At 46.4% G+C, this 288358-nt stretch overlaps 1 protein-coding gene across 1 annotated transcript; it reads left to right on the forward strand.

The window, feature by feature from the left end:
• Nucleotides 1-37881: 37881 nt before the first annotated feature.
• Nucleotides 37882-222625, forward strand: LENG1 (leukocyte receptor cluster member 1). The gene is made up of 4 exons (XM_069637925.1): nt 37882-38285; nt 110519-110707; nt 220463-220725; nt 222093-222625. Exons 1-4 carry the CDS (start codon nt 38154-38156, stop codon nt 222304-222306), a joined length of 798 nt encoding a protein of 265 aa, XP_069494026.1. The 5' UTR covers nt 37882-38153; the 3' UTR covers nt 222307-222625.
• The last annotated feature ends 65733 nt before the right edge of the window (nt 222626-288358 follow it).

The following is a 288358-nucleotide window of genomic DNA, read 5'->3' on the forward strand; positions in this document are numbered from 1 at the left end:
GGCTCTTGCATTCTGTCAAAAATGGCACTCTATTAAGACTGGCACAGGACACCCAGGAAGGATTTGGGTGGTTGTGCCAAAGTAAAGTGGACAGAAGAGATTCACACACAGCTGAAAGAAAGGAGAGCGAAGAGTAGGCAAGTGTAGTAAGGGAAAAAGTTCAGGATAGATTCCCTCTTGGGGTGTGTGCAGATATAGGAAAAGAGTATTCCACGAACCTTAGGAAAACTCTAACCTTCTGCACAGTTTGCTATAACAGAGGCCCACACTGTTTGCTCATGGCTTGGAACAACAGCTATGGGTGTCTGTAACATAGAAACTAGACAAGGGAAAGGGCAGAGGTTGCCTGACGGAAACCAATAGACAAGCTCTGTACAAGGGGTTTACAAACAGTACAAGAGAAGACACTAACAGATAAATCCAGGGAAAAGGAAGTTGAATAGCAAACTAGCAGAAGGAAATGAAGGGAAAGTCGTATAACAGGATAGGATAAGAGAAAGAACTGAAGGTTGAAAAACAAGTAAGAAAGCAAGGGAGCAGCAGTCAGGAAACAGAGGAACTGTAATAATTGAAAGTAATAATGAATGTAAACTGATGTGGATAACAGAGGACGGTAGGGTACAAGGTAGAAAGCTCAGAAAAGCAGGGAAGAAATGGACCAGCCCAAAAGGAGCAGGGCTGTAAGGTAGGAAGCCCCGAGGGATAGGGCTTAGGGCAGCGGAGTGAAGCAGGCTGCACGGCAAGGAGCCCAGAAGGGCCGGGCAGCAAGGAGTGAGCCCAGAGAAGTAGGGCCGCTGACTGTAGAAGGGTGCAGGAGGACTGTAGAAGGCTGCTAGACTGGAAGCCCAGCGGACAAAGACTGTAGGTTGAAGGCAATGGAGTGATCTGCTGTAAGGCAGGAGACTGGGAGGCAATGGCGGAAGATAGCAGTGGAGCGTGATCGGCTGCAAGGCAGGAGCCCGGAAGGCAAGGGCAGAAGGTAGCAGCGGAGCGTGATCGGCTACAAGGCAGGAGCCTGGAAGGCAATGGCGGAAGGTAGCAGCAGAGCGTGATTGGCTGCTTGGCTGGAGCCTGAAAGGCAATGGCGGAAGGTAGCAGTGGAGCGTGATCGGCTGCAAGGCTGGATCCTGGAAGGCAAGGACGGAAGGTAGCAGCGGAGCGTGATCGGCTGCTAGGCTGGATCCTGAAAGGCAAGGATGGAAGGTAGCAGCGGAGCATGATCGGCTGCAAGGCTGGATCCTGGAAGGCAAGGACGGAAGATAGCAGCGGAGCCTGATCGGCTGCTAGGCTGGATCCTGGAAGGCAAGGACGGAAGGTAGCAGCGGAGCGTGATCGGCTGCTATGCAGAGGAACCGCAATACAAAGATACATAGCTCGAAGCAAAAAGGTGCTGGAAGGACTCTTAATGCAAGAGACTGAGCCCCTGCAGGCAGCAGCTTTTATACTGCCCAGCCCAGCACAGAGGCTGGTTAATTGGTCGCACCTGGCTAAGCACACCTGCAGACAATCGGCCACCTCCCTCTCTGTTCCTGAGCTGGTGGAAGCAGAGCAAATCCCTAGAGCTTCTGGGGATTGTTGTTTCGATGATGACCAATAGGAATAGCCAGGAATAGATGGTTATAGCCAAGTGCATTGTGGTTATTGAAGTTTGTTGGAAGAAATAGAAAAGTACCAAAGTCTTGAAAATGACAAATAAGGTCCATAATGATCGCCAATGTATGCGCCCATGGCGCAGGCATGACACCGTGACCGGAAGGTGACCTAGTTCCGGGTGCCCCCGAGGAGCAAGCTCCCAATATCAGGGGAAAAGCCAGCCAGCTGAAAAAACCCTGAGTTTAGTTGATGGTCCAAGTAAAATGCGATTATTTGGTTTCGGTAGTTTTAGTCCTCTGACGTGAAAGGTAAGAGAACCAATTAGTCCAAAGTTAATGGAGATAGACTGGTGTATGGATCTCCAGAAGTAGCAATGCAGAAGCTGCGGTATAGCAAACACAGGAAGCGGAAACACTGCAAAGTCAAGAAAGCCGCCAGACAGAAGAGCACTGAAAATGGCAGCTTCACTGAACTCCGGGGCTACAGCACTGCAAGCCCACGAGACGGTAGTGCCGCCGGATGAAGAGGGTGCAGTCTCGCTCGCACAGGAGGCAAAAGGTAAGAGGGAACAAAGGAGATACAAGAGTATCAATGCAATATAGATATAGACAATATATCTACACTAAGAACGGGAATTCCGTTAAGATAGCTGATGGTATAGTAGCAAAAGGAAAAGACCAGCAAAGGCAGAAGGAAAGGAGAAAGATGACAAAGGAAGACGAGAAACCAAGTACCAATACCACCTTTGTGTGCTGTCAGATAGTAAACCCACAAAAGATACCTGAGTAAGAGTAACCTCCAAATGTGTCAGGAATTATAGGCAGTGAAAAAACAGCAAAACAGGAAGAAAAGTACAAAGCGGGTCACTGGATCACAAAGAGCGATAGCGTTAGGAGTTTGGAAAACTTTGATACAATGCATCGGAGAGATGGTGCGGGCAACGTAAATACGTTGCAGCGGCTATATTGGAAAAGGTATAGACCGGTAAAACAGAACACCTGCATCCATGTTAGGTGTATCTCCATCAAAGCCAAACCCTCCACGGCTGATGCATTACACATTTCCTCAATCCAACGGCGCGGCTTATTCCGGGCCCGTTGAGGGCATGCACTTGCAAGTTCTGGGGGTCTTCCACTAATCTCATTCTCGGGGAATTTCCTTGATAAGGATCGTCCGAGGCGTAATCAATAGGGCTGGCACGCGCCTGCTTAATCGGTAGGATCCCAGCAGGGGAATTCCCTTGAAATGTGATGAGCTCCATGTGACTGGTCCTCCCGTGCCTTGTGCCGTGACCATGGATCCCTTCTTCGGTGTAGCTAGTAGTGGCTCATCCTGGAAGGGTGAGGTGTGTTTGTGGGTCTGAGATTGCTTTATGGCGATGACGTCACCCACTTCGATCTGGGGTGCTCTCGCCCCTCGACGTTGATCTGCATATTCCTTCATGCGCTCCTTGGCAGTTTCGACTCAGTCTTTCAGGTCCTTGTCAAGGTCCTCAAGCTGAACAACAGGTCGTGCCTACGGGATCCTTGTTTGAATATCTCTTCCGAACATCACCTCAGCAGGGGTTCTCCCGGTGGTACTGTGAGGAGTGCCCCTGTAGTCTCTCATCAGCTGATTGGGCACTTGCTCGTAGGGCTGTCCCATGAGCTTGGCTATTTGGAGGGCCCTCTTCAGGTTGGCCATGAATCGTTCTATCATTCCATTCACCTGTGGCCATAGCAGGGTTATTTTCCGGTGATGGAATTCTAGGTAGTTCGCGAATTGTGTGAAATGATGCCCATTGAATGGGGGTCCGTTGCCTGTCTTGAGTACTCTCGGAATGCCATAGGCGGAGAATATGCGGTCAAGCACTGGTATTACATGATGAGCGGCTGTCGAGGAGATGAGTTGTGTTTCCGGATATCGGGAATATTCATCCATCACCGCCAGCACATACTTCCCTCCTTCTATGGGCCCTAAGAAATCGGCGGCTACAGCTTCCAATATCCCTTGGGGAAGCTCCGACATCTTTAAGGGTTTGGGGTGTCGGTTGGGCGTGATGAGGCTGCACGTAGGACTTCAAGGCTTCTTACACCAGGGAGTACATGCTGGGAAACCAGACCTTCTGGCGCAGCATGCGCTTGGTCGACACCATCCCTCTATGGTTCTCATGAGCGAGCTTGAGAACTTTTGCTCATAGAGAGGGCGGAATCACCAGTTTACAGTCCTTTAGGAGCAGGTGCTCATCGGATAGGGCCAGTTCATCCTTCACCTGCACCAGTCGCTCAACCTTGATGTGCACCTGGTCACCTGCGGCTCTCCCTCTTTCTCTGGCTCTCCTCCACAAACGATTTGGCAGGCCAGATCATTTTCTGTCTCTCGAGCTAGTGTAGCAATGTTTATCCCCTCTGGTGTAGTTTGATGTATGAGGTACCGAAGATACCTGTCAGCTACAGAGGGTTCTGGCATACAGGGACGGTCTTACACCAGATTGCATCCCAGGTGGGAAGCATCGTTGGCGCCCCTCCCCCTCACCCTCATTCATTCGAATGCACCCCTTCTCCCCCAACTGGCTCACGTCACTCTCAAACTACACCTCTGTTGTGCAACAAAACCCCTCCTCAATATGAATAAATAATTGCTATATAAATGAAGCTAGTTTTATTACATTGTAATTCAAGTACTTTACAGAAGAATTCAAATGTGAAAACACAGCTGTTGCTGCCCAAGGAAATGGTTTTTCTGTCATCTGCTCTTAGGGCAGGCCTTGCCTGAATGCAGTTTCAAACTGTCTGTAATGGCGCACTGCGGTGTGACCAGCCTGCAGGGGTCCGAGGGCCCACTGAGCACTGGCCCTGTGTTGCAGTCAGGTGTTCTGTTTGTACCACCTCACATGTATTTCACAAGGTGCAATACTATACTAACCATATGAATAATTTTCTGATAGTAGGTTATCATTCCAAGATGGACAGTCTGGTACACTCTTATTGTACTCTTTCAAAATACCTCTCTGAGAGTGGGAAAGGGTACAAATAGCACCAATGAGGATTCCTGTATGCTTTGCATTAAATCACAGAGCATTCCAGGACTGTAACAGTGATCAGAGATCTCTACATTTGATTAAAAAGTCTGTGATAAAAGGATTGTTGTATGTGCGAATCTCGAAATGCATAACCGATGCATGGCTTGGTGCTCACATCACGGTTCACAATACTCACCCTAACATTAAAATGTTTGTAACCATGAACCATAGATGCTCATTTGGACAGCTTAAATGGTTGGATGCGAGTATTAAATGGCTGCAACATCTGGACTAAATATTAAGGTAAGCGAACTGGCACAGCACCTGCATGCCCGCATCTTGGCATGCTGCCGCACCCCTTGACAGTGGTTAGTTTAGCAGCACCAGCATTAGCAACACACTGACGTACCTTATTGATTGGCAGAAGCAGTCAGCTCCCGTGGGCTGCATGGACCGGTCACCGTGCCCCAATGGCAAAGTCAGCAGGCTCTGGCTCACTGGGTCTTGCTGCGGCTGGGCCTTCTGATCTGTTCACGATTCTGTACGCAATTTCCAACTGACATAGAAGGGCAGACTGTGAATGGCCAGCAGCTCTCCTCCAAGCTGAGTGAATAAACCCTACTCAGCAGGGGTCAAATGCTAAAAATTAAAGAGGGGGCTCATCAACAAATGCAATGGGGTGTGGCATTGCCAGAAATTAGCATATCAAGGTGGAATATGCACATTTCATTAAATTGGCTTTGCATAACCACCCAAATTGCACAGGACGAATGGCATTTGCCTTTTCATGAAAATCAACACACACAAAACCAAGAGAGGATATTTTCTTCTAATAGTGTTTTTGAAAACATTAAAAGGTGTGCATATTTAAAACTCTAAGAACCAATACAAATGTTTTCCCTGGGATTTGCAGTACCACAATGGGACATTTCACCTTTGGCTGTTTGTTATTTTTCATCACGGTATATAATGCAGTGGTGAAGTGTCCAACCTAGAAGTCCGGCCTACAAACCTTGGCAATGCAAGGGTAGGGATGTCACATGCATTGTATGGGAACGCGGTGCAAATAAAACAAAAATACTGTAGATAGATAGCAGAGGGTGTATCTTCCTCTACGTCTGTAGAAATAGCACACAAAAAACATTATATTGCGTCACTCATGTGACACACAACCATGCACAGCCTCATCTCTTAATTGCATGCACATCTCCCTACCTGCCTTTGATAGTGGTCCATCCCCCTTGCCTTTCTCCCAACTATAAACCCATGCTCTATTCTGCCGTATTTCCTCTTTTGCCCAGCCTTGTGACTGGAATACCCAGCTAGGCATTTAGAATGGGCCATTGCTGCCTGGGCTGCTTTCTCGCCACTGCTATCTATCCGTGGGCACCACTATTATCTGGGGTAAATCTTGGGGACAGGGGCTGCCTTTGCGAGCTCGGTGGCCACTGGTTAGACCAGTATCAACGGTCCAATGCAGGCACCACTACTTGTGGGTACAGCACTTTTTCCGCCAAACCTGTCTTCGGGGGCTCAAATTGGCCTATTGGTCAATAATTGCCCAAAAGTGCTGGCTTAGCATCTTACTGTTGGGAAGTTTTGGGGGGGGCAAAGACGGGGCTGTTTAAATATACTTTAAAATGCACAATATGTCACAATGCCCCCCTAGGTAAATAAAATTCCAAAGGTCTGTCCCCAAAAGTATCTAAAAGAAATGCGATTGTGGCTGACTTTTCATCAGCACCCAGACACATTTAAATCCCGGCCCAACCCAGCCCGGCCTGTGCGGTCTTATTTTCCTTGGCTCGTTGTAGAGTGGGTACAGTTGGTGACTTAGAAAAGCTCCCACTATGACCACTGGCCCCCATGATGAAAACCCAGCTATGTACAGCAGCAACACGAAGAGGACAGGGGGATGAGGGGGGAGGGAGGAAAGAAAGAAAGAAAGAAAGAAAGAAAGAAAGAAAGAAAGAAAGAAAGAAAGAAAGAAAGAAAGAAAGAAAGAGAAAGAAAGAAAGAAAGAAAGAAAGAAAGAAAGAAAGAACGAACAGCACAGGGGCGTGGAATTAGAGAGAACCCGACGATATTCTGGACTAGCAGCAACACAATGCAACAGCGTGCGGTGTGGAACAGAAACAACAACTGGAGAAATCAGAGTAGAAAACATTTATACAATTATCTGCGTCTGCGAAAAATCTGCCTGCCCTTTCAAACCTGTTTTGCTGCATCTTGGACAGATGTCCCCCCAAGTGCCTTACAGTAACTGTTATCTCACAAACTGCCATACCAAAGACCCCCGCCAAGGCTCCCTCATGCTTGAACATAATCAAGCAGAGTTGACTGGAATATTGGTGTGAGGTGTGAAGATCAAGAGGAGGTTGAGTTTGTTGAGTGTGAGTTAATGCTTGGTATACCACAAGGGTAGAGTAGTGTGAGGTGGGTGATAGCGGTGAGAGGCACAGGGTCCCCGCAGAGTGATAGTGTCGAGGAACTTGACTGCCTTACAGGGAACCACTTGAGAGATATTAGTGCCGGGTCACTGCTGTTTTCACAATTCATGACATTGAGTTGTGAATGTTATGGACAGAGTTGTCAGTGTTGTACTCGTCATCAGTGCAACCAATTAAGCGGTGACAATTTCAGGGGATTTTTCCACAGGTTGAGTACTTGGTACGGTGTTGAGGTGCCAATAAGCCAGTCGGCCAGTCACTCTTCGACACTAACCTTCATGATCTGCTGGGCAACGTGATGGGGCTAGGGCTAAGCATACGAGGGTGTAGGGTGCAGAGGACCCCAGACTGGTGTGCAGTATTGCTGAACCTGTTTCTGGAGCTCTTACACACTTTCTTTTCTGAATGTACTCAGGGGCTGGTCTGCAGTCCGACTGGCATTTCTGTATATCGTTTTATTGTGTATTAAGTGTGTCCATGTCTGGTTTTCCAAAAATCTAATCACTCGTTATGTTTTCAAGGTGGGGGTCAGCTCTCCATACATTGGATGCATATCTTTTACTACAAACAGCACAATATTGCCCAAAAAGGGCAATTATTTTTTTTCCATGGAACTCCGTTCGGATGGTGCGCAGAGACCCCCAATGCATGCAATAAGAGCCTACGTCTCGGGAGGAGGGGAAAGTGCTCGCGTTGGAAGCAAAACGACACCAAGAAAACACAGGTTCGATCCCCGCGTCGGTGCTTAGAAACCTCTGGGTATTTAAGCGTGCTGCGTTATAAATAACCTATGTAATATGACATATACAAAATAGCTTATGTTTCAGGACTGCATAACGTCTCTCTACCATCAGCAATGAAATGTATGTGAAATTACACAATGCACTAGTGCAGATAGCCCACGGGCAAGAGAGCGGAGGAAGCGATAGTAAAGCGGATAAAAGAAGGGAATTTTTATGGAAAATTGAATAGGATTCGCGGAGATGGAAAGAGAAAGTGGGCGGAGAGGAAATCACAGTCTGGAAAGAAAATGCGAGTGTCTGCAGTCCGTGACCATCAATCACTGTCCACCCCCATCCGATCAATACTTTCTACCTTTCCCTCCTGCCACTGTTCAACTTAATGACCGCCAAGCGCTGGGAAAGTAGGTCAGCCTGCCCCCTTGCCTCACTGACCCCCTCCCCCCCAAACACTTACCTGCGTGCACAGTTGCACCACACGTTGCACGACCCACTCCTCTTTTGAAAAGAGGGTTTTTCAACCGCAACGCCGTCACCAACACCAGCAGCCCCCAATCCTAATCCGTGTCAGGATAGCAGTGCACTTCTGTGTGCGCGTGCATTGGCTGGAGGAGGGCATGTGCGCCCATGGGCCTGGCTGGCGCCAACGCCGCCGGCGCCATCCGGGATGTCAATAAAGCAATAAATGTTGCAAATTGGCCTGCCAATTGCAGCCCTGCCTGAGGGACGAGGCTGCCGCCTGCAGCAGTGTGGAAAACGAAAGTAAGTTAACAACACATTAAAATGATGTATCATTAGGCAGTTTTATGCTGCCTAATGATGCATCATTTAATGTGTTGTTAATTTACGTTCGTATTCCTAGGCTGGCTAGCTTTGGCTGGTGTGTGCGACCTGGCCCAGTGGCTTCGCACTGGCTTGAGGCTCAGGTGAGCGCCCCTAGAGGCTGACTGACGTCAGGCAGCCACTTGAGCTGCCTGACACAAAGACCGGCCCTGCTGGCATACACCCCTTTCGGACAGGAAGTCTGCTGGGTTTTCTCCTTTTCCTGGCCGGTGCACCAGTTCGAACGCATAGTCTTGCAATCCTAGCCCCCATCGGGCTATCTGAGGAGGCATCTTCGCCTGGGGGTTCCCGTACAGGAATAGCAGTGCTTGATGATCTGCGATGACTCGAAATGGCTTGCCATACAGGAAAAGGTTGCAGTGTTCGCATGCCCATACCAAAGCAAGGCCTTCCTTCTCCGCCTGGGAGTACGCTTGTTCGGTGGCAGAGAGGCTCTGGCTGGTGTATGCAACGACGTTCGCGAAGGGTCTTTTGGGTCCACTTGAGCCAAGATGGCTCCCAGCGCCACGGGGCTGGCATCTACTGTCAGTTCAGTTTGGCAGCTGGGGTCGTAGTATGACATGTTCTTGGCCTTCGCAATCCTTTCTCGGATGATCTCAAAGGCCTTCTGGCACTCTTCTGTCCAGCAGAAGGTGGCATCCTGTCGGGTCAGGAGTCTTAGTGGCTTGCTTACTGTCACAAAGTCCTTGATGTAGCGTGTGCAGTAGCTGGTGAGCCCTAGGAATGACCTCAACTCTGATACATTAGCTGGGGGTGCGATGTCGTTTAGCGCAGCGACTTTGTCAGGATCCGGTGTCATGCCTGATTCAGAAAAGATGTTTCCAAAGAATCTCAACGTGCTCTTCCGGAACTCGCACTTATCTCGATTTAGCGTGAGATTCACCGCCTCCAGTTCTTTGCACACTTTCATTAGTGCCTCATCGTGTTTGTTTACATCCGCGCCGAAGACCAGGATGTCGTTGTTGTAGTTGAGGCAGTTCGGTATGTGCTTGATGACATTGTGAACTTCGGCTTGGAATATCTCCACTGCCGAGAACACACCGAAACGTAGCCTTTTTTAGCGAAAGAGGCCCATAAGCATGATGAAGGTGGTGCTGTTCCGGCTCTCTGGGCGCAATACAAGTTGGTGATAGCCTTTCTGTAAGTCTAGCTTGGAGAATACTTTGGCCTCATTTAAGAAGTGAATCATGTCTGAAATACGGGAGGCCAAGTGCCTTTCCCTCTGTATAGCTTGGTTGGGGCGCCTCATGTCCACACAAAATCGAATTGCTTCTGATCCTTTCTTGGGCACCAGCGGCCGGTGGCTGGCTCAATAATGTCTTGTTCAAGCAATTTATGTAGTTCGTCCTCCACCTTCTTTTGGATGTTGACGGGGATCCCTCGGTAGTGTTGGGCTACAGGGCATATGGAGTCGTCAATATGCAGCTTTATGGGTCTATTCTTTAGTTTCCGGATGCCCCTGAATATGCGTGGATAGAGGTTGTTGATCATTTCAACCGGATCAATGTATTTGTGGACCATGATTGTACAAAATATGGATGAGTCCCATATCAGCCGCTGCCTTGAAACTCAGAATGCACCCACTGTCTGATTCTGTCACTACAACATGAATGGGTATTTTGCTCTCATGTCCTTTGTATCGGCAGGTGCCTTCAAACTATCCCAGACACTTGGGGGGTGTCTCGGAGCCGTAGGCGTATATATGTCCACTGCTGTGGGGCACAGTTTTGGTCGTGTAGGAAGTTCCTTGAAGATGGTTTCGCTGACAACATTGACCGTGGCCCCGGTGTTGATGAGGAATTCCGTGGGCTGCTCGTTTAGTTTAATGATCAGTGTTGGGCTGTGTGCTGTGGCGGTGGGGTTTCCTAGGGCATAGATGGATGCCTTCCATCTTTTGATCGCTTCCCAACGAGCTGGGGTCGGAGTCAGTTGGTGATTGTTCCACCAGATAGCGCAGGTGGCGTCTTGATCTTGTCGGGCTGTCATGAACTGCCGATTACGTCCATTCTGGACTTTGTGGTCCATGATGCACTGAGGTCTGAACTCCGTGTTCCTTCCAACATGGCCGTCTCTTTCGAAACACTGCTTACCAGCCTTTGCGCGTTACGTGCAACTTCCTACTAAACAGCATGCCCCCGGGGCTCTGCGCGTCTCAACGCTACTACTTGGAGTAGTCAGACGTGTGTTGCCGGAGTCCCCTCAGCACTTCCTTTCCAGTCCTTGTTCCCAATTCCCTGGTTATATTTTCCCGTTCGTTCCCTTTTCTTACCCTCCTACTTCCGTGCCTCCTTCCTGGATCCTTTCTGTACTCGGTCCTACAATACTCCCCTACCTCCGAGTCAGGACTTTGTTCCCTTCCTGGTTCCCGATCCTCGATGTTTGAACGTGACCCAGCACAGGACATTACAAACCTCACGCTGGAATCCAAAGACTCGCACATGGGCCTGGATAAATCCCGGACCGTGCGAAAGAAGGAAGTCACTTCCAAGAAGGTTGCAAGTAAAGAAAAACAGGTGAGAGGGGGAGAGACTTGTGACAGATTGAGATGCCTCAAACCTGATACAAAGGCAGATATGGAAGCTGCAGTTCAAGACCTCATGCGAGGTATGCAGGAATTAACCACTAAAGTCCAGAACCTTAAGGCAGAGAATGCGGCATTAAAGCAGTTCGTTTTATCTCGTGACTCTGCAGCCAAAGAAAGTGTCTTGTTGGGAGGAGTAGTGGACAAATACGATGGCTCATCAAAAACCCTCCGTTCCTTCCTTGATTCTTGTTTGGTACATTTTACCTTCAAACCATACTACTTTTCCACACCAAGAGGTAAGGTGGGATTTATGATATCACATCTCACGGGCAATGCCTTAACCTGGGCAACCCGCTTAGTCAATGCGGGTGATGCACTCCTGGATGATTACGATGGGTTTGTGGACGCCCTTAGGGCCATGTTTGATCGCCCAGAACTCGTGTATAGTGCACAAGAAAGACTGCTTGAATTCCAACAAGGGTCCCAGGATATGCTCACATATGTGACTCGCTTTAAGCAACTAGCAAAAGAGGCCGATTGGTCCCAAGAAGCCAGCTTCACCCTCTTTCGAAGAGGTCTGAATGATGAGATAAAGGACGAATCAGCTAGGGTGGCTCGCCCAAGCTCCTTCCAAGCTCTCATGGACCTCTCCCTACAGATTGATTTCCAGATCCAGGAAAGAAAGGCAGAGGAAAGGAAGTCTAAGCCAACATCCCCAAAGGCAGTCAACGACCACCCCTACAAGAAATAAGCCGTTTCATCACAGGCCTCAGATCCAGAACCCATGCAACTAGGCGCCTTCCGAGGACCAATTTCCCCCCAAAAAAGGATCCGTCGGATCAATACAGGGCTGTGCATGTATTGTGCCTCTGCTAAACACCTTGTAAGAGAGTGTCCTATTGCGCTGCCTCAGCGTTCGGGAAATGCCAGCTCCCGATCCTAAATGGAGCACAGTTTTGGGAGAAAGATGTTTGCTCCTCATCAATTCCTTCCTTGAACTCCCCAGGACAGAACAATCTTGTGATTTTACAGACATTTCTGTCACCTTCAAAAAAGAATCCTACCCCATCCTGGCCTTAGTGGATTGCGGTGCCATGGGCATTTTCATAGCTCATGATTGGGCCCTCAGCCATCACATTCCCCGAGAAACAAAGGAGGTGATGCATCCTGTTGAAGCCATTGATGGCAGACCCTTGTCTTCGGGACCTATAACTCATTAAACCAAGGAGATTCTGCTTTCGATATACAACCATCAAGAAATGATTAGATTTGACATCATAAGATCTGCCCACTATCCCATGGTTTTAGGCTTGCCTTGGATACAGAAACACAATACATACATCAATTGGGCAGCAGGCTCCTTGTTTCTTGGATCAGAACACTGCATGTCCCATTGTTTATCTCTTACCACCTTGCCAAGCCCCTCAGAAAATCTCCAGGAACCCCGGCAATCCTCAGTAACAGTCTCCAACATCGTCCAGATTCCCCAGGCTTACCAAACATACTCAGATGTGTTTTCAACCCCCATTGTTCAATCTCTTCCACCTCACAGGCCTGAAGATTGTGGCATTGATACTGAACCTTCAGAGGGGATTCCCTTTGGAAGAATGTTCATTCTAACCGAGCCAGAAAAGAGGACCCTCCGAGAATATCTGGACACCAACCTAACAAACAGAACTATTCGGCCTTCCAAGTCCCCAGCGGGAGCCTCTCTCTTCTTTGTTCCTAAGAAAGATTCCAAGGAGCTTAGACCATGTTTGGATTACCGTGGCCTCAATCAATGCACCCTCAAGGACCGTTACCCATTACCTCTTATTTCGGACATCCTGGAGGCAGTGAGGGGTGCAGTCATCTTCACTAAACTCGATCTCAGGGGTGCCTACCATTTCATTCGTATAAAAGAAGGCGTTGAGTGGAAAACAGCCTTCAGAACTCCCCTTTGCCACTTTGAGTATCTGGTGATGCCCTTTGGACTTGCTAATGCCCCTGTTGTATTGCAACGTTTCATGGATCAGGTTTTTACTGACATGTTGTTCCTTTTCATCATTGTATCCCTAGACGACATATTGATTTACTCCAAGGAACCTCGGAAACACCAAGAACACGTCAAGGCAGTTCTACAGCGTTTACGTGAACATAAGCTCCTTGCCCAACCTGAAAAATGTCTTTTCCATGTATCAACCGTTCTCTACCTCGGATTTGTTCTTAGCTCAAAAGGCATCGGAATGGATTCTTCCCAGGTTGATTCCATCCTGTCTTGGCCTGTTCCTACCACTGTGAAACACATTCAATCCTTCCTGGGGCTAGCTAACTTTTACAGGAAATTCATACCCACGCACGCTTTCCGACATTGTACACCCTATTGTAACACTTTTAAAGAAAGACACTCCGTTTCAGTGGTCCTCATCTCAAGAGTCAGCATTTCAACGATTGAAATCAGAGTTCACTCAAGCCCCTATCCTAGCTCAACCTGATACAGACCGACCCTTCCTAGTTGAAACTGATGCATCCGACTACGCCATTGGAGCAGTATTGAAACAAGAACTTGATGACAAGATGGAACATCCCATTGCCTATTTCTCCTGTACTTTGACTCCCAGTGAAACTCATTATTCCGTCCTGGAGAACGAGTTGCTATCCATCCGACAAGCCTTCACTGACTGGCGTCATCTCGTTCTGGGAGCCAAACACACAGCACAAGACCGTACGGACCATCGGAACTTACAGGTCTTACAATCCCTGGAATGCAGAAACAGCCGTCAGGCCCGCTGGGCCTTCTTTTTTGCCCAATATCAATTCCAAATCCACCATTTTCCTGGAGCACATAACCACATAGCTGATGCCCTGTGCAGGCGTCCTGATTATGAGCCCCTTGAGGACCGGGCTTTTCCCAAGAGGTTTCCTAACACGGTGTTCGTTGCCCGGGCCATTACACTACTGGAGGATATTCGAGCCAAGACACCTTCTTCCGAACTTTAGAAGGAGTTTAAAGGAAGCAATTTTAGGAATCTCAAGATGAAGGACAGATTTATATTCAAGGAAACACGGCTGGCTATTCCCACACAAGAGCTGAGACATAAGATCACGTATCTATGCCATGATACCCTCCATTCTGGACACCGTGGAATCACCAACACCCTCCGTCTTATACAGAGACAGTTCTGGTGGCCAAGGATGAAAGACGACGTAAGAATTTATGTCCAATCCTGTGCAGTGTGCAATCAGAATAAATATGATGACAGAAGACCAGTGGGTCTCTTACACCAACCAGCGATACCAACAAGACCATGGGAAATCATCGCCACAGATTTTATCGTGGAATTACCCCCATCCAGAGGATACACAACCATAATGGTTACCATCGATTTGTTTACACACATGGCTCATTTTACACCTTTGTACAAGCTACCATCTTCATCTGAATTGGCTGGGATTTTTCTGGAACATATATTCACACTCCATCGACTACCTTCCAAGATCATTTGCGACAGAGGGCCCCAGTATGTATCCCAGTTTTGGAAACAACTATGTCGGATATTGGGGATCCAGCGCGCATTGTCCTCTGGGTATCATCCACAGACCAATGAAGCAACTCAACGAGTCAACCAGACCTTGGAACAGTACCTTTGTTGCTTCGCCACCAAGGTACAGGATGATTGGTCACTCTTGATTCCTGTGGCCAAATTCACCTACAACAATTCGGATCATTCAGCTATCAAGATCAGTCCGTTCTTTTGCAGCCAAGGATTACACCCTCAGTACTACCCTCCGTTCTACCACATCCTACCCCAGTCCCTGCGGTCGATTACTGGATTGAAACACTGATCAATGTGCACAAGGAAGCCAACGAACACCTGGAAAAGGCCCAAAAAGTTGTTAAACACTATAAAGACACTAAGAGAAGGCTGGGTCCTTCGTATGCAGTAGGAGATAAGGTTTGGTTGTCTTCGAAACTCCTTCCTCGACATCTACAATCAAATAAATTGGCTCCCAGGTATTATGGACCTTTCTCCATAAAGGACATTGTTAATCCAGTGGCCTATCGACTCCGACTTCCAGAGTCGTGGAAAAGGATCCATCCAGTCTTCCACACTTCTCTGTTAAAACCATTTGTACAATCCACTCGAACAGCTCCAAGACCAACTCCAGTAATTGTCAATAACCAACTCGAATTTGAGGTTTCCAGGACATGTGACTCCAGGTACAGAAGAGGTCAACTCCAGTATTTGGTCGAATGGAAAGGATATCCTCCCAGTGAGCGCACCTGGGAACCTGTCTATAACATGCCCCCTGATTGATACAAAGATATCATCATATCCGCCCAGGCAAACCCAGAGGTGCGGGGCTTCGGAGGAGGCATGCTGTCATGAACTGCCGATTACGTCCATTCTGGACTTCGTGGTCCATGATGCACCGAGGTCTGAACTCTCTGTGTATCTTCCAACATGGCCGTCTCTTTTGAAACACTGCTTACCAGCCTTTGCGTGTTACGTGCAACTTCCTACTAAACAGCTACGCCGCCGCGGCTCTGCGCGTCTCAACACTACTGCTTGGAGTAGTCAGACGTGTAATGCCAGAGTCTGCTCGGCGCTTCCTTTCTAGTCCTTGTTCCCAATTCCCTGATTATATTCTCCCGTTCGTTCCCTTTCCTTACCATCCTACTTCCGGGCTTCCTTCCTGGATCCTTTCTGTACTCGGTCCTACAATACTCCCGTACCTCCGAGTCAGGACTTTGTTCCCTTCCTGGTTCCCGATCCTGGATGTTTGAACGTTACCCAGCACAGGACATTACAAACCTCACGCTGGAATCCGAAGACTCGCACATGGGCCTGTATAAATCCCGGACCGTGCGAAAGAAGGAAGTCACTTCCAAGAAGGTCGCAAGTAAAGAAAAACAGGTGAGAAGGGGAGAGAATTGTGACACGAGCCTTGCGCGTATCACGTATCTCCTTCTGTCCCTCCTCTCCCTTATTTGCCTGTCATCTCCCGATTCTCTTTCTCTAGAGTCTAGGGGCATTTGGTTTGTCTATCCTTGGGGGGAGGGGCCAGGGTGATTCCCTGAGGAAGTGCTGGCTTTAATTCTGGGTCAGGATGGCGCCTCTCATATCCGCTCCCTACCTTTGTCTCGGAATAGTCTGCAGATCGCTTTAAAGTGGCCTTCTTCACCACAGTAGCACTGGATACTATTGCCGGCACTGCTTGTGCAAGGAATCAGAATGCTCAGACTCACCGGCTTCTGTGATCCTTGCTCTGTGGGTTGCCCAACTTCCACGACTCCGGGCACAATTTCTACTGCTTCTAGCTTCACAGGGACCCACACCCTTCCTCGCTGAAGGTGTCTCTGGTCTGGTCACTTCGTTAAGCAGCCCCTCTCGCTCCCGAGACCCAAGACTTGACAACAGCTCCTCGCCTCGGTCTCTGACACGTTTTTTGCACGGCAACCTCTGCAAACAGGCTCACATGGGGAAAGGCAGCCCTCCTGCATGCCTTCTACTGTGCAGCCTCTGCACTTCAGAGTTTGGAGGAACAGGACCCTCTCAAATCCAGGTGATGCTATTCGTGTCCAACGACCCCTGAGGAAGTACCAGGGAGAGAGGAGAAGGAGGAAGAGCAACCATTGGAGTGACCGCCAGGGCTAGGAGGTGGGTAAACTAACCCCTATGGGGCCAAAGAGGGCCTACCACCATGACTTCTGAGTCCACGTAATGAGGCGTTATGGGGTTAATGGTGCGGGTAGAGCTGCCGGTGCCATTAACCCCATAACGCCTCATTACGAGGTGCGCTCGTAGGACCTGCTCAGGATGCCTGGTTTTACCAGACGTCCTTAGAGGGTCCTGCGAGCAGCCCAGCATGCTAACAACGGGCCCGTTGTTAGCATGCTCCCCATTCCCATTGAGCCCTATGGGGGTTCAAAAGGGAATGGGGATGTACCGGGTCCGGGTTCCCGGGATGGGGAAATACCGGGCCCTCCTAGGTCGGATGGGATCGGTATTTCCCAATTCAGGGAACCCAGACCTGAGTTTGGGGGTAGCCATGCCCTTATTAAGGGCATGGCAACCTCCAAACTCGTAATGAGGCCCCAAGTCCCTTATCTTGAGATGGACCCTTGGGATCAGAGGAAGTGGAGGGGAGGCATAAAGGAGACCCCACCCCCCATGCTCCTTGGGACAGGAATTGTGAACAAAACCTGGCCTCTTTTTCATTTAGCGGGGGGGGGCAGATATCCAGTATCGGAGACCCCAGGGTGTGGAAGACACACCAGAATGCCTCTGGCGCTAGCTCCCGTTGGACCGATGGGAATACTCTACTCAGCTTGTCTACGACCTGGTTGCCCCACCCCCTGATGTGCATGACTGATATGCTCAAGAGGTTTGGTCTGGCCCCTTATGTCCCAGACCAGATTGCTCAGGTATTTAGGATCAGAGACCCCCTTGTTGGTTCATGTAGGACACCATAGTGGTATTGTCTGTGCAAAGGAGAACATACTTCCCCCTAAGCAGGGGAGCAAAGGCTTGGAGAACCCTGTCCACTGCTGCCAGTTCCCTCCAGTTGGAAGAGTGAGAGGTCTCTTCAGTTGGCCACAGTTCCTGGTGGGTGTGACTCTGAACCACAGCCCCCCACCCCATCCAGCTCGCATTGGTGGCAACAATGGCCGGTGTGGATGGAACTACCACCTACGATACTGGGAAAGAGATGCAGGAACTGGAACACACGCGTCTTAGTCCATCGACTCTTCTGTCCAGAACCTGTGAAGGTGCAATAGGAGAGGCTGTAGGTGTAGACGAACCCACTGCACCAGATACACACAAGAAGCCATGTGTCCCAGGACCGAAGGAAATTCCCTCGCCGAGGCTAGGCTGGTGGTCAACAACTGGCAGGGAATCAGCTGAAGCCTGAGACCCATGTCCTCCGGGAAGTAGCACCCTCCCATGCACCATGCAGAAGAAACTGTAAGTCCTAAATTGGTTGAAGGCTAGACTTTTCTACGTTGAGATTGAATCCCATGTCCTTGAGATGCAAACAGGTTGCGTCCACAAGCCTCACTAGGAGGTCCCGCAATTGCGCCTTGAGGAGCAAGTCGTCTAAATATGGAAACACCTAGCTCCCCTGCAGATATGGCACAGCCACCACTGGCCCCAGGACTTTCTGGGAATACTTGAGTCTGAAGGGGAGAACCCTGAATCAGAAGTGTCCTTCATCCACCAGAAACCGTGGGCATTGTTTGTGGGGGGCCCCAGATTAGAATGTGGAAATATGCATCCTGAAGATCCTAGGAGGCAAGAAGTTCTGTTCCAGAACCACGCAAATTATCCTTTGAAGGCATTCCATTTTGAAATGCCATGTGGCCACATGGAGATTCAGCTCGATGTTAAGACAGAATTTCCCTGAGGGATTAGGGACCTGGAAAATGATGGAGTATATTGCTTTCTCCTTCTCCTGAAAGGGCACCTTCTTTATGGCCTGCTATGTCCTGAATCGTCCTGCATTGCATTTCCCTTGGCTCGCCCTCTGTGGATCAGCCGTTTTACCCACGTGTCCCCAGAAAGCTAGCTCCATCAGGTCCAGAACGTCTGTAGGTGACCCCCAACTGGCATGGGGTCAGGACTTTTGTTGTTTGGCAGAAGATCATCTGGGAAGAAGGTCTGGGTTTATGCTCTGCCTTCTTCCATAATGTGCCACCCCCCAGCAGCCTTTGCAGAATAAGAGGAATAGGTGGCAGTCCTAAGAGCTGAATGAGACCCTTCACATGCTTTCTTCAAAGATCATCCATCATTTTGTCAGTGGGGTCTTTGATTGCTTCTTCTGGAGCCACGGAACACCTCCCCACCAGACTGGGGTGGATTTTGTCAACCTGGACATTCTGTGGCATTGCCTTGTCTTCACCATTCAAGGGGTAGAGCTTCACCAGTATACTTGGGATTGTTGTTCTGTCTGGTTCCTTCCATTCACGAAGCATCTCCCCTCCCTCATTTCTGTGAGGAAGGGGGAGGCCAGTCGCCAAAGTACACTTGGACTGTGGTGGAGTAGCCCTTGCTGCCCCAATGACTGGCGGTGGGGGTTGCCTTCTTCCATAATGTGCCACCCCCCAGCAGCCTTTGCAGAATAAGAGGAATAGGTGGCAGTCCTAAGAGCTGAATGAGACCCTTCACATGCTTTCTTCAAAGATCATCCATCATTTTGTCCGTGGGGTCTTTGATTGCTTCTTCTGGAGCCACGGAACACCTCCCCACCAGACTGGGGTGGATTTTGTCAACCTGGACATTCTGTGGCATTGCCTTGTCTTCACCATTCAAGGGGTAGAGCTTCACCAGTATACTTGGGATTGTTGTTCTGTCTGGTTCCTTCCATTCACGAAGCATCTCCCCTCCCTCATTTCTGTGAGGAAGGGGGAGGCCAGTCGCCAAAGTACACTTGGACTGTGGTGGAGTAGCCCTTGCTGCCCCAATGACTGGCGGTGGGGGTTGCCTTCTTCCATAATGTGCCACCCCCCAGCAGCCTTTGCAGAATACGAGGAATAGGTGGCAGTCCTAAGAGCTGAATGAGACCCTTCACATGCTTTCTTCAAAGATCATCCATCATTTTGTCCGTGGGGTCTTTGATTGCTTCTTCTGGAGCCACGGAACACCTCCCCACCAGACTGGGGTGGATTTTGTCAACCTGGACATTCTGTGGCATTGCCTTGTCTTCACCATTCAAGGGGTAGAGCTTCACCAGTATACTTGGGATTGTTGTTCTGTCTGGTTCCTTCCATTCACGAAGCATCTCCCCTCCCTCATTTCTGTGAGGAAGGGGGAGGCCAGTCACTAAAGTACACTTGGACTGTGGTGGAGTAGCCCTTGCTGCCCCAATGACTGGCGGTGGGGGTTGTAACGAATCAAGGGAATTTGTCCCTTCTCCCCAAGGTGGAGTCCACCCCTGTGAGGCTAGGGAGGTGAGACCGCTCTGCAACACCCCCCCCCCTTAGGGGGAGAGGCATGTCTCACCGGGAGACACTCTCCCTTAGGGGACAAGGAGTCCTGTTCCCACACACCGTCGCATACATGGCATGCTCTACAATACAAGAACCTTTAAAATACTGCAAATTTGACAAAGAAACTCCTAATAGATGCATTGTCTTACAGAACAATAACAAGTCCCTTTAAATCTACATACTCAATTAACTGAGATGAGTACATTAAATAACATATCTTTGACGAACGAGAGAGAGGGAAGAAACAGGAATGCATGGACAGGCAAGTGAGAGCTTGTGTAGCGTAATACCTGGAAGAGGCAAAGTCAGCATGAACCAGGAAGCCAGCGAGTTTGGAACCCGCCAGCTACTTCATACTCAGACACTTCGTGTCAAGGCACAATCCCCACACAGGAAACCAACAGCTCATGAGCCGGGAGTAAGAGGCTGGGACACCAGAGCCACGGTGCAGCCCCAGAACGAGAAACCAGCAGGGTCTAAGCCCGAAAGAAGGAACTGGGATGCCAGAGCCACAGCGCAACCCCAGCACGAAAAATCAGCCAGGCAGAAGCGTGGATGAAGGTGATGGCGAGACCACAGACGGCCCGTGGTGGAAAGCCGGTTGTAAAACCATTGCAGATACAACTGTGCATAGAAAGCCACAGGGTGTCTGTCCCCTAGTCGGAAGACTGATACTTCGGAGAAAGATGAGAGAACTTAAGCAGGAATGTGCCGAAGAAGCAAGGCAACTACGGTTCGACGCCTGAGAGTAGGACGGTGAGGAATAAGGCTCCCGGAGACGTTCTCCTTCACCATAGAGGGTACTGGGGAGAACAGCAATAAGGTGAGGCCAAAAGGGGATCATTATACCATGCAAACAACTCGACTCAGTAGAAGTCCTCAGACAAAGTTACCCTTAAAGCAGATGAACTTAAAATGTTGGGACACAAAAGAAAGAAGTAATAGCAATAGAAAAGAGCAGTGGATGACCATACCCTGGGGAAAGGGGAAAGCCACTAGGTACATGGTACAAGAGGAGAATATCAGAAGCAGGGAATAGTTTAAGCCACAGTTAAGAGGAAGTAAACAATTGAATCAAGTAAAGCATCAAATAGGCCAAAGCAAGCAGAGTTTATAATTGGGCAAGAGAGAAAGACTATCTGAATCAAAGACCCTTCCCAGGAGTCACTGGAAACAGTAACCAAGAATCTTTAACATGTAAAATAACCCCAAAAGGGCACTCCCAAGGGGGAAGAGAACACCCCAGAGCGCAGTTGAAGAGTTACAGAGACTGATCCAATAAATCATGAGAGGCTATTTGAGGATTAAATATTACTAAAGAAGCATACAGACTAGTACTAGAAGTACTCTCAGGTGAAGGGAGTCATTCTCCGATTATAGGTTAGTTTTCATAGTGGTAGGGTCCGCTAGGATAGTTTTGGACAGCTGACTGGTTCCTTTGGACATTCACAACTGACGAACAAGCACCTTATTTAGAAACATAGGTAGAATGTGAACATGACAGGCCTCATGCTTAGTATGACTAGCTCTTGCAATGAAAATGATATCCGCATTAGAAAGATCTGTATGCCATAGGTCTCCGATGAAAATCTTAGAGAGCTCATCTCGGATCCAAGAGATATAATCATTACTAATGTATTTGTATTTGTATTTATTTTTGTATTTATTTTTGTTTATATAGCACCTTACACCAAAGCGCTGAACATCATAACAACATGATACATAAAAGAATAACAGTGGAAGCAACTTACAATAATTAATCAGTCCAACAAAACAGTGAGAAGAGCAATTAAACTGGAGGGAAGAGGGGGGGCTTAGCAGTAGAACTGAGAGGGAGAGGGAGGGGGAGAAGGAGAAAAGGAAGGGAAGGGGAAAAGGATGAGAGAGGGGAGGAGGGAGAGAGGAAGGAGATGATCAAGGGGAGAGAGGAAGGAAGGAGAGGGAGCAGGAGGGGGAAGGGGTTTCATGGAGGTGAATGGAGAAGGAGAGATTTAAGGGATGTGCGGAATGAGGAGAAGGAAGGAATAGAGCGGATAGAGAGAGGTACGGAGTTCCAGTGCAGGGGGGCAAGGAGCTGGAAGGAACGGAAGCGGGAGGGGGCACAAGGGGATGGAGGGACGGTAAGAAGGAAGTGGTCAGCAGAACGAAGGGAGCGGGATAGAGTGTAGAAAGAGAGGAGGGAGGAGAGATAAGGGGGAGCAAGACCATGGAGAGATTTAAAGACTAGCCAGAGGAAGTGAAATTTAAGTTGGGAGTGAAAGGGGAGCCAGCCAAGGGAGGAAAGGGAAGCAGAGATGGAGTCACGGGAGGAGAGGAGACAGGGGGTACGGACGGCAGAATGGTAGATAGATTTGAGGGGGGCGAGATGGGAATTAGGTAGTCCAAAGAGTAAGGAGGAGCAGTAGAAGAGGCAAGAGAAGATAAGGGAGGAGATTAGAAGTTTAGAAGCATGGAAGGTGAGTGAGGGGCGGACTTTGCGAATGTTAAACAGGAGGAACCGACAGGCACGAGAGGTGAGAGAGATATGGTGGGAAAAAGAGAGAGAGGAGTCAAAGTGAATTCCTACGTTGTGAGCGTGGGCAGAGATAGGGAGATTAGAAGGAGGAAAGTTAATGAAAGATGGAGGAGAGGGAGGGGAATAGAGTTGGAGGGGGGAAAATAGGACTTCAGTCTTGTCAGTGTTGAGAGAGAGAAAGCGGGAGGACATCCAGTTTTTTATAGCGAAAAGACAGGAAGAGAGTTTAAGTGGAGGCCGGGAGAGAAGGAAGAGAAGGAAAGGAAGAGCTGAGTATCATCAGCATAGAAATGGTGGCAAATGCCGAACAAGGAGATAACAGGGGCAAGGAGAGAGGTGTAGAGTGAGAAAAGGAAAGGGCCAAGCACCGAGCCTTGGGGTACGCCGTAATCCAGTGGCTGGGTAGGGGAGGACCGGCCTCCCCAGGAAACAGTAAAAGAGCGGGAGGAGAGGTAGGAAGATAGCCAGTTAAGAACAGAGCCTTTGAATCCAAAGGAAGAAAGAGTGTTGAGAAGAAGGGGTTGATCAACAGTGTCGAAGGCAGCAGAGAGGTCAAGAAGAATAAGGAAAGAGGATTGCTTAGAGTGTCGGTGGAGAGGAGGGAGTTAAGGATGTAGGTGAGAGCCGTTTCAGGAGAGTGTTTAGGGCGGAAACCAGATTGAGAGGGGGGAAGGAGAGAGAGATTGGAAACAAAGGTAGAAAGCTGAGAGTAGGCAAGGCGCTCGAGAAGCTTAGAGAGGAATGGGAGAAGAGAGATAGGATGGAAGTTAGCAGTGAGAAGGGGATCAGCAGAAGGTTTCTTCAAATCGGAATGATAGTGGCATGCTTGAAAGCAGAGGGGAAGGTAGCAGAGGAAAGGCAGGTGTTGCAGAAGGACATTAGTTAAGGAATAAGAAGAGGAATAGGAAGGGAGGGCAGAGGGTCAGTTGGAGCAGAAGAGGGGTGGGCTTTGGAGAGGAGGATGGAGACTTCGGAAGGAGAGACAGGCGAGAAGTCGGAAATGCAGGATGAGGGGGGAGGGGAGAAGGGGACAGGGAGGAAGAAGAGGAGTTATTGATTTTTTGCCGAAGGGCAAGAATCTTGGAAGAGAAGAAGTTAGCAAAGTCAGAAGGAGAAAGGGTGGAAGAGGTAGAGGGATCAGGGGAAGGAGGGGAGAGAAGACGAGAGAGAGTTTGGAAGATGCGGCGAGGGTGAGAGGCTTGTGAGTGGAGAAGGTTAGAGTAGTAGGTGCGTTTAGCCAAGGCGAGGCATGAGTCGTAAAGAGAGTGGTAGGAGAAGTATGAGGTTTGGTTGAAAAGCGTGGGAGATTTAAGCCAGAGTCTCTCAAGACGTCGGAGGAGACGTCACATAGAGAGAATTTGAGGAGGGAGCCACGGTTGAGAGGGTTTCCGGGTTGGACGGAAGAAGGAGAGGGGATAAAGTAGATCAAGAGAGGAGTAAATAGAGGAGAGAGTGGAAAGTGCATCATTGGCCGACAGTGAAGAGAAATCTTGGAGAGAGGGAAGAGAGGAAGAGCAAGTGTTGAGAAAGAGGGAGGGATCAAAGTTGCAAAGGTCACGACGTGAGAAGATGGAAGGAGAGGGCAAAGTGGAAGGCTGAGGAGGGGGAAATAGGGAGGAGAGTAGTGCATGATCAGAGAGATAGATAGGAAGTGTAGAGACAGAGGAGGAGGGATAGGAAGAGTTGAAGATAAGGTCAAGAGTGGAGCCAGAGTAGTGAGTGGGAGAGGAGGGAAGAGGGGAAAGGAGGTAGGAGTCAAGGATTGAGAAAAGGGGTGAGGAAAGAGGGGGAGAAAGGAGGTGAAGGTTAAAGTCACCGAGTACAGTGAAAGGAGAGGGGGAGGGAGAGATGAGTGATCAGAGGTGATCAAGGTCATCGTAGAAGGAAGAAAGAAGGCCAGGGGGACAATAGATGATAAGAAAGGAGATGGGGTAAGGAGAGGAAAAAGATTTGTAAAGAAATTCAAAGGAAGGGAAAGAAGGAAGAGATGGTGAGGAGGTGGAGGAAAGGTGTCTAGGGTGGTAGAGGAGGCCAATACCTCTGCCGCAGCCAGTGGCGCGAGATATGTGAGAGAAGGAGGACGAGGAGGTGGTTAGGGAAGCGGGGACAGTAGTGTTGTGAGGGGGGATCTATGTTTCAGTAAGACAAGGGAAATGAAGGTTGAGACGAAGGAACATGTTTAAGACTGCAGCAGTCTTATTGCAGACGGATCTGGTGTTTCAGAGAGCAATGTTCATGAGGTTGGAGGATTGGGCAGTAGGAGGGTAGAGAAGATTAGGACGGTGAGAGAGGGTAGGAGTAGGATGGTAGGAGGGGGGAGGGGATTGAAGAGGGGAATCGACATAAGGATGAGGGAAAGAGAGAGTAGGAGAGAAAGGGGGAGGAGGAGGGAGGGAAAGAGGGGGAAGGGAGGTACAGACAGAGAGAGAGAGTTAGAGCAGGATGAATAACAGAGGGGATGAAAGGGGTATGGTGAAGGAAAAAGTAGTAGCAGGGGAGGTGGGTGAAAAGGCTGGCGAAAGGAGGAGAGAGAGAGGGGTAAAGGGGAGAAGTCTGACAGGAGGGGGTAAAGGAATTATTACAGTCTGTTTGTTTGTTTATTATTTGTAATGCGCCGGAATACCCTAGGGTAACAGGGCGCAGTAGATACAGGAATTTGCGAAACTTAGTTACAGACAATAAAATATATACAAGGCATAAACACAATAATAATGAATTTAAGCAGGAGTATATACATATATACAGTTAACAGTTGTGTGTCCAGTATGTCCAAGTGACAAGAGGGAGAGGCGGAACCTGGCTCAGTATGTTTAGACAACGGCTGTCTTCAGCCAAGATATCATCTTGGAACTGAAGTTTTGGTAGTGCAAGTCCATTCTAAGGGTGGGTGGTAGGGAGTTCCACAGTTTAGCCGCTTTCACTGGGAAGCTATTACCTCCTATGGTAGATCGTTTGTAGTTAGGGACGGAGAGGCAGTCTCTGTATGCTGTCCTTGTCGGTCTCAAGGATGTCAGTCTGTGAAATCTGTTGATCAGGTAGATGGGGGCCGCGTTATTGAGGGACTTGTGGGTGAGTGAGGCAGTTTTTAGGGAGATTTTGTCTATGATAGGGGTCCGGTTGTTCTGCTGGCTGTGTTCTGTGATGTGGTCTCTTCTTGAGATGCCCAGGGCCGCTCTGAGTGCATTGTTCTGGAGGGTTTGTAACTTGCTAGTAGTGGCTTTGGAGGACCCAAGATAGAGGGCTTTACAGTAGTCTAAGCGGGATAGTATGAGGGCTCGGGTCAGGGTCAGGCAGCTGGTGTTGGATAGAAAGGGTTTGGCTGTACGGATCAATTTACACGTGTAAGCCGTGGAGGAGGCTAGTGAGTTCACCTGTCAGTTAAAGGTGAAGTTGGAGTCCAGGTAGAAGCCCAATGTTTTGACTTTGTGTCCCAATCTGATAGTGTTGCCATCAATTATGAAGGATGAGTAAGCTGGGCTTCATTTTTTTAGGCTGGCAGTGGTACCCAAGGTGATGAGTTCAGTTTTATCATCATTCAGGCATAGACCGTGAGTGGCCATCCATGCCTGGATGATGATGTAAACCCTATTCACCAAGGCCAAATCCTTTCCATAATCTCCAGAAAGCGGAAGGAGGATCTGGGTATCGTCTGCATAGTTAGTGGAGGTGATACCGAGATGATCCAGATCATCGAAAAAAGTGGCTTGGTAAATATGTTATACAGTGTAGGGGAGACGCAGGAGCCCTGAGGTACGCCACAGGTGATGGGTATGGGGTCTGCAGCATCTGTAGGCGAAAAAACCCTCATGGTTCTGCCATCGAGGAAAGATCTAATCCTTGTAATGGCCTCGGGGGAGAAGTGGGCGGCCGTGTGTAGGTGAGTGCAAAGGACCGAGTGGTCGACCAGGTCAAATGCTGCAGAGAGGTCGAGGAGGAGGAGTAATGCTGCTTGGCCATTGTCTCTAAGCAGATCGATCTGTGTTTTAAGGTTGATGAGAGCTGTCTCAGTCCCATGTTGGGGTTGGAAGCCTGATTGTCTGGCTCCTAACAGGTGGTGTTCTTCCAAGTGCTTCTGTATTTGAACATAGGCGACCTTGTCCAGGATTTTCAGGAGGAATGGTACCGTTGTAATGGGTCTGTAATTAGTAGGGGTAGCTGGGTCAAGAGTAGGTTTTTTTAGTAGAGGTAGTACCCAGGATTGTTTTAGGTTGGTTGGGATGGACCCAGTGGAGAAGGAGGCATTGATTAGCTTTGTGATAAATGGGGAGAGGTCGCGGGCAGTGTCTTTTATGAGCTGTGCTGGACATAGGTCTCACTGGCAGTTGGAGGGCTTCAATGACAAGATGATTTTTTCAACTTCGAGTATGGTCACTTTGGTAAAATTGAATCGTGTATATTCACTTGTAGTCTGCTTCTCGGGTGGCTTAGACAAGGCAGGGTTGTTTAAGGATGCTTTTTTACAAGATATTTTATTTTGTAACGTAGCAATTTTGTTGGCTAAGGCATTTTGGATGTCGGTGCACCAATTCTTATCTTTAATGCAGGTGGTGCTATGGGGGTTTCTACTTCTTTCAGAATAGAGAATACTTCCTTCATGTTTGAACTGGCTTGGGAGATACGGGAGTCAAAGGAGGTACCTTTTGCTAGAAGGATTTCTTTTTTGTACAGGACCGCTAGTTTGGTGAATTTGATTTTATTGGCTATTGATGGGTCTCTTTTTCAAATGGTTTCACAATTTCTTTTTTGCTGTCTTAAGTTTTTGAGGAATGGTGTATAACAATTGTTCAGGTGTGTTTTGGGCTTGCTTGGTCTGAGTTTGAGAGGGGCGATTAAGTCCAGGGAAGTGGACATAATTTTATTATATTCCTCAACCAGGGTCTCAGGATCCAAGTTGTCAGGGAGTGAGTTAAGTGTGGGGAGTAGGTTGGGGATGAGTCTCTCCACCGTGATGCTCTTTTTGTTTCTCGTGAGTGTGGGTGGGGCCCTACTGGGCTGCATAAGATGAGGTCTAGTGGTGGACAGCAAGAACGATACCAGGTTTCTCCATCGCCAGCAGTCCCCTTGAGGAGAGGGCAGGAGCCCCTCCTCCCCTGCAGCAGCCACCATCCAGCAGCAGCAGGAGCATTCCACGTACCGTGGGCACCGCCGTCCTCGGAGCCCAGACACACCGAAAGCCTACCCAGAGCCATCCTTGCGGTAAGGAGCAGACACACCTGCCCGCACTACGATCGGCACTATTAATCCCTATCTAGATGCCATCGAGCATCGAGCACGCTCTGCCTGACCTACCCTGCCTGACCTTCTAATGCCGGGCGCAGCGCGGCATGAAACCGAGGCTGATGCATCGCTGCTAAGCGACTAGCAGCCTTTTTCTTCCACCTACATCCGCCGGCAGGCGGAAGCGCCGGCGGCCACACGAAGGCCCATACTAAGGCCCCTGTTTGCTCCCTGTTTGCGCCGTGGAGCGTGAGGGAGCGCCATATGGTGATCCCCCAGATTTGACACCGGCCCGCCACGGTGATGGTCACCGTTCCGCAGTACTTTCATCCCCAGTTGTTCTCGCACCCTTGCTCTTTCAGGACACACACGGAACGGTGTCTAGAAAGGCGCCACTCCACCGAAGGTACTGTACAAACTGTTTCCTGATTCCCCTACTATGTCGACCTCCATCCAGCCCGACCTGCAAACCTCTTCATAACACTAATTCTAAACGTGCATACTGTGTTTCAGCCACCCCTTGCAAAATTCGAATCTACCCACTATTTACTATTGTGTTATGCCTATGGTCCCACTCCTAGCTGTGCCTCAGATCTTGCCCCATCTGTATTTATGATTCCATTGTGCCGTGATTTTGTTGCCCACACTGCATTCTGATTCTAGTTGTGCCTGAGATCTTGCCCCATCTGTATTTATGATTCCATTGTGCCGTGATTTTGTTGTCCACACTGCACTCTGATTCTATTTGTGCCATGTTTAACGATACCCTCGCCATGCCTCATCCCCAATCCACCAGCTCACCAGCGGCCCCTCTGGCATTCCTCTCCAACATTCCTCCTACTTACTTCCTACCATCTTTCTTCACTGAAAGCATCCCCACAACACGTCATCCTCCACCCAGCATGACCTCCTACACTAGACCCATCCACATCAGGAACCAACTCCTAGGTCTCCGTTCTAGACACCCTAGACTCACCCACCAAGCACCTCCCATCACTCTTAACACACCAAATACGCCAGCCCTTACAGTCAAAACACCCCTACCTAAACCTGCTATGCCGCTCCCCATCCCGGCTGCTCCACTCAACACCACCCCTACCTCAGCCCAACACACACACAACCTACAGTGTGCCCTCATTAATGCTAGATCCATCCCTGCCCATGCCACTGAAATTCACGAACTCCTAATTAACTTGGACCTCGACATCCTAGCCATCACCGAGACATGGCTGCACAGCGCTGCAGGGCCAGCCCTCAACCTTACTATCCCACAGGGGTACGCCATTATCCGGCAAGACCGCCTCTCCTCAGTAGGTGGTGGGGTAGCATTCATCCTGAAAGATCACCTCGAGGCCAGACAAATCACCTCCAATCTAGGTGACACCATAGACTCTCTAGCTATAAAAATTGCCCTCTCCCCTAACTCCACCATCACCTTCAACCTAGTCTACCGCCCGCCTGGCCCACTAATAGAGTTCCATGAGAACCTTGTACACCGCCTAACAGAAAACCTAAAACTCACCTCCAAAAGCATCCTTCTAGGTGACCTTAACCTGGGGTATAACGACAAAAAGGACAAGCCAGCTAAATCTCTTGCACTAGCCTTAAAAGAACTAGGCTTCGACCAAAAAATAACCTCACCCACACACAACAAAGGCCGTATCCTGGACTGGATAGCCGACCACAACTGTCACATCGACATTAGCTCCATCACCCCGACTCCTTGGTCAGATCACCACCTCATTCACTTCTTCATTCCCGCCGTATCTAACATAAACAAACCTAACCCCATCCCCCCAGCACTGGCAAGATGTGTAAAAAATCTCACTAAAGATAAAATTACACCCCACCTTCACATCCTCTCCACAGACCTCAAGTTATCTGATCCATCGGAATTAGCAGATATCTACAAGAGCACCATAAGCACCGCCATTGACGCCATTGCCCCCCTGCAGACCAAAAAAGCCAAAACTATCAAACACTCAAATACCTGGTTCTCCACTGAACTCAAAGAACTCCGCTCACAGAAAAGAAAAGCACTAAACTCCTGGCAGAAATCGCCTTCCCCAGCCACCCTATCCTCCTACAAAAAAATCACTGCCCAATACAAAAAAGCCATAATCACAGCTAAATCAGTCTCCTATAACGAAAGAATTGCTAATGCAAGCTCCGAATCTAAAGAACTCTTCGCCATTTTCAACGAACTCACCACACCGGCCACCAAATCACAAGACATTGTTAAAGACCAAATCTGGTGCAACGCCATACAATCTGCCCTGTTAAATAAAATTGAACTCCTACAAACAAAAATTAAGGAGCACCACAAAAACCTATCACTGCACCTCAAATCTCCCACCACCACGAGCCACATGCCCACCCCCAGCTCGGGGACCCCATCCACCAAAGCCCCCACCACCCCGTTCAAATTCAGGGAAGTCACAGAACACGAAGTTATTGAGGTAATGAACAAGATCAAACCTTCCAATTGTAAAGGAGATCCCTGCCCCGCCAGTCTGATCAAAGACTGCACTGAAACACTCGCCCCCTTCCTTAAATCATTCATTAATGCCTCTTTCAATACCAATACTGTCCCTGACAGTCTAAAAGAAGCCTGGGTGCGCCCGCTTCTAAAAAAAACCACCCTCGACCCAGAAGTAGCTACCAACTACAGGCCCATCACCACTGTGCCTTTCCTGCTCAAGATTCTTGATAAAATTGCCTACACACAAATCCAGGATTATCTCGAAACCAACCATATTCTAGGCAAAAGACAGTCAGGCTTCCGACCAGGTCACGGAACAGAGTCAGCCTTACTTGATCTGAAAATACAACTTGCAGACACTATGGATAAAGGCAAACCGGCACTCCTTCTCCTACTGGATCTATCTGCCGCCTTTGACCTTGTCAACCACGATATCCTAGGCATGCACCTAAAAAATGAAGCACACTTCTCCCCGGAAGCCATTGCATGGGTGGCCTCATTCCTAAAAGGCAGACTCATGAAAGTCTTCTCAGACACTGCCTCGGCAACCCCTACTACCATCCACTGCGGCGTCCCCCAAGGCTCCTGCACCGCCCCCACTCTCTACAATATATTCACCCTTCCTCTCTTCAATGACCTCGACTGTCGTAACATAGCGTACACCAACTACGCAGACGATACACAGGTACTACTCCCGCTAACTGGGACCTACGAAGAAGATGCAACAGCACTAACCAAAATCTACACAGCCATCCAAACTTGGATGGCGGCCAACGGCCTCTGCTTAAACGGGGACAAAACCGAAATCCTCATAGTAGGGACCAATGAAATTCTCAACAAACTCCCCCCCCAATACAAATCCTTCAACATCGACAACTCCACCATCACAGTCTCCAAGACTGTCAAAACCTTAGGTGTTCACCTAGATGCCTCACTATCTATGTCTCGCCAGGTCAACGCCATAGCCTCTTCCTCAGCACTCACCACCAAGGTGATAAATGCTGTCAAGCCTTTTCTCTCCACAAAAAACTGCCTGTCCATCGCCAGAGCCACTATAGGTACAAAAATAGACTACTGTAATGCCCTGTTCCTAGGCACCTCCGCCCACAACCTAAAAAAACTCCAAATCACGCAAAACAACGCGCTCCGGGCAGCGCTGTCCATTCCAAAAAGAGAACACATCTCGCAAGCAAGGAAAGATGCTCACTGGCTACCCGTGAAGGAACGCATACTTTTCAAAGCCATGACCATCACACATAGATGCCTCTCCCTGGATGCCCCACCCTATCTCGCAGAAAGAATCACACCGAAAGCCTCCATCAGACCCACCAGAGCTCACCGCACCAACATGATTGATGTCCCCACGTTTCAAAGATCCAGGGCGGGAGGAACCAGCTTCCAACACCTCGCACCTAAAAACTGGAACTCCTTACCTACCTCACTAAGGAACGAAAAATCATACCACACCTTCCGTAAAAACCTCAAAACCCTCCTATTCCGCTAAAAGTCCTCCACATGCACATTCATGCTTGCATTGTAACCACAGCATAGGATAACCCCTAAGCGCAATGTTTATTACCAATGTGAAACGTACTCTGTAACTCGGTTTACATCTGTAAACATATTCCTATGTTTGTGTTCAAGACTAAGTCTGCTGTAACAGCGCCACGATGCCCCAGGGCAGTTTTGTGCGCTTTATAAATGCAAATAAATAAAATAAAATAAAAAATAAAGTGGTGGTCAGTCCAGGCTAGTGGTGAGATGTCAGTAATGTTAGCTAGGCAGTTGTGGTCAGCCACCCAGTCAAGTATTCTGCCCTTGTCATGGGTGGGTTTTAGGCTTCTTTGAGTAAATCCTAATTCGGTGAGGGTTTTAATCGTGGTGATGGCAGCTTGGTCTTCGCAGTCGTTGAAACCCATGTTGAAGTCTCCAAGGGTGAGCACCTGTGTGGCGTTCTTTAGGTTAGTGGCTAAGATAGTGTTAAGATCTCATCGAATGTGCCTAATGGGCCTGGAGGGCGATAGATCACATGGATGTTAAGGGTTTGGGTATTGGTAATGGGAACTTTGGCTGAGAGTAGTTCGCAAGAAGGGACACTGATGGTGGTAGCTGCTCTTATAGGAAGGCTACATTTATGAATGATGGCAACACCGCCTCCTCTAGAGTTGGCTCGGTCTTGTCTCAAGATGGTGTAATTATCAGGGACTGCTAACATAAGCATGGGGCCTGCTGCCGGATGGAGCCAGGTCTCTCTGATAGCAAGGAGGTCCAGGTCTTCATTGATAATTAGGTCTGCAATTTCAGTTGCGTGAGCTTCTAGTGATCTAGCGTTGATTAGAGCTCCCTTGATTTGGGGGCTCACTATGGGTGTAGTAGTAGTAGAGGCTGACAATTTCTGTGTGGGTTTAGTACTTCTCTGGTTAGTGGGATGAGGTGGATATTTAGTATGGTGGTTCAGAGATAATTTAGGTTTGTAGTTGTTAGGGCTGGTGGGAGTGGAGCTGGGTCTCTTAGTGGTGGGCATGGAATGGGCGAGTGGCTCGTGGATTTTGGCTAATCTAGCTCTGAGTCTTGTATTCCTGTCTATAGTGGGGCAAGGGATGCTAGTCGGTAGCACTGGAGGTGCCTCAATTATCATTGGCGGTGAGCTGTTGGATGAATTGGAGTTAGGTAAGGTCGCGCACATGGTAGTTGGATGTTGAGGCGGCATGTTGGACAGTTTTATGGTGATTAAGAAGAGCAGGGAGCAGGCAAGGCAATTACTGAGCAGGGGAGGCATGCTAGTTAGTTGCAAAAATGCAAAATGCATATGCAGACGGGGTGCGCCTAGATACAGAGTTCACACTAAGGCTAAAAATGCATGTGCAGACAGGGTTCACCTAGATACAGAATTCACACTAGGGCTAAAAATACAAGTGTCGACAGGGTTCACCTAGATGTATTATTTATATAGTGCGCCATACCCTGGAGCATCAGGGCGCAAACAGACAAGGATATGCTCAACTTAGTTACAAGTACATGATATGTAGGAAATATACAGACATCAACAATGTTACAGTAGGCAGGTATGTACAAGGTAAGGTCAGGGTCAAGGAACAATGAGGTAACAAGGTGCATGTTTACATAGTCATAGTCAGACTAGTCGGCAAGAGGTAGGCAAGGAGCCTAGCAGGGGGAGATGAGGGACGGTTAGCAGGACCTGGAAGCCCGCACCAGTGAGGGAGCTGGTAGAGGTTCCGCAGCAGAGTCTAGTTGGTATGAGGTAGGAAAGAGACAGGGGCAAAATCTGGAGTAGATAGCAAGAAGTTGGGAGATCAGGAGCAGTAAGAGGGTCCTAGCTGAGTCCACGCAGGAGTGGGAGCGGGAGGAGGCTCTGCTGTAGGGGCTGATTGGTAGGAAGTAGGCAGCGAGACAGGGGGCTATATCAGGAGCAGACAGAGAATATTGACAGATCCAAGCAGGGTTGGAAGTAGGGGAGGCTCAGTGGCAGGTAGCAGGTAAGGAGCCAGGAGTGGCAAGTTCTGGAGCAGTCTGAATGTTCCTGGGAGAATCGCTCAGATGTAGGAGCGGGTGGAGGTTCGGCAGCAGAGACTGTGCAGCAGGTGGTAGAGTCACAGTATAGGAGCCAGGCAGGGCACGATTAGGATCCTTGAGTAAGGTTCAGGCTGAACCTGCGATGAAGAGTAAGCGGGGAGAGGTCCAACAGCAGGGATTGTGCGTCAGGTGGAGGCAGGTGTGATCATGGCTGATCCTGTGTGAAAGGGAGGCGGGAGGAGGCGCAGCAGCAGGGAGAGTGCGGCAGGTGGCAGGAAAAGCAGGGATATGGTGGCACCTGCGTGATTTGGAGACGAAGTAGGCCCCGCGGCAGGGACTGTGAGGCGGGTGGTAAGAAGGTGAGTACCAGACAGAGTCTGCGTGAAAAGGAGGGGGAGAGGAGGTCCAGCAGCAATGTCTGAGAGGGGGTTGGTAAGAAGGTGAGAACCTGAGTGATAGGGAGGAGGGAGGAGGCGCAGCAGCTGGGTCTGTGCGGCAGGTGCCAGGGATTTGGTGGCACCTGCGTGATTTGGGGACAGGAGTAGGCCCCGCAACAGGGATTGTGAGGCGGGGGTAAGAAGGTAAGAGACAGAACCTGCGTGAGAAGGAGGGGGGAGGCGGTCTAGCAGCATGGTCTGTGAGGGGGGAGGTAAGAAGGTGAGTACAAGACGGAACCTTCGTGAAAAGGAGTGGGGGAGGAGGTCCAGCAGTAGGGGCTGTGAGGTGGGAGGCAGGCAGGGAGCTGGGCAGGGCCCGCAAAGGAGATCCGAAAGAGATCCTGACTGCCTCTGTGCCGAGGAAGCAGGTGGAGGCCCAGCAGCTGTCCCAACCAGGGACCAGGATGGTGGAGAAGGCCAGAAGACCTCTTCTTCTCTTCTTCTTCTTCTTCTTCTTCTTCTTCTTCTTCTTCTTCTTCTTCTTCTTCTTCTTCAGGGACCTGTCCTTGGAGGAGGGTGGGAAGACCCACAGCGGTCCAGAGAGCATGCCCCAGAGAGCCAAAGGAGGTCTTCCGATGTGGCTGCAGTGCTCCTGCGCTGAGGTGGCCGGTGGGGGACCAAAGGACCACTTTGTCTTTGAGGGAAGGAGGGAAGACACTCCGCGGTTCAGAGAGCCCGCCAAGGAGACCACACTGGAAGAGGGCGCACTGGGTGGTCGAGAAGGGAGCCAGAGGAGGTTCGCCGATGGAGCTGCAGGCAGAGGCCAAGACAGGAGCTGGGCACGGCAAGCAGCGGATCCTGTCATAGCCAGATGGACTCTGTGAGCTGCAGAAGAGGGGACGGAAGAATCGCCAGACTGGAGAGCCTGCGCAGGCAGCAGAGTATGCAGAGGCCGCACCGGAGGGCGAAGCCGGGAGCAGCCAATGAGGGTCCGCAGTGGAGTGGAAGCGGGCAGAGGCACTGATAAAGGGGGCAGCAGTCCAGCAGGAGTGAAGACGGGACCAGAGTGCCAGCTGCTGCGGCTCCTGCCGCAGTCAGTAGGAGGACCAGAGTCGTGGAGGGCAGGCAGACTCGGAAGATCGCTGCAGAACAGCCGAGACTTGCAGAGGCTGCACCGGAGGACCGAGTCAGGAGCTGCTGTCAACTAATGTTGAGAAGCCTAAGAACAAGCCGAGAGGAGCACTCAGTATCAAGGTTCTGGCTTGGCTATGCACGAGGGCTGGCCATGGTTCCATCAGGACACAAGACTTGAAACTCCTTAGGAATCAAATTAAGGAATGGTGTACTGTTCATGATACTGACTGTTTTGTGATTGGTTGTGGCAGTAGCAACCATCCTCTGTTTTTAAGACAATGCAAGAGTTTAAGGACGTCTAATCTAAGGATTATATTGGACTGATTTGATTTTGCTTTTCCAAACGTTTTTATTATATCTTTTATTGTAGTGCCTTTTTTTCAATTTGTTTTACTTTCTTCATTTATATTTTTTGATCCTGTTTATTGTTTTACTTGTTTGTGTCATTTGTCTTATCTGTGTGCCTGTTTACCTAAGGGCCTAAGGCGCTATAGAAATGCAATAAACCTAAACAGGGATCACCAATAGAGATAGTGAAAGCTAGATCTTATACTTTAATTTAATAAAAACTCGTGAACCATGTCCTCGAAGTATCTGAGTCCTTCTTCTGACTCGCCACAGGATTCGGAGTCAGGGAACCCCAAATAGTAGATGACCTCTATGAAAATGTTAGCCACAGCTTCCTTATCCAGATACTTCCCCCTTAAGGGTCTCTTTGGATGAGAAGAGGTTAAGGCCTCTGATGATAAGGAAGAAGACCTCCTCAGACCTTCTTCCCTGATCACTTTCCTGAAAACCTCCATCAGGCAATCCTCAGAAAGTTTTCTGTTTCTTCGCTGTCTTTAAGAACGATCAGCGGAACTAGACGTAGAAGAGGCGGACCAGCGTTCCAAGTGGCACTTTTTCTCCAAGCATTTGATAACATCATGAACAGTGGAAGCCAGCAAAAGACAGGAACCAGTCCTACATCTCACTGCGGACCAAAATGAATTATTTGCAGGCCCTGCCTTGCAGTGCGCACATGTTGCCTAGCAACTGATGCCACCACAAGACCTGCAGGCGCTCTCCGGCGTCCATCGTCCAGCAACACCTGCCGTGGTAATTGCAGGGGAGCCGCGCGCCACCCCTACCAGTGCCCGGACTGAAGGCACTGTGCTCCATCAGGGCTACTGAGAGCTGCTCAGGGTGGGTGCTGGGGCCCAACCGGCAGGCCGCAGCTCAGGAGGACCATTGGGAGCATGAGCCCTGGGAGGGGAGGGTCCTGCTAGACTGGGCCTCCTCGCCCAGGGTTCCCCTGCTGGCCCTGCCAGGGGAGGAGAGAGCTCGAGGATCCTTGATGAAGGCAGGAAGAAAAAAACGGGTTTGTCAGGGTCAGTTTATGCCCGAGGGAAGAGGCTGGGGGGGAAGGGAGAATCTAAAAATAAAGAAAGGGTTCCTGCGGAAGGTAAGGTACCTCCTCACAAGTAAGGAGAGTAATGTCAGTAGAGGTCCCAGGTAATGTAAAAGTGGCGAAGATGAGCATTGAGGGTGTGGGGTGCATGTGGCAGATGGCAAAGGAGGGAGTGGTGGGAGAAAGGCAAGTGGAGCAGCGAATTAAATTCTGGGAGCTATTCGGATTAATTGTCACTCAGGCAAATAACGCCAGCACCCATAGCTCTCAACCTTTTGTGTCACCAAGGTGGGTGAAAACACCCTTTTTTTGGGTGGGCGAGAGCCCATTGAAGTGAATGGGCATAAGGGCTTAGGGGTGAGTCAGCTGATTGCAAGGTGGGTGCTATTCGCAAAAGGCCTGTGAGTTGAGAGCTATGCTAGAATCCAAGGTCCCCCTTTGAATTATCTATCAAATGGAAACTAGAGTCAACCTATGGAAGATTTTGGCTTCTTGGCTCCTGATTTTTGCCATTTTTTGGGCTTTTTATGGGAACGTCCGATGGCAGAAATGAACTGTATAAATCCCACTAACATAACACGACCTAGCGATTAATGAACCACGGTGTGCAAATCACTTATTGGTCCACTGAGAGAAGAGAAAGATTTCTAATCATGTTGACACAATTGAAACTGAACGCTTATGTGCAAGCATTCCAAAATCTGAAGACTGCATGGCAGTTGCGGAGAAAAGGCTGAGATCCGAAGCGTAATTATTAAATAATTGCGGTTAGCCCAAGCCTCTTTAAACTGTTTCAAATTGCGTTAGAAAGTATTTCCATTTTCAATATCCATTCCACTGCTTTAATCCGCAGCATTTCAAATCTTTCATTTGAATTCCCTTACAGTCAACACATGTTGGATGAACGCTGTAATTTCGAAGTATGGCATTCAAAACTTTGAAAATTCCCGCAAAACTCGAGTACAGCTTTCTTGCTGCGAATATTAACGACTTACAGCAGAGCCGACTTTCGTTCCCAGAATGCCTCATAGCGGCCCGAGCGATGATCACAGAAATAAGGGCGGTATAACCCAGCTGACCAATTAAAAGAAAGCATTGACTGTAGTCGTCATCCAACCGATTCCGAAAGGGCGGGGCTGCATTTCTGAACGTACCAATCACGACGAAGACTAATCAGACAGCGACGCCGCTCATGTAAACAGTGTGGAGTATTACAAATACGGAACCATACATTTTGCCAACTTCACGGAGAGAAGCTAACACGTCTGCGGGGGTGAATATGCTTTTTGTTTGTGAATAAACTCACAAAACGCTGCAGGGCGTGACACCAGTCAGCAAACTTGATCTTCGTGCAGCAAAAGGTAGTCCAACAGCCAATCGGGATGAATATTCTGCCTAAGAAAAGCTGGCACGTGCGCAACAAGGACAATGTTGCTCGTGTGCGTAAAGACGAGGCTCTCGCGGAGGAGGAGGAGCGGGAACGCAAGAGACGAGTGGACCTAGCAGAACAGGAGGTGAGGCAGAGGCTGATGGAAACCACAATACAATCCCAACTCGTCACAGTAGGCTGGAATTGGCCACGCCCCCTATTTTGTGTCCGATCAAAGGTTCGACACCAAAAGGATCGAATGACCATAGGGTCGAGGTAATAGGACCGAAAACCAAAGGGTCGAATTATTTTTTTTAATATATATATATTTTTTGGTTTTCGTTTAGTAAAAAAAAGTGGTTTTTGCACCAAAAAACGGGTTTGGTGGGGGACCTCACAAAAAAAAAAAAGAGAGACCCTTTTGTTTTCGGTCATTTTGATTCGACGCTTTGGTCATTCGACCATTTACATTTGACCTAGAACCCCCCTATGTCGGTCCTCCAACCAGTGTTGCCATGTTGGAAAGAAAAAATAAGCTGGATGCCCTTACAAAGCAAGCTGACTTCCATCCAAATAAGCAGAAAAAACAGCACACACTTAAAATCTAGTGGACACGTCTCAAAAATAAGAAACAACACAATTGCATTAATATGCATAGCGAGAACACAAATATTTTATCAGAATTAGAATGTATGCCAGTTCCACAGCACTTGGGTACAGTTGGGTGTGTAGTCTGTGAGTGTGTTATATGTAGGATAGGTGTGGTGGTGATAGATGATGATAGGATATCGGATTTTGCATTTATTGGTATGACTTAAGGTTTTTTTTTTGTTGTATTACAATTTTTGGGTGGAGGAATTGTGGAATTTGTTTGTTGATCAAGGTTCAAGGAGTTGTTAGGTGATTGGTTTTATACTTTATGGTGGTAGTTTCTGCGGCTTTAGTTATAATTACATTGGAGTACACTTGGGTTGTTATGGCTTAAAGTAGGGTAGGAGATTTGTTCATAGGTTTTAAAAGTTGGCCTAGGATGTCTGGTAAGTATAGTTCTGAATAGATATTGGTGTGTATATAATTTTACTTATAAGCCTGATGGTGGTTGGGCTTCTGGTACAGGTAGTTATGTGTGTTTTGTGTGTCTGTTGTTGTCTTTTGTGTGTTTTGGGGTGGGGTTTTCTTTCGTTATCACACATTTTTCTTTTTCTTTTTTTACTTTTCATGTTCTTAGGTTGCAAATTTTCATTTCTCTTCCACAAATGGATTTAGTAAGACATGTCTGTGTCAATAGATGGGATTGTGTAAAATGCAGATAATTCTAGTGGTGAGTTATTGACCCCTTAATCTTTGTTTCGTGGAATGTCAGAGGCATTGGATGTGTGTTTAAAAGAAGGAAGGTTTTGGCACGGACATGGAGGAGTAAAGGGGATATTGTGTTTCTTCAGGAGACTCATTTGAATGAGTAGATTTGTGATTATTTGTCTACTCATAAATACCTGTAGGTTGTATCGGTTGATACCAAATCTAGGGGGGTTAGTGTATTCTTCACCCTTGGAAGATTGGACAAACCATACAGTTCCTTCTTGATTGGCAACATTCAGATCAAGGTATCCCAGTCTGTCAAGACCTTGGGGGTATTTCTGGGGTTCCATGTCATTTCATCGTGGGATGTTTTTTCGCAGGGTTTTGTACAGCGATATTTTTTTTCGAAAAAAAACATCAAATTCCCAAGCCCCTCTCCCCATTTTCTAAAAAAGGTCAATGGGTTTTTTTCTAAAAGAAATTTGCGGGAAAAAACATCCTGCGACGAAAGGACGTTGTACCATTTCTGGACTCCAACCTTACTATGAACAAGCAGGTTAATGCCATTGCTTCTACTTCAGCATATCATTCCAAACTGCTCAATGCAGTCAGACCCTTTCTCTCAGAACAGAGCTGTCTTACCATTGCAAGAGCAATAATTGGTTCCCGATTGGATTATTGCAATGCCCTCTTTGTAGGGACCTCTGGCAGAAATATATCCAAGCTCCAAACAGTACAGAACAATGCACTTAGCGCTGCTTCTAGGATTTCTAGAAAGAACCATATCTCTGAGACCAGGAAACAGGTTCACTGGCTTCCCGTTAAAGAGAGGATTGTCTTTAAAACCCTTGCCCTCACGCACAAATGTGTCCATAATCGGGCACCTATCTACCTGGTTCAAAGAATAGCCAAACCGATCTCTGCTAGACCCAAGAAAAAAATGGCCTACACCGATCGAATTGCTATCCATAAGACACATAGAGTTTGAGCAGGAGGCACTAGCTTCCCCACCATGGCCGCGAGCCATTGGAACTCGCTACCCCCTCACATCAGGAGGATTGATTCACACCTATCCTTTCATAAAGCGATTAAAAACCATGCTATTCGTACAACTTAGCAATGAATGTTCTCGCTGAGGTTACAGTACGAGACTTTAAATCTGTAACCACCTAAGTATGTATGTTACCTTATTCCGTGTTAGGTTAATTGCATTTGTATCTATTAACAATATGTTCCCTCATGAAATATCTGTGCATGTATCCCAATGAATTCCTTCTGTCAGAATGACTGCTCTATGCAAACCTGAGCAACAACCATGAACCAAGCCGTCTTAATTGTAACCAAGACAATCTTATGCAACAGCGCCTCGATGCCTCTGGGCTGTAGTGCGCTTTACAAATTCAAATAAATAAAAATAAATAAATAATAAAATACTTTTTTTCTTTGCCCATAATGCCAGTAACGATACTATAACAAAACATGTTTGTGACAAATCAACTTCTGGGTTACCAGGGGTGAATATCCGTTTCCAAACCATCAATCAGCCCCACACCTCTAATACACCAGAGGGGATCCAAACAGATTGGAATAACAAGTAAATTATACATCTGCTTGTCCAATTTTGGTAATGTGGATGAAACGGCAGGCTTATCTCCGAAAGGTTGTGAATTGTTGGTTAGCTGCAACACAATGAAAATATAATTATTACCCAATGATAAATGGGACTGTCCAGCCAAGGTTGTATCAAAAATATCTACCTTATTTATATCAGAAGAGACAGTTCTAGCAACACTGCGAAATACAACCCATCCTGTAAAGGAATGCAAAGGACGGACCGTTTCAAAGAAGAAAAACTGATGCACTCTGGATGCAAACAGGAGGGGAGTTGGTATGGTTAATAACCACAACAGTTTAAGGTTTTTTGGCTTTTGCACAAAGAGAGCAATGGGTCTTACAATGTCTCTATGAGCCTTCTGGGAAGAACCAGGGGGACAGAACCACAATGTACCTTGTGCCGTAGATGTTCCTGGTGCTCGACAGGGTTGAGTTGGCTTCAGGGTGCTTTGCAGGCTTCTGTGACAGAGTTCGAGATGGGAGTCAGCTGCGGGTATCGGGTGGCAAGATGGTTCAGCAAGCGAAGCTGGACACACGGCTACAGGCTGGCCTGCACGGTGGCTCAGGGTCTAGAATAGTCTCTGTGCTGCTTGGCGGTTCTGAAGCACTGGTCGAGATGTCTCAGATGTCTTTAAACAATGGCGGCTAGACAGCAGTCGAGTTTCCGTCGGTTGCAGATCGAGGAACCCGACTGGCTTGAAAATGTCCTGTAAGGCGGATATCGCCAAATGCTCGTCAAGGCACTTCTCGCAGCTTTTTCAATGGGCTTGTGTCTCCTTGAAGGCGGACAGCCCACAGCTGTAGACTGTGTTGCAGGCAGCTGCTTTGTCCTTGGTTGTAGGTTCAGAGACCTTCTGGCACTTCGTATCCATGAAGCATGCTGCAGAACCTAGCAGGTACGCCTTGTGCTGCTGGGTACTGGTTCTGGAGTGGCTGGAGGGTCCTCTGAGTTCTGTATCTCCCTCTGTTCCCTGGGAGATGTTTAGAGGAGGGATCTTGCTTACCTCTTTGGATGTCCTGGCCTTCTTTCACTAGCGGAAAATGTAAGGCAGACTGTAACTTCAACCAAGCTGGTGAATCCTTCAGTTGGTCTACCAAAAGAGGGGCACCAGCCCTCTTTTAAAGCCAAGTGCGCCGCAGTAATTGGTGTTGGCTAAGCCTACCTTAATGAGCCAATCTTGGGGTCCCTACCAACAATCTCCTGTATGCGTGAGGTCATAACCAGAGTGCTTTGCCACAGAAAGGTAGAGTGGGGAGAACGGGAACAAAGTGTGCCTCAGAACTAAAATGCCAGAAACCTTCTTTCAACAGAAAGATCTCTGGCCACACTCCCTTGTGATACTAAGTCCTGCCCATCTTCCTGTCTATTGTTGATCAAAGAGTCTCCCTGGTTAATTAATTTCCCTGTGGTTGCTGGTTAAAGCGCCAGGTCTCCCTAGAAGCGGTGCTGAGATCAGACGCTCGGGCTCCTGCAAACCACAATCTCGTACTTTATGAATTGTGTCCCCCCTAGCGTGGTGGCCTACTGTGAACAGCAGTCCCAGACATGACAGCTCACTGTCATTGATACTGAGGGCGGGAGCCGACTTCAGGTTGACACAGTTACATATGAATGTTTTTTTGGGTTTTCCGTCTCCTTTGTTAACCTCTGCCGCCAGGCCCCATCCAGGCCTCTTCAAGTACCCTCTATTGGTATGTTAATCGTGGCTACTAGCTGCAGGGCCTAGCAAAACAGCAAGGTTGATCCATGGAGCCTTTGTTAGTTAATCAGGCTGACCATGGCAAGGGGGCACCTGGTCCACCCCCTTCCTGGAGATGACATAGAGTACTCCTGGCTGTCACATTCCAACTAAATTTGACAGGACGGACTGTGCCTGTAGGCTGTGTCCACTCAGAGTACACAGGTCTTTGCGCTTGTCGTGGTGCGAGTATAGCAAAATGTGTGTGGATTAGCTCCACACATTTTCGTGAGGTTGGTCTACCATCATTCCATTTAATTAAACATATTAAAAAACCAGTATCCCCACCCTAGAACAAACTGCTGCCTTAATGTCAGTAAAAGAAGCCATGCCACAGTAAGAAAAAGTCCTTTCTGGCTGCACAATCCCCCTCCCCCACTCCCTAGCCCTATAAGAAGACTCAGTGGTTTGTTAGTTTGCCATTGCTGCTACTGCTTCTTAGCTATCCTTCGGCTTAGTGTGGGAAATAATCCAGTCATAAGGCCTGCTTGTGAATGGACACACACACACATACATCCCCCAAGAGAATGAGATACCGGCACAGCGCTGTTTAAGGTTTATTCATTCAGAATGTGTTTAAACGGAGAGCATAACGACAGCGAATGCTTTGTCCATACCTCTGAGGTTATTTTGAGAACAAATTGAATACGAACACAGAGTCAGGGCCTCGGGCTAATATTAGTGCAGCTGCTATCTAGGTTTTTTCCACTCATGGCCTGTTCCAGGAATAAATGTATACATGCAAAGCAAGATGTATTTTTAGTGCAAGACAAGCATACTAACGTTGTGTGCACAGAATTACATGATATAGAACTAATGTTCACTCATTTTGCAGAGTGCCTAACAATTACTTTGCTCACAATTTTTCACATTGGCCTCACCAGCCTTAACTTGCTCCGGCTTCGGCTCTGGTATTGTGACGACTCTTCGGCCTGGTGAGGTAGGGAGCCGGTTGATTCTGGCACCCCTGTGGCATTTGTGAAATTGTCAAGAGCTTGGTGCAGAAGCGCTTTGGAGCTCGGAGTGGTGGAGCGATGATAAGATATGATTGTTTTACCTGCATGTGGACAGGTGTCAAGCGGGATCTCCTCCTCTCCAGACTCCTCCTCACCTGTTTGTTCAGGTTCTTCCTCCACCCTGACTGAGCTTCTCTTCTTGATCTTCTTCTCTGGCTTCTTCTTCTCCTTTTTTTTGTCGTAAATAGGGCCGCGCTCCCTCGGCCGCCTCCGTGGTCTGAATGTAATGCAGAACCGGAGGTTACCAGAGGAGCACGCCCTAAATGGGGGGAAAAAGCCGTATAGGCAAAAAACCCCGATGGAAGACCGTAGTGATGAGAAGATCCGAGGTCTTGCCGAAGACTTGCTGAGACGGGAACGTTGGTCTGCCAATTCCAGCTATGGAACACTCCGGTATGGAATAAGGAGCAGGTTGCTGGACTCAGCGTGCGGAGATACCGCAGGTTTCTTCGGTTTCACTGGCCTCCGTGAGTATACCGGCATAGGATGTAACAAGCTGAATTATACGGAGAGATAGAGGAAAGGAATAGAGGAAACACAGATAGGGAATAGATCAGAAAAGGTACAGAATTACCCCAACCGAGTAAGCGGTTGAACACGGCGGGGCAGGACGAAACGCAAAAGTAAACACAGATAAGGAATACACGTGTAATAAAGTAAACGCGTAGTGAAAGCTAAGACAGCTTGGATAGATTCCGATCACCTTACCTGAAGACCTGAAAACACCACGAGTGGAAAGGCACAGAAAAAAGGCTAGGAACTAAGCTGACTGAAGAAAGCGAGTCACTGAAGGGGACTGGTAGCAATTGGATACAACGCGCCAAGCGCTAGTCTGATCAGCAGGTTATAGAAGTGGGCGACCATCTTGGAATAGACTAGACCGTAAGGCTTGCTTCTGGCATCCATGTTAGTAGTACCTCCAGCGATGGACAAGCTTCCAGGGCTGGTGCATGACAGTATGCCCCCTCCTATATCTACTCCCTCCTGGTTTCCCCGGATACAGTCTGTGGAATCGCTGTACCAGTCTGGGGGCATGCACATGCGTTCTTGGCTCCCATGTTCTTTCAGCTGAGGGAAAGCCCTTCCAGTGGATCAAATATTGTAAGGTTCCCTTTCTGTAGCGGGAATCCACAATCCTGTCCACTTCATATTCCTCTGGTTCCTCCTGGGGTGTTACCACAGTTCTCCTCCTAGATCTCTTGAATGGATCCTCTTGATATGTCTTGAGTAGAGAGGAGTGAAAAACAGGATGTATTCGCCGCAATGCACGAGGTAGCTGTAGTCGGAAGGCAACCAGATTAATTTGAGATTTAATCCTACAGGGGCCTATGTATCTGGCAGCAAACATTCCCTTATGTGTCCACCGGGGAAGATATCTCGTTGACAACCAGACTAGGTCTCCCGGTTTCCAAAAAGGCACAGCACTGCGTTTGGTATCGGCATACATCTTGTATGTCTTGCGGCTGTCTTCTAATGTTCGTAGGGCTTCCGTGTGGGTCCTGCGAAGATCAGTAAGCATCCGTTCCAAAGCTGGAGTGGTAGTTTGACCCTTGATAATGGAAATACCTGGTAGATGGTGAGGATGGTACCCATATGTACACTTGAAGGGGCTCATCCGGATAGCTGTGTGATGGGTGTTGTTATAAGTGAATTCCGCCATAGGTAGTAGGACTGCCCAATCATCCTGTTCCTTGTTACAAAAACAGCGAAGATACTGTTCTAGGTTGGCGTTTAACCTCTCTGTTTGGCCGTTCGTTTGCGGGTGAAACCCAGACGATAAGGCCCTTTTGGATACCTAGTTGGGTGCACAACGAGTCCCAAAACTTTGAAATGAATTGCGTTCCCCTGTCGGAGATAATGGAACGAGGTAAACCATGTAGTCTAACCACTTCGCGAAGAAAAACGTAGCAGTCTCTGATGCTGACGGAATTCCAGAAAGGGAAATGAATTGTGCCAACTTGGAGAACGAATCCACTACAACTAAGACTGTGGTCTTTTCTTTAGAGGTAGGAAGTTCTACGAGGTCTTCCCAGGGACGTGTTGGTGCTTTAGCTTGGTGTAGAAGGCCATGTGGTTTATGACGGGGTGTCTTATTGATGGCACAAGTGAGACACAAAGAAACAAGATGCTATGTCGCTTCGCATGGACGGCCACCAAAAGTTCCTGGAGACAAGCTCAAAAGTTGCCTTCTCTCCCTTGTGTCCTGCTAAGGGAAGGTCATGACAAAATCTTATCGCTTGTGTTCTCAAACTAGGTGTAGGAAGAAACAAAGCTTGTAGATGGAACCACAATCCCTCGCGTTCCTGCTACTGACAGGAGTCCTTCTCCGCCTGTGTGCTATGAAGTAGTTCCTCTCTAACCTCCTGAAGAAAAAGGTTTGCTACCGTGCGGAAATGGTGTCCTGGTAGGATCTTCTCCGTCTTTACCTCAGATAGCTCTTCTACGCTCCAGCTTCGGGACAGAGCGTCAACGACGCTGTTTTGGGATCCTGGTATGTGGGTGATCCGGAAGTCAAAGTTAGAGAAGTAATATGCCCACCGGGCATGCCTTGAGTTTCTGCACTCCATTTGTTGAAGAACCTTCAAATTTCGATGGTCCGTGCGGATGATAAATGGGTGTTCAGCTAATGAAGAGGAAAATATCAGTATATCGTCGAGGTATACAACCACTGATAAGTATAACAGGTCTGCGAAAATCCTGTCAACAAAACGTTGGAACACCGCTGGAGCATTCACCAAGCCGAATGGCATGACACAGTATTCAAACAACCCCAACGGTGTTCTAAACGCCGTCTTCCACTCGTCCCCCTTCTTGATCCTTAACAGGTGATAAGCCCCTCGAAGGTCGAGCTTGGTGAACACCCTGGAATTCCGAACTGCCTCAAGTATGTCTCTGATTAACGGCATCGGGTATCTGTCTCGAATGGTTATGCTGTTTAGACCCCTGTAGTCTATACAGGGGCGTAGTTCCTTGGAGTCCTTCTTTGAAATGAAAAACAATGATGCTCCTCCTGAAGATTTCGAGGGTCTGATAAGACCGTTTGCCAAATTGGCTGCTAGATACTCCTTCAAGGCCTCCTTTTCGGTTAAGGATAGAGGATACATGCGTCCGAATGGAAGTGAGGTTTCTTCCTTGAGATCGATGCTGCAGTCCTCATTACGATGAGGTGGGAGGAGTCTCGGGTTATGATCCTCAAACACTCTTGCGAATGGTTGGTATTGTCTAGGTAAAGAAGATATCAGAAGACGGTTTTGAATACTTGCCAGACTGGATCGGACTTCAGTCGAAGCTTCTCTCGGTTCCATGCAATGTTCTTGACAAAATTCCGAATCGAAATTGATCCGATTCCTTGTCCAGTCTATTCTGGGGTTATGTCTTCTTAGCCATGGGATTCCCAGGATCAATGGAAAATGAGCTGCTCTGATAACATCAAAGCGCAGGGTTTCAACATGGTATTCCATGCCTATTGTGATGGGAATGGTCTCCATCGTAATAGGTCCTGAAGTTAGAGGGCTTCCGTCCACTCCTTCCACCGGTACTGGCTTGTCCTTTTCCTTTAGTGGTATTTGGTTCTCCTCGGCCCAGGTTACATTGATAAAGTTTCCTGCAGCTCCGCAGTCTAACATGGCCAGTACTGAAAGTTTCTGTCCAGATTTGCAAGTAAACGTAACCTCGAACACCATCAAACGATTATCTTCTATTCCTTCTGAAGTGGTTCTGGTAGAACTGCAACGGTTTAGGCGGTCTTCCCCATGGTCTCCCTTGCAAATACCTGGGGCTTGGCATTTCCCTGTCGCTTTGAGGGTATGTCTGGACAGTCCTTTAACATGTGTTTAGCTGACCCACAATACATACAGAGATTCAGGTCCTGTCTCCGCCTTCTTTCCGTCTTGGTAAGATGTCCTCTGGTTGACCCTATTTGCATGAGTTCCTCCGGAGTAGGACGTTCTCTTCTTCCCTGGGAGGGCTATGCTGGGAGGTCGGCCCTCTTCCTCTTCTTTTCTCAGTTTGTCTCTCCTGAAGACGGAAATCAATCTGGAGTACTAGGGTCACCAGTTCCTGGAGAGTGTCAGGCCTGACTACTCGGGCCAGCTCGTTCTTAAGGTCTTCATTCAAGCCTTGTCGGAATAGAGCTTGTTGTGCTGAGTCTGGCCATTCGGTAGATACTGCTAAGGCCTGGAAGTGGGCAATATAGCTCTGAAGATCCTGATTCCCCTGTTTAACCTCAAGGAAGGCATCAAACTTGGAATATTGCACGTCAGAGCGTTCAAATCTGTTCTTGAATCCCTGTACAAACTGAGCAAAATCATTTACCAGAGGGTCTTGGCTGGTAACCAAAGGGGTTGCCCAAGCAAGGGCACTTCCAGCCAAATTGGAAATGAGAAATCCTTCTCGAGCTCTTCCAGACTCAAATGCTCGAGGTCTAAAAGAGAAGTAGACTGAGCAGGCATCAAGAAATTCCTTAATGTACTTGGGATTTCCGTCATATTTCATAAGTAAAGGGCATCGAAGGTAAGTCATCTCTGCTGGATTCCCGGGCCGCAGCTTGCTGTCGGAGAAGAAGGTTCTCAGCATGTAGTGATTGCATGTCCACTCTGAGGTTTTGTATGGCATTACACAACTCTTGGAGCTGCTCAGGCGAAGCCATTTCCTTCTTTTGGCGTTGTATACTGTCAAGCGGGGTCTCCTCTTCCCCAGACTCCTCCTCACCTGTTTGATCAGGTTCTTCCTCCACCCTGACTGAGCTTCTCTTCTTGATCTTCTTCTCTGGCTTCTTCTTCTCCTTTTTTTGTCGTAAAAAGGGCCGCGCTCCCTCGGCCGCCTCCGTGGTCTGAATGTAATGCAGAACCGGAGGTTACCAGAGGAGCACGCCCTAAACGGGGAAAAAGCCGTATAGGCAAAAACCCCCGATGGAAGACCGTAGTGATGAGAAGATCTGAGGTCTTGCCGAAGACTTGCTGAGACAGGAACTTTGGTCTGCCAATTCCAGCTATGGAACACTCCGGTATGGAATAAGGAGCATGTTGCTGGACTCAGCGTGCGGAGATACTGCAAGTTTCTTCGGTTTCACTGGCCTCCGTGAGTATACCGGCATAGAATGTAACAAGCCGAATTATAGAGGAAACACAGATAGGGAATAGATCAGAAAAGGTACAGAATTACCCCAACCGAGTAAGCGGTTGAACACGGCGGGGCAGGACGAAACGTAAAAGTAAACACAGATAAGGAATACGCGTGTAATGAAGTAAACGCGTAGTGAAAGCTAAGACAGCTTGGATAGATTCCGATCACCTTACCTGAAGACCTGAAAACACCACGAGTGGAAAGGCACAGAAAAAAGGCTAGGAACTAAGCTGAATGAAGAAAGCGAGTCACTGAAGGGGACTGGCAGCGCTGGTAGCAATTCGATCAAACTCGCCGAGCGCTAGTCTGATCAGCAGGTTATAGAAGTAGGCAGCCATCTTGGAATAGACTAGACCGTAAGGCTTGCTTCTGGCATCCATGTTAGTAGTACCTCCAGCGATGGACAAGCTTCCAGGGCTGGTGCATGACAACAGGCTAGAGATCATCATTATTATTACTTATTGTGCTTTCACAGTGTTTAATAGTTTGAGCAGTGGTGTCAGAAGCAGCTTCATCTTTTTTCTTTGTTCATGGGGAGTGGCTAACCAGTTGCACCTTTACACTGGCATGCGTCTTGGAACCCCTCTCCAGAGTAGGATCGGAACACCTTATTAATAGGTAGCAAAGTCACTATACCCTGCCCGCCCACACTATAGAGGATGAAGCTGAAGCTTCTGCCTTGAGAGAATTTCACACCTTGTCCATGAGGAATTGCTTCTGCATCCTCAGCATGCAGTCCGTCATCCTCAGCATGCAGTCTGTGCAGTCTGATCCATCTTCTGAGGATGCCCAAATATCATTGAAATCTTTTAACAAGGACTGAGTTGTGTTGGTGTCTTGGGTGACAGCCTTTACCACAAAGTTGGATGAGGCATAGGTTGTTTTTTGAGAACCCTTTACACCTTCTTGTACACCTGGTCAGAAGGGATCTATGCAGGGCTCGAAATTGAGGGGAGCTGGGAGCTATTTAGCTCCTGCTTGTAGCCTAGTAGAGCCTGGTTAACTTGCCGATAACAGCTCAGGAGTTACTTTTGGCTCTCCAGGCCAACTGATGCTGAGAAAACACACTATATTAATTAAACTCTGTGCGTTTGGGATAACCAATAAATAATCATTAGGAGAAACATAAAAGATATTTACAAGCATGCGTGTTCATACATCATGGCCAAAATTATACGTTTGTATCTTGTTTGGCAGTCCGATTTGCAAAATGCTTTGTACTACCTCCTCCTCCCACAGTGGTAGCCCCTGGTCACTGATTCATGCCGATATCCAGGAGCTGTTTTTAGCTCCTGCTTACCAAATCTTAATTTTTATCCCTGTCTGTGTGATATTTTCAAAAATAAAATACAGAATCCCAAAATGCTGAATTTGGTTGTTTTTTTTTCACCCCATTTCACTGCATATATATTTGGTGGGAGAGCCCAGCTATACCTCTCCGCATGTTTTTAACTTTATAACCCCCCTCCCTCCCACATATATACATGCATTTCGCCCTTCTGAGCCCTGGTTAACTCATGGCCCACAAACTTATTTGCAGGTCGGAGAGGAAGTGGAGAGCCAGCTACTGGCTGATAAAACCTCCTTTTGCCTCACTACGGCATCCTACCAGAAGGCTATTGTCTCTGCCAAACAATCTTTTTTCAGTCTGAAAGTGGAGGTAGCCATCAATCAGCCTAAAGCACTGTTTGATCTGGTTCACTCCCTTTCTTCCCCTGCCAAAGCAGGGTCACAGGCTGTACCATCTCAGGATCTCTGTTATTCTCTCTCTTGTTGTCTTGCTTAACAAGATTGATATAATTCCTCAGAACATTAGCAATATGGTGGGGGCAGTCTGCTACTCCTTCTTTCTCTGCTTCTTCTGTCGCATCTAATTCCAATTGGTCTACCTTTCCCCACCTTTTTTATCATGATGTTATTACTGCAATTCATAAGCTTAAATCTGCTTCACCTCTTGATCCTATTCCTCTTGCTCTTCTTAAAGAGATCCCCGGGATATTGTCCCATTAATTACATCAGCGGTCAATACTCCCTTCCCCTCTGGATATATCCCTAGTGCTTTGAAGCACGCACTAGTTAGTCCCTTGCTCAAGAAGCCTTATCTTGATCATTCCGTGCTCTCAAACCTTCATCCCATTTCACTCCTCCCTTTTCACATGAAGCTGCTTGAGTCTCTGGTCTCCCCTCTACTCTCTTCCTTTCTTGGATCTTCTAGTTCCTTTGACTCTTTTCAGTCTGGGTTCCACCGTGGGAGAGGTACAGAGTCATTTCTCACTTCTGTGATTGTCAATCTTGTTTTCCTGGTTGATCAGGGTGGTATCGGGCACTGATTTTGTTAGATCTATCTGCTGCCTTTGATACTGTTGACAATCCCACCCTGATCTCTCGGCTATCTGCTGCGGGACTGTCTGGCCAGGTTCTGACTTGGTTCTCTGCCTTCTTGGCAGACGGATCTCAGTCTGTCTTTCTTTCTCCTTTCTGCTCTTACCCTGTCCCTCTATCCTGCGGAGTTCCGCAGGGTTCTGCTCTTTCTCCTACTCTATTCAACATTTATATCAGGCCACTTCTACGCCTTATCCACTCCTATGGCTTTCGGTGGTATTCCTATGCCGATGACATGCAAACCATAGTCCGTCTCGATCTTACTCGGCCTGATACTGCTGTACGGCTTCTGCCCGGTGGACTTGGGTTCCTGGATGGCTGCAAACTGGCTGAAGTTAAATGGTGATAAGACAGGGGTACTTATTGTCGGCACCTCCAGCCCTCGGTCTTTCTGGACGGCAGACTTTTGGCTAACCTCTCTGGGACCATTGCCCCTGCCTACCTCTTCTGCCAAAAACCTGGGTGTAAAAATGTCCTCCTCCTTGTCTATGTTTGGTTAGGTTGCCTCAGTCTGTAAATCTGGCCACTTTAAACTTACAACCGTATGGAAAGTCCTCCCTTTCATTCCAGTCCGCTTTCAGGCACCTGTCGTGGCTGCTCTTGTTCTCACTAACATGGGCTACTCTAATGCGCTCTATCTTGTTCAGCCTGCCTATCTTATGCATCGACTCTAGCTCCTTCAGAATGCTGCAGCCAGGTTTGTTCTTCGCCCCCCTGTTTGGTGTCTATATGCCCCCCCTGCTTCGCCAGCTTCACTGGCTCTCTGTCGAGAAGCTTGTCGTCTTAAGTAGCACTGCAGTGTACACCGGGCCTTCTATAAAAAAAAGGGCTGGCATATTTACAGACCAAATTTTCCCCTTATGTTCCTCTGTGGCCGCTTTGCTCCCAATCTGCTCTTCTGAGCCAAGTTCCCCCCCGGTCAGAGTCTCCCGTATGAGTGTTCCTGCCTTTTCAGTTTCTGCAGCCAAGGCTTGGAACTCTCTTCTGTGTTCCCTGCGCACCACTTCTGACCATCTTCCTTTTCGCTGCACTTTAAAACCCTTTCTGTTCTGAATTTCCCCTCTTATTTCTTTGCCCGTTCTGCTGGTGGGTGCCATGATGCCTGAGGGTAAACGTGCGCTATATAAGTTCCGTTAACGTAACATAACATGCAGTGAAATAGGTCCTTCAAAATCCAGTAGTCGGCATTTTTTTGCCGTAAAATTATGGCATGATGCCATCAGAAGACATGGCCTCCTCCTGAAGCTACAGGCGTTTTGGTTGAAAAAGAAGGAAGTAATGAATCCACTTTCAGGATTACTGGGAAGTTCTGAGGGAATCCCCGAAGAGGGTGTAATGTCATGAGGAACCTAGGAATTTCAGTCTTATCCAGAGCCTTACATTCCTTTGTCATTGCATCCTTCACTTTTGGATCACTGTGAGTCCCACCACCCGAGGTGTTTTTACCTGCCGCACCGGAAACAAAGTAGAGTGCGGCTCAGTATCACGGAAACCTGAATTCAAACTCTGGTAGGCAAACGTCACCTCCAGGAAATCCCTCCTGATGAATTTGTCTGAGGCTGCATATGGGTCATCATCCCCTTCATTTACCACCTCATCCTGGAGTAATGGGTGCTTACTAAAGTGACCCTTTTTGTAAAGCATCATCACAATAGATTTTTCTAGGACCTCTTGGCTATATGACGTACATAGTCCTGTTACCAGCGGCGGATTGGGCACCAAGTCCAGGGTAAGCACAGGGGCCGGAGTAGGAGGTATAAGAGGAACAGCAGATGGTATATGTACTAGTGCTGGAGTAGAGGGTGTAGTAGTTGTTGGCCATATGAGCAGGGGAAGTGTACCTGTGCAAGTGCTTCCTCTTATGCTTATGGTACCTTTGAGCTGCAAAGTTTTCCACCATGTCTGAGCCATCTGGGAAGCAAAAGGAGCAGTCCTTGTGCATCCCAGATGGCTTAGATTTGGATACCAGGGACAGGTCAGAGGGCTTTAATCCCTAGAAACGAGGCCCCTAAAACAACCCTGCACTTAGATGGAGCTCAGTGGACTGCCAGCAGGGCCGCACTCGGCGGTATTCCGGCTGCTTCGGCCATTATCTCTTATTAATATACAATCATGCATGACTTTTGATTCATCCGATGGGAGGGGTAGCAAGGTGGCAGAATTTAAAGTATTACAACGTTGTATGACAAAATTATGGCATCGGTTTGCTTCATAGAAATGGCTGCAGCCGCTACACCCATGAACAATTTTGAAGTGGTTTTGCCACTGGATCCAATGTGGAAGAATAATATGCACATGGTCTGTTTTTACCCCCTTCTTGTTGAGTTAGTACAGATAACGCACAGCCTTGCTTTTCATGCACAAACAACAGAAATGCGACAAAACATTTTGAAAAGGACTCAGCATTACATGTTAGGTATACTCCATCAGCCGAACAATGTATAGTTGCATGATATGATATGGCATTTATAACGCGCAGATACACAAGTGTTGCATGCAAATGATTCATCAAATCCATTCCCAACAGATTTAAAGCACATTTATCAGTGACAACAAAGAGCCAAGCAAGTTATAGAACCTATACCGCAGGATCAGATATTGGACTTTGGACCGGATTATTAGAGAATGCCACTGATGTGTTTACTTTCCCGGAGAGAGGAGTGTCGAGGAGAAATGTCGCCTGTTTGCCTTACACTGTTATTTTTACAGATGACCCCTTTAAATCTACAGGAATAGTTATGCACCCTTTTCCCTCTGCAGGGAAGCCCTATGCTGTGCAGTCTATTTTGCTATAGTCCTCCTCATAATAATTCCTAGCTGAATCCTGCTGACCTTGCCTAGGGTCAAAATAATTATGCTGTTGCTCATTCTTCTCTTCTGATGTCCCAGTATTTGTTACTATACTGTTCCCAGCCTCGGTTCTTTCCAGTGGTACACCGTTTTACAAAAATGACACCCAGTATGTATCACACATGCTCCACTGTTTGGCAGGGCACTTCTTTGTCTACACATATTACCTCTGCCTCCTTTCTGGAAAAGCCTGTTGCATTAGTGCTCTGGTTTTTAATTCCTTCATTTTCTTTTCCTTCTCCCCATTATCTTTGGCGTGGCGATTCGCACAGTACCTAGCCATAGTAAAAATCTGGGCAGCAGTTTGAGTTGGCCATGTAGACTCATAGGTTTGAGAGGCAACAATCCCTCTACAAAAGTGTGAACAAAAGGCTTTCTGTCCCTATGGCATAGCCATGTCCATTCCACTATACAAAGCAAAAGCTTCTTCCTTTTGTGCAACATATTTTTAAACTGACTCCCCTTCTTCCTGTCTGCAAGCAGTCATTTATCCCAATTCATTTGCTTGCGGGGAACCACTTGCTGGATACGTGTTATCATGCTTGAGTTACCATAGAATTTTGATGGGGCATTAATGATCCGAAATAGAAATGTTGACACTATTGCAGGACAGAAGTTAGACCAAGCAATCCAAGAGTATAAGCGTAATTCATTGCTCTCATAGTCATCTAGCAGGAGATACACTTCATTGTTCTCACTCCCCTTTTAATGTAACTTCCACATTTGTTTGCATAGCCTTTGTATTATTGCAAGTATAAGTGTATCTCGTTGCTGGGTGTGAGGAACTCATGGTGACAACAAGTAAAACATACACAAGTGATCACAGTTCAAGGTTGTTTATTGAACAATGAATGCTGTATTCAGGTTGGAAAAACGCCTAATCTAAGCCCATATCTAAGATGGAAGAAAGCGACGACCATCAAATGAAAAATAAGGCAGTCCTAGTGGCGTTGTGCCAAAATAAAAAGGGCCTATAGTAAGAAATCTATTGCCAAACCTTGCAACTAATACAAAAAGGGGTGTGGGATAATTCTCAAGAAAAGAAAGAAGTGTTCTCAAATAATATGTCAAGATGCGGTAGCTTGGGTCTCCCTTCCCCATGTTTTGGACACAGGTTAAGATGGGAGCTCAGAGCACAGTACAGTCTTGGGCTTCTCCAGCACAAGACAACACTTCAAATGGCAGCTCTCAGGACACCCTCTCAAGCTTTCAGCACTCAGGGCCATCGATGGCAAAGTCTTGTTTCACTTGAGTCTCTTGTCTTTGAGGACCTGATGTGTTCAAATAACAGAACAAACGTTCCTTTAACAAATGAAAAGTTTGTTTCCAACGTTCGCTGGGTGATGGGTTCACCCCGGGGTCACCCTCTTCTGGGTACTGACCCTTCTAAATTGTTTATCACAGTATCACATAGGGTGATGACTTCGTCCCTGGGTCAACTTCTGTGCGCTGATCCTTCACGTATCGTGTTTCTCAATTTATCTGTCAGTTCTTTTTAAACCATTCCAATCACACCGTTTTTTGGGACTTTAGACATTGCCCCTCTTGGGATTCGCTTCCCTTGTTTCCTCTCGCTGCAGGATTCACTTCTGTTTCTTTCACTTCATTTTGTACATCAGTCTTTCGATTGTACAGAGATTTTACTAGACCTCCTGTATGACCACTTTGACCTCTTTTGGCAACTCCTACGGCCTTCTGGTACCCGTAGTTTTGCTCAGATGGGGATCGACCAGAGTTTCTTGAATTAGCAACCACGTGGTGCTAGTTTTCCCTCTGCAGCCAGTCTCCCCTTGACACTTTTTACAGTTCTTTACACAGTTCATTAAACTTAGTTCAAACTTGCCACTCTGCGCTTCTCATTCAACACAACCCAGTTCTTACCGATTCTCCCCTCGACTCTGGCTTTTGGCTTTCCTGGAGTCCAGGTCGGTACCACTGGCACAGGAGCTTCCCTCAGTACTGCTTATCGGTATAAGCTTGCCCTGTGTACCGTTGACATCTGCTACAAGACACTTGTGCTATTGTTCACGGTCTTGGGCTCTCTTCCACGAAAGTTCCACAGGTCTGGGACGAAAAGGGCAAGGTCACCTCTCTCCTCGCCACCCTCTCGATTCCTGCTGCCTTTCTCCTTCTCTTGAACTGCCGTGCTGGATTAGCCATCTCGTCGTGCTGTCTGTCGTGCTCGTGCTGTGCTCTCTGGGTCCACCTTTTATCCCTGTGGGGAAGCGAAAGGGCTGTCGGGTGTGTGTGATTCTGATCAATTGCCAGACTTTGAATGGCCCTTGAATTCGGACATGTTGGCTAAATGGCTCTGGTGTTAGTCTGTTGTGCGAAAGTGTTTGTGTTGGAAAGGGGGGCAGTAGCTTAGAATGTCCTATGTGAGAGGAGGGGGAAAAGGTGGCAAAGGAAGGGGGATGCCGCGTGTCACCTGTCGGTGTCCCACTCCCAGAGGACCCCCCATCCAAGTGACCCTCCCTCTTTGGTCCACCCCCAGGGACTGGATCCAACAGCGATGGCCGTGTCCTGGCCACCTGGATGACAGATCCCTGGGGACTAGCTAGGGAGACACCTTCAGATTTCACTTTAGCTTGTTATACTCCTTCCACCCCATTTTTGGTCCATGCCAACACTACCTTTTCTGCAGTTTTCTTTGTCGTGAGCTGTAATCTTGTGAGCATGAGGTGGCGAGGAGACCACCTTATCACTAGGTACTCGACATAAGGGTGGGGAAGGCCTTTTAACCATGAAACATTCTAACAACGGATTGGTCTCGTCCTCTAAGGTCACTTTTGATTCGGGTGTCAGGACTGAGGGGTAAGCCTTGGCTACCTAAACACCCTTAATCCTCATATCTTCGCAGTCTACCTCATTACAATCTTTTTTCATCTGTTTATGATCATATGCGTGCGCTTCCTCTTTCTCAGATTGTCTCAAGTTTTTAAATCTGTGCTTCCCTTATAGATTTTTGACAAGCATAATCTTTCCATTGTTTACACGTTTCTCATTGCAGGGGTTTAATGGCCCCATCACCCTTACCTGGTAATATTTGCCTTAAATATGCTATTTATGATTCCAAGATGGCCGCCGACACCAGATAGATGTGTGTCGACGGCGCTCCGGAGCCCTCCAGCTGAACTAAGCGGTTCCACCACCCCTAGCAGGCTAACGAGTGTCTCAAAATAAAGTTCGGCGGTCCCCGCACCGGTGAACAACCATGGCCGTAATCGCGAACAGCAGAGGACGGGAAACTGAGGCACGAAGCCCAGGCGACACCAGAGGCCCGTGGGAGGAAGGGGACACGACGGGCTGACTGGTATCGGTTCCTGGCGGAGGAGGCGGGCTGGCGCGAAGCAGGACTGCTGCCCGTTCCTATCTCCCCAGGCAACGAAAATAGGGAGGAAGTCCCGGGAGAGCGATCAGGGACGCGGCTGAGCACCCGGCTGCCCCAGCACAGAGCGCGTGATTTCGGGTCCCCCGGCACCAACACGGACAGCGGCCACCGAGGAGAGAAGGAAGGTAGGTGACCCAGCCCTGGCGCAGAGTCCCTCTGGGACGGAGAGGTGGCCCCTGATCTCAGCTCGGTCCGGGAGGGGCCGCCGGACCTGACAGCGGAGAGCGGACCCGAAGGCTTGGACCACGGACAGCCGCGGGTACCCGGCGCACGGAGAACCACAAGCCAGACCTGGGCCCGACTTGAACAGGCCCACAGTCGCCACCACCAAACACGCGGTGGGCGGAGACCAGGTCGCCTGCTGCGTCGGGGGGTCAGCGGGCCCCCCGGAGAGAGGAGGAGAACGCCCATCGCAGTAGCGGGCTCTCTGCTGGCACCAGGAAGGTGGCGGCCTGCGGACAACCCAGGTGAGTGGGCGTGGAGTCCCACTGGGAGGGAGACCAGGAGAGCGGCGGTGGGTGCGGAACACTGGTAATTCCGGCCCCCAGGAGCACTCCTGGTGGGCCGCCCCCCGCTCGGCGGAGACCCGGAGGGGGTGGGGGTGGCCCCCCCTGCATGTTCGGTGGCCCCTGCTCCCACTGCACGACCCGGCAGTCACGGCACCAATCTCCAAATAAGGACAATCTTGGAGCTGGGGAAACGGGCATTACATTCCAGACTTTTAGCTGCCCACATCTGATACAAACAGAGCACAGCAAAAAAAAACAGATAGACTTTACACTGGCACTTAGATCTGTCCAGATGCGCAAAGAGTAATCTACTCCAAGTACGAAGCCCAACTAGACACTACAGCGGCTACGCCGGGAGTCACCAAGAGCACTGTCTCTGGGCTATAGCCGGAGGGATAGCTCAAGCGGAAGCGCTTACAGGGGGGCCCTCCAGCCAGGACCTTGCTGCTAAAGCAGAAACGATTGGCCATCCACACCCTACAGAATCCCATGATCATGGCTGCCAAGAGCAGGACAAATGAAAGCGGATTGCCACAGGCTGACACATCAGGCCCCCTCGTAACTATGTGGGTGAATAAGGACACAAACGAAGAGCGCAGGAGTAGGCAAGAAGGAACCACTGGGCAGGAGCACCTCGAGAACTCCGATCTGGCAGCACAAATCTTGTGCCAAGACCTACGCGGGGAGATGCTCTCCCTCCAAACTTCACTGGGAAGAACATTCCAGGATCAGTTCCAATTAATGAGATCAGATATAAACCAGGCAATGGCAGAAATCAAGCAGGAAGTAGGACAGCTGGGAGAGAGAACGGATCTCGTCGAAAGAGGCCTACACGAGGTGGGCAGAGAAACGATGGAGAATAACGAGGCAATTTAGAGACTAGACACAGCAACACGAAACCTAGAAATCAGAATGGAAGACATGGAAAACGGGTCTCGAAGGATCAACATTAGACTGAAGTTTCTGCCGGAAACGGTACAGGACAAAAACCTGAAGGAGACTTCAAGGGATCTACGCGGAGCTGCTGGGGGAGCCCTCCCCCGATAAGATGGAGCTATGCAGGGTCCAGAGAGTGGGCTACCTCAACAGGAGCCCGAAAACCAGACCGCGAGACGTGTTGGTCTCATTCACAAGGTATGCCCAAAAAGAAGCAGTTCTCAGGGCGGCCAGACAGAAAGAACCGATATCATATAACACTTAATGCATCGAACTATACCAAGATCTCACCAGCAGCACCCTCCTTAAATGGAGACAATGGAGCCCAATCACCTCAAAACTTAAAGAACAAGGGATCCGGTACAAGTGGACCTTTCCATTTGGGCTCTTGATCGAGTGGGCCGGCACACAGAAGCGGATAACTACGATACAAGAAGGGGCAGACATCCTACACATTGAATTGGGTCAGGAGCTGTATCAGAGCCGACTTAAGCTAAGGGGGTTCGACCAGGTGTTCCAGGCGTCGGGGCCCACAAAATTGGGAGGGGTGGCGCTGGCTATCAGGAATTCGGTCAACTTTAGGGTGGAGGAGACTCTCGGGGACAAAGAGGGCAGATTTATAATAGTGAGAGGCAAAATTGTGGACGCGACATATGCGATAGGGGTCATCTAGTCCCCTAATTCAGGACAGGATTCCTTCCTGCGGGGCATCTTAGGAAAACTAGGAGAGTGCGCAAAGGGCCAGATAATGGGTGACCTAAACATTGCTTGGGATAGGGCCAAAGATAGATCGGGGGAGGGCAGGAGCAAGGGCGGGGGGGGGGGCAGTGGCCTCGATAGGGCTGAGGGACAGAATGGCGAGCATGGGCCTGAGGGACATCTGGAGGGAACTGAAAGGGAACGCGGAGGGTTACACCTTCCTCTCTGAAGTCCACGGGACACAGTCCAGGATAGATTATATCTGGGTCTCAGCTAATTTGGTGGGAAGAGTCAAGGAGATAAAGGTGGGCCCCATGGGAATAGCAGACCAGAACATACTATCAATGCAGCTGGAACTGGGAAAAAGGAGAAGGGGGGGGGGGATATGGGGATGGAAATACCCGGAGTACTTGTTGAGGGATCCCATATTCAGGGAGGAGATAGAGGGCAAGATGAGCGAGTTCTTCGACAATAATAAAAGGGGGGACACAGGAGAAGACATAAGGTGGGACGCATTTAAAGCCACAATGAGAGGGGAAATTATAACAGCCAAAGCACAAAGACACAAACAGCTGCTGGCCCTGGAGACCCAGCTGGAGGCAGAGGTCGAGGGGGCAAGGAACAAGGTAGTCGAGAACCCCAACAGATATAACCAGAGGGAATACAGGAGGGCGGTGGGCCAATTGGGGATCTTACAAACCAAAAAAGCAGAAGGGGCCCTACTATATGTGCAACAAACATTTTACGCTAAAGGAAACAAGGCGGACGCCTTACTGGCGCGTCTCTTCTGGGGAGCGATGGCGAGAAACACAATCATGGCTTTAAAAACACTCAGGCGAAAGGGTCACACGAACAGAAGAATTTCAAGAAACCATGGCTAAATTCTATGAGACATTATACACATCACAAAACTCCCAAGAGGAATTCCTGGATAAGATAGGCCTGAATAAAATAGATGGAGACGCCCCGATCGGTTTACACCAAGAGATAACGGAGGATGAAGTGAGGGGGTTATCAGAAAACTGCCCAGGCCCAGATGGGTACTCGGCATCTTTTTACAATTCTTTTGCCGGGCTGCTGGTGCTACAACTGATCTACCTTTTTAACTCCTTTAAAGATAGAGGGCAAATAGCCCAATCCATGAAAGAAGCTAAATCTCCCTGATCCTGAAAATGGGAAAGGACCCCCTGGAAAGATCATCCTATAGGCCAGTAGCACTCATTAATGTGGACGCTAAGATTTACACAAAAATCCTAGCCAATAGGCTAGAGGGGCTTTTTCCGGACCTGATGCATCAGGACCAGGCAGGATTTATAAAAGGAAGGCAGACAGAGGATAATATAAGGAGGGTGGCACACCTAGTGGAAAAGGTGGAAAAAAACTCACTCTCCGGCAGCCCTACTATCTCTAGACGCTGAAAAAGCGTTCGATGGGGTAGAGTGGTCGTTCCTTTTTAAGGCTATGGAAAAGATGGGACTTGGAGGCGCGTACTTACAGATGGTCAAGGCAAACTACGAGGGTCCGCGAGTGAGGGTGGTTGTGAACGGTACAACATCGAGACCGTTCCCACTCCAAAGAGGTACAAAACAGGGGTGTCCCCTATCGCCTCTACTCTATGCAATCTACTTAGTACCCCTACTACAGGCTATCCGGGAGTCGGAGGGAATAAAGGGAATCCCATTTGGGGGTAGACAGCATAAAGTGGCGGCCTTTGCCGACGACATGCTGCTCGCCCTGACCTACCCCAGAGTCAAGCAGGCAGAGTAGACTATTACTCGAAGAATTTGGGGAAGCGTCTGGGTTACGCATAAATATGAACAAATCTGAGCTGATGGACCTGACCCTGGGGAAGAAAGAGAGGGAAGAGCTAAAAAGGTTAACTCCATTCGCATGGCGACCTTGGTGGGGATTACCTACCTGGGGGTGAGGATTACCGCGGCTCCTAAAGGGTGGTATGCGGCGAACTACCCCCCTCATGAGAAGTATTAAAAAGGACCTCCACAAGTGGTGGAATCTCTGGATTTCCTGGCTCGGGAGGCTGGCAGCAATAAAAATGGTCACTCTGCCGAGGATGCTCTATCTATTTCAAGCCATCCCCCCACGTAGTTCCAGCAAGCTTCTTCAGGGAGCTCCAAGCTATAACAACCAAATTCATATGGGAGGGGAAAAGAGCAAGGGTGAGTAGGCAGCAACTCATGGCTCTGAGGAACAAAGGGGGACTAGCCCTACCTAACTTCCGTCAGTACTGTGAGGCAACCCAGCTAAGGGTAATTAGGGAATGGCTCCATGAGGGGGAAGAAAAACACTGGGTCAAAATGGACAGGGCGGTCACAAAGCATGACTTGGGGGAGGTCTTGTGGCTACCTAAGCAACACTGACCAAAACATATGTATGAGAGTTCCATTACCAAACTAGTTGCGGATAACTGGGACAGATTGGTCAAACAGAAGGAAATCACAACTTATCCGTCCCCCTTCACACCTATATTCAACAATAAAGAGTTTACTCCTGGGCTAGAGAGGTGGGCATTCAGGAATTGGCGGGAAGGGGGTTGTCAGAGGATGCGAGACATGTTTATAGGGGGGGAAATCAGCACCTTCGTAGACTGCAAAAGGGAATTCGCATTATGGGAGGGTGAGAGACTGAGATATTCCCAACTGCACCACTGGCTCTTACACCCCATGAATAAGGAGGTGGCCACGAGATCACCAACCCCCTTTGAGAAATTCTTAATGACCAACGACGGCTCGAAAGGACTAATCTCGCAACTGTACAAGATTCTAGATTAAGCTACCCCGAGGCCACAGTGGGCATATATGGGAAGATGGGGAACATATATTGGGCAGGGATATAGAGAAGAGGGAATGAGAGAAACTTTGGAGAAAAATCCCCAAACTAGCGAGAGCTTCACAAACCCAGGAAGCCTGGTACAAAATACTCTATGGGTGGCATTATACTCCAGCTCACCTGCGCAGGATATACCCTGAGGCAACGGGAATCTGCTGGAGAGGCTGTGGGCAGGAGGGCACAGCGGAACATATTTGGTGGAGGTGCTCAAAAATAGACCCGTTCTGGAAGGAAATTTGTCAAGCGCAAGAATAGGTGTTTGGATCAGGGGCAAGCATGCCCCCGGAATGGACCTTACTAGGCCTCCGGCCTGAAGAAGCGACGGGAGAGCCGAGAGGGAGAGAAAGAGCACAGGTGATGCTTACCATAGCTGGAATGACAATTCTAGACCAGAGGTGGAAAAGCTCAGACATACCGACGTTTCAAGACTGGCTCCGAAAAGTGTGGGAGATGGTGGCAATGGAATGGGCTACATACGCACTTTGCAAGCGAGTGGGGGGGGGGGGGAGTGCTAACTTTTCTCAGGGACGATTTTAGGATCGGATGGCGCCTGCAACGCCTAAGACTCTTAGATCTGCAATGACCCCGCAGAGACACAATGAGGCCACAGGGAGCAACGGAAAACCTGAGGCAGCACCGAGGGAGGGGGGAGGGAAGGGGTAGAGTTATGGGGATTGTTATGTTTGTTGGAAAATTTTATGAAAAAGAATTTTAAAACAATAAATATGCTATTTATCCTAGGTCAAAAGACCCTTTTACAAAAACAACAGTACCCCAAGCATTTCTTGATCATCATCTCCCATCCTGGCATTCCTCCCAGGGGAGTAGACACATTGTTTTCTAATTTGTGTCAGCTTTTTTTGTTATCCCTTTTTCCCCTCTTTTCTTTGTGATCACAAAGTGTCTTTGATAATGTCTCACAGTGCACCCACTATCAATGCAATGTATACACTGATTTCATGATTCATCCATACAATGGTTTCAACTGTGTTATTTCCCTATGGTTCATTGGCAGTATGCTTCCATAGAAAACACATTATATTTTCAAGTGCGTTTCTCTATGGTTCATTAATAATATGCTCCCATAGAAAACACAACATTGTGTTTTCATAACATCAAACCATACATCACCATTAAATCATCACACTCTGCATAGTCTCACCCCCTTTCTCTGTAGTCTCCTGTTCCACTGCTTCACCAGGAGTGTAAACCTCCTTTCATCACACAGACTGGGGATCCTCACTTGAGGAAGTCAGCTGGCGAGTGAAGGTGTGGCTGCAGGAAAACTTCTTGTCAAAATAACGCTGTGCGCCCCACGACCTACTCCCGACCTTTGCCCGCTTTCCGAACGTGACACATTAGTCCAACTGAATCTTTAACTGCAATGAGGTCGCCAATTTGTGGGAAACTGGTCTTCAGCATGCCCATCTGTGTTCACAAGTAACTTAAAAAAAGCACCGGCACAGGAGGTTTTTTCAAAATTCCAGACAGACCGGTTCATTTCGCTTCAAGCAAGCCCAGCATTTTGTACAATTGTCCATCTGGACTTCCTGTGCTCTCTCCCCCTCTGACAAGAACAAACGGCTTTATACATTTCAACACACATAGCTTTTTGACAGGTCATTATGGGCTAAATGTGAACAGTGACTAGGATCTTAGCTTACCCCACACAGCTTTCCTTTGGCTAATTTAACCCACTGGCCTACTTCACAAGCACATGTGAACAGTCTATCCAAACAAGGACATTCTGTTTTCTGCAAGCTAAGGTCTCTTTTAAATCTTGTGCGCAGCCATCTAATTAGAGAACCTATGTCATACAACTTGCAAAATGCCTACAATTTTAATACATATTGTTCACAAACACACTCTGTAAGTCCCCTTGCGTCCTACACTAATGGCCTTTCCTATTTCTGAAGGGTAAAAAGAGATCTAGTCACTCTAAAAATAAAACATTTTCTAAAAGCAGTCTTGAATGAAATCCCAGCATATGCATTAAACTGCTTAATGGCGTATTGTGTAAGTGTGTACATCCTTTAATTCTTAAGATAACACTGGCAGTACAAATTAAATGTTAACTCTTCCCTACAAACTTTAAAAAATGTGTCAAGTTTCCAGTTGCAACAAAGTATGTTCGCTGTAAGGGACTCATGGTGGCAACAGTAAAGACAGACGCAAGTGATCACAGTTCAAGGGTGTTTAAACTGTATGCAGATTTGAAAAACCCCATAATCTAAGATGGGAGCAAGCGTTGACCATCAAATGAAAATAAGGTAGTCCTTGTGGCGTTGTGTCAAAACAAAAGGCCCTATGGTAAGAAAAATCTATTGCCAATTCCTTACAGTCAGGATGCGATTGCCCGGGGTCTCCCTTCCCCACGTTTTTAGGACCGGACAAGGTGGGACCTTGGAGCAAAGCACATGCTCGAGCTTTCTCAGCATGAGCCGACAGTTATGTTTTCAGCTAACAGGAGCCTCGATGGCCAAGTCTCTTAGTTTACCTTCGCGGGTCAAAAAAACAACAAACAAAATAAGTTCAGTTCCAAATGTTTGTCGAGTGATTCTCTCACCCCTGGATCCTCCTCTTCCGGGCGCTGACCCTTCACAAATTAAATTACAGTTCTGTATCAGCTATTGGGTGCTTCGGTGGTTAAAGTCTCTTCTCGATAAAAAGTCTCTTGCCCTCAAGGGCCTGATAGTTTTGAGCAAACAAACACAAACGTTCTGTTCCTCGTTTGGCTTTGGTTGACGGCTTCACCTCAAGGCCCCCCTCTTCCTGGCACAGACCCCTCACAATTGTTCCTCGAAAATTGTCACAACCACTGGCCCAAAGAGACAGATGCGACCCCCCCCCCCCCATGTAGTGGGTGCCGTGAGCTGCTACCCAACACTGGGCCAATTTACTCCTTTTAGGACAAACAAACACAGGGGGCCTGGCTGGACTCCGTCCTGGTGTCATGATGCCTACCTCCAAGGAGCCAGGTCCGACCCAGCAACCCCAGAGGCAGGCATCATTTCCCCCAGGGGAGTGCCAGCTGGCCCAAGCTGGGGCCCTTTGGACGCAGTCCTGGCGCCTTAGGCGCCAGGCTCATGTTGGACCTCTGTCCTGGCGCCTTAGGCGCCAGGCTCATAAAGCTAGACATGTGTTTAAGTGTTTTAATGTGCACTTACCTGATGCAGACCATGCTGCCACATCCAGGCCCTCTTGAGGCCTGAATGGAACTACTTTACCTGTGGGACTACTTTCCACCCGGGTGTGGTCGGGGAAGGATACATACCTGATCGGAGGAAGGATGCACACTTGGAACTTCTTACAAAGCTATTTAAACCACACCCGATCACCAACTCACGCTTCGCGTTGTTCTGCTCCTCGCAGCTGGACGCTCACTGTGTCAGCTCCTGCATCTGGACTTCAGCCACACCTGTCAGCATCCTGGGTCACCTGCAAAGGGAGACAAGAGACCTTACCAGCTAAATCTGCACCACGGAGACATCACACCGACGATCCTGAAAAGGAAGACATCATTTCTAAAAGCATTTTGTTACGATCGCTGCAGCGCTGCATTTCACTCACCTTTCCTGGGTGCCTCCATCTTCAGCAGCGAACATCCGGATACACAGCCACTTCCCAGAGCCTAGAGAAAAAGACAAGAATAAGAGGTGAGAGAAGGAAGGGAATAAGACTTACCTTTTGGGGCATTCCCATTTCATTTCGGGTCTTGCCGCTTCCAGGCATTTTCCGGACCCCGGCCCCTATGGGGAAAAAAGACAAAGACATTGAATGAGCGTATGCAAAGACAGTTCCCGAGCGCTCATCCAGAACTAACCTGCCATTTACTGGAACTGGAACTGCACGTTTCACTTGGGGTCGGCGCCATATCTCCGGCATTCCGAACCCCGGCCCCTAAGGGGAAAAAAGACATAAGCATTAGCGCTTGCTGCAATAAGACAATGAACATTATTATTAAGCTTGGACTTTTGAACTTGCAACAGAACTTTTACAGAGCCTTACCTGAATAGTCAAGCTTACCTGAACTCCCATCAATCCTCAATACAGTGAAGTAACTGGGTTTCAACGCGCCCCTGCATCTGAAGCAGGATGGAGAGCTCATCCTTCCTGACCCTAAGGTGAGACTTCACGGGGAATCGTGGAAGGGTATCGTGGAGGGTTGAAAGAGAGTGGGAGGCTTGAGCATAACTCAGTCAGTAGGTAATACTCCCTTTTCACGCACAGGGGAATATTCCTGCGAGTCGGAGAAGCCAGAGTAGAGGGCCCTTCCTGTCCATCTTCAGAGTCCTGCGCTTCACCATTGAAGAAGCATCAGCACTCGAAGCCAGACCTGCGCCTCCGTGGGAATCAGGTGAGCGTTACACCTGGTGCCTCTGGTGCCAGGCTCATATGCAGAAGTAATGAGGGACTACTTTATTTCCATTGGGCTGCTTATTTCCAAAGCCAGCCCCACGTGCAAGCTGCTAGGTGTGGCTGGGTGTGGCAGGTAGGCCAGGCTAATGGGCGTGGCCCAGAAGCCCAGCTATATAAACTGCTCTGTTCACGAGGCTCATGCTTTGCGTTACTTTGCCCACTGATGCAAAAAGACGCTCACCGCCGCGTGAGCCTTCAGATACATACCGCCTTACTACGAGGTCCCTTTGCGGGTTGGGGGATTTAACGCCTGCTTTTTGCAGGCGTTAAAATCCAACCCGCAAAGGGCCCTCGGAGCTAATTACGGCACCGCAAAATTGTGGTGCCGTAATTAGCGCCTTCCCCATTCCCATAGAGCCCTATGGGGCAGAAATGGGAATGGGGAAGGGCAATGGTGGAAGGGGGATTTACCGCCCCTCCAACCTTGGAATGGGGTGGTAAATCCCCTTTCCACCAAGGCGGTGCCGGTATTTTACCGGCATGAGCCATGGCGCTAATAGCGCCATGGCTCACCGTGTAATGAGGCCCCAAGACTATTGAGTCTTCGGTGTGGGCCACAAACCCACTTTGGGTTCAGCGATTTTGTTGAGTAAATCAATAGATTTTCATTCAGGTGTAGTTGTATTAGGATCCTTTATTTTCTCAAATATTCATTTTGTTTCAAATTTCCGAAATTATAGAATTGTAGCTTAACCATTTAGGCTAATGCAGGTGCTGCGGCAAACAAAAATTCAACCCTATGTGGCTAATGCATTTCGGATTATAAATCCTTCTTCAGAGCCGGGTTACGAAGTTATGACTAATTCATAAACACAAAAACATATGTTGTATATTAAAAAGTTTGCATCAATTTCATGCATTAACATTGTGTGTAGCACATTTAGTCAATTCAAAATATGCAGGGCGCCCACAGTTACATACACACAATCAACAGATAAGAAAAAAGAGTCATCAGGTCATTTGTTATGGCGGATCGTAATTCCCATATGTTATAACACCTGTAGATCAATCTGCGCAGTGCGAATATTACCCTTCAGTACATTATGTCGCCTCTAGATTCTTTGTGTTTATTCTATGTTGTAAACTTAACTTTGTACCACATGTTCGTATCGTTACTTAACATGCTTGTGGTTGTGACCATGTCTATCGCTATGTTTTCTCTTGTATTTTAAACCGTGTCCATGTTTACCTACTGACTTAGTCCGTGCAGTTTGTTTGGTGTGAAACTCAACATTATCTGTGCTGCCCTTAAACGGTTCCTTAAATAAAATTGTGAATGGTTACAGTAGAAGTGTGCACCCTAAAGAGACCACTGACCTGTTTGCTGTTGTGTACTCTGTCAGTACGGAGATTCGAAATCTCGTAACTTTCACTCTAAGATAATCATAAGTGCAGATCGTATTAGCAACATACTAAACGTTGTGACAGAATGAGCTTAGTGTTGTGAATAGCGATCGCTGACCGTTCAAAATCTTTTACCTTTCGGGAGTGTCCAAACGTTCTTTCTCGCGCACCGGTAGCAAATGAGGCTCGCGATTCCAAGCGTTGCTATGTCAACGCTAGGTACCAACATGGCCGCACGCAGATACGCATGTCGGCCATCTTGGTAGGGGCATTTTTATTCCAATGTTTATATTGTTGTCACTCGTTGTATGTATCAATTATAAATGTGTATGTATACATATTTCTGTTGTCAGCAGGTTAGAGCGGGCTAAAGCAGTAATGACTAGGGGGTCGATTATAAGTTTTCTTAATGAGTGAGCGAGTGCAAGCATTTGCATAATCAATGGATAAATTGGCAGAGCAGATAAAATATCGTAAATCAATCAATGATGTTGCTTACCTAAAAACAGTGTGAGCAAAAGTTAACACGGTGCAGGTGAGATACAAAATTCTTAAGACATACGCAAGGAAATTACCAATCAAGCCACTTGTTAAAGAACCTAGTACTATTATTTGTATCTTCATGATGCTGATGTCTAGACATTTCGATCAAGTGTGACTTAAAGTGGTTATGTGAATATAACTTTTACGAAGATTACTTTTCACGTCATCATATTGTGATGGTAGAACAAAGTCAAAAACGCATTGAATTTATAAAAAAACAATTAAGGTCCAATTCTTCATTGAGACCTTTCGGGCACAGTGCCTCTGATCGGTCTATCCAGTAGGCTTCTTTATGTTGACTTCTTATTTTGGTGTCCACGTAGGAGCCTTCTGTTTCTATAATTTCCAAAACCTGAAACTTGACTTGTGCGATACTGTGTTTCTTGTCATTGAAGTGTCTTATAACTGCTGAGTTTGTATTATGGTTGCGTATGCATTACTTGTGCTCGTTCATGCGAATTTTAATTTTTCTGCCCGTTTCACCTACATAGTACAGCCCACATGGGCATTGTATGCAGTAAATGCAATTCTCTGTGTTGCACGTGGCATAACATTTAATTGTGATCTTTTCGCCGGTGTATGGGTGGGGAGCCACTCCTCCTTTTAATGATGTTGTTGCAGTTGCTGCAATTCAAGCAAGGTACAGTTCCTTGGACTGTATCTGTACCCATACAGCCCCCCTTTTTCTTCCTGCACTTATCAGACCTACCCTGTCTGCTGCCTTTAACCTAGCACTTGCAAATTGCTGGCTGCATTACCACTGTTTGTTGCCTTTACTATTTATTTATTGGTATTTATCTGTTTCTCCTCTGCTTCGCACTTTCCACCTCTCCCCCCTTCCATGCACTTTTCCCCTCTCCCATGCACTTGCGCGTTCTCGATGTCACTGGGCCTAGTAAGATCGCTGTTTTGTTCTCCCCTGTTCCCCTCCCTTGCCTTGTCGGCTCTGAAACATTTGTGTACGAGTGCGTGCGATAGAAATAAAATATCAATCAATCTGTTCCCCTCCCTTGCCTTGTCGCGCTCTGAAACATTTGTGTACGAGTGCGTGCGATAGAAATAAAATATCAATCAATCAAATCCCCAGGAACTTGATCTAAAAGCGATGGCCCTGTCCTGGCCACCTGGATGACAGATCCCCGGGGTCCAGGCAGGGAGACACCTTCATGTTGCTCACATAGCATTGCTCTAATTTCATGATGCTCCACACTGCGTCACACAGTTGCTTTACAGCAAATGTACTCCATTGGCATGCTTTCCAGCACATGCATCAACTCCTTGTTGTCCATCTGACGCCCACATCAACGTTCTTGCAGCTCGTTATTGGCTCATGCATTCCACTGAGCTCCCCAAATACTTTTTCTTGCTATGACTGCTGCTTCCTAGGGGTCTACTGAGTTTCATGCTGAGCAAACAGGAGCGCAACGCCATTGAGCTATTTTGGCTTCACCCCACCCCCTTGTGAACTGCGGGGCCTTCGCACGTCGCTTTTTTTTTTTAATTCAGTCGAGAGGGAAGAAAAGCCTTTCCTGAAACCAGCAGAAATATTTATTTGCACAAACGCAGCACAACTTTAAAGATGCTGGTTTCAAATTCAAAGATGGCTTCCCTCACCTCTCTGCCTAACAAAACTCAAATGCACACTCCAGGCCCCTCTGCACGGATGCGAGCAAACCTATAAAAACGTATGTGATCTTTCACATCCGAGGGGAAGGGGCTGATGTGCACACTTGATTTTTGTTAGGCAGAGGGGCGAGGGAAGCCTTTTCTGAAACTAGCAGCTCACGTATGTGTGCAAGGAGTGTCTATGTAATGTATGTGTAAATAAGTGAATTTGAGGATGATATATATGGGTGGAGAGGGGGGGGGGAGGGGGGTGTGTGTGTGTGTGTGTGTGTGTATGTATGTGTGTGTGTTTGCGTGCTTGCTTATGTGTAATGCTGGGCTGTTACCATTTTATACTTGGGGTAGAACAGAGGGGGCGAGGCATCCAAGTTTTCCCCGTCCAGTTTCGGCAGTGGCCCCTGCCATCACCAGTTAGCCTCCCCTGCGCCCAGAAATGTAGGTTTCGGTGCTCCCCTGATTGCAAGCATACTTAAAAAGGCTCAACGACAGCTCGAGATTTCTGCATTAGGCTGCACCTTGCACCGCCACCACAAACTGAGCCACACTTTTTTCAGAACCTGCATCGGCTCTAGAAACTCTTTCGCACTTTGCAACACTTGTGTATGGGTGCGCTATAAATAAAATATCATATCCTGCTCCAAACACTGCAGTCCTCCAGACTGTTCAATGACCTCTCACTTAGGCTGCTGCAATCTTCAATACTGAACCGCGCAGCAGCACTATGCTTTTCGGTGCTGGACTTTCCATGTGGGCGGGACAAAGACTGACATGCAAATGGATATTTCCCCTCTGTGAAAGGTACAGTTAGAAAAAGCGTGTGCTGCAAACTCTCAACTCGGAACAGGTTGTCATGCCAGTTTCTTTCTGGAGAGGAGCGCCTGCTACCTTTTTTGAAATATTTGCAAGGAACTTGGGGTTGGTCACCCTAACTTACCTGGGGGCAACCAGACGTGGACTCCCTGCTCACTGTGCTCAGAGAGGCACAGCTTCACCTCACTGATGAGACTCAACAAGGCTGAAACACGTGTATAGGGTTGCTGTTGGTACTCTTGTTCAGAGGGGAATTGTCATAGCATTCCGGTGCTGGACTGCCCATGTGGGCGGGACAAAGACTGATATGCAAATGAATATTTCCCATCTGTGAAAGGTACAGTGAGCAAAAAGCAGATGGCTGCAAACTCTCAAAAGTGGTTAAAAACCACCGAACAGGTTATCATGCCGTGTTAATTCGAGAGAGGGGCGCCTGCTACCTTTTTGTATCACTGGTAGCTGTTGGTGTCAAGCTAATCAGACTCCTGAAGAGACTACAAGTCGGGGCTAAATAGCTCCCAGCAATTCTCCCCCGCGCCCTCTTATTGAGATAAATTATATTGTTGTAACTTTAGGGTACAGGTGGCAATTGATCAGTATTCTGCAGCCAGTGGCAGTATTTCAATGTCCCAAGATGTCACATGAGTGGGAGCGGCACAGGACTACAAAGTTATGGATCCCCAGCATGCAATGACTACATGCACACGCTGCACCTCACTGATGACTGCGAACAAGGCTGAGAAATGTGTTGGGTTGTTTGTACAGACATTTGGACTGGGCTACCTCTTTCGGGGTGGAACCATGCCTGATTTGCATATGATCGCCTTCTGTAATGACCTAGCAGGCTGAGAAAGTATCTATTTATTTATTTTTACATATATAAAGCACACTAAACCCGAGGGCATCCAGGCGCTGTTGCATTACAGGTTCCATGCTTCATTTCCCGTGTTGATATAGTGCTATGAGGAAAGACCCATCAGGTCAAGACCCAAGTGAAGAGCCAGGTTTTCAGAAGCTTGCGGAAAGGCCCAGTAAGATTGTTTGGCTCTTAGAGTAGGCAAAAAAGTGTTCCATAGTTTAGCTGCAATGGGCGGGAAGCTCGAGCATCCGTCTTTAGCCGAAATCGGGCATGATGAGCCGGTGAGCTTAGGCAGATCTGGTTGGTTTTGTTGATTGGGCTTTCGTGATTTTCTATGTGAGGTACGGGGGAGCAGAGTTTGAGAGACATCTGTGTGTGATAGACAATGTTTTGAAAGTGATCCGTTCTTGTATTGGGAGCTAATGCACATTTTTCTTGCAGCAGAGATATGTTTTTGTCTGGGAATGTTGAGGGTTGCTTGGAGAGCGTTGTTCTGGATGACCTGCATCTTTTTTTAATGTTGCGCGATGACCTGCCTGCGAAAAGTGCACTGCAGTAATCTAGTCTGGAGCCAGTGATGGCTCGGGCAATGGTAAGGCAGCTGTCTGAAGATGAGAACGGTCTGCAGGTGTTAATCAGTTTCGTGGTGTGGCAGCGGAGGAGGCAATGGCATTCACTTGACTGGTAAGGGAAAGTGAAGCATCAAGATAGACTCCCAATGTCTTCACTGTTGGGGAGACCGGGATCGAGATACTGTCTATAGTGAAAAAGGCATATTGATGATTAAGATTCTCAAGCACCGCAGAAGGTCCCACATGGAGGATTTTGGGCTTTTGTATCATTGAGGCATAGAAGGTGTGTCGCCATCCAGGCTTGGATGGTCTGGAAGACTGTGTTTAATGTGTCAGTCTTCAGAGTAGTTGCCTGAGAGGGGAAGGGGAATTTGGATCTCATTGGTGTAATTGGTATATGAGATAACAATTTAGTCTAGGAGGTCGAAGGGCGGTTTGGTAAACATGTTGTAGAGGTTGGGGGAGATACAAGAACCTTGAGTAACACCGTAGGAGATGGGTGCTGGGGGGTGGACTGGCATTATCTGTGTATACTCTAATGGATCTCTCCTCCAGAAAGGATGAGATCCAGGTTGTTGCTTCAGGCGAAAAGTTGGCTGCAGAAGTGAGGTGTTAGCAGAGGATCTTGTAGTCTACCAGATTAAATGCTGCCGAGCGGTCTAGGAAGGCCGGTATTCCTGCATCCTTGATGTCATCGAGATGGTTCTTGAAGTCGAGCAGGATTTGGATGTAGGCCCCCTGTCTAGGATTTTCATGAGGAAGGGGACTGTGTTAATGGGAGCGTTAGTTGTTCAAGGCAGTAGGATCTAAGGAAGGTTTTTTTGAGCAGTGGAAGTACCCAAGCTTCCTTGAGGCTAGTTGTCACGCGCCTGCCTTCCTGGCGCGTTTGGCATGCCTGGAAACCTCACTGCCATTAGGAAAGCACATTACGCCTTCCACGTTGCCTTACCGTTTACAGTTACCCAAACACATGAAACGCACCCATCCTGTGTTTCATTTTTCTTTGTTGAGAGAACATTTGGAGGATCCATTCCAACGTTCTGTTCCTGTCTCACGACATCCTCCCAACCCTTTCCCAGACGAGTACGAGGTTACAAAGATCATGGACTCCAGATATAGAAAGGGCTGCCTTGAAAACCTTGTACACTGGAAGGGTTATTCCCACGCTGAAGATTCCTGGGAACCTGTTTCCCATGTACATGCTTTCCAATTAGTTCATCTGTTTCATAGGATACATCCAGGCTAACCCAGCAGTTCGTGACTAGGAAAGGGACATACTGTCACGCGCATGCCCTACTGGCGCGTTTGGCATGCCTGGAAACTTCACTGCCATTAGGAAAGCACATTACGCCTTCCACGTTGCCTTATGCAACGTTCTAGTCTTTCTGGCGCTGTCCGCCTCTCTCTCTTCTTAACCCCTCCCCTTTGTTTACTCTGTGCATTGCAACCCTTGCTTCTTTTCCGCTTTCGGGTCCAACGATCTGCAGTTCTTCCCCTTGGTTGTTTGTCACATAACCCGCTTGTCTCTATCTTTCTCTGTATTTACCTTTGCCCTCTCCTCTCTATCTCTCTCGCTGGCCACACCGTTTCCCCTTTTTGGGTTTCGTTCTGTCCTGGCGACCCGCTTTTCTTCCCTCCTGGCAGCATTCTGCTTGCCCAGTCCTCGAGGTCTGCGCCTCGTTTCTGTGCTTTCAGTGCTTTAATTTCTTTCTTTCCTACTTTTACCCTGTCGTTTCTCTCAGTTCTATACCTTTCTCTCCTTTGCGTGACCTTCCTCTCGATTAGACTCTGGTTCTCTTGGAGCTTACTTATTTGTCCTGGCCGCTCTGCCGGCACTCTCCTGATCTGCTGCCTCCTTCCTATTCAAGACCGCAAGCCTGCCATTGTCCATACATGTTTGCCTTCCTGTCCCTTCACTAAGGGCTTCCTCATCAAGGACTGTCATATTCGTGTTTTCCCCACGGGATTTCGACCAACATTCCGAGCATCAGGATTGCCTCACATAAAGATTTCACTCAAGCTCCTAGTCCACAAAGAGGTTTTTTCTGCCGCTGGCTTTTTCCTCTTCTTGGCATCCTCGGAAGGAGGTCCCTTGCCAAGCCTCTTTACTCAGGCAGCAAAGTGGCATCTTCTCGAGGGAGGCTGTACCTCTTCACAAAAAAGCAGTCCCTCCAGAGAAAGAAGGGCAAGACCATCTCATCCACTTCAGAAGAATCAGGTGAGGAGGAGGGGATCTTGTCTGGAGCGAGTGAAGAACAGGAGGTTGAAGGTATTTTTGACACTAGTAGCGACTAGGAAGTGGAGGAGGAGGAGGAGGAGTTGATAAAGGTTGTGATGAAAGGCAGTCCTTGATGATGGTAGCTGGGCACGTGTCACCTTTACATCCAGATGGTTTCAAGCCCCTCAGGGTGGCTGTGACCTCTGCTAGTGTGACACAGTTAAAGGGGGAAGGCCCTGCAGGTGGCGAGGAGGGGGCTGTAAATTGGTGTGGTGAGAATAGTTTGCTTAAGGAGGATATTTTTGTGAAGGGTGGGGATTTTGTCTCGGAGGGCATTTTGTATCTTAGTGCATCAGGCCTCATCTTTGGTGAGGCGGGTGGGGGGAGGAGGCTTCCAGTTCTCTAAGGATGGTAAAGATCTTTCGAGTGTTGGACTTGCCGTTAGCAATTCTTGTGTTGTAGGTGGTAGATTTCGCAAGTATGATGGCTTGTTTGTACAGTTTAGCTGCAGTGGCGAACAATAATTTATGGGAGTCAGAAAGTGTACTTCTTGATTTAGACTCAGCCTCACGGTTTTTGGTGCAGAGGGCTCTTAGGTCTGGTGTGAACCAGGAGTTGAGGTGTGAGGTTGGTTTGGTTTTACAAGGCGCTAAGGGGGCGATGGAATCAACAGCTAGTGCTATTGTTTTCCAGAATAGGTTTGCAAGCATGACTTGGCCAGTGATATGAGGATGCTCGGACTGTAGAGTGCCAAGCCGGGGCAGGATTCATTCCTTGGTGAGATTTCGTGAACTGCGAGCCAACGTGGGCGGCATGGAAGGGGTGAAATATGTAGGTTGGTTGATGGGTGAAACTATGAAGGACACAATGTGGTGGTTTGTCAAAGGGCATAGGATATTAGAACAGACGGAGCCCCAGCAATTTAGGTCATCTATCCAGTCCAAGATGCTTCGTTTGGAGTGAATGGGTGCCATAACGCAATGTTTGAAACCTAGGGTGCTGCGGGAATTGGCTACGGAGGTAGCATTAGTGTCCTCGGGGTCATTGAGGTCTAAGTTCAGGTCACCCAGGAGAATGGTTTTGGAGGTGGGCTTGATGTTAGTGCCCAGGCTATGTAAGAGGTCCTCTTCGAAGGATAGTAGAGGGCCTGGTGGACGGTAGAGGATATGGATGGTAATGGTGTCTGTGTGCGAGAGAGGTAGTTTGACGGCGCGTATGTCAGTTAGCTCTCATGGTGATGTTAAGCTGTCTGATGGGGAGGGAGTCTCTTGCCATCAGTGCAACACCCCTCCCTACCCGCCTCTTGAGTTGAGAATATCCCTGCGGAATATAGTAAAATCCAGGGGGATAGCGATAGACAGGGATGAGCCTGAGGCCGCATGTAGCCAAGTCTCTGAGATGGCTAGGATGACTTGGTTGTTGGCTGTGATAAGATCATGGGTGTCAATGGTGTGGGCTAGGATAGATCTAGCATTAACTAGGGTGCTTTGCAGTGGAGGGCTAGTCAGGGTGATGTTAATAGTACTGCTTGGAGGGAAGCTAGAGGATATTTTGGATGGACAGGGAAATAAAGTATCAAGTTGTTGTTCTGCTAGTACTAGCCGTGTTACTGTGCAGAGGGCTGGTCAGGTCAGCTATATCACAATGTGGTCGTGTAACGGGGAGGATATTTGGGCCGTTAGGAGCCTTATTGTAGGGCTGGTGTTTGGCAGCACTCCGATTGGCCTGCTGGCATGGGGGTTCAAATTTGGAGGATAGACCATTGACCACTAAGACAGGGGCACATGCGCTCTCTGAGGCAGGCGTTTCCTCAACTGGTTGTGGTCGGGAGGGGGAACGGTGGAGGTCTGACGCATGCTCTAAGATGGGAGAGCCTAAAGACTCTGGTTGCTGGTGCACATGCGAATGCCATGTAGGATTGCTCATCCTTGATAACCGCAGAGCAGGGAGCAGTTTGGGTGAGATCAGCAGTGTTTGTGACTAAAGTTATGGGTGCACCTGGTCGGAGGAAGGCAGTAGGAGTAACTGCTGAATGGTGACGTCTTAAACTAGATAGGAATGGTGTTGCAATATACTTTACAATGGCGCATAGCACATACCTTGGTGCAGGAAATGAGGAGGGTAAATTGCGCTTACGGCCTGGACAGACCCAGACGGGGTATTGATCCTTAAACTGGGTCCTTCGGGGCCGGCTTCCTCTGTCGGCTCCCCCACTATAGGCTCCATATTGCCTGCAGAGAACTAATCTGCCGAAAGCTGAGGCGTGACCAGTGGTCTGCAAAGCCCTCTCTCGGGTACTGGTGGAGTGACCGCCATCTTTAAATGGAGCCAATGCTCCGAACTGGAAGAGGAGGCCACTGCAAGGGCCTCCATGCAGGACGTCTCAGCCTCGATTGTGCTGGGGATGTTCATCCAGCGTGGTGGCGGGAGGTGGGGTGGTGTGCACATCAGAGTGTGCTGCTTCTTCTGTTGGTGTGTGCAGAGCTGGTGCCCAGACAGGGTAGTGATACTTAAACGGGGTCCTTCAGAGTCCGGCTGCGCCTACTGCTCCCCACAAAAGACCCCATATGGCCTGCAGAGAAACCCATTTTCACCCTAATCCAAGTTACAGCCTTGTGTGCAGTTTTTTCAAAGGATCTTGCCTTCTGATCTTGATCTACTAACTACCAGGCCTCCTCAATAACCCATGCACTCAGAAGTTTAATGGATTGATGGGAAATACATCTTAAACCTGGGGATAGTCAGTAGATTTGCCAATGGCTCAAAATGTAGTTAAATAGAAAACTCAATTTTATTTTCATTTTAATGTCCATGTACTTATTCAATTGTGTTATATAACACGGTCATATGCTGTTCCAATTTAACAGAGGACACAATGCCAAGATTGTCTGTATAACGTTTGGAAATGCACTCCTTTTTAGCAGCATTGGAACAAGAGTAAGAACAATGTTTAGACCACTTTACCCTTTAATTTAGCAGTCATGTGACCAAACCTATGCATAAAAAATAGAAAACCCATTTTTCTTTTTTATTTGTATATGGTTTATTCAAACCTTTACAAAACATCAAAAAAACAATCATTTAAACTTGTGGTTGGTCACCCTAGGTTACCTGGGGGCAACCAGACGTGGACCCCCTGCTCACTGTGCTTAGAGAGGCTCAGCTTCACCTCACTGATGATGCCCAACAAGGCTGAAACACGTGTATGGGGCTGCTGTAGGTACTCTTGTTCAGAGAGGAATTGCCATAGCATTTTGGTGCTGGACTGCCCATGTGGGCGGGACAAAGACTGATATGCAAATGGGTATTTCCCATCTGTGAAAGGTACAGTGAGCAAAAAGCAGATGGCTGCAAACTCTCAATGTGGTTAATAACCACTGAACAGGTTATCATGCCTTGTTCTTCCGAGAGAGGGGCGCCTGCTACCTTTGTTAAACATGTTTAAACACACTAATAAAATAGAGCACGTACTGTTGGGCGAGGGAATACTACACACACTACCCCTCTGCTCTGCATTAGATCTCATAGCCGAAAACAGATTCAGAGAGCCTAAGGCCTGAACGGCATCCCATTCCTGAATCAGGTCCCTTTTAAGTATCCCCTCCTTAACCCTTGATTTGAACTCTTATCAGGCTCAGGTCTCTTGCTGAGGTCAATGACTCAATCCGTTCTATCAACAGTGTGTTAAAACCCTCCCAAAACCACTGAGCCTGCCATCTCTGATAACAGGAACTGAATGTTGTAATTTTTCTGGGGTACCTGCACAACCTTTGAAAAGAAGGCGTCTTGTCTCAATTTAGCTTGTGTGGCTATCCTTGTAATCCCCAGGTCCAAACACAGGGCGCAATTGGGTGTCCCCATTGGGAGTCCCGTCAACCTTTTTAATAATTTTATTTTGGGCAACCTCCAATTTCTCAGTGAGAACTCCCACCAGATTTCACTGCCATACAGTAGCATATTTCCCACCCTACACTTGTAGACCTCTCCTTACCCAGCATGCGCCCACTGAATTTATGATGGAATCTAATTAACCCCTTGCCTTTAGACACACCGAGTCCAAATGCTTTCCCCACTTCCCGTTTCTGTCAAAGGTCAGCCCCAGATAACAGAATGAGTCCACGACCTCTATTTTCTCATCATTGAGATACCATGAATAGTCTACCTTCTTCCTGCTATTAGTAAAAACTACAATCTTTGTTTTATCCATGTTCAAGGTTAACTTGTTAGCCTTAAAATACTCAGCGGCATAGTCAAGACCAGCTTATAGCCCCACAGGGGTCAGGTCGATCGGGGCCATGTCAGCATAAAGACCTTCCCCCCCACTCAGGGTGGATTGGTCCTACAACTAGCTTCTGCAGGGTTAAAGTCAGCAAAAATAGGAGGAACAGCAACAGGGCCACGGAGTAACCCTGTTTAACTCCTCTGTTTATTGGGAATTGCTCCGTTGATCAACCTTGATTATTTACCCTTAGAGCGGCTTTGGTATCTTGGTAGCTGCATAGAATCAACTGCAAAAGTGCTACTTAAAGAACCTGGGCAGAGGCTGACAGATTACTGGACAACACCTGACCAAGGACTAATTCCAATTGACGCTCATACCGACACACAGGCCTCAACTCACAGTACTGCACTACTGTTAAAAGATGCCAGCCTAAACTCTCTCGCGCTAAGTCCACGATTTAAACTATAAAATCGGACTGGATTCAGCAATGTGTTTAATTTAATGTTGCCTAAACTTTCAGCACTCTAAAAATAAAAGAATATAACAGTTTAGCGTTTAGATGTTGGAGGTTGCCAGGGAAATGCATACTGGTAGTGTTCATAAAGTTCAACCGTTTAGTTGGAAGCTCTCAAGACATTCAGGCACTAAAGATAATACTACTGAACGAGTATTACACCAAAACCGCAAATCTGGGAAATATCTCAATTTGTCCTTAATGAATCATAGACATTTTACTGGTTTGATGTGTTGTTCTAGCAGTCGTGGTCTCTTCGGACCAGTTTTGAAAAACCAGTGTTTTTCAAAATGTTATTTCACTTCATACAAGTGTTCTATCTAACAACGGGCAAAATATTTTGTATCTTTTTTGTATCTTCGTGGCCTTCGGCTTGAGGTATTTCCTTGCCCAAAATAGCATCACCCGCATCCTGGATATCGAGTGCCATACTTGTATTTTATAAATGTGGCCATTATAAGGCTTGCCTCAGTGCACTCTAATTGAACATCTGAATTTTCTTTTAATTCTGATCGTAAATTCAAAATCAAACTGTTTATCAAGTGTTTAGCTGTGTTTTGCATTTACATAGTTGTTTGAGCACTGAAAGGAAGGCGTGGTAATCAGAAGCACGACAGACACCAGGAGTACAATCCGAGGGTGTTTATTGAACAGTATATGGGTGAGAAAAACACCCAATCTAAACTTAATCTAAGATGGGAGCAAGCTACGACCATCAAAGTAAAGAATACTCTGTCCTAGTGGTGTCGTGTGAAAACAAAATGGCCTATACTAATAAACCCATAGCCAAATCCTTACTCTATATAACAAAAGGATGCAGGACAATGATATGTATAACAAAAGAGTGTAATGCAAAGTAAAATGTCCAAAAGGGTTTCGGTATTTCAGAACTGCTGAAGTAATACACTCCCTTCCCCACATTGCATCACGGGTCAAGGCATAACATTGGCAAGACTGTGAGTACCCCTTGAATCTGTAGGCATCGGGAAGCCGTTCTAACGAAAAGACAGGATCCCTCGAATCAATGTATTTTGCCTGACCGCACAAGACTTTTCGCAAGCTCTCACCATGCAGGATTCCCCTCTTCTGCGGCTTTCTCGTGATATCCCTTTGTTGGGTTCACTGTAGCCTTCAAATCACAGTCCAATTATCTCTGCCTTTTTAAACAAATATTTGGTTCACTCGGGTCCCCCTCTTCTGAGCTCAGACCTTCCTCTGTAGGCAGTCGTGGCTTCCCTCGACTAGGCACGTGCCTTCAAACCGCCAGGATCACACTTGTTATTTTGCAATCTTTCACGCTTTCACTTTTACATACTTGCCAGTTCGATACAGATACTTCCGATAGGCGGTCGTGTCTCGTGGGGCCACTCTGTTATGTTGTAGCATGTATGTTTTAGTTTTCACAATCCAGCTTCTCTTTCTCACGGCTTCCGTCTTATGCATAACTCACAATACTGGATACAGTTCAAAGGTTTATACCGGCCTCCTCTCCCGAGGCCTTCTGGTATCCGCAGTTCCTTTAACTTCTTGTCAAAGACTTTCGACTGTCCGAGGGGGCTTGTACCCTTGACTTTCTCCTCGTATGATCACTTTGACTATTCGCCTCCTTTCTTAGTTATTTTCTTTCATGGCTTCTCTTAAACGCACAATCTTGGCATTCTTCATTCTTGCTATAAGGTGCTTTCTCTCGCGGATTCTTGACAATCTAACGAGCACTTGAAACGCTAATGTCCTTTTCATTTATCATTACAAGTCAGTCTCCCTTTTCACTCACTGGCACCGGCTGATAAAGTTTATCAAGACCTTCCTTTCAGCCAAGGCTTTTGGCCCACCGTGGCTCGACTCCTTTCAAGTCCTCACGCCGCACTCGGACGTACCACCGTGACCTTCTGCTGTGGCAGGGTGTTGTCCCTTTGGTATTCTGTAGCGAATTTCACCTCACAGCTGGTAGACCACAGCATTTCCTTCGTCCTCCTGGTCCCGTCCTCTCTGCTTCCATAGTTGCGTCACCTTCCTGGGATTTCCTGCCCTTCCATTCTGCTGGTCTTGCTCACTTCGGTTGCTCTTCTCACCTTGCTCTCCAGGTGCTCTCACACTACGCCTTTTATCCCAGTGGGGAAAGGTGACCGGATTCAGGTGCGAGTCATTAAGATTAAGTACGTGACCCTGTTGGGACATGTCAAATGGACTGGTTGTGTGCGAGTCTCTTTCCCTGAAGCGCTTTGTCCGTGCAGCAGACTGTGTGTAGGAAAGGGGGGGGAGATAAAGCTCCTTGATAGTACATGGAATGAGGATACTGTGTCCCTCCTCTTGGTGCCCCACTCCCACTCCGCAGGGACCCCTCGTCCTGGTGATCGTCACTCACTGGTACACCGGCAGGTTCTGGATTCAATGGCCGACACCCTTTGGTTGCTCACAGCACTCAATACAATGTTTCTCTCGCCTCTAACCCTAGTCTCTCACTTCCTCTGCCTCCATTCTTGCACTTTAATTATCATGGTCATGTCCCGAGCACAGCAGGCCGTACCGCTTCCTGCACTTATGTCCAATGTTGGTTGGCCTTAATCTATGTATGTCCACTTATGTTATGTATTATCATCAGGGACTGTTCCATTTACTCCCCTCCACAACCTAGTCAAAATATCCCTCAAACTCACCCCATTTAAGAAGCTCACTGCTTCCCTTTAAATCTGATTTTTTTTCTATCTATTGTACGTTCTTTTGTGATCAAAAGAGCATTGTTCCTCCTGTATATAAAATAAATAAATAAATGTTTAATTCATAAACTCAAACTTCGTTTTTTCGAACATTTAGAAGTATTAGTTCTACTTTCTTTAGTTGTTAATTTATGTAGACTGGCTATTATTCATGATCTAATAAGCCCATTAAATGCAGTTGATTAATATTACATTTTAATCAATATGCAAAGCGCATGCCAGGCGGCAAACCCGGCGGGGGACACACGCTACGTAGATGTGAAGACAGTGGTACTAGAGAGGCTGGGACATGATGAGGAGGCTTACCAAGTGAAATTCCGAGAAACCAGACTGATGCCGGAGAAGACGCAGAGGCAGTTATTCTTTTGTGTAAAATAACTTGCTGATAAATGGCTTCAAACTGCCACTACCACAACCCGCAAGATGGCTGAGAGAATAGTTTGAGCAGTTTGTGGAAGCCCTTCCACTGCCAATACAGCGCTGGGTATGGCAACACCATAGACCCAGTCTGACGGAGTCCGTCAATATAGCGTCAGCTTTGCAAAAGACATGACAGAGGAGATTGGGGACATATGATCTGTCTGGAAGAGCACTGGGAGACCCGAACCTCCCCCCCTCGCCTATAGCTCGGGTCCGTGTAGAACGCTTGTCCAATCCTATGAATAGAAGAATGGAGGCAGAGGGCCTAAAAGCATGCACGTGAAGTGAAGGAGGGATGCTGAGCAGGCCTGGCGGTATGATGTCCATGGGGCCCCAGTGTTCCGACTGCAGGGAATGGGGCCATGTCACCAGGATATGCCCGAAAAGGAATAAGGTGGTGCCGATAGAAATCGGGGTCTTTCGATGCACCAAGAGAAGGGAACTATCCCTCACCTGAAGGACCCCAACGACCTTCGTATGCATACACTTGTGAGGCAGAGGTGGCTGGCCAACCAACTCGAGCTATGATAGACTCGGGAAGTCTGCAGATGGCCGTCTGTACAGATCTGGTAGGTGACGTGTGTGAGGCCAATGCATGCATTCCTATCAGGTGTATGCATGGGGATGTGATGAGATATCCCTTGACAGATATATAAGTATTAAGTTGGCGGGGGAACCAATAGGCTTGAGAGCGGTCATGTTAACCTGTGCTGCATGAACCCCCTAGTCTTTGGCTCTGACGTTACAAATATGTCTTGATCATATGGAAAATAGAACAGGGGTTGCTGGAGAGCGCCCCATTTCACAACAGCGAGATCTCTCCTCCACCAACCAAAGTACACATACGCAGGGCAAAAAAGGAACCTGCAACGTCAGACAGCTGCTGGTACCCGCCAGGTATCGAACCACAGTACTGGAGGCAGCCCACCTGCAAGTGGCAGGACACTTACAGAAAATAACTGACACTTGGCAGAGAAAACAATACAGAAAATACTGGGAAGGTTATTTTGGGCAGGGGTCCATGGGCAAGCGACATATTTTTGCCAACAGTGTGCAGAGTGCCAAAAGAAAACCAAAGCCAATGTACCAAGAGCGCCATTACATTCTATGCCGTTGATATTGGAACCTTTCCATGGTATAGGAATGGACATTGTGGGACCCCACGAGCCGGGCCACAAATATTTGTTGATTGTGGACTACACCATCTGTTGCCCAGAGGAGCACCAACGCCCAACAGATGTGACGTCTTGATCCCGTTCATAGCTGAGTAGGCCCAGATACTCCTATTAAATTCTGATCCGACATTGGGTCTGTATTCTAGACCATAATGGGGTCAGGCGTGTCTACCAATCCACACACAATGATAGACACTTCTATACATGCACCCAGGCAAGATGGCGATCTCGCTCTTGTACGCTAACACCGACACGTGCAAGCAAAGGCTTAATTCAGGAACCCATGTGCACACACACACACACACACACATACACACCCAGCAGAGCGTCGGAACTATGCTATATTGCCAATCCCAACATTGTAGATCCACATTCTGCAAGCCCACACTGATGTACAGCTCCTACCCACTACACTGCGGAACCTCTCATAACCCTAGCAGATCAAAGCAAAAAAAGTAGTGCCCCAGCCCCCTTGAAGCTCCCTTTGCACACCGGCCCGAAAGCCCTTTGCCTCAACCTCCCAGGAGGCAGTTCCTCACCAGACTCTGCTCTCTTCCCTGTACTTTACCAGTTGCACTATGAAATGGGCCTCTGCAGCTTCTATGACCTTCAAGGTCACCACCTTTGCTCTGTCCAGCACTAGGGAAGGTAATTTGGTTTTCACTTCTCCCCAAAGCATTACAAGACAATCCTATGCCTCCATTAGTTCTTCTCTGCAAATCTGCTCCATCTGTTGTGGGTCGGTGTTTCCTCAGAGTAGCAATGCAGACCGATATTTTGTGTGGTCACCCAGTCGCACTATGCTGCAGGTAGGAAAGGCTGCCTAGAGAGCTAGTCACCATCTAAGCAGTCTTTATTTTTATGCTGCAGGTAGTAGAGGCATAGCTTTTGACAGACATATTGACGCAATTCCGATGGTCAGGCCTGGGGCGGGAACGGGGGAAGGCATGAATCTTATCAGCTGGTGCAGATGTGACAAGAGGAGTAGGGGAGATTACAGATGCACTGCACAGTTTATGAATATTTGGAAGGACAGACACGCTATCCAATTCTATTGCAAGAATACATTACTTTGCTTAATGCCCTAAGCCCTCTGCCGGTGCACTAGCAAAAGCGTGCATTTGATGGCTGAGGAATCCGACCGCCAAAAATAAAAAGGAACCTTTCAAATATGATTTAATGTTTGAAAAGTAAGCAGCAAGTTGTTTTTTTTTTTTAAACATCGGCAGTGAAATACTCAACAGAAAAATAACCCGGTGGGAAATCAATGCATTTCTTTCAAGAAATTGGTGTACCATTGAAGGCTAATTTAATGGATTTTAATCGTAAAGCTAACCTATGGGACTGTACTAATAATATTTAACTATTATCAAGAAAACAACTGTCCTAAGAAGAATTAAGATAGAATGTTTCCTGATCGAGAATTTAGGCGCCTCTTTGTGAAATTCAGGCTGAATTCATTAACGACTTTGGAAGTCGGACCTGGGTTGGAACATTTTTAAGAAAGATTGAATCTGCAGATTATGTAAAGATTCTTTGAAATTGAAACTACAAAGCATTTGGTGATTTGCTATCCTGCAGTTATGCATTTTAGAACAAGAGTTTTCTGGAAATGTGTGTGTATGGAAGAAACTTTGAATACTGAGATGTTTAGGCACACTGTATAAATGGGAGGCAATTAAGCTTCAGTAATGCACTAACCCAGTTGTGGTTGCAGATGAAGAAGATCTTGCAAATGTGTATGAATTGCAGGTTAAAATTGCAGCAAATATAGAATCATGTGGAGTTCTTTTGTTTTTAATTGGATATTTTAATAGCAGTATTGAGTCATTGTAAAGAAATACTGTTTTTTATTTATTTATTTATTTAATACATTTGTTACTCGCCCAGACCCTGGGGTATCACGGCGAATGGATACAGAAGGTAGTCAATTAATACATAATGTTACAGTTTCAAGACAGTAATATTTTTACAGACGTTACAATGGAAAATATGGTCCTAAATCAGATTACAATTGGTGAGATAGTTCAATATTTATTGAATAACCAGGTTTTCAGAGCTTTTTTAAAGTTTTGTAAAGATTCCTCCTTTTTGATGCTTAGGGGAAGGGCGTTCCAATGCGAAGGGGCTAGAACTTTGAAACTACTTCCTCCTGCTCTGCTATATTTGAATGTGGGAACTTCTAAGAGGGTCAGATTGTTGGATCTCAGTGATCTGCAAGCCATTTTGTTTTTGATAGAGTTGTTGAGGTAGCTGGGCGCTTTGTTAGTGGTGCATTTGTAGACAATGCTAAGGGTTTTGAATATGATCCTTGCTTCAATAGGCAGCCAGTGATTTTCTCTTCTAATGTTAGAGATATGTTCTGATTTCTTTATCCCTAGAGCCGCTCTAAGGGCTTTATTCTGCAGTAATTGGATTTTGTTTATATTGGTTTTGGATGTTCCCAGGAAGAGGATGTTACAGTAATCTAGTTTTGTTAGGATTAGGGCTCTAGCCAGAGTGATACAATTTGCAGGGGTGAGAAATTGGCGACTGAGAGCAATAAGTTTTGCTGTGTAAGCTGTGGATGAGGAGAGGGCTGCTATTTGTTTGTGCATGGAGAGGTTGGCATCGATGTAGACACCTAACGTTTTGACTTGTTTAAGTACTGGGATCCGGGTACCGTCGATGTTAATGTGGGAGTAATCCGGCTGGAGGGTGCTTAATCTTTTTTGGGAGCCCACCATGAGGATCTCCGTTTTCTCATCATTTAAACAAAGACTGTTCAGGGCCATCCAGTTTTGGATTATGGAATAAACTTTATTGATGGTGAGGGTGTCTTGGGTGTAGTCGCCTGAGATAGGGATGAGGATCTGTGTGTCATCTGCGAAATTGGTGTAGATGACACCCATATCGTCTAGGGCTGAGAATAAGAGTTTGGTGTATGCATTATAGAGTGTGGGGGATAGGCAGGATCCCTGGGGGACCCCTAAGGGCACTAATATGGGGTCCGCTGCAAAGTTCCCAATGGCAACTCTGGATGTACGGTCCGTAAGAAAGGATTTGATCCAGTAAGTGGCCTTGTTGGAGAGATTAAAATCTTTTTTTAGAGTGTTGCATAGTTTGTCATGATCTACTAGGTCAAATGCTGCTGATAGGTCCAGTAGCAGTAGTGTGGCTAGTTTGCCTGAGTCTCTGATAGCGTCTAATTGGATTTTTAGATCCAAGAGTGCTGTCTCAGTACTGTGGTTAGGCCTAAAGCCTGATTGTCTGGCTCCTAGCAAGTTATTTTGTTCTAGGTGAGTTTGTAGTTGGTTATACGCTATTTTATCAATGATTTTAAGTAGAAATGGGACAGTTGTTATGGGCCGGTAGTTAGTAGGCACTAGTGGGTCTAGCGTGGGCTTTTTTAGAAGGGGGGTGACCCAGGCTGCTTTAATGCTGATTGGGACCTGGTTGGTAGAGAAGGAGGCATTTACAAAGTTGGTGATTATGGGCGTGAGGATGGGGGCGCAGAGTTTAATTAGGTGTGCTGGGAAGTTGTCTCCTTTGCAGTTGGACGCTTTGAGTTTGGCTATAGTCTTAAGTACTGTATCGTGAGAGACTGGTGTGAAGTTGAAGGAAGGGGCAGTGTTTACTCCGGTAGTGGAGATTTGGTTGGCCGTGGAGTGTTTGTCGGATAGGAGGTTTCTTTTAGAGATAATTTTGTTTTGTAGTAATTTAATCTTAGTGTCTAGGGCATCTTGGATGGTGGTGCACCATTCTTTGCTAGGTTTGACTGGGTTAATTATAGGGATCGGGTTCTCCAGCTCCTTGAGTATGGTGAATAACTCTTTGCTATCGGAGGACGCATTACTGATTCTTGTGTTGAAGGCATCTGCTTTATGGGCGATGATGGCTGATTTATAGGTTTTGTTTGCCGAGTTGAATTCTTCCAAAGCTTCTGGGGTCTGGTTTTTCTTTAGGCGGTGTTCAAGCGATCTTTTAATTCGTCTAAGGGCGACTAGTTCCTCATTGAACCAGAAGGAGGATTTTTTGTCTTTACGTTTAGTTTTATTAACGCAGGGTGCTAGGGCGTCTATTGTACTAGTAAGAGAGTTGTGGTAAAAGTCTGCCAGGGCACACGGTTCTTTGGCGTTAATGATTTTGGTATTGAGGGCTTTGGCTAATAGTGGGTTGATATTTTCTGCTGTGAGTTTACGTGTGTTTCTTGTTACATATGATTCTTTCATGGCCGTTTTGGGTGCATCTGGCTTTTTGCTCAGGATAGTGAAGTTTATGCAGTGATGGTCTGACAATGGTACCGGGGAGATGGAATCTATGGATACTGTAGTGTTAAGATATAGTATCCAGTCTAGAGTCCTCCCTTTTATGTGGGTAGGGGTGTTCACGAGTTGCGTGAAAGCCATGTCTTTAAGTGCACTATGTAGTGCATCTGCTTTGTGGTCTTGGGGGTCGTTGAATCCTAGATTCAGGTCCCCTAGTACTAAGCATTTTGTGTTTGGTTTTATGAATGGCGTTAGCAATAATGGTATGTCTAGTTCTGGTTGGGATAAGGTGTTAGGTGCTCTATAGATGGTTATTAAATTAATAGTGGTTTTGTGGTCCGTAGCTAGTTTAGCTAGCAGGACTTCATAACCGTCTGGGCTCTCGATAGGGCAGGTTCTTAGTTTGAGGTGGTCTTTAGAGATGATGGCTACTCCTCCACCTACTGATTTTGTTCTGTCAGTTCTGAGAATGGTATAGTCTGGGGGAATGGCAATGGAGAGCGAGGGGCCGGATGCTTGGTGGAGCCAGGTTTCTGTCACTATGAGTAGGTCAAGTTCTTGCTCAGTAATGAGGTCGTGAATTTCAGTGGCATGAGCATGTATGGAGCGCGCGTTAATGAGGGCTGCTTTGAGGTGTGAGGCCGGGGGTGGCTCTTGGATTGGGGTGGGTGGGTGAGTGTTGGTAGTTTCAGTAGCGTTAGATTGTTGTTTGCTTATGATGGGACTTTTGGGGTGTTTATCTTGAGTTCTTGATAGAGGTATGCCTTCTGTGTTAGCATGATTGGTAAGAGTGATATTACGAGGAGGGTTAAAGGTTCTAGATCTGAGTCTTAGGGTTCTTGATGTGCCTAGAATTGGGATATGATTGGGTTGATTAACTTTGGGTAGTCCTCTCGTTGTGAGATAGGAAGATGTGGAAGTTAGCTTCATTATTCTCGTAACATTTGTTTACAGCATTTGTATATTTTTGCATAGTTTTCAGTGTATAAGTTTGTTATTAACCATGACTGCACTTTAAAATAAAAAATACTACGAGATTGACAAGTGTTTTTTTTTTAACCTGGGCAGTGTGTCATGCTTTGAGAGTAGTAACTTCACTGTTTGCACTTTCAAGTGAAAATAGTTGTATATCTTGATATGTCACTGCAACCTATGCAAAACGGGAACACCCTAAAACTGGAGGAAGATTATATGATGCAGATTCAATGTTAAACTTCTCTTCAGGTCAATAATAAGCCAGGCTTTCTGTCCTATTGGTCTAATCAGTGCTCTAGACTAAACGTAAGTGGTTGGCCCTACATCCTTACTCGGGCCCTTGCACGCCCCCCAGTCACACTGAAGCTTGGTTCTCAGGGGCCTCCTTTTAACTTATGGATTAATAGCCTATTGGATACCAGTTTGGAATGTGGTTTTCTATTCCAAACAGCAGACAACCTTTCGGCCAGCACTTGCTCGCCGTTGTAATAAACGTGTTGTGCTTCCTTACTATTACAGTGTGATCTGCTTATGCTGTTAATTCTGCATTACCAGCCAGGAAGGTTGCCAGAAAGCACACAGGGACCATCCCTACATTGAACAAGATCCTAGTTACCCGTCTCCAAACAGCAGTTCACCCCAAATTGACCTCTAGCTTGGGTGAGGGGGAGTGTCTTGCACCTTCCTTCGAAGTCTTTATCTCCAGATCTCTGGCAGAGGGCTTTGGGCAGACTGTACCCCAAGAAAGGTCCAGGGAAGGCCATCTCCTAATAGCCTACAAGGATTAAAGAGGAGCCTCACACCATTGTATACTCGTTTCTCTACAGCGGATTGGTCATTTTCAAGCCTACTATAAGGGTCCAATGCTGGCTGCTCTGTTTGGTGCTTTTCGCCTGGTTATGTAAGTCCCAGAGTGCTTTGTTTGCAGGAAGAAGCAACGGCAACACATTAAGCTTGAGAGCCTGCGGAAATCCCAAGATGGTGGAACTCCTCTCTTGTTAGTAAGTACTCAGGGCTTCTAAATCCTCCCTTCACCCCTGTCTGCCTATAACAAAGACTCAAGTAATTATCACCTTGGTGTGATTTTCCCATTGTACTAGCATTGCTTTCCTTTTGAAGCACTGTTCCTTCCTTACATCTTGGGTGTATAACCATTCCTTTTGAGAAGGTGACCATCCATCCTAGAGAGAACAAAGGGGCTTCTCGGGCTGAATCCAAGTGGTCTGTGTTGGCCGAAACTCGATCCCAGACAGTGAATGTTCAGAAACTGACAGTGTTCGAAACACAGGAAACCAGGCTGCCAATAAAATGGCATCCAAGGGGGTTTGGCCAGCATAACTATATATTCCCAGGCCACAGATATGGCTTATATGTATTTAAATATTATATGCTTAAATCTACTCATTATAAATCTAATCAAGATGGAAACAATAAGAACTGGTGTCAAAGTTTATCTTGCCTTTATGGACTTCTCGCATGCTTTTGATAGCATAGATAGAGAAATGCTGTTGTTCAAGTTGCAAAAATGGAAGTGTCCTGCAAGTCTGCTGGCGGCGATAAGAGCTCTGCATACTGGGACTGTTAGAATCCGGCTAGATCAAACCAGAATTCTCTCTGCCGTAATCGACACTTTTTGTGGAGTGAAGCAAGGATGGCCCCTAACGTCCATCTTCAACTTGTTTCTATTTGATATCAGTATCATGCTTGAGAAGGTAAGATCTTTTCCACCAAAAGTGCATGGAACTGCTGTGAATTGGCTATTATATGCTGATGATCTGATCCTTCTCGACTTGACTCCAATTGGACTGCTGAGAAAAATAGATGCTGTAGAGACATACGCAACAGAGAATGGTTTACATTTCAATGGGAAAAAATGTGAGATACTTGTCCTTCAAAATTTAAGAACTGCCAAAAGGAAAAATGCAAAAGGTTTCACCTGGCCTCTTGAGAGGGAAGTGCTGAAAATAGTACCAAATACTAGATATTTGGGGATGAAAATAAGCTCACATATCGACGATGGCCCTTGGGCAGAAACGGGGAAAATCAAATGCTGCCAACTTGCATTTCAACCATCCCTAGTCAACAGAACATTTGGGAATATTTCCTTCAAAACTGTGATCAATGTCTATAATCAGAAAGCCGTTCCAGCTCTGATATTTGGTGCAGAGTTCGCCTTGGGATGTACTCAAGAATTGTGGGCGACACTGGAAAACATATTCTGGACAAGGGTCCTACAGATTCCGAAGGGCACACCGACATTTTGCATAATATATGAGCTAGGGTTTACATCCATTAATGCCTGTGTCTGTTGGAACACACTAGCCCTTTTTCGAAAAAACAACGATGGAAGCCTTTGTCCCTCATTTTCAAATTCGACCTTATGGTCTCGACGGTGTGAGGAGCTCCTCGAGAATTTGGGAATTGAGATAGCACCGTTGCACTGTAATCCAGATCTGGTTAACATGAAATTGTGGAAACATGATTGGCACTGTACTGAAGCCCAAAGATCTAAACAAAGATTGATGAAAGATGTACCATGTGAGGCAAGCGCTCCAAATGAGTGTTCAGAATTCATTGGAATTTTTCCAGATCACCAGCACAGAGCTCTCATTTTGGAATTCCGATTAAATGCTTTCAAAACTAAGGACAAACTAAGTACCTGGGCAAAAAATCATAAAGATATAACTTGTAGTTTTTGCAAGTCAAAGGATGAAACATTAAAAAATCTTGTCCTGTTTTGCAAAGCCATTCGTGATCAAAGATCTATACATCTGCCTCTTTTATTGAAAAGCGCCCATCATTGAATGGTGATGACTGGTGGGCGATAATGTTTACTGGAGAGGAGAGAAAACTAACGTACGCCTTGACTTCTTTTTTGAGAGATTTAAGACTCTTACTGCAACTATAAATAGTGGATTTGAGTGAATAAAGTTCACCATAGGTTGTCAATGACAAACACATAAGAAATAATCTGAAATGCTGATGAATTTGACGTAAGGTGTGACCCTTAAATCAAAGAGTTAATGAACTTGATTTACGGTGGAACATAAGAAATTTGGATTTGTACCATCATGTTTTCCTGTTCTTCTTTTTTTTTTTTTTTTATTTATTTTTTTTTTTTTAAAGGTATGTATAAACCGTACCAAAAAAAATATATATCTATACGTTTATTAATCAAATTGACACTGGATATACACAATTATATATAATGTAGATCTGGTGTGCCCTCAGGTGTATGCAGACTCTGGCTATTGAAACTTTAGGTCCCAGCAGGCTATAGCTAGAAATGCACATGTTATTCGGTAACTGCCATGTTGCCAAACTACAAAGCAGCTGCTGAGGTATCAGTGGACAGTCCCAGCAGAGATGCATGTTTTCACTATACTTTTCAATGTGGAGCATTATAAAAGTGAGCCCAATTAGCAGCGAGCACTTTGCAAAGCAGAATTACCAGTGTCATTTTGTGTTACGAATTTCAAAAAAGCTCTTGCCTACCCTTGCAGATGGCATTCTGTCACAGCTATACATAATAGGCCAGGGCTTGCCTTAAACGGCAGGGTGATGTGCCTTCCAGAAGACGTTTTAATATTATTACAGAGCTGTGGAAAGCACATCAAACCTACTGGGCTATCCCAGGCACTGAAATGCATATGAGGAACACATATTCCCTAATTCGGGCACAATTGTCTGTTCCACTCAACCTCTACAGTCTCTCTCAAACTTAAGCTTCAGGATACTTTCTCCACTAGAACAAACTAAATTTGATTTTGCTTTTGGCACTGAAAAGAACTATGCATTCTGGAGGGAAAGTGTAAAGGGGACATGGGAGATCAGTACAAAGGCCCAAGAATGTGAGGTGGAACACATGCTTGCCACTTAGCTGCTAATGACAGTCTCAAGAACGGGACAACCCCGCACTGGGAGGGTTATAGATTGCCATCAGCGAGGGTCTGAAAACCCTTGCTTGTTTTATTTTTCTTAGCATAAAGTGATGCATGTAGTTCTGTTTCCGAAAGGGAGGTCTGCTAATCAGATCCCCTTTCATAAATGCTGTGTGCCAAATGATAGTGCAAACATGTGCCTTTGCTGAGATAGCCTACAGACACCCTCTGCCCCAGCCCTGCAGTGGCACAATACACATGTTCAAAATTCACATGTGCATTCCCGACAGCTCCTGAAATACAATGTTCCTGCAGACAGAGGTGGTTTTTTAACCTTCTGTAGCTCTGTTTCCAAATGTAATAATCGATTGCCTTAGTTTATCAGGTATTATGTAACTCTTTGGATAGAATCAATAAAGGGTGCCTGGTCTGGTCTTGATCATCCAGGCTACAAATGCAAATCTACACAACAAAGGATCAAGACCGAATTATGTCGGACAGAACAACTGTGCAATATCTACAGTCGAACAATTTAGTTTACAAAAATATAAATGTTATTCTTCTGCTGTATGCCACATAAAAGTAAACATTCACAAACAATCAGTGAAAAACAATTCCAAGCTCTGGCCCATATCTCATAATACCAGTGACTAACAGAGGATACATAGTACAAAATCTCATAACAAAAAACAATCACATTTAATGCCTAGCCACTGACATGAATTGGAGGTTAGACCCAATAACATTCACTATTTTCTTTGCCACATCTACACCTATTTCACAGTGTGTCTTATTTCTTTCAAAAAGAATGTTCGACACATGTTTCAGCTGGTTTAGTGAGCCACTGCAGCGCTCTAGTTGGATCCGGCTTTCATCAGGACAAGAGTTGGGATCAATTATGTCCCACTCCTATACAATCTTGTGTTAATAGGTGTCTAAAAAACAAGCATACAAACTAGATTTAATACCAAGTCTCTGTCCTCGCATATATATTTAATCAGTATAACTACTAACCTATTTATTTGTCATCAATTGAATTGAACACACTGGATACCTGTGTCTACTCCACTCCCACGGTCATTCCCTGGAGAGACTGTGTAGTCCATTTCAATTATATCTTCTTAAACTCCCTGGTAACCAAGATACAATGCGAAAAACTGAATTCATCTAGGACATATGGACATCTCGCACTAGTATGTTCAGTATAATGTATGCTCAGTTTACCAGCTATCTGGTATTAATTCTTCTTTTCTTTTTCTTTATTCCTTTTAATGTTCACTCCCAACATGAAAAAGTGGAATTTTAATTCTCCATAGGCTCCCCGGAATGACCTCTCGCCATTGAGGATTTGGGATCTGTAAATAATACAGTGCCCTGTCATTATCTATATGAGGTCAAGTGTATCTCAAACTTATTTGTTGAGCGTTCTATGCTGAGAGATCAACTTCCCCACTCCTAATCCTGCTTCCTTGTATTAATACGCTGGTCGGATCATCAAGAACGCCTGTGCATCTTAGTTTACCATACACCTCGTTCAGACGCAACCTCATGTATACTTTTATGAATCATGCAAAAACTCTTGTGGCTTCCGACATGGAGCAACCCTGCTAGACAATCCAATGTTACTCTCTGTGTGAGGTCAGACATATTTTCAACCTCTTTGCTGGTTGCTATGGGGTGATGAAATCCCCTTCTCCTAATTCCGCTTCCTGACATTCCTTGGCTGGTCCAATCACCAAGTCAGCCTGTGTGTCTTAATGTGCAATACTGTCGCTCCCGCATGACCTTGACCATGTCTGTAAACACTGTTCCTCATTTTAGAAAGATTTCAGGACAGCTGGGATTCGGCAAAGACACAGAACCTACGGTCATCCTGGTGCATGTGGATGTCGGGGCCCTACACTTTGCGCTGATGTGCAAGACAAAATGTCCCTTTTTCTGAAAGATTTGGAATGTTACTTCGTTGGGGCCGAATCAGGGGAGCTAAAATAAAAAGTGTTTCTCCAGCATGGGGTCTGGCATGGATTCACATGCTCATGAATATTCCCCGTCGTCAGGCTGGGAATCCTCGGTAAAGAAAAAACCAGTATCAGTTTCGTTTCTGATCTGTCTTTCGTAGCAATAACCAATCACTGGTCTCTGCGTCAAACTGACCACAGCCAATGACTGCCCTCTACCTAAGCACCGCCTCTGGCAGCCATCTTCAGATTTTTACTGCACGTTCATGTGTTGGGATCCTCGTGCTATTGCTCTCGAGCGTTAGCGCACACCTTCACGAAATTCTACTGCATTGATCGGGATTCCAGGGAGGAGTCCAGGGTCGGCCAAGCAGTGCTGCGCAACCTGTTCGCCTGAGGTGAGCCTGGTGAGGAGGTAAGGTGCTTAATGTTGGGTTTGATGTAATGCTTAATGTTGAGCCTTTGCCACCTCCCGTGGTTGTGCATGTGTGTACTGCTATGTATTCTTTATTCATGAGCATGTGAATCCATGCCAGACCCCATGCTGGAGAAGGAACAAGTTACTTACCTGTAACTGTTGTTCTCCAGCATGGGTCTGGCATGGATTCACATGCGAACCCTCCCGCCTACCCCTCTGCGGCTCTTCACTTGGTCATACTGCCACTTCACGTGCTTCCAAATCTGAAGATGGCTGCCAGAGGCGGTGCTTAGGTAGAGGGCAGTCATTGGCTGTGGTCAGTATGACGCAGAGACCAGTGATTGGTTATTGCTACGAAAGACAGATCAGAAACGAAACTGATACTGGTTTTTTCTTTACCGAGGATTCCCAGCCTGACGACGGGGAATATTCATGAGCATGTGAATCCATGCCAGACCCATGCTGGAGAACAACGGTTACAGGTAAGTAACTTGTTCCTTTCCTAATGCACTGAAATAAACACTGCACGTTCTCACTCTGCAGCCAAGGTTTAACACATTACTGTAATCTATACTGACGGCCAAACGCCTAGCTGTTTGAGAAAGGCGAGCCTAACTTTCATGGAGTCAAGGATCCGCTTCTTTGTTACATTCACAACAGAGTAAATGACATCAACCCTGGCTCAAAGAGACACTTCAAAGAACGGCTTGCAATTCTCCACTTGCAAAGATACTAGTTTCTTTTGCTAGGGATTGTATATTGATGCAAATCTAAAGATGAAATACAAGCATTTTGGAGCAAAATGAGTACTGTTCTGCAGGAGTATAGGGATGAATAGTGGGTAAACCACCTACTCGGCCCCACACTACTACTAAACCACCAATAATGTATTCATGAAGGTAAAACAGACACAGCCTGGCGGTAATTGTATAAGGATTTACCTTAGACCGACCCTATGCAAGGAGAATAGCGAGTTTGTTAAAAAATGGCAACCGATCCTCAACAAGTGTTCTCTAGATTTGATATAACTGACAATAGAGGAACTGGCTACATCATTGTCCAAAATTGATTCTGGTATTACAGAACTCAAGGATCAGCTCAACGCAATACTATCACAAGAAGAACTGTATAAGATTCTAGAAGATACAAACACGGAGTTAGAAGGCTATCAACAGGATATCGAACAAAGGAAGATAATAGTTAGAAGAGACACCCTAGATTACTCCAGAGAGATTGTCTTCACGTGGCAGGACTATTTTCACCAAATCCAACCATTTCAACCCAATAGACAACCCACGCAACTGGGACAACTGAGAAACAACGTTGAGGAGATGGATCCATCAAGTGATACTTCTAGGAGTGGACAGGAACGTAGTGCAACACCCTCAAACGGCATAACAGCAGACGCCATCCCCACAGCCCCTAATCCACCACCGACTACACCCCCATCAGGAGGTCCTTCTGCATCACACAACACCTGTTCTTTTTTAGGGGCAGACAAACCAGGAGAGGACTCAAGAAAACTATAAAACAAAAAGAAGGCAGTGAGTTAGTAGTCAATGGGCCTCATTACGAGTCCGGCGGTAGCCGTGCCGGAAATACTGGCAGGCTGCCGCTGGACCCGTAATACCATTCCACCTCTGTGATTGCCGGAATCACCGGGGCATTACAACCCCGGTGACCCGGTAATTCCGGAGGCGGAATTCTGTAAATCCCCATTCCCATTGAGTCCCATAGGACTCCATGGGGATGGGGACCATGGAAACACCGGTTCCGTCTATGACAGAGCCGGTGTCTGCTGGTCCGCCTGCTTGCGGGTGATGTTAATCCTGCCAGGTCAGACCTGGCGGGAGTGATACCTCCCGCCTGCAGGACTTGAATCAGCCGGTCCGGAAACAACGGTGGTGGCGGTTTTACCGCCACCTTTCTTTCCGGACTGGCAGGGTCGTAATGAGGCCCAATATCTCGAATCGAATAATCTGCAAACAAGCAATTGATCTATTGAACCTAGGACTATCTTTTGTTCCAACGAACAATACTACACTGTTTGACGAACATATTAATATAGCCAAACTAAATAGAAAAATTAGATTGAAAGGGCCTCATTACACGGATGGCGAAGAACCATGGCTCTATTAGCGCCATGGTTCATGCCGGTAAAATACCAGCACCGCCTTGGCAGAAAGGGGAATTACCGCCCCATTCCAAGGTTGGCGGGGCGGTAATTCCCCCTTCCACCATTGCCCTTCCCCATTCCCATTTTTGGCCCATAGGGCTCAATGGGAATGGGGAAGGCGCTAATTATGGTACCGCAAATTGCGGTACCGTAATTAGCTCCCTGGGTCCCTTTGCGGGTTGGTTTTTAACGCCTGCAAAAAGCAGGCGTTAAATCCCCCAACCCGCAAAGGGACCTTGTAGTAAGGCGGTAAGGATTTACCAGTATTTTACCGGTACCGGTACATCCTTACCGCCATCCGTGTAATGAGACCCAAAGTCTTTTTCGACTCCATACAACAGACAGAAGAAAGATCCAAGTCCTTTGTACACTTGGAAATGAAGTCTAAAAGCTCTTTCAACCCAAGTATCAAGAACTCAGCATATCTCTTTGAGACCTCCATGATATGTGATCGGAAATCCATAAAATATTCTAGCATAAGAGAACACAATATGAGAAAGCAGCAACACAAACTATTAAGAAAATTGTCCGAAGATCAAACTATAGTTATCAAACCAGCTGATAAAGGCGGAGCCATTGTTATTATGGATAATGAATTCTACACCAGAGGTTGTCTCTCACTACTTAGTGTTAGAGACGCATACATGATCCTTGATGATGACCCAACTAATGTCATCCAACCAGTCATAGAAATTGTATTGTCAAAAGCATTGAATGAGGAATGGATAACAGGAAGAACTAAAGAGTACCTAGCCAACTGATTCCCAATAATGCCTCTATTTTACGGACTACCTAAACACCTCTGAGCCCCATTACCGAGACCCACAATAGCAGCTAGAAATAGCATTTTTGATCCACTGACCAAATATGTTGACAAACATCTGCAACCCACAGTGCAGAACACCTACAAATACCTGAGAGACACTACTCACTTCTTGACAACTTGGGGGAAAAACTCACAGAATTTTGTCCTGGCTGGACCTTGTTCACTTTGGATGTGCAGAGCCTCTATACATCCATACCCCACAGCGAAGGACTGGAGACACTTGAATGGGCCTTACTACGAGAAGATTACTTCCAATCCGACAAAGTGTTTACCCTAGAATTGGCTAAAATCATATTATTTAACAACTACTTCAGGTTCTAAAGAAACTATTACCTTCAAGTCTCCGGCACATCCATGGGATCATCTAAGGCCCCTTTCCACGCTGGTATATTTATATGTATTTGAGATGAATCATATATTGGAACAACCAGCATGGAACACTAAATTAGCATTTTGGAAGCGATACATCAATGACATTTCTGGAATCTGAAAAGGACCTAAAGAAGAACTAGATGTTTTTCTAATATACCTGAATGAAATACATCCCAGAATAACATTTACTTTGGATATAGGCACACCGAGTGCACATTTCCTTGATGTACTTATTACTCTGAACTACAATAGTCTTATAACATCAATTTACTGTAAACCAACTGATTTGAACAACATGTTACATTACAGTAGTTATCATCCCTTACATCTGAAGAATAATCTACCATTAAGTCAATACATGAGGATGAGGAGGGTTATTTCAGATGATGCCAAATACCAAGAAGCAACAGCGAATGTTAGACAGGTTCAAAACAAGAGGATACCCCAAGGTGATACTAGAAAAAGCTAAAGACCGGATTAACGCAGAGACCAGGAAGACCCTCCTTACACTCAAATGCAAATTGAATGTATCTACGTTCGTAAATTTGATGAGGTTCTCAAAGCAGAGCGGACAAATCAACAGGCTGATTAAAAATAATCACCAAATTGTTGCCTAAGCTACCAATGATAGTTTACACTAGAGGTAGAAAACTGAGGGATAACCTGGTGAAAGCAGAAAGGACAGTTCTACAAAAAACAAACTTTCTTAACAAAACCCAAATTCTGTACATTCCCCTGTCTCCACTGTGGACATTGCAACAATATACAGAAAGGACAACATATCAGACATCCCTAGGCAGGACAGACATATGAATCACGAAACCTTGCCACTTGTTATTCTAATATTCGGGCTGATTTGCCCATGTGAAAATTTCTATGTAGGACAGACGCGCAGGAAGATTAAAGAAAGGCTGACAGAACACAAATCAAATATTAGAACTATGAATCAAAATTCACCTGTGGCCAGATACTTCGATGAAAATAGATGTTCCATAGCTCAATTAAAATGTATGGATCTTGAGTTAGTTAAGATCCCACCAAGAGGGGAGATACCAATTCTCTCCCAGCAAAAAAAAGAAATGTACTGGATCCACAAATTGGACTCTATAATCCCAACTGGAATGAATGAATGAAGAATTTTCTCTCAACCCATTTCTATAGTGACTTGATAACCTTATATAGACACTGACCTTTTGTATTCCTCCATAAATTGTGATACCTTGTGAATCCCCAATATCTATAATGTACTATATTGCTTGCATTTTGGAGTGACACTTTTTTTGTTTGAAAGATGAACGAACATCTCAATATTCTGTACAAATATTGATATTGTTTGTGACTTGCAGTGCCACTTTTGAATATAAGACAAATGGACATCCCAATAGTCTGTTAACGTTGCGATTTGTGTATAATTTTCTAGGATGAGACAACGCAAGCACCATTATGAATGTTTCCCACTGTACACTGTAATTCAAAAGAATGCAAAAATCACCAATTGATTGTTTATTTTATTTATATGGCGCACCTGACCCGGAGGTAATTGGGCGCTAGAGGATAGTAATGGTTACATGGCATAGTATGGCATTCACAAAAAAAATTACAATGGTACATATATACACATTAGACATTGTACATATTTTACATAGGTCATAGCAGTAGTATAGGATGGATGACACATACAAGTTGTACAGATCATCTCCCGGTTAGTGGTATCAAGAACTGTTGTTTTATGTTTTGTTGAGTATCCATGTAATGACATGGCTTCTGAATTTGTTAAAGGTTTGAATAGTCTGTATATTCTGAAGGAGGGTGTTCCAGAGCTGGGCGGCTAATACCGGGAAGCTAGAGCCCCCGGCTCTTTTTAGATTATATCTGGGCACCGCCATACATGGTGTGTTGGATGATCTAGTGATTCTGTTGGATACCTTCTATGTGAACTTGTCTGTGAGATAGGGAGGGCTTGGTAGTTAAGCACTTTGTGAGTGAGACAGATAGTTTTTAGGACAATTTTGTCATGTATAGAGAGCCACCTGTGGTGTTTTCTAGTTTCTGATATGTGCTCTCTTTTGGAAATATTCAACGCTGCTCTGAGCGCGTTATTTTGCATGATCTGGAGTTTATTCAGGATGGTTTTGTTCGCTCCTAGGTAAAGGCTGTTGCAATAATCCAGTTTAGATTGTATAAGCGCTCTCGCCAGCGTAAGGCAGCTGGTGGGGGATAGAAAAGGTCTACAGGGTCTGATCAACTTTCCTGTGTAGGCTGTGGCCGATGAGGTCATGTTAATCTGCTTAGTTAGGTTGGACTGGGCATCGAGGTAGAAACCTAAAGGTTTTACATGTTTGGCAATGGGTATACTGTTCCCATCGATGAGGATATTTGCGTAATGAGGACTTAATTTGAGATGGTTATTGGATGATCCAACTAGGAGTAATTCTGTTTTATCATTCAGACAGAGGCCATGTGTGGCCACCCAAGCCTGAATAATGATGAAGACTTCGTTAATCCGCGCAACGTCTGTGTCATAGGTTCCTGAGAGGGGTAGGAGTATCTGGGTGTCATCCGCATAGTTTGTATAGGTGACACCCAGACGGTCCAGTTTTTCAAATAGTGGCTTTGTAAAAATGTTGTACAAAGTGGGCGAGACGCAGGATCCTTGAGGGACTCCGCAGGTGATGGGGATGGGGTCAGCAGCTGCTGAAGGTGAGAACATGCACATAGTTCTGTTAGCGAGGAACGATTGGATCCAGGCAACTGCAGAACTGGAAAAATGGGCCGCTGAGGATAGGTGGTTGCAAAGTATGGAGTGATCCACTAGATCAAAAGCCGCCGAGAGGTAGAGTAGAAGTAGGATGGCCATCTTTCCTTTTGTCTTTTAATTCATCGATCTGGCTTTTGAGGTCGACAAGTGCGGTTTCTGTTCCATGCTGGGGTCTGAAGCCGGATTGACGGGTACCGAGTAATTTGTGAGCTTCAAGATAATCATGTATTTGCAAGTAGGCTATTCTGTCAAAAATTTTCAGTAGAAAGGAGACTGTCATAATTGGTCGGTAGTTAGTGGGTATGGCCGGATCAAGGGTCTGTTTAAATAGTGATAGAACCCAGGACTGTTTGATGTTACTAGGGAAGGAGTTGTTAGAGAAGGAGGAGTTTACAAGTTTAGTAATGAATGGGGCAAGGTCTCTAGCTGCATCTTTTATAATCTGGCTGGGCAGCTATCGCCCTTACAGTTAGATGGTTTAAGATATGCAATGATTTTGTGCACTTCAGGAATGGTGACTTTTTTGAATGTGAAACCTGAGTTAATGTGAACGGTAGGGGTAGGTGCTGGTGTGATGACTGTTAGTTGGGATCTTTTGTCAGCTATTTTGGTCGGCAGTCCTTTAATTTTATTGGAAAGGGCATTTTGAATGCTCGTGCACCAGACAATAAAATGGAATTAGTGGATAAATAGAAAAATTAAGTGAGAGATTGATATGCCTATATTGTTTAGGATTCAACACTCATATCCACAAATGGCACGATTGACACCACACCATTATAATCCACAATCGAGATGTCCTTCTAGTAATTACATAAAGGATTATCCCATACATTCCAGTGTATACGACATCAGGCTGAGGTTGTAAATACAAACGGGTATTGCGATAAGATATCCACACATAATGTAAACATAGGTGATTACAAATGACGTCGGACGCACCGAACGTCATTCTTAAACGGCCATCTTGCCGAAGACGAAGTTCTAGCTTACCTAAGCAAACGTCTCAAGCAGATCCGGTAAGCAATTAGCCTTTTCAAATTTTACAAGCACATTTTTCAAGCATAGAAGGTCGTAAAATAAGGGACGAATATAATATTACTTTTCATGCCTCATACCAATAGATAAAGAGTGAACTCCCGCTGCCCAGACAACCCGCATCCTAAGCTCGATACTATGAGTGTTCAGTAGGCACCTTGTATCCTCTCATCACAAGGATTGCAGCACATCCGCACTTAAATACGGACCAACGCTCCCCATACCAACTACAGAAGCAGGTACGAATCTTCATTAAATACCATAGATAAGATGAGTGTGAAGAATGGGCATAAAACTAATACCCGATTTGGTAATTTTTTAATGACAGAGATGCACCACAACGGATGAGTCCTTAGACAGAATTCCAGTCAACACTTCGACGGACCGGGATAACATTTCAGAAGATGATTTCTCCTTTAATAATTAGAGTAATAAGACACTAAGAGACAATCTCTGAACATGATCAATACTGATTACAGTTTTTTATTTTTTAGACACCATTGAAAGGTTGAGCTAGACGATTGAATCATAATTTTGCACCTTATGAATTCTTGTACTTTATGAAGCTTTTACTCCTGAGGAAGGGAGACTACCTCCCGAAACACGTCGAGCTCTTTCACTACATGGAGAATGTTAATTGAGAAATGTTTTCATATGCTAAGAATACATTGCTTGTTCATGAAATTGCTATTTGTGTTAAGTGGTCAATGAGAAAAATTGTTTCAACTGTAAACTGTAAATTGAATAATCACAATCTAACTATTGACTGACCATTATATCAGTACAAGAGGAGTGCAGGGGACGGGAGTGCCCATCAATTAGGGACACTTTATTGTTTCGTGATTGCATATTAATGACTTTTTGTGCCAGAGACGTACCATTCTCCCCTGCACCGGTCTAATATTATTAAGTATCTTTACAATCTCCCAACTACTCAGTTTTAAAATAAGGTGTGCGTACCATATCTCTTTTGTATACGCATATCACCGGATGGCCCTTGCTGGAGACTGAGCAAAGCTCCCCTAGGCCAGAAGTCTACTGGTAACTGTGCACAGATATTTATTTAAATGTTATTGTTTAAAGCACAGACCTAGCTGAAGGGCATCAGAGCTCTGTACAGAGTGTGGGGAGCCAGCATTTGGGATGACTTCTTTTGCAGTAGTGCAGTGCCGTGAATTGAGGTCTGGGCGTCCATTGGGATTAGTGCTTGGTCATATGTTGTTGAAAAAGCCATGTTCTGAGCGATTTGTGAAAATGCAGAATTGTGGGGGCATTCCGAGCAGACACCGGGATCGAGTTACCGAGGGTGGGTGTGTGACAACAGATGGATTGTTTGTGGGTCCTCTTTGTGGATGATTTGTGATGGCAAACTGCCTTGCTATTTTGAAGGCACAGGTTTTCCCACTATTGCCTGCTTTTTGACAGATTTTTGGCCCTTCCAAGATGGCTGCCATGGTTTTCTTTGCTGTGTAGGCAGGCTGGCTGAACTACCTCTCCCTACGCAGCACTCCCATTGGTTCCTGAGTGTTTTCTTCCATCCAACCAGGGACCGGCAGGCTTTAGTTGTCTCTCTCTCAGCAAAGGCCCACTTCTAGGGACCCTGTCTGCTCCCTGTCTGCTTCTGGAACGCTAATTGGGGTCTTCCCTGCTCCTTAACCACAATGATGCTGCCACCTCACTCCTCTAAGAAATCCGGACTGCCTTGACATTGTCACCTCCACAACTATGGGTTACTTACCTCCTTCTGGACTCACTACTATCACCATTGACTCTCACTGTTCTTTCTGCTTGTTACTCCCATGTTGTCATCCTGATGCGCAGTGCTTCTTAAAACCCTTTGCTAACATCTGAATCCCTGATTGGAAAGTTTGCTGTTTTTGCTAGAAAGTCAAATCTTGCTGTTTTTGCTTTTTGCTAGAAAGTCAAATCTTGCTGTTTTTGCTAAATTCTCTGTATTTTGCTTGTATACTGTTGCTTCTATGTAACTTGCCAGCCCAGTGACCTCACCACTCTCTTTTGTCCCACACCTACCTGCCTTGGCCCCCTCCCACCCCCAGTTTCTCCATCCTCTCCTTGCTTCCACCCCCATGGCGCTTACTGTTTCTCCTATCTTTTCCAACTGAATCTCCATTGACTATCCTTCCCTTCTCACTAAGTCTGGTAGGAAGAAGTTCAAAAATTATATCTTGGCCTCTAACCCTGGTCTTCCTATCGCTGACACCGACTCCAATACTTTCTCCAGACAGACCCTCACCGACATCCTCTTTGTTGTTCCTTCGCCAGATCTATGGACTCTTCATATGATCTCTGTGCTATGTCCATTCTCCTCCTCTCCCATTAATGGTGGCACTTACTGGGAAGTTCTCATGGCTTCCTTCAACTCCTCTAAAGTCATCATTAATGTCTACCTTGATGGCACTGTCATGGTCCAAGGCCCTCAGGCCAATCTCCTCCTCAGGTGCTTCCCTCGCCTCTCAATTTCCTCTCATCTCCTGCTGTCCCCTCCTCTCCCCCCTTGGCTATCTTGCCCTCTCTCTCCTCCTCCTCTGCCCCTCCTAGGACTTTCTTCTCCGCATGGCGTACCTCTGATCTGTACCCCTCCCTGGAAGGTCTTTAAGGCTGACAACCTTCTTCATATTGCTACTCTCAACTCTCGCTCTGCTGTCAAACCCTCCTGACATCTGCCACCTCCTTGAAGAACTAGACCTTGATGTCCTTGGTCTTACTGAGACATGGTTCACGGCCAGCTCTGTCACGAGCTTTGGCACTCTCCTCCCTGATGGGTACAAGGTCCTCTACGCACCCAGATCCTCCCGGGCCGGTGGGGGGGGCGGGGTATCCCTGATCTTTCCTGAGTGGAGTCCTGCCTCTATCATTCCCACTCAGACCTGCTCCTCTTTGAATGCCTTGTCTGTAGGCTCTCTCTCTCTCCTACCCATTCTCTTACTGTGGCTGCCATTTACCGGCTTCCTGGTCAAATCACCTAATTTCTATGAGTGGGCTGACCTCTCCTCCTCTTCCCTCCCAGCCTCTACCACTCAACTCGTCCTCCTCGTTGACCTCAATATGCATTTAGACTCTCCTTGTTCCTCCTCTGTACTCTTCCATGACCTCTGCAACTCCATCTCCCTGTCCATCGTCCTCTCTGGCCCGCAGGGCACACACTCGATGTCTTGATCTTCTCTGACCTCCCCCTCACAATCCCTCTGACCACTCCTCACTCCTGGGGCAATCACTCCCTCCTCTCCTCTCTTCACCCCAAGCCAAGCCTACCCCAACACTGCCACCTACCTTCTCGGGCATCCGGCCCATGAAGCGTGTGTCAGTTGAAGCTTTCGCCGCCACCTTCTCTCCCCCCCACCCGCCTCAGCCCCCTTCTCCACCTCTGGCTGTCTCACATCCTGACACAGCCCTGTCTTTGCTCTACTCTTCAATTTATGATACTCTTGATGCTCTTGCCCCTGTTATGAGGATCCGTTTGAAGTCCAAAGCCAAGTGCAATTCCTTGTATGACTCCGACCTAGCTACACTTAAACGTAAGTGTACGGTGGCTGAGAAGAAATGGAGGGCTTCTTGTTCATCCTCTGACAAACTGGCATTACCGACTTTGTCCTCACCATTCAAGCTCACTTCTCTGCGGCATCTAACAAGTCGGCCGAACTCTTTAAAATCTGCAAGGAGCTGGCCAACCCTGCTGCAGTCTTTACCCCTGCTATTAACTCCCAGGCACTTTGCAGTGCCCTTGCCTCTCACTTTATCTCAAAAAACCAGGACATCCTGTCCACCCTTTCCACCCCTCCCCCTCGTCTCCCCTCTCTGTATGTGCTTGCTGACCCTCCTTCAGCCACCCCCCTCACCCTCCTTCTCGTCCTTTCCTCTTTCCTCCCCTGATGAGGTCGCTAGACAAGTCCGACCTGGGCAACCTCCTGGAAAAGTTGGCCATCTCTCAGCTTAACCTTCATTCCAATTCTGTTGGCTGTCTCCATGACCACCAGCCTGGCTTCAGAGCTGCCAGAAGCACGGAAACTGCTCTCCTGAAAACCCGTGAAGCTCTGCTCTCCAACCTTAACTCTAGCATTCCCTCTGTCCTCATCCTCCTCTGTCTCTCTTCTGCCTTCAACGCGGTCAACCATACCATCCTGCTCAACCGTCTCTGTGATAACCCGGGTATCGCTGATCAAGCTCTGGCCTGGCTGACCTCTTTCCTCTCTGATCGACCCTCCCAGGTCCAACTAGGGTCCTTCCTATCATCTATCTTCCTCTCTACCTGTGGTGTTCCCCAGGGGTCTAACCTATCGCCCTTGCTTTTTTACCAATACCTGACAACTCTCACCCACTGCATTGCCATTTTCTTCTCAAATTCGCTGACGACACAACTCCATTTCAGGCTGCCCTTGGCCACCTGTTCTCCCTCTCTCTGATTGCCTAACTGCCATTCAAGATTGGTGTGCCGCCAATGATCTTTGTCTGAATGCCAGCAAGACGGAGCTCCTCCTCATCGGCACACCTTCACCATCCTTTCACCTCACTCTCTGGCCGGCCTCCCTTGGCCCTCCTCCTCCTCCCACCTGTGAAGCTAAGAACCTCGGGGTCATCTTTGACTCCACACCTTCCTTCTCCGTCCACATCTCTAATGTCTCTAAAAAGTCAAACTTCCTACTGCACCTCCTCAGAGGTACTCTGCCTTTCCTCTCCTTCCCCCAGAAGCTCATGGTCTCCCAAGCTCTGGTTCTCTCTAGGTTGGACTATTGTAACATCCTCTTTCTAAATCTACTTGCCTCTACTTCTACTGTCCACCCTCTGCAACTAATCCAGAACAGGACTGCGAGACTTGTCCTTGGCCTCAAGCCCTGGGATCGTATCTCTCCAGCTCTGAAATCTCTTCATTGGCTCCCAGTAGATTCAAGGATTAAATTCAAAACCCTCTGCATTGTCCACAAGGCTTTCTGGGGCCTGGGTCCAAAATACCTTCGGCTATCCCTCCGCAAATACCTCCCCTCTCGCGCTCTTTGCTCCCCTACCTCTAACTCCCTCAGGGTCAGTTATTTTTCAAAGAAACAAGCTTGGGGTAAACCCGTCTTCGGCTGGGGCCTCCCTCTGGAACAGCCTCCCTGCCACTCTAAAACTTGAGGAGAACCATCTCCGGTTCCGGAAGCACCTCAAGACCTTCCTCTTTGCTTCTGCCTTTGCTCCCCCTCTCCCCTGCTGATCTGTTCTCTCTTGGCACCATGAACCTGCCCACCCTCTGTCCTCTGGGCCCAGGTACCTGCTCACCCGGCCACCCTCCCGCACGGCCTCCGGGCCACCCCTTGCACTGGGGTCTGTATCTGTACCCATACAGTCTGCCCACCCCTTTTTCTTCCTGCAGTTATCAAACCTACCCTGTCTGCTGGCTTAAACCTAGCACTTGCCAATTGCTGGCTGCACAATCACTGTTGCCTTTACTATTTATTATTATTTATTTGTATCTCCTTTGTTCCGCACTTTCCACTTCTCCCCCCTCCAGGCACTTTTCCCCTCCCCCTCTCTCATGCACTTGCACGTTCTCAATGTTACTGGGCCTAGTAAGATCGCTGTTTTGTTCTCCCCTGTTCCCCTCACTTTCCTTGTTGCGCTCTGAAACACTTGTGTACGAGCGCGATAGAAATAAAATATCAATATCAATTCAAGCCGGTTGGTCGATTCGCTGCGCATGGAGCATGTGGAGCCAGGTATGCTGGTGTGCTACTCATGACTGCTTTGTAGATGATACAAGCTTCATCTGCAATACTATGTTTCTGGGAAGCAGCACTGGTCTATTGTGAATCTTTTGATTGTCTGTGAATTTCCAGAATGCTTGTCTTATTTTTTTGTTTATTTTATTTATTTATTTATTTATTGAGCATTTGTTAGGCACCTATACAACAAAATGATGTTTCCAGGTGCCACAAGGCTACACGTAGGGGGGAGTAAATAACAGTGGCAAAAAACAGTGAATATACAATTTTGGCCCTACTAGGCCTTGTGACATTAGGATTTGCAAGTGCAGTGAAGAAAAGAGCAGGAATGGGAGGGGCGAAAGGGTATGGGAAAGTGCTGTGGGGAGAGCGTATGGGCAACTGCTGGTGGGAGCCCGGGAGGGAAGTGCCAAAGGGTGCCAAGGTGGGAGGCCACTGGTTAAGTGCTAGGGCAGAGGAATCTCAAGGGTGGGATGTATGGCTGCCAGGCGGTGGTCCCGCAAGGGCAATGCTGAAGTGGGGGGGAGGGAGCTGGTAGCCACTAGGTAGAGGGCCTGGTAGACTGTGAGGTTCTTAAAGGGCCAGGCCACTAGTCCCAGTGGCAGTGGGATTTAGTGGAAAATGTATTCAGCCTTACAGTGGTTACTTGCGCCCTTGAATTTGTGTGGAAAGGTATTTATAAATGTCAAGACTTTCAATTTCAATGGGTGGCTTGCAAATTCAAAATTACAGAATACCCTTAGGCTGACCAGGGTATGAAATTAAAATAAAGGGAGAATTGCTGTGATATTTTTAATTTGCGCCTTTATCCATAAAGAAAGAAAGAAAATTAAACTACTTTAGTAGTCTTTTGCTCCTTATTGTTTGATCTTTATTTGCAAAACAATCACTGAATTACTTTTTTTTTAAATATATTTTTGTGTTCAGTCGGTTTGTAAATATAGCTCTAAAGTCTTTGGTTTTGTATTTCCAAACGCAGTGACTGAATTAGTATTTTCATTCAGTTGGTTTGTGGATACTGTTACTAGGCTTCAATTTGATCGTTTTCTTCAAGGTTTGTAGTATTATTTAGTAACCTTTCATTTCCAAGGATGATCACTGTTTGTGTCTTTGGTTCACTTGGTTGAGTTAGAGGTACCAGTGGCAGTGGGATGATTAGCATGGAAGGAAAAGAGGTAGAATAGAGCAGAGTCTTGAGAAGTTTCTGGAACTTGACGAGGTCCGCCTCAAGTCTGAAAGGGGCAGGGAGGCTGTTCCAAAGAGAGGCACAAACCGAGGCGAGAGACCTGCCTCCCATTCTCTGTTTGTTGAAACGTTTAATAAGCAGAGAGTTGGAGGAGCAGAGGGCTCTAGAGGGCGAGTATTTAGGAAGAGAAAGTTGGAGATAGCGTGGTCCCACTCACAAGAAAGTCTTGTGGATGATGCAGAAGGTCTTGAATTTGATCCTCGCGGCCACAGGTACCTAGTGGAGACATACAGTCCCTGGGCTTGAGGCCAAGGATAAGTCTTGCAGCCCTACTCTGAAGGGGATGTGGGGAGGTTGAGGAAGAGGCTATTACAGTAGTCAAGCCTAGAGATGACCAGAGCTCTGGAGACATTGAGCTTCTTGGGGAAGTCTTCATGCATTTGGCTTTTGCGTGAAGGGGAAGTTATCGTGATGTTATAAGAGTTTACAAGTGAGAGGTTGTTAGTGGTTGTGAACAAATTAGTTTTAAATTTCTGAATTGAGACAGTTCAGAAATGTAAAATAAGCAAAAGGGAATAATGTGGTTTGTCAAGAGCACGCGCATGCTACATCTCGGAGGCCTTCACCATGCACTGTCACATGTATGGTTGAATGTCACCCCGTTTGTAGTAAGCAATGGTGATTACAACCTGTATATTTATATTGTTTACCTTCTGTAAACTTTTGAGGTCTGTGCATTTGATTGGAAGACACTTGAGAAATGTGCAACCATATTGGTTTACTAAATTTGGATTTATGCTCAAATACTACACATAGTTGTCACTGAGATGATAACATTACCACATTAAAATAACCTCAGAGTTCTACTTCTATTTCAACTTTATCATTCATGCAATGTTTGAAATGGATGCATGACGCATTGTGTGGTTTAATTCGATTTTCTTTGGTTAAAATTATAAATTGATTATTTTGTCTCACCAGGCACGCACAGACTTTCTGCGCAAAAAGGCTCGCCATTCTCTTCCTGACTGCACCAGTTCCATCGATGGTGTGGCTCTGGCAGTACCGGGGACTGGACCTTCCCACATTAACCTGTTTGAGGACCTGGTGGAAGGGAAGGGGACCAAACAGGGCAACAAGGAGTATGAGGAGGAGAAACGTAAAGAGAAGGTACCTCTTCCGTGATAATCTACTCCTGTGCACATTGTCCTTTGTGTGCGAAGCATGCAGAGATATGAATGGAGGAAAGCACATGCTCAACCAGGGTTTACCTCTGCAGCCTGTATGAATGATATGATTTGCTTTGCCATGGCTTACTGTGGTTCGCACAGACAAGGTAGGGGAGCGAAGGAAAGAAAGTGCTCAGCCCAGGCTAACTAAGGGAAAGCAGAGGAAGGCACATGCTCAGCCCAGATTTACTAGAGGAGACAAATAAAGCACTTACCCAGCTCAAACATACTGTTTGATATTAGAAAAGAAGGTGATCAGCCCATGCTTACTAGGGAGACTGAAGAAAAGCATGACATCAGCCTACGCTCAATACACTGCAGATCTCAAGCTGGGGTGCCCCGTGCGCACCCAAATTCATCCTAGAAAAATGGACTTCAAATATAATATCCAGTCACCTCATATAATCGAGGATCCTCATCTCCAAAAGTAAAGGGTTCCATTTTGAATACACTTCTTAACGGTTTATAGTGATAATGTCGAAAAACAATGTCGAAAGTCAAAATGTTGAAAACAAAATGTCGATTTTTTTTTTTTTTCCAAATGTCTTTTTTTCTTTGTTTTTTGTTTGAAATGGGGGGGTTCCCCCCCAAGCACCCTTTTTAAAAAAAATTTTTTTGTTTTAACCTTTTTTTTTACTTGTGGAACCCAAAAAGAACATGTAAATAAAAGCATAAAAAAATTCGAAATTATTTTTTCGACATTTTTCGGGGCTTATCTTCAGGAACTGATCATACCACTTAATTAAAAAATATGTAAAATCTCTAATTTCACTATTCCATACGAGTTAACAAATATTAAAACTGCATGATTAAGAATAAAGATTAATGATGAAACAAAATTAGAATATAGCTCAGACCTTATCATAAGTTCAGTGAAACACATCCTCCAGACTGCATTTCAGAATGACTTTTGAAGCCACACATAAAGCTAAGGTTTGAGTATAGTATATAGGTCTTTAGAACTCTATGGTGAGCAGTTTGTCCTGCTCTACTGTGTTTACCTAGACATTTGGGCAACTATGGGGTAACCCAGAGAGATTACATTTCACAAATGTATTAATTTTGTTTACTTCTTAACATTCACAGTAAATGTGTTCAGCCCAGGCTAATGGAGGCGTCTGTATGCTGAACAAGTTCTGAAACTGCATCTCCAAAACTAAAAATCAGTATGAAGGCAACACAATTCACTATTCAAAGTCTTTCCTTGATGGAGCTGTTAAGTTTGATGTACTACGCAGTTATGAATAATGTAAATTGTAACAATACAATGGATCGGATCAATGAAGTCCAACAATGTATAAATATTCAAAAGTGAAACGGAAATAACAATTTCAGCTACATCAGATGTCTTGATCTCGGCAATGCTATGAACCCAAAAATATCAATCTGGAATGGTTCTACTATAGTCATTAAGAAATTCTGAGGGAGTCTGATCAGACATTATGGCAGAATTGGCAGTTTGGATGTCCAGTTGACTAACTGCAATTCTGAATGTAAATCATGTTTTCCTGTTTAGCATTTAGAATTTGACCACCTTATTTGTGAAATCTCCCTTCTGCATTCGTTTGGTAGTTAGACTGTGCCACCTTTTGTATGTATTCCAAGTTCTTCACAAACTTCATTTTAGGATGCTTTTGATATTTGTGTTCAAATTGCAATTGAGGGCATTTTCACAGAATTTTTGGATTACTTTTACATTCTGAAGTTTTCATGCCTCTGTCATTTCTGATGCATTCCTAGATGTTTCACACTTTTCGGAGCTTTGTGTGTATGCAATTTCGTGTGCATGCCTGAAATGGAAGCAAATCTTAAATTTCAAAATGTCCTATTTTTTTTTTGTGAACCAATTCTCATTAGGATTTAGGTGCATGGCAAAAATTGGGAGCAGACCATTTTGATATATTTCTCCCAAACTATTTTTTGGCTCCCATTCTATGAAGAGTGAAATTCAGGTTCTGCAATTGGTTTTACATTATGAAACGGTTAATGAAATGTCACCACATTTAACATGCACGCGCCATTAATAGGCCATTTCTTTTTTTATATTTTTTATTTTATTTTTCATGTTTAAACATTTTTATTAATGTTGAAGAAAGGCAAATAGTACAAAGTTAGTCAATTTTTGGGCAATTACATAACTTATTGCAGTCAAAACTTGTACAATTGAAACAAACATGTTTGATATAATGGCTTCATTTAAAGGATAGTTCCGGGACTTTTTTTTTATTGTTCCTACGGTTCGGCCATGTGTTTTTAAGCATAAATCGGTAGATCGTAGAAAACATTCCTATGGACCTTACCCGACTTTTCGTCCATTAACGCACTCGAAATCAGACGCCATTTTGTGATAATCCTATCATTTCCCCCCCATCGACCTGGCTCACCTGCGTTTGCGACACTAAATCATATCCCCCGCCCCTGAAACAGACTTTATCAAAACATTCATATTCCCCGCCTCTATCCGTGACGTGACTGTGCTGCGTAGGCAAACGCGCCCAGGCGTCTTCTAAGCGACTCCACACAGAACCCGGAAACCAACACAGATCAGCTCACAACACAGCGCGCCACAATTCGGAATATGAAACTGTACTTTTAAATCAAACCGCAAGATTGTAAATTTGGTAAAGTACATTTATTTGAGATCAAATGTTTAGAGAATATTCAGCGATTTGCATTTTTCTTTGCTCTCGATCCAAAATAGTTCGTCTTGAGGCAAGCGATGTTCGTGTGCATTACACAGGGTGTTGGTTTACGATAAAATAAGCTCTTCGGTCGCACTGATAATCGCATGGCTGTTCCAACAACAAGGCACTAGGCCACCACAAGGGTATGTATGTTGCATCTAGCCATTAGTACCGCGTAAGGGCATACTTGTACTTGGCGATCGTCCCATAAAATGGTCAGGGTGGTAACGTTGTTCACGCGGAGAAGCAACTGGCGGTTGTAAAAGCCATCCGCCGGTGTCTGGTACTGGTGACACATACAATAATGAAGGATGTACCTGTTTTAAAAACATAAAAAATGAAATTAGTCTCACCATCAGATCTTTACTAAAATTATTCATTTTATATATTAGGTCGGGAAATTATTTCATAGCTAGGACAGTGCAACTGGGTATTATACGTCATTTCCAGTAACCCACCCCCTCTCCTCCGCCTTTTTCAGAGCCGCCTGAGCGCCAGTGGACCACTTCGTCACTGATATGATATAATATGGCATTTGCAACGCGCCTATACACAAGTGTTTCAAGGCGTGGCGAGGCAGGGAGGGGGGGAACAAGGAGAAGACAGACAACGATCCTACTAGGCCAGGTGTCATTCAGATCGCGCAAGTGCAGGGGTAGGGGGAAGGTAAAAGTGCAAGGGGAAGGGGAGGGGGGAAGTGGAGTACAAGGTAAGTAGCATAAAATAATAAATACATAGGGCCAGCTGGTGGCGAGTGCAAGGTAAGTGCAGAACAAGTGCTGGGAAGGGGGGGCTGTAGGATACTGAGACAGTCCCCCAGTGCAGGGGTTGACAGGGAGGCAGTGCAGGTGGAGAGTGGAAGGGCCCAGGACCGAGGACGCAGACAGTGGACCAGTTGTAGCAGGGGAGAGGGAGAGAGAAAGCAGAAGCAAAGAGGAAGGTTTTGAGGTGCTTCCGTAAAAGGAGATGGTTCTCCTCAAGATAGTGCGCGGTACAAAACAATATGCCACATAGAACGAACAAGTACAACTTAACCCGTCTTTAAAGCTACTGTATAGTAATTAAATTGCGGTATAAACTCATCTAAAGAGTTACTTACATTATATTTGCATTTTCCATTGTGTCTGTGCGTAGGGCAGCCCCGAAATACCACTCCTTCTATGCCGACGTTATTTCTTCTAATGAACGAACATTAAATGGCTTTCGTTTCTGAAATTCTATTCATTATCGTTTACGTTATTGCACCACACCCCCAAAAAGAAGTCTTTCGGGATGGTCCCGGCCTGTCAAGGTCAAATAACAATAGAACCTTATACTGAGTCGTGGGCCATTCCGGCACCCGAGCAAAAAATCAAAGCAGCTGACCTTCACTTTGAACGAGCACACATTCCTAGTTAGCTACATTCAGTGTAAGGCCATCTCACAGGACTTGAAATTTACACTCCATCTTTGCATTTTGTCTACGTGCATTTGCAGCCCCAGAGAACCATAAATACGGAGACATTCTATATTTTTTGAAAAATGATTTATATTACTGTTTGGTTTAATTTAATGCGCAAATGAACAAGGTTGGATAGACACATTTCATGTACACTGAGCAATCACTTTTATTTACACAATACATAGCTACACATATTCAATGGGCCTGCGACATGAGGAGACTCCAGAGCAAAGTCACAGGTGACACCCGGGTGGTTCGCACAACTGCACGGTGAAGGGAGGGGCAACGGTGGAGAGACACATTGCATGTACTCTGAGCAATCACTTTTATTTACACATTACATAGATACACATATTCAATGGGCCTGCAACATGAGGAGACTCGAGAGAACAGACAATCAAATTACAATCATTTAAACCGTGATGTGTATTTCTCAATGAGCTCTGCTTTAGGTGGACATGGAACAGAGGCAATGTTGGGTGGCAATGCAGTTGTCCCCTGCACAGGTTCGTTCACAACTCCATGTATGTGCCTATCTAGGACATCAACAATAAGTCTCTCAATAAACTCATATTGCATATCCTGAAACACTGGTTTGATCACCCATTGTTTACTTCTTTTAGTGAAGGCCTTATTGTAGCGAAGCGTCCCTAAAGTTCCGGTCGTCCTACTTTGTTGACGGCCAACATTATGGTTATGTGCCAAGACCGCTAGAAGAGTCCGATTTATCATGCCCTCCATGCCAAAATGCAATCGTTTTGGCCTGTACTTTAGGCACATATTGTGGAACACCTCCAAATCTCCTGTGTGGCAGAATTCCGTGAGTCCCCTCAAATCTCTTGTTATAGTTTTATCAAATACAATCTTTTCAATGGCTTTGTGAGTGGGTGATGAAGGAATCAACCACTTCTTCTTCCGTGCCTCCTCTGTGGACAAATGGCCATGTTCACAATTGTGGAAATGTTGGTTTGTGGTCCAGCGGTGAACGTTGCTACAGTGTAGCATTACTGACCGCCATTTTTCCAGTAGAATTTCCAACGACCCTCCACATGTTTTTGAGCTCCACCAAAGATGGTTGCTGATTGGCTTGGACCACTGTGAAATACCTTGCATATCTTTTTTTTTACCTGCAGCCGACATGTTTTTATTGATTGTTTTTGCAAGATGCCATACGTCAAATTGGTGATTTATATTTTTGTACTCTTCTCTCATTGTCTTGGCAATTGAAACGTGTCTGTCCGTGGCTATCAGGTCGATCACCATTCCCCTCGATTGTAGTTCTTGCAATGATGCTGCAAAGCCAACTTTCTCCATGGCCACTGAGGATGTACTTTGTGACACCTGCACGACCACCGAACTCACAATTTTCTTACTTTCCATGTCCTGAAAGTGGTAGGTGCAGTACTTGGCTGAAAATCCTGGGCTGTCGCACTGTCCATCACCGGCTAGCCTGAACAGTTTGCCCGCGAATGTACTATCAATAGACATTTTTTCCATTCTCCAAGCTTCGCTAATGGCTGGAAATAGATAATCGATTTGGTATTTGTAGAACTGAGTTTTCGCAATGAAATGGATTCCCACAAACTGAAAGAAATACTCTAACTTTTTAAAACTTGAACCACTAAAAAGTGCGGCCGCTGCACAAAGTAGATTGCCTGCTGGCAGTTGGCCCAGCATGGGTTGTGCAGACCATGAGAAAGGATGATATTTTGTACAGGTGGCATGTATTTTAAGGTTAGTGCCTCGAATTGCACGAGTCACATTAATCAATGGCTCGCCACATACTTCCCCACCAACCGAATGCCCACATTTCATCCTAATAATAATATCAATCAAACAACTATCGAATACAATGAATTTGGCCTCTTTCCTTATACTGTCACTCTGCATCCCAGCTGGTTCGGCCTGTAACGTTGAGGACATGTCACTCACATGAAAGGTAGAATCTCTGATATCGTCTTCCGCTATGTTCAGTGATATTGATGGTGTTTCATTGTCGTCCACTTCATTCTCTTCCATTGCAACATCTGTTCCTTCTCCGGCGATGGGTGACTAAAACAATTTCTTCAACTTTCTCGCGGTCTTAGTTTTTGCGGGTGTGGATTCTGTGAATTGATCTCCGACTGCATCCGAACTACCAGGAGGACATTCACTATCAATGGCTGGTGGTGGTATAGCTCCGTTGTCAATCACTTCATATTCTTCCCATTGGCACGATGCATCTCCAGTCTCAAGTCCCTGCCAAAAGGTTTGACAAGCAACATCTCTCGTTCGCTTCACTGTCTGTGTAGATCTAGTTCGTACACCCAATCGCAACTAGAGGACAGATTGGAAAAGGGATGTTCAGTTTAAACACAACTTACAGTATTGAACTATTAACAGTGAAAAACAACATAATATAGTGACCAGGACACTAACCTTCTTTTGCTTTCTTTTCTTTGAAACTTTCTTGCCTCGAACTTCAACATCAGGACGCTGTTGCTCCGACTCGTGTGTGCATGTCTCCACTTCCTCTTGCGCTGCAACGACTATATTTTCATGATAAGCACATCCATCACGCACTGACGCTCCATCGACTCCCTGAAACATAGAACTTTCATTAGTATGTATAATAATATTGAAAACACAAAATGTACTTGGGGACCAATACCCACGCACATCTCAATAGCAAAACACGAATGAACGCATTGTGTAGAACATTCAAACGACAATTATTCACGCATTGTTGATCTAGTTGGATAGAACTGTCAAGATCCATACCTCGGGCTCCGCATAGACTTCCATTGATGATATTATTGAAGATGACGCTTCAGCAACTCCCTGAAACACAGTAATTGCATTAGTATGGTTTTCTATTTTGTTAAAAAGAACATAAACTTTGTGCAGGCGTCAACGGCTCATCTAAATAGACCTGCACAAATGATCAGTTGTCTAAAATAAGTAATGGATATCTAAATATGATTCGATTTGCTCGATCGTTGGAAGTGTCACCACCCAGAGATCTGCATCAACTACTAGGGGTGATGTTCTTGTAGAACATTGCGCCGACCCGTAACTGCATGCTCCCCCTTCTTCTTGGACTAATGCTCCATCGACTCCCTGAAACATAGGACTTTCATTAGTAATGAACACAATATTGAAAAAAGAAGACACATAGGAGGGCGACGACAGAAGGACATATCAATGGCTAAAAACGAAAGAAACATTGTGTGTAACAATCCCGCTACAAGAATGCAAGATCTGATGATCTCCATCGATGGAACTGTCCGGAAATGTACCTCGAGCATCTGAGTGACATCAACGGTTGTCGTCAATGCGTTGGACTCCTCAGCATCTCCCTGAAAGACAGTACTTGCATTATTTTGGATAACAATAATTATAACTGAAAACAAAGACTAGAGGACGAGTAGTAGGGTGTACCATTAGGTAAAATAATTACACGATAAATTAAAACTATTGATTTACATGCCTAAAACAAGTCAGTGGCAGAATAGCTAAGTAAGATTACCCGATAGGCGCTTGAAGTGGCTGATGACTGCAATAACGACACGGATGGAGAATCTTCCGCCTTCATATTGAGTGGATACATAAATGGGGAAATTATTGTTAGCTAATGCTACACACTACCGCAAGGCCGAGAGCTAAATCCGTAAACTTGACTCACCAGTGGAGGGATGTGGACGAATAGAGTGGGAATAGCGGTTGAGAGCAATTTTCGCTTCGCTCGCGGTGTGTTCTTCTTTATTAGCAATGATGTGGAGTACATGTCTGAGCTAAAGTGCCTGCTGCAGATGCGGTATCGATCACCCCTCTTGTCCGCAAAGACTTCTAGGACTCTACTTTCAAGCTCAGACGGTGGATATCCGCAATATCGGACCCATTCTCTTATCTGATCTATTGTCTTAGGGAAAACATGCATTATAGTACCTTCAGATTTTTTATGGGTCTTCGAAGGGCAACCGCCAATGGAACAGGCAGGCATTGTGGAAAGTTCTGAAAAGTAAAGATCAACAATTCTCTATGAATACCAATGTGTTAAAAAATTAAATGACACATAAAAGGTTCAATGCAAGGTTCGTTTTGGTTCTTGGAACTATACACGTTATTCACATGCAGATAAGTATTTGAATAACTTTAAAAAAATAGAAAAATAATTTGACTAAACTCAGAACATGTGACTAGTTCCTTGCATGTACTGTCTTGAACGAAAAGAAAACATGGATGCAATTTGATGACTACTAGCAAATAGATATAAATTAAAAAATTGGACGCAAAATGATTATGGTACATGGCCTTACCTTGACGAACAAACAGTTAGATGCAGGGATCAGAGTAGTTTCTTGTCGTAGAACAGGGAGCAGTTCACAGGTTGCAAACTGACGAGTTTGCTCGAAGTGGTCACGGAAGTTCACAGAGACGAAGAGCAGATAACCAGCACCTTCACGGGTTGACTAGCAAAGCGCAAAGAAGTTCTCATTAGAAATATGAAGTGGGTTATAAAGAATTCGAAACAGGGGTGTGTTTGTGAATGAATGACGTGAATATGTCGTGGCATTATGCGGTTTGCAGGGGGGGGCGTCCAGCGTGAGGGGGGATGCTTGGCAGGAGACACGGGGTCTGGAGGTAGACATGGGAACAACAACCCATGCTCTATAGACCACTTTGAAGTGTACATGGTCTTTGGCACTTCTTGGCCTTTATCGCTCCCTGACAGCTCCACTTGCCAGCACAAGTACCCCGGTGCGAACTGCCTTTGATAGGGCCGGGGGTGGATTGGGGCGGTGGTCGTGCAGACAAGACTCGTTTGCCGCAGGGCCTCACCAAGGAGAGGCCATCTAACTGCATGTAAGAGGCAGGCTGCAGGATCTAGTACATGGAAGGCAGGGGGGTGAGTTTATAAATACCTCACCCTCCCAGGAGAATATATGGGTGCAGTTCACCCTGGAGACCCTGGATGCCTAGGTAGTTAGTCAGCAGCAGGCTGGCCTGTGGCGGCAAGGCGGCACGGGCCAGAGGGGGTCATCTCTGTACCCGGTGCCCAAAAGGATGATTTATTATGATCAACCATATTGATTATTTACCTATAACCATGTTTTGTATCAATAAAATCCAACAGCCTTTTATTGCCAACGCTTGAACAAAGTGGTGTGGTAAGTATTTTTGGGGGAGGAGGCAAGGCCGGGAGGCTTGATGCCAACCCGCAAAATAACATATGTATGTCTGCTGCATATGGGTTCAACGGTTATGTGGATTGAAGGTGGGCGGCCAGCGTGAGGGAGGATGCTGGCCGGGGACATGTGGTGTGACAAGACAAGGCACAGGAAGACTATTCAATGGAGACACACTAGATTCATTTAAAAAATCAAAACAACCATTGTTAAAATATATGTTGGGTTTTATTTTAGATCTTAATTTCAATTGAACATAAATAATAAACATTACATATTGTAAAGTTCCGGTTGCAGCACATCCAGGGAAAATCTGCGGTATTGTCCACTGTCGCTGGGGAAATGTTGTCTAATGGCAAGTACCGCACCGGCAGGTATTACTCTCCGAAGGCGGTGTCCGAGCCTCCCGTGAAGCCACCAAGTGAAGCAACGATAGGCCACCAGCCTGTACCACCGGTGAAAAAGAAAGATGCAAACGGTATTAAAATGACAAAACTTTCTTATCAATGTCGATGAAGGTAAAAAATGTCATTCTGCTTTGAAAAAAATTCTATCTAGAAAATGCACAATATGGAACCAATTTACATGCGTTCGAATGATATGTAGATGTAATTTTATATGTGGGAGACGACCATGAAATAGTAGTGGCATCACTGACATCACAACCAGAGTATACTTACTCGTTACTCGGATTACGCGGACGAACAGTGCCGCGAAGTTCGTGCATAAGCACCATCATCATCCTCAACACGGTCCGTGAGAGGCAGGCTTCCCTGAACTCTGGCAGCTCGGTGATGCATTGCGGACTTGGCTCGCCTTCCGAAATGTAGGCCAAGCACCCGGAATTTTCACGGCAGCAGCAGTTCTCCTCCTCAGTTGGCATTAGCTCGCACCGATTGCATGTGCACCAGGTGGAGACGCCGTCCATGCGACATGGTCCTGGCTCTTAATCCATTGACTGGTCCTCCCAACTGCCGTACGAATCCCCATCTTTTTCGCGTGCTTGCCTTTCCAGTAGTTCCTCCTCGGTGTACTCGGGCTCGTACATATACGGCATTATTGTAGCCATTGTGTGGTAAAGAAAGTAAAATAATTTACAGAGATGGTACAGGTGTTCACAAGGCCTAGAAGCGGCGAAGGTAGCTGACCAGAGCACAGAAACAAGTCACAGAATACTCAAAGTAACACAGAGAGAGTAATGGAATCGAAAATCTGCTGCTGTGTGTTGTGAAACGGTGTGTTTATACTTATTGAGGAAAGAGGCGTCCTGCCATTTCCATGGCGACACTTCATTAGCTGAGGCGCAGCGATTGTTGACACGAAACGTGCTTTGGCGTTGGGAAATGGGCGGTACGCGTCTGCTGATGTCAGGCTCAGGGGCGGGGGATTTAATTTAGTGCCGCAAACGCAGGTGAGCCAGGTCGATGGGGGGAAATGTTAGGATTATCACAAAATGGCGGCTGATTTCGAGTGCGTTAATGGACGAAAAGTCGGGTAAGGTCCATAGGAAAGTTTTCTACGATCTACCGATTTATGCTTAAAAACACATGGCCGAACCGTAGGAACAATAAAAAAAAAGTCCCGGAACTATCCTTTAACTTATTAGGGTATAATAAATAAGACAAAACAAGTGGGAACTTAGAAAATAAGACAAGAAATAAAACATAGAGTAAGAGTAGGAAGGGGGATTATTTACTTAGAAAGTAGATATCAGTTATTCAAGAATGTTCAAATAATGTATGAATCTATTCCATTTTCTGTTTAATATATGCATGTAATCAAATAATGAAGCATGACATTGTTCCATATAATAGGCCATTTCTTAAGATTGGGCAAATAAGTTCTGTTGGGGAGGTAGTTTCCTCTGTTATTTATTTATTTGATGTATTTATTACATTTATTATATGCCCAAACCTTTGGGTATCACAGCGTTGTTGCAGTCCTATTACAGTAAAATTCAACAGTAGTCCAATTACCTCCAGAGATGCACTGGTGCAAAAGATACGTACATAGGTTAAAACATTGCATGGTCACATATATTTTATACACAATCTGATAATAGTCAATCCTAGGGAGGCATCTAGCTGGGCCTATGGCGGGTATCTATTTTAGAATATGTATGGTTTAACTAGTATTGGTTGAATAGCCAGGTTTTATGTGCTTTTTTGAAGCAAAGAAAGGAGTCTTCATTTTCAATGTTAAGTGGAAGCTTATTCCAGAGTTTCGGGGCCATGACTCGGAAGCTTTAATATAGCTTTTAACTATAGTATTGCAACTGCGATGGTTTTACATTTGTTTAAAATAAATAAATATATATTTCTGATGTTTGTTAATCTGCTTAGAATCACATGCTGTGCATAGGTCCGACATCCAGTGGTCACTGCGGAGTATTGCATTTTGTTTTTCGTAGTCGAAAAAGGGACGTCGACAAGGCGTGTCTGAAACACTATCCCTATAGTGACGTGTGTTGTACCCACAATCCCTCACGCGTCGAGGTCCCTCAGATTGTTTTTTTCCGCCCAGCTACTGGTCGCCTTCACGCGGAGCTCCTCGAGAGACATTGCAAATTTCATCTCCTCGACCTTTGGTCGTTTTCTCATTAATATTAAATAATCCCTCCCTCGACGCAGTTGTGAAGCTGTTCTCCGCCGAGCAAGATCTTCGACGGAGGGTCGAGCGGAGGAAATCCTTCGGCGTTGCCGAACACGTGGCCTGGCCTCGCAGGCCATATACAGTAGGGAGAGTGGGGTCGTGGGACATCTCTGGGTCTTTTCTGAGAATGCCTTTCCCTTTCCCCTTCCTTTCCCTTGGGGTGGTTATCGCGATTTATTGCCTCGGCTATGGAGAGGACACCCTTTAGGTTTTGCCCGCTTTGCAAGGGCAAATTTACTTGGAAGGACAAGCATTCACGGTGTAACCGCTGCTTGCCCCTCGATCACAAGGGGGAGGGTTGCGCGGCTTGTCGGCTTCTTAAGCCTAAAACTCTAAAAGACCGTAGGGTTAAAAGGTGGGCGGCCTACGCGATGTCGATGGTCGAAGGTTCACCCGCCGCTGCTACCACAGACAGTGACGAGGAACGCGATAACACGACCTCCGCTACGGAAGTCGAAAACCCCTCTAAGGAGCGCTCCCGCGCTTCGTCGTCTGTCCCCGGCCCCGACGGGCTCGGCTCACGCCCTGCTTATGGGGATGAACACCCCGGCGACATTGACGCACACAAAAACTCACATAAGCACACAACCCACGGCTCTTCTTCGTCTAAGACGAAAAGTGCTTTGGCGCCCAAGGAGACGCAGGTTCCACCGGCGGACTCCTCGGACCGTTCGGGTTCGAAGCCCCTCTCGCAGCCGCGACCAGCGACTGGGCTTTCGGCAAATAAGGGCGCCGCCCCCAAACCATCGGCCGGCGCGCATCAACAGAAGGTGCATGCCGCCGTAGAGCGATCGACACCCATAGCGTCAAACGCAGGCCTCCGCTGACAAACGAGTCGCCGAGAGCTTGGCGAGGATCGCCGTAGCCGACGCCCAGAAGCGTACGCCGAAGGACAAGTCGAGCGCTACGCACAAGTCGAAAGACACGCCGAAAAAGCCCGAAGGAGGGCAGGGACTACCCCCTTCAGTCGGGAGGTCACCCAGCACACCTGAAGGCTTTTCGGAGGGCGACGGGACACTTTCCTCGACGCTTTGGGAGAGGTCGAGCCGTTTTCAACTAGACGACTCTATTTTTCCCCCGCCAGACCGCTCTGGGGTACCCCATGAAACCATGGAAAGACTCCACCTCTGTATGGAGAGGATGGAAAGGTTTATTAATACCTAGACCTCTCAAACTAGAGAGGGACCTCAGGAGGACCCCAGGGCCAAAAATCCGAGGCTAGTCGATCCCCAGCAGGACACAGCCTCAGACTTCCATAATGTATACGACCTCACGGGAGAGGAACAATACTTGGAGGAGGAGGATGATTTCATGGACAATGAAGAGGGACAGAACCAGGAGGAGGGTCTGGAAGACAGGCCAGACATTATAGAAGAAGGCTTCGGAGAAAACCCAGAAGAGGGACCTTCGCACCCCTGGCAATCCCCATCAGTATATTCCGACACTGATGTCCTAAACCTAAATCCTCCTGACAATTCACCGGTTAGGAACACATCTCCAATTGACGATCAGCCCACTTTCAATGCCCTGTTGCGCAGAGCAGCAGCACATTTCGAACTGGACACTGGGGAGCTCTCTCCAGAATTAGACTTTGTGGAAAGAGTAATTAAAGAGAAACCCCCGGTCAGCCAGACCATTCCCCTCCTAGCTTCAGTGAAGAGAAGAATCATCCCTTCGCTGTCCACTCCCGCATTGATCAGAGGGGTCAATCCAAGAATTGAAAAACTTTTCACTCCTTCACCCTCAGACCCGCTCTACATTAGGGGACATTCCATTCCGGATTCCCTAGTAGTATCTAATACTAGAAAGAGGGCAGGGGTACCACTTTCCACCAGTGAGGCACCCCCTGACAAGGAGGGCAAGAGGCTATATGCCCTTGCTAAAAGAGTAACTTCCTCGGCTGCCTTCTCAGCAAGAATTGCGAACAACAATTCTTTACTTGCTAGCTATGCAGGCGCGCAGTGGGCCAAACTGCGCAAGGACGCCGAGGAAGCACCGGAGCCTTTACGTACACGCCTACTTTCAACTATTGGCGAAGGAACCCAGGTGAACCAGAGCATTGTAAAAAATTCTCTGGACGCGGCAGAAACAGCGGGACGTTCCCTGGTGCAGGGAATACTCCTAAAACGCCATGTATGGCTGCGCAACTCAGGGTTTAAACCGGAGACACAGGCGTCTTTAATAAATAAACCTGTGGAAGACTCTAACCTCTTCGGAAAGGCGGTGGATGAAGCTCTAGAGATGGCTAAAAAAGAGTTCGATACTATCAAGACTCTTGACCAAATCTCTAAGCCCACTACCAGACGCGGCTATGGCAACAAACGCTTTTTTCGTGGCCAACAACAACAACAAAGTCAGCATCAACAATACCCTGCCACCAATTACCAGACCAATAGTGGGCAGTACAGCCAAAGAGGCCAACGCCGGGGTAAAGGGAGAGGTCGGGGATCCACCCCCAGAGGCTCCCAGGCCCCCAACAACTCCAAGTGACGCGAAGATTCGCGTCCCCTCCCATGCAACACCGGTCGGGGGCCGGATAACATCCTTTCTTCCTGCATGGGAGGAGATAACGTCAGACCGTTGGGTACTTTCCACCGTAGCCCACGGATACTGTATCAAATTCAACAATTCCCCATCCTACAGACCCCCGAGGGGACGTCGCATGACACCGGAACATCTTGCCATCCTTCTCCAAGAAGTACAACAACTGCTGGAAAAAGGAGCCATAGAGGTCGTGCCCCTATCTCAGGTAACGGAAGGTATTTATTCAGAGTACTTCCTTGTACCCAAAAAGGATCTAACCATGCGCCCTGTATTAGATCTGCGCCCAGCGAACAAGTTTATCAAACCCCAAAAGTTTCGTATGGTAACCTTACAGGAAGTGATCCCACTGCTTTCTCAGGGAGATTACATGACAACATTGGACATGAAAGATGCATACTTTCATATTTTAATGTTGCCAGCGCACAGAAGATACCTCAGGTTCATGATAGAGGGCAAACACTACCAGTTCAAAGTGCTACCCTTCGGCATAGCATCGGCACCAAGGGTATTCACGAAAGTGCTGGCCGTGGCAGCGGCCCACCTGCGCAGGTTGTCCATCCCAGTTTACCATTACCTCGACGACTGGCTCATAACAGGGGATTCTTACGAAACATGCTTCTCCAGTACCCAAAAGACGGTAGACCTTTTGTTCCAGTTGGGCTTCTCCATCAACGAAAAGAAGTCCAGTTTACACCCCAGTCAAATCGAGCAATTCCTAGGGGCTCTAATTCAAACAAAGGACGGCCTCGTCTTCCCCTCCAAAGAGAGGGTCCAAAACATGCTGTTTCAGATCCCTCAATATGTGACCGGTCGAGAGGTGACGGTACGCAAAGCAATGCGCTTGCTCGGAATGATGGCGTCGTGTATTTATTTGGTACCTCACGCGCGCCTGCGCATGCGCCCAATGCAAGAGTGGCTCAACAGCCAGTGGTGTCAGGCCAGCGGACTATGGGAGGATCTAGTAGTGGTCTCGCAAGCCTTGGTTCTCTCGCTACGGTGGTGGACAAAGGGAAACGTGGAAAGAGGCAAACCCTTTGCCACACCTGCGGCGGAAGCCACTCTAACCACAGACGCATCCCTCACAGGATGGGGGGGCGCACCTATCCCATCAGACTGCTCACGGAGTGTGGACTCCGAGCGTAGCATCCAAACACATAAATCTACTGGAGCTACTGGCTGTGTTCAAGGCGCTAAAAGCCTTCCAGGAACACCTACAAGGCAAGACAGTAATGGTCCTTACAGACAGCACTACAGCCATGTACTACATCAACAAGCAGGGGGGCACCCACTCTCCAGGCCTGTCCAAACTGGCCCAGAATATATGGAAGTGGGCTCTCAAACAGGACATGTTCCTACTGTCACTACATGTACCCGGGGAACTCAATCTGCTGTCAGACAGACTCAGCAGAGATTTCCCCCTTCCCGAAGAGTACGAATGGCGCCTGCACGAAGACATCGTCTTCGACGTCTTCACACAATGGGGATTCCCAGAGATAGACCTGTTCGCAACCCTGGAGAACTCACAATGCCTAAGTTACGCCTCCAGGTACCCCCAGAACCAATCCAAGGGGAACGGTCTGTCGATGCAATGGTCAGGGAAATTTGTTTACGCTTTTCCCCCGACTCCCCTTCTCAACAGAGTGGTGCACAAGATGCACCAGGAACAAGTGACCATGATACTAGTGGCCCCAATGTGGGCCCGGCAACCATGGTTCGCTCGCTTGATGGAGATGTCTCTATCTCCCCCAGTAAAACTCCCCTGCCCGTACAACATGCTGTCTCAGGACAGGGGCAGGACTCTACATCCATGCCCCCAGAACATGAACTTAGCAGCTTGGCTCCTGAGATCATAGAGTTCGGACATCTACAACTCCCGCAAAGATGCATGGACATCCTCAGGGAAGCCAGAAAACCTAACACTCGCCACTGCTATTCTAGCAAGTGGAAAAGATTTGTCATCTGGTGCAGGAGTAAAAGCATCAACCCTATTGACTGCTCTCCCACACATGTTGTCCTATACCTGACCCACCTATTGGATTCAGGTCTAGTGTTTAACTCCATTAAAGTCCACCTAGCGGCACTTTCTGCATACACCACTTCCCAACTCAAGGTGTCGTGGTGGAGGATCCCTGTTATAAAGGCCTTCATGGAGGGAGTAAAAAGAATACACCCCCCGATAGCTGACCCAGCTCCCGGATGGGACCTTAATGTGGTACTTACCAGACTCATGGGCTCTCCATTCGAACCCATGCACAAAGCATCTCTTAAACACCTCACTCTTAAGACTGCTTTTTTAATAGCTATCACCTCCATCAGGAGAGTAAGTGAACTTCAGGCTCTTTCTATTCTAGACCCCTTTGTTACAGTTCACAGAGATAAGGTGGTTCTACGCACTCACCCTAGGTTTGCTCCGAAATTTATTTCTAAATTCCACGTAAACCAATCTATAGAACTACCAACGTTCTTTCAAAATCCTTCCAATTTGGGAGAAAGGACTCTGCACACACTAGATGTACGCAGAGCGGTCATGTTCTACATGGAAAGAACCAGACCACTGAGGAAGACTAATCAGTTCTTCGTCTCGGTGGCAGCAGGAAGAGAAGGAGATGCAGTTTCAAAGTCCACTATTTCTAGATGGATTGTTCAATGCATCACTCTCTGCTATACTCTTGCTAAGAGAGAACTGCCCTTTAGGCCAAGAGCACACTCTACTCGAGGCATGGGGGCATCCATAGCATTCATTGCAAATGTTCCCCTTGAGTCCATCTGCAAAGCGGCTACCTGGAGTTCTGTGCACACCTTTACAAAACACTACTGTCTAGATGCACACTCTAGATCTGACTCCCAGGTGGGACAGGCAGTATTACGACACCTTTTCTCTACTGTTCCTTCTCATAACCCACCGCCAACTCCGGGTACTGCTCGCTAGTCTATGCACAGCATGTGATTCTAAGCAGATTAACAAACATCAGAAGACAATGCATTATTTACCGTAAAAGCATTTCTGATGGTCGTATCTGCTTAGATTCACATGCGCCCACCCTTCCTCTCCACTCGGATGGAAGGAACATAGACTTCCTTTATATCTCTCCCTTTTCTGTACTCACTCACGTCTAGAAGGCTCCCTCAGGGCAGAAAAATACAAACAGAGGGACCTTGACGCGTGAGGGATTGTGGGTACAACGCACGTCACTATAGGGATAGTGTTTCAGACACGCATTGTCGACGTCCCTTTTTCGACTACGAAAAACAAAATGCAATACTCCGCAGTGACCACTGGATGTCGGACCTATGCACAGCATGTGAATCTAAGCAGATACAACCATCAGAAATGCTTTTACGGTAAGTAATGCATTGTCCTATATATATCGTTAAGACATGGAGGAAGGGAAAAAAACGCACTCCAAGCATGAGGTCTGCAGGTCCCAGTAAACAAAGTAGCAAACTCGAATCCAAGTAACAGAAAAACGAGTTTAATAGATGGTTAAAAATAGTAGGCAAAGAACACACAGCAAACAGAACAGAACGCCAGGGCAGTGTTCTTAACGACGCGTTTCGCGCTTCTCCGAGCGCTTGATCACGTTAGGGAGACATGAAAACAATGAGAGTAGATAATAACAATGGGTCCTTCTTCCATGTTGCCTACCAGCTACAGCTAACATTTGGTGCAATAACATGGCGCCCATTTTAGAGTGTAGCAGAAGACTGCATTAACCATAAAAAAACAGGTTAGAAATAGCAGTAAAATCAGTAGCACATTAAAATTCAGCACCAAACATGAAGAAATATAATAAAAGGACATGCAGTGAGATAGATGTCAACAAATTTCACTCAAAGCAAAAATTTGCACAGATTAGCAAAAATTAACAGTCCACAGCTGTGACATAGAATGCAAATGCGTTCCTATGTAAGCTTATGAAAAAACATGCAGGCAATAGCTAAAAAAAAATATATATATATATATATATATATATATATATATATATATATATATATATATATATATATATATATATATATATATATATATATATATATATATATATATATATTGCGAGTGCATGTCTAGCTCCCCAAGGCAATATTATTATAATACATAGAGAAAACACAGCTGGGACAAGATAATGCTGTCTAATATGAACACTCTGTTGACAGTTTGAGGACAGTCAATATGTGCGACCTTTAAGATAAAGGCATGTTGCAGGCTGCAATGTAAAGTGCAAGTGCATTAGATCATAAATTTATGACTCTAGCAGCATTAGATAGGCAGAAAAGTTTGGTAACTATAAAGTGCTAGTGCAAAATGCAATATTGAAGCTTGTGGGAAAAGTAAAGGCAATTTACAATTGAAAAAAGCAATGTCAAAAACACCCAGAATTACAGAGTACAGATACAATTGTGTACTCCCAAAATTCAAACCCCCTAAACATCAGAAAACGGCAAGACAGCCAACATAGACCAACTGAACAATTTAAAAAGTTGGAAAACTTGAAAAAATGCAAATTAAATAAATCAACCAATTCCAGGCCAGGGCCAAAATCCAAATAAACAAAAGGAGAAGCAGTATATAGTGGCAAGGGACCAGGATCAAATAACACAGAGCAAGAGAAAAGGAGAGGTGTGTGTAGGCGTATAAAGAAACAGAATAATTACGTTCCCACAAAAGTATGTAACTCCTCATCCACATTATGCCCATTGGGATACTTAGTGTCAAAGTCCAGGATAAACCTGGTTTCCAGTTGTCTCAATTTCAGAGTGCAATCACCTCCCCTCGGATCAATCGGTACATGAGCCACAGCAAAAATTTTAAGCAAATGAACATCACTATCGTGTTCCTGCCTGAAATGTTTGGCCATAGGATACGTGGGGTCAAAGTTCTTAATCGCTCTGAGATGCTGTAAAATACGGAGCTTAAGTACACATGTAGTGGATCCATGTACCATTTCCGGCAGGGGCATGTTAAAACATACACTACAAACGGAGTCTCACAATTGATAAAATATTTTAACCTGAATTCCATACCCTTGATTGGATGTACAAAAGATTTACAATTAGTGGCATGAGGGCAGGTTTTACACTTTTGACACTTGGTAAAACCCTTGGGTAAGGCGGGTAGCCAATTGGTCCTAGTGGAATTTTTCTGGACAGGAGACAAATAACTGGAAACCATTCTATCCTTCAACGAAGGTGCCTGTTTGTAGGTCACTGTGGGACACTTGGAGAGTAATGGGCCAAGATCTTTGTCCAGCCTGAGAATATGCCAATGTTTCGCAACAATCTTACGAACATCATAAGAGGCTTTGTTAAATGTAACAATAAGGCGAGGTTCATCCTGATCCTTATCTTTCCTCCTACTGGCAGAACCATGTAGTAACACTTCCCTTGAAAGTGACCGTGCTTTGGAGAAAGCCATTTCAATAATCTTTTTTCGGTACCCCTGCAGTAGAAAATCAGTGGCAGCCAACCTGCAACAGCGATCAAACTCTTGAATGTCTGTGCAGTTGCGCTGAAAGCGAATAAATTTGCCATAAGGGATACTGTTCTTGCAGGAGAGCGGATGGCTACTCGTTGCATTTAGGGGAAGGCCAGTGTTGGTGGGTTTTTTGTGTAGGGAAGTATGAATGCCTAGGTTGTCCAATCTTACATTAACATCCAAATAAACAATTTGAGTATAGCTGTGGCATTCAGTGAATCTCAAATTAACAACATTGTTGTTAATGTTGTCCACAAAAGATCCCCACTCATTCTCATTTCCCTTCTAAATGATAAAAATATCGTCGATGTACCGCCACCAACCAATAACTTGTGTAGAAAAACTAACTGAAAGTAACTCAGACAAGAAAGTAGCTTCCCACCACCCCATGGTGAGGTTAGCGTAGGATGGCGCAAATGTACTACCCATAGCAGTACCTCTGACCTGGTGATAAAAGGAACCCTCGAAAAGAAATACATTGTTAGTTAAACAGAACAAAAGCATATCCAAAATCATACCACTGTGCCCCAAATAGTTCAAAGAACGAGTGCCCAAAAAATGTTTGCAGGCTACCAATCCAGTCGTGTGATCTATAGATGTGTAAAGGGAAACAACATCTAAGGTAGCTAACATTAAGCCCTCCTCCCAAGGTATATCTGAAATGTGACTCAAGAAGTCCTTGGTATCGTGTAGATACGAGGGCAGGACTGACACCAACGGGGACAGGGTCTCATCTATGAATTGGGCCATATGTTCAAGGAGAGAACCACACAAAGTTACAATAGGCCTGCCTGGTGGGTGGATCAAGGACTTATGAGTCTTGGGCAGAAAATATATAGTGGGTATAGTATGACTCACAGGCACAAGAAACTTAGCAAGCTCATCCTCAATAAGGCCTTTCTCGGCCCATTTGGTACATAAGGCGGTGAGCTCCAACTGTATTTCGACAAAAGGATTCTTTGGAAGCCTGGAATAACAGCACTGATCACGTAACTGACGATTAGCCTCAGCCACATAACATTCCCTGTCCTGAATAACGATATTAGAACCCTTATCGGCAGGTTTTATCACAATGTTAAGCAAATTCTGCAATTCATTAAGGGCCGATCGTTGTGGGATGGTAAGATTCTGTTTGTTGTTAAAAGGTTTTTTGCGAAGTTTACGAAAATAATTAACACATAAATCATGTGTATATATATATATATATTATATTCACGTGCAAAACCAAACTTTAAACATTCAAATAAATGTATCTCTCGATCCCCCCCCCCCCGCCCCCCCCCGCTGCACCCAACAAATATAGGCCTATCACAACTCTCCCCTTCTTATTAAAAATTCTAGATAAGGCAGCTTATTTATAGGTCCAAAACTTCCTCGAAACTAATCATATCCTAGGAGTTTACAATCCGGCTTTTGACCCGGCCATGTGAGGAATCAGCACTACTTGATTTTAAAAAAAAACAATTGGACGAGATCAGGGACTTTGGTAAGCCTGCTCTTCTCCTCCTCCTAGACTTGTCAGCTGCCTTCGACTTAGTGGACCATAACAGCCTTTGTCACTACCTCTGCCTGTTTCTCACTGAAAGCCACAACCTGGATCGCCTCATTCCTAGAAGGAAGAGCAATGAGAGTTTTTTCAGAACAGCCACCATCCACTGCAGAGTCCCACAAGGCTCGTGCATCTCACCCACTCTTTACAATATCTTCACAAGACCACTGTTCAACAGCCTTGACTCCATCGGCATACACTACACCAACTATGCCGAAGACACACAAGTCCTACTCCCCCCTCACCGGTAACTACGACTCTGACTGCAATACCCTCAATACAGCCTACTCCACTATTCAGGCCTGGGTTGCTGACAACTAGCTGTGCCTCAACGGAGACAAAATGGAAATCCTACTGGTTGGGCCAAAAGAAACCCTTACAAAACTCAACAGCTAATACACTACATTCACCATAGACAACATGCATATTCTTGTATCCTTATCAGTCAAAACCTTAGGAGTCCACATAGACATCACCCTCTCGATGTCCTGATAGGTTAGCGCCATCGCATCCTCTCCTGCCTACTCAATGAAACTACTCAATGCAGCAAAACCCTACCTGTCCATCGAGAACTGCCTCACTATTGCCAGAGCCATCATTGGGTAACAACTGGACTACTGCAATGTCCTCTTTGCTTGCACCTCCTCAAAAACTACAAATCATCCAGAATAATGCGCTCAGAGCCGCCCTAAGCATTTCCAAAAGGGACCATATATAAGCGCAGCAAGGGTTAAAGCCCACTAGCTCCCCATCAGAGAACGCACCCTGTTTAAAAATGCTCTCCAGCAAGGTAACTAAGGCAAGCTCATCGAGACCAACCAGAACACCCTACTCCCATCTTCTCGTGCTGCCCAAAATCAAACGCGCAAAAGCAGGTTGGGCCAGCTTCTCTTTTATTGCAGCCAGACATTCGAACTTCCTGCCAACTTCTCTCAGAGCAGAACCCTATCACTATACGTTCAAGAAAGCTCTCAAAACGTGGTTGTTCACCTAAAACCTCCTGTTCCCATGTAACTATGGATAACCCATGTATATATGGAACTATGTATAACCCCTACCCGAAATTTTGCAAGAATGGAAGTTATTTTGTTCTCCTTCATGGGGTCTTCATTAATCTTCAACATCGCTGCCTGTCTGCAGTATTTTGGAACACTTTAGCAGGGAGAATACACTTCTAAATGTAGCCAATTAAACCTTATCCATGGAAGCCTTTCGGCTGATTTCTTTTACTTTTTTTCCCCAATTGTAATTTTGCAATTGACTTCCAGAAAGCACAATCGAGTTGGATTAGTATAATGCATTCCCCTTCCTCAGACACCTGTTAAAAGGGGAAAATGAACAGGGAGATAGGGTCCCACGCAAAAATATAAGTGCAGCTGTGTTCTTTGTGGCATGCATCGTGCTTTGGCATACCATGGCGTATCACATAAGCATTTGAAGCTCTCAACATTTTCCAAGACTATGCAGTCAGGGTCCCCGCTTGCCAACCTATATTCTGCCTGATTCAGATTTGTTTCACTTCTGACTCTTTTGTTTGCATTTAATCAGCATTTTTATACATCAGCTAACTATTGTAGACAGTTTTAGTGGGGAGCTTTTTGCGGTTGAACAATGGCAATTACTTCAAAGTAATTATTTAGAAATGTCACTTCTTTTATTTTTATTTGGAAGGATCCCCCATTACCACCCCTCCCCTCCACTGATACCCCAACCCCGTTTTTACCCCTCAACGCAAAACTACATGTATTTTTTTAAGTGCTTTTGAAGTAATTACTTCGAAGTAATTACTGTCGTGGTAAAATGAGACCTTTTTGCTACGATTTCCTCAAAATTTCCTCGATATCTCCACAAGCTTCATGTTGGCAGCGTTTGACAAGTGCTATGCTTGTGGAGTAAAGATGGCATAGAAAGGAGCATGTAGTTAGTATTGCTTGTCCTCCCAACTCTCACCCCATTGATAGGTGTGACATTTTCCAGATGGAGGAGGCTAAAGGCCACTTCAAATGGATTGTGTCCTCCCACGTAGTCCTCATCTTTGATATTTGATATCCAGCTTCAGATGCTGCAGTGCTGCAGACTTTTTTTTCGGCAGAGGGCGCTGTGAGTCGATGTAGTCGAATCAATGTCCCTCGAGGGCCTCTGTTTCGAGGATGATGTAATCGAAGGCATGTATAGCGCGCAGAGCGCCCGTTGGCTTCAGTTCCGTTTTTTCGCGAATGCTATCGCTTCGCGAAATGCAGCATGCTTCATTTATTAAATCGTGAGTATGTCTTCTATGTCAACACCGAGTACACCGAAGACCTGGTTCAAGAAGTGTTGAGATTGTGGCTTGTCGTTTACCGACCCACACCATATAGGTCTATGGTGTCTCTGAGTGGAGCATAAGACTTCAGACTGCTCCAAGTGCAGGTCGATGAGTGGAAATGCCCTGAAAGAGCGAAAGGGGTAATTGGCGATAGCTCAAAACCCACAAAAATCTCCATCTACCCGAACCAAAAAAACTTCGACCGACGAGTCGAGAGGCGACTCTCCTCAGAGGAAGAAAGTTAAAAAATCGAGGAGTGGCTCCCACCACTCCTCATCATTGTCGAGGAAGTCCAAAAAGAGGCCCCTAGGTCGCCTTCTTCGACTTCATAGTCCGACACCTTCCCTGAGAGGGTATCTTGTCCCACAAAAAAAACTCCACATCTGCCAAGTGGGAAGCATTTAGAGTAGAAATGCTGAAAATATTTGAAAAGCAAAAACCCACAGCAAGCCATGTTTCTACCACGCCTTCCAAAGAAGCCGGTAAGGAAAGGGCTTGAGCCAAATGCCGCGCGCCCTCAAGCCTGGGACGAAGGCCTGATCCTCATCGAGAGACGTTGAGGCCTTGATGCGATAAGTCAATCGAAGGATCCTTTGAGCTGAAAACAAAGCACAAGTCGAGGTAGATGCCTGCTACGCCCTCAACATCGGCGCCAACATCGGCGCCACCTTCAACGCCAGCTGTGCCGCAAAGGCCAGCTGTGCCATCAACGCCAGCAGAGGCATCGACGCCGACTGCGCCCTCGATGCCAGCTGTACCGTCAATGTCATGCACCCCATCTAAACCTATGGCGCCATCGAAGTCAAAAAAGGTTTTGACGACTCCTCGAGCATCGAATCCAGTTTGACAAACCCTTGATGCCTGAAAAAATGTATAGTCGTTCGCCAAGGAAAGAATATTTTAAGTCTCTCACCTCAATATATGAGGAGAATGAACCCTCAGACAACGATGCACCCTTTGGTCTCCAATTTGGCACACCAAATGTGCCTGAAAGTTGAATTTTTGAGGAATCAAGGTTGAAAGACCTTTATGATAATTTACAGACAGCCTGTGGAGTAGACACCTCACCTGGGCTAGATTCTGGAAGTCCAGAGGCTGGGGAACATGCTGATTCTTCATATAGGCAGCTAATGTCCCAGGTGGCAGAATATATGGGGTGGAGCGGGCCTCCGTTACTGTTTGAGCAGGATGATCTGACAGACATCCTGGATAAGGGGCCACGGATGGATCTTATACTGCCTTTCCATATTGCTCTCCAAAAAAAGGGTGGCAGCAAATGCGGAGACGACAGAAACGAATCCAGCTGTGAATACAAATCTGACCAAAAAATACCACCCTTCCAGTAGTAACCCCTTTCTTCTTTAATTAAACATCTGAGCTGTTAAAAATCATGTGCCGCTCCAGGAATATAGCTTCAACACTTTCAATGGCTGCAATAACTGCTGAAGGCCCATTTAGTAGGCCTACATCTCATAATCTGAGATCTAAGGCACCTGCACCGCTGGTTCCAAGGTCCTCTACATCTCAACGGTGTCATCCTAGGGTTGTTCTGCAGTTCTTCACACTGGCAGGGTCATATGCTCTAAGGAGGTTTACCCTCCTGAGAGGTATCCATAGCCTGGATCTGATTGGGGAACATGTTCACCAAAAACCACTACATTCTCCATAGAAAGTCCCGAACAGATGAGCCCACCCTTCTGGCTTAATATTGCCTAAACTATTTCCTGCCATCAAAGTAATTCTTTTTTAGATTTTCCTCCCAGCGACGTTCTCCCACAATTCAATGTGGGACAAAAAAAATATTGTTCTTTGGAGTGGACCAGCCAGCTCGTCTTTAATTGTGGTGGCTGTGAAAAAGAGATCTGCTTCTTGTTGGGGCATAATTTTATTTTTGGGGTTCTGGCTTCCTAACTTTCTGAGCTGACCAAACATTTGTTTTGTTTTTGCTGACTTCCATGGTTTTTCAACTTTTCTTTTGTGGTCAGAGGGTCTTCTTCTGAAGTCCCAAACCAACGCTACACTTTTTCTAACCTGCTGCCCCTGGTAGTCCATATAGCTACCAGGTCAGGGGCCTCATTTAGTCCCAGGATGATTCTATCATTCAAAGTGTGTTGTGGAGTGGGAAAATATCAGGTTTTTAGTTTTGCTTCACAAGGAGTTTAGTAATTTTCCCTCATTAGTAGCCGAATGGACCAGTAGGGGAGCGATTGAGCTACTAATGTTTTTAAGCCCTGTTCCTTGCCATTTTGTTTTGGGCCTTCTCTTTCTCTATTTAGATGATGAGGCATACCCATAATGGCAGTTTTACTGACCTAGATCATCCTGAGCCTACAAAGGCACCCTTGGGTTTTAGTTGAAAAAAGTATAGGCACGTTTAATGTCAACTAGACATCCCAGTCTATAGTATGTATGGCTGGCCACCAAAATCTCTCCGTGCATATGGTGTTATTGGAGGTTTGCTCTAAGCCAGCCCCTGAATGAATGGATCAGTGGGAGACCCTGTGCATTTCGAAGATCTTTACCCGAGTTCTTGAACACTGCTGTTGAAGATGGTGAAATGCCATCTTGGGCTCTTCCTTTCTTCCCCCATCCCTCTCCTCATACCCTCCTTGCCGTCTGGATTGCATGTTTCTTCATTGGACAATTTCCTGGCCTTTACTTTGTTGCCGTCCGCCTCCCACACTACTACTTAGTCACCCTAGAAACACCTGGTACTAGTCTTCCCAAATGTACATCTTACACTTTCCCCTCTACACACACATCTCACAAACACGCGCACACATTACAGAACCACGATCACTCCTAAGCCAATGCCTCATCTGCTCCAAATCTCATCTCCCTAATGCGCTGCTTCCTCTGGCTGGTCACCCTCCTTCTCCTCCTCTGACCTCACCCGATACACGCGCACGTTTCCTTTTCCGTGCATATCGCCTGGTGAGTGTTGGCCAGTTGTGCAAATCCAATTCCCTTACTTCCCTATCCTTCCACGTGTATGTGTGGTAAAGCGCTTAAAAACTGGTCTTAATCCGCCCACTTTCTCTGCACAGGGTTTCCGCCTAGGAGATCTGGCGGTGATGAAAAAAAATGCTAAGTTTGTTTTGAGACCTTATTGGTGGGGGTCCCTGGGGAAGGTTTGGTGAATCTTCACCTTTCAAGTCCATGGTGGTCTACTGTATCGGTCTTTGTTGCAGGACGACCGCAGGCTTTGCCAGTCCTGTTCGCTGTGTGAATCCTCTACTGCATATGGGGCTGCAGTCGACACCTCTCTCTTACTGACGGCTCCATGGTGGTGATCAGGTCCCTGCAACACTGGAGCTTTGTTGTTGCAGTTAACTACTTCTGTTCTTCCCAACTTCTCTCCTCGCTGATTGTTGGCGTCTTGTGTTTCTATTTGGGGCCAGCATCTGAAATTGCACAAGAACACTGACCAGCATAGGCGTTCAGAGGCAAGGCCAGAGACCGGTTTCTGCTCCGATGCAATTTGACACACAGGTTGGGGCAGGAATTTAGACCCTCTCTACCGCCATCTTCCCGCTCAGGGGTAGGACTGGTTCTGAAAATAACCCTGGTAGGCCTCCCATCCCCGGCTGAGACGGGTTCCAGGCATCCACCTCTGACCCCCAACCCTCATGACAAGACCCAGTTATTGGCCTTGAATGGCTGTAAGTCCAGGAGCCACCTTTAGACTTGTGGGTTAGTGTCTTCTATCCCTGGCCATCCAGACAAACAGTGCATAAAGCTTCTTTCAGGTGGTCGAAGGCTCTCTGCGATTGTTCGACCAATTAATGATGTTAGGGTGGTCCTTTTTCACTCTGTCAGTCATGGGGATTGCTATGTCTGAAAACCAGGGTATGAACTGCTGGTAATAGCCACCAGACCCCAAAAGGCACAAGCATCCTTCTTTGTGATCGGTCATTGCACCGTCTGCACGGCTTCTACACTCTGGGGAAGCACCTTTCTATTTCCTACTTGAAATCTCAAGTAGTAGTTTACGGTTGGGCCGGACAGATAACATTTGGTGGGATAACATTTGGTGGGATTGGCTGTTAGTTTAGCATTCCTGTGTTGTATACAAACAGCGATCTGATGTCGGCGGTGCTTATCCCAGTTGGAGCTGTAGACAGCAATATAATTTAAGTATGCCCCTGTGAATGTTTGGCAAGAGGGAAAACCATTAATCCCTGCAATGTGGTTGGAGCTCCATGGAGTCCGAAAAGTAGTACAGTAAATTGATATAACCCTTTGGGGGTGGAAAAGGGCATGTTGGGCTTGGCGTCGTCATTGAGGGGTCCTGCCAATACCCTTTGGTAAGGTCCAGCAAGGAATATGTTTATCGGGGCCTAGTCTCTCTACCATCTTGTCCAGCAAAGACATTGGATATGCATCAAATTGGGAGATTTTGTTTAATCATCGCAAGTTTATGCAAAACCTCCAGCTTCGGTCGGGCTTGGGTACCGGGACTACTGGAGAAGACCAGTTGCTTTATGGCTTTTCTATCACTCCCAGGTTAAGCATCTTCTTCTTCACAGTTGATGTTTTTTCTTGCTTCCAGCAGTCCGTACAGTTTCAGTCAGATAACCCTTCCTGAGTGTCTGGTGATCTTGTGCACGACACCTTGTACTTGACCAGGTTTTGTTGAAAAGATATCTGCATATTGTGACGATTCGCTAGATATCGTCACTTCTCCCCAAGGGGGAGCCCTTTCCCATGAGGCTAGGGAAGTGCAGCCGCTACCCAATAGTCCCCTCAGGGATGGTATAATGAGAGAGGAGCTCGTGGGGAGGAAATCCCTCCTCTGGGCATAAGGACGATCACCTTGGGTACAACACGTACATAACATCACTCCCTCACACACCTAACCCTGCCCTTCAATTGCCAACCACTATATTATATTGATGGTAAACCAATGTATTCCTGTAGTGCCAGGAATACAACTAACATACGAAGTACTAGGACGAAGAAGAACATAGAAAGCATAAGGATTACTGCCTTTCCTGGTACTGAGACGAGGTGGCTCAAAGGCGGCATGAGGAATACCAATGAGCCATTGACAACAGGTGTTGACGTTACACTGGTACGGAGCAAGCGACATAAGAAGGAAAGCAGAAATGGTCTTGAGGTCTAAGCCTTCCTCCCTGGTAAGAGAACCTGCGAGTTTGAATGTACGTGGTGGACCCAAGGGAAGGGTTCTGCAGAAGATGCAGGCAGGAAGCTGAGAGTGTCCGTGACGGGTCCTGCGTCGGCAGGACCGAGGTCTGCATCAAATAGGCGAGCCTGTGGCATGACCTCCAGGAGGAGGTGGACCGCAGGGTCCCCAAACAGTGCCAAGACTGCAAGAAGCCTCAACACGCAGAGCGTCGCAGCAGCTGAGAAGAAGCCGCCCGGTGCAGGAAGCGGGAAGGAGACCGGCCCCAGTGCCTGGAGAGACGGGCACTGTGTGAGCAAGTCCCAGAAGGTAACAGGAAGCACATGCAGACCAGTAAGGACGTGGAGGGGAGCTAAGAGGTCTCGGCTTCAGGCAGGGGAAGTGCTGCAAGGGTCTGTGACCCAAACAAAAGCAGAGGGTACTTCTCCAGCATTGGATCTTTCATGGATTCACATGCTTAGAATATTCCCCGTCGTCAGGCTGGGAATCCCCGGTACATTATATAGACCCTTTCCCGTAGGAAAACCTTTTCGACGCTTATGCGTCCTATCCACCTCGTTTTGTATCATGCGTGCCCGGACCGTCAGGACGTCATGATATAAATACAGGACCCGCCCCCGCACTCCCTCAGATTTCAACCGTCTTTCAAAGTAGTGGGATCCTCGTGATTACTGCTAGTGGAAACGAGGTTGTTTTTTCTGTTTCGCTTCGGCGACGTTCAAACTCTGGAGAATTATGTCTGGAAAAGCGTTATTTCGCCCTTGTGCGACATGTGGCCTCAAAAAAGTTTATGAAGGAGATGCCCACATGGATTGTATCTACTGTCTCCACCTGCACCACACGGCGGATACATGTGAGATATGCCAGGGTTTCTCCCAAAAAACCCTTAAGGACCGTAAAAGAAGGCTGGTCGACTGGCTTAATGATGGAGCGGGTGCCTACCCGGCTTCGGAAGTTGGCTCCACGGCCTTCAGGAGCAAGTCGGAACCTCCTCCGAAAAACGTACGACCAGCAGAAAACCGCGCTGAGGACAAGCATAAGGGGAAGCATGCTGGGTCTTCCTCATCACATAAAAAGCCCTCCTCCTCCTCATCATCTAAGACGGAGAGGCAAGCGCTGTCAAAATCCTCCTCAGGGGACCGTCCCAGGTCTTCCGTGAGTCGAGACGATTCAGCCGGGAAGTCGGCATCGAAATCGGCGACGAAGTCTAAGGGCTCGACGACGACTACTTGCTCGTCGACCTTGGTGTCATTGACGATGCCTATTACCGTTCAGGCAGCAACGGTTGGGATTCCTTCGTCGACGGAGACTCAGTCTATGGCTTGGCTGCCAGAGGTCTATGACCCGATCCCCCCTGAAGTCTTACTGCAGCCAGACACGGCCTGCTCGGCGGAAGGCGAAGGTGGCACGGTTCTGCAGCCATCGGATTTAGGCGTACGGCCTTCCATGTCGGCGACGACGACGAGTGCGAGTGGGGGTATGGTACCTATATCATCAACGTTACTGACCCCCCAGACAGTTTTGTCTCTGGATGCGCTTAATACTCTTCAGAAGCTCCTGCAGCGGCTGGATACGCAGATCCCTCAACCTGGGACTTCAACGTCACCTTTTTCTGTACCTTCCGTCGACGAGCAAACTTGTGCGGCTCGCTCGACGACTAAAAACCCACCGGCTCCCCAGGCGGTAAAAGATCGTCCTCGAGCGCAGGAGGAGGGTGAGTTGTCGGAGTCCGATTCTATACTGGGTGACTCAGGGTCAGACATCTCCCTGTCACCGTCGAGGGACCCAACATGGAATTCGGATGTAGAGGTAGAGTCTACGAGGAGCCAGACACAGCCATCTCCTCCGGATGATGTGGGAGCCTTCCATGCAATGATGGGAAAAGCTTGTTCCGAGTTCGGCTTGATTCCTGAGGAGCAGAAGAAAGACTGTTTCCTTTTTGACCATATGGGTCAAAGGAGGAAATCGGTATTTGCCATCCCAATTCTGGACCACGTGTGGCAAGAAGGTCTCAAGACGATGCGCCATCCGTTCTCGGAGCCAGCTATAAAGGGGCGGATTGAGAAAAAGTTTAAAGCTCCGGAGTCCACTCCAAAATGTCTAACATCACAACCTCTGTCTGACTCGGTGGTGTCGGCGGCAGCGGCTAGGAAGGCCAGGGTACAGCAAAAATGTTCAACTCCACCAGAAAGCGAGGCTAGGAGGCAAGACGCCTTTGGAAAAAAGGTGCTCTCGGTCGGTGCGACGACGGTAAGAGCAGCCAATTCCTTAGCGATCGTGTCACGATACGATAGAGAAATGTGGCACAAACTAGCCCCTATCCTAGAACACCTGCCAGACGAACACCGGAAAGCAGCCATGTTACTGGTGCGGGATGGCGAAGAGGCCTCGAACCACGCAATTAATATTGCAGTTGACCTAGCAGAGTCTGGTTTCAAACAAATCAACCATGGCGTAGCACTTCGTCGACAAGCGTGGCTCAAATGTACTACTTTCCGTCCTGAAGTCCAGTACAAAGTCCTTGACATGCCATGTGAAGGGGAACACCTGTTTGGCGAAAAGGTTGATGAAGCGTTGAAGGGGATGAAGGAAGACACGGATACTGCTAGGTCCCTCGGCGCCCTCCAAACGGGTAGAAACTTTCGCTCTTTTCGCCCCTGTAGGGGTGCTTCTGGAAACTCCCGCTTTGGAGCCTCGAGGGACCGTGGATTTAACAGGCCCTCGTACTCTTCACAAGGGTTCAGACGAGCGTCCCAGTCGGCACGTAGAGGCAGAGACTATCAAGCTTCCAGGCGGCGAGGCTCGGGTCCCTCGTCGACGAAGAACAAGCAAACCAGCAACCAATGACGGCCTTCGGAACGTCCTGGGGGAAGAGTCTCTCATCACTTCGACCAATGGAAATGCATCACCACAGATCGATGGGTTCTAGACACGATTCGCATGGGTCATGCGCTACAATTCAAAGACAAGCCTCCACGTCTTCCGCCTGTATTTTCGACCCAGCCCCACCTCCGAATCCTACGACAAGAGGCGGCGCTTATGTTGCGAAAAGGAGCGGTAGAGAGAGTTCCTGTGGCACAGGAAGGACACAGAGTTTATTCCCGGTTCTTCGTTGTCAAGAAGCCAAATGGAAAATGGAGGCCCATCCTCGACCTGAGGGTACTCAACAAATGGCTAAAGAGCCTAAAATTCAAAATGCTAAAGCTCCAGGAGGTTATCAGGTCGGTGCAACCCATGGATTATCTGTCGTCACTAGACCTTCAAGACGCCTATTTTCACATCCCAATACGCCCACGACACAGGAGATATTTAAGGTTCGTCGTCGGGAGAAAGCATTTTCAGTTCAAGGTCCTCCCGTTCGGGCTCAAGTCCTCCCCCAGGACGTTCACCAAGTGCTTGGCCCCTATAGCGGCCCATTTAAGGAAGGATGGTCACCATGTCTATCCATATCTGGACGACTGGCTGGTCAGAGGTTCGTCCAGGGAACAAACACGAAACAGTCTAAGGGCCACAATGTCCCTCTTACAGGAACTGGGCTTCGCAATAAACTTCAACAAGTCCTCCGTAGAGCCTTTGAGGACCTTGGTCTTTCTAGGAGCGGAGTTTCATACACACACAAGCCTGGTGAGACCATCCAGCGAAAGAATTCAGAAACTGAAAAGCAAGGCGTCGGAATGGAGATGCGGTACCAAGTTGTCGGTGCACACATACATGTCCCTGCTAGGGACCATGTCGTCCTGCATTCCGTTGATAAGCAACTGCCGTCTGTTTATGAGGCCTTGCCAGGAATTTCTAGCGGACCGTTGGGCGCAGAGCCGAGGTTGCTGGTCCGACAGACTGGTCGTCGACGAACAACTAGTACAAGCACTCTACTGGTGGAGAGTGTCTACTCATCTAACGAAAGGAATGCCTCTACTGGAACCGGAGTTCCAAAAGACGGTGGTGACGGATGCATCGCTGAGCGGATAGGGAGCTCATCTGGATACGTTACAGGTACAAGGCCAGTGGTCGTTGCAGGAGTCCTCCCTGCATATCAACCTGCTAGAACTGAGAGCAGTGCGATGGGCTCTGAAATCTTTTCTTCCTCAACTGAGGGACTCGGTGGTGCGTGTCATGACGGACAACACCACTACGATGTTCTACTTGAGGAAACAAGGAGGGACACGCTCAAGGTCCCTATCGACGGAGGCACAGAAAATCTGGCATTGGGCCCTACAACACAACATGCAAATCTTGGCGTTCCACCTGCCAGGCGTGAGAAATGTGGAAGCCGATGCCCTCAGCAGAGAAATGAAAGAAGTTCACGAATGGGTGCTGAACGACCAACAACTACAGCAAGTATTCAAGAAATGGGGACATCCTTCCATAGATTTGTTCGCGACGAAGAACAACAGGAAATGCCATCAGTACGCAAGCAGATGGCCTCAGCAGGGCTCACTGGGGGATGCGTTCTCCTTCCCATGGTCGAACAAATTCCTGTACGCATTCCCTCCATTTCCCCTTGTCCGGAGGACGTTGCAGTGGATCCTCAGGTACCCATGTCGGGTAATTCTGGTGGCCCCGTACTGGGCCAGACAGGTGTGGTTTTCAGACCTGCTACACTTAGCGGTGGCGGAACCGATGAGATTCCAGAAGACCCCCGACCTTCTGTCTCGACAGGAGGGTGTCGTTTGGCATCACGACCCGGACAGCCTCAAGTTGACGGCCTGGCTCCTGACTTCGCCGAATTCGGTCGGCTAACGATTCCGGAGGACTGTCGGCGTATCCTGCAAGCGGCAAGAGCGCCTTCCACAAACGCCTCATACACGTACAAATGGAGAAGTTTCTGTCAGTGGTGTGAGGATCAACCAGGTTTGACCCCGCAATCGATTAAGCCGGAACAGCTCCTTCCATACTTGCTGTTCTTAGCTCAAAAGGGCCTATCGGTATCGTCAATAAAAGTACACCTGGCAGCCATTTCCAGGTTTACTCGTCGACGGCATTCGGCACCATTGTTCAGCGACCGCCTGATTAAACACTTCCTTAAAGGCCTCTTTCGGAGTTTCCCTCCAGAGAAGAAATTTCCGCCGGAGTGGAGCCTCAATCTGGTCTTAACGTCTCTTATGAAGCCTCCTTTTGAGCCAATGTCATCATCGTCTCTAAAGTTTTTGTCGTGGAAATTGGCCTTCCTGGTGGCCATCACTTCAGCCCGACGTATTTCAGAAGTTCAGGCTCTAATGGTAGACCCACCATACTTACGATTTTTCAAGAACAAGGTAGCCCTTGCCACTAACCCACAGTTCATACCGAAAGCTCCTTCGGTGTTCCATAAACACTCCTCTATTGTGTTGCCTACGTTTTTTCCGGAGCCATGCTCGGGAGCGGAGCGCACGTTGCACACATTGGATGTAAAAAGGGCTCTCAAGTTTTATCTTCATCGTACGCAACCATTCAGAGAAACAAGACAACTGTTCGTGGCCTATGGTTTGGGTGCTAGAGGAAAAGCCATTTCAAAGCAAGGACTGTCAAGATGGGTGTTATCTACCATTTCGTACTGCCATTCCAGGGCAGGGAAGCCTCTTCTACGATGGCCAAGAGCTCATTCAACTAGAGCAGAGGCATCGTCGACGGCACTGTGGGCCGGAGTCCCTCTGGGGGACATCTGCATGGCGGCTACCTGGGCGGCTACACACACCTATTCCAATAAGGTAAGCCACGACTGAGGGGTTGCATCCTGTGGAATTTATGACTGTATGTGGTTCGTTTTCCTATGTTAACGATTACTAATGTATACATGATCATAGGGAACGGGCTTTGCGAACAAAGTATATGGGTTTGCATGCACGCCTCCTCTCTTGGGGGTGTACTGCTGTGTAATCTATTCTAAGCATGTGAATCCATGAAAGATCCAATGCTGGAGAAGGGAATAGTTTCTTACCTGTAACTCCATTTCTCCAGCATTGGTATCTTTCATGGATTCACATGCGCCCACCTGCCTCCCCTGAACATGCAAACCGGTTCCCCCACTACTTTGGGGGCCGAAATCTGAGGGAGCGCGGGGGCGGGTCCTGTATTTATATCATGACGTCCTGACGGTGCGGGCACGCATGATACAAAACGAGGTGGATAGGACGCATAAGCGTTGAAAAAGTTTTCCTACGGGAAAGGGTCTATATAATGTACCGGGGATTCCCAGCCTGACGACGGGGAATATTCTAAGCATGTGAATCCATGAAAGATACCAATGCTGGAGAAATGGAGTTACAGGTAAAACTATTCCCATCCGTGGAAATATTTACCAGTGGCATGGATAAGTCCATTAACCAGAAAAGCAGGGTCTGGGACCCCAACGTGGGTGACGAGTGCATCCGAAGACCTCCTCAGTGGCAGAGGTAAGCCTACTGATCACCAGAGAAGGGGTTGGGACCCCGAGTTCAGTAAAATGTGAGCTTTATTGATTCTGTGAAAAAGTGCCAAGGCAAAATTCAAGTGACAAAAAAACTCTCAAGCACCAGGAGATGGGAGTCATTCTCCTGCTAGGAAAATCCAAGCCAGTCAAGTATGGTGAAGAGGCGCCACGGGAAGGGAGTCATTCGCCCTCGCGTTGGAGAGTGCCAATTGATACCAGGAGAAGGAAGCCATTCTCCTGGTGTAAGAAGTTGACTGTATAAAGTGCTGAAGTTACCAGCCCGGGGAAGGGAGTCATTCACCCTGTCATTTGTGTTCAAGAGGACCTTTTTGTGAACATCATACATACACCAGGAGAAGAGTCATTCTCCATGGGAGAGAACTTTCTGTGAGATTGCTGCAGGCCAGGGGAAGGAAGTAATTCTCCCTGGCATTGTCTTTGCTAGAGAACATTGAGGGAACGCTACCCATACACCAGGAGAAGGGAGTCATTCTCCTGGAGAAAGAACTTTCTGTTAGACAATATTAGTTTTAGCTGTAGTATAATGATTAGCAGTAGTTTCGGACACAGGGTGGTGGTTTCTACATTTGGACAGACATGCTGACAGTTCCTTGGGATTTAGTTTGAGGCAGGCAAACCCCTCTTAGAGATGGGGACAGTGAGGGTTTCCTTATCATTAATAAAAGTCTTTAACCACAAATATGCCACCTTTTGTGTCGGCTTCCTTCTTTGACACCCTTACAATATCTGTATGTCCACTTTGCCAACTTCTGGTGTTCTCGGATGCTGAGCCTAGCTGGGATGGCAAAGGGATTCTGGTGGGTGCTGTTGGCATATAGCACCAGGAGTTTAGGGTTGATATTCCCCCGTCCACGATTTAAGCTTATGGATATGGTACAGCTGGGAGAGCTTAGTTAATTTGGCTTGTTATATCTTGTATGTTAGAGGGGATACTCGCTCAGTGACCATGTTTGGTCCATGTCACTGGGCCGGTTAATATTTTGGGTGGCTGGCAAAGGCACCATTGTTTTGTTTCGCACATGAAATGTACGTAACTTATTGTAGGCCACTTCTTGCCTGCACTGGGCCACTTCCATATGTGTTCTCACCAGCCATATGACCTTTTTTCATACTCTTGTGTGTTTTGGATTAGAGGATGATCACTGGATGGTTGGTGGTCAGGCCATCCCACTCCTCCTTTAGAATGTCCAATGCATCCGTGGGATGTCGTCAGTTTACGAGTTCAAACAGGGAGAATGCGGTAGAAGACTGGTTTGTTTTATGCATAGCAAAGAAAGCCCAGGATACCAAACATCTGAGTTTTTGCCATCTTTCGCTTCCAGTTTTCATAGCATTGTTAAATCTTTCCACCCGGCCATCTGTCTGAGGATAATAGACTGAGGTACGTAGCTCCTTAGTTCTTTAATTCATCCCATTAACTGGGACATGAAGCAACTGTCAGTATCTCTGGGGAGTAGACCTTTAGAATGGCTTAAGTGGTATTTCTGTGCAAAGGGAAGGCCTAAGGATATCGGGTCATATAATTGACAATTACTCACGCTTTTCCACTCACTCTGGCCGGCCTCCCTTGGCCCTGCGCCCGCAACCACCTGTGAGGCCAAAAACCTTGGTTATCTTCGATTCCATTCCCTCCTTCTCCACTCACATTTCAGACATCGCTAAAAAGTCCAACTACCAGCTACACATCCTCGGAGGTACTCTTCATTTTCTCACCTTGCCCCAGCGGCTCACTATCTCCAGAGCCCTGGTTCTCTCAGGGATGAACTACTGCAACAGCCTCTTTCCAACTTCACTGCCTCTGCTCTGCGCCCAGAACAGAACTGCGAAGTGTATCCTTAGCCTCAAGCCCAGGGACCACATCTCTCCGGCGCTGAAATCGCTCCACTGGCTCCCCGTGGCTGCAAGGATCAAGTTCAAGACCCTCTGCATTGGCCACAAGGCTTTTTGGGGCCTGGGACCTACCTATCTGCAACGTTGCCTACCTAAATACTGTCCTTCCCGAGCCCTCCGCTCATCTCCCTCCAACCTTCTTCGAGTGAGCTGGGTCTCCAAGCAGAGATTTGGAGGGAGATCTTTATCCTCTCCGGGGGCCTCCCTTTGGAATAGCCTCCCTGCTGCACTCCGTCTTGAGCCTCATCTCTTTAAATTCTGGAAAATCCTTAAGACTTTGCTCCTCTCCTCTTCCTTCTATCTCCCTCTACCCTTCCAACCTTTCTCCGCTCTATCCCTTTCTCCCTCCTTTTTCCACACAGCCTGCTGACTGGCCGCCTAGTTTAACTCTGTCTCACAGGTCCCTGGCACCCCCGCCAGTCCTCTCGCACTTGCCTCCTTGCCTTGCACTTGCCTCATTGTTACTGCACTTGGCCAATGACCCATGAGAGTGGCATCTCTCATTACTTACCCCAGCTTCGGACTGACTGGGGGCACTTGGTCCCTCACCCCTGCACTTGTCCCCCCCTCTGCTCTCCTGCACCTGTCTGCGTACTTGCACGATCTGAATGCACCATGCCTTTTGAAGATTGTCTGTTTTTCCCTGGTCTCCCGTCCTTGCATGGTGATGCCTCAATGCACTTGGAAAAACTGCAGAATCGTCGTCAGACTTATTTGCTGTTATGTACACTGTTAATTGTATTATATGCACTTGTTCGTTGCTCCCACTCTGCCCGTGCAGACTTGCATCCTTCAGAAATTCGAGGGCTCTGAATCACTGTTGTTTTTTTTTCCCTTGTTCCCTCCTTCTGCGCTTTGAAACACTTGATTTGTGTATAGGCACTTTACAAATAAATAAAACCATACCATAATAGGATACATTCGTTTGAGGGTTCCAGTGGTACGACTGCATTCATCCCGATATGGTGGGAAGGTATTTTGAGGTAGAGGCTGTAGCGGGGCCTGGGGTGCATCATCAGAGAAATGTTCTGGCAGATGGGACAGCAAGTACAGAATTGTTTCACTTCAGCATATACCCCAGGCCAGTAGAATCGGGTCAAGAGCATTTTCTGTGTTTCGAGGGCCACATGTCCGGCAGTCAAGCTTGATTGGGCAACTTTCAATGCTACCTTTCTGAACTGTTTGGCCACCAACAATTGTTGGTAGTTAACACCATTGCCTCTTGGGATGACACTGATTCAGTAGGAACAGTCATCCTTCCCCGATGAAGTTTTGGACTTTTAGGGTTCTACTCTCCACCTCTGACACCAGAGTTTTCCGGGCCTGGTACAAGAGAGGATCACTTCTATGGCCCTTGCTGAACTCCACAGATGCAGGATTTCGGCAGGCTGCTGGGGCATCCTCCCTCATTTGTGCTTCTATCATCTCTCCAAATGCTGCCCCTTCTCTATCCATGGAATTCAAGATCCCTGCTTCTTCAACCATGTGGCTGATCTTTCATTTAACAGTTATTGTCAGTGTTATGTAATAGCCGGGCACCCAGCAAAAACTCCATAGCTTGCCAGTAAATTATCTGACTACTGAGGCAGAGACCTTACACCGATGATTTGTAACATATGAGGGTTGAGCCTTGTTTTCAACTCTGATAAAAGGTGGCTCTAACAGACGCAAATAGATGAGCATCGACCCATTTACCATCACAGCATAAAGTGGCCAGAGACATTGGTGCTCGTTAGAGTAGATTTCCATCTTTGTGCGAAATTCTCTCCACCTGTGAGTCCCCCAGGACTTTTTGCAGGACTCTTGGATTTTTTTACTTATTTTCCCAATCCTGGGGGTGGTGTACTATGGGAGGATCACCTGGGTAGAGACCAGGCCTAGGGAAGTGGGGTGATCTTGCAGGGTTAGACACAGTATTCTTCCTTGAAAAGCCGGGGTCGAAATTGGTATTCATGGAGCAGAAGCTGAAAGTAGCTCCTGGGTTTCAGGGCTTTTCCTCTGAACCAGGAGCTACTAAAGTGAAATTCAATGAATGCCTTCTTGCCATAGTGTATGTGTAATTGATGAGATCAGCAAAAGCACATTAGAAACACAGATCAAACGTATGGAAGAATTTAACATTGAGAGATGCACTCTTGTCAGAATAGTCACCCAGGAGTGCTTAGAAAATCATGTAACATGATCATATTTACAAACTGTGACACACAACCACAAATGAATACACCACACGCTCTGCTCCTGAATATCTATTGGTTCCTCAGTCTTTTGCTATATTGCTTTACAATCAATTCACATTTACTTCCTGTGTTTTGGGACAGTGTCCCTCTATGCTGCTACCTCTCCCTTGGTCTTTACTTAATCTGTCTGCCATTATATCCATCATTCTAACTGGATCCATGTCGATCCATGAACCTCCATTGTTATCTCTTTACTGCCTGGTAGTTTTCTTTCTCGCTGCCTCTTCTCTGATAAACGCTTGTTCTCGTGCTGTACTGCTGTAGTTTCTCTTGTTGAAGGTCCACGGATGGGTTTGAAAAACAACTGACTGTATTTGTTTGCCCTTTTGCATAAGACCAGTGCATTGGTAATATCTGATGTGTCAGCATGGCAGGAGTGGGCTGGAGGACTGATTGGGGATAATTGGGTTGTGGGGGCTTTGGGAGTAGGACCAGCTATTGAATGAGTCTGTTTTTTATGGGAATCTGGACAAAAGGAGAGGGACATAATGAGCTGTCTCTTTGACTCTCATGCCAGATTCTGAGAACATTGCTATTTCTAGGGCCTTACTTGCGCAAATATGTAAACTTCACTGCATCACAGTAAGTGCCAGTAGCATCACTGCGTTGTGAACAACAGGTGTTGCTATTATCAAACTAATTGACACTCATTTTGGATGCTGAGACAAGGCAGGGACAGCCATGCTAGAATTCAAACATGTGTGCAGTTTGCTCCAATATCTTTGAAGATTGACATGCGTGTACCTGGCCTCATGGGATGAACCCACTTGCAGTAGTACATTTTTTTTTAATGCTCCACCATAATAATTTACATGCAAAGTAACTGTTGCAGATGAATATTGCATAGCCCACTAAAGCTGGTAATGCAGACAAACCGCTCCCTGGCACCATCTACTGTTTTTGCTCAACAAGCAGACATCATTGACCAGTCTGCTTTAAATAGTTTTAATTCTATGAATAGTTGGTCATTTGTTTTACTTAAGAGCAAGCACACACGTACTGCTTTAAACAAACAATGTGGAGGGAAAGGATTTCCAGCACACGCTAAGGCACTCTTGCACAGTGCCCATTGAAATAGCTGCAACACTTTGCATCCAGGGCCATAAAGATGGCTCTCAGATGCAGCAGCTTCTAAATAAAATGGCCCTGGCTCCCTTTCCTGTACACCCATAAGAATGCTGCAGTACACAATACATTTTTAGTTTGGGCTATTAGGTGTCGCTTGCAACACCTATAAGCCGAAACTGTTGTATTGGAGAAATGGCATATATGGAGGGTTACACAGTTTGTAGTTGTTACGTCTTAGCATCATACATTGCACTCACATGCCTGCCAGGGTTGTTTCAAAGAAGTCTTCTGAGAGTTAATTGGCCTCATTACAAGTGTGGTGGTCCGGAAACAAGGGTGCCGGTAAGCTCACTGGCACCCTTGTTTCCAGACCGCCACACTACGAGTTTGCCTGCCAGGGCTGCTGCGCCCCTACAGGTCTGTTCCTGCCGGGCATAGCGGCCCCGGCAGGCAGAGTTGCCATGGAAGCACCGTCCGCAACTGTGCCGGAGCTTCTGGGTTCCCATCCCCATGGAGTCCTGGGGACTTATAAAATCTGGCGTCTGAATTCCCACGCCGCCGGGACTTGTAATGTCCCGGGGGCACCGGGAAGTCAGGCATCGGATTTGGTATTACGGGGTTGCCGGCAACCTCTTAATGAGGCCCCATGACTTAATTCGAGCATCTAAACAGGCATTTATAACACGCCTATACACAAGTGTTTCAAGGCACGAGCCTGTGTAATAAGTGTCTTCAGGGTCTGCCGTCAGCCACTCGATTTACAAGCACTATGCATGCCCTTCACTGAAATCCTGTTAAAAACCAGCATTGACAAAGCCAACAGTTTTGGCTTGTGTATAATTACTAGGCATTTGCCAGGCACTGCTTCTAGATGTGCAGGTTCTCGCACCATTTTGCTCTTGCTGTCATCAGTGGCCAGTTTAATACAACTATGGCAATGCCTGGCAAGTCCCTTTCCCATGCCTACACAAAAGCCCAAACTGTTGGCCAATGCTTGTTCTACATGTCAGCACTCACTGAATTAAGGTAATACCATTCAAACTTAAATGGATACATTAGATGTCCCTGTGAAACTGAGAAAATCTAATGTATCTTTCGAAGTTTAAATGGGTCTGTCTCGGTGGAGCACTACAAACATGAAAAATGTGCCTGTCATTGTATTTGCGGTTTACTGACAACTTGCAGCTCCTGTTATAGTCTGCTCCCATCTAGTGGTGGTAGCAGGCAATTACTGCAGAATCCGTTTTTGAAGCAGGCGCCTTTTACAGCTTAGTTGGAAGCCTTACCAGGAGCCAAATAACTCGAACCAGGAGCCATTTAGTGCCCAGGATTTTCAAACCCTGAAGAGGAATACTTTTACCCCAGACTTGTAGGAGGAATTAGCATATTGCCATTTTGACATCTTCTGACCTCCTACTAAGTATGAAAAGGTACATTCTAAAGTGACTCAATCTAGTGTTGAACTCAACATTTTATACCCCTAAATCCCCATATCCTCCACTATGCCAACCGGAATGTCGAATCTGCGATTTTTCCTGCTCCATTTTCTTTCTCAAAAGGTAAAACTTTTAAAGAATTAGAAGAATGGAGATTGTCTTAAATGGACTGCATATCCTAGAATCGCTCAGGGAATGTGATGAAAAGGAGGGCTGAAGAGGCAGGAGGAGCCAGGCAGGCAAGCCTAATAGCTTTTTACAGGGTTAGACAATTGGCTTTAAGGGCCTGAAACCAATTAACCCACCTAGGGGCATAAAAGGCTGCAGCAGGGAGGAGCAGTAGAAAGAAGCTGAAGCAGGAGCTCAGAGGTCGGCAGAAGCAGAAGCATACAAGACTGGCAGTTCACAAGGCAGTGTGACCACAGAAGGGACGCTGGAGCAGAGAAAGGGAAGATTTCACCTGCAGGCTCTGAGCTGGTCTTGTGCTCACAAACCCTGTTTGGCTGTGGAAGCATTGGAAGAGACTCGAAAAAACAGGCAGTGTTTTTCCACGTGTGCCTAATCGCAGTGAATGCAGAGCTGAAGTGGTGCATCCACCCAAGGACTGTGTGCTGGGGCAAGCCATGGGAAACTAGAGCGTAAAATTCTCTCCCTTAACGAGGCCGGATCGGAGACACCAGTGCAGTAAAGGGGCGTGGGTCCCAAGAGTGCCTGCAGCATCAGCAGTAGAAGACACCAAGCTAGGAAGCCGAAGCAGCCTGCGTGCGTTGATTGTGGAGCTGGAAAAGGGAAGCTCCATACTCCAAATCAACAGAAATACCTTGCTGGTAAGCTTTATTTGTACTAGCGTACACCTCAAAACAAGTAAGAGGTTGTTCGTAGAAGTGTGAAGTCTTTCTAACATGAGAAATGAAACACATGCTCGTCATAACAAAGCTGAAGTACCTGCGTGTATGAAGAGCATCTCTCTTTCCCATTGTTCGAAGTAACTTTACTGAGCGGTCGCGTGGCTAGTGTTAGTGAGGGGACCATTGCAGGTAAAATTATTAAAGGTGAATTGACTTCATTTGAAGAGGCTGTGCATGAAATAGTGTTTTCCTCAATACCTTGGAGACTTAAAGCTGACCGAAAGGTGGGAACGTGCATCGTTTGAAGTGGCAGTTCAAGATCAAAACAAAATAGTGTGTGCCTAATTTTGTTTCCTTTAAGAGACTGACAACTTGTAACACATTGAACAACGAAGTAGAAGTTGTAGAAGTGGCTGAAGCGGAACAACAACCAGTATTACCCAAACCAATAGACCAAACCCTGTTAAAGTAAATCCAGCTCATTTAAAAACAGCACACCCTTAAGTTTAAGTCGCTGAAGTTGTTGTTAATCCAGAGTCCTCTAGTATAAGGCTGACACGGTTATCCAAAGCTAAACGCCAGAGGAAAAGGTGCATATGATGCTGGGGAAGGGAGCTGGGTACTTGTTATATTTAAAATCTGTAACGCTGAGACTGTTCAAGAGGGGAGAAATAGTCTGGAAGTTAAAGACAGATTTTGTACTAGCTGCAAGAGAGAAGGAAAGGCAAAGAGGCTGCCCTTTCTTGTGATCTGAGAGAGAAGAGTGCCTTACCAACCTGTAGAGGTCGAAGAAGTCTTGTTGAAGTTGCCTACATTTTAAGTTGGAGTAGTAGTAGTTGTAGTAGTATAACTGTGGTTGGTATTTACAAGGATAAAGGAAAAGCAAAGAGGCTGCCCTCTCTTGCCATGCAAGAGAGAAGAGTGCTAGAAGAGTGCCTTGCCCACACTGTCAAGGTTGAAGAAGTCTTTTTGAAGTTGCCTAAAAAGATAAGTTGCAGCAGCAGCAATAGAACTGTGGTCATCAACATTCTTGTCAGAACTGTAGCAGTTGAATGTTGTAGAAGCAGCAGTCAACTGCAGGGCAAGGGAGCCTGCTCACACAGTATCACTAGTAAAAAGCAGTTGCGTGGGAATAGAGCAAACCTTAGGCAGAAGCATCCTGACAAACTGTATTCAAAAGATGCTGCAGAAGTTGTATGTATGCAGAGGAGTTGTGGTTAAAAAGAAGTTTACTTGTGTCTTCAACATTCTTTCCTGGAAGGAGGTTATCCAGGAACTCCATTGGTGCTGTTGTTTTCTTTGTGGAACTTGGAAAGGGAATCTTGATCAAGTGAAGAAGGAACTGTTACCAGTAGATTTTTTATTTGGGTGAAATTTTGTTCTTTGGGACACAATCTGGCCAAGAGAGGGGGGAGCCGAAACTTTGTTGGCACCCCGGGCCCACAGGCAGAGACTGCCCGACCTGCAGGACGCAGCCGACTCTCAAGGGAGCGGGGGCTGCCGGGCACACAACAAGGAGGGGAAGGCGGTGGTGCCTGCCGGAGAAGAGGCGGTGGCACACACCTTTCAGGACCTGGGGGGCAGCAGAAGGCCGGGAGCGTTGAGCAACAAGCTGCACATTGGAGACAGCTAGTGCCCGGTAGCAGAGGAGCATCCCCTACATCTGCAGAATGCAGCACCAGTTTGGGGGTACAAATAAGGGCGGCGCCAGCCACCTGGGATCCAGAGAGGTGAGGCGGACCATCAGAGCCCGCTGAGGGCTGCTCTCCCGTGGCTTGGAGAGCCCAACCCCTTTGTACTGACATTAGTGCACAAAACTGATTCCCGACCTGAGAGGCTCTAGGGACGGGCCCAAGATTGGCTGAGGCAGCAAAGTGGTGCAGCAGTTTCAGGGGCACGGAGGAAGGTCAGTGGCTCTCGTGCCCCCGTCCCCCCCACCCGCATTCATGACACAGATACCCTATGAGATGCTGGCCAGCGAAGGAGATGGGCCGTTGCGGAGAGTATGTGTGAAGGGGGCAGGAAGAACACCAGAGGTGGTGAAGTGACCCTCCGGGGCACCTGTGGAGAGAGATTGTGCCGTGCCCTGGGGTGGATCTGCTGAATAGTACTATCAAGAGTTGGGTCTTGAGACTGGCAAAAGAGAGCAACCTCAGCAAAAGGATCTGATGGATTCAGGGTGACGGTTGGAATGGTAACACCTGAGGAACAGTCGGATACCCGGGGAGGCTGGGAGCGCCACGGATCAGGTGGGGCGGAGCAGTGAGGTGAGGAGCAGTGAGGTGAAGCAGGACTCCTTGGCGGGAGACCCCTGAAGTATATAGGGCATCAGGTTCAGAGGGGTGTGGTTGGGCCGCGTGGCTCCACCAAGACCATGGAAGTCCAGAGAGGAGGAAGCCAATAGACCCGGCGCTGAGGACTGAAGACGAGATCCCTGGGAGGGTAGAGACATAGGCCTAGGGGCCAAGAGAATAGAGACCGGCCACGATGGTGAAGGCCAACAGAAAATCGTCAAATACACAGACCCCAACAGCGTGCAGAAGAAAAAAAGAAGACGTGGGCCAAGTATCAGAGGAAGCGGCTAGTGGAGGAACTGGGGGAGTGACGCTGGGCCTCCCTGGAGGGGAGCATTAAAGAAATAGGGGTGGATGTATCCCTCTTAAGAGCGGATTTAAGGAAAGTGTGCGAAAGGGTCAGGAAGTGGAAAAGAAAGTCAGCAATGTCTTAAGAACCAGGTAGCAGGCCTAGTGGGGGCAGCAAAGACATTGGAACAAGGGCGAAGGACGCAGAAGGTCGATGTTGGCGCTGTAATAGCTGGTTGGTGAGATTCCGGAGAGGGAAGAGGGTCTGAGTGTAGAGCTTTTCATGGAAAATTTGATTTTGAAACACTCTTGGCTCTCAAAACTCTTAACAGTTGAGCGAGCACACAGGATGCTAGGCACAGCCCCCCACCTGGGGCAACGCTGAGAGTGATGGTGGCCAAGATTTTACATTTTTGAGATGGGGGCGCTATCCTGCAAGAGTCTCAAAGGGTTGGCTACTATGAGGTGGGCAATACAAAACTATGCATCTTCCCAGACCTGACGATGAAGGTGCCACGACACGACAGCGGAGGACCTATGATGCTGTGAGACAGCACCTTCAAAAACTTAACATTAAGTACATGATGTTTTTTCCAGCCAAGTTAAAGGTCATAGGACAAAGCCTGTTAATTTGCGTCACTGCAGGAGGTGTGGAATTGGTTGGACTCAATGGCAAGGCACCAGAACCCGTGAGGCAGAGGGGACACCACTGCCGGGGGACTGACTCTGGCTGGGGGGCTATCGGCGATGAAGGTGAGGGGTGGTGGCTAGTACTGGAATGGGGATTTTAGCTGAAGAATTGGGTTGTGGAAGTGTGACGCAATATTGAGACTGGCGGAGCGGGGGTGAAGGAAGGAGGAGACTCCCCACCCCCCCCTCCCCGTTACAGATCGTTCACCCACATGAGTGAGGAGGGGTGTGGAGAGAATGACTGGGGGTGGGGGGTAGAGAGAGAGAGAGAGAGAGAGAGAGAGAGAGAGAGAGAGAGAGAGAGGTGGGGGAGGGAGGGGCTTATTTGGTGAAGGGGAGGGGAGATGGGGGGGGTTTCATTGTATTGGGGTCATGGGGGAGGTTTGGGGGCGGCAGGTCCAGAGGTTGCCAAGAACATAGTGGCCGAAAGTTAGGAAAAGTGTGGGGCTGGGAGTGAGTGTTCGAGTTGGGGGAAGTTTGGGGAAGTTGCGGGAGGGGGTGGAGGGAGAGGAGAGTTGGTATAAGGGGGTTCAAGTTCTTTGCCCGCAAGTTCGAGTGGGGGGTGGAGTCACGTTGTACAGGCAAAAACAACATGGGTATGGACTAAAGGGGGAAGTTGCAAGGAACTTTCATTATAGGGGGAGATGGGTTGAAGATTGGGACCTGGAATGTCCACGGGCTGGGTTAACAGCTGGAATGTCAGCAGGTGCAGGGATTTTTGTGGCAACATGGGATCCAATTGGCCATGCTCTAGAAAATGCATATGGTGCAGAAGGACCTGGATTCTCTTAGGAAATGGTGGGCGGAGGGGCGAGTAGTGGTGGGGATATCATATTTGTCAAACTCCAGAGGAGTCTTCATTTGGGTGGCGGCAGGGGTGCCATTCCAGGTGGATAAAGTGTTGACCGATGACGTGGGATGGACGGTGGTGCTGGTGGGTATACGTCTGTGTGGTCAATTCATATGCACCAAATGTGGACCATAAGGACTATTTCCCATCAGTCCGGAGTTTGACGGGGGGATATAGGGAAGGCATGTTTTTCTGGCGGGGATTTCAATTGTCTCCTGGACCGACACCTGGATAGTACACGGAGGTCCAATCACCCTAAACAGCAGTCAACGACATCCTGGAGGGAGGGGGTGGGGGACACGGACCAGGTGAATTGTGGCGAGAATCGCATGGACAAGAGGGAGGTTATTCTTTTTTCTCGGGGGTCCATGGATCTTATTCCTGGCTGGATTAAATGTTCGTGGAGGCGGAGGACTTTTGTTTCTTTGATAAAGTGGAATATTTGGGGAGAGTCATCTCAGTACATTCACCTCTGGTTACGCAGCTGCTGGGGTGACCGCGACCTTCACCAGTGAGAGTGTGGCTGCTATCTGCAGAGTCCCTGGAGGATGTGGCGTTCGCGGGTACACTGCGGGAGGAGATAGTGCTGTATTTTTAAGAATCAGCTGGGACTTTGTGGTAGGCCTGTAGGCAACAATTAGAGGGGTCTGTATCGCCAAGGTGATGTGGGTGTGATGGGTCTTACAAGATCAATTGCAAGAAACAGAGAGGATGGTGTCTGCAATGGAGAAAGATCTGGTGGATGACAAGCGGGTGGGGGAGGACCTGGTGGAGGCACTAGCTTCTCAACGCAATAGGCAGGCTTTGCTGTCCCACTTGAAGTAGGAGGGAAGTCAGGCCCATGGGGAAGGGGATAAGGCCGGGCAGCTGTTAGCTTGGTTGACCCAGCGAGAGCAGCCCTGTAGTACCATCACGCAGGTTAGGTAGGAATCGGGAGAGCTGGTTAGCACCCAGGAAGGTATTATTGAGACATTCCGTCTGTTTTACCAGTCCCTATATACTAGTGAGGGTACCTACTCTGCGACAGAGGCAGATGAACTGCTGGATTTGATACAACTGCCGGTTCTGAAGGGGGATCTGCGGGAGGGGCTGGAGGGGGCCCATTGAGGAGGCAGACATCGGATGGGCGTTGCAGGCAAAGAAGGCTAGAGTCCCCAGGAGCGATGGTTTCCTGGTGGAATTTTATTGCAAATATGCGGATCTTCTGATTCCCCGCCTCCAAAAAGTATATGATGAAGCCTTTCAGGCCTGGATACTTCCTGGTTCAGTGAGGAAGGCGGTAATAACAGTACTGTTGAGGGTGGGGGGGGATCCTTTAGACTGAGCGTCCTTCCGCCCAATCTCATTGTTGAATGCCGATGCAAAAGTCCTGTGGAAGATACTAACCGCCAGATTATCTAAAGTTGTGCACATTTTGGTACACCTGGATCAGTGCAGCTTTATAGGTGGATGAAACGCCTTGATATACCTGGCACTGCTGCACCATGGGCTGGATGCGGTAAAGGAATCTGGGAGGGAGATGACGCTAGTGTCTTTTGATACAATGGAAGCTTTTGATTCATTGGAGTGGGACTGGCTGTTTGGGGTACTGAGGGCCTTTAGACTCGGGGGAGAGGGGGGGTGGGGGAAATGTCTGTTGGTGGCTACGACTGCTGTACAGCAAGCCGGTAGCAAGGGTAAAAACGCATAACTGGATCTCGGCACAGTGGGCACTGGGCAATGGGGAGCGATGCAGGGGTGCCCTGCCTCACCAATCTTATTTTCGATGGCATTGAAACCTCTGACAGGGTTTCTCAGGAAAGAGATGGGAGAAGCAAGGATACTCGCAGGAGGGGTGAGGCATATTGTCTCCTTATATGCAGACAACTTACTACTGTATGTAGCGAACCAGCAAGAGAATATGCCATTCTTGTTAGAGATACTTCCGCATGCTGTTGGAGTTTTGAGTCAATAAAGAGAAGTCTGTAAGGTTTCCATTCGGGGCCATGGGTTACCCCGATTTACATATACTTCTGGACTGGGGGATACAGTGGGAGGAGGACGCATTTAAATACTAGGTAATTTCAGTTTTCCATGATGTGAAACAGACGGTCGTGTATAACACCGGCATAGTGCTGTCTGAGATCAGAGAGTCGGTCCAATGTTGGAAGGAACTGCTGATATCATTAATGGGAAGGTAACATTATGCAAAATGGTTATACTCCCAAGGCTTCTTTACTGTTTGTCTAACATACCGTATGGTATTAAGAAAGTATTTTTTAGAAGGTTGGACGAAAAGGTGTGGGAGTTTCTATGGGGTACAGGGAGGAGAGTTTCACTGGCAACTTTGAGATGTCCGCGGTCGGAGTGGGGGGATAGGGGGTGTTAATCTGCAAGATTATGAGTTATATCTCATTGTGGTGCAGTTGCAGGCAGTATTGGTGTAGACGGATGCAACGGGTGAACTGCTGACAGGGTTACTGGGGGGGCCTTCCCGACTCAAAGGATAGGGAGAGCGCTGCTATGGGGCACGATAGGAGGAATGGGGGCCACCAATGTATTCCAGGTGGTGAGAACGCTCTGGAGGAAGCTTCTGAGGAAACTGCGGATGTCCGGTCTCTATAGTGCAGAGTTACCATGGGGCGCGGAGCCGGGACTCCCTTTGGCGCTAAAGAGGATAGGGGTGTCGGACCTGGGAGATAGGGGTGCAAGATAGTGAGGGACCTGTTTGAAGACGGGAGGTTGCTGTCCTTTGAAAAATGGAGTACCTGTTATGGAGTGGCGAAGGGGCATTTTATAACGTATGGTAGGGTGACCAGGCAGTTGGCCGCCATGTGGAGGGGGGATCCCGGAGGAGCCATAGGTGAGTCGGTTGATGCAGGTATTCCTGACACAGGAAGGTGGGGGAGCCAGAGTCTCTGATCTACCAGATATTGAGGAGTACGTTCCCCCACAAAGGAATTTGTTTGTTCAAGAGTGGGGGGAGGGGGGTGCGGCGGATGTCATGTGGATTATGGTACCCTAACTTTATTATTTGACAAAGTACAACTGTTGGCAGCTATGTATAAAGTGTTGTATTCTTTTGTGCACACCAAAACTTGAATAAACCAATGTTTTAAAAAAATGACTGCAAGTCGAGCCTAAAGCTGGAGTCATTAAGGATGTTATCCCATCATGCGATATCTTCGAGTGTTCTAATCTCCAATTGGATGAGTTTTCTAAATCATCAGGCTGCATCTTCCACATCCCTGATGCCAAGACAAAAATCCAAACCTTCATGATGTAATCAACAAACACCCCTTTCAGCAAGTTCTTTCGAAGATTTTTGTTTAAAGTGTGGCCTGAGCCTGCCTGTACATTTGGCAAAGCAAAAACAAGGAGGTGATGGCTGGAAGGTTTAGAATTAATCTTAACCACTGGCAATGCTCTGGGCAACCCTCCAGACCACCGTTCTTCGCCTGCCAAGCCATTACAGAAGGGAAAGACCATATGCAAATCAGGCTTGGCCCCACCCCAGAAGGGGCAGTCCAGCCCGAACTGCTAGGCCACATCCCCTCTGCACGAGACCACAAGCATCCCCAAACATGTTTCGCCCTTGTTGGGGCTCATCAGTGAGGAGTAGCTTGGGTCTCTAGGCCCAGCAGGCACGGGACCCACGTCTGGGCATACCCGTCCCACTCGGGGTGACATAGCAAAAACAAGGAGGTGATGGCTGGAAGGTTTAGAATAAATCTTAACCACTGGCAATGCTCTGGGCAACCCTCCAGACCACCGTTCTTCGCCTGCCAAGCCATTACAGAAGGGAAAGACCATATGCAAATCAGGCTTGGCCCCACCCCAAAAGGGGCAGTCCAGCCCGAACTGCTAGGCCACATCCCCTCTGCACGAGACCACAAGCATCCCCAAACATGTTTCGCCCTTGTTGGGGCTCATCAGTGAGGAGTAGCTTGGGTCTCTAGGCCCAGCAGGCACGGGACCCACGTCTGGGCATACCCGTCCCACTCGGGGTGACATAGCAAAAACAAGGAGGTGATGGCTGGAAGGTTTAGAATTAATCTTAACCACTGGCAATGCTCTGGGCAACCCTCCAGACCACCGTTCTCTGAGCCTGCCTGTACATTTGGCAAAGACTTTTTTCTTCGCCTCAGTAACTCTACAGTGTCTACTGCTGGCGGCCAATTATTGGTTCTTCCAGTGCCGACCATTTATATTTGCGCATGCTGAGACTTCCTACTGAGCATGTTCAGTAATAGCTCAAAAAGGCCTTGTTTTGTAGGCCATTTTTGCACATATTTCGTACTTCATTTTATGTCTTATTATGAGTGTTTGCATTGTGATTGGGCCCCTGCTTCGATGGAAGAACTTGTTTCTCCACCTCATTAACGCTCGAGTTTCTATTGCTGGTGACACTTTTCTGACTCCTCCCACTACCATTTGTATATGAGCATGCAGAGGGCGTACAGCGGACGTGTAATGCGGGTGCAGTGCGGGTGTACCAAGTGATGTGCCAAATGCAAGACAATCTGGGCCAGCGTCTGATCCCATAGTCAGATTTTCTCCCTGCTAAGACAAAAGGAATTCAGCCACTCGCCAGAGAGTATTATTTCCCTTTTATGCCATCTCAGACATTAAGAGACTCCCTGAAACTAGAGATCCTTTGACCCAATCCCTTTAAGGAAAGCACGAACTGTTTTTAAAAAAAAAAAAACAACTAAAAAAAAATGGTACTAGACCATTAAAAGGGAGTTTGTTGAGCTGAACGAACCGGATCTACTATATGTAGCCTATCGTAAGAGCGGCCGGTGTATTAACTATTTTGTATGTAATGACAAGCCTTACTCACACAGTACCCTGATATTGTTGGCTCTGTAGGAACATTCATTCACAAGCTTGGCTGGTGAGGTCCATAAATCTAAAGTGCCCATCAAGCCCATTGTTTGAGGGGAACCAAATCACTTTTGTACCTAAAGGGCTGCGAGCTACCGCTTCCTGATGCATGATTTATTTTAAAATATCTAGTTTCTGTATTCTTTTTCCTCATCATGAGTATGCGTATTTATGGCGTTGTTTTAGATCACATTTTTACTTTTAGCAAAAGCATTTTACATTCTGCTACGTCACAGCGGGTTGCTTTTAATGTTGTGTATGTATTTATGATGTTCTTTGAATGGTTTTGTGCCGCGTGAAAGAAATGAAGTGAAAAATGGAGTTTGCTGAATGTACCCTACAATCCACTTTGCCTAGACATTTTTTGTTTCACTGAAAATTGTTTTTTTTTATATCTTGTGTTGATGAGGAGTTTGCACCCAGCTTCCTGTGGCACACTCAAACATTATCTTTCATGCTCTTCATCTTATTGTGAAGAAGCCCTTGCAGGTTTTCAGCATCATTCTAAAAAAGTTATGCTGCCTCAACACCAGGTGAAGGGTGAGGCGAGAGGGGATTTTATTTTGGCCTTTGGCTGTTTGCACTGTGGCAGAGGTATGTGAAGCTTGTGTGAGATACTAGGGCTGACGTTTCAGAGACATGACCAGGGATTCTGGCCACTGGCCCGATTGGCTGAAAAAATCTGTTTGTTGCCTCAATGGGCAAAACTCCCAGCTCGCCATTGAGCACTGCATCTGGACAAGTTCTTGAGTTGCTCTCAAGACAGCCAGCTAACATAGCAAGAAAGGTGAAACTGGTTGTTAGGGAGATGTATCATGTTTATGCGTCATCCCCTCTCCTAGTGAGACCCTTAGCACATTTTGCTGGACTTCTGGACCCTTTTCTTTACACTGTGAATGAGTGTAGCCTTTTGCACTCATTCATTCTTATGGGCTCTGTCTTTTGGAACTCTGTTCTGTATTTTACCTTTACTATGGAGTTTACTTTTCCTCTATCTCTTAAGGCATATGTGTTTTACTTTTGCAGCAGACCGCTTCTTATGGGCAGTGTTGCTGGGAGCCCTTTGGGTTCTCCTTTTAGATTCTTTCTTTATCCTCAAGTAACTACAGTTCTTAAGGATAGAGGGATTCTTTGTAGCCCTCCAAAAACGTTATACTCTGAGAGATTGGCACACACCATTTTATATGGAGTGCCAAGAGGATACCTAGTATCTCCGTTCTCTCTGCTCCTGTGACATTTTAGTCACAGTGACAACTCTACAGTTATGGCTGGCGGCAGTGGATGTGTTCTACCAACTTTTGTGCTATTTCTTTACCGCAGACTGTATTCACAGTTTCGGTTGTGCACAATAAGGTCCCCATCTCCTAACACGGTGGCTCCTTTATTTTGTCCCCATTTCTAGCGTGGTTGTTCTTTGTTAGCTCTTCTTCTACCATCCCGGGAGGGTGAGGTCTGTGTGTGTTTTGCCCTTTGCCACAACCGTTGGGTCTCCCCGCCTAGGCTCCACTATGTCTGGCCCGGCAGAAAGTGGGAGAGGCGTTATTCACTCCCCTGCCCCTAGTCTGCCTGAGTGCCTGAATGGAACCAGTGCCCCCTGGGGGGTTGGACAGCCACCCACCCCTTTCTGTAAACTGCTGAGGGAGATTGCAGAGAAATGTCTGCTGAAACTGAATAAAAAGTGACATTCCTGAGGGTAAAAGGCAAGTCGACCACTGGAACTTTTAGTAACCAAAGAAGATGACCATAGATGCCGGCAGACCCTTTGCAACACCATGAGGTGACCACTGATGTCCTAACCCTGTTTTCTATACGACAGGGTAGGTCCGAAAAGGAAGACTCCTTCCCTTTGGCTGATGGGACCAACCATCCATGACACGAACTACAATATGAGCCATCTCCCGAGGTACTGTGCCTTTCCAGAGCTGCACACTGCAAATACAAGACCTCCGGCCCAATCATAGTGCAACATCTTCCCAAGGCTGAATTCATCCAAGTCTATAACGAGCTCCAGGTGAACCTCCAGAGACACATTCCGACTCATCCAAGTCCCCTCATCAGAGTGCAGGAATCGAAGATGATTGACCGGGGCGAATCGTGTCCTTTGTTGGTGCTGCAGAAAAGGCACCAAAACCACAGACTGAAACAAGAAGATGAAGAAATCCAGAGGTCCTCCCTCGAGTCCTGCCTTTCATCACCAGACCAAGGAATCCTGAGACTGGGTCCGTCGTTGCTGTTCAGAGGAGAATCCAGCCATGAACATTTCTTCTAGCCTAAGGTACTATGGGGTGAAAAGTTATTAATTACCTTAAACCAAGAAGTCGCTCCAGAGCATTGGAGTGCACATAGAGGGTATACAGGGTGTCCACGCTTACCTCTGATCCAAGATGTCCGCTTGTGTCCCTTTTGCGACTCCTTTAACAGGGTCTCCACCATTGAGTCAATTCTTTTAGCATCTTTAACTTGAGGCTGAAAGTATCCACTGGAACCTTTGCTGTTTACCTGCTTCGTAAGACTTTAAGCTCCCTCTGTACTGACTTTTGCTGCTAGTTAGGAATTGGACTTTAAAAGCGTTAGTTTACTCAGAAACCGTCTCTAAAACCTTAAGCTCTGCGACTGTTTGACCAACCAATGGTTTTCCTTCCAAAAAGACATTGGGCCTCATTACGGGTCTGGCGGTTACCGTGCGTTAAAAGCGGCAGGTAGCCGCCGGACCTGTAAACAGTTACCGGCGCCTGACTTGCCGCTAACACCGGGGTATTACTACCCCAGCTACCAGAAAGTCAGGCGCCGGTAAAATGTTTTCCCCCATTCCTCTAGAGTCTAATAGGTCTCTACAGGAATGGGGACCACGGAAACACAGGCACCAGTAATTACAGTGCCAATGTTTCCATAAAGCTCTGTGGGCGGGTGCCGGTCCACACAGCAGGTCAGACCTGCCGGGCAGGAGGGCACCCGCCCAGCAGAGTTGTACTTAACGGCACCGTTGTTTCCGGACCGGCAAGGTTGTACTAAGGCCCATTATTTTATGTGGATTTGCTAACTAAATACAATGACTGCATATCTTCTTCTGTGTAACCCCAAGCAACTCGAAAAGGGACGCCGACAGGGCATGTCAGTAATACTATCCCTAGTGTGACGTCCACTGTACCCATGGTGCTTCACGCGTCAAGGTCCATCAGATTGTTTTTTTCCGCCATCATTGTTGGACGCTGAAAGCGGAGTTCCTTCTGGCTATCACCATATTATCAATAATAATTAGAGCTAGTTACTCTTACTGTCCTTTCTTAGCCGTTCCCCTACAATACCTTTGGCGACGGCTTCGAGGACTAACTACATTGACTGCAGAAATCACCTCAAGAAACTTTTCCAAACGGCCTCGGAAGGCTGCTCCAGGCTTCGGCCCTCACAGTAGGTACAGTGGGGGGTGGTACATTTCTTAGTTCCCTAAGAGAATGCATATTTCCCCTTCTTCCCACTTTATTCGCCAAGCTGCCTTCCCCACACAAAATAGAAAATACATAATTTAAATTTTGTCCTTGCAAGCGAACATTTCCCTGGAAGGTCGGACTTTGAAACACCACAAGTCCAAAGTCCACAAGTCATCTAGCCAAAAGGGGACTATAACCCAGGGGGTGGGAACCCCTGCACAAGAAACATCCTGCACCTGTGCCAGCTCCCACTCCGTCTACTCCAGCTGTTGTCCCATCACCTGTTGTCCCAGGTTCTTCCCAGTGGTCTGCAGAGGAAATAGATAGGACCATGAGACGCATTTCTTCATTGGCCAATTTCTTTGACAGCCACCCAGAGGCTCTAGAAAATCTCCAAAGCACACCACCAGCTAGTGGAGCCACACTTCCAACCCCCTGCCAAAAGGGCTCATACTGACACCTTGCAAGCAGCCACCCCTCAGCAGGACCCAAAGCAGCTTTCCTACTTTGATTCCACTCAGTTTCCAGGACACTGGAGCATACATGGACACTGAGGACCAAGGGGACATGGCGTATGTAGACCAGTTTTATGACGATGAAGATGTTACATCATACAGTCGTCGGATCATACAGACTCACCAGTGGTAGACTCACCGGTTGACAACTAAATCCAGTATAATGATATGCTCCTAAAGGCAGCTGAGCATTTCCAAATAGAAACACAGGAGACCCAGATAGACAAAGACTTTGTCAAGAACATCTTGGGAGACAAAAAATCTGCTACCCAATTTATCCCCAGTTTGTACAGAGGCGAATACAACCCTCTTTGGTAACACCAAACTTAACACAGGCTGTAAACCTGCATGTTGAAAAGGTCCTCCGACCAGCTCCCTCAGACCCCCCTTTACATCAGGGGTCAGTTAATGCCAGGCTCATTGGTTGTTACCACCATGAGAAAAAGAGCAGCAACACCTCTAGTGTCGTCGATCTATACATTCTGCAGGAAAGTTGCAACCTCGGCAGCTGACCAGGCGAGGATTGCCAATAATACCACCTTGCTGGCCAGTTATAACTGCCACAAATGGTACGAGGTAGCCGAATTAATGGCCTCCGCCTCAGAGCCCCTTAAATGCCAACTCTCTCTCGTCATGTCAGAAGGGAAAGCTGATGCTAACTGTATTCTAAAAAATAATCTAGATGCAGCTGATAATGTGGGTAGAATAATTGCTGAAGGCACAATTATCAAACGCCACGCATGGCTACGACAGTCTGGCTTTAAACTCGAGACACAGGCCGATAGAACCAAATGTCTTGTTCGGCAAGGCAGTAGAAGACGCCCTCAAATATGCCAAGTGCCAAGGAAGAATACGACCCCTTAAAGTCACTGGGTCAGCTTACCAATAAACCCTCCAGTCAGAGAGGGGGGCTATCATTTTCGATTGCCTTAAGGGGCTAAATTCGTAAAGAGGGTGTGGGTACAACTAGGGTCCGAGCTCATCCTGGGGCTCACCACAGGGCCAGTCCTCACAAGGTTTCCAGAGGGGCCAGAGAAGATCATGCAGCAGGGGCAGACCCCCTCTTCCGGAGGCGGATCCACACCCCCAAAAAAATACCACCCACTACAGGTTCCCTCCCATGCCACTCCATTAGGAGGACGCATAACACACTTTACCCACGTATGGGAGGGAATCACTTCAGACAAGTGAGCGCTTTCAACCGTGGCGGGTGGTTATTGTATAGAGCTGCTACAGCGACCCGCCAGCACGGGAAGACATTACACCCTCAACCTCACGGTATGAACTTGGCAGCTTGGCTCCTGAAGTTATAGAGCTTGGACATCTAAATCTACCTCAAAGGTGTATGGAAATCCTCAAGGAGGCACGTAAACCAAACACCAGACACTGTTATTTTGACAAGTGGAGAAGATTTGTAAATTGGAGCCAGTCAAAACAAACCCAATAAAATGTACTCATCACACATTCTTCGTTACATGCTTCACTTATTAGACTCGGGGTTAGTATTTTACTCAATAAAGGTTCACCTAGGTGCTCTATCCGGATACATCACCTCTCAGAGTAAGGTGTCATGGTGGAAAATCCCGGTCATTAAGGCATTCATGGAGGGAGTAAAGAGACTCCACCCTCCTATTTCAAACCTGCCGCCAGGCTGAGACCTCAATGTAGTACTTGCAAAACTTATGGGACACACCCTTTGAGCCTATGCGTATGTCAAGCCTTAAACACCTCGCGTATAAAATGTCTTTCTTGGTGGCTATTACCTCCATAAGGAAAGTCAGTGAACTGTAAGCTTTGTCAGTGCAAAACCCTTTGTTTGTGATCCACAAAGACACATTGGTATTAAGAACACACCCTAGGTTTTCACCTAAGTTAATTTCCATGTCAATCAGGCCATCAAACTACTGGCTTTCTTTCAAAACCCAACAAGCTCAGCTGAAAAAAAAACTCCAGGAGGGCGGTCCTCTACTATATAGACAAGACCAGGCCGCTAAGGAAAACGGACCAACTGTTTGTCTCCATAACTCCAAGCAGTGAAGTAGACCGCATTTCCAAACACGCCATCTGCAGATGGGTAGTCAGATGCATACAACTCCGCTACTTTCTATCAAGCAAAACACTGCCTTTTACAGCAAGAGCTCACTCCACTAGCTACTTTTGGCTTTTATTGCAAACGTCCCGCTGGCCGCCATTTGCAAAGCAGCTACATGGAGCTCAATACATACCTTCACTCAGCACTCCTGCATTGACACACACTCTAAAGCAGACTATCAGTTGGCACAAGCAGTGCTAAACATCTATTTGCCGCTGTACCTTCTGACAACCCACCACCTTCTACAAACACTGCTCGCTAATCTATGCATAGCATGTGATCTAAGCAGATTCCACAAGCCTCAGAATGGATACATTACTCACTGTAATCATATTTGTGGTGCTTTTATCTGCTTAGATTCACGTGCACCCACCCTTCGTCCCCTAGGAGTAGAAGGTGCATAAATGTTTTCTGTGCTTTAGCCGATACATAATCTGCTTTACTACACCTGTACTCACGCTACACTTCATGCAAACTCATGTCAAAAACAAAACAATCTGAGGGAACTCGACGCGTGATGCACTGTGGGTGCAGTGGGCGTCACACTAGGGATAGTATTACTGACATGCCCTGTCGACGTCCCTTTTCGAGTTTTGAAAACAACTGTAATACTCTGCAGCTCCCACTAGATGTCGGCCTATGCATAGCATGTGAATCTAAGCAGATACAAGCATCAAAAATTACGATTACGGTGAGTAATGGATCACATATATTTTATATACGTTTATTGGTGTGTGTTTCTTTGATCTGCTTTACTAACTGGGTTCAGTGTAGTTACCTACACCTCACATCTTCCTCTTCTGATAAGCCTGACTCCTCTGCTACTCTACCAAGATTACATGAGTAGTACAGACCGATACTAAGAGTTGGCAACCGGTATGAAGTTTTACCTTAAGTGTACCTAACACTGGTATACAGCGCTTTTATATCTCAGTCACCTCTTTCGAATGGATTGTGTCCTCCAACGTATTCCACATCTTTGACATGTAATGTCCACAGCTGTACACTTCGGAAACTTTTTCAGCAGAGGGCGTCCTGCGTCGATGACGTCGGGTCAATGTCCCTCGAAGGCCTCCGTCGAGGGTGACGTCACATGATGTTATAAATAGGACGCACGGCGCACCTAGCCTCGGTTGCATTTTTTCTGCAAACATTTTAACTTCGTGAGACTCAGCGCGCATCATGTGTTCATCGTTAAGATGTCTTTCTCTTCGACCCCTCCGACTCTGAGGTCTGGCTTCAAGACCTGCCGGGACTGCAAGTCGAAAATGTCACTCACCGACCCCCACCGCATTTGTTAGTGGTGCCTGGGCGAGTCGCACGACACTGATGACTGCTCGAAATGCCAGTCGCTGACTGCCAAAGCCTTGCGGGATTGGACGGGGTAGCTCCAGATAGGTAGGGACTCTAAGCCTGTTAAGTCCCAAACATCCAAGTCAAAGTGGGTTTCCACCGACGACTCGAGGGGCGACTCTCCGCGTCAGAAGGAGTCCAGGCGATCTCAGTCCCGGAGTGGTTCCCGCCACTCTTCTTCCTCGTCCCGGCACTCTAGGAAGCGCCGTCACCGGTCGCCTTCCCTGTCCTCCTCGGAGGATGGTGCCTTGAGGAAGTTTACGTGCCTGACGAAGTCCTCGACTCCAGAGGAATGGGCGGCGTTTAAAGAATCCATGTTAGCGATTTTTCAATCACAGGGCACGGGTCCAGTCGGGGGAGGGAGGGAGGGAGAGGGGGGGAGGTGGGGGAGAGGAGGAGGAGGAGGAGGAGGAGGAGGAGGGGAGGGGGGGAGGAGGAGAGGAGGAGGAGTGGAGAAGGGGCAGAGGGGGGGAGAGAGGAGATAGAGGAGAAAGGGGGGAGAGAGTTGGTAGAGGGTGACAGGGAGGGGGGAGAGAGAGAGGGGGGGAGGAGGGGGGGAGGGGATGGGGAAGAGGGGAGGGGGAGGGAGGGGAGGGGCAGAGAGAGGGGAGGGGGAGGGGGAGGGGGGAGGTGAGACAGGGAGGAGAGGAGAAGGGGAGAAGGGGGAAAGGGGGGCAGGAGAGGGAGAGAGGGAGGGGGGGAAGAGGGGGAGCGGAGGAGGTGGGGGGACGAGAGGAAGAGGAGGGGGTGAGGAGGGGGGGGTCAGGTTCTCCATCCATAGGTCAAGAATCTCAACCTTCACGCTTGGTATCTGAAAGGTTGAGGTATAAGGATTGGGACCTCCTGGATGACATGATGGAGGCGGTGCTTTTCGGCCAGGCGGCCTGCAACAAAATCCCTGTACCATTGGCGTAAATTCTGCGACTGGCGCAGAGACCCAATGTTGATCCTTTTCAGTGCTCCATTCCTATGGTTTTGTCTTTCTTACTTTCTTTGGCCCACATGGGCCTTCAAGTGGGTACCATTAAGGGCTACCTGGCGGCGCTGTCTATCTTTAAGCGCTCGTCTGAAGAATGCTCTTACTTTAAGATTTCCCAGTTTCTTAAAGGACTGACTAATATATTCCCGCGTCTCCTTTCCAGGTGCCGGTTTGGGATTTGAATTTGGTTTTTAAATTTCTCATGGGTGCTCCGTTTGAACCTTTGCACTCTTGTCCTTTGAGATTACTGTCCTTCAAGACTGTGTTCTTGCTTGTGGTTACTTCCGCTCGCAGAGTGAGTGAATTGCAGGCACTTTCATCTAAGCCACCCTTTACTGTGTTTCACAAGGACAGGGTTGTACTGCGAGTATGTCCTTCTTTTCTACCTAAGGTAGTATTTGAATATCATTTGACTCAAAAGGTGGTTCTTCCATCTTTATGCCCTCCTCCTCATCCTGGTAAGGAAGAGGAGCGACTCCATCGGTTGGATCCTAGGCGAGCTCTGAGCTTTTACATTTCTAGGATGTCCAGGGTCAGAGTGGACGATCAACTCTTTGTAGGATATGCTGAATACCGATTGGGCCAGGCTGTTGCCAAACAGACCTTGTCCAGGTGGATTATCCTTACCATTACGGAGTGTTACCAATTGGCGGGTAAAGACCCTCCTGAATGGCTGAGAGCTCATTCCACTAGGGGCGTGGCTACTTCCACCGCCCTCCAGCGGGGTGTTCCTATTAGGAATATTTGTGATGCCGCTACATGGGCTTCCATCCACACCTGTTAAACATTATTCCCTGGATACAATCCATGGTCAGGATGTGGCCTTTGGGAAGGTGGTTCTTTATTCTGCAATCTAATTGGGTACTCTAAATTCCTTTCCCGCCTTCATTTAAAGGTACTGCTTTGGGAGTCTGTCAAAGATGTGGAATATGTTGGAGGACACAATCCATTCGAAGAACAAGTAACTTACCAACTGGTAACGTTCTTTCAACTGGATGTTCCTCCAACTTATTCCACATCGCCCTCTCAGCCTGCCCCTCAGGAGAATTTCCTATGCGATTGCAGCTTCCGTTTCCGCAAGGCTAAGTGCAGTAAAGTAGGCATGAGACTGGTGCCACACGTTCTAAGGGTAAAAAAGTTAAACTGAGGCTACGGGGACCGTGCGTCTTATTTGTAACATCCTGTGATGTCGCCCTCGACTGAGACCTTCGAGGGACATCGGCCCGACGTCATCGACGCAGGACGCCTTCTGCTGAAAAAGTTTCTGCACAGCTGTGGACATGTCAAAGATTTGGAATACGTTGGAGGAATATCCAGTCGAAAGAACGTTATCAGTTGGTAAGTAACTTGTTGTTCTGTGAACTTTGTTTGTGCCCCTGCCCCCGTAATCCCAAACACTTACCTACAATCTTTATTTACTGACTTTTCTCCTGCTGAAAGGTCTAAAGAGGGCCACGATAACTATTTAGACACAATAAAAGACATTAGAAAGTTCAATCATCTGTGTGTTAGCCCTATAGTACACCGGCTCTCCTGCTAAGCATGCCACGTGTAGATTCATTGTTTTTTAAAAATCATTTATCACAAAAGTTAACAAACACGTAAACCTAATGCTCTCGAATGTGAACAGCAGTTACTGAACCTCTTCTCAAGTTCAAATTACTATCACAGATTTACAAAGCAACTACATGGAAATGAGTCCATACTTTTGTGGATTCATTTTTCAACATCTTTTCTGACTCCTCTTCTTTGCGGTGGCTGGATTTGCTGTTCTATTCAAAGTTTATGAATAGAATATTAATGAAGTTGTCATGACAGGAAAGGAAAAGTTACTCACTGTAATCTAAGTTCTCCATCACAGGCATCATGTTAGGACACCTACCTGTGCTGGGCGGCGGGGCCCTGGGGGGCGTACTGGTTCCTGGCGTTTGTACCCACGTCTTAGATTGTGGGGAAGACGCGTCGCTCCGGGCACAGTTTCCCGGCGGATTTGCTCTGTCCTGGCCCGTGTGGGGCACGGTTGTCGTTCGCGCATCGGTTCGAACGGGTTTGCGTTCCAAACCTCGTTCGCGCGGCGACGCCTACTCGCGCATGCGCATTGCCGCGCGATTCAAGCCTCGTTCTCACACAGGACCGCTATTTAAGCAATCCGAATTGGTATTCCCATCGCGTCTCAACGCGGTTGGTTCCCTTCCGCCACGCTCCCTGGTTCCGTGATCCGTTGGTCCTGATCCAGTGCCTGGGCCTTGTCCTTTCTTGCCCCAACTCCCCTCTCTGGCCTTTCCTTCCCCTTCCTGTCCTCTTGTGTACTCCTGTCTCCTTCCTGGGGGTCCTCCCTGCTTCCATCCTTGCCTGTATTGCTCGCCTCCTGCTGAGTCTCCTGTGGCCCTGGACTGCCTCTCCAGCTCCCCGTCTTGTTACCTTGGACCCCGGCTTACCTGCACCTGTATCTTAGACTCTTTGCTTACCGGCATTGATTCCTTGGACTCTCAGCTTGCCGGTATAAGCTACCTTATACCATCCTGGACAACTGCTTGGGATACTTTGCCGATACCTGCCAACAACATCTACGACCTTCCCAGTCAGTGCTTGCACTGTTCTGACGCCACGTTAATCTTGGGAAGCGTCATCCGTGGCGTCAGGAGCGGGCCCCAGTTCAATCCTGTATTACAGGACGGATCCGGGGTTGGTTCTTTACGTTACTACTCTTCAGTTGCGAAGACTTCATCAGCTACGAGTCTACCTCTACCACGACCTGGCTACCTCAGCACGCAAGACTTCTGGTGATACAGGTACGCCCCGTCCTCGGGATACGCAACTTAACAGATTGAGACGCCTTATCCCCAGTTCTGTGACGGAGATGGAGGAATCCCAGGTGATCCATGACGAAGTTAGAGCTTTAAGGGCAGAAATGGCGGTATTACGTCAGGAGAATCTCAATCTCCGCCAGATGGTTATGCAAGGAAACCCTGTGGAGACACCCATGGCTACCACCGCATCCATGAAGTTTGATGGTGATCCTAGGCGTGTGGCGGAATTCTGCAACCATTGCAGGATACATTTTCTGTTCCGGGCATCACATTTCACACAAGAAAAGGCTAAGATTGGCTACATATTGGGAAACCTAACTGGAAGTGCCTTGGCTTGGGCTTCTCCCTTGGTATCAGCTAACAGCCCCATTCTCAACGATTTCGTGGCATTTGAGAAAGCGTTTTTGGAGGTATTCCAATCTCCCAATTTGGCAGTTACGGCACAGAATCAGTTGATGGATTTAAAACAAGGATCCAGTGATATCATCACATATATAAGTCGGTTTCGTCAATTGGCTACGGACTCTCAATGGCCCGAAGTAACGCAGAAGACCCTGTTCAGACGTGGCCTAAGAGAAGAATACAAAGACGAGCTACTTCACATACCCGAACCTGAGACTCTGCCGTTGCTCCAGGAACAGGTCCTGCGTATTGATCATCGCCTGGCCGAACGAAGAGGCGAAAGACGTCGGTTAGAGAGGTTCCTTCCCCGACCTCTTCCTCAGGCTGGAAGTGCACCCATCAGTTCAGAGATGGGTCTAGAACCCATGCAGCTAGGAGCACTCAGAGGACCATTATCGGAGGCTGAGAAAGGACGCAGGAGAAGTCTCCGTCTTTGTTTGTATTGTGGTACAGCTGGACATTTTCTCAGCGCTTGTCCATTGCGACCAAACAAGAAGGTGGGAAACTAGGAGGCCTGTCGCGACAGAGGAAGGCAGTGACAGGCCCTTCGATCTCTTCAGTCCTTCCCATTCCTGTGACGACCCATCCACCCATGACTCCGGTGGCTCTTATGGCTCTTCAGATCCGGGTTACCTGGCAGAGTAAATCAGTGATCGTAATGGGTCTTCTGGATTGTGGAGCCTCAGGTAATTATGTGGACTTTGAATTTTCCAAGAAGAACGGGATACCGCTGCTTGACAAGGATTGTGTTACCTTGGTGGAGGTAATTGATGGAACCCCGTTGGCCTCCGGTCCAGTTCGTCAACATACCGGAATTCTACAACTCCAGATAGCCGAACACCACGAACTGATTTCTCTTGACGTGATTAAATCACCCTCATACCCGATAATACTGGGGTTACCGTGGCTATTACATCATAATCCCATTATTGATTGGGTTTCCCGTACCCTGACCTTTGCTTCCAATCGATGTAGTCGGGAGTGTAACACCTTCGGACCTAGCACCGGATCTTCCACGATTGCTACTCAGACAGAAGGATCAGGACCACTTCAAGTATGTACCTTGTCTTCGGTACCTTCCGACTACAACGATTACCATGAGGTATTTTCTGAACCTGGTACCATACCTCTGCCACCACACAGAGACTTTGATTGTGCCATAGATCTACTACCCGATGCAGTAATTCCTCATGGCAAATTGTATTCTCTATCACCCCACGAGAGGGAGGTCCTGCAGGAATACTTGGATGACTGTCTTCGGAAAGGTTATATAACACCTTCTAAGTCACCTGCGGGATTCCCTTTGTTCTTTGTGAAAAAGAAGGAGGGCACTTTACGGCCTTGTGTGGACTATAGGCAATTAAATGACATCACACGAAAGGATCGATATCCATTGCCCCTGATACGCAACATTATGGAGTCTTTACGGGATGCCCGTATATTTTCTAAATTGGATCTCCGAGGGGCATACCATCTAGTACGTATCAAGCCGGGCGATGAGTGGAAAACGGCTTTCAAGACCACAGCAGGGCATTTCGAGTATCGTGTAATGCCGTTTGGTCTGTGCAACGCTCCAGCCGTTTTTCAACGGCTGATGGATGACATTTTCTCGGATTTGATTGGTGTGTCCGTATGGGTCTATCTCGATGATATCTTGATATTCTCCAAAGAGAAAGAGGAACATCTACGTCATGTGAAGGAAGTCCTTGGTCGGTTACATCACAATCATTTATACGCCAAAGCGGAGAAATGTCTCTTTCATCAGAGGACTATCGAATTTCTTGGATATGTTATTAGTGAATCCGGAATACACATGGATCCTGCCAAGGTAAGGGCGATTCAGGAATGGAGACAACCTTACGATCTGAAATCTCTTCAGCGTTTCTTAGGATTCGCCAATTTTTACCGGCGTTTCATACCTGCCTATTCGGAAGTAGCCGCGCCTTTGTCTGATTTGACCAGCAACAAGACTCCGTTCAGATGGACTACAGCAGCAACCAATGCTTTCAAGAGACTGAAGGAGGCATACAGTTCTTCCCCAATTTTACATCATCCGGATGAGAACAGGCCATTCATCGTGGAGGCGGATGCTTCCGATTTTGCGGTTGGGGCTGTTCTTCTTCAAGACGAACCTCAGATAGGATTGGAGGTTCCTGTTGCCTATTATTCCCGGAAGCTAACATCCAGCGAACGGAATTATGCAATCATTGAAAAGGAGTTATTGGCCATAAAGATTGCATTCGAGGAATGGCGTCACCATCTTCTGGGAGGAAGATTCTCTGTGGAAGTACGTACTGACCACCGGAACCTACAGTATCTACGTTCCTTACAGTGTCGTACTTCTCGTTTGGCTCGTTGGGCCTTGTTCTTCTCCCAGTTTGATTTCACGATTTCCTACATCCCTCAGTCACGTAATTTGAAGGCTGACGCTCTCTCCCGCTCCTTGGAAAACAACGTTGAGCCAGATCATCGAACTCAACAATTACTTCCTTCCAAACACTTTTTGTTGGTCATAACTCAATGCTTGGATACCATTCTACGGGACACTCAAAAGGACCCCAAGTATTCCTTATTTCTTCAACACCCTTCTATTAGGGAGAACGGTGGTCTACTTTTCTTTCACACTCGGTTATACCTCCCCACTGAAGTACTTCGGACCGCCGTCCTGCAAGCATTACACGACTCTAAGATCGGGGGACATCGCGGCATTCGATCCACTCAGGAACTGGTTTCTCGTCAATTTTGGTGGCCAGGATGGGCCAGGCAGACAAGAGAATATGTGGAATGTTGCCCAGTGTGTGCCCAGGTCAAGATTCCACGAAAGAAACCCATAGGACTTCTCCAACCCACCGAGAGAGCACCTTATCCTTGGCATACTATTGCCACCGATTTCATCGTGGACCTCCCTCCCTCGGAAGAAAATACATGCATCATGGTAGTCATCGATAGTTTTTCTAAACTAGCCCATTTCATTCCATTCCGGAAGGTACCTTCAGCCGGTAGTATGGCTCAGGCCTTTTTACATTCTGTTTATCGCTTACATGGACTTCCTGAGAAGATTATTTCGGACCGTGGATCACAGTTCATTTCTGCCTTTTGGAAACAACTCTGCCGTCACTTGGGTGTCCAGCGTGCTCTCAGTTCCGGCTATCATCCACAAACCAATGGCCTGACCGAGCGGACAAATCAGACTTTGGAGCAATACTTACGCTGTTTTTCCAATGCTTCTCAATCCAACTGGGCAAAACATCTGGATCTAGCTGAGGTGGCTTATAACAATTCCAAACACTCGGCCACTGGAATGAGTCCTTTCTATTGTTCCTCAGGTCTACATCCCAAATTGATTCCGTTTCATCCTGTTCCTTCCAGTACGGTTCCCTCCGCTGATCAAATGGTTGCTGTCATCCAGAAGAATCAAACACAGGCCACAGGAGCTCTCGCCAAGGCGTGTGCGAGTATGAAGGCACAGGCTGATAGAGGTAGGAGTAGTGAACCAGCTTTTCTGGTTGGGGACATGGTATGGCTCTCTTCTAGAAACTTACCAGTACGCAATCTCCCAACTAAATTGGCACCCCGTTTTCTGGGACCTTTTCGGGTGGTTAGACGGATCTCTTCTGTAGCTTTCAAATTGGATTTGCCGCAGTCTTGGCGGATTCACCCCGTCTTCCATGTGTCTCTCCTCAAGCCGTTTCGGTCTGATCCGTACGGTCGTTCACATTCTCGGCCTGCGGCCATTGATGTGGGGGGCACTCCGGAATTCGAGGTACAAGAGATTTGTGACTCCCGTTTCTTCCGGGGTAGGCTTCAGTTCTTGGTGGACTGGAAGGGTTACCCTGCTTGTGATCGGACTTGGGAACCCTGTGTGAACATTCATGCCCCCCGTCTACTACGGGAATTTTTTCGTAGGAATCCTTGGAAGCCGGGTGCTCCGGGTCTTTCTGGTGGGGAGCATAGTGTTAGGACACCTACCTGTGCTGGGCGGCGGGGCCCTGGGGGGCATACTGGTTCCTGGCGTTTGTACCCACGTCTTAGATTGTGGGGAAGACGCGTCGCTCCGGGCACAGTTTCCCGGCGGATTTGCTCTGTCCTGGCCCGTGTGGGGCACGGTTGTCGTTCGCGCATCGGTTCGAACGGGTTTGCGTTCCAAACCTCGTTCGCGCGGCGACGCCTACTCGCGCATGCGCATTGCCGCGCGATTCAAGCCTCGTTCTCACACAGGACCGCTATTTAAGCAATCCGAATTGGTATTCCCATCGCGTCTCAACGCGGTTGGTTCCCTTCCGCCACGCTCCCTGGTTCCGTGATCCGTTGGTCCTGATCCAGTGCCTGGGCCTTGTCCTTTCTTGCCCCAACTCCCCTCTCTGGCCTTTCCTTCCCCTTCCTGTCCTCTTGTGTACTCCTGTCTCCTTCCTGGGGGTCCTCCCTGCTTCCATCCTTGCCTGTATTGCTCGCCTCCTGCTGAGTCTCCTGTGGCCCTGGACTGCCTCTCCAGCTCCCCGTCTTGTTACCTTGGACCCCGGCTTACCTGCACCTGTATCTTAGACTCTTTGCTTACCGGCATTGATTCCTTGGACTCTCAGCTTGCCGGTATAAGCTACCTTATACCATCCTGGACAACTGCTTGGGATACTTTGCCGATACCTGCCAACAACATCTACGACCTTCCCAGTCAGTGCTTGCACTGTTCTGACGCCACGTTAATCTTGGGAAGCGTCATCCGTGGCGTCAGGAGCGGGCCCCAGTTCAATCCTGTATTACAGGACGGATCCGGGGTTGGTTCTTTACGTTACTACTCTTCAGTTGCGAAGACTTCATCAGCTACGAGTCTACCTCTACCACGACCTGGCTACCTCAGCACGCAAGACTTCTGGTGATACAGGTACGCCCCGTCCTCGGGATACGCAACTTAACACATCATTACATTCACAGACAAGCTGCTTTGCTCCCGAGAAAGTTGGAGAATGTATAAAGGGGGTTTCTTCCTCTGCCATTACATCAAAATGAACAGAGTTTCAATTGCAACTAAGATCTATCATGGGGCACCAAAGCAGGATGTCCCAGGGCTTCAGATTTGCAGTGGGAGTATTTTCCGCTCTATTTTTTGATGGTTGGAGTAAAATGGTTTTTATGGAGTAAAGAATTAATTCCGGTTCCCAATGGGTGTGAGTTTTAGACAAGGGACAAAGGTAACTTTAAAACAGTTTCTTTTTGTAATCTGTGCTTCCTTGAAATGAGTAATTAATGTTCAAAGTTCGTTGTCAGATCAGGTATTAATAATTATATTAGAGGTACATATTTGTGGAGAGGACATATTTGTAGAGTTTTACGGTTGGAAACAGGAGGAAAATGACTACTTAAGAGTTTCTTCCGCTTTAAGTTGGGGGTATTTTTACTTCCTATCTTGGAAGGGTTTGCCTGTCTTAGGTGAGTAAAAATGGTTTTTAAGCCTCTAATCTGTAGGGCTCCTTCTACTTTTATTCTTTCAAGGTAAAGGTTTATTGGTTTTATGACAATCTTTACCGAATCAGGCTTGCTGCCAGAGAATCATATCAACATCGTTATCCCCTTCCCCCCCTGCCCCTCCCCAGGAGTATTTCTATAAGCAGTTACATAAAACAGGGTGATGCAGGTAATATATATGGTGGTTAAATCGATCAACTGTTTCGGGGCACGTCTATAAGATTCAGAGCTCTCAAACGCATTGGGCATGAAAAAGCCTTTTGCATGTAGTTAAAAAATGGTGACCACACTGACAAAAAGGGTAGCTGGGAGTTTCTAAAGTTAGCCGTATGTTTTGCTGTTCTCAGTATGGTCCATCCATAGATGTAGGGATGTAACGGTATAACGGTATACCGTTAAAGATACCGTGAACCACTTAATTGAACAATAATAACCGTTACATTGTTTATACCGTTCATACCGTTAAGTGTGCTTTTCAATCTGATTTGGAAAGGCTGCAGTAAGCAATTGCTGCGCAGTCTTGGTTCTGCACTGTTGGATGTGCCGTCTGCCAAGTAGTTTCAGTTGGAGCAGTTTTTAATGCCATTCCATAAACCACACGTGCCTTATACAAAATCAATAGGTTAGCAATAGGAAGAATAGATACAGTGCCAAGAAGGAAAAGGGTTTACTTTGGGGTGGCGGCTTTGGGGTTTATATATTTGTAATGGATAATGTTCTCTAAACATATGGCAATGGGGGATTTCCCTGGTTCTATCATTGAATTTACATATAATAAGTCACAATGCGAAATTCACTCATCTCTGTGGGTATTCCCTGCTGCCATACCAAAGGGTAACATGTCGGTGATTACTGAACACCTTTTAGCCCGCAAGTAAACTAAAGGCTGGTATGTAAAGAGAGCAGGAATGAAAGGGAAAAGAATAACATTTGTGAATGCTAAGATCAAACCTCCATCAATGAGCGGATCTCCAAACAGTGTGAGATCCCGCTTATGCCTGGCACCCACCTAGAGGTACACGATTTATGAATCAAGGGGATTTGGCGAGACTGCTTCATTGGTCGACTTTTATTTGCCCGGTTGGACCATTTGCCACAAGCCTCCTGTCCTGACCCCCACATCACATCACGTGCCGTGGCCTGGGTAGCTCCCCATCGCTCCCCCCAGGTCCAGCAGGCGGGCTCCTTCATCCACTGTGAAGACGGTGTGTAGAGCATCCTTCAACTTGAAATGGAGGCCAAAGGGGTATGTCCATTTGTACCTGATGTCCTGGCGACGCAGCTTCTCAGTGACTGGTTTCAGCGCTCTTCTTTTAGCCAATGCGGGCTGGGAAAAGTCCTAGAAGACTTGAACTACTGATTCTCAGTAGTACATTCTGTTGGCCTTCCTTGCTGCCCCCAGGATTGCCACCTTTACCTTGCAGTTATGAAATGTCATAACTATGTCCCTAGAGGGCTAGTTGTTACCCCCTCTCCTCGGTCCAACTCTGTGCACCCTATCTATCTGTATGGCATTGGTAGGGCTCTGGGTCATAATCTGGGAGAAGAGCTATTGCACACAGCCCTCAATGTCGTCACCCTCTGCTCTTTCACTGAGAAACTTTATCCTGAGATTAACCGTCTGTACCCCTTGTTCTCCAAGTCATTGCATTTCGTTTTCAGGAGCTCGCTACCATCTTGTATGGTGGACACCAGCCCCTGGACTACTCTCAGTTCAGTTTGTAGTGTGGTCAGAGATATTTCATTATGGTCTTCCCTGTCTCCCAATGCCTCTACTTTATTCCTTATTTCGGTGGTGGAATCCAGCATCTCCTTGCAGAGGACCTCGATTTGCGAGTGAAGACAGTCCTTAAAATCGCCATGTTGAGGGCCGGGTGTCAGAATTTGCTCCATCTTTGGATGCAAGGCCGCCGTCGCAGGTCTCCCCTCGCTGCTAATCTCTCCCCACAGCCTCCGGTAGCTGTGACTCTCCGGATCGCGGAATAAAGCGGCCAGTTCGCCTCAATTACTGTAGGCCAGGTCTATGGTCTGAGAGAAGACGTCTTACCGCTCCACCATCTTGGCCACCCTATATTCCTCTATTTTTGTTTTTCCCTTTCTTTGCTTTTGGATAAAGAAGACTGCATTAGTTTAAAGAACTTAATTATAATTAAGGATTGAGTTAACAAGTTATAAATACCAAGTGTTCCAAGATTCCATGCAGACAGATATTCAGTGTTTGTGAATTTAATAAAGTTACATTTGATGGAGAACTTGAGTTAAATGGAAACTATTTTTCCTGTCTCACATGGTCAAGCTGATCTACCTGTTTAAACAGTGGTCCATTTACAGACTCCCTGTTTCCCCAAAAAGCATTCAGTAGTATGTTTCGTGGAGTCGAATGCAGAAGCAAGCACTGACTCTGTTTTCACTTTCATTGAACCGAGCACTGAGGAGGTGTCGCTTATCACATATAATCCCTGCACATCGCGGAGTGCAGTGATGTGCAGTAGTGTGTTTCATGAAGTCGAACGGAGAAGCAAGCACTGACTCTGTTTTCACTTTCCATTGAACCGAGCACTGAGGAGGTGGTGCTTATCACATGTAATACCTGCGCTTTGCGAAGCGCAGTGGTGTGCAGTAGTGTGTTTGTGGAGGGTTAGGGGGTCCGGCAAAGCAGCGGTAAATGTTATGACCGCATAAGCGGTAAGAAAAGGCCTTTTGACTTTGCATGTAACGATTCGGCTGATTGTTTTTCTTGGCTAAGGCTGAAAGGGTGAGAACATAGAGTCTTAAACGCTTGCCTCTACGAAGGTGGGGAGTGTGGTTCAGGAGCGAAACTATAGCCCCAGAGTATACTTTCAAAAGCTATACCACTAACTCAAGCCCTCCGTCAGCTTTTATGGCAGCCGCTCTACGGAGCAGGAATAGGAGGCTTGAGCCCTTGCAAACTTCCAATGTGTCAATTGGAGTTGGGGGGGGGGGGGAGGGCACTGAATCTGCACACTTAGGACTCTGACACTACTCCTAAGGTATCGGGTCCCTAAGGTTATGGATACCAAACAGATGTCCCTTCAGCCTATGTCCTCTAATTTGTGCCCTGTATGCCCCAGGATGGGGCATCAGAGGTTTCTAACAGAGGGGTTACATATGCACAGGTGCTATGTTCGGAGGAGCAGACCTTCACATTACCACAATCTACATCGATCCAGCAGGTTGGGGGTGGGGGGTGACTGAAGATCTAACGGAGGGAGGGGATGGCAGGGCAGGCCAGCAAAAAGCCCCCTGCTCGCCCCTGGACAACTAAGTAATCTTAGACGCATCCTTTCTCAGATTATGCAGGGATATGGAGCACTCGCAGCTTAATAAGGAATGTGTAGTGCCTCTGAAAGACTTGATTGGGGGTTTAGCTCTTTCACCCTTCCTCCAGGATATCAGTAAGGCGTCTGCCTTTGTAAATCAACAGAACCTGCAAACCATGGACTTCTTCACACCAAGAAACATTCAATGAAGGCGTCAATTGGATATGCTCCCTAGGGTCGATGACCCAGCTCCGGTGTACAGTTGGTTTTGGAGTCCCTTCTGAGATTATACGACAACATAAAGGACATTGTCACCAGTAACTCAGAGAAACTATCCATCTTGGAGAAATCCATTTTCAGATCAAATGGATGTGATAATCTGGGGCAAAGGCCTTCATTTGGGGAAATTGAAAAATGTAACAGCAGCGATTGGGGATGGTAGTACGATCGATCTTTTGGATATTAGTCAAACGCCTAATTCTCCCACCCCACTGTTGGATCACATGTCGAGACTAAGTGTCACCACTCCCTTTTGAGTCTCCCAATCCTTTAACAAATACGAGTGTCAATGATGAGGAATCAGTGTGCTCTACGGTAGCGCCCATTAATAACTTAAAATGACCACCAATGGTCGAAAAAAACACCCTGTATTAAAATTAAACCACTGTAAATTTTCACTGAAATATTTAGGTCAACTTCCCATTTCAGATGACATCGATTTGTACACTCAAACCGATGCAGGCAGAGAGGGTAATACTGAGCAGACCTCTTCTGAGATTTCTCTAGGGGGTTCTTTAATTCACTTCCAGTAACAACGCTTCAGGAGGTGTCTCAGACGAAGATCACTTCCAATAATTGGTTGCATTACCGTACTCCTACTTTAACAATGAAGGATGTGATGATGAACGTACAGGTTACTCCTTGTGGAGTAGCACAGCGGGAGGGGTGAATAATTCTGCACAGGTTACACTACATTCCCAGCCCCCAACTACAAGGAGTTCCCTTGATCACATGAAGGGACAGCAAACCAAAAGTACTTCCTTTTCCGATGCCACAACCACCAGGTTCCTTCTAATTAAACAAGCATCAGGATAAGTAATCGGGAGGGACCTATAGAAGGTACATCAGCAGGGTTGTTGGGACAATCAATAAACGAGTGAAAGGTACTCCTCAAAGATAATGGGTTGGGAATGTATTACACCAAAAGAGGGAATAATGCAAATTTTCAAACAGACCCGACCCTGAGGTTACTACAGTCGGAAGATATTGATTTTATATCTCTCGCAGTAGTACCCAACAACAGAATGGTTTCATATTTCAAATCCTTATTATTTCTAATATGATATGGGAGCAGTGGGTCAATTTAAAAATGCTGGGTTTTGAACTTCATGAGCTGAAATCTGTGGAGGAAGCTAAGATCTTTGGTTCCATCGCTTTCCATCCAATATTCTCAGAGGGACCGGACTAGTCGGGAGTTGAAGCAGCACTTAAGTCCTTTTCCTTGATAAGACAGGGTTTGACCCAACCCTAACCTTGAATCTATCAAGATATTGGGTCTCATTACGAGTCTGGTGGGTTGCGCCGGGCTCATAAAACTTTTCCCGTGACATTACAAGTCCCGGCTGATCGGTAAGTCCGGCGCCGGAAAATGTTAGTCCCCGTTCCTGTGGAACCACATAGAACCCCATGGGAATTGGGAACCGGAAGCGCAAGGAACATTGCTAACGGTGCCGGTGCTTCCGTGAAAACTCTGCGGGCGGTTCCTGTAACGCCTGACTGGCCAGACCTGCCAGGCACAACGGCCTCGCCTGGTCTACCAGTACGGAAAGGGAGCCGGCACGCTGCTACCGGCACCCTTATTTCCGGACCGGCATACTTGGAATGAGGCCCAAAGTCATGGAATGCATGTGGCCTCACACATTTTACTAAGATATTTCACACCCTAGATTTGATAAGGAAGGTGAACATTTTCTTCTTTCAGGAAACAAAAACAATTTCGCACTTCGATGTTAGGGGGTATATGACCTTCATCTCTCCTGCCACCCGAGCCGTCAAGGGTCGACGGAGTGGAGGTTTGGCCATAGCCATAGATAGCGCCTTGAATCTGCAAGTAGAGCTGTTTCACTCTTTCGAGGGAGCCATGGCAGTATCTATCAACGACAGCCTTAAGAGATCTAAACTGTTACTGGTCAATGTTTATTGGAATCCCGCAAGACAAAATATGATCGTTTTTCAGCAGGCTCTGTCCCAAATATTTGAAACCTGGTGATTAGGGGGAAGAGAGCACGCCATAATCGTAGGAGGTGACTTCAATTCTAATTGTGCAGAGGGGGCTAGACTGAATTCAGCTGGTGTCATCCCTCATGCTTCTCAAATCAACTCCACTAGGGGTGTTGCATGGGATTCCTTTATGGATGATTGGGAATGTACTCAAGTAGAGGTCCAGTCTGAGGTTGCATCTCAGATATTCACGTGGCATAGGGGAACAGCTTCCACTTGGCTAGATCATTTGTTTGTATCCCAGCAACTTCATTCCAAATGTGGGCCTCTTACCATCCACGATCCCCATTCAGGGATCATTTGATGATCTATTTCGATGTCATCTTTCAACACTCCGCATGTGATTTTAACTCGTCCACTGTGTGGCTGTCGATTGACAGAGGCGGCTTGTCAGTAAGATTGAATGAAAGACTGTAGGGCCTCATCACAAGTTGGGCGGTATCCTGGTGGTATTACCATTGGGGTTAATAGCGTTACCACCAACCCATTCCCCCCCCCCCAGCGTTATTAGCGCCGGATCACGGGTTTGGCAGAACGGGAATTCCGCGTTGGGCCCATTCGGGAATTCCCCATTGGACCCAGAGGGGAATTTTAGGCGCAACTACCATCAGCGGTATTACCGCACAGTAATTGCACCGAAAATCACCAAATTTCCGGCGCATTTACATCTTTAAGACCCACAGGATTCCACTTTCATAGTCCCAGTCAATTGTCAGCCTGACATACAAAAAAGGGGCTAAAGACAATCCAGCTAACTATGACCCATTGCTTTTATTGACGCCATCCGTAAGGTTTTTGTAATCCTTGTCTTAAGGGATCTTAACCGAGTGATGCAACAATTTGACATCTTGTCGCGTTTTCAGGTAGGGTTTCGACTGAATATGGAAACCCCTCTCAACGCAACCATTCTGGCCCATCTATTTAAGATGACTCGGCGGGGGAGTGGGACCTATATTACACAGCCACGGTAGTGGCTGTGTAGTTATGGTTAAGTTGCTATTTCCCTAGGAAGAGCACTTTTTGGGCGGCTTATAACTTCGCTCCCCCTGGACGAATCCTCACCAAACTTTGCAAAACAAAGTATATGGCCACTCTGAACTTTTTCTGCAAAGTTTGGTGAAGTTTGGTCCAGGGGGGGAAAGGTTATGGGGGGTGGGTCCCAAAACGTCTTTTTTTCCCCATAGACTGAATGGGGGAAAAACTTTGCACCCACCTACAGGCCAAACCGCTGGATGGATTTTCACCAGATTTGCGCCAGGGGCAGCGGCTTGGTCCCGAAAGCATGCTTTTCTAAATTTGGTGACAATCCGTCCAGTAGTTTTCTTTAAAACGACCAAAGAGTATGTCTCAAAAAATTAGTGATATCTATGTCCGCTCCGCAGTCGCACTTCCCTGTTCGCTCCGTGGACAAGATACCGATTGGCTAAGGGGCTTGCGTCATGACCGCAGACACGCGACGTGTTCACCGATTGGCTGGAGTGAGTCGTGATGTGCGTCAGATTGTTTGGATGCGCCCGACATCTTGGATCCGCCGACAGCGCAGCGCCGACCAGAGGCGAAATGCTGTTTCGGGAAGTGTTTTGGTGTGTCAGAGTGCTTGGGTAGGTCCAGAGACTAAGAGATGGGTGCAATACTGTATTTGTTTAGGCGGCAGGTGCTAATGATGTATTCGCCATTCCCAGCCTGTCCGGGATCTTTGCAATTACTGAAAATGAGGGCTCTCATATGGATAGTACTTTCGTCTGTGCTGTGCGCAGGCCAGTTGAAACTATTCTAAGGACACAGGTGGTGTTAGCGATTATTAAAATTGAGTACATGGCGTAGTTTAAATTTTTGTTTTTATGCGTGTGGTACTGATTTATAAGCTGCCATAGGTGTGATATGCTGCAGTGGTTGTGGCAAGGGCCTAGAGTCTTGGGTGCATGGCCGTAGGATGTAGGCCGTAGGCCATACTCCCAAGACTCTAGGCCCTGGCCACAACCACCGCAGCATATCACAGCAATAGATGCACCCGTAGTATCGTAAATCGATCAGGTGCTTCTGGGGAGGGTCTAGAGTCTTGGGTGCATGGCCAAAGGCCATGCATCCAAGACCACATTTATACGTAGTGAAGTTATAAGCCACAATGGGTGTGATTTGCTGTGGTGGTTGTGGCCAGGACCTACAGTCTTGGGTGCATGGCCAGGCCATGCACCCAAGAACAAAGTTATAAGCACTGGAGTTATAAGCTATCATGGGTTTTATATACTGCACACCCACACAGTCCATTACCTACAGCCATACACCCAAGACTCTAGGCCCTGGCCATAACCACTGCAGCATATTGCAGCAAAATATACACCTATAGTTTCGCACATCGATCAGGTGGTTGTGGGGAGGGCCTAGAGTCTTGGGTGTATGGCCAAAGGCCATTCACCCAAAAACAACGTTATAAGCACTGCAGTTATAAGACAGCATGAGTTTTATATACTGCACGCCCATAGATTCCATTATCTATGGCCATACACCCAAGACTCTAGGCCCTGGCTACAACCCCCATAGCATATCACAGCAATACATACACCCGTAGTATCGCATATCAATCAGGTGGTTGTAGGGAGGTGCGATACTGATTGATGTGCGATACTACAGGTGTATCGTTTGCTGCAATATGCTGCAGTGGTTATGGCCAGGGCCTAGAGTCTTGGGTGTATGGCTGTAGATAATGGACTGTGTGGGTGTGCAGTATATAAAACCCATGATAGCTTATAACTCCAGTGCTTAGAACTTTGTTAAAGTTATAAGCACTGCAGTTATAAGGCACCATGGCTTTTATATAGTGCGGTGGTTGTGGGCAGGACGTAGAGTTTTGGGTCCATGCCCGCAGACTGTAGGCCGTAGGCCATACACACAAGACTCTAGGCCATGGCCACAACCACCACAGCATATGACATTCATACATCACACCCATACACTCGAATATCTATCTGGTAGGTGTGGGCAGGGCCTAGAGTCCTGGGTGCAAATTGAGTATATTCTGCAGTTAAAATGTTTAATTCTATGGGTGTGGTAATGATTTGTAAGCCACCATGGGTGTGATATGCTGCAGTGGTTGTGGCCAGGGCCTAGAGTCTTGGGTACATGGCCGTAGGCAGAAGGCCGTACTCCCAAGACTCTAGGCCATGGCCACAACCACCGCAGGATATCACAGCAATAGATAGACCCGTAGTAGCACATATCGATCAGGTGGTTGTGGGGAGGGCCTAGGGTCTTGGGTGCATGGCCAAAGGCCATGCACCCAAGACCAAATTTATACATAGTGAAGTTAAGCCACAATGGGTGTGATATGCTGCGATGGTTGTGGCCAGGACCTAGATTCTTGGGTGCATGGCCAAAGGTCATGCACCCAAGAACAAAGTTATAAGCACTGGAGTAATAAGCCACCATGGTTTTCCATATACTGCACACCCATAGATTCAAATATCTATGCCCATACATCCAAGACTCTAGGCGCTGGCCACAACCACCGCAGCATATCACAGCAATACATACACCCGTAGTATCGAACATTGATCAGTTGGTTGTGGGGAGGGCCTAGAGTCTTGGGTGCATGGCCAAAAGCCGCGCACCCAAGACCACATTTATATGTATTGAACTTATAAGCCACAATGGGTGTAATATGCTGTGGTGGTTGTCGGCAGGACCTAGAGTCTTGGGTGCATGGCCGAAGGCCATGCCCCCCAGACCAAAGCTATACGAAGTGAAGTTATAAGCCACCATGGTTTTGATATGCTGCAGTGGTTGTGGGTAGGACCTACAGTATTGGTTGCATGGCCGCAGGGTGTAGGCCGTAGGTTACACAGCCAAGACTGTAGGCCTTGCCTACAGCCAATGCACCATATTACAGCTATGGATCAGACAAATAGATTCGATTATGTATGAAATGTGTGAAATTATACTTGCTGTTTAATTTGTTGAGATTCGATATATTTTTACCATGACTTTAATACTTGGAGGAAATATTCTTTTTCTTTTTCTGTGATAAACGAAAAGAGCATGTTAGTGTTTGTTTTTTATAAAGACTTCTTACATTGTACAATAGACATTTTAGCTTTTTTTCCCCCCTCATATTTAGTTTACAAACCAGTGTACTGTGCATCTTGCTCAGTTTCTGTGTTTGTTTTTCAAATCATTGGGACTGGGGGGAAAAAATCCTTGTCGGATTAAAAAAACCTTTCTTTTCTATCCTATTAACTATTTATTTGTTTCCTTTGAGTGTTCACTTGTTGTTTCTGATTAATGTTCTGTATGTTGGCTTGTTGCATATTGTTTAACCAGTTAGATACCTGTTGGCGTATTTTAACTGTGGCTTTTGTGTTACAAATCCGTGGTATTCATTTATCTCTGTGGTTGTTATACATTCTTGGCCAGTTAGATACCTGTTGGCGTATTCTAACTGTTTATAGTCTTTTAGTTGCATTTTTGTTAATGTTGCAGTATGCATTAGTTATTACATTTTAGCTTTAAGAAGATTAAATATGCGTTTGTAAGATTTGCTGGTAATATCTGCTTTAGAGTAATGCTACTATCATTACATTCGAACCATCCACATTTCTTTTTAATATATGCAGTGTAGTGACCTGCATTGGTTGTGGCTCCTGTGTGGTAGATTATACCTATTGTTGTGAAGGTTTTGTTACCAAGTGACACTTGACCATGCGTGAATCAAGTAAGCTTGCAGTTGTTTTTGGTACCATCTGCATTGTAACGTAGAAGCATTACTATTACGTAGTTACTATGTTACTATGTGTTTGTGTCAGTAAAGTGGAGGGATTATCTGAATTGCAGATAGTACATAATCTGCTATGGTTTGCCTTTTGTAGGAGTTGCTGAAATGGAATGGATTCACAATTAGGTATGGATACATACACAAATCACTCATTAAGGATTTGTTCCTGTGTCGCACATTGTTACAGAGAGTGCATGTATGTTTCCACATGTATGAAATCTGGAAGATTTCATTTATAGGTATAGGTATGTTTTTGTTTTCAAGTACATCAGAAATTCTTGTGGATCTTCTTGTGAGTTAATAGTGAATCTCACCATTCCAGCACAGTAGTCCAATTCTTGTCTTATTCCGTGAACACTATGCGTGTTGTCAGGATTGTTAGTTGCGTTTCTATGAAGGACTAACATTTGCAAACACAATTGGTGGCAATTGAAATAGAATATTCATTGCTACATTTGCGACTTACACCAGTTTCATTTGAAAATTAGAATGGACCAGATAGTTCTGTGTCCGAGTGATTTTTATTTCGGAGTTTCTGTTCCTTCTTGAAGAAGTACCTGATTTCCTTTCACTGATAGGTTCTTCTTTGCTTGTGGTAATTGATGAAGTATTAGCTTCTTTTGCTTTCTTTTCAGGATTTGCAGTAAGATCCTGTGGCATTTCTGTTTGCTTTATTTTTCTTTTACAACGTTTTCCTTTTTCTGGAACAGGATATCATTTTAGATGGGGAGTGTACAGTGAACGCAGTCTATTGTATTCTAAAATGCAAGGAATATCAGCGTTTACTTTACTTGCATCAAAGCTGATTAGAAACACACCCTCGAGTGTACGTAAGTGGGATAGTGCTACGTAGCTCATGCCTTCTGTAAAGACTGTGTTTCCAATATCTATCAATGCTTTGTCTAGGGTAAGACCTTGGGATTTGGTGACTGCATATGCAAGAGTTAGAGAAAATTGTTCTCTAAGTACATACATGTCTTTGAAGAGAAGGAATCGAGCTGTTGAGCGTCCTATCCTTTTTACTTCTGAAAGCTTGTCAAACCGAATATTGACAAACTGAATGTTGTCATGTGGGTATGTTTGAAAGCTAACAACTGTTCCGAGAGCCCCATTAACTAGTCCTTGCTCCACGTCAAGGTTACGTTTAAGCATTACTCTACAATTTAAGGATAATTTTAATATTTTTTCCAAACCAGCTGTGTTGGAGATTGAATTTTCTAAGGTATTTAGTCTTGTTGTGGCTTGCTGACACATGGGTAGTGTCATACCATGTACGCCCCGTTTGTCTGTGGAGCAAATTTCAATTATTGGTTGCATTTCTTTTTTTAACATTGTTTCATTGAATTTGAAACAGCTTGCAAGAGTTGGCATTAAGGCCATACAATTGACATTTTTGTGCGCTAATTGTTCCAGAACATCAGTAGCACATGCGTTATCGCCATAAAATGCATGAATGTGCCGGTTTTTCCATATTGCTTGTGCTTCTTGAGATAGTACACCAATTCTAATACTTTTTAAAATGTTGGCGTAAGTGAGGTCTGCAGATTGACTCATGTTTTCTGTTAACTCCCTGTATTGGAAATGTTGCCAAAGGTTCACATTTCCTATGCTGCCAACAGTTTTACGGCAGAGTTTGTATCCTAAGGTTTTAAAAATGGTTCACCTTTCACTGGTGTCAATTGTAGAAGATCTCCGAAAACGATGATGTGCTTTCCTGCAAAGAGTTCTTCGTAGTTTCTTTTCAGTACTTCTTGCAATCTGAGGTGCTTCAAAGCCAACATTAGGTTGGAGACCATGCTCACTTCATCTATTAGTAGCATTTTCATTTGTTTTAATACTCTGCGTACATCCATTGCAGCTTCTGCAGAAAGTTTGTAATAGTCTAATTTGTTTTGGTGTTCTACTGGAAGGAGTAGTAATCGGTGTAAAGTGACATTGCCTATTTTGTAGGCAGCTAAACCTGTGGGGGTAGTCATAACTGACTGTTTCTTGTTTGTCAATTGTTGGAGGAACTTGTTAATGATTTTGATTAAGAATGTTTTTCCTGACCCAGCTTCACCACTGACGTATAGCAGTATAGGTTTGTAATTTTGGCAGGTACCTTCTTTAGTTTCGTGTTGTACACCATGTGTAATTTCTTTTGTTACTTCTTCAAAAATGGTGCGCTGGTCTTTGTTAAGTTTTGATTGTAGTACAGTTAAGACTTCTGTATCTTCTTCATAGTGACACATGGTGTTTTCCAATTGTCATAGCTAATTCTGCCTCATTTGCTAGTAGTGGCTGTCCTAGTGGTTCCTGACTTCCTGTTACAGAAGGTTGACTACTGTCGGAAGTGTCCTTATCTAGTTGGGCCTGAAGTTCTTCTTCGTGTTGCTGTTCATTGTGCAGCAGTTTTGTACTGCGTTAAGTTCACATCAGTGATAGTGCTTTCATTTGCTTTGAAAGCGTCTTCATAGCAGTCATAGTTATCTAATATCTCTTCCTCTTTTCTCCATGGATTAAAAGGTTGTAGCAGGGACATGTAATCTAGTTCTTTCTGTTGAGGAGTTTTTAAAGACAATTTGACATGATTAATTAAGCTTCGTTTGGTAAGTTTCACTAAGCTGCCTTCACAATCTGCCACTCTATATCTACCTTTGCTTTCATCAGGGTTTATATTATTTTTGTATGCAAAGTTTTGAGCTATGTGGTAAAGACACATGGTTTCCAAAGTGGTACTCCTGTTCGGGTAGTATGTGTCTAGTAAATAGTTTTTTTTAAATGTCTTGGCTGTTAGGATCATTTTTGGCAATTGTTTCTATGTCCTCATATGATTTGAGAACTCTTTTTCTAGATTTAGCAGGATGAAGACTTGGCCATACTATGTTTTCTGATTTTCCATACAAAACAGTACTGGTTAAACGATCTGCAGCTTCATAGGCGCCACATTCTCTATGAGAGAGCATTTTTATACCTAGGCTGTACAATTTCTGAGATGGTGTTTTGTCTGATGATAGGTCATTCCAGAGGTCTTGAAGCTCTGTTTTTTCTGCTTTTGTTAAGTAGGCTGTAACAAATCGTGCAACTGCAGTGGAATTGTCTGCAATGTAATGCACATCTATGTTTGCATTCCATAAGAGGGCAATGATTGCATTGTAATCATTGATATATGTTGATTCTTCTGTTCTTTTTATGTAATACGTGTTCTTAGGTGATTTACCTTTAACACTATGTCGAACTGAAGACATGAAGTTGTTCACTTCACCTGTTTCTGTAACTCGTCTAGGGAAACCAAAGCGGCATTTGGTGTAGTATTTCCCTTTGCTTTTGTATTTGCAACGACAATATTTGCCACATTTGTGTCTTTGAAATTGTGCAGTTTGTCCATGAAGGTCACTATGTGTCCTTTGTGAAGGGATTTCACAAGTGACATATTTTTGGATGAACTGCAAAACAGTGGCATCACTGTCCTGGCCAAATTTAGGTGCACCTTTGATCCATAAAAGCATGTGAATATGTGGTGCTCCTCTGGCTTGGTATTCTTTTCTCCAAAAGAATTGTTGCACTTCTCCGAGGGGAGGAACAGTTTTATTACAAATAAAGTGTAGCATAGCAATGAAACGATGATGGAAATATCTTGAAACATTAACAGGATCTAGAGAGCAAAGTTCTCCAGGTGTTAGTATATCTATGTTGGTTTTGTTGTTTGATATGCGTGGGAAATCATGTAAATCTTCCCATGCATATTCTGCACAACTTAATGTAACAAACCAAGTGGGTGGTCCAAGGTTTCTGATTATACAACGTACATCTCCGTGCCGTCGGAATTAGTATTCTTTTGCACCACGCATGTTTGCAAACAGATTTGTTATACTTGATTGTAAAACCTTATCTTTTTCCTGCAATTTTTGTATTAATTGCGTAGCTGACATATTTTGAAAGTGGGTTCCAGATTTCAATATGTGTGCAACTCCGTAACATAGGGTTGCTAGTTCACTTTCAAAGAGTAGGTGGAATATGTATTCCACATTTTGTCTAAATCTGGGATCTTGAGAATACATTCGTAATGAGCAGTATTCTGATGCTGTTATCTGAGTGGGTCTATCATCGTATCTTCCTCCTTTGCAAGTAGGAAATAGCAGTGGAAAAGCATGTGCTTCTATACTTTTTCCCCATATGCTCATTGGTGACCCTTTGGTTTGTCGCATTTGGTAAGTTTCTAGTGCATCATCTATGCTCTCATTAGAGTGCAATGGATGAATTGTGTAATGGTCCAAAAGAGTGGATACTGTAGCAGGATCCAGAAGTTCAAATTGACCAGTTTCTGATGACTCTTGAATTATTTCAGTTGTTTACCTTAAGCTTTCTTCAATATTCATTTCTTTGTAGTATTCGTTATTGTCTTTCAGATATTGGAAGGCTTGTCTAACTTTATGTAAATCCACGAGTTGTTGCCAATTTTTTTGTCTTTTGTTGGTAAACCACTTACTAAGACAATTAAAAAATGCTCCATTGGACGTTGCACTCCTAGAGTGTGCACATTTTCTGTCGGATCTAATGGCAAATAAACTACTTTGCCACGAAGGTCTTTCACCAATTCAGAGGGAGGTCATTTTGCTGTTTCTGGTTGAAGGCGTATTATTGCTTGAAATGGGTGAACTGTTTGAATTATGATGCTCTCATACAAATTGAGTTGTTGCAGGGGTTTTGGTAATGGGAAGAATTCCAAATTATTTGTGATAGCATATGAAGGAGTTTGGTTGTTGTCCAGTTTTGTAGTGCAGCAACTGCAACATATTAGGGTTTCACTTATTTCGTATTTGTTTTCTGCTAAAAGGTAGAGAGCTAATTCAAACCATTTGGATTCTTCTATTTTGTATGTTACGTCTATACTTTTTGTGTTCCTTTTGTAAAACGTTCTGCGGCAACACACACACACATGAAGTTTGGTACTTCAGCGGATGTACTTTTAAATTTTAGTATTTCTTTTTTGTATGTATGTAATAGAAGGTTGCTATGTGCAGAATTGTTGCTAGTCTGTTCTAAAACTATTGCATTTTGTAAGTGGCTTTCACTTGCAAAATATTTTCTCTGGATACGGTCGATTTCTTCTTGTAGGTATTTGGGTGTACCATGCAGAAGAGTGTTATTTAAATTGTCTAATTCTAAAGCTGGACTTTTGCGTAGTACAGTTTGTACACTAGATTTCTTACATTTGAATGATGTGTTGATATCATTTTGATATCATGGAAGGTGCTTTTGCAAATAGGTCCTGAAATGCAGGCTAATGAATGTCCTTGTAGTCCTGTGTATTTGAGCACTGGACAGGTATCCATATTTTGCAGCACTTTCATTTTGATTTTGTCTTTACCTTTCACATATTGATTGAGGAAGTGGCGTAAAGATTTGAAAGATTTGTTAGGAATGTTACACATTGACGTGCACAGCCATTTGTATACTGGACGGTCTGGTTCTGTCGAATGAAGAGGTAATTCTGAGTTTTCAGGGGATACTTTTGTAAGCAGTGTTTCTTGTTCCATGATGGTTTTATTGATTTCTTTCATACCCTCGTCCACTGCTATGGATGGTTATTGTGTTTGTTTGATTTTGTTTGTATGCTTCTTCATTAAAATATGGTTCTGTGGTCGTTGTGTGACTCCATTCACCTCCACAAATATTTAAGAAGTTATTTTTGTTGACATTCTGTTTGAGAAGTTTCCTTTGTAGTTTAGTACTTAGTTTTGTTAGTGGTTTCATCCTATTTAACACTAAAATAAATAACTTCCTTTTGAGAAGGATTGCACTGTCTACGAGAGCTTGAAGGATTAATTTTCTACGGTAGGTTTTAAGGGTTGAGGATGATTTCGCTCCTCTTCTTATTAGATTCTGAAGGACTCTGTGGCGGAACATCTTTGCTAAAATACTTTTTTTGCTATGGGTTCTTGCTAGTATATCAGGATTTATAAGAGCATTGTTAGCAGTAGTGGTAGCCGAATTCTTGTAAAGCCACATTTTGATAGAGGAGCCAAGGTTTCTGTAGTTGAAACTTCCTTTGTTTTGCTAAATGACTGTATTAGCTGTTTTGTTTCAACGTTCTGTACAAACTCTGCTAGAGATGGATGCTTACTTTGGACTCTTATTTTCATTTGCTCTATTTCTGCGTTCCTTTCTACGGACTTGCTTTTTGGTAGGCATTCTTTGGGGTCTGTTGAAAAAAAGAAGGCATGGGTCGGTCTGTTTTACAATGTATGTGTGCTGTGTGCATGCGTGTATGAGTTTGATGGGGAAGATGTTTGTGGTGGTGTGTGAATGTGCATTGGGCAGTTACAATGATTTGGGAAGGCTATTTTTCTGTTTCTATATTACTACACTGTGCTTCAGATGAGAGTAGAAAGTGAGCTAGTAGTGAGGAGAACCATTAATAGTAAACGTAATGGTATCAAATTAAAACGGCTATTTGTTTTGTAGTACTAACATTCTAAGGCTTGTGTATGTCATTTGTGTTCCATAAAACACAGGGATTTGTGTGCCATACTGTCTGTTAATCTTTGTTTAATAAATGGGGATTTTTGGCAGAATGGTTCAGAAATCAATGTTTATTTTTGGTGCGCAAATTACATAAATAACCCACACAGTCTCTTTGAGGAACAGTAAAAATATAAAGGTAGTACAGTACTTACTTTTTTTTGTGGACTGACCAGGTTTCTTCGGATAGGTTGTTTGCAGTGTAGATGCTATTGATTTTCAGGAGAGTGGTCTTCACTGTAATTGTAAAATGAAGAAGTTAGTGATTTTGTGTGTTTAAAGCAGTGCTGTTAATGTACACGTACATTTTTCAGCTTTCATAAGAATATTCTCGTTTCAAATGTCAACACAGGGTATGCGCACATTTCATTTGACTATGTGCAGCCTTTATATGTTATTTGCAGTATGTTAGTTGAACCTATTTCGTAAATGAGTAAAATTTTAAGTTAATGGCATTCCCTTGTTTTTTTTCAGCTGCACTGTACATAGCAGAGAGGTTCGGAAGTGATAGGTCATTATAGTACATGGGAAAAAATTGGTACTTTTATATTATAAGTAGGAATGCGAAAAATCTGGACCACCTGAGAGGAAGATGTCACCACAGCAATCGGGAACGTTTACTTTTCTCATACGATCCCATTGGCCGTAGCATTAATTTAGGCAGAAGACAGTACAAAATGGTGACTTTTTTTAATGGAAAATCGAGTTTCACGTGTAAATCGGGAGGGTTGGTACGTATGTATAGGTTATGCAGGAGATAGTAAGAAGTAGTACAATTTTCCAATGAAAAATCAGAAGTCTTGCCCTTAAAGTGGGAGCGTTGGTATGTATGTATTGGCTATGCAGATTTAGTGGCATTAATTTCGTTAAATGGAATCAGAAGAGTTGCACATGTAGTCGGAATAAAATATGCATACCTGTTCTTTGTAATCACGCATGTGGGTATGCATGGAGCTGTAAGTAGAAATCCACGACACTTTGCACAGTAGTTTTTTTGTAGTAGGTGCTTTGCAATGATATGCGACTTGTATTCAGAGTGATCAACAGTACATTTGAAGTGCGGAATTCTGATGACGGAGTTAGATATAGAGGGCTTGGATGTGATTGGCGGATGGTTGTGTGACTGCTTAGCTGTGTCCAATGAGGGAATGGATTTGCAAGTGATGTGGAAAGGGTAGAAGGACTGGCTAAGATTTACATGCCGCACGGACATCGCGCTTGTCTGCGGGTAGGGTGTGCAACATATGGGCTTTTACAGCAAATCAAGCATGGAAAGGGGGCTGTAGGAATCAGCCAATCATATGTTGACATTGTTGATTTGTGTAGAAAGAGAGTGTTTGTAGTGAAGATGGCAGAGGTGGAGACAGTCGGGGTGTTGATGCTCAGAGATTTTTGTCCTTGGTTTACAGCACTATTCAGAATGTAGGCATGTGGCAAACAACTTCGATGTCAGCGGAGTGGAGGTGGTGTGGAGCGCTGCGACTGATTGCAATGTAGAGGCAATTCTCCAAGTTTGCAGAGATATGCGTAGGATATCCAGTCCCCATGTGGTAGTTTTGCACTATGGTGCCTGCCATTTGGGCTACGTGACTTTACCTACTTTGTTGGTAGATTTGGAACAGTTGGTTCAAGCAGTCATTCACATCTTTCCAACTGCGAACGTACATTTTTTCTGGCTTACTCCGTAGACCAAAATGGGACAACAGTTCTGTTTTTTGTCCTGATCAAAGTATTGGTAGGTGTGCCATCAATCGCGGAATGCGAGCTTTCATGTTAAGAGCTGGTATGTTTTTCTGCAGCCACGAGAACATTGTTTCCAGTAATGCGGCTTATTTTGAAGCAGATGGTGTTTCTTTCTTTTTTGGGAAATGCCATGTTCTCTTGGAATGTAAGGCTTGCTTTGGAGAAGGTTCTGTGATGATTGTAGGAGTACACCAAGAAGAAAAAAAAACCCAAAAAATACAAAATAACAGGTGTCTGTCAGGCATCTGCAAAAAAAAAAAAAAAAAACTGCTCTTTTCAGAGCCTACCTTAAAGGGGAAAAAGGGAATACTATTTAAATGTACAATCGTCACGCTGAGATCCTCTACATGTCCGCGGATATCGCGGTAGTCTGCAGGCGGCGCGTATTACATACGGGGATTCTGGGGTGGAGAGGCATGCAAATGAGAATGAGCGAAGCTAGGGATTGGTCAGTAAAGTTCTGTGGGTGAGTTGTGAACGGAGATATTTGGTGAGAACGTCTTTTTCCTGAGAGAACAGACAGCTATGGCTGTGTGTGCGCGAAAACAATTATCTGGATTTTGGGAGACTCGTGGATACATCGGTTGAAGGTCCATGCATAACGTTGCGGTATATCTGCAGATCTAGGATTCCCTCATGTGGAAGTGCAGTGGCGTGGACTGCGTTGAATGAAGTGGCTGGACTTAGTACCTCTCTCTGCTACTTTACAGACAGAGCGTCATCCTGATATAATTCTCATTCATTGTGGAGGAAACAGTTTAGGACCTGTCTCTGGAATTTCTTTGCAATTTCCTATGAAGGAAGGACTTGAGACAGTCATGTTTCCACATTGCCAAGTAATTTTTTCTCGTATTGCACAAAGACAAATGTGGCTGCGTTATTCTTCATTTGGTCCACAAATGGAGAAAGCGAGGCGCAATGTCAGTAAGGCTGTTTGTGCCTTTCTAAGAGATGTTGGCATGTCCTCTTTACACAATGAAAATATTATGTTTCGAAGCACGTTCATTTTTCGCCGAGATGGAGTCCATCTTACGTATGCTGGCAATCAGATTTTTCTTCGAAATATACAAAATGCATTGCAACCTTTTTTGGATTCATAGTCACCTACTTTCCATTGCATTTTGACGAATCCAAGTTTTCCAAACCCACAAAACACCACCAAAAGGCTCTTTTCAGAGCCCCCACTTACTCCCAGAGAAAAGTGCATTGGTTTTGCTACGGTTACACCCTACAATTTTGTGTGTGCTAGGACTGTCCGCAGACTTTTGAAAAATGCGCGGGGCCCTACACCTTTCACTTGATAGTTCCATTTTTATACTGTGAAAGGAAGCTCTGAAAAGTAAATTTTGTTGTTTTATATTTTTTTGGCTTTTTTACACACAACACACTAGGAGAGGTGGGGGAAAGGAGGGTAAGGAAGGGACACCAACCACGGGGATAAGAAAGGGCAAGTGGAGAGAGAAAGATGTAGAGTGGGCCTTATTTAGGTAGGTAGCAGTTCTTCTGGTGCTCCGTGAACTTAGCCTCGAAAGCAGTTCGAATACTCTTCCCCCTGCAGAGTACTGCATCGCAGTACAAACACAATATTGTGACCCTCGAAAGGTAAGGGTCAACAGCATTGCGAATGGCCTGTGAGGCAGCTGGAGGGATGCGCTCTGCCACAGGAGTGTCTCTTATGGTGAAAGGATCGTACTCGGAGGATGCTGCGGAGGAACTCAACCTACTCCGTTCTTTACATGGCACCACTTGCGAATGTCTGCCCTGTGGAATGAAGTTAGGTGTCGCTTCATGGTTGTCGTACCAAAGCTGTACGCACCAGGTCTCCCACGACTCGGCACCAACTGGCACTTTTTACAGGTGACCAGGTTCGCGCATGCTTTGGTACGGTACCAAAAAACGGTAAACTACCGCCACACCCACGACTCCCGGCAAGTGCTGGTAGTAGGGGATTCCTCCACCTCATTCTCTTCATCCTCTTCTTCCTCGCTCTCTACATCCTCGCACGTATTTCCCATTAAAGGCCCTTGGGGAGGTGGTGGCGGTGGAGGGTTTGGTTTGTGTATTTGAGCACTGGACAGGTATCCATATTTTGCAGCACTTTCATTTTGATTTTGTCTTTACCTTTCACATATTGATTGAGGAAGTGGCGTAAAGATTTGAAAGATTTGTTAGGAATGTTACACATTGACGTGCACAGCCATTTGTATACTGGACGGTCTGGTTCTGTCGAATGAAGAGGTAATTCTGAGTTTTCAGGGGATACTTTTGTAAGCAGTGTTTCTTGTTCCATGATGGTTTTATTGATTTCTTTCATACCCTCGTCCACTGCTATGGATGGTTATTGTGTTTGTTTGATTTTGTTTGTATGCTTCTTCATTAAAATATGGTTCTGTGGTCGTTGTGTGACTCCATTCACCTCCACAAATATTTAAGAAGTTATTTTTGTTGACATTCTGTTTGAGAAGTTTCCTTTGTAGTTTAGTACTTAGTTTTGTTAGTGGTTTCATCCTATTTAACACTAAAATAAATAACTTCCTTTTGAGAAGGATTGCACTGTCTACGAGAGCTTGAAGGATTAATTTTCTACGGTAGGTTTTAAGGGTTGAGGATGATTTCGCTCCTCTTCTTATTAGATTCTGAAGGACTCTGTGGCGGAACATCTTTGCTAAAATACTTTTTTTGCTATGGGTTCTTGCTAGTATATCAGGATTTATAAGAGCATTGTTAGCAGTAGTGGTAGCCGAATTCTTGTAAAGCCACATTTTGATAGAGGAGCCAAGGTTTCTGTAGTTGAAACTTCCTTTGTTTTGCTAAATGACTGTATTAGCTGTTTTGTTTCAACGTTCTGTACAAACTCTGCTAGAGATGGATGCTTACTTTGGACTCTTATTTTCATTTGCTCTATTTCTGCGTTCCTTTCTACGGACTTGCTTTTTGGTAGGCATTCTTTGGGGTCTGTTGAAAAAAAGAAGGCATGGGTCGGTCTGTTTTACAATGTATGTGTGCTGTGTGCATGCGTGTATGAGTTTGATGGGGAAGATGTTTGTGGTGGTGTGTGAATGTGCATTGGGCAGTTACAATGATTTGGGAAGGCTATTTTTCTGTTTCTATATTACTACACTGTGCTTCAGATGAGAGTAGAAAGTGAGCTAGTAGTGAGGAGAACCATTAATAGTAAACGTAATGGTATCAAATTAAAACGGCTATTTGTTTTGTAGTACTAACATTCTAAGGCTTGTGTATGTCATTTGTGTTCCATAAAACACAGGGATTTGTGTGCCATACTGTCTGTTAATCTTTGTTTAATAAATGGGGATTTTTGGCAGAATGGTTCAGAAATCAATGTTTATTTTTGGTGCGCAAATTACATAAATAACCCACACAGTCTCTTTGAGGAACAGTAAAAATATAAAGGTAGTACAGTACTTACTTTTTTTTGTGGACTGACCAGGTTTCTTCGGATAGGTTGTTTGCAGTGTAGATGCTATTGATTTTCAGGAGAGTGGTCTTCACTGTAATTGTAAAATGAAGAAGTTAGTGATTTTGTGTGTTTAAAGCAGTGCTGTTAATGTACACGTACATTTTTCAGCTTTCATAAGAATATTCTCGTTTCAAATGTCAACACAGGGTATGCGCACATTTCATTTGACTATGTGCAGCCTTTATATGTTATTTGCAGTATGTTAGTTGAACCTATTTCGTAAATGAGTAAAATTTTAAGTTAATGGCATTCCCTTGTTTTTTTTCAGCTGCACTGTACATAGCAGAGAGGTTCGGAAGTGATAGGTCATTATAGTACATGGGAAAAAATTGGTACTTTTATATTATAAGTAGGAATGCGAAAAATCTGGACCACCTGAGAGGAAGATGTCACCACAGCAATCGGGAACGTTTACTTTTCTCATACGATCCCATTGGCCGTAGCATTAATTTAGGCAGAAGACAGTACAAAATGGTGACTTTTTTTAATGGAAAATCGAGTTTCGCGTGTAAATCGGGAGGGTTGGTACGTATGTATAGGTTATGCAGGAGATAGTAAGAAGTAGTACAATTTTCCAATGAAAAATCAGAAGTCTTGCCCTTAAAGTGGGAGCGTTGGTATGTATGTATTGGCTATGCAGATTTAGTGGCATTAATTTCGTTAAATGGAATCAGAAGAGTTGCACATGTAGTCGGAATAAAATATGCATACCTGTTCTTTGTAATCACGCATGTGGGTATGCATGGAGCTGTAAGTAGAAATCCACGACACTTTGCACAGTAGTTTTTTTGTAGTAGGTGCTTTGCAATGATATGCGACTTGTATTCAGAGTGATCAACAGTACATTTGAAGTGCGGAATTCTGATGACGGAGTTAGATATAGAGGGCTTGGATGTGATTGGCGGATGGTTGTGTGACTGCTTAGCTGTGTCCAATGAGGGAATGGATTTGCAAGTGATGTGGAAAGGGTAGAAGGACTGGCTAAGATTTACATGCCGCACGGACATCGCGCTTGTCTGCGGGTAGGGTGTGCAACATATGGGCTTTTACAGCAAATCAAGCATGGAAAGGGGGCTGTAGGAATCAGCCAATCATATGTTGACATTGTTGATTTGTGTAGAAAGAGAGTGTTTGTAGTGAAGATGGCAGAGGTGGAGACAGTCGGGGTGTTGATGCTCAGAGATTTTTGTCCTTGGTTTACAGCACTATTCAGAATGTAGGCATGTGGCAAACAACTTCGATGTCAGCGGAGTGGAGGTGGTGTGGAGCGCTGCGACTGATTGCAATGTAGAGGCAATTCTCCAAGTTTGCAGAGATATGCGTAGGATATCCAGTCCCCATGTGGTAGTTTTGCACTATGGTGCCTGCCATTTGGGCTACGTGACTTTACCTACTTTGTTGGTAGATTTGGAACAGTTGGTTCAAGCAGTCATTCACATCTTTCCAACTGCGAACGTACATTTTTTCTGGCTTACTCCCTAGACCAAAATGGGACAACAGTTCTGTTTTTTGTCCTGATCAAAGTATTGGTAGGTGTGCCATCAATCGCGGAATGCGAGCTTTCATGTTAAGAGCTGGTATGTTTTTCTGCAGCCACGAGAACATTGTTTCCAGTAATGCGGCTTATTTTGAAGCAGATGGTGTTTCTTTCTTTTTTGGGAAATGCCGTGTTCTCTTGGAATGTAAGGCTTGCTTTGGAGAAGGTTCTGTGATGATTGTAGGAGTACACCAAGAAGAAAAAAAAACCCAAAAAATACAAAATAACAGGTGTCTGTCAGGCATCTGCAAAAAAAAAAAAAAAAAACTGCTCTTTTCAGAGCCTACCTTAAAGGGGAAAAAGGGAATACTATTTAAATGTACAATCGTCACGCTGAGATCCTCTACATGTCCGCGGATATCGCGGTAGTCTGCAGGCGGCGCGTATTACATACGGGGATTCTGGGGTGGAGAGGCATGCAAATGAGAATGAGCGAAGCTAGGGATTGGTCAGTAAAGTTCTGTGGGTGAGTTGTGAACGGAGATATTTGGTGAGAACGTCTTTTTCCTGAGAGAACAGACAGCTATGGCTGTGTGTGCGCGAAAACAATTATCTGGATTTTGGGAGACTCATGGATACATCGGTTGAAGGTCCATGCATAACGTTGCGGTATATCTGCAGATCTAGGATTCCCTCATGTGGAAGTGCAGTGGCGTGGACTGCGTTGAATGAAGTGGCTGGACTTAGTACCTCTCTCTGCTACTTTACAGACAGAGCGTCATCCTGATATAATTCTCATTCATTGTGGAGGAAACAGTTTAGGACCTGTCTCTGGAATTTCTTTGCAATTTCCTATGAAGGAAGGACTTGAGACAGTCATGTTTCCACATTGCCAAGTAATTTTTTCTCGTATTGCACAAAGACAAATGTGGCTGCGTTATTCTTCATTTGGTCCACAAATGGAGAAAGCGAGGCGCAATGTCAGTAAGGCTGTTTGTGCCTTTCTAAGAGATGTTGGCATGTCCTCTTTACACAATGAAAATATTATGTTTCGAAGCACGTTCATTTTTCGCCGAGATGGAGTCCATCTTACGTATGCTGGCAATCAGATTTTTCTTCGAAATATACAAAATGCATTGCAACCTTTTTTGGATTCATAGTCACCTACTTTCCATTGCATTTTGACGAATCCAAGTTTTCCAAACCCACAAAACACCACCAAAAGGCTCTTTTCAGAGCCCCCACTTACTCCCAGAGAAAAGTGCATTGGTTTTGCTACGGTTACACCCTACAATTTTGTGTGTGCTAGGACTGTCCGCAGACTTTTGAAAAATGCGCGGGGCCCTACACCTTTCACTTGATAGTTCCATTTTTATACTGTGAAAGGAAGCTCTGAAAAGTAAATTTTGTTGTTTTATATTTTTTTGGCTTTTTTACACACAACACACTAGGAGAGGTGGGGGAAAGGAGGGTAAGGAAGGGACACCAACCACGGGGATAAGAAAGGGCAAGTGGAGAGAGAAAGATGTAGAGTGGGCCTTATTTAGGTAGGTAGCAGTTCTTCTGGTGCTCCGTGAACTTAGCCTCGAAAGCAGTTCGAATACTCTTCCCCCTGCAGAGTACTGCATCGCAGTACAAACACAATATTGTGACCCTCGAAAGGTAAGGGTCAACAGCATTGCGAATGGCCTGTGAGGCAGCTGGAGGGATGCGCTCTGCCACAGGAGTGTCTCTTATGGTGAAAGGATCGTACTCGGAGGATGCTGCGGAGGAACTCAACCTACTCCGTTCTTTACATGGCACCACTTGCGAATGTCTGCCCTGTGGAATGAAGTTAGGTGTCGCTTCATGGTTGTCGTACCAAAGCTGTACGCACCAGGTCTCCCACGACTCGGCACCAACTGGCACTTTTTACAGGTGACCAGGTTCGCGCATGCTTTTGGTACGGTACCAAAAAACGGTAAACTACCGCCACACCCACGACTCCCGGCAAGTGCTGGTAGTAGGGGATTCCTCCACCTCATTCTCTTCATCCTCTTCTTCCTCGCTCTCTACATCCTCGCACGTATTTCCCATTAAAGGCCCTTGGGGAGGTGGTGGCGGTGGAGGGTTTGGGGGTGGTGCTGAGGCTGATGTAGCAACAGCAGCCATGGATGCCATTAGGGTTGGCGAGATAATCTCCACTACAGCACTAAAGGCAGCAAAATTCAATCTACAATCGCCAGAAGTACAATGAAGATGAGCTCGGGGGTTTGGGCTTTTATAGTGGTGGAGGGGTGCGCCTCATGACCATATCGATCACTCAAAAGCGTTGAAAAAATTCCAAACAATATGCTGAAAGCTAGGCCATTGTATGGGACATGTGAAAAGGGTGATTTTGTATTGCTAAATAATTTGGCATGTCTGCATAAGTTCTTTTGAAATGTTGCGGAAGCGGACAAAGTGCGCAAATTAGGACACCCGCTCAGCGTGGGTGCGGTCACATGATGACGTCGTGAACACATCCGCGAAGGAAATGGGTGCCTGCAGGACACCAAATGCTCAGGAACGGTCGTACGCGTGCGCTCGGATGTTCTACGGACAGTGTTCGGGTCTTGAATTTTATTAAAAGTGTGACACAAATGAGACGGACAGTTACGGACAGGCGCGATGTTCTCAAGAATTCCGGGTGTGGTGCGCATCTGCGTAGATGTTCTGCTGACTGTACGGCCAGGTACAGTGTCCTAAGGACACCTCCATTTTGTTTGACTATGGACATGCCGGACACCTCGACTGTTCTACGGACAGTTCCATCTTGGCTCCGGACGGTACGGACAGGTATAGTGTCCTAAGGACACTCCCATTTTGTTTATTTACAGACATCCCGGACACCTGTTGTGTTCTAAGAACAGTTCCACCTTGGTTGTGATTGGTACGGGTAGGAGTATTGTCCTTAGCACATCCATATTTCATTAGTTACGGACAGGTCGAACAGTCGCGCTGTCCGTGGACATCTTAACTCTTTTTTTAAAAAAAAAATAGACCCAAACAATTTCTCTACAGCTAACGTAACATTTCTTTTATTAAACACACAAACCGGACTTAAGAGAGAGAGGGGGAAGCCGACACTGAAAAAATTATAGGGGAATTAGGGTTTTTCCACAGGCTGGTTGTGAGGGGAGGAAGGGATGGAAGTTTTGTCAAAACGTTTGTTGTTCTTGAGGGTTTGGGGATAGTTCACTGGGAAATGGATAAGGGGGACAGGTACAGGTGTGACAGTGATATCTGATTTTTCCTTTCACATAGTCCTCCACAAATTGCCTTAACCCATAAAATTCTCTTTCAGCATGTCCACTTTGTCCTCTATCCTTTTCAAGGTGTCTTGCTCTGTGTCCTTTGGTGGAGTTTCTTCATTTTTTTACCTGGTCTGTTAAAAATAAATATATATGTTACGTTCCCGTAAAGTACTGACTATTATTTTGCCTATGTAGAGAAGTGGGTACCATCGCTATCTTCCGACATTTCGCCATGCGGAAAATTCTCCTCCAGCCAATCCAAAGTGCTGCACATTTCTGTGAGAACACAACAGAAATACATTACTTGTTCTGCACCTCATACAAAAAGCATACAAACATATAAGAAAAATGAAGTTCACTTACTACTTTCCTGTAATTTCTACTTGCTGTGCTGTGCTTCTCTACTGTCGCTCCTAGCTGTACAGGTTCTGTGAAGTAATTACGTTGGAGGCATATCTTTTTTTGTTATGGTATAATCCATTTCATTCTACATGCTAATTAAATGGATGGGTTATGTGTGAGACGTCTAGGTCCAATGGTTATTTATTACTCCTTATAATGTGTTTATGCGCTGCTTTTCAAACTTGTTCATTTTTTATATGGCATGATAAAACAATTTCAGATACCCCCTCACTGTTTGGGTAGTGTTGATCTTGTCCGCGCCCGTCCGTGGACAGGCGCTCAGTCCGTGCCCTTCAAATGCCATTAGCGCTGGGGGCTCAGTATGTTCTATGTTACATGCACATAAAGTACGGGAATTACAGTTCATACCTCCCAAATTCACATGATGAAAGTGTATATTCAGTAAACAAACTTTGCTAAAGTCATGTTAAGGTTCAGTTCCCCTACTAAAACACTATGAAATTCAGTTACAAAAACTTTGTTAAAGGGACGTTATGGTTAAGTTGCGCTACCAAAAACTTGTGAAATTCACTAACCTTTTTTTATAAACGGGACGTTATGGTTCGAAGTAAAACCGAAAAAACCCTGAAATTTGCCAGTTATGGTAGGCTAAGCAACCATAACCTGCCCCACCACTGTGCACTGCTAACACTCACACCCAGGGCATCAACGATGACATCACAAATGTCATTGATGACATCACAGATGACATCACATGCACAGTTTGTTTTCATGCAGAGACTCCATGAGGGATTGTAATTATATTATTGACAGAAAAGTATCAGAGATGATCGAAGAACTTAGATATGCCACGTAGTTCATTAAGCAATGCTTTGCTGAAAAAAAAAACATTGCAATACTGAGTTCTTTCAATACATGCACAAACGCATGAAGAAATGCAGAAATTGTCTGCAGCATGCGCTACAGCGATGCACTATTTGCAATCTTCCCATGTTGCATACCAAATTGATAAATAGTACCATTACAGATGTTTACTTACTGTGAAACATAAACATCTATGTATGCTTCCCTTACTGCATAATTGCACTATTACTCACACAACCATAAAGAGAGCACAATGCATACAAATATAAGCATATACAGGGACCGTAAAGCATCCATCCCCAAACTGCAGTTTTAACACAAAATGTTCATTCCCAACCTAATTACCTTCATGGACACAAAAAAACTATTGTGTTTCTCGCTTCCTTCTTCTTCTATGCATATTGTAAATGCTAAAATTCACAAGGCGGAGGTCTCCATCAATAAACACACTATTAAGTGAGTTTAACAATCATTTATTGCAACCAAGACAAAAGCTTCCGCGGAAGGGCCGACACATAACACATCATAGAGATGCTGCCAGTGTGTGCTGCTGGATATCACAAAGAGCATGTCTTTTATAGCTACACAGATACATTAAGTCTTATGCCTGGCTTCAAGCCCAACCCCTTTCTATACATACATTTTCCTGCCAAAGCACTTTTGGCTGCTATTTTAGACATTGCGGTGAGATTTACAAAGGCCGGACATTGCAAGTGATCATTATTCATATATCTTATCTAAGCAAGTCAAAAACATCCTTCAGGATGCACGTTCAACCTTTAACATACGCGATCGCAAAAACAAACCAATTCATCACATTTGACACTGGGGAATTCGCAAGCTACACATATCCTGCCGCGGCAGTGATAGCAATTTCCATATATGGCTGTTTAAATATTGGCAGAGCATATCTTTTACAGAGTGCCGCACAAGCGCTTGATAAGGTTTCCCTTTCACACACATTCTCAGAAAATAACAAGTCCAAATATAGATAGGTTTATACTTATGTTTTGAAAAGAGTGCAAATGCTAACAGTCATTATTCATAGATATACCCAAGGGTCAGTGAACACATGCTGACTTGCAAGGCCACTTCCCGTGCGAGCGATGCATGAGGCTTAACAGATGCTGGCTATGTGTGTTTTTTAGAAAGGCAGGCTGAGAGTATAATTTCTGATTCTGTGAGTGCTGTAGGCCCCAAGGCGAAACCTTGAGCCTTTAGGCCTTGTACACAGACATGAAGGCAGTTGCTTTAACAGGGAAATGATGCTATAAGCAATGGGGTAGTCTTGCTGAAGCAAACCATTATGGCAATTTCCAGGGGAAAAGGGTTTTCATATTAACAAAACGACCCTTTTGCGTCAGCAAGACTATCTCAACAATCCTAGTATGCATTTAGGTTTATAACTGGTCCTCGTTGTGGCTGTTTGTTCACCACTGGGCATAGCGCGACTGCTGCGCTCTGTTCATTTAATTGTCCTGTATACATTATGCATCGTAGTTCAAGTGTTCCCCTCTCTTTATTTTCATTGTCAGTCATATCAATCTTTTGTAATCCTTCTATTGCCTCTTCCAGTCTTATTATTTCATTAGTGATCATGGCATTAGTAGGTTTTGGTACCAGCGCCCCCATCATTTTCCTGCAACAATCTCCTATGACAGATACACATAAGGGAAAGCACTGAATGCAACAGCAGCAAGCAGCTATTAATCCACCTATGATAAGAAGGGGGGTGAGGAGCTTCCATCCCCAGCTCCGTAATAGATCCCAGAACCACGATGTCCCATCCCCAGGCCCGAATTCAGAATGTATTTGAGCTGCCATTTTATGCATTTCATCGATCCCTTTAAAGATATCGGTGCTATAATCAGGTATGAATGTGCAACAGGAAGTGCCAATTATTTTACAAGCCCCGCCCACCTCCGCCAGCATTGTATCTAACACCAGGCGATTTTGCAGTGCTACCATCCGAACTGCCTGTACTTCTTTAGTGAGGTTAGTCAGTATGTCACCAGTCACGTTCAGTTCCTTTTCTACTAATCTAGCCAAGTGCCTAATGCTCCTGGAGTTCATTATTATCCCCATGGGCATCACCATACCCTTTAGGAAATCAAAGAATTCATCCCACGTGGTGTCTTCTTTAGTGATGACACCTCTTTTCCTTCGCCTGTAACCTCCCATATTTAACTTTGTTCTTCGTGGTCCCTGTTTCAAGCTTGCTGCCTCCAAAGGTTTATAATGTAAGCCCAACATTATATAGCCAACAGTACATCGGCCTTTCCAATAACGGGGCAACCAAAAATAAGCATTTTCTCCACAAATGTACATTGCCCCTTCTGGTGCCATTAAGGGGAAGGTAAAAATATTCACATCTATTGTTACTTGGCAGTTGTGAAGGCCCATAAACATGCCTTTCCGTTCGACCCAAGGTGGGGGCTTAATTTCAATAATATCTGCTATAGGCCCGGGAAACATGCTTGCATTATAAGTCCTATTCCATTGGTAGCAAAGGGGGGCTTTCTGAACTATATTATGCACAGGGATAGGTTGGGGCATTGTTTCATGTGGTTTCTGTTTCTGACGATGGCGTGGACGTGGGTCAAGTATGCCGATATCACTGGTATAGGCCCGTTCTGGACACGAAGTAGATTGTTCTAGAAACCGGGTTGTACTTGGCTCTAACGTTATTGGATCCTGACGTTCCTTAATAACGTATTTAGTCCCTTGCTCGGAAAAGTTGCGCGAGGCACTCAAGATAATTTCTCGCATGGGTACACAAGTGTCATTCATGGCAGGGGTTGCATACCACTCGGGCCCACTCTCATGGCTGTGGGGGACATACGTACATATGTAACAATTGGTTTTATTCAGTATTTGGTTCGTTTCATTCATCCATGTGAGGATGCTATTCCTGGGATGCTTCTTCCGATACTCCTGATCTATGTGGGGAATGGTCACTAGTTCTGGTGTTGAGGGCGATGGTGTAGGAGGCAACAAATTACGGGCAGCATAAATATCATGGTGCTCAAGGTACCACAGAAATATCGCAAAGCCTACTGTTAAAAAAATGCAAACGATGGATAAAATGAGCTTTTCCTTTGGGGTACATGCATACCTATTCACTCGAGGACGCCTCAGTCTAGCACCCTCGTTATCCATTGTAACAACCTGTTTTGTTCCCTCGCACAGGGCTAATCCCAATAGCTGAGTTCCGGAACTTGGCCGTTAAATGTCGCACGTTATATACATTATATATTTACACAGAAATGTTCAAGAGGGTCCCTAACAATTACCCTAACGGTGCCGTCCGTTTATGCGCTAAGTCGCAAGGGTTGCACAGTATAACCCGTTCTGCTGTCACCGCTTCTGGCGCCTTCCTTGACACGTCTCGTTGAGGCTACTTCCTACCCTTGAGGGGAAGCTGAGGCCGTTTCATCTGTGTGTCGGTGAGGCTATTTCCTTACCCAGGAGGGGCTGCTGAGGCCACTTCGTCTGTACGTTCAATTGTCCTTGCTTGTTCCGACCCTTTACCAAGTCCTTTTTCTCAGCCAGGTGTCAGAGTTCAAACATAGGCAATCAATGCTGTTTCCTAGGACGTAAGTTGTACCTTGGAGTATCCTCCGTAGGTTCGGCTGCAAAGTGACCCGTGTCCTTGGTCGGGGGGTGGTCTATTTGAGGTGGTGCCCTTTTAAGATGGTTGGCATGGATCCACGTCTTGTGGCCAGCAACCTTCACAGCGGTCTGAGTTGCCAATAGGACCAAGTACGGCCCTTTCCAGCGGGCCTGCAAGCAGTTGGTCCGGTCAAAGCTTTTCACCAAAACGTAATCCCCTGGTTTGATGGCGTGGCCTTCTCCTTTTAAGGCCGATGGAGCTGCTTCTTTCACCTGTTGATGGATAATAGACAGTTTATGCGTGAGTTCAGCACAATAATCTCTCAACAGTGGCTGCTCAATATTTCCAATAACCTTTGGTTTTGGGATGGACCATACGCTTGGAGGGCGGCCCATCACAATCTCGAAAGGGGACAATTTGTGTGTTCCCTTCGGAGTGGTCCGCATGCTCAACAATGCTAAAGGAAGGGCATCTGGCCACTTCAGGTTTGTGGAGGCACAGATTTTTGCCAGCTTGTTTTTGACTACGGCATTCGATCGTTCTATAATCCCTGCACTTTTGGGATGGTAAACGGAATGGAATCTCTGATCGATACCTAGGGCAGTGCAGACATACTTCACAACTTGACCAGTAAAATGTACGCCATTGTCAGAGTACAAAAGACTGGGCACCGTGTACTGGGGCACCCAATATTTCAGGATACATTTGGCTGTGGAAATGGCAGTGTTGTCTCTCAGGGGGTAAGCATCTGTCCAACCGGAGAACCCACACCTCATCACAAGACAATATTTTAATTTGGCAACTGGTTCCATCTGTATAAAGTCCATATACACAACCTCGAAGGGCTGTGTTGGGAGCCTGCTATGACCTGCTGGTACCTTTACTGATTTGCCCACATTGTGCTGGAGGCAAATGGCACATTGTGCTGCCCACCTCCTGCAATAGGATCCAATTTTCCGGTTCTTCCATACCTTGCTCACGATATCCTCCATTGCACTTGCATTGACGTGGGCATTTCCATGGGCCATGTCTACTACCATAGGCAAATAACTATCGGGGAGCAACCACCTAATTTTAATTCTGTCCAACCACACCCCCTTAGAGGTTTGTTCGTTGTTACTGTCCTTAGTCCATGTCTTGATTTCACAATCTGCCGCTTCCTTTTGAATATCCTTAACCACCTCCTCAGGGTCATTTTCTAGTCCACCACCATCCCTCTTCCCTTCCACATCCCTTTGCAACATGTTACACTCTGGAAGAGGCAGTTGACAGTGTTCCGCGGCATATTTAGCCACCTGGTCTGCTAAATTGTTTCCCTGCCCCACAAAATCTACCACCTTTTTATGGGCGGAGCACTTTACTATAGCCACCTGTGCGGGTTCAGCCAATGCTGCTAACAACTTATTTATCAAATTACCATGTTTTATTTTTGTTCCATGCGAGGTGAGAAACCCTCGCTCTTTCCACAGCAGGCCAAAATTAAAGGCCACACCATGTGCATATGCTGAATCCGTATAGATGGTTACAGCTAAATCTTTGCTTAGTTCTAGAGCTTTTGTCAATGCCCTTAATTCTGCAGCTTGCGCTGATAACTCGGGTATGCGTTCCATATGGACAATCTCACTTTCAGTTGTTACTGCGTACCCAGCTACTGTCTCGCCATTTTCCAGTTTGTAACAGGAGCCATCACAAAATAAAATCCCATCACCTCCTTCTAGGGGAAGGTCACTCAGATCGACCCTACCTCGGGTCTGTTCGTCAGTGCGTATAAGGCAATCATGCATGTCTTGATCTCCCTCCCCACTTGGCAAGGGCAGAAGGGAAGCTGGGTTCAAAGTATTGCATCTCATAATAGTCACATTTGGTGCAAACAATGTCAACTCATATTGTGTTAACCGGGCTGCCGTGAGATGCTGAGTCTGAGTTCTATTGAGCAACACATCCACTGCATGGGGAACTCTTACACTGATAGTGGTCCCCAACACTAAACCTGCACTTTGCTTAAGTGCCAACGCTGCGGCAGCAACTGAGTGCATACATGGGGGAAGCGCTGCGGCCACACTATCCAAAGTGCCAGAGAAGTAAGCACAAGGCCTTTGCCTTCCACTTTGTTCCTGTGTCAATACAGATAGAGCACAACCTTGCTGTTCATGTACAAAAATAGTAAAAGGCTTGCCGTAATTGGGTGTCCCGAGCCCTGGGGCACTGCACAAAGCGCTTTTTAGAGCGTCGCAGGCCTCTCTCATTTCTTGTGTGCAGGTAAAGGGTACCTGATCCTTTTCTGTTTTCAAACTTTGTAACAGGGGCTTAGCTATCAGGGAGAATTCTGGGACCCAATGACGGCAATATGAGGTAATACCTAACAATCGTCTCAATTCTTTAAAGGTACTAGGATAGGCCATTTCCTGTATTAACCGTACCCTTTCAGGTGACAATGATCGACCCTCTGCAGTGAGGACGTATCCCAAATAATCAACCTTGGCCTGTACATACTGCATTTTCTTAAGAGACACTTTGTGACCATGGTATGCCAAATGCCGTAATACAATCAAAGTACCTTCCTTGCAACACAATTCGGTATCTCCACAAATGAGGATGTCATCCACATATTGGATGAGCATTACGCCAGGGGGTAACAGAATTTCATCCAATTGTTGTTTTAGCGCTTGGCTAAAGATAGCCGGGCTTTCTGTGTAACCTTGGGGTGCTCGACAAAATCTGTACTGTTGTTGTGCTAACACAAAGGAGAAGAGGTATCTGGATTCTTCAGCTATGGGTATGGAGAAAAATGCATTCTTTAAATCCACAACACTAAAGTAAGTGGCCGTGGGAGGGACCATGGTGAGAATACTTGTTACACTGGGGACAACGGGATACCTGGGCTCTACTACCTTGTTTATTCTTCTAAGGTCAATAATAAAACGATACGGAGTCACTTCATCTCCTTTCTTATGTACGGGAAGCAACGGAGAGTTGCATGGGCTATCATCACACTCTTCGACAACCCCAAGTTGCATTAGGTCATGCACAATCTTAATCAATGCTGCCTCGCCTTCTGGAGATATTCTGTATTGAGGGGTCCGGGGTAGAGGGACTCCATGTTTTACCTTGATCACAACAGGGGGAATGTCCAAAACACCTACATCATTACTACCAGCAGCCCAAAGCTCTGCGGGCAGTTCCTGTAACTCTGGTGGCAATGGTTCAACCAAATAACACCCACCAATTTTGGATTTACATATGGTCATACGAACGCCTGTTGGGGAACAATAGATAGTCGCATTTAAAGCTTTCAAAAGATCCAACCCAAGGAGATTCTCGGGGCACCTGTTAGTAAGTAACCATTTGTTAGTCAATTTCACTCCGCATATAGATGTCTCAATTCTCTGGGACACTGGAGTACATATGGGTTCCCCACCGAACCCTACCGAAACCTTATTTTCACCCGATAGTGGAACTGAGGGGACGGCCTTGGCGTCGACCGAGCTGTTACCTGCTCCGGTGTCGACCAAGCATTTAACGGTGGGGTGCTGTCCTATCTGTAAGTTAACATATGGTCCCTTTTGGTCTATAGGAACAGACACCGTCTCCTCGCATTCACTAGGGGCGTTTCAACTCATTGCTGCTGTGTTATCAAAAAACATCATTCCACTCAGTTCGTCCTCCACAAACCCATTGCCATCCACTCTAACCATTTGTCGCTGCGCTGCACCGTTTGAGAATACATTATTTTCGGGGTTTACAAACCTTCCTTGGCCTTGAGGTGGTCCCGCGAGGGGTCCACCTCGGCCCCTTCCTCTCCCACCCGCCGGTTGACCATTCCGTGCCATTAATATGGGACATTCATTTTTCCAATGTCCCGTCTGCTTGCAAAATGAGCATTGGTCTATTCGCGGGGGTGTCCATTGCGCAGTGTTACCAGCGGGGTTCCTTACCTGGGGTCTCTGGCCCTTTGGTTTATTGTAAGGTGGTTGCACCAATTGTTGCATTAACACCTTATTCTTTAAGTTCCTGTCTGCCTGTTTCTTCCCTTCCAATTCTTCCTCCTCCTGCCGCTCGTAATATTTAGCCATTTCTAGGATCTGGGACGGGGTGCTTGCCTGCCAGGTACTTTCGCCTAATTTAAGTGGTTTCTTAATTCCTTTACGTAAACCTTTTACGAAGCCCATGGCGAAATATCTCTGGCCCGTTGGGTCGCTAACAGACTGACCACTGTGTGCCTTAAATGCACTTTCAAATTTCAAGAAATAGTCCCCAACCGTGTCTGTGGAACTTTGTATAACAGCATCCATCTTTTCAACATTCACATCTACTTCTGGCAATACGTCATTCAATGCTCTTAGTATCCTTGTCCCTAGTGTTTTTAGGTCCTCTGGGATGGGGTCAGTTGGATTCCGGTTTGTATCATGTTTTTCTAACGCTGTCCAATCGATGACATGTCCAGGGGGGTTTCGAGATCTAAAAGGTTCCCATACATCAGCCGGAGTCACGGCAGACATCACATGATCGATGTCCTGGAGAGTCAGGGTACACATTTTAAATAATGCTCTTAATTCTTTGTAGAATCCTGCAGCATCAGTTCTGGGGTCTGGGGTGCTTCTTTTTATACTAAACAATTCTGCCCTAGTGAGGGGTACGTAAACATATGTTTTTGTAACAACAGGATCTTTACTTGGGTCCGCGTTTGCTGTAACAATGGGCGCACATTCTCTTAGGGGCCCCACAAAGGAGGCCCCCGGGAGAAATACCTTTAGTAAGTCCCTGAACAACCTAAGTGTCCTACGGTGGTCCTCTTTTTCCCAATTAGAGTCATAAGATTTTAACTCGACCATACACTCTCTCACTTTCTTACAGACCTCATCTCGCCCGTTCTTTCCACATTCTGCTCCTATCTTATTCAGGAGTCCTTCTAGGCACACTAGTTGGGTTGCGGGGTTATGGGTTTGTAATACGCCCATCCAATATTCTAGTTTCCCTTCCTCTTCTTCATTAACTATCCCTTTAATCAAAACGTCGGCAGTTGGTTTAGCCTCCTGTAAGGCCTGTTTTCTCCTCTCCTCTTCCCGTTCCTCCCCCATTACTTGGTCATTGTAGTTCTTCATAACCTTCGTCACCCAGCCAATTATTTGAGTGTATTTATCCCATAGGGCCATCCGATCCCTCTCAGTGCTAAGGGCCAGATAGATTTCATACAGTCCCTTAGGCCATTGTAGCCTAGCCACATTTTTAAACCAGTCATCAACAAGGTTGCTATGCATTTTCATTATTTGCCGAAATTCTTTTTTCTGGCATGTGTACAACTTCTGTTTCACCCCAGCTTCTGGATCGTCAAACAATTCTTGTGCCATGTTTTCTAGATGGGTAAATTCAGCTAGGGTATACGTGGGATGTCTGGTTAAGTTCCCTACTTCTATCTCCTCAGTACTGCCTGGATCCATAGTGCCGGTCTGAGGATGATACGGGGGTGGATATGCAGAGGGGGGTGCAGTAGGGGCCTGAGGCGGAACGTTGGATGGGGATAGGATGGGTACTGTTAGCCGCAAAAGGTTCTCTGTTAGTCTGTCCGCATCCTGATCAGCTTTGATGTTAAGGCTGACTATTTCTTTTTCTGTTTTAGGGAGCAGTGGGTACATGCCTTTACCATACCTTATCAATGCAGCCCGATCCTCTACATCTAGCTGGTGTTCGAACTCTTTGTTGTCTAATTCACAAGCCTTTTCCTGCAAGGTTCGCTTTTGTTTCTTTCTATCCTTTTTATCTTGGGACATTTTCTGTTTTATCGCTTCTGTTCGCCATTGGCGAATAGCATCATGCTGGGCAGGGCGGACCTTTTTCTGTAGTAATACTAATTCCAAATGTTCGATCGTTTTAATATCAAAAGTTCCCGCTTTAGGAGGCCATCTAAACTGGACTGACTTCTTTGTGTATTCCTCCCAATTTTTACAAAACTGCACAGCTCCCAACCCATAGTTAGTTAGCATAGTATAACACGGGGTGCCTTCAGCAGGCGCATGCATAGGTCCCTCATTCTTATCACGGTCACATAAGTTTCCCATTATTAATAATATCCTTTACCAAAGATCAAATAATACGTACCATAAAACTGATACCAATTGTGGCTTACCATCCACCAATACAATTCTCTGCAGATACAATTCACTCACCGCACCAGGGAGACCTCCCCTCTGTCTGGTTCGTCTGGGCCTTGGCAGAGCAGTCGCCTCTCCTTCTTCCCGATCTCTTGTCTCAAGATGAGGACCGCGCTGTTTTGCATCAATCGTGCTATGAAATATGGGCCCAGTTAGTCGTCGCCGGAGACAGGAGCTCGATGGAAGGCACGCATCAAAGCGATGGACTGCGTCTGCAAGAAACCGCCAGCACAGGGACGCCAATTTGTAAATGCTAAAATTCACAAGGCGGAGGTCTCCATCAATAAACACACTATTAAGTGAGTTTAACAATCATTTATTGCAACCAAGACAAAAGCTTCCGCGGAAGGGCCGACACATAACACATCATAGAGATGCTGCCAGTGTGTGCTGCTGGATATCACAAAGAGCATGTCTTTTATAGCTACACAGATACATTAAGTCTTATGCCTGGCTTCAAGCCCAACCCCTTTCTATACATACATTTTCCTGCCAAAGCACTTTTGGCTGCTATTTTAGACATTGCGGTGAGATTTACAAAGGCCGGACATTGCAAGTGATCATTATTCATATATCTTATCTAAGCAAGTCAAAAACATCCTTCAGGATGCACGTTCAACCTTTAACATACGCGATCGCAAAAACAAACCAATTCATCACATTTGACACTGGGGAATTCGCAAGCTACACATATCCTGCCGCGGCAGTGATAGCAATTTCCATATATGGCTGTTTAAATATTGGCAGAGCATATCTTTTACAGAGTGCCGCACAAGCGCTTGATAAGGTTTCCCTTTCACACACATTCTCAGAAAATAACAAGTCCAAATATAGATAGGTTTATACTTATGTTTTGAAAAGAGTGCAAATGCTAACAGTCATTATTCATAGATATACCCAAGGGTCAGTGAACACATGCTGACTTGCAAGGCCACTTCCCGTGCGAGCGATGCATGAGGCTTAACAGATGCTGGCTATGTGTGTTTTTTAGAAAGGCAGGCTGAGAGTATAATTTCTGATTCTGTGAGTGCTGTAGGCCCCAAGGCGAAACCTTGAGCCTTTAGGCCTTGTACACAGACATGAAGGCAGTTGCTTTAACAGGGAAATGATGCTATAAGCAATGGGGTAGTCTTCCTGAAGCAAACCATTATGGCAATTTCCAGGGGAAAAGGGTTTTCATATTAACAATATGTATGATATGATGTAACCGTAAACCTAAGGAAAGTATTGTAAGAACACATCAGAAGGATAAGGACTACAAATATAGCAGTTTTACCTTCTTAAACTCCTGACTGACAGTGAAGAAAGGCACCTGGCTTACATATGACAGTGACCAAAAACAGAAGGAACTAGACATGTAATGTTATCTGTGCTGTCACCATAGTACTTTGTACTATAGTATAGTGACTTTTTAGTTCCTGTCTGTTACTGCCCTAGATATATCGGTGAAGGAAAAAAGAGTGAGCCAGACATGTGATGTCATCAATGACATTTGTGATGTCATCTTTGATGCCCTGGGTGTGAGTGTTAGCAGTGCACTGTGGTGGGGCAAGTTATGGTTGCTTAGCCTACCATAACTGGCGAATTTCAGGGGGTTTTCGGTTTTACTTTGAACCATAACGTCACATTTATAAAAAAATTTTTAGTGAATTTCACAGGTTTTTGGTAGTGCAACTTAACCATAACGTCCCTTTAACAAAGTTTTTTTAGTGATATATATATGGCCTCATTGGACATGTATTGCACCTTTGACCGCGTAGTGCGCTCGATCATATAGTCAAAGATGCTCAACTTCAAAGTTCCCCTAAAATTGGTACAATTATTTGCCTTGTTACATACTGACTCAGCGCTTAAGATTCGTATTACGTGGGAATATTCCATGACTAAGTCAATGCCTTCACATCTTGGACTCCCACAGGGATGTATCTTAGCTGCCACTCTTTTAAACATCTATGTGAGTGACCGTGAAATTCACGATCTTACCAGCTTTGAAATACTATCTTGGGAAGGTGGAACCGGTACTATTATATGGGCTGGACCTGTCCATGGTGGATTTAGGGGGTTATTTGAACGTATTGCAGGGTACGCTTTGGAAAAATGTTTTGGGTCTGGCACATTCAATACTTCTATCATACGTCACGAATTGGGTTTGGTTTCACTGAAAGCTCGCTACTTGGGGAGACAGCTGCTGAATTACACCAAATTATTGCAGCTATCAGATAACTCCTTATACATAGACCTACATAAAATGAATGATAGGACCGTACATTCGTTAGAATGTTTTAAACTCAAAATGCAGGATCTATTGCAGTTTATGGGTTCGTCTGAAGATTAATTTATATACCGCTCGGGTAAAACGAAATTGTTCAGATACGATTGGATGCTGGCACTTGAATCACGGCATTCTTAATCTCTGTACTCTGCAACATTCCCACATAAAAGAGACAAACTTTCAACATGCTTATTCCAATTCCCATGCAATAAATTGCACACTATATATATGCGATTTTGATTGAACCAACCTCTTACAAGGGAAAGGACTATGCATTGGAATTCAACCGATACAGTGGAGACACCATTGATGTGTCGCTTCAGCAGGTCTAAGGACTCGCTGGAGACTGTATGGCATTGTGTTACTGATTGTTCTTGTCTATCATCCTTAAGGCAAAACTCATTTGGTAAATTTGGAGACTGTTTTGGAAGGTATTCTTTGAAGAACCTATTTTGGTCCAGGCTCATGTGGGCGGAGAATGTTTAGATAATTATTGCTCTGTGCCGCTTTTTATGTGAGATTGATGTATTATTGGAAGATAATTAAGTACGTTTTTTATTTTAGGTATTGTATAAATATGTTTTAAAACGTTTCTTTAATGTGCTATGTTGTGATGTTTGTGTAAGGTTTACTTCAAACTGTCACAAATACATTTTTGAAAAAAGGCCTACTCCTGACAAGATTCTCTGATATTTATCCTTGATTTTTTCTTACTAGTGAGACATTTTCACTCTTGATGATTTGCACAGGAGCGTCAAGAGAAAGCGATTGGTCTGCTTACCTACCTGGGACAGAGCGCTGCAGAGGCCCAGACTAGCCGTCCCTGGTACCAGGAGGCTCCCAAGCATTGCAAGCAGGAAGAAGCAAACGCAACCAAGGATGAGAAGCTAAAAGGAAGATTGGACCCTCTGCATGAAATGGAGAGCTACCTGAGAAAGAAGAGTGGTGAGAAAAAGGAGCGAAAGAAAGAATCCAAAGGCCACAGGAAAGAGAAGAGGGACAAGGAACCAGGGTAATTATCAAACATTCACAATTCATTGTGGGTAGGAAACTGTTGGCATGCAACCCTAGGGGGCCAATGAAGTGCTGGTAAGGCAATTAGTTGGTTGCAGTAGGGGTAGGAGTCTTGCACAAGAAGTGAACATGCGTGTTCTGTTATGACATTTGTATAGCACCTAATGCCATTGGTATGGCCTGAGTGATGTGAGTAAAGATAGATATGTCAATTCATTTTTAACTGGTGCAAGATGGTCAGTCGAGGCAGTACGAGCATAATGGGCAGCATTGACTGGCCAACACTGAGTTTTGACATGAAGTGTGTTCACCAGATGGAGAACGCTCTGTGACACAGCAGTAGATAGTGCGTGAGAGCCAGCTGCCCTCATGTGGTATGCCATCTTGGATGCTATTTGTGTAACCTCTGGGTGTCGAATAGGTTGTGCTAGTGAGGCCCTTAGGTGGCCATGAAGACCTCTTACTTGTATGGCCTCCTATGGGCACGGGATGCAGGGAAGGCAATAACATTCACTTCACTCTCTGCTTTCTGTGCACTGTGCCAGAGAGTGGAGAAGAAACCGCAAGGGACCAGGTGGGTGAGTGGGCAATTTTGGGCCAGTGAAAGCTGAACGTGGGCACAGTGAACCACACTGGAGAAGAACTATGGCATAGAAAGTGACATTGGGGCAAAACTGTGGCATTGAGGATTACGTCTGGGCAGAACTCGTGCCCTGAGAGCAATGTGAGACAGAACTGGGGCGGGGAGCGCATCATGGGGCAGAATAGTTTTTTGTCACAACCAGCATGAAAGGGGGCAGCGCTAGCATGTAATAAGATTGGTTGCTTCATTTTCCTTGGCTGCAGCAGCATACAAATATGTTGTGAAATGATCCTTCGTTATTGTTGGTGATCTGCCAACTATTGAAACACATCATGCATTCCGGTACAGAAAAGTGTATACATTCTATGGCTTTTTGTGCAATTTGTCTGGCATGTGCAAAGATTGGGGTGAAAGCATAAAGGTGCAGTGGACTGACCCCAAAATGAAATGTTTTTGTTCTGGGCATTAGCATTTCTTTTTTTTTTTTTTTTTTTTTTGCAATACAGAGATGTAGTCAACACATGAGATTTTTGGGCCTGTGGATTCTGAGCTAAGTTGGGGGGGAAGCAGCTGGGTCTTTTCACGATTCATCATTGCCAGTCTTCTCCTTTTGGCATGTTGTTCTGGGAGAAAGTTAAAGCATGGGTGTCTCTTTATTGGTAGAGAACTCGGATCTAGTTTATTTAGTAGGCCCTAGTAGCAGTTTCTTATGTTGGAAGGGTAGGGCGGGAAAGCACCCCCTCCTTCAATTGTTCTCATGCTTTCTTTCCTCCTCCTTGCAGAACGGCAAAGCCCTCAATGGAGCAGTTGCGACAAGAGCGTTTAAGGCGTGAGAAATCTGAGCGAGCCAGAACAGAAGCCTTATTGTCGGGGAGTTCTGGGGAGAAGACTCCGGGACTTGGTGAGCAGGAGCTAGACGACCGAAAGCGCCGCTACAATTCGCAGTTTAATCCAGAGTTAGCTCGAAAACCTAAAATCCACGAGAACTACAGATAACTTGCCCCTCATGGCCATGCAGGCCATTAGAGAGCCTTGCACCACAGAGAACATTTGTGGCAAAGAAGCGCATCTTTTACACAGCGAGTAGATGAATCCCAGGCCTGAAACTCCAAGAACAGGGGCATGATCTAGCAACTCTGAGTGCTTGACTTTGTGCTTGGCTGGACTAGTAATGTATTGATCAGCCTTCGTGTCAAGAACCATTTGCTGGAATTCTGCTGTCAGTGGAATCTCAAATGTTCTAGTTGTCCTACTGTGTAATGGCTAAGTGGACAGTGTTACAATAATTAAATTATGTATTGTAAAACGTTTTAAATTCTGCCTTTTTAACAGCTTGCCAGGTTCATGAAGAAATGTGTATTTGTACAGCCATATTAGGTTTGCATCTGCAGTGCCCCGATTTGGTGGATTGCATATGAATCTTTAACACACTTCAAGTTACCAACACAATGCTACAGTTAAGCTGCTTGTTCTTCTGCTGCACAAGTCTGTTATAGATTGATATCCTTTGTACAGAATAGCAATGATTATACATACCCAGTGGTCGAAGGGTATGAAAAGAAGTAGTTGAACTATGTTCCCTAGTGGCCTGCCTCTGCTCCCCGCAAACCCCTTCACCACGCACAATACAAACCCTCAAACACATGCTGTTTAAGGGAATGTTTAAACTTCTTCCTACACTTTTATTTTAAAATGAAACCATTACGGAACGGTTTCTTTTTAATATAAAAGTATAGGAATAGTAAAACCTAATTTAAAAAAGTAGAGGAACACCGCTCCCACCCACTGCACATATCATATTGTTTGATTGTGTTAATTACTACATAAAATGTTTGTTTTTTACTGCACACACTACACATGGAATATTCTCGAGGCAAGGCCCAAAGAATAAAACTTGGAGAGCCGTTGCATTAAGCAAGGTCAGCAAATGACTTAACGGAATTGAATGTCCTCAATATTCTTTGAAGGACTAAAGTGATGAAAAGTTGTTGTGAAATGGAACTCCATAACTAAAGTGGATAGGTAACGACAGATTGCGTATGAATGGTGCATTTGATTTAATAAAACTTTCATTTAAGACTCACTCACGCCAAAGTTAAAAGTATTTAGCCTAAAAAATTGGATGTTTTTCTAAACTGGTTTTCAGAATGGTTTAAGGCACTGGGAAAATTAAGAATTAGGTGCTTAGAAGATACTAATGCAAGACTGAGAAATAAATTGGACAGAGTTTAAAAAACGGGAGATGCAGGACAAGGGAGCGAGGTCTATTTCACCAGCTCTGACAACAAAATCGTACCTGTATTGGGCAAAAACCAGGAAGAATAGAGAAGATGAGAACTGCATTAATGACACATCATGAAGTGTGAGGCTAAGCCATGCTGTGCCAGCAAAAGCACCACAAGAGCAATGCCAAAGCTCCCAGTATATGTAACCCCAGAATTCAGCAGATGCAACCCCAAACTCAAAAACTATCCGGGCATGCAGCGAGTGCAACCACCATTCCATTCTTGCTCCGGTGCGCATGAACTGAGAGGGTTACCAAGACTGGGTGCTCAAAGTGCTGGGAGCCTGGTAACGATTTGTGGACACCTTGGGATTTGAGACATTTTTGTAAGGAACTGCCTAATGGGAGACATAAAACAGTTTACTGGGGAGTTCAGGACTGTGATTCAGCGTTAAAAGCCCTCCTGGGCTGATATGAATCAGCTCATGAATAATTGTTTGAGTCGAGAGTGGCTGGCTGAAAGAAGACATGGTGAATGGTGTTTAGGTGGTCCAGGCTAGGGATTCATTAATACAGAATATTGCTTTAGCTTCCCCGTAGAAGACTGGTTGAGGCAAAACTAATAATTGTAAGCAAAAGAAGCCCCACAGATTTAGACCTATTGAAGATTGAGTTTATGCAACATTCTGTTCAGTTGCTACCGAAGGTTCAAACCCACCTCAAAAGTATTTGTGTGGGGATGGGAAACAAAGTCCCTCCCAACACTTGTTTCTGAGGCGAATCATTTATTTCTTGTCTGCATCAAACGGGATGACAAACAAATGTAAGTTGATGGCACTCCAGTTGTAAAATGTGCAACAAATGCTACTGCAGGGGTAGGCACATTTTGCTAATGTTGACAGTGGGGACCCGTGGCTGCAAGACGAACCAGACAACTCAGAGGAAGGAGTTGGGGTTATGGTGACCCTGATCCGCAGCATAAGTAGCAGGGGCTTGGGAGGTTTAAGGGTTGGATTTGGCGTCTGCTACAAGCAAATGTAGAAACGGATGCTTCTACAGCTCCATTTTACCAAACGTGAGGTCAAAACCCTTCCAGGTCCAAAAGATCAAAGACAATTGTAGTTAGGAATGCCAGGGGGAACTGATGTCATGTGAATTTTCATACCTGTTTATTAGGAGGGATCCTTTGTAGAGTGTGAATATTAATGTGAACATGTGCTATGACTGATTGACATATGGGCAAACCATTCTGTAGTTGAGAATACATATTTATTTAATGTCCCATTGTCTTGAGAGACCGTGCAAGCCGTAGTGATCTCGAACAATACAGTGATTCACACAGTAGCCCAACACATGACCGTATCAATTGGTTCAATTTCAGATAAGCTTGCATTGTTATCGAGTCCCTTGTCACTAAGAGGCAATTTATTGTGGAAGTTGCTATGTACTATATAGTGAGCTCCTGATGGTGTGTTCTTAGACATCCCAAATGTGATGGCTATGTTGCAAACCGAGTAGGAAGAAGGAAGAAGAAAAAAGTGAAGAGGGAACTAAGAAGGGGGATTTTAAACAGTTGTAAATTCCCCAATTGTGGTCACAGCATGAGAATTAAGTTAGTTTATTTCGTATCATAGAATGAGTGAACACTAGGGTAGATGCTGCAAAGCCGGTTCTCAGAAAACCCCGACATTGTTTGAAACCTGAATCAGAGGCAGACATGTATATCATGATAGATTGATTGTTACACCCAGGCATACTACAAGCCCATGCAATACACCAATTCTACACATTCACTGCTACTTGACTAAAACAATAAAATCCATTAGGTATATTAAGAGCCAGAATTGAGGGCAATGGGTATTATGTTCAATACCTTGAAGGGGAATGAGGGGGGAGGGAGGCAAATAATCTTAATGCCCCAGTTAGTTGGAGGCATTTACCAGTTTACTTCCACTCGGCGACTTCCTGCGACGGGCGACGTGACGTGATGAAAGAATCTATAGGACACATCACTGATCAACGGTCATGACGAATCAAGTGACAGGCATGGCACACTTAAAATTGGCACTCTGAACGTTAAGGGGCTCACTTCCCCCACCAAAAGATCGCTAGTGTCTAGAGAATTCAAGAGGGCGAAGCTAGATATACTTTTTCTACAGGAAACCCGATACAGCAAGGGAGATGAGAGAAAGGTCATATACACCAAACTAGGTTCCGAATATTGGGGTTCAGGCCCACTCAAGAAAGCTGGAGTCGGCATTTTGGTCAGCAAAACTATCCGGTTCGAACTCTTAAAGTCCTGCGCTGACGTAAGTGGTAGAGCGCTCGTACTGGTCGGCAAGATACAGGGCACCATCATCACCCACTGTCTCCTGGATCTGTGATATCTTCGTCAGAGAACGTAGACTCCGAATCTCCACCCTCCCCTGACTCTTCACCTTCGTCTCCCTTCCAAGAACCCTTCTTTTCTTTTCTTCTTGATTGCTCCTTTTTTTTATGTAGGTAAGGACGGCCACTGAAGGAAGCCACCGTGCCACCAAACAGGTGACCAGGCAAAACAGCAGAAAGAATCCAAATGGGTAAGAAGATGGCAATCCAATATTCAGGCCAGGATCTGGTACACGGGAGAGCCAGGCAAGTGGAATACAAACGGGTAGGAGAAGAAAACAAGAATAGGGAGAGAACTAGTAGAATACAGGAAGGCAGAAAATCGGAACAAGAGGAAAAAATCGGAAAGGGGGAGGGCTAGCAAAGACAAGAGGGAGAGCGAAGGGGGGCAGAAAAAGGGTTAAGAAGCAGAAACAAAAAGGAAACTAGATGAAAGCAAGCGGAGATAGGCAGAAGGGAAGGCTCGGATCCGATCGGGGACCGGGACCCCAAGCAACAAGGAACGGGCGAGAGCAGGAAAGGCAAAAGCTATACAGCACTAGCGGACGGAAGCGTTGCGACACATCCTCAACCCGGAAGGAGCAGGCTTTAAGCTCCGGGTCGCGTTGGCGTTCAACCACTAGAACGGAACTGAAGGAGGGTGTGACGGGAATTGCAGCCGTCTGCGATGGGAGTAAGCATCCGCGCCGCCAGCGGCTCCACAAGCGCCACCTGCATAGCGGCATGACAATATGCCCCCTCCTACAGTTCCCTCCCCCGGTTTACCCGGATGAAAAAAATGGAACTTGCGCAGCAGGGAAGGGGCTGTAATATGTGTGATGGGTTCCCAGGTGTTCTCAGAGGAGGGGTAGCCTTTCCAATTTACCAAATATTCCAATCTGCCTCTGCGATACCTGGAGTCACAAATTTGAGCTACCTCATATTCTTCCTGAGTGGAAACCCGAGGCAAAGAGACCCGCTCAGCTTGACATGCCCAAGTGTCTACATGAAAGGTCTTAAGCTGTGAGGCATGAAAGACAGGATGAACCCTATTGAGGCTGGTTGGAAGTTTTAGACGAAAGGCTACAGGGTTGATCTTCTGTACTATCTTGTATGGCCCTAAGAACTTGGGGGACAGCTTGGAAGGATGGGCCCATCGGAGTAAGTATCGAGTGGAAAGCATCACACTAGATCCCACATCCCACCCAGGGACAGGTTGGCAGTGTTTATTGGCTTGAAACCTGTAACGCTCCTGAGCCGACCTAAGACCTTCCCCTGCCTTCTTGTGTATTTCTCTAAGGAGAGTGAGGAATCTACAGATGGCAAGTTGGTAGAAAGGCCGGAGACAGGAAGAATAGATTGGGGATGGTAACCATAGGTATCGAAAAAAGGACTAAACCCAAGAGCTGAGTGTACAGAATTATTATAGGAGAATTCTGCTAAAGACAATAACGAATACCAGTTGTCCTGCTGGGAGTTAGTAAAGCACCTCAGGTACTGTTCAAGTGTTCCGTTAAGGCGGTTGGTTTGTCCGTTAGATTGCGGGTGAAATCCAGATGTGTGAGGGCTCTTTCGATACCCAGCCTCTCACAGAGGGCCTTCCAGAAGCGGGAAGTGTATTGACTCCCTCTGTCTGAGATTATCTTTGTGGGCATTACGTGCAACCTGAAGATATCCCGGAGAAACACTTCCGCCATTCTTGCTGCTGTTGGGACCCCGGGCAAAGGGGAGAAGTGAGCCATCTTGGTAAATGAATCCACTACCAGCATTATACATGTGCATCCCTGAGATGGACATAGATCCACAATGAAGTCGGCTGAAATGGAGCTCCAAGGGCCATCAGGTACAGCACAGGGTTCAAGCAATTCAATCGGATATTGACAAGAGGATTTGCTTCGAAGACAGACAATACAAGACCGAACGTACCGATCTACGTCCTCTCTCATCCTTGGCCGGTAAAAGTGTCTTTGAAGGTACTCGAGTGCCTGTTCCGCCTCGATGACCCGCAATTTTTGAGTGATGGCACCAGGTCAAAGCCATCTTGCGAAAGGCAGGTGTGGGTAAGTAGAGTCTACCCTTTTCCAAGTAGAGACCGTCTCTAATTTCGTATGTAAGGTCCTTTGGATGTTTATCAACCTCAAAGCGACCTCCCGAATCCTCCTTGACTTGTCTGAGAAACGTAAAAACCACTCCGATGCTCTTGGTTCGGGAAAACATCCCTTCAGGGGGCATCTCTGACTCTGGCAAATCACAACGACGGGAAAGGGAGTCTGCCACTACATTCAATTTACCTGGAATGTATGTGATGTGGAAGTCAAATTGGGCGAAGAAGTGGGCCCATCGAGCCTGTCGGGTGTTGTAACACTCGAATTGCCTCAGGACCTGCAGGTGCTTATGGTCGGTCCGAATGGTAAACAGAAACCTGCCTCACTGAAGAAGATGACGCCATTCCACACAAGCAGATTTCATGGCTAGCAACTCCCGTTCGATGACTGAATAGTTCCTTTGGCTGACGTTTAGGGTTTTCGAGAAATATGCGACTGGATGTTCAACTCCCTGGACTTCTTGTAGAAGGACAGCTCCAATGGCGGCTTCTGAGGCGTCGGTTTCTAAGATAAAGGGCAGATTTTGATCTGGCTGTTGTAAGATGGGTGCTGAACATAATGCTTCTTTGAGGTCTCCAAAACTGTCTTCGGCCTCCACAGACCATTTGAACGGTTCCGAAGACTTCTTGAGTAGTGAAGTAATGGGTATAATCTTTTGAGAAAAGTTTGGTATGAACCTCCGATAAAAGTTAGCCAAACCCAAGAACTTTTGGATTTCTTTGACCGAAGTGGGCGATGGCCAATCTAGTATGTATGACACCTTGTGGGGATCCATAGAGATTCCCTGATTTGACAGAATATACCCTAAGTAGGGGATGGACGAGGCAGAGAACACACATTTGGCAAGCTTTACTGACAAGTGATTGTTTCTAAGTCTTCGGAAGACCTCCTTGACATGCACTTCGTGTTCTTCAGGATTGTTTGAGTATACCAGGATGTCATCGAGATACACTAAAGTGGTTTGGCATAACAGATCGGAAAACAGTCTGTCCATAAAATGTTGGAATACTGAGGGGGCGTTAACCAATCCGAACGGCATAACTTGGTACTCAAAGAGTCCGAATGGAGTCCGGAAGGCAGTCTTCCATTCGTCTCCGTTCTGCACGCGGAGAAGATGGTAAGCATTCCTTAAATCGAGTTTGGTGAATATCGTGGCTCCATGAACTGCTTGTAGAATCTCAGTGATCAAATGCATAGGATAACGATCCTTCACTGTTACTTTATTTAAGCCTCGATAGTCTATGCATGGCCTTAGTCCTTTGGATTCCTTCTTGGAAATGAAAAACAGGGAGGCCCCTGCGGGGGACTTTGAAGGTCTAATGAGCCCATTTGCCATTTTGCTGTCCAAATATTCTCTGAGGAATTTTTTCTCCTCCAAAGACAGCAAAAACATCCTACAAAATGGCACCAGCGCTCCCGGAGTAAGGTCGATGCAGCAATCCTCGGGTCGATGCGGAGGCAGTTCGACGGGGTTTCTTCTCAGTAACTACCTCAGTAAACTCCTTAAGGTAATGGGGCAGACAGTGTACGGTCTTTGTCTCGCAGCTGTTCGTTGTCTTAACGGTTTCGAATCTGGGCTCGGGTAAACACTCAACAAAAAGAGGATTGAAAATTCAGCAGGTTCTTTGTCCAGTCGATATTGGGGTTGTGCTTGCGTAGCCAGCATATTCCCAAAATGATGGGGAACTGAGCAGCTCTGATGATGTCAAAAGTGATTCTTTCGGAGTGTTGTCGACAAGGTGAGTTCTTCGGTGGTGTGGGTGATCATGCCAGAGCTCAATGGTTCGCCATCCACCCCTTCTACCTTCTGATCTTCTTGCTTGGCGATTCTTTTGACCCCCTTTTGTTCTGCCCAGTGGGTATGTATGAAATTGCCAGCCGCCCCACAATCAAGTAGAGCTAAGGTTGTTACTTCTGTAGCCTCTAATTTGAGAGTAACTGTGAGCACCATCAAACGTGAGTCCTCAGAAGTCTCCGATGACGACACTGAAAGAGGAGCATAAGGACTTGGACCAGCCCCTCGGTAGTGAGTCCCAACACTTACCGAGGGCGAGCATTTCCTGACCTTCTGGGTGATACATCCGGGCAATCCCTTACCATATGTGTGGATGCTCCGCAGTACATGCACAGGCAGCCTTCCCTGCATTGGTTCTTCCTTGGAGGTTCGTGGGAAGGGTACTGACGTGGACGGGTGAGTGTCCAAGAGAGGAGGTACGTTTAACTTGGTTCTTTTCTTTTCCATGCGTCTTTCTGTCATTCTGAAGTCGATTCGGAGAGTAGCATTCAGGAGCTCAGCAAAGGATACGGGTCTTTCAATCCGAGCTAGTTCATCTTTTAGGTCTTCTCTTAAACCTCGCCGAAAAAATGGCATACTGTGCCTGCTCCTGCCAACCTGCTTCCGCTGCCACCTGTTTAAAGGCTGTTATGTATGTCAGAAGATCCGAACTTCCTTGTCGAATATCAAGAAGATCTTCTGATGCCAAAAAAGTTCTTTCGGTGCGCAGAAAGGTTTGCTGCATCAAGGTTTTGAAAGCGTTGTAGTCCTGCAATACGGGGTCAGGCTGGTTCACCAGCGGGGTGGCCCATGCCAGGGCGTTAACGGTCATATGGGTGATCATAAACCCCACCTTGGCGTGGTCGGATGCAAAGGTCTGGGGGCGAAATGAGAAGTGTAAATTGCAGGCGTCCAGGAACTCTGACCCTTTTTGGAGAGCCATCAAACTTGCCCGACACTAGGGGAAGCGGTGGAAGATCAGTTGAGGGTCGCTCCATCTCAGTCATGCGTTGCTGTAGGGTGGCATTAGCTGCCTTCAGATTCTACATTTGCAAATTCAGACTTTGTACAGCAGCTACAAGTTCTTGTACTTGCTGCAGGGTGGCCATCTTAATCTCTTTCTGGCGTTGCACCCTGTCACCTGGATCTGTGATATCTTCGTCAGAGAACGTAGAGTCCGAATTTCCACCCTCCCCTGACTCCTCACCTTCGTCTTCCTTCCAAGAACCCTTCTTTTCTTTTCTTCTTGATCGCTCCTTTTTTTATGTAGGTAAGGGCGGCCACGGAAGGAAGTCACCGTGCCACCAAACAGGTGACCAGGGCCCACCCCCGTCCCCCGCCTCCCCCCCGCACCCCCCCCAGGAACGTCGAGAAGGGAAAAAAGTCCCAAGGGCACAAAAAAACCCTGAGCAATCACTGTTTATCTCGGGAGATATGGAAACCAGGATACTCTTGGAGAAGAATGTTAGACCGGAAGCGTGGATCCGAAGGAAGTTATTGTAGAACCCCCGGAGGGGGGTGCAGTCCAGGCGGAGTGTGGATCAGAACAAAGGGAACCAGGTAGAGGATATGGAACAAGGAGAAGAAGGCAGTCCAATACACAGGCCGGGATCTGGTACACGAGGAGGCAAAACAGCAGAAAGAATCCAAATGGGTAAGAAGATGGCAATCCAATATTCAGGCCGGGATCTGGTACACGGGAGAGCCAGGCAAGAGGAATACAAACAGGTAGGGGAAGAAAACAAGAATAGGGAGAGAACTAGTAGAATACAGGAAGGCAGAAAATCGGAACAAGAGGAAAAAATGGGAAGGGGGAGGGCTAGCAAAGACAGGAGGGGAGAGCGAAGGGGGGCAGAAAAAGGGTTAAGAAGCAGAAACAAAAAGGAAACTAGATGAAAGCAAGCAGAGATAGGCAGAAGGGAAGGCTGGGATCCGATTGGGGCCCGGGACCCCAAGCAACAAGGAACGGGCGAGAGCAGGAAAGGCAAAAGCTATACAGCACTAGCGGACGAAACCGGAAGCGTTGCGACGCGTCCGCAACCCGGAAGGAGCAGGCTTTAAGCTCCGGGTCGCGTTGGCGTGCAACCACTAGAATGGAACTGAAGGAGGGCGTGACGGGAATGGCAGCCGTCTGCGATGGGAGTTAGCTTCCGCGCCGCCAGCGGCTCCACAAGCACCACCTGCTTAGCGGCATGACACCCTCGTGTCGTTATATGCACCCAATACCGGACAGTCCAGGTTCCTACAACAAATGGTCCCCAAAATCATGAACGAAGCAGAAGGCGAAGTGATCATAGGAGGTGACCTTAATTCGTGGATGGACCCGGACTAGGACAGGCAAGCAGGTAACCCACTTACATCCCCCCAATTAGCTCTGGACGATCACAGGTCGCGGATATGCTCGACGCCTACAACCTCAAGGATGCATGGAGATACATGAACCCCGACCAAATGGGCTTCACTTTTTACTCGACAACGCATGCTACATTCTCCAGAATTGACTACATATACCTAACATCAGAACTCACCGGGGCAGTGTCTGAATCTAGTATATCTCCCGTAACATGGTCTGATCACCACATGGTCACGGTCACCATTGATCAGATCGCTTTCCCCAAGAGGAGCTCTAAATGGTGATGCAACGAGTCCCTCTTTAAAGATCCCATCTTTCGAGAACAGCTTGAGCAGGGCATCACCCGATACTTTGAACAAAACAATAAAGGCGAAACCCCCGTAAACACAGTATTGGAGGCAGGCAAAGCCACTTGGAGGGGAATACTCATTAAATAGGGGGCTGCGAAGAAAAGAGAACATAAACTCATAGAAAATAGTCTCTGAAATGAAATCACCCAACTCGACCTCATTGCCCAGTCTTCGGACCCTGACAGAATGCAAAAAATCAAGCAAGCCAACGACAAAAGGGAGGAACTGCAGCAATTGGAAATGGGTAGCATTGTGCGCAAACTCCAATGTCTCAAGCAAAAGCAATACGAACATGGAGACAAGGCAGGTGCCTTGCTTGCTGGAAGACTCCGGGAGCAACAAAGAGAGAGATGGGTCCCAACGATATACAATGAAGAATCATCCCATGAGCATCGCCCTCACAATATTCCCGAAGTCTTCGCTGACTTTTACAAGAAACTATACATTTCAGATGCCGCCGCGCACCTGGAGGCGATCACAGAATATATGCACAAAGTATCCCTGCCGACCCTCCCCCCGGACATAGCACAAGCCATAGACGATCCTATTACGGGAGAGGAAATGGAGGAGGCGATCAAAAGACTCCCAGCAGGGAAAGCCCCAGGAAACAATGGCTATACAGCAGGGTTCTACAAGACTTTTAAGGACGCCCTTCTCCCGTTCATGGTTGACCTTTTCAATAGCATCCTTCAATCCGGACTGGCGCCCTATATCCTTCTCAGAAGCTCTAATAACGGTCATCCCCAAGGAAGGTAAGGATCCCAAACAGTGCGCTTCCTAACGCCCAATTTCCCTCCTCAACACTGATGCCAAAATCTATACGAGAGTCCTCACTGCAAGGCTTTAGTCACACATGCCAGCGATAATCCACAACGAACAAGTGGGCTTCATTCTTGGTAGACAAGGTGCGGATTCTACCCGGAAGACCCTCCACCTCATACACTAGGCCAAAAAACTGCCAAACATGCCCGCATTATTTTCAATCGACGCTGAGAAGGCGTTCGACGGAGTTGAATGCCACTTCCTGGAGGCTACACTGTAGAAAATAGGCCTGTGTGCCCCACTCTCCGGCGAGGGATCAAAGCCGTTTACACGACTCCACGAGCATCTGTGGTAGTGAACTCCCAATCTTCCCGATGGTTCCCCCTCAGTAGAGGAACAAGATAGCGTTGCCCCCTCTCGGCAATACTCTTTGCGCTATCCCTGGAACCACTTGCCCAAACGCTTCGAGCAGATCCCTGCGTAGAGGGGATGCGAGTAAACGGCAGAGAATACAAACTGGCCTTGTACGGAGACGACATCCTGCTCCATGTGCTAAATCCAATGTCATCAATCCCCCGAGCGATTCACTTGATAGAGGAATATGGTGCACTCTCAGGTTTCAAAATGAACAAAACCAAATCCATTCTCTTCCCGCTCCACGAACCCTCTCCAGACCAGCAAATAGACCTAGAGCGCCTTGGACTAATTATTGGAGGCCCAGCACTGAGATATCTGGGGATCAATCTGACAAGAGACCTTGAACACCTGTACGAACCAAACTTTCCACAACTCCTCAACGCCTTTAAAGCTGATCTCACAAAATGGAAACCACTTACCATCTCCTGGATGGGACATCTAAATGCTATTAAGATGATGAGTCTCCCACGCTTCCTATGCCCCTTCCAGGTTCTGCCCATTACAATCCCGGACCACTTCTTCAAACAAGTTAAGAAGGCCATTTTGGAATTCTTGTGGGATGGAAAGAAACCCAGGATACCCTATGATACATTGATACTACCAAAGGAACTGCGAGGAGTGGGCCTTCCAGATATAGAACGATACTACCAGGCGACACAACTCAGAATCCTGATTCCCCCACCTGCGTGACAGAAGGGACCTCCAATGGGTCCAGTTAGACAATAACAACTTAACCCCCGCAACTCTCGCAGAATGGCTCTGGGTTCCCAGATCGAAACTCATAAGACGACTGCGTGTCCACCCAATACTGGGGACAGTGTGGAACATATGGAAGAAAGTGGGAGGAATGTCTGGAGTCACCACATGGCCCTCCCCTTTGAGCCATCTCTGGTCCCCCGGGATCAGGGAAGAAATCCTCGAACACGCCGGATACCAAGCCTGGTTTGACCCTGGACTTGAGAGAGTTGGCTAGCTGTGGAGAAAAGGAAAATTCATATCAATTACAGAGCTAGAGAAAGCTCTCCAACCACACCCGATTCCGATCTTCTGTATTTGCGATTGAAAAGCGTGTTATCCAAGAAGGAGTGGAAGGCCAAAACGCAAAAAAGCTCACGCCCTTCGAGACAATCTTGGACACGACCAACACAACCAAAGGCCTAATAGCACGCATGTACAGCGCCCTGGTCAGTAAGAAACACATTTCAAGCCCCCGCCTTAAAGAGAGATGGGGAAAAAGATTTTGGCAGAGAATTTGATCAGCCGGCTTGGGATAGAATTTGTGAAACGCCATCCAGAATATCAATTGCAGCCCAGTACAAGCTACATGCTATAAAGCTGTTCCACAGATGGTAGTATGACCCACACAGGCTGTCCAAAATGTTTCAGACCTCCATCCCGGGATGCTGGCGACAATGTGGGATCGACGCCAATTACTGGCACATGTGATGGGACTGCCCCAAAGTTCGCATCTTTTGGCAAGAAGTGCTGGGATGGATCAAACAGTTGGACGGCATAGAAAGGGAACCATCCCCCCTCCTGATTCTCTTTGGTCTTGAAGAAGATGAACTGATCAGGGTAAGAGGAATAGTTTCCCCCCTCCTAGCTGCGAGAGCGAGCCTGGTCATCAAATGGTAATCCCCACGCCTTCCAGACAAAAAGGACTGGATAAAGATTGCTACGAACATATATAGAATGGAAAAAATAACTGCTGCACTCCACGACAAAGCTGCACGACACTAGGAAGCCTGGAGCGACTTCGCTGGTCACTACGTCGCAGGCTCAGCGGCGACCGACCCGAGGCACCAAGGGAAATAGAAAGCATCCCACCTTAGTACGAGCCGAGCATCACGAGATACACCACCAGCCAAGCATGCATGTAACACACCTATCTATAAAATCTTAACCTAAACGATGGCCACCGATAAAAGTCATGTCGCCCACTTTAATTCACCATAACAAACGCCATGGACTTGGAAGAGTTATGAGCAATGTTAAGGGGAGGGAGGGAGGAGGGGTAAAGGTCTAATCTTCTTTCCATTAGGGCGGGACACATAGTTGTTGTTACAATGTTGTTCAGGTGCAATGAAATGGTTTTTCTTTGTCCCTTTTCTTGATGTACTCATGTCAATATAACATGCGCCCATCTGAATGTTTCTCCCTAATGTTTAAAAACCGATAAAATTTCAATTAAAAAAAAAACTAGATTGTACATGAGCCATATAGCATTTCATTGGTTAAACATATTTCCTGATTTTCAACACCCTTCCAACATGAGATTAAAAAAACTAGGTACAGTATACTGAAGACGCACTTCCAAGAAATGTGATGCAGAGCGGCAATGCTATATTTATCATGGAGAAGTGGTTTTACAATAAGTGATTGCAGTTCATTATAAGGCATGTAACAAATTAATTGAATCCATTTTTTTTTTATCTGCACAATTCTGGCAAAACGGTCATCATCTTTACCGCTTCCTTCCAAAGTCTTTCAGATGAATTTAAATCTAAAAGATTAAACCAAGACTGTGTTTTAAAAAAATAAATAAAAAAAGACACCATGCCAAATAAGATTGAAGACCCCGGTGGAGGGCAATGCAAGTGTAAAATCTATGAGTTTTTTTTAATCATTTCTTAATGTTACCTCAGAATTGACCTTTTTTCCACGTGCATTAAAATAAACTCCACACGCTTACTGCTTGTAAATGGAATTGCATTTCCAGATCGGTTCCATGTCCCCTTGCCAACACCCTTTTTTTTCTTTAAGTCATTTTTTATGAAATAGTTACTTCAAAAAAATTAATTCCTGTTTTGTTTTTATTTATGGGGGTATCCCCTTTCCCTATACTTTTTTAAAAATAATGTTTTTGTTAAAAAGTACTTTGAAAAAAAACGGTGTTGGCAAACCAATGCGATACCTCCAGAACGGTTAAATCTTAAAGCACACTAGCCTTAGGAAATTATTTTTTTCACATGGACATCCCTGGTATAGCCGTGGCCCTTTCACTCCACCATATATCCTTTAGGATCAACTGGTTAAAACTGTACTTCTGTTAGAAAGAGACTTAAAAAAAAAAAAAGCTAACACAAGCTAAAATTAGATGATCCTCAATTGAAGACAACCCTAATTCTTGGTGACAGGACAAGAAAGGGGATACATCTGACAAACCTAAGAATGTTGTGCACCATCTAGTCTCCACGCATAACTCCCCCTTGCTATATCATTAAATAATCCTACAACCTTGAATTTAGTCAAAAAGACTTTTAGCATTATGTTAACAGATAGACTTTGAAATTCTGAGAAAAATAACAAAATACCAGTGATGGTTTGTTTCATCCTGAATGCCTGTTTTGTAAAATGACTAAAACCATTTAGGATGAAAAACAAAACCAAAGTACTCATATTTCATTACTAGCGATAACAGACAGTTATCGACATAACTTCAGAATTTTATACGTACTACTTTGCCTAAAAATAAGAGTAGCTTATTTCTTGGCATTGCACTTTACGCCCCTTACTTACTTAAAGTCAGAATAGGCATTCAAAGGTTTCTGCAGTGAACATGGGGTTCTAGCCAGCAAAACAGTACTATCAGAATGTGACCGAGTCAGGATTTGCACTACTTTAACACAAGTTCACTTCTATCAGATTGACAATCATTAATTTGTAAAAAGATTGAACAAAAGAGGGGCTAAAACACAACTTTGACGAACATCCCGCCCAACTAAAATAGTCAATTAAAATGCCATTTGCTTTATAACAGACCCTGGCTGTTGTATTACATCATGTGGACACATTAAAATATGTAATAAAACATCTGGAATAACCGCCCAAGTAGTGTTAGGTATGATAAAGATCTGTCAACCCAATCAAATGTCGCAGCCAAGTCCATGTAAGACACATAAAGTGGCTCCTTTTTAATATATAGGGATTTAGCAGGCAGTAAATACAAATGTGTGGCTTGGTGGGAAATACCTATTCATTCCTGAAAATTCACCTGAATCTGCCATACAAGGTTATTCAAAGGCACCCATTCTCTTGACTTATTCAAAATCTTTCCAAATAATTCAAAGCACTGTCTAATTGTGATAGGATGGTCACAGCCAGCCCTACAGATAACGTTTGTATCAGGCACTTTTACTCCCTAGAAATAGGCAAATACTCCCAAAAAATAAAATAAATGGGGGGTAAAAATACTCCCAACAAAAATAGGAAACAGACAGTTAGAATCTTGTGCCACTACTTTCACCCACACAGCTCAATGGATATGTTTGGACCAGTAGTACATGTAGTATCACAGGAAGAAACTTCTAGTATTAATACCTGATCGGAAGAATTAAACTTATCTTTTAATGTGCATGAATAACTAGGTGCAAAGAAACAATCATTGCAAAATCATTTCCGTTTTACAGTTAAAACATATTTTTACTCAAATATAAAATACTCCAATTAAGAATTGAATTTACATTTTTACTCCCCAATAAATCCTTTTACTCGCAACTTTAAAAAATAGGGAGTAAAATACAACCACTTCCAATTTTATCTGGAGCACTGGTCACAGCCAGTTCCATTCGGTCACTCTTCTTAAAAATTGAAAATATGACTGCCCTTTTCCAGGAATCCGGGTAACTACCAACTTTAACTATAGCATTAAATATATTGCAGAAAAGAGACACCCATAATTCTGGTAATTAAAAGTATTAGAGGGAATTAACATTAACGTTAGATGATGTAAAAACCTTCAACTTCTTCCAAATAAATAATTCAACAGAATCCAGAGAGTTGGAGAATATCCTTACTAGATGGTAGTACAGTAGTCTCAAAGGGTACAAGCATTAATCAGAAAAATAATATTTATAATAATTCTACTAATTCCATTTAAAAAATGTTGGTGAATGGGGAGTAACCAATCTATTGGTCTTTACATTAGACCTCTTTGTAGGTCATTTATTTTTGTGGGCTTAACATTCTTATTTGTTAGCGGGTTTTACACATTTGTGGACTTGCTATAATTATTATAAATATAATTTTTCTGATTTATCTGGCATGGCACCATATGTTTTTGTGGCACTTTGACATATCTTCTAGCCAGGTATGTGTGATTTGCATCTATTTTTGGTTAATTATTGAGGAACCTTCATTGCAACAATTAGTTATCTCAGCAAACATTTGTACATTTGTGGATGGTCACTTAGGCATTCTTATTTTTTCTTTATCCACAGACTTGGCCCTTAGAAAGACCAGTATAGTCCAAAATTCATTGGTCACTTTTTGTCTGCTTCAGAGAAATGGAAGATATTGTGATTGCATTAAACTGATTCATTACACATTATAACTGGATTTGTGTGAATATGTGTATCTGTGTGAAAGCTTAACTTTAGTACTTGCTATTCAGGTGCTACTATCTTCAGGGTATAGCTTCCTCTGTTTTTCTGGTTCACATGACCACCAATGTGCATAGGTGGTTGATATGCTGGTGCCAAATAAATGATGTGTAACTACATTTAAATACATTTTCGAAGAAGTAGTGGTGCCCACTCCTTTTCATACTATTAAAGGTTTGTCATATCTCAAAATCGCATTCAGTATGCCGCACTATCCAGCATGTTGTTTGGCTCCCTTAATGACTTCAGTTAATATCCTTCAAATGTAGGTTTATTGAGAGTTTTACCACAAAGACTATGCTGGCCAAAGCTGCATTTTTTCTTAGCCACTTTCAGTTTTAGTGATCCGTGTTGGCTGAATTCTTAATCGTTGAGTGTGGGAGCTTGGCAGCAAAAACCATATAACTTCCACCCGGTTCGGCAATTGCCATCGGAGCAGGACATGGGGTGAGTTGTTTCAATTGATTAAGTCAATTACTGGCTCAACTTGATGTCCTGAATGACAGCATCCATCGGCTCATCTACTTAATCAAAAACTTTCCTCAGGAAGCACCCAGCAATCTCATACCAGCCAAGTATTTTGAGCCATCCACTAGGTAGGTGAGGCAGTAACTTTCCTTTTGCCCATAGTGATAGACTAGAGGAACAGTCTGATGGGTACTAATTTAACAGTCGATAGTATCAGTAAAAACTGGGTCAAACCTGGGTCACCTGCCGGTTAGTTTCCAATGGGACCAAAATCGGGAGCCAAAAGATTGTGTGCTTATTCATTAAACCACAGGCAGCAGACTGCCCACTTCAGTAAGTTCTGATGATTATGGGCAATGGCTCCCAGGTGCACTCTGCCCCATGTTCCCTGTGCTTCTAGACTGAGTGAAGGCTGAAGGGGGAGGCCTTATGCCCTCAATTGCAGGCACTTTCTATGCTGTCTTACATAGTATTGCGTGGTATTTAGCAATAGTTGCAAGATACAGGAAGGAGCAAATCTCCCTACCATGAGAAAGCTGGGACAAAAGGGCTTAAGGCGTCTGGATGAATCAAAACACTCAGGGTCACACTTGAATTAATATCATTTGATCTAGATTAACAAGAGCAGGTATGCTACCATTGCACAAGTCTACAGCGGATAGTTTGCCAGCACGGGTTGCATTTTCGGACGAGGAAGAGAAGAACTTGTCCATCTTCCTTGTAGTAGTCTGCACCCATGAGGACACAAAAAGCTGGGCCTGAAGTGTGGGAAGGATCAGATCTTCGTTCAGAGGTCGAAATCACCTTCGGACAAAACTAACCCCTCTGGTAGGAAGCGAAGGTAAGGCGGCACACACAGAAGTGCATTCACCTTTTACAGTCCCCTGGCAGAGGTCATAGCCGAAGAAAAAAAGCAGTTTTCAAGGTCAGGCATTTTAAGGAGACCTCCCCCAATGGCTCGAAGGGCTGTAAAGCGAGGCGGAAAAAGGCCAAGGTGCGATCCCAGGCAGGGCAACAGGGTAGAATTGGAGGTCTTAACCTAGAGACATTTTTCAGGAGGGCTGTAGAGTGTTAATTCTCCACAATACCCTCCCCCTACAAACACCACCCCCTAGTACCCTGAAAGGCCCTGATTGATGCCGTGAGAAAAGGAACAACCAACCCCAAGTTTAACCCGACCCTTGGAAACTCTAGGATCAACAAGAGCGGGTAGGAAGGAGGTTTCGATGGCTACACCAGTCGGAGAAGGACTGCCAATCCTTACTGTAGGACTTTAAGGTAGAAGGGCAACAACAACCCTGGATGTCAACAGCCAAATCGTGAGACAAACCTCTTCTCTTGAGCCCCTTTAGTTCAATTGCCAGACCCTTGCGTAAAGGGAGGTCAGGAGTAAGATGGTAGGTCTGAGGGGGCAGAGATTGGGAGGAAAAGACCAAGAGGGTTCCGAAGACATCTCTTGAATTAGAGGGAACCAGGCCCTTCCAGGGCAATTCGGAACTAACAGGACAACCGCTGCACTTTCCCTTTTCACTCTGAAGAAATTTGCAGAGAAGGGGCATGGGAGTAAAGGTGTAATGCAATGTCGATAGAAACATGTTGGGTCTCTATGTATAAATTCTGTATACATTAGCATTAGAGTTGAACTAACAACTTTGCATATCCTTTTGTGTGGTTTTTGGGAATAATCCCTTTGGACACTTCTTCTGGTAATCAAATTTCTGTTTTGTGAAATTTGTGTATTTTTGTTTGAATATTTATTTACTTTATTTTTGTAAATTTTGTAATTGTATTTGAATAATATTTTGAATAAATACTATAATTTGACCCCTGGTAGGTCAGATATTCAAAACAGCCGCACTCCTATGTCCCGTCCCCTTTCCTCCATACTTGTGGGACATCTCTCTTTCCTGTGGGACGGGACCAGAGCACTTTGTAAAAAGCATCCACATTTTTTTCAAAAATGTGTCCCTCCTCTCTTTCCTGCGCGGGGCGCGGCACGTGGCCGTAACCCCGCCCACCTTGGCTCCGCCCCGCGCATCGCCCATCAGTCCTTTTCTCTGCTCGATCGGGGCTGGACGCACTTGCATCCTCGGAAGATTTTCTTCCCTTTTTTCCTCTCTGGCTCTCGCTAGCGTTCGTTTACTAGTCTGTCTGTCTTTCAAGTTAGACTTTCCAGATTGTTCATTGTGTCACCGTCGCTTCGCAATGGCGGCTTCCCATCCTCTTTGTTTAGAGTGTTTGGGTCCGGAACACCGTTGGGACTCCTGTTTTTACTGTGACTCCCTTTCGGTCCGGGCACTTCAACGTCGGTGGGAGGAGGTGTTCTGACGAACTCCTCCTTCGCATTTTCAGGCGTTCATCGACGAGAAGAAGAAACTCCCGGTAAGTTCTTTACTTTTCAGAGCACGCCGGCCGGGGTATACATTTCTGGGTTCCTCTCGGGCCGGGAGGGGCGTTGATCGCTCTGCCACCGGAGTTTGCCTTGAGGTGCCCGTTGGGCCTAATCATTGTACCGGAGTTTTCTCCGAGGGTCTCCGTAAGGGGCCTGTGGATATCGGAGTACGCTCCAAGGCCCCTCCTGTGGGGGCTATTTGTAGACCCAGTTCTACTGAGTCGTGGGGTACCAGAGCTCGCTCTGAGGCCTCTCTGTCGGCCTCCCTCAAAAATAAGACCGGGGTGCGCCCCGTGGCTTTGGTGGGGCTTGCTGTTACCAAACGTATGTTCGAGGCCCGAGCAGATAAGGCTGTCACCGGACATGGGTCCAAGGTCCCTCTTTCAGAGGCTAAAGTTACCAACATTTCTGAGAGGCCTGGCAAGGCCTTATCGGTGAAGACTGTTTCTCACCGTTCCCGCTCTTGCGGCGACACCAGATCTATTGAGGGGGCAAAGAAGCAAAGTTCTTCTTTTACCGGCAGTGCCGAGGTCCTTCCTTCGAAGGCTCAGTTGGCGGTTGGTATGTCACAAAAACATTCCAGGCCTCATAGTACCGGCTCTGCCGAGGTTCCTTATGTTACGGCTAAGATTAAGACCCCTGATCCATCGACGGGGACCTCTGCCTCACTTCCTCACGTGCCGCAGTTCCCCTCAGATGAGGACAAAATGGCGCCCGTTCCCGCCACGACCACGGCAGCCATTTTAGGGGCTACCCCTACAACTACGCCATCGGCCTCTGGTGTAGGGCTCGTGTTCTGATCTTGATGGTCGTGCAGATTATTGAACCTCCGTCCCCAAGTACCGCACAGACAGAAAGGATACACTGTCTGTGCAATCTTTGAGGCCAAAGGTGTGTTGAGCCGTCAATCAGGTAGCAGGAACGCCGGAAGGACCCCTGACTGATGCAAGGCAATGGTTAATGGTTAAACAGGAGCAGTGCAATTGGTACGGGTAACAATCAGTAACAATCAGTAACAATCAGTATTAACAAGGCTTACCCAGGAGTGTTGCAAGTAGGGTCCTTACCGTGGTAAGAGCCACAGATTGCTGATGGTGGTGAAATAGGCGTTCTGCACGGCTCAAAGGTGAGACACACCTGGGTCTGATGTAGATGGACCAGCAAGGCAAGAAGGTCAAAACCAAGTTCCAAGATTCTAGGTTCAGAGAGGATAATCCAAAGGCAGTCCAAGAGAGTTCCAAAGTCAAGGAGCCGGGGAAACAAGGCGGAATCCAAGAAACAGAAATCCGAGGGGCAGGCAAGACAAATCTGAAGAACAGTCCGAGGTCGCAAAATCCGTGATCATAAACAGGTAAACCAAAGCGCTAAACAATCCTCAAGAGATCAGCTGTGAAGCGCTGTACCCATGTTGCCAAGATGCTTTTAAACTGATTAAGTAACCACGTGTTGTGTCTCATGGACGTGTGAGACGTGACGTGATCACGTGGTCACGGGACGCTGGATGTTCGTTGCCGAGGGAGTCTCCGTGGGTGTGACCAGCCGTGAGCGCGCCTCCCTGGTAACTGCCAGCGAAACAAAGGACGGTAGACGCCGGGGCTACAGGCTGGTGTCCTCCTACGCCAGGCAAACTGCTGGTTCTTTCTATGTGCAAGGACTTCTCTTGTTAGCTGTGGTGTGGGGCGTGTGGTTGTGCGGTTCTTAATGGGGCGAGCAATGGGAGACGTGACAGAGCCCCCCTCAAAGGCCCACAACCCCGTGGGCTGGACGGGTTATACCGATGAAAGCGAGCAACTAGACGCGGGGCATGGACGTCAAGGGAGGGAACCCAGGAGCGTTCTCCAGGGCCATACCCCAACCAGTCAACTAGATACTGGAGGCGACCCCTGCAGAGATGAGAACCCAGAATAGCACTGATCTCATACGTATCCGGGGAGGACACAGAAACAGAGGCAGGAGATTGGACCATCCGGGTGGCAGAAAGACCATGCTTGAGTAGGGAAGTGTGGAACACCGGGTGGATATGCCAGGAAGAGGGAATAGAGAGCCGTAGGGCTACCGGGTTCAGAACATGTGAAATCTTGTAGGGACCGACAAACCGGGGCAACAGTTTCCGGCAACCAGGGATCCGCAAATGGCGAGTCGACAGCCAAACACGGTCCCCAACCTGATAAACCGGGCCGCCACCCGTTTCTTGTCGGCCTTGGTTTTCATAGAGGCTTGGGCTTCCCGCAAATGAACCAGTGTCTGGGCATGGATAGATTGCAGATCCCGAGCACAAAAATTGGTGGCGGGAGTGGAGGAGGAAGAAAAATCGGGGAGAGGGAGAGAACGAGGATGTTGCCCATAGAGTGAATGGAAGGTGGAGAACCCGGTGGAGGAATGCCAGGCATTGTTGTATGCGAATTCGGCCAAATGGAGCAGGTTCAGCCATGTATCCTGATACTGAAGGGTCAGGCATCGCAGGTACTGTTCGAGGGCCTGGTTTACCCTCTCGGTTTGGCCATCGCTCTCCGGGTGGTAGGCTGAGGAGAAGCGGGCATCAATGCCAAGGATCTTGGTAAGGGCCTGCCAAAAACGGGATGTGAACTGCGTACCGCGATCGGATACAATGACTTGTGACAGAAGATCGACTTGAAGAATAGTTGGGCCAGAGCAGGGGCTGAGGGAATCCCGTGACAAGGAATGAAACGGGCCAGCTTTGTATAGGAATCGACTACCACCCAGATGGAGTCGTACCCTTGTCTGCAAGGCAAATCTGTAATGAGGTCCATAGAGACCGTATGCCATGGTCTGGGAGGAATAGGTAGGGGCTGAAGGAGACCCACGGGATGACCCCTGCGTGTCTTGCACTGTGCACAGATGGAGCAAGTGTTTACATAATGTTTAACGTCGCGCCTCATAGATGGCCACCAACACCATCGCTTTAGTAACGCCAAGGTGCGGTGCTGTCCAGGGTGCCCATTGATGGCCGCGTTGTGAGACCAAGCAAGTGCCTGGTTACATACATCGCTAGTGGGGAGGAATAACTTATCTTGTATGAAGGGCAACCCTTCCTGAAGTACCAAATCCCATTCTGTTAGTGCTTGTGGATGATGTTAAACCCACTGTCGGATGAGAGTTAGCATGGAGGGAGGTGGAGTGCACATGCATATGACATGACCTTCGTTCAGAAGAGTATCTGGGTATAGGGGCAAAGAATCCCCTCCGGGCGAGCGAGATAAAGCATCGGCCTTACCATGTGAAAGCCCTGGTCTATGTTTTACCACAAAGTCATAGGCGGCAAAAAACAGGTGCCAACGCACTTGTCTGCTGTTCAAACATTTAAGGGAGGCCAGGTCCTGCAGGTTTTTGTGATCTGTGTAAACCACGGTTTGATGTTTGGCCCCAATGAGATGGTGTTGCCAGGTCAGTAATGCATCCTTAATGGCCAGTAACTCCTTCTCGGTGACTGTGTAATGGGACTCGGAAGGTGTGAATTTCCTTGAGTGGAATGCTACGGGATGCAACTGACCCGTGGAGGGACAGGGTTGGGAGAGCACTGCGCCTAATGCAAAGGAAGAGGCATCGGTCTCCACAACAAACGGGAGTTCGGGATCGGGATGCTGTAGTACAGAAGATGTGGTGAATCTAGCTTTGAGTGTCTCAAAAGAACGCTGATGTTCTGAGGTCCAACAAAACTGGACCCGAGGACTGGTCAAGGCAGTCAGTGGTGAAACAATGAATGAAAAACCGGCAATGAAACGCCGATAAAAGTTGGCAAAGCCCAGAAACGACTGGAGCTGTTTGAGACAGGTTGGATCGGGCCAGTCGATGATGGCACGGACTTTGGACATGTTCATGGATAGACCGCCAGGTGTAATAAGAAAGCCTAGGAACTCTACTTCCCTAGTATGAAACACACATTTCTCGGGTTTGGCGTACAAGGAATGTCTTTTTAGCCGAGTTAGGACTTCTGTGACATGGCCTATGTGTTCCTCCAGTGAGGACGAAAATATCAATATATCTTCTAGGTAGGCCACAACAAAAACGTCTAAGACGTCAGAGAATACTTCATTAACAAAGCGTTGAAACGTAGCGGGAGCATTGCAGAGACCGAAAGGCATTACAGTGTACTCGAACAGCCCTTGTCGAGTACAAAATGCCGTCTTCCACTCGTCTCCGCTACGCATACGAACCAAGTTGTACGCCCCCCGAAGATCCAACTTAGTAAAGATGGATGCCTTGGTCAATCGGTCTAGAAGCGTGGAGATGAGGGGTAAGGGATACCGATTCTTGATGGTAACGGCGTTCAATCGTCTGTAATCAACACAGGGACGTAAATCACCCTCCTTGGGCACAAACAAAATCGGACTAGCAGCTGGAGAGCTAGAGGGTCGTATGTGACCTAAGCATAGGGCTTGTTGGATGTATTCCTTGAGTACCAACTCTACCGATGGAGATAAGGAGTATATTCTGCCCTTTGGTATAGTTGCCCCAGGAACTAAATCAATGGGGCAATCATAGGGTCAATGTGGTGGTAGGCCTTCTGCCGTGACTTTGTCAAAGACCTCTCGGAATTCATGATACACAGCAGGGATCCCAGCTGCAATGGCCCCCACAGTGTGTGGGACGTTCATAGATGGATCTGTCTCCTCAAGGCTGGCGGAGGCCATAGCCCCGAGGACAGTGGCCGGGGATGAAATAATAGCGGACTCGATCAAACAGTAGTGTTGGCAAACTTCAGATTCAAAGGTAGCGCCATTCAGATACAAAGTAAGGTCCATTGCCCCAGTTAATCAAGGGATTGTGCTGTTTGAGCCACGGAATGCCTAAAATGATACCGAACTGCGGCGTGGAAATGAGATCAAACGCTAGCGTCTCTTGGTGCGTGCCCTGAATCACCACTAACATGGGAGCGGTCTGGTACTCAATGGGACCAGAGACAAGTGAGGTACCGTCGACCGCTTGTACCGGCTCTGGATACTTTTTCTTGATCAAGGGTAGATTAAGGTCGTGAGCCAGCGAAATATCAATAAAGCAGCCAGTGGCCCCGGAGTCGATCACAATCTGTACTGAGTGTGCCAAATCTCCGGCTGGTTTCAGCTGGGCCTGGACCGCAATCGGTCTGATGGGACCAAATACAGGTTCATTGGGAGTCAGAGAAGGACTCACCCGTACCCCCATGCCTAGGGGCGAGCCTTCTGAAAACCCGATGTTTTATTTTTAGGGCGGCGGGGACATTCTTTAACGTAGTGCCCTAAAGTACCACAGTAGAAACAGGCGTTATCGGTTCTCCGACGTTCCTGTTCGGCCCGAGTGATGGGACTCCGGATCCCGCCAATTTGCATGGGTTCCGGAGCAGAGACGTATGGGGCTGGGAGTGTCTGATTGGAAAAAGCCGTCTCTGCTTTCCTCTCGGACCTGCAAGCGTCCACCTGTAGGGCCAGGTCCACTAACGAAAGAGCGTCTTTCATGTGGCTACAGAGACCACGGTAGAACACTATGGCTTTCTTTTCTTCAGGCCACGAGGTCTCTGAAGCCAATTGATTGAAACGGGTGATGTAATCAATCAGAGTTTGTTTTCCCTGTGTAAGATCAAGCAATTCCAGGTCTCGGGATTGTGCCTTATACCTGGTGTCAAAAACCTTTGCCATTTCTGTCACCAGTAGATCGAAATTGTATAGAGCAGGGTGATCGCTCTCTAGTAATGGGTTCGCCCAAATGGCCGCTATACCGGACAGGTGAGAAAGAAGGAAAGCTGCCTTGGTAACAGAGTCAGGAAAAAGCTGGGGTCTACACAAGAAGTGAAGTTTGCACTGGTTGAGAAAGGTACGATATTTCCTGGGATCCCCCTGATAACGTTCAGGGGCAGCAAGAGGAAAGGAGGTTGGACGGACCACTGGAGTGGGGACTGTGGGTGCTGTGGGCGGATGTACAGGCGGATCTGGGGGGGTGGGGTCGCCGAACTCGGCATCTGCGGGTAAAGGGGCACGTGTGCTTTGTAGGGCATTGAGTCTATGGTGGATGGCCATTGTAGCTGCGGCCATGTCGGTCCTAAGGGCCGCAACCGCTTGCATTAGAGCGGCCACAGGGTCCCCGGAGGAAGTATCCATAATCTGGACGACCAGGACGGCTTCACAGTCTGTTCTGGTCTTGATGGTCGTGCAGATTATTGAACCTCCATCCCCAAGTACCGCACAGACAGAAAAGATACACTGTCTGTGCAATCTTTGAAGCCACAGGTGTGTTGAGCCGTCAATCAGGTAGCAGGAACGCCAGAAGGACCCCTGACCGCTGCAAGGCAATGGTTAATGGTTAAACAGGAGCAGTGCAATTGGTACGGGTAACAGGTAACAATCAGTATTGACAAGGCTTACCCAGGAGTGTTGTAAGTAGGGTCCTAAACGTGGTAAGAGCCACAGATTGCTGATGGTGGTGAAATAGGCGTTCTGCACGGCTAGAAGGTGAGACACACCTGGGTCTGATGTAGATGGACCAGCAAGGCAAGAAGGTCAAAACCAAGTTCCAAGATTCTAGGTTCAGAGAGGATAATCCAAAGGCAGTCCAAGAGAGTTCCAAAGTCAAGGAGCCGGGGAAACAAGGCGGAATCCAAGAAACAGAAATCCGAGGGGCAGGCAAGACAAATCCGAAGAACAGTCCGAGGTCACAAAATCCGTGATCATAAACAGGTAAACCAAAGCGCTAAACAATCCTCAAGAGATCAGCTGTGAAGCGCTGTACCCATGTTGCCAAGATGCTTTTAAACTGATTAAGTAACCACGTGATGTGTCTCATGGACGTGTGAGACGTGACGTGATCACGGGACGCTGGATGTTCGTTGCCGTGGGAGTCTCCGTGGGCGTGACCAGCCGTGAGCGCGCCTCCATAGTAACTGCCAGCGAAACAAAGGACGGTAGACGCCGGGGCTACAGGCTGGTGTCCTCCTACACCAGGCAAACTGCTGGTTCTTTCTATGTGCAAGGACTGCTCTTGTTGTTAGGTGTGGTGTGGGGCGTCTGGTCGTGCGGTTCTTAATGGGGCGAGCAACGGGAGACGTGACAGCTCGGTCCCTTGTGTGCATCCTTACCGGACGGTTTATGATTGGAATGCCCGGATGCCTCTTCCGCATTGCCCACGGGGGCGGCTCCTTTGATTTATGTGGACACCCTTCCCCGTTAACGTCCCTGGATTCGTCCACCTCATGAGAGGCCTCCTCAGGTCCCGAAACAATCTCCTGAGGATGCCTTTTTCGGTAAATTTCAAGCGCTTATGCGCACCGACCCCATGAGGGAATATTTCAAAGGGCTTTTCAAGGAGATATGCCCACCTGCACCTCCGGCTCCACCCGTTCATCCGGTGGTTCCGCCGGCGCCTTCCTTGCCCGTGGTGCCTCCCCCTGCTCTTCCGCCTTTGCCTCCATTGTCCCCAGTGGACAAGGCAGTGCCTGACACGGCTCAGCAGGATCCTGACCTGTCAAATGACCCTCAAGGCGATCAGGACAACGAGGACCTTCCCCGCTCTATCAGAGCCTTACATGACCGGGTACTGGACATAATGAGTTTCTTAGATGTTCCGGTGCCCGAGGCACCCGCTCCGCAGGAGGGCGTGCTTTCTGGGGCGTTCACCCTGTCTCCCTTGGAGCGTACCGGCCTGTTCCTGCAGAAGGACGTTCTGGCCGAGGTCCGAAGAGTCTGGGATAAACCACACTCTGGACTTTTTGTCAATAAAAAGTGGGACGCGAGGTACAGGCTGCATTCTTCGGAAGAGGTGGCCCTGTCGTCTTGTCCGACCTCCCTCCTCCACAGTGGTGGCTGCGGCTACGTTGCAATCCAGACCTGCAGCATCCTCTTCCACAATGGCTACTCAGGTCTTGGGAAAGGAGGACAAGCTCCTGGACTCCCTAGGGAGGAAAATCTTTGCCAACTCAGCCTTGCAGCTCAGGCAGGCCAACGCTGAGTTGATATTGGCGGGAGCTAACATGCGGATGTGGAAAGGTCTGTCGGAGTTTGAGGAGCACATCCTGGTGAGAAGTTGGAAGACTTCAAGGGGGGCCTTTCCGATCGATGCCAGGGTCTTGGCCCAGGATCTCCTGGAGGCTGCGGCTCATCACATAGACACCTCGGCTCGGGGCCTGATGCTTGGGGTTGATACCTCACGGCAGGCGTGGCTGCATGCCACTACATTTTCTAAGGAAGTGCAAGACAAGGTGTTGGACCTTCCTTTCGATTGTAAGGAGCTTTTTCATTCTTCTACTGATGTAGAGCTCACCAAGACCAAGGATAGCACTCAGATGGCTAAATCATTGTCATTAGGGGCTTCCTCGACTGCAAATCTCCCAGAGTGGATACTCCAGTGGGGAATACCCACTGTAGACGACAACGCATGCAGTTTTTCTCCCGCTCCTCAGCCTCCTCATCAGGTTCAGGTGGCACTGCCACCGATACGCCTGCCAAATGAGGGTTTTCCGCACTCGCACGAGACCCCGGTGGGAGGACGCATTGCGTCTCATTGGGAGGCGTGGCAGACCATCACAGAAGACAGAAGGGTCTTGTCAGTCGCTTGAGCGGGCTTCCGCTTACCTTTACCCTATAACCCATCCCTCAACCCTCGTTTTCAGCAGTCGGGCTCACCCTCCCTCAAGGCCGAAGTTCAGAAACTTCTGGACCTCAGAGCTATGGAACCCGTTCCCCTTGGGGAGCGAGGGGAGGGCTTCTATTCCCGGCTGTTTACGGTGCCCAAACCCAACCTGGCTGGCCTGCGCACCATCCTAGACCTCTCCCAGTTCAATCTTTTCCTACCCCAAGAGAAATTCAAGATGATCACGCCAGGCCAGATACGCTCCTCCTTGCAGATGGGCGATTGGCTCAGCATTGTGGATCTTCACGATGCGTATATGCATATCCTGATTTGGAATCCACACAGGAGATATCTCCGCTTCTCTTTGGGAGAGGAGCACTTTCAGTTTCGGGTGCTTCCTTTTGGCCTCAGCTCGGTGCTGCGTGTCTTCACGAAGATTATGTCGGTGATTGCGCCCTATCTTCGTCTCCAGGGTATCCATGTGTATCCTTATTTGGGCGACTGGCTCTTACGCAGCCCTTGTCTGCTGGCAGCAGCGGGCAACCTCCAGTCTCTCCTTCAGCTCCTGTTCCATCGTGGGCTGTCGGTGAAATGGCGGAAATCCTCTATGACGATCTCCCAGGTCCTGATCTTCCTGGGTTTTCGTTGGAACACGATTGACTGCAGAGTGTATCTGACCGGGGACAGAATGGCGGATCTGTTAGCCACGTGTCAGATGTTTGCGCAGTCGGAGAGCATGTCGGCCTGGTGGTTCCAGAGGCTTCTGGGCCTCATAGCCTCGTGTGTACTGGCTCTTCCTCTTGCTCGTCTCAAAATGAGACGGACCCAGATGGCTCTTCGGAGTTCATGGCGTCAGGCAGTGGATCCAGATTCCATGCGGATTATGATTCCGGATTCCATGAGAGTGGACTTGGATTGGTGGTCATCTCTCAGCTATCTGTCTGGAGGTGCGAGGTTTCAGGACCCGGTCCCCGCGGTGACGATCACGACGGACTCCTCCCTTCTAGGGTGGGGTGCGACGTTAGATCTCCTTCAGGTCTTGGACCTCTGGTCGCCTCAGGACAAGCTACTGCACATAAATCATTTGGAGCTTCTGGCGATCTTCCTAGCGCTCAGGGCGTTCATACCGCTCATTGTCAACAAGGTGGTCCGCATAAGAACAGACAATGTGGTGTCAATGTATTACATTAACAAGCAGGGGGAACGAAGTCTCCCCCTCCTCGTGGACCTGTCCATCCAGATTTGGGAGTGGGCCGTGCTTCATGGTGCCTGGCTGCTTGCAGTGCACATCCCGTGCCAGCTGAATGTCACAGCGGATGCCCTCAGCCGGCGGACAGTGGTCAGCTACGAGTGGGAATTGAAGGCGGAGGTCCTCTCATGGATCTTCTCGCTTTGGGGCACACCAGAGGTGGACCTCTTCGCTAGGTCGGTGAACAAGAAGCTTCCTCAGTATGCCTCCAGAGGGGGGCTGAGAGCCTCCTCTCTGGGGGATGCTCTCGAGATTCCATGGCACAACATGAGAGCTCATGCCTTCCCGCCTCTGCCTCTAGTTCACCATGCAGTTTGGAAGTTGAAGAACTCGGCGAACTGTTCCCTGCTACTCATAGCCCCGTGGTGGATGGCCAGGTTTTGGTTCTCAGAACTTCAACACCTGTCGGTGTATCTGCCGATCAGGTTACCAGTAACTCCCGATCCCCTTCACCAAGGGGAACAACAGATGTGGCACCCTTCTACCACAATCGCTCAGCTTGGCGGCATGGTGCCTGAGTTCAAGTCTTTAGAGCATCTGAGTTTGTCTGCGGATAACATGCGAATTATCCAGGCAGCCAGGAAACCCTCGACCAGATCTCAAAACAAGAGTAAATGGCTCAAGTTCTGTCATTGGTGTTTGGAGAAGAAGTTGGTGTTACGCTCACCTGGTTCCCACATGGGCGTCGATCGGACCCGGACAGCTGCAGTCTCCACCAACGTGATGCGTAGTGCCGAGATGACTGTCTGGACTGGCCCGCCTAATCTCGTCTGCTTGATTCGTAGAAGTATTCTCATGCAAGTGGAGAAAGGGATTTAGCCACCTGTGGATTTTAGTGATGGCCCCCTCCCACTGTTCTCGTTCTCCCCACTTGTAACCTCCGATATCCCCTTTTAGTAACCTCACCTTATGTTTTTAAATGATGAGCTCAACATCCTGCATGGCATGCAGGGGCGCGTAGATACCAGTTACTTCACTGGTTTGAAGGTACTGGAGGAGTTCCGGAGGAATATTGACTCCGGGGTTTATAAAGTTCAAAGAGTTCAATATGTCCGATGTTCACTCTTGTTCCATTCCCTTGTTGAATTGCAGCTGGTTCAAAAGAATGTTGCCTGGAGGCAGCTGATGGCGTTCAGGTAAGAGTCTGTATTACCCAACACTATCCGGTAAAAGTTGCATGAGTTTAAGTTGTTGTTTTCTCTCCCTTTATAGGTGCGGCATATGAAGATGAGGCGTAATAAAGGGTAAAGCCTCCGGTGGTAAATCAGGTAAGCCTATGGTGGTAAGAGATTGTATTTGTTGGCTCACTTGGCTCACCTTGTTGTTTCTTTTGTTTTCCCCCAGGTGCTGGAGTTCGACGAAGAAAATGATGGAGGCAGCGCCGACTCGAAAGATGCTGTGGACAGGTGAATATAACGCGGCGCTGCTGCTGGCGATGCGACGCGTGCTGGAATAATGTCCTTTCCAGGCTCGGAGACGTGCTGGATCCGGAATCAGGTAAGGAATTAAAATAATGTCCGTGATCTAACAGTTTCTTCCTTTTTCCCCTTTTTCTAGGAGCTCTGGATTCGAGGCGGGCGTGGCAGAAGACTGGATGCTGACTTGCAGGCACGGTGAGCGTTACGCTGCAGGATGCAGAATAACGCAAAGCGTGTGCTGTGTTCAGGCGTGGTTTAAATAGCCTCCAAAGTAGTTCCAGGTAGGAAGTTCCCCAGAACCACACCCGAGTAAAAAATAGTCCCTGTAACAAAATAGTCCCATCCAGGCCTCACGTTGGCTTGGATTCATTTGCAGCATGGTCTGCATGAGGTAAGTAATGTCTATGAGCCTGGCGCCTAAGGCGCCAGGACTGAACCCAAACAGCCCCCAGCCGGGGCTGCTGGGGTTTTAACAAGTATCTGGATGCCTGCTCCCGGGGCTGATGGACTCGCTCCGGATGCCCGGGGGTAGGCATCATGACAGTTGGATCCGAGGGTGGCCACGATTAACACGGTGCTGTCCTTCGTGTCCTCCCTAGCAGAGTCAGGGGTTCACGCTCTGTCATGCAGGACTTACCTCAGCGGTTTCTGCTTACCTTTCTACAGACCTGTGTTCTTATTCTCTAACCCAGTGGTGAAGAGGCATTTTTCTGGCTTGACACGCCTCTACCCTCCGGTTCGTAATCTGCACCCGCCATGGGATCTAAATGTAGTCTTGACGGCGCTGTGCCATAAACCCTTTGAACCAATGGCTACGGTGGACCTCAAGTACTTGTCTTGGAAAGTGTCCTTTCTGGTCGCCGTTACGTCTGCGAGGAGAGTGAGTGAGCTCCAGGCATTGTCGGTGGAGCATCCTTTCTTGGTCTTTCACAAGGACAAGGTAGTCCTTCGGACAAACCCGGCCTTTCTACCGAAGGTGGTGACCAAATTCCATCTGAATCAGTCGATCTCCCTTCCGGTCTTTTTTAGGAACCCTGCCTCGGAGGCTGAAAGGGTTCTACACTGTCTTGATGTCCGAAGAGCTCTTAAGTTCTACCTAGACAGGACTTCCGTGCTTAGGAGTTCTTTTCAACTTTTTGTGACCTTCGGTAACCCTCAGGGCAAGCCGGCGTCTAAGGCAACTATTTCTAGCTGGATCGCCGCCTGCATCACTGAATCTTTCACCGGTTGCTTTTCAGAAGTATGTCCCCTGGCAGTCCATCGCTAGGGCAGCTACTTGGGCCTCCCCATCTGCTTTCTGTAAGCATTACTGTCTCGACATGAGCTCAAGAGCTGACGCTCAGTTTGGTCAGGCTGTGCTGAAGAACCTGTTTCAGTAAGGGGTATTTCCATCCAGCCGTAGTTCCTGTAAGGAGGGCTTGGGAATCTCCCACAAGTATGGAGGAACGGGGATGGGACATAAGAGTATTACCAGGTTACTCACCATAGTGACCACCTTACTCCTAGTCCATAGTCCCCTTTCCTCCATACGCCCGCCCGCCGTCCCCTCTAATAAGGTTCCTCTGTTATTGCTAATGGGTCTTTGATCTGGTGATAGAAAAAGACTGATGGGCGATGCGCGGGGCGGATCCAAGGTGGGCGGGGTTACGGCCGCGTGCCGGGCCCTGCGCAGGAAAGAGAGGAGGGACACATTTTTGAAAAAAATGTGGATGCTTTTTACAAAGTGCTCTGGTCCCGTCCCACAGGACGGAGAGATGTCGCACAAGTATGGAGGAAAGGGGACTATGGACTAGGAGTAAGGTGGTCACTACGGTGAGTAACCTGGTAAGTGTTTGTTATAATGCAGGAACATGGACCAGTGCACTGACCGGCATCCTGACCCTGTGCCTGAGGGTCCTGGTCCCAGGAACAATAAACTGGGAGAAAATTAGCGTGATGGGAGACAAAAAGATCATTGGACTTTGACATTTCTGACACAAAGCCCTGACTGCCTTCTGTGTCAGACTGTGTTCCCAGGCACAGGAAATCCTGGCTCAGGTCATCTGCCACCCAGTTTTCTTCCCCTGGAAAGTACACCTCCTCCAGGAATAGGAGATTATGTTCTGCCCAGAGCATGATCCGGCTTCAATTTGAGAGAGAGAGGGAGAGAGAGAGGGAGAGAGAGAGGGAGAGAGAGAGGGAGAGAGAGAGGGAGAGAGAGAGGGAGAGAGAGAGAGAGAGAGAGGGAGAGAGAGAGGGAGAGAGAGAGGGAGAGAGAGAGGGAGAGAGAGAGGGAGAGAGAGAGAGAGAGAGAGAGAGAGAGAGAGAGAGAGAGAGAGAGTGACAGTGTCCCCCCTGACAGTTGAGGTACCAATTGGTCACAATGTTGTCTGTTCAAACTAGGATAGCTTTGCACACCAGATGTTAAAAATGAAGCACAGCTCTTTGAACCACTGACAGTTCCCTTTAGTTTGAAAATGATCCTGTCTCCACTTGGGACCATTGTACCTGGGCCGTCTGAGAATTCAGAGTAGCTCCGCATCCCTTTGTTCTGGCATTCGTTATCACCAGAGGAGCAGACCGAGTCAGGGGGAAATCCCTTCACAAGGTTGGGCAGGGACGGCCACTACTGGACAGCTGTACTGATGTCCGATGACATGGGAATCAGTTGGGCATAGTTTAAGGATGCTGTATTCCAGAACATCAGAATATATACCACCAGTGGCTGGCTGGGTGGGGGGTATACAAAAACTGAAGCTGCCATGTTCACCTGGCTGTGGAGCCATGTCCGGGCACACGAAGAGGGCTTGGCTAGAAGGGACCTCAGCCAGGTATGGAGCTTGATTGCCCTGTGAACCTGTGGAGGTGCCTGGCCTTGCATGGTGTCGAAGTCCGTCTAAATGAATTACAGGTGTTTGCATAGGGCACTAAAGAATAAATCTTAAAGTGATTAGGAATGCAGCTTGAAAGCCCTACAAGGGGTATGTTTTCGGCCAATGTCTGGGAACAGCTGCCTTAACCGGATCTTTCTACTCCATTTAAATAATGCACACAAATAGGCAGACACTGGACATCTATCGGCACATACCGGCTGTAGGCGTCCAGAATTCTGGAGGTAGGAGGGTAGCTGACTTAATATCTGAGATCCAGATTGGAAAGTTGGTGTGCTTCCAGTTCTTCGGTCACACCCTGGTTAAGGTACTTGCCTATAGTTTCCCAGCCCTCATCAGGATCCACCAAAATAACATCTGTTGCGGCTGAAGTGGGAGCAGGATCCCCAGCTGAATCAATTACTGCAGGGGAAGGAGGTGCATGAGGATTGGAGGGAGGCAGCTTCCTATCAATAGTCCTCTCTAATGTGGCTTCAACTCCTCGACATGCAAGAAATGGCAGCTGGAGATGGAGTGGCTGTTGGGGAAGGAGGATGCCTATGGCGAAGAGCAGAGCTTTCCCCCTTGTCGCCGGCATCAGAATACTGAGTAGGACCTACTCCGACGACTCCTCTCTGACCGTTCAATTAATGAACCAGGGAGTCCTGGTGCCTGGAGTGGGACCGCGACTGCAGTTTGTGCCTGGGTGATTGCATTTGCAAAGTAATGCCACAGATACTCTTACCTGGCATCCCCTCCAGCTGCCTGAAAAGCATCATGCGCATCCTCCACCTGTAAGTGCTTCCCGATCCAGAAGCGGGACCTGGACCAGATGTCAAAGCAATGACAATGCTGCATCCCCAATGGAGGTGTCTTATTTTGTGATGCGGCAGGTGAGAGGAGGGTTTACCCTGTGGGTCAAAACCATGGGTACCTTCATTCTTACCCTAACCTGTCAGAGACCGAAACAATGTTTATGGTGAGGGCTCCTATTATCCCAACTGATAGCAGGGGCAGAAGCCTCGCTCACGGGGTTGGCTTGTTATTCATGTATCCTTTGAAACAACAATGGAACCTGTATGAGAGGTGGGAAGACTTCATGGGTGTGGGAGAGGCATGAGTGGGTAATACAGATAGAGATTGGGTATTAAATAGAGATCAATGTGCTCACCATCACCAAGGATCATCAGGGCCTCCCTCTGGCACTGCCAGCCAGTGATCCTGAAAGTGGGAGCACAAGCAACACAACTCAATCTATTGGAATACTCTACAGTGCAGCCACCACCCAAAGTGCAGGCTACAGCAGCTTCACAGATGGCAGCTTACTTACCAGGATACCTTAAAGCGGCTGTAGCACCCACCCGGAAAGTGACTGGTGTCTCAAGCCACACCCCATTACATCTGAAATCTGAGACTGTCAACCATTCCTACCCATAAAGAAATGTGTCTGTGGGGGCGTGGCCTGGAGTGCCGACAATGCAGACGCTCCTCTAATGGCCTCCGTGGGATGCCCGCTGTTTCCAGTCTTAATTGTGGCAGTAGCTCTTCACCACATGAAGAAAACCCATGTGGTGAGGCATAACACCTAGGGGCATCTGCCAACCAATTTTTATGTGCCTCGGTCCTGGTTGGGGCAAGAGTCTGGCGAGTTTTCCCCCTGCGGCCCCTCCGTTCGCCAACTCGAGGATTTCAAGAAGGCGGACGGACCACAGCATCGGAGAGCATTCGGAGGGGGAGAGAGAGAATGAGAGGTGGCCACCTGCTCTTAGCCCCTCAGCGGCACTCAGCTGTCGGGGGCTCCCCGCTCTTGGCTGCAGGCACCCAGACGGACGGACTGCCCTTACCCGGAGGAGGTGCCACGGTGCTTCCCTCGCTCTGCCCAACTTCGCCTTCTCTTGTGGTGCTCCGCCCATGGCGCTGGAGCTGTGGGCCTGCCTGCCTTCCTGGGGGGCGCGCCTGCCGGCGTGGGAGGACGAAGGAGACTGGATCATCGCTGGCGGGAGGAGGCCTGACCCCAGCACCCCCTTCCCCCAGCACTCTTGTATTCCGGCTGACAAACGCGCAAAGCGGCTCCTGACTCCTGTGGGGTGGGGGGCGCTGGAGTGGGCGCCCTCTGCCCCTGGCCCTCTCTCTGTGGGAGAATCTGTGGGGATTGGCGCTGTGCCTGGGGCCTGATCCTTCCACAGGTAACATGGCTGGCCTACCTCCCCCTCCCCCGCATCCATGTGGGGACCACACAAGATAAGTCCCGGTGATCGCTCCAACTCTGGTGGCCCGTGGGACCCCCACTGCAACCGGACCTGATGGGGGGTGAACTGGAGGCGGCGTCTCACCCTTGTTCAACAACCTCAACACAAGCTCTGCGTCAGGGATATCCCGGTGAGCTCCTCGCTCCAGGGTGTGACCCCACCAGCGTTCCATCAAGGGACCCTACGCCTTCCCAGTGGGAGTCCTAGCCTGGGACAAGAAGAGGTAAGCCCTAGCTGGCATTGATATTGCTCCCCGGTTTGCCTACTCTGCCACCCCCCCCTCTCTGAACATTTCCTGGGGTGCCCCGGCCCACGTCTTGACCACTCTTCTGCCCCCCCCATGCAGACCTGGAAAGACCCTCTCACTGTCACCTACCTCCTGGGGGAACAGAGAGCCCTCTCTAAAAGTAGCCTAGGCATTCGTGCCGGCGGTGTGCCTCCATCCATCCAGTTGAAGGGTCCTGGGCGGCCCCAACCAGCCTACCAGTGACGAAGGGATCGTTTTCCTCACCACTTTTCTCCAGGGGCGCGGGCCGTCCCTCTGCCCACGAACGACACGATGGCCAAGCAAGAACCTGGACATTGCGGCAATGTTAATGGCGTCCGAAAAACCGAAGAAACAGGACCCCCCCCTCCTCTCCGCAGGAATCTTTAGACAACAACAGATCTCTGGCGACCAAGGACGATATTCGAGAGTTCATGGCCGACATCAAATCCGAATTCAGGTCCTGCATGGTTGAACTTACCACCAAACTAGAAATGGTAATGGAGGCTGAACAAAGACTGGGAGAGGTCAAAGATCGAACCGAGGATCATACATCCACCATGATTGAAGTGCAACGCTCAATCAGACTCCTCCAAGACAAATGCGAAATCTTGGAATTGAAACAGGAGGACTTAGAAAATAGGGCCCGACGTAATAATCTCCGGATTCGCGGAATACCAGCCTCAGTCGCAGACAAAAATCTGGCGGAATTTGTGGGCGACTTTTTTCAATCCCTCCTTCCACAACTAGAGAAGTCACAACTCCTCCTAGACCGCACCCATAGATTGCGACCCCGCCGCGAGGTGGAATCAGACGCTGCGCCGGATGTTATCACCAGGGTACACTTCTTTACTACAAAGGAAGCCATCTGAGCGATTGGCCGCACCAGAGACTAAATAACCTTTCAGGGCTCTCCGCTTCAAATTTATCAAGACCCATCTCTCCTCACCCTCCAGAAAATATGATCCCTCCGTCCACTAAATATCTTCCTTCAGGACCAACAAATCCGCTACAGATGGCTCTTTCCCACGGCCCTACATTTCTCCTACAAGGGCACTCTGAGGAGGATCAGCCACCTGGAAGACGCCGAGAAGATTATGCACCTGGACTCGCCTAAATGCCCGTCGCCACCAACCACAGGAACCGTCACTGACTCAGACCTCACGACCTCCCCAAAATCTAAGCAAAACTGATGGTCAAAGGTCCCGAGGTTTAGAAGAAAGAAATGATCTGACACAAAAAACAACAGATTCACCGAAATGTCGGAGCTCCGAGCCCCAAAGGAGTTCCCTACCTACGAAAATGCAGATGAACCCTGACAGCCGGAGCAGCGGGCCCCACCCCACGGCCCATGCCCATTTCCAAGGCACAATCCACCCATGAGTCCTTGGAATCATCCACTAAGCTTATTCTTAGTTCCAGCCACGTTGGCTGAAAACTGTTACATGGCCCCGTTGGCCAGGGGGGGGGACCGGATCCACAAAAGGCCCCCCCCCCAGTTAAACCTTGGCCCTCCCATTGGAGGTCTGAGCAAAAACTTCAGAGGCTGGTTAATGATTAGCTGCACATCCTACGACATGCTGACTGATCCATCCACATCTCTTCCCCCCCCTCCAACCCCACCAGTAACGCCACATCCTATCCCGGAACACCACACTCTGAGGTTTGCTTCCCTGAATGTTAAAGGACTAAACTTTCCTGCCAAACGCAAATCAATTCTGCAAAAACTCCAAGATGATAATGCAGCAGTGGCTATGCTTCAGGAAACGCACTTTTTACCAGCTGACTTTGGGCACCTGCGCTCACAGGGCTTTCCAAAACAACTCCTCGCATCAGGAAATACCAAAAAAGGTGGCACAGCGATCCTCTTCAGGAGAGGGTTAAACCCCCAGATATTGGACACTGCCCAGATGGCCGATTCACAGTCATCAAGTGCCTACTGCTGGGACAGCTATACTCCTTCGCTTCAGTATACGCCCAAAACACAGGCCAAGCTGCCTCCTATGAGTCTCTAAGCTCCACACTCTCCCCCTTCTTAGAGGGCCAGATAGTAATCGGTGGTGATTTTAATGGAGTTCCGGATCCCACAAAGGATAAATCACATCCACCTTCCTCCGGGGACTTTGCTTCAGCGTTGGCACTCTTACAGCTGTTCACGACCCTAGAGATGGTGGACTCAAGGAGGATACTTCATCCCTTGGAAAAATACTTCTTCTATTCCTATGTTCATAGGACATTCTCCAGAATAGACCTCCTCCTAGTATCCCCACAAATACTCACATTTGCCAACAACGTCGTCATAGGCCCAAGGATCCTGTCCGAGCACGCCCCGGTAACTCAGTACACTAGCCATCCCCCGCCATGCAACGCAGATGGACACTTTACAACCCTATACTTAACGAGATGCCGCTCAGGGACACAATAGCGACTGCAATGAAGAACTTTTTCAAGGAAAACCCCAGTGAAGACACCTCCCCCGCTAACAATTGGGACGCTATGAAGGAAGTAATACGTGGGGAACTGATCGCGCAGGGAGGGCCTTCCACAAGAAAAGGCGACAAATCCGCTTGATCCTCGTGGAGGAACTCTGAAAAGCGGAGAAGACCCACAAGGAAAAAGGTTGGTTCCCAAAAACACAATGAGCTATTTGCATGGCACAAAAGAAGATCGAGGCCCACTACGCCGAACACACTGCACATCAACTGGCGAAGGCTAAGCAATTTTATTATGCCAAGAATAATAAGGCGAATAAACTATTGGTGGCCAAGCACGCTAAAGCGAAAAGACACAATACGATCATTGGTCTGAGGGACTCGCAAGGACGAATACAATACGCCGCCCAGGACAAACAACGCCTGGCAGCAGATCACCTGACACAGGTGATGGCTGTCCCAATACGGGATTTAGAGGAACAGAAGGCATATCTACAAAAAGCTGCACTCCCCTGACTGAAATACCTAACTCGGGACTCCCTGGACGCTCCGATCTCGAGCGAGGAAGTAGACGAGGCGATAGTCTCACAAATCCCAAGCCCCTGGTCCTGATGGGTACTCAACCAGATTCTATAAGATTTTCAAGCCTCAGCTGCTCCTACCGTTGGTACAATTATTCAATTAATTCAGAACCACAGGAGTCATAACCCTTTCCATGCAAGAATCAATCACAGTCCTGCTACCTAAGGCCGGAGGCGATCCGAGAATCCCTGCCTCCTACAGACCGATTGCCATGCTTAATATAGATGCCAACATCTACTCTCTAGGGACACGCCTATCCCAAGTACCGATCCACGGCCGACAACATTCGCAGAGCCTTGGACCTGGTAGATCTTGCCTCTCGGGACTCCCAAGGGCTAGCACTCATGGCACTTGTTTGCGACCAAAGCATTTGATAAGGTAGACTGGACTTTCTTGAGGCTTACCCTCGAAGCACTTGGGGTTGGACTGGAATTTCGTACCATGGTCTTGGCTAACTATAAATCGCCCAAAACCCTTCTTAGAGTCAATGGCACCTTCTCCACCCCTATCGCCTTGACTTGTGGAACCAGACAGGGATGTCCACTGTCCCCACTCCTATTCGCGCTGATTATGGAGCCATTTGCCCAACGTTACATGCTGAACAGCTCGGTTAAGGGCCTCCGGGTTGATACCTCGCACCACAAACTAGCTCTCTACGCGGACGACGTCCTGTTGGCCATCACGGGAGCCCGCTCTTCTTTGCCTCATGCCTTAGTCGAAATAAATAGCTATGGAAGGGTCACAGGATTCTCCATCAACTTTAAGAAATCAGTGGCACTGGGGATAGGTATATCCCCGGGGGAGCGAGAAGTCTTGATTCCAAAGTGCCCAATCCAATGGAAGACGAAAGCTATTAACTATCTAGGGGTCCATATCCCGGCCGACCCGAAGGATGTTTACCATGCAAACTTCCCCCCACTATTTAAGGAACTGGAAACCGACCTAAAACGCTGGACGACCCAAGAAATATCCTTAATGGGCCGGATCACGGCCTGCAAAATTAATCTACTACCGAGATTTCTATACGCATGCTCATTCCTTCCAGTTTCAATCCCGGCACTTGCCCTCCAAAACCTACAGAGGAAAATGCTACAATTCATTTGGAGGGGGAAAAAAGCTAGAATTCCTAAAGACACAATGCTAGGCAACGCAAAGCTTGGTGGCCTGGGTGTTCCGGACCTACAGAGATATCAGATGCACTCGGGCATGGCAAACTCTCTCCAATCGCCCCAGATGGGTAGACCTCGAAAAATCACAATTACCTCTCCCACTACGCTTCCTTCCACACATCTCACCACCAATGCAGCGGCAATGGCAGGGTCTGCTGGCGGCCACCAAACACACCATCTCCGTCTGGGATAAAACTTTAAAACAAAAGGGGGCTCCAGTGGGACTTGGCCCCTCCTCTCCAGTCTTCTTGAACCCAGCTTTCTCACCCGGGGCTTCCCCCCAAAACTTTAAAACCTGGATCACAGGGGGACTAGCGACCTTGGGACAGCTCTTCGAAAGAGGACAACCCTGCACTTTTGAACGATGCAAAGAAATCTTCCCGCTCCAGGAAAAGGATAGATTTACATACATCCAGCTACGTCACTGGTGCTCCCACCCACAGACTCGCCAAGCAGCTACCCGCCCCCCCACAGCAATAGAATTGACTCTCAAGGAGCTTCTGACCCGGGGCAAAATCTCCACTCGATATAAACGCCTCCAGAAGGATTTTCTAACCTCCAAAACCCGATCCATGGCCCAATGGGAGGCAGACCTGGGCCACCCCATACAGGACCAATCTTCGGTAGATATTTGGACCCGCGCCCAGTCATCATCGGCAAGCATCACAAACAGAGAATGGGCATACAAAATCCTTTTGCGCTGCTACTATCCGCCTCTAACACTCCACCATATGAACCACACACTCGATCCGACTTGCTGGAGAAAATGCGGCCAAATAGGGTTTTTTTTCCATATGTGGTGGACTTGCCCAAAGGCCCAAAACTTTTGGAAACCGTGTGTAGTGACCATTGCAGAAGTTACTCAGATAAGGCTTCCCTTAGACCCCGAACCCATTCTGTTTGGCGTCCCAGTCCCCGTAATCTATCCAAGATCTGGAGCCAAAGCCAAACTAATATCGCAATGCCTTCTGGCGGGTAGAATTGTGGTAACCATGCTCTTGGAAATCTGTGGAGGGTCCTCTCCTGCCCCTTTGGTGAGTCAGAATATGGGATGTACTAAAGCAGAAAAGGTGACAGCAGCCAGGGCAGGTCTCCTTCATCACTTTCGGAACATTTGGGGCCAATCCTTGACTTTGATCATGACTTCCCAGCCCTGACTTATAAGTCCTAGCTGGCCCGATGGAGAAGACCCGCAGGAGCGGGACTAGAGGGCGCGGCCTTGGATGGCCCGACAACCACAGGAAGGGAGGGGAGAGCAATAAAATATGTTGTTATTGCGATGCATAATATGCTTGTTAACATTTTTGTATTGCTACCATCCTGCCTTGTTAAAAAATAAACATATTTAAAAAAACAAAATGTGGCTGTGAGGTGTATTTGTGTCCAAGATTCAAGAGCAGTAAATGCTGTTGTATTGCCATATTTTCCTTTAGCTCCCAATACAGCGACTTTGCTGCCATCCATACTGGCCACGGCCACTTATTTCACTGTTTTAGATCTGTGCTCAGCTTTCTTTTCTGTCGCAATACACCAGGATAGCTGTTTTCACCTTAACCAATTCTGGTGCGTCAATTTACATGGAAAGCCCCACCCTTTTTCCCCAAGCTCTGAAAAATAACCTATTTAATATTTAAATTCTTGGGAAGCCCAACATTGATATAATATGTAAACGACTTGTTACTCACATCACCCAAGAAAGCATGAAAGCATGAAAACAGGACACAACACATTAGTACTATCCACTGCTTTGGCAACAAAGAAACAGAAAGCTTCCAAGCAAATGTTGCAGTGATGTAAAGAAAAGGTAAATTATTGCCATACCTGCAGGAAATAGACGCATAGCAAGGTAAAAAAGTTATTACTATTGTAAAATTGCAGACACCAGTATCAATTAGTCAAATGTGATCCTTTTTATGCGTAACTGGTTACTGCCATCAATACTATGCAGCGATAGAAAAACTATTATTGGAAATGCGTATTGGCAGAAGCAGAAAAAGTACTCTCAGAAATCAAATTAGCATTAGCAAGCTCACCTGCCTTTGGACTACCTGATTACAAGAAACCTTTAATTGTCATGAAAAAGGATATGCACAAGCAGTGTTAAAACAGGTACATACATAAACATCACATGTTAGCATACTACAGCACAGCATTAGTTGCTGTAGGGATCAGGTTAGCACCTTGCATGCAGTTTGCAAAAGCAGCAGCTTCACTTGCGGTGCAGAGTTCTGAAAACATAATGTTAGGATCTCTCCTTTTATTTCATTTTATTTATTTGATTGTTTAAGGCGTGGACCTAGCTTGGAGTGCTGTATAGGGTGTGGGTAGTCAGCATATGGGCTGGCATCTTTTAATAGCACTGTACTCTTGAGTTATGGTCTGTGCATCAGTCTGTATACATATTGGGATTAGTCCTTGGTAAGGTGTTGTTGAAAAAGACACCTTATGAGAGATTTGCGAAATTGGAGAATTGCGGGGGAATCCTGAGTCAATAACAGGATCAAGTTCCAAATGGTGCATCCTTGACAAGAGAATGATTGTTTGTGGGTCCTTTTTTTTCAGACGAGATGTTATTCATGCTGGTTGGTCGATTTTCTGCGCAAGGAGATTGGGCCACCAGATATGTGGAGCTTAGCCATCATGTATGTTGGTGTGATACTCGTGACTGTTTTATAGATGATACATGCAGTCTAGAACAGTATCCTTTTCTGGAGAGGAAGCCAATCTAGTTCACTGAGTAAGGTGGTGATTTGTCAAATTTCTGCATACATGTAATAAGATGTGATGCAGCGTGGTGGACTGCTTTTTGGGGAGCCAAGTGAGTGGCTGGGAGTCCCGTCGATGTGCGAGGGGGGTTCCCAGTGTCAACAGCTCCTGTTTGTACTTGGCATGCAGGACAATGTTGTAACCGCTTATCTAATGCAGTCACTACAGTTAAATAACTCTATATTTAATCATCCCCTTCCAACTTGTTGGGTGAAATATTATGTTTCATATAGATTTTGTCTTCTTTCAGCTCGGTCTTGCTGCCATTTTGGACTTATTAGTGTTATTCTTCTTTACTACTTTATTTCAGGAATTAGTTCCAATAAAAGACAATAACATATACAGTATGTACGATTATAATGTCAAAATATACATATCAACTGCACAATTAGTCCCACAATAAAACAATTATACATTAGTAATACGAAGTCTTAAACATGTAAAATATAAAAAAATCTATATTGTCCTCGTTTACAGATATAATCTAATTTTGTCGTGTAATAGTGATTACTTTCTTTTCAATCAGTATGACATTAACATTGATATTGGAATATAGGTTACCAATTTTATGGATATATCACAATGTTACTCCTAGCTTTAACTGCACTCAGTAGAAACCTGGATAAGTCCCAAGCCAAAGGCATTAAGTTTGCCCACATTAGATATTTGATGGTAGGGCGGCATTGCAAGAAACCTTCATTTCTCAAAATAGGCAATATTTCCAACCTCATAAGAGATTTATATTACGGGCAGAGCAATATGGAATGTAACATGGTCTTTAACGTAAAGGGGCAAAACCTTTCCTCTGGGCTTGTGTTGTACCAGCTACTTATATGTAATTAAGTCTCATTATATTAAAACATGTACAAGTTATCAGTAAGCTATGTTCAAATAAGGTCAATAATTTAAATAAGGTGCTGTTCCATCTGCTTTGGACAACTGGGTTTTAGCATTTCATGATCAGATCTGTCACATATTTAAATTTAACAAGATGTTTTTCCAACTATTTGTCGCCTTTTTAGCTGGTGGTGATCTTACACTGTCAGCAATGGAGGTCGATACTTTAGACTGTTCCTTTTCTACCATGCCCAGAATTTTATGCACTCTTTTTCTAGATACAACATGTTACAGCATTCTCCTAGACAAAACAGACAAAACCACTTTCTAATTATTATGAATTGACAAACAAAGTAAAGTGGGGGTAGAGAGTATAGCATCCTCAAACAGCAAATTAATTTCTTGTTAGTGGCAAAATTCGAGGTTGCGAAACAAAGACCCAAACGTTTTTACCCAAAAGCATTCTTGATATGTTGGAGTTTCTTCATATTTGCAAATCCAAAATTGCCACAACCGTACAACGCAGTTGCCGGATCTGCGTGATTTTACCGAACCCAAAGGTTCGGCTCCCAAAAGTTGAATTTTTAAAAAAATGTTTTTATATTTTCTGCAAATATATATGTGGGGGGAGACCCCCCACATCCCCCCCTACCCCTATACATTTCTATACATGTTACCCCCCCCCCCCCACATATATATCTGCGGGAAATTGGGAGTCAGACTTTTGGGAGTCGAACTTCTTTACAATACCCAGTTGCCATGATTTCAACCTCAGAAATTCTCAGCATGGGTTTGAGTGGATGTGTTGCTAGTTGCTTGCAAATTTAACAATTCTTCCTATTGCATGTCTCATCTAAGCTAGAAGAACACAGTCAATGTAGGAAAAAACAAGAATTCCCTTAGCATCAATTATAGGAACCTGTATTTCCGATTTTAGAGGCTAAAACGCATCCTTGCCAAACATCATGAGATATTGAGATAAATTCAGTAGTAAGACACTCTTGATTTATGTTGACTGCCACATTGTTATTTTCATGAATTTATATAGATAAATGGTTTGGTGAAATTAATCCGCAACTGCTTTACTTATGTTTATGTTTTCAGGTCCATAAACTCAACATAAATTAAGTCTCTTCTTATAAATAAGTGTCTTTCAAATGGTGTTTTACCCATGCAATGTTCATTATAAGTATGCTTTCAGCTCAGATAAGTTTGTATACCTCAGGTGCTCGTCCAAATTTCTCTTGAAAGAGAAAAGTTGGTCTTTTTTTCTTTTCCCAAAAGTTTCTTTTGGAAAGCAAAACAAAGTAACATTGCATTGAATTGCTAATGGCTTAAATGAAATCTAAAGCTATGTACTATATTAACTGGCTGATTATGATATCAATGTTTTGTTAACATATTAACATTTGAATCAGTCCCAACCCTGTGTGTGTGGTGAATGAAACTCTGGAGGCTTACGTTTTGTGTTTGGACATGATCATGAGAATAAATCATATCTTCTACAAGACACGTTCAACATAAAATCCAGAACTATGATAATATGTAACAAAAAGCCACTAATCCATTTTTAAGGTTATGGGCTTCCACTAATCCACTGTCATATAATCGACAAATTAGACATCATTGAAGCCTAAACGAGATATACTGAAGTGCCCTTCAGAAATCTCTTCAAGAACAAACTGATGAATCATCCAGGAAGTCACAAAGTACCCCAGAATAAGATCGAAGGATCGGCAGGCCAGTATCACCCTTGCCAATTTATTTGGTTTCTAGTAGCATGCTAACTGCATTCCAAAGTCATATTGAAGTGGCAAGGTGGAGCAGGTAGATGGCCAGAGAAAATACAGGAACCAATTACTATTAACTTTCATTCACAGTGTGACAAAATGACTACTGCTCTGCAAGAATACATGGATGAGAAATGGCTAATCCACCTGCTCAGCCTCACACTACCATTATACCAGTAGTTTGACCCCAATCATAAAGGTGAAAACAGCACAGCCTGAGAGGTATCCCTCCTTTGCCTGTCATGTGGGCAGAGGGCAGGCTACATATTCAGGAGGGGTGTGAGCTGATAACTGTAGAAACCCAAACAACTTAAGTACAATGGTTCTAAAATAAAAGAATGTACAATCAAGGTTCGTAAAAGTAGAGACTTTTAATTAAGCAATACAAATGCTATCGACTCGCTTGAAACCCCCACCCCTGTGAAGGAAAACACAGGGAATGCAGGCAAATGTGAAAGGGTAGCCTGAGTAAGTGAGCAGAGAGGTTCAGACAATCAAATGACAGCAATGTCACTGTTCAAGGTTAAGTATTTGGAAGAGAAAGTTAGAGAAGGTGGCTGAAATGTCACAATGGTCTCAAAGGAGTACCAGGGAGCCAGCCTTTCACAGCACCTTTATTCTTGTCTTTAAGGGATACAAAGTATCAAGCTAGGCTTCTTGGTGCATTAGCTGCAGTGGAGCCGATTTCAAGATGCTTTGAGTTGCATTAGCTGCAGTGGAGCCGATTTCAAGATGCTTTGAGTTGCTGCAATCCCACTGGCAGTCGGTGTTGAGTAGTTTTGATGGTGCAGGCTCCCAAAGGGTTGAGTTGGCATGTGAGACCATGTCTTCCAACAATTTGGGCAGTGGTCAAGTCGGCAGTGAGACAATGGCTTCTGCTGGATCGAGTCAGCATTCGTGATGGTGAGTTTGATGGCTTCCAACAGGACGAGTCTGTGCTCAAATCCATTGGTCCCATGAGCCTGTGGTTGGGTTGCTAGAGATGGTCTGTGTAAATGAATCAAGCCAGCATCTAAATGGCTTGGAATGTAGAAAGTGGTTCAAAGTTTGTGTAGAATGCAAAAGCAGCACCACAGCTCCTGTGGTGGCTCGAAGGTGTCGAGTGTGGTTGATCCTGCTCAGAGGTGTCCCGAAGTGACAAAAGAGGATTCCAATTGCTTCTGGATTCCTGTGGATCCCAATTCAGGGCCTCCAGGACAAGGTGAGTCTTTCTGTTCTGTACTCCTACTCCAAGGAGTTTGGCTAGCACTTACAGGGGATCCTTCATCTCCACTAAAAAGAAGCTTGGTTGCAGTGCAGCCAGCAGAGAGGTCTTGGTCCAGCAGCAGTTCACTGCCACTGTTCAATGGGGATGGTTATCTGTTACGCTCTCCTGGTATCCACAGGGACGCCACCCAGCCAGGTTACTCGCTGGTATGCTTCTCAGATTTGCCCTGGTGTGGTCTGCGGGGAAGGTTCTGCCTTGTGGTAGAATTAGGCGTGCTCTCCATCCTGCCTTCTTTGCAGGGGTGTGTTGTCTTTCATGGGCGAGTGTGGTCCAGTTACTTCACTGACGCCGGCCCGTTTGATATTGTTCAGGTAGGTCTTATTGCTGTTCTTTAGTTTTGTTGCTACCCTGCATGCCTTTCTTTGTTTAAAATGTCTCTTTTTTTTCTCCCTTAGGTATGCAGAGCTTCAGCACGGCGAACTGGCTTGGTTGAGCCCCGCTTGTAAATGATGGCGCATTAAAAGCGCTATGATGCGGTAAGTAAGCGCTATGCACAGTGCTGCGAAGTCTTGCCTTTGCTAACCTGTGTTTTCCTTCCTTGTAGGTCGCAGTGTTCTTCAGCGCGAGTGGAATGTCTGGAGGGGTGCCAGCCGAGAGGCTACCAGCCACGTAAGCCTTTTGAGCAGTTCGTAATTTGTAAATGTCTCTACAGCTTTCTTTAATGTTGCCTCTATCTTCCTCTTTCAGGTCGTTCTGTCCGGGAGGCATGCAGATTCAGGGAAGCTGTTCTCAGTAGCTGCGAGTGTTTAAAGATGAAGACTGCAGGTAAGATACTGCTGCTAATGATGTTCCTTTTGTCTCCTTGCAGGTTCTGCTTCTCCGAGGTTCGAGGGAATAGCTGGACACGCTGAGCGTCACGTTGCAAGAGGCTCGAGTCCTGACTCCACCTAGCCAATGGGTTTGCCAGAGGGGGTTTTGGGCGAGGGTCGTGACATGTTAGGGGGGCAGAGCTCTTCTTTGACTTAAATGCATCTTGATGATCCAAAGATAAATCCAAGAATTAGGGGTGTCCCAGTCAAGTTATAAAGGCAAAATGTCACAGGGGATTGATTCGCAGCAGGGCTGGTCCCGGGGGAGGCTCCTTTGCCCTGATGGAAGGTATTGCTCTTCCTGCAACAGGATCAAAAAGTTAGCATCCTCAATATTGTTCCACATAGCAGCTTTGGAGCTAGTTAGGCCAGACAAACACCAATCTAAATCAGTGCTATCATAGGTAAGCCCTGCTCACAGAGCTGATGCTAGAGTGATATCAAATTGATGAGGCCTTATAATTGTGTGCTCTTAGCCATCACCATGTCACAACCGGGAATTGCTTATATTTATAGATTTATGCGCCACCAGATTGACTAAGGCATACCATTGTTATAATATAGATCAGAGGTGCAGAAGATAAAAAATCCATCTTTGCCTGCAGGAACTTTGTGTTCCAACAGCTGTCGGGAATGCATGTGTGACCTGTGTCACTGCAGAGTTGGGGCGAAGGGCACCTGTAGGGTATCTCAGTAAAGGCACATGTTTGCACTATAATTTTGGCTTGAATCATTTATGAAAGAGGGGTCCGATTAGTAGACCTCCATTACAGGAACAGGATTACCAACATCATTTAATGTAATAAAATAAAAAAATGCTCTGGCTTGTCCAACCTCACTAGATGGTTTTCTGTCAAACTCAGCACATCTGCAAAATGCATTCTGGGAAAATAGGTTATCATAAAATGTAGGTAGTGAACTATGGTGATAGGTCAAGTTTGAGATGGTTAACTAAGTGGAAGGATCTTCAGAAAAGATGTTTACAATGATCTTTAGAATTTGAGGTGGTCGTGTTCCAGTCTCATGTATGTATGTGATCTATAAAGCCCCTAGCTGGAAAACAATGGGGCACTGTACAAAGGGAATGCCCCCTGGGTTGACAAGCAGGGCTGCAGGGGCAGTAGTGGGCAAAGGTGAATGGGGACTCTAGAAGGGAGGACATCTGCAATTGATGACATTTTACTTGAGATGTAAGGCTTTCAGATCCTTCCTGAAATGTATGGTAGGGAAACAAACTTATCAGCACTTGTAACTTGTTCCAGAGACAGGGTGCAGATCTCCTCTTTTGCAGTTCTTAGTTTCCAGCGTGGTGATTGTGGCTTTGGTTGGTGTGCTGCCCTCTGAAGATGCTGCGTTTCTCGGCCAAGTAGAGTGATGTTTTGTTTGTGACTACTGTGTAAGCGATAAGGGCAATTCTGAACATGATGCACATTTGAAGGGTTAGACAGTCACATTTTCTTAGTCCTCTTCTGGGAGACAGATATGCCATAGTTTTGTACCCTTGAGGGAGAAGAGACAATTTGGACTGGAGGTTCCCATTCAGTTTGAGATGTTGAAGGCTTTTGATTAAGTACTTGATCAAGTACTTGAAGCCCTGCCTCGAGACGAATGTGTAGTTCAGGCAAAGTGTCTTTAAGTCTATACGTTGTTGCAAAACAAATAATTGGAGGCTGTTCACTGCCTCTAATTTATGATTGAAATTGTTTGGTGTTTCAGGATCTCCTAATTGAGGATGTGTGTGTATGTACAGTTGCAGTAGTCCAATTTGAAATTCACCTGGGCTTGGGTGATTTGATCTTCTGTTGGAGGTCTACACGTGGGAGGATTTCCCTCGGGATATGAGGTGGACGCTGCTTGTCAGTGCATTCATTTGAGGTCTGAAGGATAGCCCTCTGTCAAATGATACTGAGGTGTCTTATTTTGTTCAGAGGGGGAAGGTGGCGGGTGGCAGACATAGGCTCAGGAGCCAATCTGGGTACACTGTGGTAGTCGCAGGAGAATCTCAGTATTGGAGCGATTCAGACAGAGGCTGGCGTTCATTCAAGTTTGGACAGCTGCCATGCCTTGATTCAAATTTCTGCCAACCTATTCTAGTCTACAAAGAATAGCAAGTGCTGAGAGCCATCCATATATGGCTGGAAGGTCAGGTAGAACGATTCTAGCACTGAGACCAGTGGGAGGAGACGAGCGTTGGACACCGAGGGTGGCAATGGACATCCTTGTGGAACTAGGCAAGGCTATTGTTACGTTCTCTCGGGAAGGAGAAAGATTCCACCCTTCTATTTGAGCTGTTCCTTGGACACCCAGTAGGGTTTGAAGTCTGAGCAGGCGGCTTTGGTAGTCGATGGGGGTCGTACACCTTAGAAGAGTATGATAGTCTCAAGTGAATTCCCATCACACCAGTTAAATACAAGCAATTTAGAGCCATAGATACAAACATTACAGGTAAGGCATGTTAAATCTCTGCAAGAATCCCTTCTGGCCTTCCCTCTATGTTTTGATGGATCCACTTATACTATCCAAGGAAGTATGAGGGGCAGCACAGGCTATCTTTTGACACTGTACGAACCTCAGGTCCATGATAAACTCAGTGTTTCACCAGCACAAGAAAAGTTGAAAGGGTTACCTTACACAAATACATCCTGGTGTCTCTTGATAGTTTAGAGAAGGAGCCAAGTACCCCCACCTCAAGCATCGCTCCCATGTTGCCTATATGCTAGGAACCAGAATGTGAAATACGTGCAGTGCCAGTGAAGAAACCAATACCAAGTAGAATTCTGGAAGCAAGGTTCCCATTAAGAAAGCCATACCTGCACACACAATAATATAATGGCCATTTGAATGAAATACCAGAAGAAGTGTGAAAATGTGAGGTAAAGAGCAGATTGGTGACGTCACACAAAGAAAAACTGATGCACCCAGAAGAGAGGCAGAGACAAGAGAAAATAGATATTCTATAGGCATCAAGAAAGTATCAAAGACCAGTAATAGTTTGGTATCCAGATGAAAACTATGTTACAGAAACAATGAAGATATTAAGTAATTTTACATGTGTACAGATGCAAAGAAACGCAAATAGACAAAGTATTCTTAAGGCTAGCTATGTAGTGAATAGATTGCGGTATGCACCAACATATACATATATATATGGCAAAACGAGGAAAGGGATGCACTCCAGTTCCCTGCACAACCTTCTAAGCCACTGGTGTTCTCCGACCGGTTTCTGTGCTTATACACGTCATCAGGGAGGCTGTCTTAACTTGCAGCTCACAGCAAGTGCAGGTGATGATAATCAATGATGATTTCTGCTGGAAGGGCTTCTGGTAGATGTAGTCATCAGGTTAGCAAGGAAAAAGCTCACGCCCAATCCCACAATGGAGAAAGGGGGGGAGTAGCCTTCAGTGAGGCACTCCAAAGCTGGGCATGTATCACCCTGGTGCAGCACCCTGTCAAGTCTTAAAGATTCCACCCTTCAAAATCCTGGAAATATGGCAAAACGAGGAAAGGGGCGCACTCCAGTTCCCTGCACAACCTTCTAAGCCACTGGTGTTCTCCTCCCAGCGGTTTCTGTGCTAATACACGTCATTAGGGTGGCTATCTTAACTTGCAGCTCACAGCAAGTGCAGGTGATGATAATCAATGATGATTTCTGCTGCAAGGGCTTCTGGTAGATGCAGGGAACTGGAGTGTGCCCCTCTCCTCGTTTTACCATATTTCCAGGATTTTGAAGGGTGGAATCTTCAAGACCTGATAGGGTGTTGCACCGGGGTGATATATGCCCTGCTTTGGAGTGCCACACTGCAGGCTGCCCCCCCCTTACTCCATTGTGGGATTGGGCGTGGGCATTTTCCTTGATAACCTGATGACTACATCTACCAGAAGCCCTTACAGCAGAAATCATCATTGATTATCATCACCTGCACTTGCTGTGAGCTGCAAGTTAAGACTGCCTCCCTGATGACGTGTAAGAGCACAGAAACCGGTCGGAGGAGAACACCAGTGGCTGAGAAGGTTGTGCAGGGAACTGGAGTGCGCCCCTCTCCTCGTTTTACCATATATATATATATATATACATATATATATATGTATATATAGGAGTGAGTGAATTATCGACGATTCCACTATGGATTTTAGCAGAGCTGGACCAGAAAAAGGAAGGCTTTTCTAGTGTGTCGCAGCTGAAAAGCAATCAAATTACAGAAGGGAATCAAATAAGGGCGAGGCTGGACCAGCCCAAAGAAGCCAAGGCCGCTCTGGGCGGGAATGATCAGACAGTAGCTACAAACATGTGAAGGAACAAACTCCTGTTCAGAAGACGGGCACGAAAACAAGGAAGACGTCAGAGGTTCATTAAATAAAAGTATTTTAAAAACACCAAAATCTCAAAACCATGGTCTTCAGTCACAGTCACATGGATGGCTGGAAACGGACAATCGAGACGTGCTACGCCTATGCAAGGAGATAGAGTATGCTATACTCCGTTTTATTCTCAGGCATCAAGAACAAACTCAAGGCCAATCTTCAAAGAGCTAATTGACTGGCAGACAGCAGTGTGATGATGGATAGTATACTAATTGGTGGGAAGCAATGGTCAAGACCAACCCACCAGCACCTAGATGCCAACCTTCGTGCTGCTAGCGTGTGTGGAAAAGTACTGTCGGATGTAAGGGTGCCAACCAATTACAGAGGGCCACGTAGTAAAGAGCCCTATAGCTTGTGTAACCAATGGGACATTGTGTATTTGATGATGTTCATAGTGACCTGTTTGAGGGAAGGGCTTAGTTGCCCCACCTGATATTAGAAACCCTATCACTCTCTTAAACAAGTATGGAACTTATACCTAGATGTTCCCTTAGACCCAATCACTTTTCCAGTAGGTTTTTGTAGTTTGCCACGTAGGATGGCGTAAGCAATGATGGGTTTTTACTATACAAGATGCTTTTTTTATAAGATTTGATGAGAGAGAGGAGATCGAATGAATTGTCGATGTTCGTTGTAAACTCCCTGTTTTAGACGATTGCAAATAAAACAGCTTTGATCCCCATCCATCTCAAAGTATTGTTACCTCGTCTTAAAGGGCTGGGTCGAGAACCCTGGGTTCACATGGTAGCAGAGAGAGGATGGTTAAAGAACCATCGACCTAGTAAGCTTTGTGGTCCCCGTAATATCGGACATCCTCAGCCATTCAGCTGAAAGGACGTGAAGCTCCCTGTAGATAGTGGCAATTAATTTAAAGAATCTTGCAAGTGCAGGTGGGACGGGTCCTTCGGTTTTATACAGACTCCCCTCCCAATTACTACAGGAAGCTCAGCGGACAGAAGGCTAAAGTGGCTAGTTGAGGAGGTGATGATCCACAGAGTCGGAAGTTGAAAATGTGAATGGTGAGTAGACTGAGTGAGGTGGCAAAACATGAATGGGCAGAGAGTGATGAGGGGGAATAAGTAACAGATGGTGGTTGGGGTGAATAACTTTAGATGATGAGCGTCAAGTTAATTGGAGAATAGCTCGAGACGATGAGCATCGAGTTATTAAGTAATTGACTTGAGATGAGGATCGTCAAGCGATTAAGGACTGTGAGACGAGGAGCGTCACAATTGGGTTAAGCCCAGAATCCTGCATCATAGGGACGTTAGAAGGGGTCAATATCCAGAGTCCCGAAAGTGGATGACGACGACTACGGACAATTTAAAGATTGTCTAAAGGGAACGACTCACATTCCGTCAGAGTATTTTATTAGGAGCAAGGATAATCACGAAGAGCGTAAATAGAAAAGTAGTCACGAGGAGCGTAGACTGAGATATTCATAGACCAGCCAAGTCTATCAGTTTGTCTGTTTGTTTTATGTGTTTTATAATGTGTATGTGATGAAGAGATAGTGAAAAATGTAAGAGACATGGAGAGAAAACACAGAGATTTGAAAATTAATTATTTATTTTATTAGTTGAACTGATGTTTAGTGAATAAGTAGATTGAAACAGAACGTGATATAAAAGGCTTGGAGCTGCGATGGTTGGTGCACGCTCATATTGTGTTATTTTTCTGAAATGTATTTATAAAGTATAAAAACAACGGTGAGTATTGACAGTCAAGTGTGATGAGACACAACAGAGGATATTACTCCACTTATACATCTATGCAAGCAGTTGCCAAAACACCAAAGCTTAAAAAGTACAGTGCGGAATGGGTTAAGGGCACGGCAGATAAGATGTTCATGCCAGGGCCTCAAGGGGGATCACTATCAAGAGCAATTTTGCAACACATGACGACATACTTGCACGCAGCATACACAGGAAAAAAGTTAGAAAAGAGGTTTGCAAGCTTAGAGCTCTGGAAAATGTATCAGCAGGAAAGAGAAGAGCCACCTCCTGAAGACTGGATGCTTAACCAATGCAAAGAGGGGAGTGAGGAGCCTTCTGCTCCCCCCAACTCGCCTGAAATAAATGGCGCTAGTACGAAGGATGACAGACTATACCCATTAAGAGAGCTTAAGGCAGCAATAGGGTACAGCAATACGGCGCATAGCAGCAACGAGAGTCCAGAAAAGATTCAAGAAAGAGATGCAATCCCTAAAGTCCCACGGGAGAAGGAGAAAAGTGATTGACCCAGTACATCCTTAGATATAGGGTGGGAAATAAAGAGATGGAAAGGAAAGAAAGATAAGGCTGACGAGATAACACTCATACAGAACTAATGGATGGCTGCTCAGATTTTGCTCAAACCTGATGGAAAGAGCATTGAGGAAGTAAGGCAAAGGGAAGATTGAGACGAACAAGATAAAGACAGAACGAGAGGAACGATTGAAAGGAGATGAGGCTAAAAGAAAGGCTAGACAAAGACGGGAACAGCTGTATCAAGATGAGCAGCTAAAAAAGTAGGAAAGGGCAGAGGAGCAAAGAAAGTATGATAATAGACAGAAGGCAATTGGAGAACGAGCCAAACTAGAAAGAAAAAGAGGAAGAGCAGAAATTAAGAGATAAAAGAATGCAAAGACGTAGAGACAAAGATGCGTAGGGCAAACGAGAGAAGACCGGTGAAAAGACAAGAAGAGGAAAGGGGAAGAGAAGAAGCAAGGAAACAAAGAACTTGATGAAGAAATAGAACGCAAAAGAAGGCAAAGGGCACGCGACATTGATCGCATAGAGAAAGAATTGATGGAGCCTAATCCAGTAGTAGCATGGGAAAACATAGAAGAATTCTTCCCGGCACATAAGCCAATACCAGGTCAGTCTAGAGCAAATCTAGAGGATGAGTTTGATATAAGAAGCATTGGGGACAAAATCGATCAGGTCTTTCATGAGATGAGGGCCAAGAAAGAACCGAAAGGAAAAGCCGATAGACTTGAAAGTACGCAGGTGCACAGCAAGGAGGAACGTCTGTACAATCTCGAGCATAGAGCTTTGTCTTTGGACAGGCTAACTCTCTCAGATTCAGGTGGCTTTACACTAGGTATTATACCCTGGTCAGTAGCCCACTCCTCACCGTGGTCTCTGTGTTGAATTTGGAGTCGTCAGAGCTGGTCTCCTCTCTTCTTTCTCTCCACGCACTCGTAGTCTTCTTCTTTATGGTCTTTTCTTTCTTCTTGAAGAGATAGGGACGGGCTCCCCAGGAGGCCACTTTGCCAGTAAGGCTATCTGCCCGGCAGTGGGGACTCCGGGGACCCCACCCAACCTGGGAAAAAAGCTTTGGCTTAAAAAAAACCTGGAATGATGATGCTGTAGGCTTGCGGGTAGTGCAGGTAATAGTAAAATCCTTGTTTTGACTACAGGTTCCAGCATGCACCAGTAGAGGAGGTAACTCACAACAGCCAGGAGATGTGGGGAGTTCAGATGGAGCAAGGAGTGTATGGATAAGTACAGAAGTAGAAGACAGGGCAGCATCATACAGTTAAATGCAAGGTTAAATGGCAACAAAAGAAGTTAACTTGTAACGTGGCTGCAAGACAGGCAGCTGCGGGTGTCTTAATTCAAACAATCACTTTTCTGTCGTGATGAATGGGCTGCTGTGAGAAGTCCTTCTGCAAACATGGCAGCAACAAATGAAAAGCAAGCTAAGGAGTCTGTGGTCCCAAAGCAAAGGTGTCACTTCAATATGGTATCGGACGAAACAGCGATTTTTGAAAAAGCGGTCCTGAGGGATTTCCATCGATTATTTAAACAATCTATTGATCACCCTCATATACCCAGCTTTAACTTTTCTAAAAAAGAATGGGAGTGTCTTAAGAAACTCAAAGAAGACCCGTCTATTATAATCAAACAGGCGGACAAGGGGGGTGGCATCGTTGTCCTAGATGCGACAAAGTATGATCAGGAAGTGATGCGCCAACTTGACAACTCTATGGTGTACCACAAATTGAGTGGGGACCCCACTGAGGGTATTAGTAAAGAAATTAAGGCAATCTGCACGACAGCACGTGATGCAAATATCATCAGTGAAAAGGAATTCCTTTTCCTCACGGCTAAGGAAACTAGAGTTCCTCTTTTTTACATACTGCCCAAAATTCATAAAGATTTAACTAACCCTCCGGGTCGTCCAATAGTTTCCCTTTGTAGTTCCATACTAGAACCATTGGGACAATTCCTGGATTTCTTTTTGAAACCTTTAGCATCCGATACTGACACTTATATACAAGACACTACGGATGCCATTAAACAACTCGAGAACCTTTCTTTCAATCCTGTCCACGAAATGTTAATTACCTTGGATGTGGAGTCACTTTATTCTAATATACCGCAAGCCGAATCTTTAATCATCATTAAGCGGTTTCTGGATTCTCGTCCAGATACTCAACATATACCTAGTGAGTTCCTGATTCAACTTTTAGAATTAGCTCTTACCAAAAACTACTTCAGATTTAAGAATTCCTACTATTTACAAGTTAAAGGTACGGCTATGGGGGCATCCTTTGCCCCCAATTATGCCATTCTATATATGTGGCACTTTGAAAAATCTTTGATATTACATGATTCGAATCCTTTCTTTGCGGCTATACGTCTATACAAAAGATATATAGACGACATTATCATGGTTTGGGATACTACTAAAGGGGACTATAACAATTTTCTCCCCTGGATCAACTCCCTTAGTCCACACCTTAAATTCACCATGACTTCCAGCAACATTTCACTTCCTTTTTTGGACCTAACAGTGAAATCAGATGGTGAACAGATTCTTGTGGAACTTTTTCGAAAAGAGACAGACCGCAACTCTATTCTACGGTTTGATAGTTTTCACCCTAAAGCACTTAGAGAAAGCATACCATATGGGCAATTTTTGAGAGCAAGAAGGAATTGCACCAAAGTCAATGACTATCTGACTCAGGCTGATATAATTACAACCAGATTAACAGCCAGAGGTTATCCTCCTTTTTTGCTTAGACAGGCGCGGAAGAGAGCCAGATATCAACATCGAGATACACTACTTACTAAGCAGAATAGACCGGATGCAACTAGTCAACGCATTATATGCGTTACAACTTTTAGCTCTCACCATAAAGAGATTAAAAAAATGATTTATAAACACTGGCACCTCCTCCAACTTAATAATTCAGAATTGGAACGACCTTTATTCGCGTTCAAAAAAGGCAAAAATCTCAAAAACTGGCTGTCTAAGGCAGATCGAGCTAAACCTCCTTTGCGACAACCCACATTGACATCTCAGTGGGGCCTTCCTCCGATTGTAGGACATTTTCCATGCGGGTCCTGCAATGCTTGCAAATTCACTACAGCATGCACTACCATATTCATTAATGGTAGAGTTTGGTCGCTTAGACAACACACTACATGTAATTCCTTTAATGTTGTCTATGTTATTGTCTGCCCATGTAATAAATCTTACATTGGCAAGACAGTTAGACCCATTAAAACTAGAATTTCGGAGCACAAATCTAGAATCCGGACTAGCACTCACAATGCTCCACTAGTGGCCCATTTCTTGGAATTGGGCCACAGCTGTGATGAATTTAAATGGTGGGTATTGGAACGAGTCCAAGGTACTGATCGCCATAACACAGCATCTAAATTAGCACAAAGGGAGCAGTGGTGGATGTACCACACTGACAGTTATTATACTGGACTCAACCACCAAGAAGAATGGCTACAATGTGCTATCTGAGAACCGATCCTGGGACTGCGTTTCTCGTTTCCAATTCTGCCTCGATTGGACCTAATGAATGGACTTTCTCTGTCAATGTCATCGGAGTCTTTTCCTTTCATTTCATTACTTTTCTTATAATTATTTTATTTTTCATTATTTTTTCACTTATCTTTTTCCTAATGACAGGACTATGACATCCATGTCACATGACAACCAGCAACTTCGGGTCTTTACCTATGTCTCCCTCTCCTCGGGGCTTTCTTTCTCCCTTTTCTCTCCCGTCTATTCCTCTTGTATGCACTGTCCCTTTAAGGACGTGACTTTCTAGTCCGCGTCATGTGATCCTTGACGGCAGTCACATGGGACGTGGAGACGGTTTTTTAGGCATTTTGAGTAGCTCCCTCATTTGACTTCCGGGAACTAAGCCGAAGCCATTGGAGGAACTTACGCATTCAGCAGCAGTCAGTTGACTCTGACCTGCATAGCGGCTACAGCCTCATAGGAGGACTACATCGTAGATAGGTAAGAGTGGGAGGTTCTACTTAGTCTCTTTCGGTTTTCTTCTGTTGCTCGTATGCTAGTCCTCTCCTTATTTTCTTTAACCCCGGGATGGGTTTCCCTTTTGCAGGATACGGACCGCATTGGGTCTCTAGATGGCCCCACCTTCTCGTGTCCTAGCGAATCCCGCATTGCACCTTTACAAGAATTCGGAGCTGTATTGTTTAGACCCACTCATATTCTGGAGGAGCTCTTTTTTCAATTTGAAGGTACGGGTTGCACTTTTTTCTATAATTTTACATTGAACCTTTTGGTTGGCTTGCACTCTGCCTTTGAGCTTTTTGACCGACGGGATGACAGTGTGAGCTTGAAATGCCTTTAGGCTCCCTTTCCCGTACTGCCTGGCTGGATTGACTTAACTGCATATTCACGGCATAATAGGCAGGGACGATCAGGCCCCTGGTTTTCTCCCTAAATTGATCGGGAGTTGCTCACTTTTAGTTCTTCCCTAGAACAGATTGTGGGGCTATCCCTGGAGTTAACATAGATGGGAATATGACTTTTTACTGCACGGATAGGGTCACGCATGGGGTTGCTAGATCAGGTCAAGGGAATATTTTAATGAGTGATTTTAATGTTTAAATAAAAAATTGTCTATTGTTCTAATTAGTTCTTTTTCTTTTCTTCTTTCCTTGATGTATATCTTTTTACAAATGTTAGTTTTGAGTATCACTAAGATGGAGAAGTATCTCATCGTTGTGAATTACGGAAGATCTACATGAAGATAAATGTCTGCATGGAAGAATTTTAAAACTATTTCTATATTGCCTGTAACCAAGTGCTTTGTGCCTTGAGATATGTGAAGAAACGAAATGTTTAAATTGTATTACTAAATTATCTAATCTGTCCTGTCCTGAGGAAGACGACTGTCAGGCCTTCTCTCTCCTGCTAGGGCAGGAGATAGACTGCCTAGACAGTGCTAATTAGTCGTCGAAACCACCCGTGTATGATACCAGTACAGCCCATGAAATGGTCGGTCGCTGTATGAGGTACTGGTTGTTGACTATCATGGTCAGATTGGAGACAAGTATTGCTTCTGTTCTATTAAGCTACGACGCGACTATACTTGGCTGTTTCCCATAACAATTTATTGGATTGAATAGGGGACAACTTTTTTACCTCGCAGGAGATACTGAGTGTTCAGTCTTGCCTGGATGAGTGCCCTTGTTTTTCTGTTTTTTCTTTTTCTTTTTGGTTTTTTCTTTTTGAATATATTTTTTCCTTTTTGTTTTTTCTAGTTAACTCAAACTACCATTATAATTTTCCCAGTGTATTTATTCCAATATGTTAGGAATACTATCAAGCTAATATGCACTTTAATAGGAAATGTGGAGTATTGATGGTATGTTTTTATGCTGCTTTTACTGTAATTTCAGCACTATGTATGATATAATTGAATATGTATCTATTAAAGATTGATGAAATTCTACTTTCCTTGACCTGATCTATCCCCTGACTTGACTCCTGTGCTTGTTGCAGTTTATCCCGGCGATTTGTTCTCCGGTTGCATACATGTGAACCCCTCTTCCCTCTTGGTACATATTATTTTGGTTCTCCCCTGGGTTCATGTGGTCGGGGACGCCTATTCTTTGTTTTAACTTCACAACGCTGCGGCAACCATAAAAAGAAATAAGCCGCCAAGATAATTTAATGCTGTAGAGGCGTGCCGGACCAATAAAGCAAAGGTCCCAAAAGGAAGTTGCCGAGCAGGGCACGGGTAAAAAAGGCAAGCTGCTAAGAAGGGGAGTGAGAGAAAGCAGCTGGGTAGAAATACACACGGAAGAAAGGAAAGCTTTGGAAGAACACACACATAAAACAGGAGCACTGTCTCGCCAAGTGTGACTGCAAAGAGGAGTTGCAAAGCACCGGTCTTGAACACCTGGTGCCTAATTATAGTGCTGCAGGGAAAACTGAAAAGGCTAGAGCATTGCCACACGTTGCCTACGGAATCTGATGGGACACCTAGTACCTCCTCACTCTATCCCATAGCTTCTAGGGGCGAATCATGACAAACTCTGAATAGAGACGAGAAGCAGGGAAGTCACACGAGTTGGGGACAGGATATGTCACAAGGACAGAGAAACCTTCCGTGGGGAGGATTGAGATAACGCATGTGGTCCTGAAGGATGTTCTTTGATGGACAGAGAAGTAAGATGGTCAGATCTAGACCTACCTAAATCTCGGACGTCAGAACCTCTGGCGCGGCTAGATCGACCCAGAGAGCGATCCCATAGTGTGAGTGGGGACTCGCCTCCTTATGTGAGCAGGTTAACGTCGCTACCAGGAAGAAGGCAGTTTGGAACCATTGTCCCTGCTATGGACAGACAGACAATGGGGGATGAATGTGAGTTTGGGATCTCACAGTTAGAAAGGAGGTGCCTGGCCGCAGTATATACCATGGCCACAGTGGATAAGGATAATTCAAGGTGCAAACTTCAGAGTTTAACTTCCGGTGCTGGGAAATGGATACATGAGTTGGAGAAAATGACACGATTTAACACGTTAGATATAGGAGATATTAAAGGTCTTCTAGCCGCTATACTTGGGGAGAGAGCTGACGACATTTGGTCGAGAGCCGGATACTCGAGTGTTACCGCACAGAGCACGGGTCATGACAGAGTGCCGTTTAATAACTATAGAGGGGCAGTCTGGAAAGCACTTAGAGTGCAATATCCAGATACATCTGATATAGGAGCTATAATGGCACGAAAGATGCAGGAAGGGGAAGATCCTCTTGTTTACATTCAGAATTTTCAGGAGGAATGGATTTGGGAAACGCGGGAACCATGGGGGAATCTATACCTGTATTCTACCATATATTATGTCAACAGCTGCCAGATCAAGAGCAGAAACAGATCAAGAATTTGGTGGGTATGGAGGCAAAACCATGGTCAGAAATACAGCTAACCATTGCGCATTATTGCTGAATGTTGCAGGAGAAAAATCAAAGGAAAGATGAAGAAGCAAAGTTAGTGCAGAAGAAATTGTCAAAATACGCCATAGAAGGGGCAATGTTGACTAGCAGAGAAGGGCCAGGATCGCAACTAGTAGCAGGCATGCCACAAGGGAATAACCAAAGGCAGTTTGATCAAGGTAATAATAGGTTTGTACCACGAGGTAGGGGAGATTCCTGAGGAGGAGGCTTTCAGAGTAATCAGGGAAATATCCAGAATAATCAAAGTGGGTTTCAGGATACACAGAATGATAGCCAAGGCATGCAGGGAGGGCAAATTAGGAGGCTTCCTCCTGTATGTTGGACATGTGGAATGAGAGGGCAAATAGCGTGCATGTGTGGAAGCTTTGTGCAAAATGGGCAGTTCTCAAGAGGGGGACCACTTATCCACCTGCATATAGCCAACAAACTACGGACGGGTTTGCCCAAAATCAGACAATGCAACCAGCACAAGCACTGAGAATACAACAGGCTTTGCAACCACAGCAGATACCATTGAATCCGCCACAAGGGCAGTCGCAGCACACACCCATGCAGATACAGCAGGGCCCAAACACGGGACAGTTAATGACTCCTAAGATAGGAGGTTTCACCGTTGAGGGAGGGAATCCTTTCACGGGCATGGGAATAAGCATGTACCCATAATAGGACAGCTCATTGGGTGACTTCATGTGTTCTGTGCTATCTGTGACTCCCAATCCTCAAGAGGAACCAAGGGTTGATGTCACTATAGGAGGCAATATTTTTCTTTTTTGGTAGACACGGGTGCAACACGCTTATGTATACAAGAGGGGAAATTTACATTATCTGGAAAGGCCATGAATGCTCAAGGTTTCACAGGAGCTACAAGTAGAGTTCCTTTCACTGAAAGATTGCCAGTCTCTATAGGAGAATGTGTGTCTGTGCCACTATTGTATTCAAGGCAGACACCAGTTAATATACTAGTTTGAGAATTAATGACAGGTTAAACATGAAGATTTTCTTTACTGATGACGGCATTGTGTGTACAATGCCAGGAATGCATTATTTAAACGTGAGTGAATTTATTATCGCATTTGCAGGCCAAATGGCCATACCAGGGGTACCGTTAGAACCAGAGGTCTTTCACTAGGGGGTACGCATTTTGTTAACATGGCTACCTGGTTTAGTGGGTAAGACTGGGAGAATACCTGATGAGTTTTTATTCAGGCCAAGGATACCTATGGATGAAGAGGGGGGACAAGTCTTTCCCTTAGAGTTACAAGCAGCTATAATGCGAGGAGAAATAGCTATGCTTGATGGAGTTGATAATGAAGGCAGACGATGGAGCACAGTGAGTGCTGTTGAAGAGGGTTACAGATTGACTGACTTCACTTACGAGGATATGTTTAGGGACCACCCGTCAGATGACAAAGTAGTATTTGAAATGAGTATCACTTATTGGGTGAGGGCAATAAGACGTGAGGTTCCTCAGAAGATGATGATGATAGTATGGCAACGTCCTACATTTTTTGATGAAGACATGGCGAAAGTACATTTTCATTATGGACCACAGGCCCTTATGATGTAGGCCTATTGAAAGGGGTTGGAGAAGTTAAGATTAAACTGAAGCCAGGAGCAATTTTGCCTCGAGCACAACAGTATCCCATGTCTCAAGAGGCAGACAAGGGTATTTTTAAGACTATATCCGCCATGATGGATCAAGACATTTTAGTGACGTCAGAGTCACCATGCAATACGGCAGTGTATCCGATTAAAAAATCTAAAAGGGGTTTGTGGCGTTTGATTCAGGACATGCACCCAATTAAGCAGATTGTAGATGCTGAGTTGCCTCTAGTTCCTAATCTAGCGACGATGTTATGTAATATCCCTGTTGAGGCACAATATTTCACTGTGATTGACTTGAAAAATGTGTTTTTTTTCAATCCCATTGCATAAGGATTCTCAGGATCTGACATCATTTACGTCCAGACAGACTAAGTTAAAAAGCACGAGATTACCCCAGGGCTACTGTGAGTCCCCATCGATTTTCAATAGAGTCCTGCAGATGTACTTAAGCAATATTGATCTGAAAAGTGTTGTGTTGCAATACGTGGACGTCATTTTAGTTTGCAGCATCTCCAAGGAAGAGTGCAGACGTGATTCAGTTCAGCTAATGATTATTCTAGCAGAGAAAGGATATAAATTGGACAAGGAGAAATTGCAGTATTGCCAAGAAGAGGTGTTATACATAGGGCAGTTAATATTGCAGGAAGGAAAAAGAGTTACACCTGAAAGGGCATAGGCTTTTTTGAAAACAGAAAAGCCACACACGATAAAGCACATGCAAAGATTTTTGTGACTATACAATTATGTTAGAGCATGGATATTAGATTATAGTTCATACGTAAGACCCTTGTTGCAGGCTCTGAAAAAGGTGCAGGCAAGTCAGGAAAAAATTGTCTGGACTGAGGAAATGGAGGAAGGGTTTGATGAGTTGAAAAAAGCAATTTGCAGAGCTCCAGTCTTACGGATTCCCAATTATGCTGAGCAATTCTTCTTATTTTGATTGATTGATTGATTTATTTATTTATAGAGAGCTTTATGCCAAAACGCTGTACATTGTAACAACAAATACAGAGAAATAACAACAATTAACATTGTGAGCAAGAATTACAGCATGAATCATTCCACAAAACAGTGCAAAGAGCAATTAACTGAGGGTGGGGGAGTGAAGTGAGACTTAGTGAGTTGAGGGGAACCAGGAGAAGGATTGAATACAAGTAGAGGGAAAGGGTAGAGAGTGAAGGTAGGTGGGATAGAGGAATTAAAGGGAGGGGAAAATCAGGGGGGGGAGTTGAGAGGCAGGGAGGGCTTCACGGAGGGGAATGAAGGAGAAGGGATTTAAGGGAAGTGCGAAATGAGGTGAGGGTAGTGGAGGAGTGGATTGGGAGGGGGAGAGAGTTCCAGTGTAGAGGAGCAAGAAGATGAAAAGAGCGGAAGCGGGAGGAAGTACAGGGGGAAGGGGGTACAGTGAGAAGGAAGTGGTCAGCGGAGCGGAGAGAGCGGGAGGGGGAGTAGAAGGAGAGGAGGGAGGAGAGATAAGGAGGAGCAAGACCATGGAGGGATTTGAAAATGAGGCAGAGAAAGTGGAATTTTAGTTGTAGGTGGAAAGGTAGCCAGTCGAGATGAGAGAGCGAAGAGGAGATAGAATCACGGAGGTTAAGGAGACAAAGGGTACGAATAGCAGAGTGGTAAATGGATTTGAGAGGGGTAAGCTGAGAGGAGGGAAGTCCGAAGAGTAGAGAGGAGCAGTAGAAAAGATGAGTGAGGAGATTAGGAGTTTAGTAGCGTGGAAAGTAAGGGAGGGACGGATTTTGCAAATGTTGTAGAGGTGGAATCGGCAGGAGCGGGAGGTGAGTGAAATGTGTTGCGAGAAGTTGAGAGAGGAGTCAAATAGAAAGCCTAGGTTGCGAGCATGGGTGAAGATAGGAAGATCAGTGGGAGGAAAATGGATAAAAGGGGGGGAAAGGGAGGGGGAATAGTATTAGAGGGGAAGAAAAGGACTTCGGTTTTAGTGGTGTTGAGAGAGAGAAAGCCGGAAGACATCCAGTTCTTAATGGCTGTGAGGCAGGAGGAGAGTTTAAGATGGATGTCAGGTGTGAAGGAGGAGAATGAGAGAAAGAGTTGAGTATCATCCGCATAGAAATGATGGGAGATACCAAAGGAGGAGATAACAGGGGCAATGAGGGAGGTGTAGAGAGAGAGGAGGAAAGGGCCAAGTACAGAGCCTTGAGGAACACCGTAAATTAATGGGAAGGAAGGAGAGGTCTGGCCACCCCATGAAACAATAAAGGAACGGTTGGAAAGATAAGAGGATAGCCATTTTAAAACAGTGCCTCTGAACCCGAAGGAGGAGAGGGTATCGAGCAAGAGTGGGTGATCAACAGTGTCAAAAGCAGCAGAGAGGAGTATAAGAATAGAGGATTGCTTAGCATGACGAGCAGAGAGGAGTGAATTGAGAATCGAGATGAGAGCAGTTTCAGTGGTGTGTTTGGGACGGAAGCCAGATTGAAAAGGAGGAAGGAGAGAGGAAATAGAGACAAAGGAAGAAAGTTGGGAGTAGGCAAGGCGTTGAAGGAGTTTGGAAAGGAAAGGTAGGAGAGAGATAGGTCTGTAGTTAGCAATGAGCAGTGGATCAGCGGAAGGTTTCTTGAGAATAGGAATTATCGTTGCATGTTTGAAAGCAGAGGGAAAGGTAGATGAGGAGAGACAGGAGTTGAAGAAAGAGGAGAGGTAAGGGATAATAAGATGATAGACCTTAGGGATGAGAACAGAGGGGAGAGGAACAGAGGGGGCAGACGTGGGGTGGGCTTTGGATAGAAGGGAGGAGATATCAGAAGGGGAAACTGATGAGAAGACAGACATGGTGGAAGATGGAGGAGAGGTGGGGAGGAGAAAGGGAGTCAGAGAGGGAGTTAAGTTTTTGCCTAAGTGTGAAGATTTTGGAGGAAAAGTAGTTGGCAAAATCAGAGGGAGAAAGTGCGGAATTGGATGAGGGTTCGGGAGTGGGAGGAGAGAGAAGACGGGAAAGAGTTTGAAAAATCCGACGAGGATGGGAGGCTTCAGACTGAAGAAGGTTAGAGTAGTAGACGG

The sequence above is a fragment of the Ambystoma mexicanum genome, chromosome 1q (assembly GCF_040938575.1).
Source record: "Ambystoma mexicanum isolate Mex_15411 chromosome 1q, UKY_AmexF1_1, whole genome shotgun sequence".
Classification (NCBI taxonomy): Eukaryota; Metazoa; Chordata; class Amphibia; order Caudata; family Ambystomatidae; genus Ambystoma; species Ambystoma mexicanum.

Coding starts and splice junctions, on each gene's coding strand:
- LENG1 (XM_069637925.1), top strand. CDS start 38,154: ATGAATATTCTGCCTAAGAAAAGCTGGCACGTGCGCAACAAGGACAAT. Junction 110,708..220,462: donor AGGAGAAACGTAAAGAGAAG/GTACCTCTTCCG, acceptor TGATTTGCACAG/GAGCGTCAAGAGAAAGCGAT. Junction 220,726..222,092: donor AAGAGGGACAAGGAACCAGG/GTAATTATCAAA, acceptor TCCTCCTTGCAG/AACGGCAAAGCCCTCAATGG.